The sequence below is a fragment of the Choloepus didactylus genome, chromosome 14 (assembly GCF_015220235.1).
Source record: "Choloepus didactylus isolate mChoDid1 chromosome 14, mChoDid1.pri, whole genome shotgun sequence".
Taxonomy (NCBI): domain Eukaryota; kingdom Metazoa; phylum Chordata; class Mammalia; order Pilosa; family Megalonychidae; genus Choloepus; species Choloepus didactylus.
The window spans coordinates 90,572,391-90,860,748 of NC_051320.1; the positions used below are offsets into that span (position 1 = coordinate 90,572,391).

Genomic DNA, 288,358 nt, shown 5'->3' on the forward strand with positions numbered 1-288,358 from the left:
TTTTATGTGTCAGTCCCACACTCCAAGATGTGTGTCCGGAGAGTATGAACCAGGTGGAAGCTGTATCACCTTTGTTAGCCTAGCTTCCAAAGTCACACAGCATCACTTTCATTCATTAGAAGCAAGCCACTGAAGCCACCCATATTCAAGGGGAAGAAAATCAGACTCCACCTTTGTGGGGTCTATGTAAATATACATTGCCACAGCCATGTAAGAAGTTCGACTATCTCAAGATTACCATATTGGCCCTCCAATCAACAGCCCAGTTGAGCCCAGATTTCCAGCTCTTCCCACCAGGGCACCAGGCACATGAGTGAAGCTGTTTTGGACCCTCCAGAGCAGCCCATGTGCCTACTGAATACCATCTAGTGGCCTCCATCAAAGCCACGTGGAACAGAAGAATCACTCGGCTGAGCCCAGCCCAAATTCCTGACTCGCAAAACCATAAACTATAATAAAACGGTGCTTGTTTTAAGTCACTGCGTTTTTGAATAGTTTGCCAAACAGCATTAGATTACTGTAGCACTGAGGAAAGAAATCTATTTGGGGAGACAGGATGGTTGGGGAGAGGAGTTAAGAGTTCAGTTGCAAACCTGCTAAATTTGGCATTAATGACATTGCCAACAAGGCACCTAGAGAGGTGAGCCTGGAGCTCCAGAAGGAGACCCGGCTGGAGCCTGGGCATCCTCAGGGGCCTGCGTCAGTGGCAGCTGCCATTGGTGGGGAAAGCACTGACTTGCCTACCTGACAGAACATGCTTGAACCCAGTGCAATCGTTCATTCATTCACTGTGCAGACCTGGGTGAATTAACCTCTCCAAGCCCCACTATCTGCTGTTAGAAAATGGAGTTTTCGTAGATAGTTCTTGTGTAAGTGGGGAAACAATATTGTCAGCACAAAGCCATTTTCAACAGACTCAGCTTCCTTCCCTTTAAGAATACTGAGGCCCAATGTGAGGATAGAAACCCTCACACCCCAGTGTGATGTTAATGAAGTGGAAGAGATGGTTACTTACATTATAATTGTGAAAACACCTTAAAAAGAACAATGTATTAATATGAAATACAAATCCTAAGTAATTAAAAATAGAAACTGCAAAAGCTCACCTCTCAGGTAACTTCCTTGCCTTACATAAACAGCCAGGAAGCCCAGGTTATTTTATTTTATTTTTTTACTCAAAACATCTAAAAAAATACATTCTTTTTTTTTTACTGCCCAACCATATTCACATCCTTCCCTTCCCTGTTGGGATTTTTTTTTTTCTATTGCAATTGACAAATGTGAAAAGTTTTTTTCCAGAGACTTTGTTTAGAAATAAGAAGGAGTGAGGCTCCTGCTGTGTCCTCCTTCTGTCTCTGCTTTCTTATCTTTCACACAGAGGACACGAAAAGAGAGGAAGGAAAATTGCACATTGGGAAAGGGCCTGAATGCAAAACAGAAAACAGGCATGCTGAAATCAAAACTGGGATCAGTGACCTTTCCAAATTGGGTCCCCAGTGGAGGGTGACAATCAAGGAGGCTGCCTCATGAAATTTGCTCTGGCTTCCGGAAAGCGACATGTCATTATCCCCACTGCCACCACCCTACCAAAGAATATATCTCATAGAAAAACCAGATAATAAGGTCGTAATCATTATTTTCCTGGGATAAGTAAAACATCTTAAATGTGTTACTGGTATTTGTGGGGAAAGGCGATTTGACTGAGGGGTCCTGAAGGGTGAAGGTGTGTGCTAATTTCACGTGTCTGTTAAATTCTCCAGGTCCCTAAACGCTCCCTCCTTTCTGGCAGAGACATCACAGAGGACCCAAGGCTACTTTGAGGTTTTTGCAGAGGCGAAGACAACCCTTTGGAGCCCAGGCATGATCATGGCTTAGTTTTGTCCTGGCCCCCCCAGTCCAGGAGAGAAAGGGGGCATTCATGGGGGGCAGGGGTGAGGGCATGTAGCAGGCAGAGCAGAAGCCACGGGGGTCTCTGGCTGCTGTGTGGCAAACCACATCTGAATCCGTTGCTGCAGAGAGGGCTGCTCTCAAATGAGCTCAACCCTTGTGCGACTCCTTTCACCCAACAGCAAGCGAATTCCAGGGGCTTTTTGAAGTAAGACAAATATATCTCCCAGCGGCTCGGAGTGGAAGAGGGAAAGGTACAAAGACTAAGGGATAAAAGCACAAGGTTGAAACCTGCTCCTGCTGGTTTGGAGAAAGGGAGGCTGGGGAGGTTTAGGGAAGGAGACAACCCTAACTTTTAGGGATGCCAACAAGGAGGGTGGCCTTCCAACCCCGCCGGTCACCAAGGTCTAGAATCTCAGAGTTGGGAGGCACCTGGAGGTCAGCGAGGGCAAAGTGACTGCAGGGCCAGTGCAGGGACCCTCCATCCAGGGCCGACTCCCACCCTACCAAGTCTAGGGTTGAATTCCTTTCGCCGGAGGGAAGGTGGCCTCCTGAGGCTGGCCGCTCCAGATTTCTAAGGCTCGCATGGAACTCGTCTTCCCCGGGCACTGTCCAGTGCCTCCACCTCCCTCCCTCCCAGCACTCTGTCTTTGCTAGATAATCACCGTCATGTGGCCCCGTGACTGGCTGCTGAGGGGAACAAGGGCCACTTGCCTTCATTTCAAGGAAGCATTCTCAGGAGACTGGGGTCTCGTCCCCATTTTCCTCTGGCTCTGCCACTTCAGGCCAACAGCTTCCCCTCTTTGGACCTTACTTACCCATCTGTTAAATGAGGTGTGGGGCCCTTCTGCTCTCCCACCCAGTGATCCTTGGGTACCAGCAGGAGAAACGCACCTTCCAGCTCATGGGCTGCACCCACATAGCCCCTCCGTCATTGAAGGCAAATTCAAACAATCCCTCCAGAAGGGCTTCGTGCAAATGAAAGCACATTGTGGGGAAAACAGGAAGCAATTCCTCAGGACCAAATGCAGGGGTGCCCGCAGGCAGAGGGCTCTGGATCTGTATTAGTTTCCCATGGCTGCTGTAACATATTACCACAAACATGGTGGCTCAAAATAACACACATTCATTATCTTTCCATTTTTGAGAAGTCTGGAATGGGTCACACTGGGCTAAAATCAAGCTGGGGGCAGTACCGCGGTCCTTCTGGAGACTGAGGTCGAAGCTGCTTCCTTGCCTTTTCCACCTTCTAGACACTGCCAACCAGACCCCCAGACCTCCGTGAGCTCCAGTGCTTTGCTCAGTGCTACAGGTTGAACAAATTCAGTCTGTTCCATGTGCTTCCACATTTGAAGGCTCAGCTAATGGAAGAAATGTATGATCCTCTTACAGGGAAGGGAGCAAATATCTGGAAAAAAATACAATCTACCCCACCTAGGATAATGCAAACATTTTTATTTGAATAGAGACTGCATCTCTTAAAATATATATAAGTATTGGGAATCGTGGGGCAGACCCCACACTGCCATCCTCTTTAATTTTCATAGCAAGTTTGCCAGGAACGTCTTATAATTTCTACTTTGCAGATGAAGCAACTGCATGCTGGAGGGAAAATTAAATCTGTCTCTTTCTGTCCCAAAGTCAATAACTTTCATCTGATCTTTTTCCCTTGAAGAGTTATTAGAAGGCTAAGACATGTGAAGATGTTTTCTTAAAGGACCGAAATTTACCATATGATCACAAATTATTATTAGAGGTGGGAGGTTTGATGAATATGAATATATTCTGAAAAAGCAGTGAAAAAAAAAAAAAGCTGATTTATAGAAACACTCAAATCCTGCCTTGCAACATAAAGCAATTGTTGCAGAGAGAGCTTGAATCCAGGTTTCTCTCCCATGCAGGTTCTTTCCCTGCACCTCTCAAAGCTAAAGCATCTTCTGCCTATGGCAACATGGAGTAGTTGACACATAACTGGTGAAAATTGCATTTGCTTTTCACCCTCTACCAGGATGTGAGAGTCAACGACCCAGTAATCCAATTGCCTGGTGCCAATTTCATTTGAAATAATTGCGGATAAAATCAGAGAGAATACTTCAGCAAATCTGAAAACAGAGTACAGCAGAACTCAGTGGCACAATGGGCTAATATTAAATATTGTTTCAGTGCTGGGATCAGACTTGATATTGAATCTTGATGAATACTGGGCTATGGGATTTGGATTAAAGCCAGGTGGAGTTAAATCTGCTGCCATTCATGGCACATGGATTCTGACTTAGGAACTGATTCCTAAAGCAACTTACCTTCATCTCAAGTTCACAATGATTAAAGATTTGGATTTAAGAGTAGCATTGGCTGAAATTAGAGTAATCACACCAAGTACTTATGGAGCGTTCCTCTTATATACTCATGCCGTCACACATAAGCGTCACATCCTAAAAGGTGGATATGACTTCTCGTATAAGAGAAGAGTTTGATTCTCATTCGTTACACAGATAATAATCGGCAGGGCTAGGATTCATACGTGGCGGTTTGCTCCCAAGGACTTGAACTTCCCATTAGACCACAACTGCCTCTTATTATCTTCTGAATGGTGGTAGTCAGATCATATACTTGAGGGTCAAAAAATCTATCTTGGCTAATCCTATTTAGCTTTCCACACTGGCTGGTTTAATTATATGACTGCCACAGTCCACTTCATGACACTGCACAGAAAAAAAACAAACTGTAATTAAAATAAGCAACTATTCAAACAGATGTGCTTTTTGCAAAGCTGAGCGCAGACTGAATTTTTAAGCAACATATCATGTTTTACATGCAAAAAAATCCCCATTAATTTATTCATTCAACAAAACTTTGTTAGTGCTTTACTGCCAGTGGGCACTGTAATAGACACTGGGAACGCAGAGACAAAAGTGACCCGGTGTCTGCTAGCCAGGGGTGACAGACAAGTCAATTAGCATTAAGACAAGGCTTCTTCTCAGCCCCTCCCTCCTCTGCACCCTGGCCACGGCTCTAGGACAGCCCCAGGCTCCTGTCCCAGAGCCACCTCCAAGTCTTCTCTCCCACTCTTCTAGGGTCCTGAGGCTCTGTCCACCCCTCCCCTCGTCCTCATCCCTTCTGCGAGGGTCCAGACTGACCCTGAGCCTTAGTACTGGCATCACTACTCATGTACCCCAGGTGTCAGCTGGAGCCCCGGCCCTTGGAGACCATGTGTGATGTCAGATGCATTCCCGCCACCTCACCCCTGCCCCCTCCCGGGGACCAGCACCAGCCTGGGTGATTTCTGCCAGTTGCAGGAGGCTCCCTTTCTCAGAGCGTCTTCACTCATAAAGCTCTCACTTTGTGGGCTGTGTCTGCCGGTCGCCATGCTGACCCCAGACTGAAAGCAAGTTCCCTCATTGTTTCTGCACATAGGCACACGTGTGCACACGCATGTGCAATGCACTCACAACCAGAATTCCTGACGTTTGGCAAATGTTACTGAAAATTTTGGCAACTACAGGGAGAGGTCGCATTACAAAGCACACAACTTCCTGCCCTTATTTTCTGTTTTCTCGTCCTTCCCAACCCTCATCTCCCTCCCCACTAGCTTCCCTCAAGATTGCCCTGGGGTACTCCAAACTCTTCTTCCTCTATTATGCAGAACCATTCAGCTCTCACCCCCCACTCCTCCACCCAAACCTGCCCACTCAAACCCATCAGGCAGAGCCCAAAGGCCTTCCATTTAACAGGTTCCACCTTCCATATACCACCCTTGTAATTTTAGATAGAAAAGCCTGCTTATCTTCCTGCTATAGTTGTTTCTTCATTCATTTAACAAATTCAGTGAACACATACTACATGCCAGAACTGTGGAAGGTGCTTGAGATGCAACAATAAGTAAAATACTCAGAGCTCAGACTTTTGCAATTGCAGTACACATACCACGAGGACAACCAGGTGTGTGAGAACTTCCTACAACCAAGGTGCTGGCCCTGTTGCCTCATTTCAGCACATAACCCTGCCTTCTTCTGTCCCTGGGCATTCCAGAGAGCTCCCCTTCCTACTTTCAACCCTGTCCTTCAGGATTATGGTGGGTATCAGCCCTCCTGGGGGAAGCAGACACCAGCAAGCTAGTTCAGCCTTCACTGCTTCATGCCTGGGTCACTGCATACTTCACTTCTTGTTCCCCAGATTCCTTCCCTCCAACCACCAGCCAGACTGGTTTTCTTAAAACACAATTCTCCTATGTCGTTTTCTAGCTCAGAAAATTGCAGTGCCTCCTCATAGCCTACAACCTTACTGCACGAAGTCTGAAACTCTCAGCACAGAATTCAAGGTTTTCTAGGATCATTCTGGGTTCTTTTCCAGCTACGTGGCCCCTTCCTCCCCGTCCATCAACCGGGACCTGTTTTGGTTGGGGCAGGAGGCAGGGGGAGGTTTGGTCCTAGCACACTGACATATTTGCTGATCCCCATGCTGTTCCCTTCCCTGTCCTGCCAGGCTCTATCTGTCGAAGCCCCACAGGTCCATCCTGGCCTGGATCTGGCACTGTCTCTTGCATGAATCCTTCTCCAACTCCCCAGCTGAAAATATATACCCTGTTCTCTGGACTCCTGGTACCTTGTTGGAACCTAAATTATTTACCAAGGTTTGCCTTGTTTTATGGTCATTTCTGCAGGAGGCCCACATCTGCTACTATTTGGTGTTCTTCTCTGGGGTAAGGATGGCCATCTTTTGATCATCTTACCTGGAGGGGTTGGGAATGACAGCGCGTCCTCTCATTGAGCAGGGCCAGAAAGAGGGTTGAGGACCTACTGCCCCTAGCTCTTGGGGTTAGAGCCAGCTGCAGCTGTTGATTTCTTGCTCTATTCCAGAAATAGTTATTGACCACTTACTGTGTTCCAGGGAACTTGCGGTAGATTGAAGCACTGGTCTCAACTCTTCATTTCCCTGTGGCTTTTGGTGGTCATCTACACCCCCACGCCCCTTGGTTTGCACTTGGCCATGGGATTTGCTTTGGCCAACAGGATGTGAGCAGGTGTGCTCTTGGCATGCTCCCCCTTGGAACCCAGCCTCCCTGCCATGAGAAACTGACACCCAGTGGAGGAGCCATGGGTATGTGTCCTTGTTGACAGCACCAGCTAGAATACCAGCCAACCTGCAGCATCAACAGCCCACCGTGTGATTGAGCCATCCTAGATGCTCAGCCCAGGGGAGCTTTCAGGTTGTTGCAGACCCAGCTGGCATCTTACTACATTCACATGAGAGACCCCAAGGAAGAACTACCCAGCGGGGCTCAGAAAAGCCACAGAACCAGAAAAGATAATGATGCCTTTTGGGTAGTTAATGCTATGCAGCAATAGATCCAGGAATACTGTCTTAGCTGGCAACATTGTTCAAGACAGCTCAAACAAATTCATGTGTTATCTAGAATTGTTTATGAAGCAAAGGGGCTAGAAGAAAATGGGGATCTCCAATGGACACTAAGGGATCTGGGGACCTTGCATAGATGGGTCTGTGTGAAAGGGGAAACTGACCTGTAGTTTTTATACCAGACTGAAGGTAGCAAGACTGTAAAGCCACTGTATTGAATACAGTTCTTCTACAAGGTGTAGGGGCTGAAACGAGGGCTCCTCTCCTGCCCAGCAGGAAGTCTCCAACCCCTTAGGATGGGAGATTAGACAGCCTTTACACATGATGCTGATGAAGTCTTTAGTCACACAGGAAAAGCCTTACGTTTCCATAAAGTATGAGGAAGCAGTACAAATGGTGTACGTGCAGTAGGATATCTGAAACCTGAGGGGACAGAAACCCTTCCTCTGCCCCACCCCTCTGTCAGTGGGGAGGTGGCACTGGCTGGTGGGCTTGCCTCCAGGTTGCTGGTTAGACCCCTTTTCCTGGTACCCAGAGTCACTGCACCCTGAAGTCTGGGACATAAGTGGGGCACTCTCCCTTCTCTCTCTTCCTCACTGAGTGGGACTCTCTCCCCTTTCCCTCTTACACCCACAGTAGACGTGGTAAGAGGCCCTCTTTCCTCTCTCTCCAGATGGTGGTTGGTGGCAGGGGTGGGGGTGTTGGAAATTTGTTCTGGGGGTGAGGTGGTAGAAGAAGAATCCTTAAGCCCCAACTTGAGGCCCACCTGGTGTAGCCCAGCTTACCAGAATGCTCTGCTTTGGGGAATGGGGCCCCAGGTCAGCTGGCAATAAAATATGCCATTGCCCCCTGTCTTGCATGGTTTCTTGTGTGCACAGCTACCTTATGGGTGCCACAGGCAAGGATGATGTGATCTGGCCCAAGACTCAGATGTCCCTGGGTTCCTTGCTCATAGAGTCTTTTTGATGCCATTGACTGCACCCCAAGTCCACCTTTATTCCTTCACTCAATATGAACTGAGCACCTACTGTGGCAGGCCATGGGAATACAGCGTAGGACAAAGGAGGCAAGGATCACTGACCTCGTTCTAGAAGGAGAGGGAAGACACGCGATGACAAAATAAAAAAGCAAATCGTATAATACATCAGAAGGTGAAAATGGCTAGATGGTGTGAATGAAAATAAAGCAGAGAAAGGGGGCAGGTGCAATTTTAAACAGGGCAGACAGGAATGGCATCACAAAGAAGACATTCAAGCAAAGATTTGAAAGGGTGAGAACAGGGCAAGTGGGTATCTGGCAAAGGAGCACTAAAAGAGGAAGGACCACTGCAAACTCCTGGGGGCAGGTGAGTACCTGAGGCAGCCACTGTGGCTAGACTGCAGTGAGCGAGGGGTGGGATGGTGAGAACGGGGCCGGGGAGGACATGCAGGGCCAGATCAGGCAGGGTGTTGCCAAGACTGTGTTCTGTACTTAAATGTGGTGAGACCTCCAGGAAGGGGACACCAGCAGGCAACTGTTTGCAAGGTCTCCCCCCTGGCTGCAGTGTCAAGAACACACTCTTGGGAACAAGGGTAAAAGCAAGGAGAGCAATTAGGAGAGGGGCAGTAATTCACTCGAGAGGCAATAATCCAGAGTGAGGTCACAAGAAATGGCCAATTCTGGATTACTTTGAACATGATTTTTGATGGATTGGGTGTGGCTTGTGATAGATTAAAAGGTTTGAGTTAGGAAAATCTGCAGGTTTGGAGGCAATTCTCCTATAACTCATCAGAGATAAGATGATTGTTAACTTATACAAGTTCTGTCCTGGAATTAGGCTCTGCCTCTTACTAATGGTATAGACTTGACCAAATCATTCAACCTCTTGAGCCCCAGTCTCCTCATCTGTACAATGGAAATAATAGCAACTGCCTTACAGGGTTGCTGTGTGGATTGGCAATAAATTGGTAAGACACCTTGCAGGGTGCTTGACTCATAGGAGATGCTTAATTAACATTAGCTGAGTGAATGCTTGAATGGAAGAATGAATGAGTGAGTAAATGAGTGAAATAACTGCGGACATAATTAAATAGGAAAGACTAGAATCACATGCACTGTGTTCATTCATTCATTTTCCTACCAAGCATTTAAAAACATCTGTAGACAACTGTGATTCCTAGTTCAGCCTCCACACAAGCACACGCAGCTTAGATGGTAGATTTCAATGCTGTAAGAAAATGGGAAAGTGGTTAATAAGTTTCCTATCCTACCTACTCTGGCAATGAGCCATGAAGACAAGACAACCATTGTTTTTATTTCTTAACCAGTGTTCCTGACAGAGAAGGTAGGTTGTTGGAGCAAATGGTATAAATCCTTCTTTCCTTTGCATCCAGGGGAGTTTGCAGCTGTCCCAGTTTGTTACCAAGTAATGAGATGGATTAAATGATGTATTCAAACATAATGCTTCTTCCTTGAGGGCTGGAGCTCTGCCTTCTTTTTTCTTGTATCCCACGTAGCAGCAAACATGTGCTTAAGAAATATGGGGTGGATGGAATTGAATTGAATTGATTTGTTTGCACATATTTTTATTCAGCAAAGTGTGTGAGAGAGATCAAAGCCAAGGCTAGGATTTACAACTCCCTACTTACAGTTTCACCTTCCACGTGATCATGGTGACAATGTGCTCAGTTATTATAAAGATGTACTGGGCACCTATCATGTGTGTGGCCCTACAGGAGACCTGTTTATGATCTTATCCCCCATCCTCACAGCAGTCCTATCAAGTGTCAACATCCCTACTTTAAAGACGAAGGAACTGGGGCTATGAGGGTTCAATGAGTTCCAAAAGTCTCACTGCTGCTCTGAATCAAAGTCAGGATTTGAACCCATGTCTGCCTGACTACTGGCACTTTCCATTTCACCATGGAAAGAAAAGCTTCACCCCTGTGTGAGTAAATATTTCCTCCCCAGTCAACTGCGCACAGTGGGAGCAGTCTCAAATTCCATAATTTCAAGCTAGCAAGTCTGGATTTAATTCAGTCCAATTAGCTTCGCTGTTTGAGCAGCACCAGGTGTTGTACAGAGGCAAGGAAGAGATGAAGACCCCTGTACGGGTCATGTTGTCTGTGCCGGGGGGCCCTGGGGTCTCCTGAGTCCTGCGTGTGCTTTGCTGGTTCCACGTGGGTGAGGGAAGGACAAAGGCAGTGGCACTTCAGGCTCCCCACTCCAAGGTCAGCTGGAAGAACTGAGATGTGTTGATATTTTGGGTGAGAGGGAGAGAGGCATGGAGGGAAGGAAGGAAGGAATGGAAGGATGGAAGGAAGGAAGAAAGGAGGGATGGAAGGAAGGAAAAAAAGGAAAGAAGGAATGAAGGAAGAAGGGAGGGAGGGAGGGAGGGAGGAAAAGAAGAAAGGAAAAAGGGAGGAAAATATGAGTTACCTCTTCCAGGGAATTTTTGTTCAGTCTAAATAAAACAAAGCCTTAGGCTCAGAGAATGAAACCACCATGGTGAAATCTCAGAGAGCAGATAAAAGATGGAAACAGTATTTGGGGTGCTGAGACACATTCCAGAGATAACTAAAGTTCTATTATGGGGCTCTGCCTATTTTAAGAATTTCCTTACAGTCAAGTACCACAGAGGGAAAAAAGAGGGGTCAGATGCATTATGGGAAAAGCACTTTGTATTAGAAAAATAATGGTGTTGATACCCTTTTACCAGATCTTTAAACACAATACTTTCCTTTGTTTAATTAATTTAAGACTGCAGAGACCTGATTCTGTGACAAGACTTTGTTCTATTGGCATTACAACCTAATGAAATATAGATTGTTTTAGACTGTTTCAGAAAATGTCTTCTGCATATAGATGCTGATTATGTAGATATTAAATAAGCATGGATTACCTGGCCATATCTTTCCTTCCCAGAAATTTCACCCTCATAGGTCCTCAATCAATTGTTTTGTGTCTATACCTGTTAATAAGAAGTTCTATTTCAGAGTTAAATTATATTGTGGAAGAAGAGAGCTTTTTTCAGATACTATGAGAAAACATATCAAAAAAGAAAAAAAGAATGAAAATAAATCACCTGATGAAATCAGCATGATTGGTTTTAGTCAATGATTCATAATAGGATCAGAAAAAAAGGAAAATATTCAATGTATGTCTAGTTGAGTGGATTTAATCAAATAAGATCATAGACTATTAGAGGTAGAAGGACCTTAGAAATAACAGTCTTATTCTTCCTTTGTGGAGATGAACCAACAAGCAAGAACGGACTTTTACTTGTGCACTGCAAGGTGAATTCTGATTCATCGCTGCCCCTGGACGTCCACCAGACCTTGAGTCAATTGTCAGCCTTTTGGTCTTCCCCTAGTCTGTAAAAGGAGGACACAGGACAGTGAATCTCTCTCTAACATGTCACTTTCCTGACCATCTGATTTAACTGGATCATCCTGTGTTCTTTTCATTCACAGCATTTATCACCATCTTCAGTTTCTGTATTGATGTGTGAGCTTATTTGCTTAATGTCTGTCTTCCCCATGGAGGAGAGTGTAACTCTGCGAAGCAAAGCCTCGGCCGTCTACTTTTGACTATTCAATGCCTGGGACCTGGTACTCAGTATTTTGCTGAATGAATCTGTTCCCAACACAGTGGAGGTAGAGCTTATACCCTGGATTTCCTAAATAGCGGTTAAGGGAGAAATGAAAATCTCAACTTTTTTGGCTTATATGGATTTCAGTTTTATTAGAATGGATGTGGGTATGTTTTTTACATAATTGACTTTGTAGACCTGATATATAACAAACTATTAAGTAATTTAACACTCTTTTTCACACTCTTAGCTGCTAAAACCCTGAAACTTGATGTATCTCATGAGTACAAGAAAAGAATGTCCTGTATTGAAAGCCTCACCACCCACCTCCTTAAGAATTCTCTAGACAATAGCTACTGGCACTTCTTTTTCTAAAAGCTAAAACTGGTTATCCATAAGGATTTTTTTTCTTTACTTTTGTATTTGAAAGTGCCACAACTCTGAACAAATCAGCCCAGTATAAATTTGTTGAATATTAAATGTATGCAGGTGGCTTAAGTAGTTCACATTAAAATCTATTTTTAACCTATTACAGGGAAAGACGTGCTATGAACTCATGGCTACAACAGAGACAGGTCATTTGTTTATCTATTCAGCTAATATTTACTGGGCACCTATGGCCTCTGCCTCCAGGAAATCCCAGCCCAGTGGGGAAGATGGATAAATGATGGGGAGGCTGCTGAGCCACAGGGAAGCCCAGCATCCTGGGAGCTCAAGAAGGGTCCCCTCATACAGGAAGGGCATGGCATAAAGGTGCGATCTCAAGGATGAGTGTGAGGGAGAGAGGGAGGCCATGGTGTGAGATGGGGACAGGGAATGTGGTCATTTAGAATATAGAACAAGGGCAGAAGAGTGTGGCTGGAGTGACAGATAGGGACTAAGTAAGTGATGGTCACATAAATGACAGGTTTTCAAAAGTTGGGTTGGCTTCTTCATTCATTCCTTTAATACATATTGAGTGTGGTGCCAGGCACTGTCCTAGGTGCTGAAGTACAGATGTAACAGACAAGCCTCGTGCCGCTCACCATCCATGGGTCTAGGAATAAGTAAAAGGCAATTTCACATAAAAAGATGAATGCTTTGGCAGGGGAGGTTTGGATTGTTGGCGTGTACTTAGGAGAGCCTCTGAAATGTGACGTGGAGAAGTCATGGGCATTTCCAACAATCAAATCAAACTGATCAGTTACGTAGATCAGAGAAGGCTTACAATCTAGCTAAGAAGACAAGATAGGAATACATACAGTGAAAATTCTCAGGAGAAAAAAAGTTTTACCACTTATTTCAATGTCTCTAAGGACTCAGGTGCTGGATGACCCTTGTTCTCAATTTCTTTATCTGTAAAATAGGAATGAAGATATCCTTTGGTAGGGTATGCTACATGCATACACACACATGCAAAATTAATTTCAATTTTCTTTCCACCCCCCAAAATATCCTAACAATTCCAACATTTAGTGTCTTCACATCTCCTTAGCTTCCTTTTCAGAGGCTGTGTCCTAATTCTTGTTTCAGAAAATATGGCTTCCTCCGAGAAAGTACTGTTTCAATTCAGAGATTATTCAGACAGGACTTCCAGCAGTGAGGAAATAGTGCAATTCTCTCACGCTATAATTGCTGGAATCATCTTTCTCTCCTCACTCTCTCTCACCTCTCATCCAGTGTTGTTAGGACTTGTCAATGTCATAAGTCCTCACATCTGTGCAATGCACAACAGGAGAAAAAGGAAAAAAAGAATAAAGTGGAAGGAAGGGAGGAAGGGAGCAAGAAAGGGAGCTGGTACACTTTCTGCCCTTAGAAAAAGTAAATCTGTTACATAAGAGGAGATCTAGGCCTGAGTTTGAACAAATTCCTGATTTTTCCAGATCAGCTTGAGATCACCATGGACTGGAGCAATCTAGAAAGTTCCTGAAAGAGGTGAGCAGTAGTCAAGAGGGGGGTTTAGTGTGATTGGTGGAGAGAGCCTGAGAACACAGGAGAATCCCCCCCCTCCCCAGGCAGAAGTCCAAGCATGGAGCAGGGGAAGGAGGGCTTGCAAAGCAGGGGTATGATGCTGTCAGCAAGCAACAACTCAGTGTGGCGGGGGCAGTCTTGTCACCACACAAGTGAGCACATCCTCAGGTCTCTCTCGCGTGCCTGTAAAATGGGGTAAAGAAGAGAATCCACTTTACTGAGATGTTGTGAGGAGTAAAGCGAATTCATGGAAAATTCCTAGGTTAGATTGCATGCTCCATCTCTTCTTTAGCCATTGATGCTTCTGGAATTGACAGAATAGGGAAGGAAGAAGGACCCAGCCTTGGGAGTGTAAATGTCAAGGCTTTGAAGCCTCACTTAGGTGTCGAGTGAGTGACCCTAGGCAAGTGTCAATTTTGGAAGATGCTCAGCATAGGGTTGCAGATGGGCAGATGGAGAGGAGCCCAGAATTTATTAAATGCCTGCCATGAGTGAGACTTTAAACTTAGTGGTTTACATGAGTTATTTTTTTTTAATCTACCCCATTGGCATTATCTTCTTCATTATTATCATTATATTCATTCTATCCATTATTGACATTGTAATTTTCATTTTGCAGATGAGGAAACTGGGCCTTTAGGAGGCAACGTGACAGGCCTGAGGACACACAGCTAGAAAGTTGCAGAGAAGGCATTCGAACCATATGTGTCTATCTAGGCTACTCACATTTGCTGGGGAGGAGGAGGAGGAGGAAAAGAAAAAAGGAGAAGGAGAAGGAGGAGAAGTAGAAGGAAAAGCAGCAGAAACTTTCATTTACTGAAGACTTTGTTGACACTTTTCTAACCACTTTTTTTTATTATCCCATTATATCTCATGTCAACCTTATGAGGTCAGTGCCTGGCAATTTGCATAGGTTATTTCCCATAATTCCCTAAGAGCCCTGTGAAGATGACTTCATTTTCATTTTACATGGAGCTAGTAAGTGGCATGTGTGTCTCCTCTGCCAGACTCTAAGCTTTATGAGGGCAGGGACACTGTTTCAAAACCAGCAATAGTAATGAATACATAATATACGCTTAGTAAACACTGGGTCGGTAAAGAGGTAAATACTGAGGATGAACGCAAAAGAACTATGAAGTTAGTGATGAGGCAAAGTTGTTTCCTTTGTGCACAGAAGTAGCTGCTGCATCTCTGACCACATTAATTTGCTGATTGCTCTTTAGGTGTTCAGGCACTAGGCTGGGTGCTGTAGTCTGGGGAATGGTGTGTGTATGTGCATGCAAGTGTGTGCACACACATGCGCATGTGTAAATGCATGTGTGTCTGTGTGAAAGTATTCAAGTATCTATATGAACATTTGTATATGAGCGTGTGCATGCATGAATGTATGAAGGTGAGTGTGTGTATGTGTGTGTGCATGTGAGTGTGTGAACATACGGGTATGTGCTCGTGTGACTGTGTCTGTGTGCACGTGCACGTGTGTAGTGGGCTGATGGACGGAGTTCATGGAAGTCATTTGAATCTGGCCTAGATCACTACAATGAAGTTCTGGGACAGGGATGAGAATCTGACCATATACCATCAATGCTACCCCCACAGAGTGAGGTTAGCCATAGAGGAACTGTTCAGCTCTGGATGCAAAGAGGCCTTTCTTGCAGAAAGAGTAGTAGGAGGAAGAGGAAATGATGGAAAATAGGTTAGTAGCCAGGTCAGAGGAATATTACACTTCAGTGCTGTGGGCCAAAGGGAGCCATTGTGGGTTATAGAGCACCCACTTCTTTCAGTCATGGCACCTTCCCCAAACCAAAAGATCTGTGTGGCTGGGGTGGTGTTAGAAAGCAGAGTGGGGGTGGGGGAGGGGGGAGCAGGGCCCAATCCTGTGGGGCCTTGTGGGCTGAAAAAAGGATTTTGGCCTTCATTTCAATGAATAGCAATGGAGACCGCTGAAAGGTGTTAAGCAAGGAAGAAACAGCCAACCGTGCATTTTTAAAGATCGTTTGGTGTGTCATGTAGATAAGGGATAAGAGGGAGCCCAGGGATGTGAGACTAGTGAGAAGAAGAGGAGGGAGAGTAGTGGAGGGAAACTGGAGATACTTAGGAGGGGAAGTCAGCAGAAATTGTGTACAGAGTCAGGGTAGAGGGTAAAGGAGGGGCACTGTCTTCCTGGTTTCTGGAATAAATGGGGGGAGTGGCACAATTCAATGAGATAAGACACTGGAAGAGAACAAGATTTGGGAGATTAGAGAAAGAAGAAGAAAACAATTTTTGAAATAGGATGGACAAATATTTCATGAAAGGCAAAGATGCGAATGCAAAATAAGACCACAAGAATCTTTTAATCAGAAATTAGTTTGTTTTGAGGGCTCTTAAGCTAATTTGAGGGCTTGTTGTAAGAGCAGACGACATCCGGGAGAAAGTCTTCAATGATTAACGGCAACTGCTCCCACATAGTCTCAAATTCTCTAGCTAATTTTAAAGGACTGTTTAGAAGCAACTTCTCCGGCACTGAGCATCTGCCTGGAATGTACTAGAAGTAAATTGTCCTCAGATCATTAAAAAATAACAGCTTCTTCAGCAGAAGTGGCATTATTGCTTTGGAGGTTGATGTTCTATTCCTCCCTGTATTTTAGGAAACCTAGAAAATAAATCATTAGAGCAACCAGCAATTGCTGCCACAAGTTATGTGCAGATAGTGAATTTTTTTTTCTTTGGCCTATATGGTCTGTTTGATTTGATGAGAAGTCTAAATTTATTTCAAGGGGGTTGTGAACTTACTATAACAGTTAACATTTACTAAGCCCCTACTGTGTGCCATCTTTATGTACATCATATCACTTAATCCATCTCATCCTATAAGGTAGATATTTGCTACTGAGGAAACAGGCCTAGAAGGGCTGTCACTTGCTAGAGATTATTACACATCTTGGAGCTGAAAAGCTGGCTTCCAAATCTATGTTCTTCCCACTACTTCTGAGGGAGCAGCCCTTCTTTTATTCAAAATAGAACAACAGAGTCTTCTTTCTGATTGGTACAGGTAAGAAGCATCATTGAGCATTGGTTGGTTAAAACAAATAAACAAACAAACAAAAAAAACCCCACAAAAATAAAAGCAAAAAAATAAAAACCTTCTGGATCCATGGTTTCCAGTCTGTTGTTGTTTTAATGAACTCATGTCCTCTGTGAAATCCAGTCTCCCTAACTTCCTCATTGTTCATAGGCTTTCAAAGGCAGAAGGTAGATGGAAATTACTTCTACTTACTGACTAACTGCTGTGTTCTCATAGGAATATTTGCCACAGGAATTATTACCCCATTTCACAGAAGAGAATATGGAGGCTAAACAAAAGGTGAAATGTTGTGACTGAGTCACACACAGAAGATAGTAGGGGGAAGCAAGAATTGCACTCCATTCTCCTATTTCTGTTGTCCATAATCTGGAAGTATCACTCTGGCTTTACTTTGTCTACAAGATAAAACATCAAAAACGTTCTAACAGATTTTTGGGATATTGAATGCTAAACAGCTGATCTGAGTGACCTGTCAATTAATGGGCCTTTTTATTTTGCTGACTTAAGCATTTTCTCTCTCTTCTCTGGACAAGCATAGCTTTGATTTGTTTTCAGCCCCCAAAGGAGAACACTGTCTCAGACCAGTATTGATACTAAGGAAATTGATTGGCCAAAGTTGGTTTACTAAACTGAAGCTATTTGATTTATTTAAGAAACCTTTCCAAGGCACTTACTGTGTTCCTGGCCCTGTTCTAAGTACAGAGTTGTTAATATAATAATATAACTGACCTCATCCTTGTTAAAAAAAAAAACCTATCAGGCAGGTGCCATTGCAATCCCCTTTCTACAAATGAGGAAACTGAGGCACAGAGATGTTAAGGGACCAGTCCAAGATCACACAGCTAGAGAGAAGCTGGTGAAATGCAAGCTTTTGCAATGATGCTAAGGGATCCTCAACTTGGATGGAGCCCATAGTTCCAGGGTGGAAAGGGGGTTGGGCCTTTGGTGCTGACTTGCCCTCTGCTCAGGACAGGGGTCCCCACACTCATGGGCCCTGTCACATACTTTACCGCCTGCTCAGGTGCCAAGAACACTTGCCTCTTTTGTATCCACCCTAACAGGGTAAAGGAAGAAATTCTTACCTTCAGCCTGTTAGAGTGCAGGGAGGTACTGCCCTTGTTATGGGGGTGTGCCAGTTTGAATGTATAATGTCCCCCAAAACACCATCATCTTTGATGTAATCTTGTGTGGGCAGACATATTAGTGTTGATTAGATTGTAATTCTTTGAGTGTTTCCATGGAGATGCGCCCCACCCAACTGTGGGTGATGACTCTGATTGGATAATTTCCATGGATGTGTGGCCCTGCCCATTCAGCGTGGGCCTTGATTAGTTCACTGGAGCCCTTTAAAAGCTCATACAGAAGGAGCAAGCTTGCCACACACAGAGGGACACTCTGAAGAATGCACGGAAACAGAGAGTAGATGCAGATGAGAGACAGTTTGAAGATGGCTGTTGAAAGCAGACTCTTGCTCCAGAGAAGCCAAGAGAGAACGCCCCAAGAGCAACTGAGAATGACATTTTGAAGAGGAGCTGTGGCCTAGAGAGGAACGTCCTGGGAAAAAGCCATTTTGAAACCAGAACTTGGAGCAGACGCCAGCCACGTGCCTTCGCAGCTAACAGAGGTTTTCCGGACACCATTGGCCATCCTCCAGTGAAGGTACCAGATTGTTGATATGTTACTTTGGACCCTTTATGGCCTTAAGACTGTAACTGTGTAACCAAATAAACCCTCTTTATAAAAGCCGCTCCATTTCTGGTGTTTTGCGAAAAGGCAGCATTGGCAAACTAGAACGGGGGCTTTCGGATAACAGGAAGGAAGGAAAAGGGAAACAAATATGTATTGAGCAACTTCTGTGTGCAGCTTGGGGCTTTGCATATAACAGGGGGCATTGGGTATTGGTAAGTGCCACCTGCTGTTCCAAGCACTTTTCATGTAACACCTCATTCAGTTCTCACCACAACCTTATATGGTACCGATGACAAGTTCCCTCCCTTTTGAGAATGTTACTGAGATATCAGAGACCTAAGTAATTAGCCCAAGGCCACAGAGATTCAGTGTATCAGCGCTGGACTCTGAACCCGTCCATTCCATCTCTAGAACCTGAGTTCTTGACTTCTGTGTCTACATCTTCCGCAGAGTAGCGAAGGCAAAGAGATTGTGTCATTTCATATAATGTTCACAAGCTTTCCTCCCAAGAGTGTGAGAGGCATGGTGTAATTCTGGGTAATTCCAGAACTTGAGCTCCTTCTACAACACCAAAATGCCTCTGCCTCAGGATTGTCAACCAGAAGTCATGGGTACAAATAACCTGGGCGAGGATACCAAACACCCTAAGGGGAAAAAGTATTAACCAGAGTAGAAATCTGGTAGTCAGCTCCAGACTTCCAAGGAGAAACCGTTTACTCTGAGACGTTGCAAAACGGTTTGCTCCTTCTTCTTTTGTCCTCCGATTCACCCTTTCCCCCTCTCAACCCACAGATGGACCTCTATGGAATACATCCTTTGGGCTCCCTTGGGCTCCTGCTTCAGTTTGGGCTCAGCCAATGGGAGGCACCAGATCAGGGGGCGTGGGGGTGGGGAGTGAGGCCAGGTGTGGAGTCCCCTGGCTCCTGCTTGGCAGTGGCTGGGTCCTCTACCTGCAGCCACAGCTCCTGCTGCAGGACCTCCTCCGGCCTCTGCAGTGCTCACATGTTCTGGGACCTGATCCTCCCCTCGCCCCTCAGGCCTCGGATGGCAAGGCTCCCTTCCCACCATGGCCAGCCCCAGAGTGCCCAGCTCTTCCTTCTGTTCCCCTTTGCCCTTTAATGCAACTCTCTTTAATGGCTCTGTTTGAGGGCCCCAGTTGTCTCCTGCCAGGATTCTGACAATAAATTAAATAAGTAAGCAAAAGAAAACATGAAACTCATTCTAGCATGGCCCACATCCCATTTCTGTTGGACGCTGCTCTAGTGAGGTAAGAGAAAACCCCAATACCAACAACTTGTTGAGCACTTTCTATGTGCCAGGGGCTGAGCTAAGCATTTTACCAACATTATCTCATTTTATCCTCACGATGGATCTAGGAAGTGAATCTATTAGCATCCCCATTGTATAGATGATGAAAGTGAGGTTTAGGTTTTAAGTAACTCCCCAAGAACAAACAGGTTCACCATCTTGGTGACATTGATTGAAATGAGCAGGTTACACCTGTTTTTGTCCAATGGTGACCAGGGTATAGGAAGTCAGCATCCCGGGAGAATTTTCCAAGATGAGCTGAGCTGGAAGAAACGTCTCGGGTGCCTGAGAGAAGCGTCTGCAACAGGGAGCACACACACCTGCTTCTGCACCTTCATCCTCCTGGGCAAATTCCTGAAGCAGATTCCCAGCCAGCACTAACTTGAGGCACGGCATCCAAAGCCCAGATTCTTCTGTCCTCCTGGTGCCCACCCAGGGGGGCAGCTCTGAAGTCCTCCTGCCTTCCCCTCCTGTATCCCTCCTGATTCCCTGGACAGACCACGTCCCGGCTGAGTTCCAAGATGTGATGTCATAAGGGGATTTTTCTTCTTTAACCAGCAGAAAAATACACAGCTCTATTATTTTATTTCTCCAAAAATTCTTTTTGCTGGCTCCACGGGGATCATCTGAGTTTGGTCATAGGTGTACTGATAATTGCAGAGGCTGCTAGTTGCCTACCAAATATCATTGTCCCCTAGTCCTTCCTCAAGAACTCCAATTTCATTGGAGGTGGCAGTGTGCCAAGAAGAACACAATGCCCCCCAGCTTCATCCCCTGCAAAGAAGGGTGGCCACGGGATACGTTTCTGGTTAGAGAAGGGTAAGCAAAGGCCACGGTGTGGGGCTCCAGAACAGCTCCTGCACAGCAGGGCACACTTAACAGGTGGCCACCATTTTCCCTGTACCCCTTCCCCTGCCAGGAGTGAGGTCATGATGCCCAGGTGCAATGGGGACAACTCATCCTGCCACCCTGAAGTTGGCGAAGCAGGAAGACTGAAGGAGCCTGGCACACGGATGACACTTTGCTGCTGCTGCAGGAGCCCTAGACAGCCCACTGCTGGGACTCCTTTGGTGTGAGTCAAGGGTAGAGTCTCTCTGGTTAAGCACCAACAGCCTGGTTTTCTATTCCACATCCTTGAACCTCTTCTTCTAACTCCACACAGCCCAGTAACAGCCACCAGCCACATGTGGCTAATGAGCACTTGAAATGAAATGAATGAAGGACCAGTTTAAAAAGTTAAAAATGGAAGCAGTGTAAGATATTTTTCTATTAAACACAACTTGATGGTATTGGTAGGACTGCATTTTCCTTCACTGAAAATTTAACATCGGGATTGAAACGTACTGTAGGTGCAAAATAAACACCGAATTTTGAAGACTTAGTACCACCCAAAAAGTGAAATATCTCATCAATAATTTTTAAAATATTGATTTAAATTTTTTAAATATTTAAAATATTTTAAATGCTGAAATGATATTTTGGATATACTGGGTTAAATAAAAGTTCTTAAAATTAATTTCACCTGTCTCTTTTCATGTCTTTCCTAAGTCTGCTAGAAGATTTCAAAGCACACATGTGGCCCACACCCCATTTCTGTTGGACGCTGCGCTACTGCTGCCCCACCATTCTGCACTCACCGCCTGCCGAGCTCTGTGCACCTTAAATACATTTATCTCAAGGAGATCCTACAGCAACTGCCTGCAGGAAGTGATATTGCCTTCATTTTAGGGGTGGGGGGGCTGAGGAGGCCGCGTTGCCCAAAGCAGACAGCTGACGAGGGGTGGGTGTTCAGCTGGGTCCGGCTCCCCTCCTGGTGGCCTCAACCACTCCTTGTTCATGGGTAATTGGCCATGTTGACTGTACCTGGATTGCTATGGTGTGCCCATCTAAGTCACTGCAGTGTGCAGGCCTGTTACCCATGAGTGTGGCTAGGAATCGGAGAGAACTGATTATCAGCATAAGATTTGCCTGAAGAAGCTAGAACACTCCCTGGAGACCCCCTCTCACCTGAGGGCTGTTCAAGTCAAGCAAGGCCACCTGAGCATACCAAGTACCCACCCCTTCCCCACCCCCATAAACAACAGGCGAGGGATTTTGAGGGTTGGACATACTCCTGGAACAAACCCAGGCAGGGTAGTGATGCAGGCTGAGATTTGTAGGAAGGCTGGTGCTATGTTATACGGAACCCAAAGAACAGAATCCATAGATACACTAAGGAAATCCAGGCTGGCTGCTAACCAAAGTTCACATCTCTCTAGTTTTGAGAACAAATGTTTTATCTTGTAATTCAATGATCTTACCTGAGTACGAAACTTCAACTTTATGTCCACTGTTCTTTCACGGCCATTTTTGTTAAGCTTATCTCCTTATTTTTTAACTGAATAAAAAAAAATGCAAGCTGCTGTTTTTATACACACCATGGACAGGTTTACTTTTGCAGGGGACTCTAAAAACTTCCAGACCCTCTTGGTAGCTGTCTGGATACTTGACATTGCCAAAAATATCTTGTTTCTGATCATTTTGCCAAACTCAGACATGGGTTTTTTTTTAAAAAGTTCTGCTAACATGAATGGAATTGTTTTATATGGGTATTGATGCATACTGACAAGAAATAGTGGATTAGAAGACGGATGTGGATCTTTTTACGACCGTGGCAATCATGTCATACATTTTCAACAGTGCCTTTCACATCACAGCATCCCACAAAGCACTAGAAGTGGTGATAACTTGATGCTTTGTTGACATACAGCAAGTACTTCGGCAATTCAGCATCGCATATAACCTTTTAGACCAGGAAGCAAAGGATGGAGGGCTGCTGAGTCGAGGAAAGTAATAAAATACCTTTCTGTGGTGGTTGTGTCTGAGAGCTCAGAGCATCTCTCAGGCTTTCTCTGCAAATCTTTATTGTTCGCATCAGATCTCAATAAAATAGGAAGAGAACGACTGCTATTAACCACCCTTTACAAGCTCAGAAACAGAGACAGAAAAAGATTGGGATTTTGAAAAGATTACCAAGTCAGGCCATGATGGGGTCAAATATGTGGACCCAGTTTCCCCTCATTCCTGAGCCCCCCGAGCCTGCCTGAGCCCCCAACATTGGGCATGTCAAGTCTTGTTATTTTCTTTTGCTGTTTGCTGGAGTGTTTATCCTTGGGAAAGGGAAAGGCTTTGGATGGAGAAATGTCCCTCCTTATGGGTTTCCTTCTTTTATTCTCTTGCGGTTTTTCCCGCTATGGTACATATTTTCCTTTCCTTCATCCTTTTTTGCTTTATCCTCTTTTATCTCTCTTACAGTTTAACTTTCCTGTTCCTCCCTTTACTCCGCCTTCTTCCTTTTCCACTGTTTCACCTAAGATGAGACTTCACTACCCTCCTTCCTGGGGTGGTGTGACCGTCCTCTTTGAAGTTAGTTCCCTTTTGATGGAGATTAGCTCAAACCCAAGCGGTTCCCAACTCTGACACCAAGTACTTTTGAGGGATGCGCTTTCAGAATTGGCCACTAGGGGGTGCGTGCGCAATAGCCGTGGTTCATTAGCCTGCAGAAGAGAAGCCCGAGCCAGGGCGGCTTCCTTTTTGGTGAAGAGAGCCTGCCAGAGGAACTGCACTTGCCAGCTACCAGAGGGTGGAGTGAAGGGGGCTACAGACTTGTCGGGCAGATGGAGACAGGGGCAGAAGGATAGGAGTCTTCAGGTATGTGAATGGCTGGACCAAAAGGACAGACTCCATCCATGCCTACCCATGGGGTAGTGTGTGCATGTTTGAGTGTGTGCATGTGTGTGTGCACAGCATGTGTGTGTGTACGTACCCGATTCTCCACTTACTACTTAGACTTTGTGTGCAACTGTCTCTTCATCTCTGAAAGTTAGTGAGCCGTGAGCAAGTTGATCTCTGAGGCTTGGTGCAGCCGATTACCCTAAGTTGAATGCAGGAGTTGCTTGGAGGTCATGTGACTAAAATACAAGCGAGCCCCTTGCAGACCCATTGGTCCTCAGCAAAGGCATTCCTGATTTAGGGACAGGCTTTCAACTTTGTGAAGTCTCCAACTTGGAAGAGTTTTTCCGTGACCTCCCTCATGTCTGCATGAAGCTCTTCAGTCAGAGTTGCATGTTCTGAGGATGCAATTCCTGCTGTAGCTGCCAGGAGCTGGGGATCAGAGTGAACATCCTTGGTGTCTCTCTGCCCTACACACAAACGACTGCTTTCTAGGTAGGGTTGTGCCATCCTTGATGCTTGTCTTGCACGGCAAACCCCTCTGCCCCAGGCAGCTGGGCAGTGGTGCACTGCTGTGGCTGCTAGGCTGGCCCCAGGGCTACAGAGGTGGACAGGCCCCTGTCATTGCCCCCACGGACCTCAGAGTACAGAGGAAAGGGAGGGGACCCCAGATGACTCTGCTGCTGTGTGATCCATGAACAGGACATGAACAAAGCTGGTGGGGTGGAAGCCAGGGAGGGTGGAGAAGCTTTGCAGCTCTGTCCTTAGAGCCTTCCATGTGCTAATGCCATGGCTTAACCCTCTTAGCAGTTCTGAGAGGTAGATCTTCTCCCCTCCCTGTTTTCAGGGACCCCGAGTAGCTGACTCCAGATTACATGGCCAGGAAGGAGGGGGGCCGGGGCCCAAATTGAGGTCTGTCTGGCCTTGATGCACCTAAATGCAGCCAGATTTTGTCCCCCCCCCCCCCCCCAAACACATATGGCATTGCAAGGTCTGGGGGAAACTGGGGTGGGGCTCCCGTTTCTTCAACAGAAGGCACAGGAAGCTCATTAGCCTGAGCAGCAATCCTGGGCAAATGTGACAACTGTCTCACAGACACACACTACCTGCCCCTTTATTTTATGTGTCCGCAGATGATGCTGGGCAGTGCCTGCCTTCCTGCAGTCAGTGTAATCCAGTCCAAGGAGCATTTGTCCTTCTCTCCTGGGGGAGGGGAGACACAGGTGGGGGCCTGGGGGGGTGGATCCCTGATAGTTAGCTGGGCATGGAAGGACTTGCTATGGGGGCAGAGGGAGGGCTCTGGTGACCCTGGGTGAGATGGATTTGGGGGGAGGGACCCTCCTGTCTCAGGGGCTTGGAGGTGAATTGTTGACCTGTGGATCTGAGGGGAGGGGACAGCCAGGGTTTCCTACTGCAGCACAGGATCCCCAGTTCCAGTCACAAGCTATGCAGACCACATGGTCCCAGGAGGCCCCAAGTGACTTTGGAGAAGTCCATGTTGCCCACGGCTGTGTCCCTGATGCCCAAGGAGGTCCTGGCACACAGTAGGTGCTCTTTAGTCGGTACTCTAATGAGAAGCCATCAGATACTCTGGGAGATACCTGAAGAGATGTGGCCTGCAAGTCAGAAGTCCTGAATATGGTGTTGCCTGCAGCCGCTTGCTGGAAAATCCCACCAGTTTCCAAGGCCCAATTTTCTCATCTCCAAAAGGATCAGAGTGACGGCCCTGCAGAACGGCAATCTCCCGAAGACCAGCATCTCTGGCAATGTGTGGAGGTGCTCTTCTCCCCTGACCAACCACTCAGCCAGGCCGGGGGTGGGGACAGTGTCCTGAGCATCTCCCGGGGACATGTGTCTCCTGCCTCCCTGGAGGACCCCGCATGGCACAGGCCCTCGGAAGGCCCTGTAGCAAGGAGGGGCCAGGCCAGAAGATTCAGTGCCTTTGCTGTCGGCTCCCTGTTGTACAGCCCTCCTCCCCAGCTGCTGGTGGGACTTCTCTGCCAACTGCTCAGATCAGGGAGGGGGGCGGGCAGGCAGTCTCGAGCACCCCAGACGGCTACCTGGGAAGGCAACACAGGGAAAGGAGAGAGGGGAGACTTGGGAGTCACGTGGGCTAGCATCCCCCACTAACAGCGGTGGTACCTTAAGCCAAGTGTTGAGCTGCTCTGAGCCGTGGGCCCTGATTTGTACAAGGCAATAAAAAATATCTTCCCTGCAGGGTGTCAAGAGAACTGAAAATAGTGACTGCAAAGCACCAAGCACATTGCCTGGCACTTAGTAAATGCTTAATAAAAGATAGGTCTTCAAAAGGGGGATGTGAAAGGAAATGAAATAAGCTTCAGTGGCAGAGAGATTCCAAAAGGAGCCAAGAGGTCACTCTGGTGGGCACTCTTACGCACACTTTAGACAACCCTTTTTAGGTTCTAAAGAATTGGGGTAGCTGGTGGTGGATACCTGAAAGTATCAAACTACAACCCAGGACCCATGAATCTCGAAGACAGTTGTATAAAAATGTAGCTTATGAGGGGTGACAAGGGGATTGGGAAAGCCATAAGGACCACACTCCACTTTGTCTAGTTTATGGATGGATGAGTAGAAAAATAGGGGAAGGAAACAAACAGACAAAGGTACCCAGTGTTCTTTTTTACTTCAATTGCTCTTCTTTACTCTAATTATTATTCTTGTTATTTTTGTGTGTGTGTGCTAATGAAGGTGTCAGGGATTGATTTGAGTGATGAATGTACCACTATGTAATGGTACTGTAAACAATCGAGGGTACGATTTGTTTTGTATGACTGCGTGGTATGTGAATATATCTCAATAAAATGAAGATTAAAAAAAAATAATTAACAAATAAATAAATAAATAAATAAATAAATAAATTAAAAAAAAAAAAAGATAGTTCTTACTGAAGGTTTGCACTGTTGCTGGGGCAAATGGTCCGAATGGAAGATGTAGAAGGAGAAGGGTTGAGGTGTGAGAGGGAGGGGCTCCATGTGGGTGCAGGACCCAAGGGTCGGATGGGAGCAGGCGTGCCGCTGGCCCCCATCCTCCTCTCCTGGGGCTCCTCCTCTTTGGGTGTTCCTGAGGCTCCTTCCACTTCCTCCCTTTCAAAGCAGCTGTCAGGGAATCACAGTCTGTAAGTTGGTAGGAATACAAGCCAGGTGCTGCTTTTCAGTTATTAAAGGAGGAAATATTTCCCCATGCATCCTTGAAGTACCTTCAGGGGCTGTGGGCATAACAGGTTTCGGAGATGGGGTGTCTGAAGCTCAGAAGGGTGGAGTATCGAGGTCCCATCCCAAGTCACTGGGGGAGCCGGCATTGGCACGTCCTTGCCCTACCAGCCTGGCTCTGGGCCTGGATCAGAAACAGAAGCGTGTGGGTCACTAGGGACAATGCACCCAGTTCTGGGTGAGGATCCTGCAGAGCAGAGAGCCACAGCTGAAGGGAAGGGGAGGTAGCTCAGGGAGCACCAGGCAGGATGCGAAACCCCACAGAGGAGGAAGATGAGGCACAGAGAGGTGAATTAACTCACCAAAGCACACAGCACCCAAGCAGCAGAGCCGGGGGATTCCAAATCCAAGTCGTCTGGCCCCAGAGGCCACGCGTTTTTACCATCTCATTTCACTGCCTCTTGCAAGTTTAGACCTAAGAGAGAAGTGAGAAAGATTCTTCCTGGGGACTCTGAAATGGTTCCTAAGCTGGGAGTCAGGTCAGTCAAGGGGCAGAGGTGGAGATGGGATGCTTGGTGAGGGCCATTGGATACTGAGAGCTGCGGCTTCTGCCAGCATTTTAAAGAGCCTGAACGGCTACTTTGATTTCCACTCGCTGGTCTCTGGTTCTAGAGCTGCTTTCATTTGCATTAGGAGTGCAGGGGGTGAGGTGGGGACTGAGAGGACTCCCCTGGCCAAGGTCAGGGCACAGGTCTGTCAGAGGGGTGGCAGAGCTCTGGCTCATTCCTTTAACAAACTCCCTGGACCCCTGCCCCCTACCCAAGGTGCTGGGGACCCTTGCCCCCAAACCCAAACCATAGCCTGGCCTGTGAGATGCTCATGGTATGGGGGCCTGGGGGGAGGTGTCCATGGAAACAGATCACTACTGGTGTCTCTGGGGACTTCCCAACTTGGGAAGTCCGGGAAGGCTGTAGCGAAGGTGACATTGAGGCTGGGGTTGAGGCTGGGGAAGGCAGGACAAAGACTCAGGAGTCCGCAGGCTGCTGGGGATGTGGACTGACAGCAGCCTGGGGGAAGTTGGGTAGGGGGGTGAGGTTGAGAGGACAACAGCACCACGTGTGTCCCGGGGACTCTCCCCGCGAGGGGACTGGCGCTGCTAATTCATCCGCATCCACGCACAGCCGTCTCCGTGGGAGAAGAAAATGACAACCGGGTGGCAAGTCGGGTATGACAAGGACGCCCTGAAGGGCACGCGCTTTTATGTAATCGACCGCGGCGCCAAGGGTCTCGGGAGGCTGGCGCTGGGGGCCCGGGCGCCGAGCGAGGACTGCGCTCCCTGCGATACCAAGGGAGGCCGGCGAAGAGAAGTAAGTTAGGGAAGGAAATCGGGGCGCCTCGGAGAGCCGGGCGGCTCGCCCCGTGACCTTCACGCAGCCCCTGGGGTCAGCGGGAACCCGGGGCTCCCCTCTCCCGGCTCAGCCCTTGTCCCGGGGGGCCATGTGAGCACCCCACTTTCCGGGATCACTCTCTGGGTGACCTTGGGCGAGGTGCGGTGCTTCCCTGGGCCTCAGTTTCTCGGTCTGCGCAGCACTACAGTACCCGCCCGTGCGCGCTCCCAGAGACCCTCCCGGCGCCGCGCTCGTCCTCACGCGCCCAGTTCCCGCACGGGGTCCCGGGTCCCTGCCTGGGTCTCCGCGCAACCCGTGAGCCCCACGAGGCGGCGCTTGCCGCGGCGTTTGGGCGCAGTGCGCAGGCGCGGTGGGGCGGGGCGCGGGGCGGGGCGTGCGGGCGGCGCGAGCGGGGCGCGGGGCGGCTTCGCAGAGAGCGCGGGCGGCGCGCGGCGTGCGGGTCGTCGTGCTTCTCCGGCGCGGCGCGGCTGGCGGGGCTCGCGGGGACTGCCTCAGGGGCGCGGACCGCGCCGCCCGGCCCGGCCCGAGGCACCGCCACAGCGCGCCCGCCCGCACCCGCTCCTCCTCGGCGGCGGCGGGAGCGCAGGACCGCATCCGGGAGGCAGCGGCTGCCGGCGCGGGGCACTCGGCGGCCACCGGGGACCCGGGCTGCGCGGCCGTCGCCCGCCTCTGTGCAGCCGCCGCCGCCGGCCGCCCGCCCGGCTTGTCCCGCCGCGCACGGGTCCGCGCCGCCGGGGGCGCGGGCGGAGGCGGGGTCCCGCGGCCGCCGCCCGGCCGCCGGGCCGCCTCGAGTCGGCGTCCCGGACCCCGGCGGCCGGCGAGCATGGAGGAGAAGTACCTGCCGGAGCTGATGGCGGAGAAGGACTCCCTGGACCCCTCCTTCACGCACGCTCTGCGGCTGGTGAACCAGGGTGAGGGCGCGCCGGCCGTTAACTGTCGGCAGGGCCGCTGGGGCCCCGGAGGGAGCGGCGGGCAAGGGAGAGACTGAGGGCGGGGTGGGAACGCGGGGGGCTGGGGGCCTGGAGCCCGGGGGCCTGGCTGGGAGCGCCCCCGGGACTGGAGAGGGACATCGGGGAGATTGGGGCGGGGGGATAGAGGTAGGAACCTGGAGGCATTTGGTTGGGGAACCGCGAGAATATGGGACACGTGGTGAAAGACTGAGATGTGAATTTGGGGGGCTTAGGAAGGAAGGAGAAGACTGGGGTGGGGTGTTGGATGAGACTTGAAGGAAATCTTTGGGGACTCGGGGATACCCCAGGGAAACTTCTGGGCGGGGGACAGGGAAAATCTTGGGCTTTGTTGGGGAGGATGTTGAATGATCTCATTGGAGAGGAGAGTGCGGGGGACAAGGGGAACTAGGGTGTTTGGTTTGTTTTAAGGAACTGGAGAAGGTTGGAGGAAAATGGAAGGATTTGAGGAAATCAAATACAGGCGAGATGAAGTAGCAGGTGCTTGAATTGTTGGTGAAGTTTGGGGACCTTGGAGGAGGTCTGGGGTCAGACCCAAGCATCCTAGAGGAGAAGGACCCAGTGGTCCCAGTGGACCAGCCCTCTCTTCCTCCCACGTGCGGGCAGCAGGACAGTCTGCTCTCTTTGGAGGTGGGCGTCTCATGCCAAGCCTTGCAGCCCGGCCCTCGGAGGGGTCAGTAGGGGAGAAGAGGCGAGCATGAGAGCCCCCTTCCTTACTTGCTTGTCCTGTTTGGGAAGCGCTGGGCGGATGACCCTCATTAGTGTCTGGGGTTCAGAACATTAGCAGAGGAGTCTAAGTGCCTGTGTCATTTTAGCACCCCTCCAGCCAGCCTAGCGTGAGAACGGTCCTGGGCAGTCGGGATCGGGGTGCAGGGGCGTACAGAGGCGCGCCCACCCAGGCAGTGTTCACCTGGAACGTCCTCCTCTGGCTTTCTGAGTAATCTGCTTGGGATGGACGGTAAAGGAACCCCTCCTGGGAGCAGACCTTGATTCCTCCTGCATTTGGAATACATGTTTCAGATAAAGATGGGTTTGGGGGCCACTGGCTTGCTTTTTCTCTGGGTGATGGCTGAAGCATTATCTGGTCAGATGTTACCTTGTGCATGAAATCGCTCACTGCAGCGACAGAGTGTGCTTCCTTGGATAAACATGCTATTCCTGGCTCTTTTATTGTTGAAAGTGAGAGATGAGGCACACGTACTCTGTCCGTATATAGAGATTTATATTTTAACACAGCAACCTCTAATATTTGCCTGTTGCAGCCAGTTCTTCAGAGGAGGGTGTGTGTTGTCGACTGGTGGTGGTGGAAGAGAGGCTCTCACTGTCTACAAGAATTTGAGCATGGTGTTTGAATTGTTGAACAGCAATGGGTTTACAGAGCTTCCCCATTTTATTTTAATTGCAGGCTTATTTTTATTTCCCTAATAAAATGGGCTTGTGAAAAAGTAATGAGCATGTATTCTTAAATTAGAAAGAATTAGGTTTTATTCCGATGCTCTTCTGAACAGTTGTACGGTTAGGTTTATACTCATTATTCTTTATGATTTACATATGTCTTCTTTTTGCCTGCTGGGCTGACATCTCTATGAAAGAAATTTCTTTGTACATTGTGTGAGATCAGTAGCATAAGAAATACTGTGGACTGGGCAATCGCGTACGTTTTTCTTAATAAGGAAACTGAATCAAAGTTATGTTGTACTCAATTAAGGAAACAGTTCAACTAAGAGCATAATGAGTTATTTTAAAAATCATAATTTTTTTTGTGTGTCACATTACTTTAACATTGTGTTGCTAATACATGCGAAATTCTTTTGGTTTCTGTTGTTTCTAGTGTTGATGGCTTCCAGTTACTTGAAAAAGGTGCTGGTGAAATGTTTTTGTTGTTGTTGCTAAACCTGATTACCTTTACTTTTCCATTAAAATGTAATTCTTGTCAGAACTACAGTTCTTACATTGAATGGTTATCTGAAGGAAGAAAGAGGTGCTACTTATGTACTCTTATTATTACTGTTAATTCAGGTTACTTCAGACATGTTTTCCCCTCACATCATCGGCAGATATCCAGAGTGCAAAGCCCTATGATTTAAAATATTAATTATACTCTGTTATGTAACTCCAAGCTTACAAGTGAATTTTTAAAACATAGTATTTTAAGTCTGAATTAGAATTGATTATTAGGAAGCTTTGTTTTTAAATCTGATAGTCATCTTGTTATTGGCTATGTGACAAGATTTATTCTTATTTAGCTATATGTTTGACTATTTGCCTGAAAAGTGAAACTGTTTTTTTCAGGGGTTGTTCTGACTCTCGACCCTGGAATTGATAGTCCGGCACTAAATTGTACAATGATGATGGGTTAGCATCGCAAACCTTTATTATATTGTAGATTGGCATGCAATAGATACATTTTATGGTTTGCATCCCCAGATGCTAAAAATGCCATATGTTTGCATAGTATTTTAAAGTTGACAAGGCACTTTCACTAAAGCACTGGCTGTCTGCTTCCATCCTCAGTCTTGCGTCCGGGTGGCTCCATTTTTCAGGGGCAGGAGCCCGGGACCCCAGCCATACATGCTGGTCGGCAGCGGAGCTCGTATTTGAACCCAGGTCCTCGGTGTCCGTGGCTGTTGTTCTTTCTCCTTGTGCCCTCCAGAAGAGAGGGAATGAAACACTTCTCACATGTGCATGCAAAACCCTGCAGAAATCAATATAATTAATATGATTGTATCTGATTGACTTCAGTTTAGGAGAAATGTGTCCTTCAGGAAGATTTACCCTGGTTTTTTCTTAGTTTCTTTCTGTACTTGTTTTGTTTGTCTTCAAAGAAGCAAACATCCAGGGTGGACTCATTCTATAAGATTTTAATGCTCAGGCCAAGAGTCACTTTTGAATTAAAGTACTCCTGTGATCATTGTATCACTTTAGTAATCTGCACATTAATGAAACTGTTTAAAAATGATTCATAGTCATTTTTCTAACTTCAGTATTGGTAAACATTGGTCAACTTCCAAGCTGAATTTTTTTTTTTTTTTTCCAGAGTTTTTACTTTTTTAGGCTTGTGTTTCATGATGAGCATTAGTTGCTGACTTTTATTTTTATTTTTCTGGGACAACTGGTTCTTTTACCCTCCCCCACCCTGAAAATAGTGAATACTTTTGTTTCTCTACCCAAAGTAAATTGAAATTTGCAGTACTCTAGATTGGGTGATGTTTACTTCATGTTAAGGCTGAATGAAAGCAGGTGTGTGCTGGCATCCCCCCCATGTGCTTAGAGGGTGGATTGACACAGTGGTCACCTGCCAAGGAGGTTAGTTGGAGACAGAAGAAGCGCTGCATGTTTTGTATGATGTTCGCTAGTAGGGGATGTGCTGACTCTTACTGAAACATATCTTCAGAAATGTCTTAGGCATCATAATTTAATCCAGCTCTCTGGTATTGCTTTGGATGGTTTTCACTCCGAGCTAAGTAACCATTAAATAAGATTACATAATTCTGTATTTTTAATTATCTGATATAATGTATGGATTGGTGACTGGCTCACTGCCAAGGTGTATTTAGTTCTTAATTATAAGAGGAAGTAGAACAAAAGAGTCAAGATTAAAGTGGTCTGTGTCTAGATTGATAAGTTTTTTTGTAGGCATTTTAAAAAAGTATTTTTATATTAATTTTTCAAATATTAGGACTCTTAGCTTTACTTAGAATATATTTGGGGGATAAAAGTGTAAAATGGAGGGAGAATCATGACTTTGCCCTAATACATTTCTCTGTCATCCACAAAACCCTATGGCTTAAAATTTCATTTGGGGGGGACCCCTTTTGGAAAATATTTTTCATTTGCTTGAATGTTGTCGGACCTGAAGGGTGAGAGAGTAAGAATGAGAATTGCCAAGTTATATGTGGTGCTTTCAGTCTAGTGTTTGATGCCGCTTCATCTAGAGATTATGGTTAGTTTTTAATTGTTTGTCTTCAAGTTATCAGTATTGGTTTTTTTTTTTTTTTTTTTTTTTTTAAGAAAATGGATGATTTGACTCACACTGTTAGGCAAACTGTTTCTGAATTTTCTAGAGTGTTTATGATTCACAGGGATCCGAAGACTGTGACTCCCAGTGATTTGGTGTCTGGACTTGATTGAGAAGCTCCCCTGCCAGGGATGGGCTGGGTCCTGGTGGCGGGCAGGGAAGCCCCTGCTCTGTCTGCGTGTGTTTGAGGATGAGTCTCGTGCCCATGGATCTGCCTTCTCTCCTGAGAAACATCTGCACAGCCCTTCAGCTGGATGGTTTGGATTTATCCCAGGCCCTGAACAGCCTTGAGGCCAGAGACATCACGGGTGTTAGCCCAGTTTTCCAGTTGCAGAAACCGAGGCTCAGGCCACCCCAAGGACTCACCGAGGCTGACATACCTATGGAGCTTCCTTCAGGCTCTGCTCTTCTCCGAGTGTGTGTTCTTTCCACTGTGCCATGCCGACCCGCGGGGGCATGACAGGTGGAGGCGCCGGTGAACGCTCAGCATCGGCCACTTGAGTGCATCCTTTCCGCTCTAGCCTTTGCTGGAATTGGAAGATGCTTCATCCTTCAGATTTCTGCGCTGACATCTCCTGTGACCACTTCCCTTCTCCCGAAGTGGGTTAGATTATCCCTGTTCCAGTTCCCCATGGCACCCAGGCCTCAGCTTTCTTATGTGTGATACTTGCTACACCAGATTCCTCGTGTCTTTGTGTCTTCCCTGGTAGAGCTCGAGTGTCCTGGGAGGCAGGGCCTAGCTTTACAGCTCTTATGCCCTTCTTCCTTTCAGTCTTCTGTTTTCATTATTGTGAAGGTAGAAGAATTGGAAAGTATTTTCGTTGAACTTCAGCAGTCACTAAAGAGCTTTGCTCTTTAGCACTTTAGGGCACCAGCATTGGGGGTGGAGTGAAGTCTCTAACAGCTCTAGAAATACAAATGAAGGAGGGCTTGAGTGAAGTGCAGTGTTAAACAAGCAGCAGAACATCTCATTGCTCTTTAAAAATGGTACAACAGTAGGGGTCCTTCTTGGGGAGATAATGAGAAGATGTTGTCAGGTCTGCTTTGAATTAGATGTTTGTTTACTTTTTTTCTTTCTTGAAGAGCTTATTGAGCCAGTGCACTCTAAAACAATTAGCTCTCCTTCCCAAAACTCCTAATGCGATTTCTTAGGACAGGTTAAAACCAGGAATTTGGAAGCCTTTGTTGCATGCCTTCTCTCTAGCCTTTGCGCTTTGCGGAAGGAGTTAATCTGCAGTTTCAGATGAACTGAATTTCATATCAATTGAAATTGCAAATTGAAGGCCAACAGCCACTTTGATATCAAAAGATCCTTTAGCATGTTGCCACCATCCCCACTGCCTAAAGATAGAATGGTTTACATTTTTATACGCCCCCCCCCCCCAACAGAAAACAAGTAGAGTGTTCCTTAGCACTGGGGATAATGATAATAATAAAAGCTACCAAATTGAGGGCCTCTTCTGTGCCAGGTGCTTTCCATTCCTTACCTCTAATCCCCACAAGGTTCTGCAGGCTTATCTCTGACCCCCTCTGTTTTTCCAAATGAGGCCTCTAGGGCTCAAAAACATAAGGGAACCTGCACAGTCAAGGTGCACGGCTTGTAAGCAGTTGGGCTGAAATTATAAATCAAGTCTGTTGAGTTTTGCTAGGATACTTTAAGAAAAAGACAAAGGGACAGAATTTGACATTGTTGTTTGTTTTTAAATAAAAGTTCTTTATACTAGAAGCCAGTTATGAATTTCCATTGATGATGGTGAATTTTTAAAAGATGTTCTTGAAAATGTGTTTTTCCCAAAAGGCAGATTCACTTTTCTCCTATGCTCTCCAGAAATATTTTTCAGTCTTCAGTAGGCATTCATGATAAGGATTTTTAATTATGTATATTTCAGTGGTCAAGGAGAAAATATGAAAACTTTCTGCATTAGAAAATCACATTCTTGCTAAATGAGCTCTATTTTGAAGCAACCTCTTAGATGCTCACAGCCTCTTATTTTAATACTCTGTTAATCACAGAAAGAATTGGTTGAGAGTGTAATATGAGGGATTCATAGAGTTAGTTTATGGTGTGTTAGAAATTCTCCGTCCTCTACAGAGGGAGACTCAGGAAAGAAAAAAAGAGTGCCAAACATTTGCACAGACCATGATTTTGGCTCTCTGAAGTGGGAGGGCGAGTATGTTTGAATGTACTTGCCATGGAATTGCTAATAATTTATTAAGAACTTTTTCTGGGTTAGAGGTTTTATGTATTTCATTTAATTCTTCTAATCTTAAAAGACTAAAAATTTTACCTTATTTTACAGCTGAGAAAACCCAGGTCAGGAAGGTAAATAATTTGCCTAAGGTCACACAGCTAGAAGTGTTGACCAGGCTCAGAGCCTTACCTGCCCCCTCTCCAGGACATAGTGCTGTGTACCTGTGAGACCAGGTAGAGGGAGAAGCCTTCTCTCTGTCCATTTATTCCTGTTTTCCTGTTCTCCTGTTTGGCTTTCATGGGGAATTCTCTGCCATGCAGCTCTTAGAGTTAATTGCCTGTTTTGGACAGCAGATCTGATAAACAGGGCCGATTGCATACTGCGCAGAGAGGCAGACAGCGGCATCACAAAATGTCGAAGGAACCTTCTGGCCAGTGCCGGCTCTAGAAGTCTGGTGGGAGGTGTACATGAGAGGGACGGTGGTGCTTACCAAGGAAGGAGCTGCCATGAAGAGAGCCAGGCCATTAGGGGAGGCACCAACAACGCTGTGCAGCTTACCTAATTTCTCAGAGCTGCACTTTCCCATCTGTAAAATGGGCACCTTATCACCTTCCTTGCAGGGCTGTTGGTTTAGACAATGGTATAAGTACAGTGTCTAACACATAATAGGTGCTTAGTAAACATTACCTGTTATTGTTATAGAATGACCTGAGACACGTGTGTGTGTATTGGCATCACTTTGCAGACATAGTATATACAGTGATTTAATATAGTAACCATCTAGTTTCATTTCTTAGGGTAATTGGACGTTTATAGAATGATTTTTAGTTCTCCAATCCTAGAAGTATTGAAGGAGAAACTTATTCTTTAGGAAGCTTCTTTCATTAATATCATGTGTGAAATTAGCAGCAGCTCTGATTGATTTTTTATTATGCTGTTCAAGATTCAACACCTGAAGCTTAACTTAACAAGTGAAGCTTCTGTAAATGGTTTATGACTGCACATCTGAAAACATGTCTGGACACCCAGCTTCCTCTCTCCCAAGCACAAGATATTTCACTCTGAATCGGTAAGCTGTAAATTTCCATAATTCACCAATCAGCCCCTGCTGCTATTTTAAGACTTGAAAAGGTGTTCCTGGCGTATTGTTGATGTGCTTCCTTGGTTTGACAAAGAGCATGATTATGTGAGAGCACCATTTTTGATACCTCTTTTTGAGATAAATCCTAAACTTCGGGTCACTGTTGGTTCGAGCTCCCTGGAGAAATTTTAAAGGAGAGAAGGGTCATTTTCTTTCCCTTGTTCTTTGGTACTTCAGTATTTATGCCTTTTGTGCGCTGCTCTTCTTCCACTAGATGGCGCGCCACATAGCTAAGTTACCATCTTCCATCCACACTGCACAGAAATTAGTTTTGATCAACAAGCTGGCTTTGCTTTTGATTTTCATGCATCAGTATTAACTTCTCGTATTTCTAATATCTTAAAAGGTATACATGCTGAGTAACCAGAATTTGCAGAAATCTTGGCTTCCTTTTGTTTAGTAGTCCCCATCTCATGAGTGCCTAAGGTGTGCTAAGTTCTTTTTCACACATTGCTTTGTTCAATCCTGATGACCTCCCAGTGAAGTTAGTTTTGTTTTTCTCATTCTGTTGATAAAGAATTGGAGGTTAGAGGAATATACAGTTTGTTCGAGGCCATATAAAAAGTTAAGTGTTAGTTTACATTGTAGGGGCCACTATGCTCTAAAGAAAAAAATATATTTCAAAGAGCATTGAGTTAAAAATGTGTTAACTTTTTATTTGAAAGAACTTCAAGCTTACACGAAAATTGCAAAAGTAACGCAAAAACAAGACATAGAACTCCCAAATATCCCCACCCAGGTACCTGGATTTACCAACTGTTAGCATTTTGCCACATTTGTTGTATCAAGGAAGGATTAGGTTAGGGGTCTAACTTCTGGCCACTGTCCATTGTAATCTGTTTATTTTGTTGGGGTGAATGACACTCCTCACTGTTATTTGCATTGGAGTATATATATAAATTCTTATTTGGTAAGGAAGTAGACAGTAGTTGGGAAAGCCTTGTCAGCTGGCTGTGGAAACCCTGCTTCCTCCAGCCTTCTGCCGTCTGTGGCTTGAGTGGGCTAAGGGCCTTGGTCAGCATCAGCTGCAAGATCTGCAAAGAATTTTGAGCAAAGTCACGACTCCATTTTGAGTGACTTTTCAGCAGAGCTGAATCCTGGAGCACAAGTCCACAGGGACTTCAAACATTTATACTAATGAGGTTTCTTTCATTTTATTCCTTTATTCAATGCATATTTGTTGAGTTACCTGTGCTGTTAATTTGAACTGTGGCTTCTGGCAGTTACTTTATGCCTCTGGGCCTCTGTTCCCCATCCGCACATGGCAGTGATGCCCTGACAATGGGATGAAATGACACTGGCTTCATATGACAAAGATTCCATGTTTGTTTAATTTTACTTAAATTTTCAATGTATTAGAATATATTTGTTCTATCTAATATGAGATTATTAAACATTTGTAAGTTTCTGTTCCTCACATGGTATCTTTTGTATATGGGTATCAACCAGCACAGTGGATTATTTGTAGGTAACTTAGGACTGTCTTCCCCCTGCCCCTGTGTGCTTTCTCTGTCCCTTGCTTTCAGTTTGAGTGTGCTCAGTGAGTGTAAACAGAAGCAAAACACTTAGCAAAACCCTCCGCCTTTTGTTTTGCCTAGCAGGTGCAAGTCACAGTAAATTGAAAATAATATTGAAGTAAAGAACACAACTTTACATTAGATAAACTTGGGTTCCTGTCTAAGCACTGCTACTTCTTTGTGGTGTGACCTTGGAGACGTTAACCCCCCTCAACCTCAGTTTTCATGTCTGCAAAATGGTGATGAAAAATAATAAAGCACCTTTGGGAGTTTCTGTGGGTTTAAACAAGCTGTGTGTGAAGAGCTGTGTAGTGTCACGCCTGGCACATAGTAAGTGCAGAGTAAAGGGTTGCTGCTGCTATAGCCATGGTGGTCACCGTTACCTTTTCTTATCAAGGAAGTCATGGTCCATTGTGGGGGTGGGGGGATAATCATGCAGAAGAAATGACTTTAAGATGGTGTTAAGTGCTGTGGTAGAAGAATGTATAGAAGTTTTGAGAGCTCAGAGAACAACACCTACCTGGCTTGGACTCAGGACTAGGATGGGCTTTCTTGAGACTTAAGGTTTGAAGAGGAATTAGCTGGGTGCAGAAATCATTGCAGGTAGGGGAAGCGGCTTGGGCAGGGATATGTAATTTTTTTGATTCCTTTGATTATTTATTCCTGGCTCTTCTGTGTTTCTGTATCTCTTCGTGATCCTACTTGTAGATATTTGTTTATTATCTGTCCTCTCCCTTTCTTTCCCCTGCTTCTTCCTCTCTACCCTTTTAAAGATCTTTATTTCTTCTTCCTGGCATTAAAAAACTTTACTTGGAAATAATTTTAAACTTATAGAAGAGTTAAAATAATAGTGCCCTGTATACCCATTTGTCTTTATCACCAGTTGTTAACATTTTGCCATGCTTGTCTGGATGTATTTTCCTGACTCATTTGAGAGTAAGGTGAATGTGTTATGCCCCTTTACCCCCAAGGGCTTAATATTTTGGTGTGTATTTCCTGCAGACTAGAGCCTACTCTTACATCACCACAGTGCAGTGATCAAAATTAGGAAGGTTAATACTGATAAAATACTGTTATCTATAGTCCATGTGCTAACTTTGCCAGTTATTCCAGTATTGTACTCCGTAGGATCCAGTCCAAGAGCACACATTGCATTTAATCTCAGGTCTCTTTAGTCTATCAATCTGGAACAGCTTCTTTTCCTTTGCCTTCCATGACATGCTTTTGAGAAAACCACAAAGGCCAGTTGTTCTGTAGAAAGTCTTTCACTCTGAGCTGTCCAGTGTTTCCTCACACTTAGGTTCAGGGTGTGTACTCTTGGCAGTACTATCACTGAGGCGAGACTGTGTCCCTCTCAGTACATCATATCAGGAGGCAACAATGCCAGAGTCACCTGTTCCTGATATTGGTGATGTTGGGTTCAATCAGCTGGATAAGGTGGCATTTGCCAGTTATTGCTACCGAAAGTTACTTTTTTTCCTTTTGTAATGACTAAGTACTTTTGTATCTTTTGAGGGGATGTAAATATTCTATTCCTATTAAACTTTCCTTCACAAATTTTAGCATCCATTAATGTTTCTTACCTGAAGTAATTATTACTATGATGGTTGTGTTCAGGTTTGCTAAAGCTGCCATTATGCAAAATGCCAGAAATGGATTGGCTTTTATAAAGGGGCTTTATTAGGTTACAAATGTACATCCTAAGGCCATAAAAGTGTCCAAACTAAGGCATCAAGAAGAGGATACCTTCACTGAAGAAAGGCCGATGGTGTCCACAACACCTCTGTCAGCTGGGAAGGCACCTGGCTGGTGTCTGCTGGTCCTTTGCTCCTGGGTTGGTTTCCAAGTGGTTTTTTCCAAGATGTCTCTGGGCTTCTGTCTCTTTTAGCTTCTCTCAACTTTCTGCTTGGTTCTCCTGGGGCTTTTCTCTCTAAGCATCTGAGGGTCCTCTCTTAGCTTCTCTGGGGCAAACTGTGGGCTTCATCTCTTAGCTTAGCATCTCCAAACGTCCTTCTGTCTGCATCTCCAAGCGTCTCCAAGTGTCCAGCGTCTGTGTCAGCTCTTGAGCTCTCTTAAGGATTCCAGTGAACTAATCAGGACCCACCCTGAATGGGCAGGGTCCACACCTCCGTGGAGATAATTTAATTAGAGGTCTCACCTACAGTTGGGTGTCACATTTCCATGGAAACAACGTAATCAGAAAGTCCCACCATAATCAAAAAGATTAATAAGTCTGTCCCACGAGACTGCTTTAAAAAACATGGCTTTTGGGGAGACATAATAAATCCAAACCAACACAGGTTGTAAAGTGGTAATTTATAAATCAGTCATTTCATGTACATTTATTGGTTGGCATTCTACTGCAAGAGAGCTCTCTTTTTTTCCTCCCTTCCTCCTTCCCCTCTTCCCCCCTCCTCCATCTTTTCTGACTTTTCTATCTTTCCATATAAATTCATGGGTTCTTACTTGAGTCAGTGAGTTCGAATCCTTTACTCTCTCTCTGTACTCTGCTTTAAATTGTCCCAGATTTGGCCAGTGGAGGCCCTTTACCCTAGCTCCGAGGTCCTTTTGATATGATTTATCATACTCTGTGAGTACTTTTCTACTTTCTGGCTCAGCATTTTGTTCCAGGCTCATCTTGTATGTGCTCTCCCCAGCCCTAGAGTCAGCCATTTCTCTTAGTGTGGGATGGTGTTTAGAAACCAAGATCTGGGCTACTGGGGTGTCATTGCTTCTCGGCTCTTGCATCATCCCATGCTGGGAAAGGGCTGTGTGTTGGTGGGCATATCTCCAGGGTCTTTATGCTAAACTCTTAAGCCTAAGGTCAGCAAAGTTTTTTTGTAAAAAGTCAAATAGTAAATATTTTGCAGGCTCTATATTCTGTTCAACTGTGTTGCTCTTGGAGAAAAGCAGCCATAGACAATATATGAATGAGTGAACGTGGCTGTGTTCTGATAACACATTTTTATGAATACAGGCAGTAGGTTGGGTTTGGCCCATGGGTTGTTTGCTGACCCCCTGAGCTCTCAGCTGTTGGAAAATAGGGACCAAGCTTTACCTCTGTTTTACCAGTGCCATCCACAGCAGGGGCACAAGAAAAGTTGTTTGGATGAATGAATTGATGATAATTGTGAGCTATTTCTATTGAAGACTGTTCATTTCTTTCATACAGATCTTTTGGCTACCAAATTTTCATGACATTGATTTGTTGAGGTCTGTATTTACAAGATGAGAGTTTTTTTTTTTTTTTTAACACTTGATGCACAATATGCAAAGTAGTACTGAGATAAAACAATTGCATTAAACTTATGATGGTGTTTTTCTTGTCATGATCAAGTGGTTGCCTTTTTCTTAATAAAGGCCTATCTTAAGGCAGGGCCACCAAGGGCGGGTGTCAGGGCGGCTCTCCTGCTGCTTAGTGTCACTCACCTTCTGCAGAGTCTCAGCTGTAAGGCAAAACCGCAGCACCAATGAATTGGTGAAAAAAAAATCTCAAAATTATACTCCTTTTATTGTCTCAGGATAGATTTGTTTCTTCACAATTTTATTTGTGTAATTTATTGTTCTAATTTATTCAGAAAAGGATTTCATTATGGCAGTGACAAATGGATTTTATCAGGGACGGATCCCATTCTCAGAGAAAACTTTCAGTGGGAGGACACCCTGTTAATGATGCACTGATTGAGGGCTAGGAAGTGTTTGACGCTGAAAAGGGACCAAGCACGAGAGGCGTCTGTAGCTTAAACATGAAGACACAAATGAAGTCGATATAAAGTTTCTCCAATGATGCTAAAATAGGTCAGGTTTTTGATGATTGCTTACATTTTTTTTTTTTTTTTAATTCCCAAAATTCAAATGTCAGTTTTGAGCGTGGTGAGCAGTTTTTCTGTTTGTCAGCAAGGCATCTGCTTGTTTATCAGAAGCAGCATGAAGTCTCACTCAATCGTTTCTCTGGAGTTCAAAGTGGTTTTAAAATTCTGAGAACAGTTCATGGTTCTATGGAAGCTCCTGGTCTGATGATAAAGGGAAAACTGAGAGACCTCCTTTCTCTGCTTGGCTTTTATCTTCAAGGATTTCAATTTGGTTAATGAGTTTTACTGTTTTGTTTTAAGTATGTAAAACACTGTTCTAAGGAACCCATGCCTCAGTGGTCCCCTTCCTCCCCCTCCTCACACACACTGAGAAAGGAATTCACAACCACTTTTGGCACATTGCCCGTCGTTTAATAAACCGCCAGTTCAGAACAAGTAGGGGAACTTAATTCTCTGCCCTGTATGTGTACGACACACAGTGACTTAGAAGAGCAAGAAGGAAGCAGGACAAGTCATGTAATTTAAGAGTGATTGATTGTTTTGTGTATTGTCCTTATTCTAGTTGCCTTTTTTTCCGGATCAGGGTTTTAATTCCTTAAAGGGTGGGCTACCTGTGGTAATGATAAGCTCTATGAGCTTCAGTGTCTTCATCAAGAAGGTGGCCATTAGACAATCTGTATAAAGCACCTGACATATTGTAGATACTCAAAAAAGTCACTTACTGTCTCTTTAGGCACTTTAGGCACTGGGCACTTTTCCTTCTTTTCCTTCTGCATGGAGCCCAGCACAGAGTTGAGATGCATTATATATCTGGGAAGATTTGCATAGAAGACTGTATGTGAATTCTTGGCTCACTGGTCTTTGCTAGAGTATGTTAGTTTCAATAAGGAATTCATAGCAGAAAGTAGTTTTTTAAGGGTGGGAAGTCAGTGTTCAGGCAAAGGAGTAAGTAGCATGACCTACTATTCAAACTTCAGTCTTTTAGGCTCTTGACTTTCGGGAAATTACTCTCCAAACTTCTGGGGAGAATCCTATAGGAGAGGATGGTGGGTGGGTGTTTCTGCTCAGTTGTGTCTTTCCCACTAGACTGGAGGAGTGCTCGGGTCGGGTTCCTTTGTTTATCCTTAAGGCCCGTGTTCTCAGGCTGCGCCGTGTGCTGGGACACAGATTGGGTAATACCTTCTCCCTGTTTAAGGAGTTTTCAGCCCAGCAGGGAAGACAGCCAAATTAGAAGACATTTATGTTGTAGGAGGATGTGCTATACCAGAGGCAGTTGCAGTGAGTGCCCCCCGCCCCCATCTGGGGTAGGGTCCCCAGTGGGACAGAGCTGTGTGGTGTGCAAGGCAGCTCTGGGAGCAGCTTTCCTTGGTGTCAGACCATGGGCATCTCTGAAGACTGCAGGGCACTTTGGCACGTAGTGCACCATGAGTGAGCTCCTTTGCCCCTCCTTTAAGGTGGGACTCTGTCTTACTCTTTGTATTCCCAGCACCTCGTAGAGTGCCCCCCTTTGCTTTCAGTGTTGATTTTTTTCACAGTAGATTATGATGATTTGTTGGAAAGTTATTTCTCCCAGAAGAATCGAAGCTCTTTACAGGCACGGCATGTGACTTCTTCTTTGTCCAGTAGGCACTCAGTAGGTGCTGGTAGGATGGATAACTGTTTAATCTCAGCTGCTTCTTCGGTGGATTAAGACAATGAGTTCATTTCCCTCCAGAGACTGAAAAGAGTGTTTTCCTTTTATTTGAGTTTCACTTCTGACTTTGAGCAGAGATCTGCCCCTTGTTAGGCAGGTGTGGCAGGCGATGTGGGCGTGCGCCTGGGTCTGGACTCCGACACCCAAGAGCCACGGGATGGAGACTTACCATTGCCCTTCTCCAAACTCAGCATGAGGGTGCAGTGGCAGCCACATCCAGTCTGTGTAACTGGACTCCAGGCCCTTGGGAGCTGGGCTTGGTTTCCTGCTGCAGCCCCAGGGACTGGCACCAGTCTGGCACCTAGTATGTGTTTTTTGAGGGAATGCTGTGTGCCGTTGCCATCTCGTGGTCTTTCTGGAGTAGGGGTAAAGCCGGGATGTGTTGAGAAACAGGGTGAGTGGGCGGGTAGGGGCGAGAGCCCGAGGAGCCTAGCAGCCTGCTGGGGAAGGAGCTGGAGTGGGTTCCACGGCCGTGGGTCATAGTCGCGGGGTGTAGGCAGAGTGGTGGCCTGGTCAGCTCCATATCTTAGAAAGATCATTCGGGGTGATGAACAGTGCAGGCTGAAAAGTTGCATTTTGGGAGTTCAGAGTTGCAGGTGGTCTTTCTTGGACCTTTCCTCTCACTGTACATGCACTGCCCTGTACTGGAAACCATGGTTGAGGGTGAGATCAGCTAGGAGAGGGTGAATCACAAGAGAAAAAGGACAAAGGGATTGCTGCAGCGTATCAACACAGAAGAGCTGTGCAAAGCACAAGGAGACTTCCTTTCCTTTTCTTACCTAGGAGGACTTGCTTCATACAGGTGTATGATTCCTATTGTAAATTATATTTTATAATTCTTATTGTAAAAGCTCTGCGTTTGTATGTGATGCATTTCTTTTCAAGTAGAGATCTTAGAAATATGTCACTGCTGAGGATGCTTAAGCAAATCAAGGTCCCTCTAAGCTTCTTGAACCCAATGCTGGTAGTATTGGGAGGAGAACCCTTTGTTATGAAGAGCCCAGGAAGCGTGTGGAATGATCGGTTTATCCCAGGCTCGTCTACGAAGCTTCATGGCTCCTGATGTCTCTTCCTTGGTGCTCACAACTCTCCCACATGGACTTGGAATTGGTGCCCACTTTCCCAGTAGATTGTAAATGTAAAGGACGGGCTTGGTGGCTTCTCGTGCTTGTACGTGTTGAACCCGCTGCTTTCTCAGGGAACATTTCTGGTTGGGGGTGTTCCATCAGTGAACCACTGTTGGGCCCAGGACTTAGGCCTCGGACGGAATCCTGCCACCTAAGGCTGCTGCCTGGGAATAAACGCAGAGGGGGTGTTCCACGCAGATGCAGACCTTTATCAGCTCACATGGGAACAGCGGAGCTTTCCCCCCTTCCTCCTTTCCTTTAGGGCCTAGGGTAGGAGCAGGCTCGGTCTCTGTTTCCTTTCACCTTTTGGGTTGCCCACTGGCTCCTGTTTGATCTTTTGAGTCAGGGGTCAGCCTCATCCAGAATGGTTGGGGTCCTGGGGCTCTCTTACTGCATCAGCCACATGGTAAAAATGGGCCAAAAAAGGAGTGTTTTAGGACAAACGCCCAGGAAAGGTCCTCTTTTCAGAAGACGGCTTTTCCGCCTCTTGCCTCCTTCCACTGGAAGCTCCACCTGCTAGGGCTCCAGCCCAGCTTGGTGTCATGGAGGAGTCCCTTAGAGCCTTCATTCTCTCTTATGGGTGGTGAAGTTACTTTTTACTGGGATCCTTGGGATCCTCAAGTGACTCGAGTATGTCACCAGCATTTTGTTTTTCAGTTCCTTTGCTTAGGGACCTTAGTAGGAATTAGTGAAGTGAATTCATTCTCCTAGTTAATTTCATTTCAGTTTCAGGTTGTCAATTTCTATTTGAGAAACCTTTAAAAAACCCTTTTCTGGAATAATTTTGTCATTTGTTTGAAAAATGACAATAACCAACTTTTCAAGTACCTTGATTTGGGTTCTTCATTTGAGGGAGAAATATTGACCTCAACTGACATTACATATACATAAAGGAAAGTATATATCTTTTCATAAAAAAATGATCACAATATTCAGGATAAGTTTCAAACCATAAACATTTTACCCTAAAACCTAACATACAGTTCTGCCTGAGGCTAGCCAGGTACCCAAGGGAAATATGTTCTATATCTTGCTTAACCTATAAAATTCACTTTGAGTTGGTTGCTCCTTATGATGGCAGCTAGTTCTGTTCTTTGTTGTAGCTTATTTTATCTTATTTAACACTGTTAATGAGTTGGTTTATATTGTTTCATATCTTCTGTGAGTTCTTTACGACAAAGGCTAGGGACCAGGCGCTAGGAAGAGGATCACTTATTCAGTTTAGTTCAGTAAGAAGGGGTTTTCTTAGGAGATTTCATTTTGAATGAGGTATGTTTGTACAGAGGAAAAAAAATGACTTCTTAATTTTCAGGTTCAGATGTTCTGTTTTTGAGATTGTACTTACATTAAAACTGAAAAGCTGGAAGGGAGGGTGTATTGTTTTTTTTGTGGCTGCTACAACAAATTACCACGCATTTAGTGACTTTATTATCTTACAGTTCTGGAAGTCCGAAGTCCAGAAAGGTTCTCACTGGCCTAAAATCAAAGTGTCGGCAGGGCTGCTTTCCTTCCTGTAGGTGCTCCAGGGGAGAATCCTGTCCTTGTGGTCTGACGTCACCCACATTTCTTGGCTCATGGCCCCATCCTGCATGTTCACAGCCAGCAACATTGGGCAGCATCCTTTGTATGCTGTCATCTCTCTGGTTCTCCCGCTTCTGCCTTCCTCTTCCAGTTTTTAAGAACCTTGTGATAACTTTGGACTCACCCAGAAAATCATCATAATCTCCCCATTTTAGGGTCAGCCGATCAGCAACCTTATGTCTATCTGCAGTCTTAATTCTCCTTTTGCATGTAACCTGACATCCACAGGTTCTGGAGATTAACAAGTGGCTATCTTTGGGAAAACCGTTACTTGCCAATCACAGATGGATTGGGGAGAAAGATAAAACTGATGTTTACTAAGGGCCTAATATATTCTTGGCCTGGTTTTAGAGATTTCCATGTATTATAATGAGATGTTAAATAACTGTCACTTCACATAATAATGAGCTGTTATTTGTTGAGTTCTTGCTAAGTATCAGACACTGTCCAGGGAGATTTACAGACCATATTTCTCTCAATTCTCAATAAAGCCCTCTGAGGTGAACACAGAAATTCCATTTTATAGGTGAGAAAACCGGCTCTCATGGGGTTTGTGACTGGCCCCATGTCACAAGGATAGTATGTGACAGAATGCTTTGGACTTCACCAGTCTGATTTCTAAACTCATACTCTTTCTGTTAGATTATAGTGGATTAAGAACTCAGGGTCCTGGGGAGCTGATTCTGCTTGCTTCCCACACCATGTGGAAGTCTTTAGTGGGATAATATTCACAGTACCTGTTGGGGTCTTTGTCAAAGGCTATTTGGTTTCCATGTCAGAATGACCAGTTAGGAAAGCAATTGGCTTCACACTTTTCTTCTGCATTCCTTCCCTCTCCACTCCCACTTTGTATCCATTCACAGACCATACCAGCTTTGGTGAGTATTTACTGAGCTCTTCCTTTGTCACGGGTTTTATTTTCCCCAAACCATTCTCTTTTAATCCTAACATACTGTGATGTGTGAAATGGAAATCAGTGTCCTTGACTTCAAGGAGAATCTGATCTATGAAATGTTGCAAGTTAAGTGGTTTCCTATCAAACCAACAGCACATCCCCCTGCTGTTTGTGCGGCAGCGCGGTAAACTTGAGCTCAGCGTATACTTGTACTGTACTCAAGCCCTCTGCACTTGGTGTCCTTCCGCCTGTTTGTGCTTGGTGTGTCTCCTCTCTCCTCACACAGCCCCTTTGACGTAGGTACAGGCATCAAACTTGAACAGAGGGAAAGCCGAGCGCCAGAAAGGTTAAATGACTTTCTCAAGGGCACGTGGTGTACAGTGGAACCGTGGCTCCAGTTGGGGTCCATTTGATTTCAAAGCTTCATAGCTCATGGCCTCAAAAAATGTGCACATTTGTTGGGTAAACAAGATACAAAAATAAAACAAGAGTCAAAAAGGTAAATCACGCTCAAAGATGACAGTAGGGAAAATGTTGAAAGGCTGTAATTATTTGCTAGGTGAATTATACCAGCAGTTGATGTATTAGAAGGTAAGGAGGGACAGATCATTTTTGGCTGTGGTAATCAGTGATGGTTTTTGAAGGAGGAAAGTTTATTATTGCTTAATTTCCAGATAATTGTTCTGGGATATTCCCTAATCAGAAATAAAACATGTAATAATGACTGTGGTAGCTACCTACGTTGAACTTACATCCAGGTTCTATTTTCCATGTTTCCATATATTATTTCATTTAATCTTTGCAGCAGCCTTGTACAGAGTGGTATTATTATGCCCATTTTATAGATAGTGGAAGTGAGCCTGAGCATGGTTAAGCCTGAGGTCTGACTAATGTGCAGTAGGACTACGTTAAAACCAAGTTCTCCTTTATTCACATACATGTGCTTCAGTTGTACGTATTCAACCAGATCACTTTAACTAATTCCATAGAAATGGGGAAAATATAGCGTTGGGAACTAAAAGCGGTCAGTATAGTAATTAAACAGATGAAGAATGCCCTAAGAACACAAGGTTATATATTTAAAAGTAGGGCTAAAACATGCTTGGCTTATATTGATTCAGATGAGCTCATGACATGGAACAAACTGGGACTTGTTTCAGGAAACTTAGTGTCTGTGGTAGTCTGAATAATGGCCCCCAAATCTGCCCATTCCCTGATTTCTAGGACTTGTGAGTGTTATCTTATCTGGCAGGTGCGATGGAGCTAAGGCTTCTGAGATGGGGAGATTATCCTGGGTTAACTGGCTGGGCCCCATGTAATCCCTCTGGTCCTTAAAAGAGGGAGGCAAGAGGTTCAATCAGACAGAGGCCGTTTGACAGCGGAGAGATTGGTGTGTTGCGGCCACACACTGAGGAATGCTGACTCCTCTGTGAGGCGGGAAGGGCAAGGAAAAGGATTCTTCCTTGGATCTTCCAGAAGGCCCTGGGACACATTTTAGATTTCTCATCTAAAAACTGTAGGATAAAACATCTGTGATGTTCTAAGCCACTAAATTTGTGGTAACTTGTTATGGTAGCAATAGGAAACTAATATAATGTCCATAAATAACTATGGGCTGTTCAACAATGTGAGTTAGAGATGTCAGTACCTCACTTTTACTAATGGATAGAACAATAAGCAGCAGATCAATAAGAAAATATGATGAGCAACAGTATAAACCAGTTAGTCCTGACAGGCATCTCTAGAACGTGCCTCCCAACAACTGTGGAAAATACATTTTTCTCAATTGCACATGGAACATTCTCAGGATAGACCATATGCTAGCCCATAAAATAAGCCCCAGTACATTCACAAGGATTTAAATCATGCAAAGTATGTTGTCCAACCACAGTGGAATGAAATTAGAAATCAGTAACAGAAAGAATTTTGAGAAATTAGGGCATATGTGAAAATTAAAAGAGCACACTCCTAAATAATCAATGATTCACAGAGGAAATCACAAAGGAAATTAAGAAAATACTTTGAGATGAATAAAAATGAAGATACAACACATCAAAAACTTATGGGATGCAGCTGAAGCAGTGCTTAGAGGAAAACTTATAGCTGTAAAACAAAGAAGGGTCTCAAATCAATTACCTAACCTTCTATGTTAAGAGCAAACTAAACCTAAAACAAGCAAAATGAAAGAAATGATAAGATTAAAACAGAGTTTACTGAAATAGAGACTAGAAAAAAGTAGAAAAAATCAAGAAAACCAAAAGTTGTTTCTTTGAAAAGATCAATAAAATTGACAAAACTTTAGCCAGATTGACCAAGACAAAAAGAGAGAAGATTCAAATCACTAAAATCAGGAAAGAAAGACAGGACATTACTGCTGACTTTACAGAAATAAAAGGGACTAAAGGACTACTATGGCATGTATTTGCCAGTTGTGGTGAATCGAATTGTGGACCCCAGTTTGGATGTGTTCTTGGTCTTGGTCTGCGTTCTGGTGGGTGTGGACCCATTGTGAATAAGATCTCTTCTGGATGTTACTTCAGTTAAGGTGTGGCTCAGCTGGACCAGGTTCGCTTTGATCCGATACTGGGGTCCTTTATAAATTGAGTCTTTGTAAACAGGCGGAACCCTGAAAATTGCCGGCCAGCCAGAAGCAGGCCTTCCAGTCTCTGAAACTGTGAGCCAATAAATTTCTGTTGTTAAGCCAGCTCATTGTATCGTATTTGTTTTAGCAGATCGGAAGTTAAAATAGTTTTTTGGTACTGAAAAGTGGAGTACTGCTATTGTAGATATAAAAATGTGGAAATGGCTTTCACATTGGATAGTGAGTAGAGGCTAGAAGAATTGTGAGAGCTGTAGAGAAAGTTGGTATCATATTAGAAATACATAATTTGCATAATTTGGTAGAATTACGGACATTAAAGGTACTTTGGTGAAGCCTTAGAAGGAAATGATGGCTGTGTCATTGGAAATGGGAAGAAAGTCAGTCTTTGTTAGAAAGTGGCAGAGAACTTGGAGAAGTTGATTTCTGATGTTGGATGGAAGGCAAAATTTGGAAGAACTTGAGTATTTAGCTGTGGACATTTCCAAGCTAAGTGTGGAAGGTACAGCCTATTTTTTCCTTGCAGCTCATAGTGAAAAGAGAGAGAAGAGAAATAAACTGAAGATTATGTTTTTAAGCATGAGGAAACCAGCAGTTAGTAATTTGGAAAATTCTCGGCCTGTCCACATAGCCTGTTCTGAGACCAGGGCCAGAAGCAGCCCTATCAGGGACCTCCCTGTGCTTTCCGAAAGTGCGTCCCCGGAAGACAGGGCCCCACGTGGAGGTTTAACTGTTCGGCCCTTTGCTAAAGAGGGTGCAGCTGCACGTGGATGCAGTCCACCCTTTCAGTGGAGATGGAATGATCTGTGGAAGGTTCCCTCGCCTGATGGCTTGGACCCGTGTGAACTGCACGCAAAGCTGACAGGGTTTTTGCAGAATTTGTGTGAGCAGAATCACTACCAGCCTGGACTGAAAGGGACAGAGAAGGGATGAACTGAAGGAAGAGTGACTTCAAGGGCAGAACCATGGAAGTGGAGGTTTGGACCGAAACGATCTCAGGCCAAGAGAGTGGGCCCTTCGTGGGTTCCCCCTGCCCTCGGAGGGGCCGGGCCATGGCCGCCTGCCCAGGTATTGTGGGCACTGGCTTTGTGCCCCGTTGTTCAGGTAGAGTGCTGCCACTGCAGAGCCCAGAGAGGCTGGTCTCCCTGTGGTGTGTGAGGTGAGGCTGGCCGCAGCACAAGCACTCGGAAGGGGTGCCCTGATTCTGGGTTGGGTGCTCTCTCCTGTGCCCTTCTGACTTCCCGGAGCACTCTTGCATACCTTTGTCATAACCTTTATCACACTGGATTGCAGTCTGTTTATTACCTACGTCTCCCCTTTTGGGTTTCAGCTTCTCGAAGGCAGGGCTGTGTATCCGCAGTGCCTGGAACAAAACAGGTATTCAGTAAAGGTTTTTTCACTGAATGCTGCAGGGAAACTCCTTGCACATAAATCTGTACTGTCCATTCAGATAATTTCTTTAGGATAGTTTTCTAGAAGTTGAATAGGTTAGAGTTGATCAACTTTTTAGAGGCTCTTGACCTGCATTGCCAAATTGATTAATAGATGAATTGTACCAATTAAACTTTCTGCTAGCAGTATATGTGAATACTATACGGGGCCTTGTGAATCAGATTTTAAGGTAAGATATGCTAGGATCATGTGTGTTGTTATGCTCAGGATGTGGTTTTTTAGGGGGAAACTAAGTAGAAAACATTTATTAGGCGGACTTCCGCCTGCCACCTTTTATGAGTACTTGGTAATGGGAGCATAACGTACCAAACTAGAAAACTAGATATTTGGTTTTCCATTTCCCATCCTGTATGTGGTTGCTTTTCAAATAGTTTGTTGTTAACTAATGTAGTTAGATGGGCAGAGAACTTTCTTTGGCATTCAGCATAATGATCAGACAGTAATAGGCACACTGCTGAAATAAATGCTTTTTCAAAACTTCGAGAAACTCTTGGAGAAGCATTCTTTCTAGTCTCCTTATGGTTTTCCATAGTTTTTTTGTTTTGTTTTGTTTTGTTTTTTAAAAGGTGTTAAATGATATTGGGCATTACATTAATAAGTCTAGAGTTGTTGTGCAGATTGATGATTTGTAGTGATCTTATAGTGGCTAAAGTTGTCCATAGGCCAAGAGAAAAATAATTAACAATGATGTAAGGAGTGTTTGGATTTGCATCTGATAAAATCTGGCATGGAATTACAGAGAATCTTGCAACACTGCCTTGGGAAATAGGAAATGGGTGGATCGTCCTTTGCAGGTCTTAGTGCTAGAGAAAAGGGAGAGTTCTAGAAATGAGCTCTGGGTTACCAGACTGGTTTTTGGAAGCAACCTTATGTCCTTGGCTGAGATAATTTGTTGTCACTTATATGCCCAGATTGTTCTTATATTGGCCATATACCCAGCTGTACCTGTGTGCCATCTTTTTGTTATCTCTATTTCTTAGAAGTTTTCAGACTTGTGTGTGTGTGTGTGTGTGTTAGGGGTGGGTGGGAAGTGGTGTTAGAGCTTGGGAGAAGCTTTCTTCTTGAGATTATGGTTTCATTGTTTGGACAAGTGGTCTGCTGTGGTACATCCTGAATGGGCTCTGGGGCCAGCCATCAGCTGGGCAGGACGTGGGCAGGTTGAATCACCTCTGCAGCATGTTGCTCACCTGTCAGGTGGGACCACACCACCTCGCTGACAGGGCTGCTCGGAGATGGTATTAGGTTGTATGTGAACTTTTGGGCTGTAAATGAAATGTTGTGAAGAGTCTTAACTAGTGCTTGGCACATAGTGACTTCCCAGCAAATGTCCCTTCCTTCCTTCCTTTTTTTTTTTTTTTTTTTTTTTTCAGTACATGCCCACTTTGTTTATTGAAGATGAAAGTGAGGTAGTAATTAGCATAAGTATGAATATGATGAGAAATGAACACTTAACAGCCAAAATCTCCAGTTGAGCATAGTAAATGCATAGAATCATTTTATTCCTAAGAGAACAAGTATTTACCATCTGATTCCACTGAAAAGTTTAATTGAATATCTTACACAGCCCCCTACTTCCCATAATGTTCAGAGATACATATGTGTTCAGAGAATCTTACTGGAACACTCCCAGATATTTTACTTAATATTACAACTTATATCACATTCTTTAAATAAAATTCCTGCTAAAAGTGAACACTTGTAAACTGTCTTGCATTTTTCCATTCATATCTTCTTAAGGATGGAAGCAGAAGTAGAAACGGGTGCTCTCGGCTGCACTGTTTACGCCAGAGCTGGTTTTCTAGTGGAGGGATGCGGACACAAACAAGCCAGGGTGGGACAGTAACACGTGCTGGGAAGAAAGACGGCGAAGTACGTGGTGGAGCACAGAAGAGGGAGCGGTGGGCTCCACCTGGAGCTGGAGGAAGATCACCTTCCTTTCTTTTTCATAGGGCTCTTCCCGACAGAAGACCTGGGAGGAATTCTGTGCCTTACACAAGGGGTGTGGCTTTGGTCTGCTTGTGTGTGGGGTGCCATCAGGTTTTTCCCTCCCACAGTCTTTCTAGACCTCGGGCCTCTTTTCCCCTCTCTGTTTCTCCTTCCCTTCCTCCCTACGCCCCCCCCCCCCCCTTAAAAGGAAAGGTCGAAACTGATGGGTTTTCACTATTGAAATGCTGTATTTACTAATTAAATCCTCTTTGCGCCTGGCCCATGTTTGAAAGTTGCTGATTGTATTTTATAGATTCTTCTTTCACGTTGAACTTGGAACACAGTGGTCAGACCTGTCTGAAAATATCTTCATCTGAGACCAGTAATTATAATAGTTGCATTGTTGTACAGCCCCAGAGACAAGCATGATGGATTGTGGCAAGTAAACACATTGAGCTGCCATGAGTGCATTTGTTGTGGTTTGCAGCTGCCCACACAGCTTGTGATTGCTGCCAGGCTGCAGTGTAGTAAAGCATTGTCCTGGCGGCTGGGGGGAAGTGCAGGGCATTTTCTGTTCTTCAGAGTATTTGAAGCTAATTGGTCTTTGGAACGGAATAGTGTAATGCATAGTGTAAAGCGTATGAACCAGATGCATCCTCTGAATTGACAGGATTCCTTCCTTTTCCTTTATGAATGCACCCTGCTAGGAGGGATCAGGTTTGGGAGGCTGTGGAACCCCTTGCCTGCTTTCCTGCTGTGCCTCTGCTGTCCCTGACAGGCCCTAGAGCTCATCTCTGAGACCTTGGAGTGGTGGAATTTTCTCTCATTTGAATGTTGGCATTTTTCTGCTCATTTTCTCTCCCTATCCAGGGCTGATGGGACTGTTTCTGGGCCAGTACAGGGCATTTCTGGATATATTGTTGGGTATAAATGTAGAATTCCTATTTGTTTTCATGTAAGGAGAATTTGAATGCTCCTGATTTTGGAAGCATAGTGAGTGAATTTTAAGAATGCAGCCTGCAGTCAGATTGCTGAGGTTGAAATCTCCTCTCTGTACCCCACTGATTAGTTGTGCGCTCCAAGCAGGTGGTTTAACCCTTCTTTCCCTGAATTTCCTCAGTTGAGGTAAAATGTGGAAACCAGTAAGAGCTACCTCAAAAGGTTGTTGTGAGGAGTAAATATACTAACATATGTAAAGTAGTCATTGACTGGTAAGTAGCAGCATTCAATAAGTGTAATAAGCTACTATTATTACTTTCAAATTTTTTATGTGAAGTGCCGTTCTAACTCCTGGGGAGGTGAAAATGAATAAGAAATGGTCCCTGCTGTCTACTGGGATGTGTAGCATGTATTCAGTGATAAATGCTGCACACACAGCCCCATTCCCCATTTTACTAGTCCTCTTATTCATCTTAATTTTCTTGTTAGCTTTCCTTTACTCTCGGACATGGGATCTGCTTGTTGGCTTGTGGTTTATCATGTTTCTCCCTGCTGAAGTGTGAACTCTTGGCAAACAGTGCTTTGCTCATTGCTGCACCCCAGTCCCAGCCAGCAGTGACTGGCCCGTGGTAGGTATTCAATAAAGATATTGTATGAATGAGTGTTCAGAGTGCTGTGGGAGCACTGATGAGGGAACAGTGACTGAGCCTGGCCAGGACGAGAGAAGGCACTTTTTGAGTTGGACCTTGACATATGAGCAAGAGGTGGAAAAGGGCCTGTCAGCGGAAGAACAGAAGTTTGGAGATAAGCAAGTATAGCATGACTGAGGAAGATGCACTGAATAATCTGAGGACTAGTTTACATGGAGAGGATAGCAGTTTGTTTTCTGTTTGATTATTTACTTTGTTTTCTACCCCCTCTCCTCATCTAAGCTCTTGCATTGCTTATAGCAGGAAATTTCATTTTTTCATGTAAGATTTCATATGGTAGCTTTACTTTTTTATGTGACGTTAACTCCTAGAACACCAGCTATTCCTCATTGATGTAATCAAGCACAAATAGGACTGAATAATGATGGCTTAAGATAACAGTGGTGATGGTGATGATGATGGCATTTGCAAAGCAATTTGCAGCCACCAAAGCATTTTTACTCTTATTAATTCACTTGAGTCTCTTAATAGTGTTACGAGGTGTGCAGGGTTGATTGGCAGCCCTAGTTTCCATATACTTACTTCATTTGCTTAGACCCTCAAAATACAGTTTACAAAAAATCCACCAGGCAAGGGGTCCCATATTACTGCTGAGAGCCTTTGTTCCTGCGCTTTGTTTGATCTCTCTGTTTTGGGCTCTCTGGGCCTGGAAGGGAGAGAACAGGTGCTCCAGAAACCTGACTCTTGCCTCTACTCTGGTTCCCACTTAATAGCTTTCTGAGGATGGGAGGGAGGGCTCCCAGGCAGGAGGGGCTCCTAGCTCCCTGTTGGCATATCCGCCTCATAGTTTGGGGTACAAAGCCAAAGGAAAGGTCCATGAGAGAGTGGTTGAGGAACCCAGGGGTCTCTCCAGGACCGTTTGTAATTCTTTACTTTTCTCTCCAAAGGCACCATCCCTTCCCCAGAATGTAAGCTCTACAAGGGCAGGATCTTTGCTAGTCACTGCCAGTCTCAAACATCTGAAAGTGTTTGGCATGAAGAAAATGCCCAACTCACATTTTGGAGGAAAGAATATTGACTGGGGGGTGGCCTCATTTTTTTCTACAAGATTCCCTTTTGCCCTTGACCCTTATCTGAGCTCCTCCTAACAGTGAAAGGGAAGATTGGGGAAATTTCTCTCAGAGGTTTGCCAGTAGGCAGGGCAGATGTTAGCTCCGTTTTCTAGGTGAGATGATGGAGGCTCAGAGAGGCTAAATAACCTGCTTATGCTACATGACAGGAAGTGGCAGCAGCACATTCAAACCCAGGTCTCCAGAACCCAAAGGAGTGACTTCCTCAGCTCCTTTAGAAAGGGTTAGTGACTTATCTGTAATCTGTGCTTAATTGGATATGTGTGTCTTGTGTTTTGTCTCAGATATTTTCGATATAGTAACACAGTTCAAGTATCAGTAACAGTGATGTTTACCTTTGTAGCAAACCCCATTCCCTAATATTCTTTATAAATTGTCATTCTTAATTGTGGCAGAAATTGACTTGCCAAATTCTGTTATCAGGTATGATCAAGCATGAATCACACTGTATGCAAAAACTTGTTTTCAAAAGCACCTCTGATCAAAGAAAAGCAAGTTGATTCTTCTCTTTTATTTTCTGTTTTCTTGAAGAAGAGGTTTGAGCTAATCTGTTTGGACAAAATGGCTTTTTCTCTTCTGTTATTTTGACCTTAGACCTTTAGAGACCTATTTAAAACAAAATTTCTTATATTCTTTCCTTTATGTTTCTCTTTATCTTTTTCAACACCTAAAATCATTTAAATATTTTATATGCAGAGTCTGTGTATATTTGTTGTTTGACTTTGTCAGTGGTTGTTAATAAGCTAGGAGAGACTCCGTGGGATTGAAGAAGAGGGGGAAAGGATAACAGCGCATAAAGAGAGTCACGGAGCCCTGGTGGCCCACGGCAAATGTGGAGTGGTGAGGCGTTTCTGCTGCTCTCAGGAAGAGAGAAAGGGAGCCAGAGAGAAGATCCGCTTGCCTTAATTCCGTCAGAGTAGCTGTGCTGTGGCTGGAACCCAGCGTGGGCTGGGGGAGCATCCGTGAGTTAGCAGAGGGAGACCTGAAAGGTGGGTTCAGGCCCAGTGTGGCAATATGGCAGGTCTTTTCAAGTACGGACATTGCCCCAGAAGCACCTGGAGGAATCTCTAAAACTCTTGAAAGTTAGGCTGAAAGGATTGTTCTACCCTTACCGGACCTTGTCACACAGTAGTGCTTCAAAAATTATTCTTTTTAAGGAATGACTTGCTGATACTCAGCAACATGGGTGACCCTTGAAAACATTATCATACGTGAAATAACCCAGATGCAAAAGGACAAATACTGTATGATTCCAGTTACATGAAATATCTAGAGTAAGCAGATTCACAGAGACATAAAGAAGATTACAGGCTGCTAGGAGTCGTGGAGAGGGGAAATGCTTACCTGGTAAAGAGTTTCTGTTTTGGGTGATTAAACTGTCAGTGATAGAAGGTGGTGATGGTAGCACAGCTGTAAAAGGAATTAATGCCGCTGATTTGTACACTTAAAAATGGCTGAAGAGGAAAATTAAATTAAAAATTAATTTGATTTAAAAATCAAATTAAAAATACAATAAAATTACCACAATAAAAACACAAACAGTATATCTTTTTGAAAATCAAGTGTTAAAACTTCAGTTTGAATGTATCTTTTATCAGTTTCAGAAATTGTTACTGTGTGCACATGCATAGGTTTGCATGTGTGAGTTGGGTGTATGTCTGTATATGTAGGCTCTCAGTCTTCAGAAAAATAAAGGTATATCTATGTGTATAATATATAAATATATTTATATGAAAATTACATATATAGTTATATATAAAATTACGTGTGTGGGTATTTACTTAATTTCAACTTGTACACTTGCTGATAATGATCAGGGTTTGCTAAGGGGAGATTACTACCAGATTGGTTTCAGAGAGAACCTAAGGTGGTGGCTAGGTGAGACAGGGCAAAAAAATACCTCCATGAAAAATACTAGATAAAAGCCCGAAAGTGACCCAGAACACCAGTTCCAGCAATGCACCAGCTGAACAAGGTCTGCTAAATCCACAGGGACTGGTGCATTTGGTGAAACTGGGAGTCTGCGTTTTGAAACGAGTGAGTGAGCCGGCTGAAAGTCTGGCAGCCACGCTGTGGTGTGGGGAAACTATGGGTTGGCATTTGGAGATGGACTAGTTCTTTTTAAAAAAACAAACAAAAAAAACTGAGAGTGGCTGCGGATATGGCAGCGAGAACCGCGCAATGTCTGGTGTGGAAAATAGCCCTTCCTGCACCCGCTGCTAATTGTCTCGGAGCCAGGAGGGCAGAGGGGAGCCAAAATGAGAAAGAAACCACGCCCCTTGCAGCCATCTTCCCGGTGGGCTGGGGATGCGCCCGCCCGGGGCCAGAGCCACAGCCCAGAGCTGCGCCAAAGGTCCCAGTGTGACAGGGAGTGTTTCTTGCAACACCGCGCACATGCCACAGTATTGGCCATGGACAGTGGCCTTTAGTGCACCCACAGCTAATTGTCCTGGAGCTGGGAAGGCGGAGCTGTGTGAAAAGGGGGAAATTAACAAGCCCCATTCAGCCATCTTTACAGCAGGCTGGGAACGCCCCTGCATGGCCCGGCAGCCCAGGGGTTCCCTGGAGGGCCAATGCGCACTTGTGGCATGGCACAGCCTTCCCTCAGCAGAGGTCCTGGAACAGCACGGCTGGGAAGGGGGACCCACTCGGAAATCCCAGGGACCCCACCCCAATACCAAGGACTTGTGGGTCAGCGGCAGAGACAATCTGTGGCAAGACTGAACTGAAGGTTTAGACTCTTGCAACAGCCTTAAATCTCCGGGAACACCTGCCCTGCCTCCCTAACCACTCAGACACACGCCTCACATTCAGGGCGGACAGCACCAACAACATACCCAAACTTGGTGCACCAGTTGAACCCCACAAGAATCAGACCCCCACACACCACAAAGACAAAGTTGGGGAGAATAGACTTGAGGGGAATAGGTGGCTCACCGATGCCATCTGCTGGTTAATTAGAGAAAGTGTACACCACCAAGCTGTAGATCTGACAAATTAGGGATAAGGGTTTGAATCAGTCTACATATCCTAAAACAACCCTTTCAAGTTAAGCAAATGCCAAGAGGCCAAAAACAACAGAAAATTTTAAAGCATATGATAAAACCAGATGATGTGGAGAACCCAAACAGCCAAATCAGAAGATCAGAAGAGACACAGTACTTGGAGCAATTAGTCAAAGAACTAAAGACAAACAAGGAGAGCATGGCACAGGATATAAAGGACATGAAGAAGAGCATGGCACAGAATATAAAGGACATGAAGAAGAGCATGGCACAGAATATAAAGGACATGAGGAAGACCCTAGAAGAGCATAAAGAAGAAGTTGCAAGAGTAAATACAAAAATAGATGATCTCATGGAAATAAAAGAAACTGTTGACCAAATTAAAAAGATTCTATGTACTCATAGTACAAGACTAGAGGAAGCTGAACAATGACTCAGTGTCCTCAAGGACCACAGAACAGAAAATGAAAGAACAAAAGAAAGGGGAAAAAAACTGAAATGGATCTCAGGGATACGATAGATAAAATAAAATGTCCAAATTTAAGACTCATCGGTGTCCCAGAAGGGGAAGAGAAGGGTAGAGGTCTAGAAAGGGTATTCAAAGAAATTGTTGGGGAAAACTTCCCAAACCTTCTACGCAATATAAATATACAAAGCATAAATGCCCAGTGAACTCCAGAGAATCAATCCGAATAAACCCACTCCAAGACATATTCTGATCAGACTGTCAAATACTGAAGAGAAGGAGCAAGTTCTGAAAGCAGCAAGAGAGAAGCAATTCACCACATACAAAGGAAACAACATAAGACTAAGTAGTGACTACTCAGCGGCCACCATGGAGGCGAGAAGGCAGTGGCATGACATATTTAAAATTCTGAGAGAGAAAAATTGCCAACTAAGAATACTTTATCCAGCAAAACTCTCCTTCAAATTTGAGGGAAAGCTTAAATTTTTCACAAACAAATGCTGAGAGATTTTGCTAATAAAAGACCTGCCCTACTTCAGATACTAAAAGGAGCCCTACCAACGGAGAAACAAAGAAAGGAGAGAGAGATACAGAGAAATTTAACAGACATATATAGAACATTACATCCCAAATCACCAAGACACACATTCTTCTTTAGTGATCATGGAACGTTCTCCAGAATAGACCATATACTGGGACATAAACCAAGCCTCAATAAATTAAAAAAAAAATTGAATTTATTCAAAGCACATTCCCTGACCACGGTGGAATACAAATAGAAGTCAATAACCATCAGAGACTTAGAAAATTCACAAACACCTAGGGGTTAAAAATAAGGGGGAGATGAAAACATTCCCGGATAATCAAAAGCTGAGGGACTTCATCACCAGTAGATCAGTCCTATAAGAAATGCTAAAGGGAATTGTGCAGGCTGAAAGGAAGGGCCACTAAACAACTGACTGAAACCACATGAAGAAGTAAAGATTTCCTGTAAAGATCGCATGGTAAATATAAATACCAATACTACTGTATTTTTGATTTGTAACTCCACTGTTTACTTCCTACAGGATCTAAAATACATAAAATGTAATGATAAATCAGTGTTTTTGGACTCAATATAAAATATGTAATTTTTGACAAGAAGTACATAAAGGTGGGGGAATGGAGGAGTATAGGAACATAGTTAATGTGTCCTGTTGAAATTAAGTTGGTATCAGAGAAAAACAAGATTGTTATAGATTTAAGATGTTAAATTTAAGCCCCACGGTAAACACAAAGAAAGTATCAGAGAATATGATTGTAGAGATGAAAAGTAGAGTATGGGTTATGAGAAGTGGGGGAAGGGGCAATGGGGAGTTAAGAAATGAGTGTAGGGTTTCTGTTTGGGGTGAAGGGGAATTTCTGGTAATGGATGGTGAACAGATGATGGCATTGCAACATTCTGAATGTGATTAATCCCACGAATGGAATGCTGGGGGGGGGTTGGAATGGGAAGATTTAGGCTGTATATATGTTTCCACAATTGCAAAAAAAAAAAAAAAGTCTAAATAGATAATGACAATTAAATGCCAAGGATGATCCTGGATGGGATCTGAGGATGGAGGAGAGGAGGCTCAAAGGGACACAGTTGGGACATAAGGAAAAAAAAAGGAAATATAGAATGTAAGCTCTGTATCCGTGTTGAATTTCTTGAACTTCTTAGCTGCACTTAATGTGATTGCATAGAAGAATGTTTTTGTTCATGGAAAATGTATATGTGAATTGTTTGTCCAAGGATGTGTGCAACTTGCTCTCATGTGTTCAGAAGACAGAGCAATAGATGATGGATGATAGGGAGAGAGGGAAAGAAAGAAATGGTGGTGTGACAGCATGTTAAAGTTGGTGGATCGAGGTGTTGTGGGACGGGGGTCGGTGTATGCTGGAGTTCTGTGTATGGGGTTTGTATTGTTTTTGCAACTATTCCTGTAAGTTTGAATTTATTTCAAAAAAAAACATAAAAAGGTTTCAGAAATCAAACTAAGGGGTAAATGAAATTTTTAGATCTTTTAGTTGTTATTGCCAAATTACTGAGTAAGCCACTTTTATAAGGTAATGATAGTTACAGGAGGAACCATGTTTCTTTCAATTATTCAGATGTCAAAATAGCCTTCTTACTACAAATAGATCCTGTAGCCTGGCAGAGGTAAGAAATTTGGCGTCCCACTCCAAATTCATTTTATGGGAAGGGGGCAAAAACTAATTTACACCTTTTTGCCTTTACCAGTACTAGAATTTGGAATCAGCATCTGGAGATTAGAGAAAATTAAGGATAGCAAGTCTCAGCTTTGTTTCCTTTTGAAAAAATCATGCTGTCCTCTGAAGGAGGCAGGGCTGTTGATAGAGTATGAATTTCATATTTGATTAGAAGTCTGCTTATTACCAGAAGCATAGAAAGAGCTCTTGTTCAATTTGAGGGCACTAAAGGGCGTCCTGAATTGGCTGTTGTGTGGCAGTGTCACTCAGGTGGGAAGCAGCTGTGTCTTTTTGATTGCTATAGACTCAGCATATAGGTAGCTGCTGCTCATAGTATATGCTGAATAAATACTCTCTGAGTGAATGTTGTCACACATTTATGCTCCATCACTCCGGGATTTAAAACCCACCAATGCTGATTATTAGCTGTGCAACTTTAGAGAAGTTACTTAACCTTTTTGGCTCTTCTCTATTGTCATGAAAATTGAAGGAGTTACCATGTGTAAGGGCTCAGTAAAAGTACCTACAAGTAGGGGATGCACATCTCCGGAACTGTAGCTGCTGTTATCCTTACGGTAATGTTTTACATTCTCATCATGATATTATAGCTGGTGACATTTAGAGGACTTCTTATTTTCGTTGGTAAATCTGTCCACCCTTCCTCCTCTTCACACCCTTACAAAGTCTGACTGCATATCAGCTGTAAGCCCCATTAGGACAGAGCCTTGTTTTGTTCCATTCTCTGCTGTCGCCTTCCCGGTGCTGGACAGATAGCAGGATTCTAGTCTGTTCAGTGATGGATGGACTGCATGGCTGAGGCTGCCTCTTTCTCCTGGCACGTGCTGTTGACACCTTTGCCCTCCCTTGCTCGGGACTGTCCGCTGCTGTGCTTTCCAGCTCGCGCTGCCCGTGTTTGAGGCATCAGCGGCAGGTGGCCTCCTGCACCCCATTGCACAGTGGAAAGCTGCTTGCTCTGGTCGTGTGGGGCAGTTACCTTCTGACCGTGTCACTTTCTAGTCTCGTGACTTTGGGCAAAGTGAGGTCGACAGAAGGCTTGCTGTAAGGATTAAATCATTTTTACATTGAATAAAACATCAGGATTATATAGACGCAGGAGTATTTCAACACTCGCTGGTCCTTACAGAGCTCTTACCATGGCCCCACCCTCCAGGTGCGCCAGCCCTGACCCTCGGTGCCTGAGGAAGGTTGGGTTCCTACTTGGGAGAGAGAAGCCATGGAGCCGTGTCTGCACCTGGAGGGGAAATTCCTTATAGTCCAAGGCCCACGACTGTTTATTCCTGTGGCTCTGCCAGCCCTGAGTAAGGACATGTTTGCCCCATGTCCCTTAGTCTTGACATACATTGTTTACATTGTGGGTTTGCAGCTTTTTGCCCTAAAAATCAAATGCCCTTTGCTAAGTGTGACATTCTTGTTCAGAAAATGACATGGAAGAAAATGAAAATGCCCTCCGTGTCCTCCCTCCCTCCCTCTCTCCCTTGTTTTGTTTTGTTTTTTAAAGTGCATGACCTTCTGCATGCATGTCTGATGGTGTGCGGCTGAGTTTTGAACCTTGTGACCTTAGATGGATTACTTCCCTGCTCTGTTCTGAGCTTCCATTTCCTCCTCTTTAAAATGGAGATAGAGGTGTCCACTTGCTCACCTAGAGTTCTGGGGCAAGATAAAAGATACTCTCTAGCTCCAAAGTGTTTTACAAACTCAAGAGTATTACCATTATCGCCGCTTTGTTGTTATTGTTAGGATATTGAAACATAGGTGCAAAATTCAACCTTTTTTATAGTTTGGTTTTGGAATGTTTAATAATGTGAAAGTGAGCAAGTATTACAAGGCTTTGTGGAATCAAGTCTTAAGAGGTATGCCAAAGAGCAGACAGAGACGACATTGTTTAGAAAAGGAAATAGCATCTGAGGTTGAAATTCTGTGCGTCACAATCTGCAAATGGAAAATTGTATTTTCTTTCTTTCTTTTCTTTTTGGGAGGGGTGGGTTGAATTTTTTAAACCACTCCTTTGCTTGACACCTGTAGGTTTAAACACATCATTAAAATAGTGATGACAGTAATAGCGCTGGAAACAATCGGCATTTGATTTCATTTATTTATCTAATATTTATTTAATATATACTATAATTTGCCATTTAGTTCATATATGTATTTTGAATGACGTATGACTAAATACATACTTTTTAACATTTTATCTTCATCAGTTCTCAAAGAAAAGTGAAGATATGGTAAGGCCACTTTCAAAGTTGGGGGATGTGAGAGGGAACGCAGGTCCTGGGGTACAGGGGCGATGGGTTTAGGCTGGGCCGGGCTGGGTTTGGGTTGATACAGCAGAGGTGGCGAAGGCCAGCATTCTGGCGGTGGAGCCCAGGAGACACGGACTGGGTTGAAGCCTCTTCTCCTCCACTACCTGTGAACCCTTATCTAAAGCAGGGACGTCAAAGCCTTCCTCTTAGGGTTGTTGTGAACATTAAATAGGATAATTTCCTGGAGACACTCGAGTAATAGGAAGTACTGAATACAAGTTAGCCAGTGATAAGATACTTAAATGTGCTGCTCAGGAAAGGGGTCTGATCTAGCAAAAATGGTTTGGGGTCACCAGCATGTAAGTGGCAGATAAAGTTGGAGAGTGAATTGGATCCACAGGCATACGGGCCCATGTGAGACAGCAAATGTCTGCCAATGGATCAGAATAGCCACATATAGACTTTAAATAAATTAAAGCAGAAAGACAATTTGGAAGTGTTCATTCATTCAACTTAACCTCTATTTATTGTCTCCCCTGTGCCATCTTTGTTCTTGGGTCTGGTGCAGTGCAGTGGACAGACAGGCAGCATTCCTACCCTGGGGGAACTTGGGTTATGGTGTGGAGGACTGACACTATAAAACCGAACAGAGAGTGTATCTAGTTGGTAAGGACTCTGAAGGAAAGCGGGCAGTGCCAGCAGGGCAACAATGGAGAGGTTCTGGGAGAGCCTTAAAAAGGCTTGAGGCGAGAAGGCTGCCTGGTGAAGATGGGAGGAGATCGTGGATTTTAATCCTGACAACAGAAAATACCAGGTTTAGCAGCTGGATTCTCTCTCTTCTTTGCCCTTTCATGGCTTTTGTAGCAAACCTGGTGGAAGCCAAGAGTCTCTGATACAGTCTGCATTAGGTTGTATGTGTTGATTTGATCTGTGAGTTTGGAGCACCTCAAACGTGCTCTTGGTTATTTTAAAAACTAAGTGTTGACTGGTCATTGCCTTCTTCACTGTGCATGGAGCTAAAAATTGTTGCTGGAGAAATTTAGGTGAAAATTGTGAAGATTTGTATAATAATAAGGCAGTGGTTACTGACCATTTCACTGCCAAACTTTCATTTTGTTATTTGTTGTTTAATCCCATGTCACAGGCCCTTTATTAGAAAAAGAAAAAAATCTTGTAAACTTAAGCAAATTGAGTTTATTAAGTAATTATAGTAATAGCTCCACTTATTGAGGACCTCCTACATGCCAGACACAATGGTAGGCATTTTATATGCAATTTAATTTCTTCAATAGGGCTGCCAAAGAATTTTAGTAACTGGTTCAAGGCCTCACACAAGGTTTTGAAGTGTGTATCTGCTGATTATAAAGCCATGCTTTTTCTGTTTTTCTAAGAGGCACTCAAAAATACCCATCACAGCATCTCATTTGAATTCAAGGCAACCACACTAAGTGGATATACCTCTGGCTAGAACCAAGTCTATCCATCTGTTCCTGTTTGCTAATGCTGCTGAATGCAAAACACCAGAAATGGATTGGCTTTTATCAAGGGGGTTTATTTGGTTACAGAGTTACAGTCTTAAGGCCATGAAAGTGTCCACACTAAGGTGTCAGCAGTAGGGTACCTTCACTGAAGGGTGGCCATTGCTCTCCGGAAAACCTCTGTTAGCTCAGAAGGCACGTGGCTGGTGTCCACTTGCTCCCAGGTTGCTTTTCAAAATGGTGTTCCCAAAATGTTGCTCTTGGGGTGTTTTGTCCTTTCTTAGCTGTAGCTCCTCTTCAAAATGTCACTCTCATTTGCTCTTGGGGCGTTCTTCAAAGTGTCCCTCTTGCTGTAGCAAGTTCGCTCCTTCGGTCTGAGCTTATATAATGCTCTAGTAAATGAATCAAAGCCCACGCTGAATGGGCAGGGCTACATCTCCATGGAAATTATCCAGTCGGAGTTATCATCTACAGTTGGGTGGGTCACATCTCCATGGAAACACTCAATCAAAGAATTACAAGCCAATCGACACTAATGCGTCTGCCCACACAAGATTGCATCAAAGATAATGGCATTTTGGGGGACGTAATACATTCAAACTGGCACCCCATCCATTTTTCCTTCCATCCATTCAACAATTATTGTGAGCATATATAGCATGCTGGGCTTGACCAAATGGAGCAGTTGCTGTCTTAAAGAGTTGGCATTTTAGTGTGTGTGTGTGTGTGTGTCAGGGAGGGGGGGGCACAAGAGGCCATTCCAAATCAGATTAAAATAAATGACAAGAGAGGGCTTTGTAGGAGCACAGAGGCATACACTTGATCCAGACTGGGGGTGTAGGAAATGACTTTCCAGGAGGTGGTGATACCTGTGCCAAGTTTCGAAGGTTAATAACAAGCTAGGCTAGAAGCAAGGTAGAGTGAGGTGGAGAGGGAGGAGCTTACTCTTGCGAAGGTAATAGCACCTGCAGAGGTTTAAGCTGTGACAGCGCATTCCCTTTCAGGGAATTGAGGGAACTGTTTAGGGTTCACTGTAGTTGAGTAAAGAAAGAAAAGGCTGTGGAGAGGTTGAAAGAGCCAGTAGTGGGGGTTTTCATAATGCCATTGTATTTTTCTCATGTTATTTACCACTACTAACATTACATGCTGTATTTATTTGTTTATTGTTGATCTCTTCACTGGAATGTAAACTCTGTGACATGTGGGACTTATGGTTTATCCTTGAATCCCAGCTCCTGGAATACTATTTGGTGCATATTAGCTGCTCAGAAAATACTTATTGGGTGAATGAACGGATTCTTTTAAAGAACTTTGAATTTTATTGTGAAATTACTATGCAGTTGTTATGGTTTCCTGGCTGCTGAAAGAAATAACATGCAGTGGGTTGCCTTAAATAGTGAGATTTTACTGTCTCATGGTTTTGAGGCTAGGAGAAGTTCAAAATCAAGGTGTCATCAAGGCAGTGCTTTCTCCTGGAAGACTGGCATTCTGGGGCTGACTGTGGGTGATCCTTTGTCCTTGGCTTCTCTGTCATATGGCGGTGCACTTGGTGGCCTCTCCTGGCTTCTCTGAGTTCCATTGACTTCTGGTTTCTTTGTATGGCTTTCTCTCTATGTGCCTGAATTTCATTCTGCTTATAAAGGACCCCAATAATAGGTTAAGATCTATCCTGATTCAGTTAGGCCACACCTTAACTGAAGTAATCTCATCAAAAGGTCCTATTTACAGTGGGTTCACACCCACAGGAATGGGTTAAGAACATGATTTTCTGGGGTACATAGCTCTAAGCCATGACAGCAGTCATTGATGAATTTTGGACATTTGACATTTCATTTAGCTATCGCAGGTAAAGATGTGTTTCTCATTGGACTCCCTGAAATACTAAAAATAGACATTAGGCCCCATTGCTTCCTCCATATTTCACTATATTACATTGTAACATCATTGTCATTGTCAACAATGACTGTATTTCCTAAATTGTATAGCTGATCTGTTTAGTGTCTTATTCCCCTTATTGTGGTTGCTTTAGGACATGAGATTGTGGAGGTTAAAATATAGACTGAGAGGGAACATAATTGAGTGTAGAAAAAGAAAAAAAGGAGGGATTAAGAAAGTAAAGGAAAAACTAGTAAATGCCTATGCATTGTGAAAGTGGGAAGTACACAGACTTTGAAGTAGATTGACCGCATGGTCCTAGCTTTGCCTTTTGATATCATCTAATCTTTGACCTGGTACTTAACTTCTTTGAGCTTCAACAGTGTTCACTGTTTCTTCTTGGAGCTGTTTTAAAGTCATCTTGGGTTTGGCATCTGTTGATTATCCTTTCCATTTTCCTTTTTGTGACTTACTGAAATTTTCCTGGCTCTTCATGTGTCAAATAATTTTAAAATGTTTTCTGGACATTTTGAAGATGATTTTATGAGACTCTGGGTTTTGTTTAATTCCTAAGGATAATGTTGATTTATTTGTTTGTTTTAGCAGACAGTTGTCCTGATTAGGTTTAGGCCTTACACTCCCACACTTTCCATTAGCTGTTCTAACGTTCTATTTTCAAAGTGTTTGCAATGCTGTTTGCATCAGTTCTGTGCTTGTGCCTCTCAGTAGCAGGGCTGCAACTTGAGCAGTGGTCTACCCCATAATTCAGTTCTCAAAGACTTTGGTGCTGGTTAGAGTTAGAGCCATGCGTTACAGCTTGGGGGTGGATCCAGGTATTTATACATGACTTTATGAAATTGTTTTCCTGAGCTCCCCGCTCTGTGGTCCTCCTGACACGTTGTCACTCTCAGCTTCTTACTCCCCTGTTGCATGGCGTAGAAAGGCTGGGTTCAGTTTGCCTGCTGTAGTGTGCTCTTACTGAGAACTTGCTTCTGTCCCAGGGCCAAGGGATGGGAGGGTAGAGAAATAGAAGGCAGTGGGGATTCTGCACATGCTCTGAGGACCACAGTTCCTCTGGTCAGACTGAAGGATTTCTTTCCCTCAAGGTTTCAGGCTCCTGTTTGGCCACCACTGCCATTGGCTTCACTGCTTTGTGATTGCCTTGTAGCTGGTGAGAGAACAGATAAAATTGAATAAAATGAAAACAACGTAACATTTGAACTTTTCTCAATTTTTTAGAAATGTCATCTAAAATGACACATAATTCATTTTGTAAATAAGTATCCAGTAAATGTTAATTTTCTTCCTTGCTTTCCTTTAGTTCCCCTGCTGACCTATTGATGGCTATTTAGCCCAGTCATGTAAATGAACTCTATGTTTACCAGCTCCAAATGGGAGCCTCCAGCCCCATGTGGACTTAACCTTATGGTCTCTCCTCCCCTCTAGTAGCTCCTGGAAGAGAATCGCTTTCTTTTCACTTTACCATAGGAATGAGAAGTGGTATTTTCCCAATTCCTGGTGAGCCTAAGACCACATCCTTTTTTCCTGCTGCCTGCTGCCTGCCTACCTGTCTCCTATAAGGCAGGGAGAAGCTTCTGCCATTCTGGCCATTTATATTCAATCACTCCAAAGTCACTTTTTTATGTTTACAGATTGCCTAATGCATATTCAAAGTTAGAACTAGTTTTTGTCCTCAAATTTAAAATTGAATAGGGGACATAGTGTGGACAGTTGGCAAGTAATATTAATATCGGTATTTCTCAAGTTAATATACAACTGTCCTGATAAGAATAATTTAAAAGAATAATATGTCTTCAAAATACTGAAAGTTTCCTCTTTTATTTTAACCCAAGTTTTCTTTCTGCTTCTGAAGTGTCTGTAGGTGGTGTAGAACATGAATCACATGACCAATTTCTGATTTCTTTTTTTTTTTTTTTTTAATTCATTTTATTGAGATATATTCACATACCATGCAGTCATACAAAACAAATCGTACATTCAATTGCTCACAGTGCCATTACATAGTTGTGCATTCATCACCAAAATTAATCCCTGACACCTTCATTACCACACACACAAAAATAACAAGAATAATAACTCAAGTGAAAAAGAGCAATTAAAGTAAAAAAGAACCCTGGGTGCCTTTGTTTGTTTATTTGTTTTTTTCCTTCCCCCATTTTTCTACTCATCCATCCATAAACTAGACAAAGGGGAGTATGGTCCATATGGCTTTCCAAATCCCGTTGTCACCCCTCATAAGCTACATTTTTATACAATCGTCTTCAACATTCATGGGTTCTGGGTTGTAGTTTGATAGTTTCAGGTACCTACCACCAGCTACCCCAATTCATCAGAACCTAAAAAGAGTTGTCTATATTGTGTGTAAGAGTGCCCACCAGAGTGACTTCTCAGCAAAGTTCTTTTGGAATCTCTCTGCCACTGAAGCTTATTTCATTTCCTTTCACATCCCCCTTTTGGTCAAGAAGATGTTCTCCATCCCACGATGCCGGGTCCAGATTCCTTCCCGGGAGTCATATTCCACGTTGCCAGGGAGATTCACTCCCCTGGGTGTCAGATCCCACGCAGCGGGGAGGGCAGTGATTTCACCTGCAAAGTTGGCTTAGCAAGAGAGAGAGGGCCACATCTGAGCAACAAAGAGGCACCAGGGAGGAGGCTCTTAGGCACAATTATAGAGAGGCCTAGCCTCTCCTTTGCAGCAACAGTCTTCCCAAGGGCAAGTCCTGTGGTAGAGGGCTCAGCCCATCAAACCACCAGTCTAAGAATGGGAATTTAATGGTTCACGGCTTTGAGTTTAGGAAAAAAGTCCAAATCAAGATATCATCAGGCAATGCTTCTTCCCCAAAGACAGTGGCATCCGGGGCTGGCTGCTGACGATCCGTGGTCCTAGAGTGTCACATGGTGAGGTTTTCTGGTCTCTCCCTTGTCTTCTGGGTTCAGTTGATGTGCAGCTTCTGGTTGCTATCCAATTTCTGATTTCTTATACTTAAAGGAACAATACAAGGCTTAGATAAAGCAGAGCAGAAGAAAACGGCTTGAATATGGGTCAGTGAGCAATCTGCTGATCAGGAGTTCCTGGCCAGGTGAACTGCCGGGTGGGAAGGGAACATCTCCTCTGTATGGGGTACTTCACTTATAACTTGATGATACATTTAACTTAAAACCAGACATTTTTATCTTGGCTTTATTTTCTTGAACACTGCTTGTTAAGAGGTGTGTGTCTTTCGGAAATGTTGCATGTGAGTTAAGTCTTGGTTTATTTCATATCTTGGCCCACTTGTTTTAATTTTAGCAGTGCTTTCCCTGCAGTAATGGTATACCACTTACACCTGATGGCCCTGCTTCCTACTGCCTCGTTTCTCCAAATAGATTGTGAACCATGGAGATTAGGTACCTGAGTTTTTTGTATGTGTGAAGCTGTCTCTGTGTCTGTCTGTTTTTTTACCTTTGTTTAGGGGAAGACTTGATAGAAAGATGCAGCATCAGCAGGTATATTTCATGTCCTTCGATAGTTGTGAGGTGTCTGTTCTTTACCTGGCATGTATGGCCTCTTTCTCTCCAGCCGCTTCTTATGTACCTGGGAGGGGGGGGGACTGGGGGGGGGGGGCGGAGGCAGTTCTTTAGGTTTCAGGTAAAAATAAAATATTCCCTTTGAAAAAAAGTCAGAGATGAAATAAATGAACTGGAACCCATGTGTTCAGTTAGCTATGCTTTATTTTCATCCAGGTAAATAATTAGTGCTCTGTAAAGGTGTTTCTGTTTTGTGTGTGCATGTACGCCTCTAAGTTTCATTTTAAATTTAAGTTGAAAGAAAATTGCTTTGGTTAAAGAGCTAAGGATCATAGAGCCCCGAGTTGAGAGACGGGGCTGGGGAGCTTCTTGGCTGGAGACCCAGGGAGGGGTTGTCTCAGCTGCCCCAGGGCATTCGTGGGCTGGTTCTCCAGATGTGATCCACAAACCCCTGGAGGACCCCGAGACCCCCACAGCGGGTCCACAAGGCCAAAACTATTCTTCTAACAATACCAAAATGTTGTTTTTGTCCTTTTCACCGTTTTGAATAACATTTATACCAATCATGCTAATGCAGTGATAGGTAAAACTCCTGCCCCCTTAGCACTCAGCACAAATCAAGGCAGTGATGCCAGACTGTACTGGTTGCAATTTTATTCTTCACTGCCAGTAGAAAAAACAAAAACCAAATCCAGTACTACTTATGAATGTCCCTAATGGAACAGTAAAAAATTATAAATGTAATTGCATGTTGCCCTTTGAGTGGACATCTTTTTAATACTGTGATGAAAAAATGATGTCCATTTAAAGTATCCTTGATACTATATTGGAGGAGGTTGTCTCTAGGAAAGCACTTGTGTGAGTTGTTAGCTGAGCTGGCCACTTCTTCTCATGAAATTCACTTTTACTTGAAAGATTGACAAACAGGTGAAAGTTGTTATTCAGATGTGGCGGGTCCACAGACTTGTTTTCTCCAGAATGAACTTGTGAACCTGTACGTCAAGTAAAACAGCTCACAGTAGTTGTTGCCAGTGATAAAATTTGAGCTTTCAAGTAAAAATTAGGATTTCATAAATTCTTAGCACAAGTTTAACTGCTTCCCAATACTTAAAGACTTCTGATGAGAGATTGATGGTGATATAAACAAAGGTGATTTTTTTAATATTATAAAAGGAAATATGTTACATTTGGAAAATTTATATGACTCAATCAACCAGCATTTTTCAGATAATCCTTACATGAGGTTACAAAATCATGCATGGGTAAAAGAGCCATTCAAGGTATAAGATGGATCAGTGAATTGAACACAGTATGAAAAGCTTATTGATATAGGTTAAGATTGTATATTGCAACTCACATTTAAGAAATTATTTCTTACTGAGTTTTGGTGTAGAACTAAAGAAAAATATCAACAATTTCCTTTAAAGACTATTAAAACACACCTCTTTTTTCCAAGTATGTATCTGTGTGAGGCTGGATTTTCTTCATATACTTCAACCACAATGACATATTACAGACAGATTGAATGCAGAAGCATATTTGAGGATTTAGCTGTCTTTTTAAAATCAGACATTAAAGAAGTTTGCCAAAGTAAAACATTGTCACTCTTCTGATTTCTTTTTCTTTTTGGAAAATTGTTGTTTCCGTGAAAATATTTACTTAAGATATAATGGTATATGAGCTTTTTTAAAGTTAATAAATGGTTTTAAATTCCTCAGTTTTTATTTCAAATATACCTTTAGTTTCATACATGTAACCTAAAGATCTTTGGTGTTCTCAAGCAATTTTATGAGTCTAAATCTAAAGGGGTCCTGTGTGACCAAAAAAGTTGGAGAGCTGCTGGATATGTGAGGCCATGTAAGGTGATATTGGGGGCAACATTGATTAGTTTTCTTCCTTCTTGGCTACTCTGCTTCTTGCTTGCCGTGCTTAGGGGGAGGGAATAGGAGTCAACATGTTTGTTGCACGATACTTGTATCAGTTATCTGTTGCTGCCTATCAATGACTTATGGTTTCTTATGATTCCGGGCTGGCAGGGTGGTTCTGGCCTCACCTGAGTTGGCTCACCTTGCTGTTTACAATTGAGAGGGTCGGCTGGGCTGGAAGGTCCAAGATGACCTCACTTACATGTCTGGCGGTCGGTGCTGGCTGTTGGTTAGGGCACCTCCGTTTTCCCCCACTTCGCCCCTCACTCTCCAACAGGATAGACCAGTTTTCTTAAATAGCAGTTCTAAGAGAAAAAAAAACAGAAACCACAAGGTCTTTTAAGTAGGCTCCAGAACTCACTTCGTGTTGCTTCTGCCACATTCTGTCCACCAAAGCAAATTACAGGGCCAGGCTGCATTCAAGGGTTACAGAAATAGACCCACCTTGTGATGGGTAACTGCTAAGAATTTGTGGCTACATTTAACCTACTATGTTATTGTGTTTATATCTAATTTAGTTATTCAAGATATTATTTTTTGTATGCCTATTGTGTGCCCAACACTCAGTGGCTACATGCTAGTGAAGAAGGCATAGTTTCTGTGCTTAGATTTTTTTTTTTATGTTTTATTTTTTTGGTGGGCATGGGTTTGAGGAGGGCTAGTTACAGAGAAGTAAATGAGTAATCATCATATATTGTGATATTGTGATAAATACTATGTTAGGGATAATTTCATAGCACTATGAGACCACATAAGAGGTCCTCAGCCTGTTTAGAGAGTAAGGAATTTACCTCATTCAGATCTCAGAAACGCTAAAAGTTTAGGTCATTACTTTTTAATTTATATGCAGAGGAAGTGAGACCCAGGGAAGTTAAATAACTTCAGAAGGAATTGAGTTAGGATTTGAATCTATGTATCTGACACTTAATATTTGTCACCTCTGCAATAATTCTTGGTGTATATTAAGGACTCTAGAAAACTTTGTTCTATGAAAAAATTAAATTTCTTGGTCAATAGCTGTTAACACCTTGTTGGATGTTCTGTTGTCTGTTTAGTGATGAGTTATTCTGTAAACAACCATCAAAATATAATAAAGATAGATTGTTTTTTAATTAATTATTTTGTATATTTAAGAAATTTTTGGTAACACTAAAATGACATGGTATTTTTTAAGGATAGCTTTTCATATTTTTATGATGGTATTCCATTGTATACTTTCCCCACTCTTAACCATCATTTTATGATTATTTGACAAGCTTATGGATTTGTAACCTGATAAAATAAGCCTCAAGACTGGAAGTAGCAAACGGAATGCTAATAACCATTTGCCAAGAACCAGGGATTCCTTCAATGCAGTAATCTGAGATAATGGATAAGAAAGCACTTTTAGTCATAGATTATGCTGAACAAATATACAGGGTTATTAGCACTAGGCATGTGGGTTGTAGTACTTCACTTTATTTTTTTCAACTGAACTGTGTGTGTCTTAAATTAAAGCAAAATGCATTTTACAATTACTTCCCAAAAAGTAACTCAAATGCTTGTGTATCTGTGGATGTAATCCACTCAGGGAGAGCTCTGTGTCTGGAGGAAGAGTTAAGATAAATGTAAGAAAATGGGAATCAGAAGGGACTGTTTAGGCCTGTGTTTCATTTCAAGTTAATCTTTGCAAATGGTGAGGATTGAGACTCATTTTTTTGGCATATGTATATATAATTGTTCTGTAACCATCTTTTGAAGACAGTCCTTTCTCTGCTGAGTTGCCTTTGATTCTTTGTCAAAAATCAATGAACCATATGTATTTGGGTCTAGTTCTAGACACACTTCTGTTCTGTTGCTCCTTATGACTTTCCTTCAGCCAGTACCACACTTGAGTGTCTTGATTATTAGAGCTTTATTTATAGTAAGTTCTTGAAATTAGGTAGTGTGAGTCCTTCAGCTTTATCTCTTTCAGAATTTTCTTCTGTATTCATATAAGGACCTTATGTGAAAAGTCCTTTGTACTTGGGTGTAAATTTTAGCAATAGCTTATCAATTTCCATAAAAAAAGCCTGCTGAGATTTTGATAGGGATTGTATTAAATTTGTAAATCAATTTTTAGAGAATTGACATGTTAACAATATTGAGTCTTCTGATCCATGGACATGGTATATGTCTTGATTTATTCAGACCTTCTTTATTTTTTTTACTAGCGATGTTTTGTAGTGTTAAGCGTATTGGTCTTGCACATATTTTGTTAAATTTATTCCTAAGTATTCCATGATTTTTGATGCTATTGGAATGTTATTTTTTTAAGTTTCAATTTTTAATTTTTCTGTGTTACAACATAGAAATATATTTGATTGTTGTGTAGTACCCTTATATCCAGTAATTGTGCTGAACTAACTCATTATTCTCTACAGCAAGATTTCTTGGGATTTTCTGCATAGATGATCATGTCATCTGCAAATAAAGGCAGTTTTCCGTTTTCCTTTCTAGTCTGAATTTCTTTCATTTCCATTTCTTGCCTTACTGTGCTGGCTAGGTCCCCCATTCGGTGTTGAATAGACAAGGTTCCTGTTCATGGGTGGAAAGCATTCCATCTTTCACCACCAATTATAATGTTACCTATAGCATTTTATAGTTGTACTTTATCGTATTGAGGGAGTTGGCTTTTATTCCTGTTGGGTGAGTCTTTATCATGAATGGATGTTTAATTTTTTAAAATGCTTTTTCTGTATCTGTTCAGATGGTAATATGGTTTTTCCTTTTTATTATGTTAATGTAGTGAACTACATTGAATTATTTTCAAATGTTAAATCTTCTTACCTGCTAGGGATGATCCATACTTGGTGATCATGTGTTATCCAATTAATATATTACTAGATCCAATTTGTGAATACTTTGATAGGGATTTTTCCATCATCCCTTTTAGTAGGGATTATTGGAATATAGTTTTCTTTTCTGGTAAAATCTTTATTTGTGTTTGGCATCAAGCTATTGGTGACCTCATCAAATGAGCTGGTAGGTGTTCAGCCCTTCTCTGTATTCTGGAAGAGCATGAGTAGAATTGGTATTATTTCTGTCTTAGATATTTGGTAGAATTCAACAGGGAAATCATTTGGGCCTGAAGTTTTGTTTGAGAGAAGGATTTTAACTGTGGATACAGTTTCTTTAATAGATACAAGGCTCTTTAGGTTTTCTATTTCTTTCTGAGTGAGTTGTGGTAGTTTGTGTCTTTCAAGGAAATATGTCTGAATTATCAAATGTGTTGATATAAAGTTGCTCATAATATCCTTTTATTATCTTTTTAATGAATGTAGGGTCTCTAGTGATGTCCACTCTCATTCCTGATATTAGTAATTATGTCTTCCCTTTATATGTATTGATCAGTCTAGCTTATCAATTTTATGGAAATTTACAAAGAACCAGATTTTTGTTATCACCTCCCTTCTGCTTGCTTGGGCTCAATTTACTCTTCATTTTCTAATTTTTCAATTGGAAGCTTTAGTCATTGAAATAAGAGATCTTTCTTCTTTCTAATAGAAGTATTGTAACCGAGAAGTCATGATTTGAGGACTATTATGATTACTGAATCATTATATAGATATCCCTTTTTACTTTCTGGTATATTAGAGTAGACAGAGGGAAATATCTGAAACCTCAACTGTAATCCAGCTGCCTTGATCTCTGATAATGATTCTATAGCCTTTGTCTTGTGTCCTTGTGACCTTTATTTGTACCAATTTTATCCAGTTTTTTGACTTCAAAGTCTTATGATTACTAACAGCCCCTGATGTTTATTAATGAAGGATCTCGGATCAGCCCAGAACTAACCCACCCCAAGTCCAAAGTTATCTTGATAACCAAAGCTGGATCTAACCAAAATGGGCCCACCTGACATGCACAGTAACTTAGACTTTAACCCACAAGTCACCTATACCTTATTATAATACTAAAAATCATGCTCATCATATGAAGGCCACCATTTTCTTACATATGTTCTGTGACTAAGAATGTAATCATTCTACACATGCTCAATAATTAGATCAGTTCTAATTACATCATCTAGGGTCATTGTACTCATTATCCTAATACATGCCCATCTTTTAATACTATAAAACGGTCAGAATTACTGCAGCTCGGGGAGACAGATTTTGGACCGATAGGCCATCTATTTGTTCTCCTGCTTCGTGCCTAGTAATAAAACTCTTTCTCTCTTTGAACCCCAGTGTCTCAGGAATCGGACATTTGCGTGCCTTGGTCCAATAACAGCATTAAGTGTTTTTTGTAATCAATGCAGGACCCAAAGCCAGCTGCTTTCCTGCCCTTCCCCCAGCAGCAGAGGCCTTTGCTGGTGTCAGGGCATTGTGTATGTGGGGGAGAGGTTTTTTATCTTCTCTCACGATCTGCGGCCTTTGCTTTAAACCTGGGTGAATTCAAGAGGGTTTCCTCTCCTTCCCCTGCTCTCCCCAGTGACTTAGAGTTTTGCTTTTAAGTCTTCAGCTGGAAACAGGGCGGGTGGGAGAGGATGTTCTCGGGGTTACTTGCCCTGCCCCAGTGGCAGCTGGCTTTTGCTTTGTGGGAGAGCAGGGTCTGGGATGTAACCAGGCTTGTTCCGTCTCTGTCTGTCTGTCTCCTGCCTGCCTGTGTGTCTGTCCCCCAGTCGCATCTGATGACCACCTGCACTCCCCAGAGGCCTCTCTTAGTCTCCAGCTTGGCACTGTCTTGCTTTTGAGCATCAGTGGAGGCCAGTGGGTGTGTTCTTCCGGGCATTTTAAATTGTCAAGCTAGCTGCACTCAGCCTCCAAGAGTTTGATAGAGTTTCGGTTGTTTTCTTCTTTCTTTCTTTCATGGCTGCCACTTCGTTCTTCTGTTCTTTGCCAAAGGTGAAGCATTTCTTGTGTCCCATTTCTGTTTGGGGTGACCTGTCACCCTTTGGAATTTAGTTTACCTGGTTTGGTGACCTCAGCTCTGATGGGTTCAAAAAATTATTTTGTAGATCATCCAATTTATTGTCATTGTTAAGGTCCAAATGATGTTCTCTTCCTGCTTTCTACATCCTAATTAGAAATTAAGCCTCAGCCTGCTATGCTTTTAAATGCAAGTAGTTAATTACCTTTAGGACCCCAGGGACTAGGTGAACTGCAAGTATAGGAATTATGTCATGACAAGAGTTCAGTTTGGATTAGTATATTGTATTAGTCAGAAGGGTGACATCTCCTTGCGGAAATTATACCAATAAAAGGCAGTTTAACTCCCTGTTTCCTTTTCACCATAGTATTTGTTGGTCTTTTGTGACTTCTTATTTCACTCACCATATCGTATCATGATTTTTTTCATTACAAGTCTGTTTATTACACCAGAGCTGAATCCCTCCTTAAGGTCTGGGCTGTTTTATTAACCTGTGACTCCCCAGCTGCCACACAAGCAGGGCACCTGGTGATCACTGTAGAGGGATGAATAGATGACTGAATGAGCAATTGGGGAAGAGCAGTGTGTGAAAAGCCACCAGGGAGGTGAAAAGCCTCTAGGATTTGGGGAATGAATCACTGAGATAAAGAAACAGGGTACTTGTGTTTTAGGTATAGTTGTGTGCTGTTTTTAATATTTTAGAAAATATACTTGTATCAGTCAGGGTTCTCCAGAGAAACAGAACCAAAAGGGGTGGGTGTGGGTGGGAGGGGTTGTGTGTGATTAATTTTAAGGAATTGGCTCACCTGATTGTTCACGCGATTGTGGGGGTTTGGCCAATCTCATATCCATAGGGCAGGTTGGCAGGCCACCTGGAAATTCCAGTGAGAGAAATGTTGCAGTCTGGAGTCTGAAACGTATAGGGTAGCTGGCAGGCTGGACATTCTGAGGGGAGTTGATGTTATACTTTTGAGGCAGAATTTCTTCTGTCTGGAACCCCTCAGTTCCTTGCTCTTCAAGCTTCCAACTAATTGGATTGAGGCTCACCCACATTATGGAGAATGATTTCCTTTACTTAAAGTCAACTGACAGTAGATGCTAACTCCATCTATAAAGTATCTCCACAGCAATGTCTAGGCCAGCATTTGTTCTAACATCTGGACATCATGTCATAGCCAAGTTGACACATAAGTTAACAATCACAGGGCACCTCTTGCCGAGCCCATAAACATCACTTTGAACCATACTTAATCTCCAAATAAAGACAATAATAAAGTCATACGTCCACCTAATATGATATAAACATCCTGCGTAAAATGGAAAGTGAACCATTCTCTAGAAGGGGATGAAAGTTCTTTGTCATGTTCCTTCTTCTTGATCTCCTATAACTTAAATGTGTATCATACAAAGTTATATGGTTTATAAGGTAAGGGGTTAAGAGAGGGAAGAAAAAATATATGCTTTATGTATTTGTGTATATGTATCTTCAGTTACATACACACACATAAACATATTACTAACAAAATAAGGAAGAAATACTCATAACAATTACAGTCCTCGTTTCTACAACAGGCCATTGGGTCATAGCTGGTTTTATAACTACCTTCTTCCACAGCTCATTCCCTATTCCCCTTGCCCTCAGCAAGCATCTTAGTTGGTCATGGATGTTTGCAGGTGGGGTGATGACACAAACCTTCATTCCTGAAGGTTCCTTCCCATTGGCAGTCCTGCCTGCAGTGGGTTGTTGTAGTTTTCCACTGACATTAATCACAGGGTGTGTTAGTACTAAGAGGTATACTAAGGGATCTCCTGTATTCCAGACATACTTTTCTTTACCTCTGTTGTGCAGGAGATTTCCTTGGATATCAGGATTAGTCACCCCGGCCAGTACAGTAAGTCCCTTCTTTGCCTGTTGATTGAGAGGCACGAAAGCCCGAAGCAGCCTGGCGGCAGTCTGAACTTCCAGTTCAGTGCAGTCATTGTTGTATGTCCTTATTTGTCTCTAAGACCTCTTGGTCAGCAGAGCCTACAGTCACAGAGACAGACAAAAGCAAACAGTTTTCTGGTGGATTACTAGGGGTAATAGTGAGTGGTGCCTCTTCCATTACTACCACTTAATTCCAGAACCCTCCTGGCTTTGGGAGAAATAGCACCACAGATTGGAGCCTGGTTTAGAGCATATAAAGCCTCCTGAAGAACATTGCTCCAGCATACAAGGTATTACCACCTATCTGGAGCCATAATTGTCAAAAGACAATTCTACTGTTCTGTCACTCAAGCTGCTTCGGGATGATGGGGAATACAGTAATTCTGCAAAATCCATGAGCACGGGCCCATTGCCCCACTTTGTTTGTTGTAAAGTGAGCTCATCGGTTAGAAGCAGAGCTGTGTGGAATACCGTGACAGTGGATGAGGCATCTATATGTCCATGGATAACAGTTTTGGCAGGAGCATTGCGGGTAGGGAAGGGTAATCTGTATCCAGAGTAACTAAGTGTTTATTCTAGTAATAACAAAATTCAGACTTTTCTGTGGTGGAAGCAGTTCAATGTCATCAGCTTCCCACTGGGGAGCTGGCTGATCACCTCATGGAATGGTGCCATTTTAGGGCCTGAATACTGGTGTCCGCTGCTGGCAGATTGGGCAGTCAGCAGTGGCTGTAGCCAGGTTGGCCTTGGTGAATAGAAGTCCGTGTTGCGGAGCCCATGCATGACCTCCATCCCTACCATCATGGCCACTTAGTTCATGAGCCATCGGGCAGTGACATAAGGGGCTGGAGAAGGAGGCTGACTGGTATCCACAGAATGGCTTAACCTGTCCACTTGATTATAAAGTCTTCTTTTGCTACGGTCAGCTTTTGGTGAGCATTCACAAATACTGTTTTGTGTTTTTGCCCATTCAGAAAGGTTTACCATCTACCTCGCCTAGGCTTCCTGGCCATTAATTTTCCAATCATGTTCCTTCCAAGTCTCTGACCATCCAGCCAGCCCCTTAGCCACAGCCCATGAATCGATATACAATTACACCACTGGCCTCTTCTCCTTCCAAGCAACGGAACAACCAGATAAGTTCTGCCCGTTGGGAGGATTTCCCTTTCCACTGTCCTCCAGGGAAGTCTCAGAGTGGGGCTGTAGTATGCAGCTGTTAAATTTGGGTGGGTGCATGTCACACATACTCATCTGTAAACCACTCGAGTTTTCTCTTCCTCAGTGACTGGAATGTAGGCTGGGCCAGAGAAGGTAACGTGGCAGGAGTGGGGACCATGAGCGTTCGGTGACCTGCTTGTGCTTTCAGGGCTGTTGAAGCTCTGGTGTGATTGTCATGACCAATAACTTAAGCTGGGTTGGGAGAAGAGTGAGTCCGTCACGGGAGTGAGGGACAGTGACAGGGTGATAGGACCAGTGGATGGGCAGTCTTGGTAGAGCAGAAGGGGGCTTAGGGTTGAGGTACCAGAGGGGTGATCTAGAAAGTTAGGATAGTGAGATGTGTGAGATTAAGAAGAAATTGTATTTCTTGGAAATCAGGTCTGTGGTATGTCCATGGCAGTGAGCAGCCGAAAACGAGTACAAGTTGAGGTCGTTGAAGAAGAGTGCAGGCCAAGAAGCTGAGATGCAGGGTTTTTGGAAAGATCTTTTTCATTCATAGTGAAATCACCAGATTATTCAGGAATGCCTTTTAGAGAGAATGCAGGTGATCCAGGTGATAAAATAGACAAGGAACACAGGGGAGTGACTGAGGAGTCTATTGCAACAATTAAAAGGGTATTGGAGGTATAGTCTGGTTGAGTGTCGAAGCTGGACTTGTAGGGAGGCAGGAGGGCCAGTGGCTTCTAGGTGGAAATTTAGATCCAGGAGAACCCTTTCCTCATCTCTAGGGCAATGGCCATCTCTGTCATTTGGTCTGCAGGGGAATCAGGATCCTCAGTGGAGAGCTGCATTTCTTTCTGCTACAGGGTTTTATAAGGGGGTCACCAGTAGCAGTTTGGGTATATGGCATTTTGAGTAGGACATTTGACATCCCTGGCTTCTGCTTACTAAATAACAGATATACCCTTTCTCAGTTATGGTGAGGACCAAAAATTGGCGCCCTGGTTAAGAGCCTGCAGGAAAAGGATGGTAACAATCAGCGAAGAGGTTGGGGATGTAGGTATTTTTGCTGACGACTATTGTCTCTTCCAGAGGGCAGTGACTGGGTTTTAGCAGTTGGGGAGAGGTGGGAGATAGGATCAGATTGGGGATGTATAGAACTGTTTTGCATGAGAGGTCAAGTGGTGAGGATGACATGAGTTTGGACTTCTTGCAAACAGAAATGTAAGGCATGGTCCTGACAGACCCTTGGACAGCTGCGGTGGCAGAGTTGGAGCTGGAAGAAGGGAAAAGTGGGGTCTTGCTGGAGCAGGCTGAGCACTGAGGTCCCCTTTTCATGGATGTGAGGGAAGGGTGGACAGCAGAAGGGGTCTTGGGGCCCTCTTTCACTTCTGTTGATTGATGGTGTGGCTTGGTCAGCCCTCTTTACATTGCTAAACTTGGTAGAATGTAACTGCTTTTTTTGGTTTTGTTTTGTGTGCTGGAGCAGTGTTCTTCAGGAGGCTTTATATGCGCTAAATCAGGGTCCAATCTATGGTGCTGTTTCTCCCAAAGCCAGGAGGGTTCTGGAATTAAGCGGTAGTAATGGAAGTGGCAACTGAGTTTGCCAGTGGACTTTTAAGTCCATTCTGTTCATGAAACCAGTAATGTGATTCCATTTAAGACAGACTCATCGAGTGCTTCTTGTGGTTATCAGCTTATAGTTTACATACTTAGCCTAACCGTGAAGGAAATCTCCTCGTGCAACAAGTGGTTTTTTCAGTCTCCTTCCCTAATTCACAAGTTATATGTCATTTTGATTCATTCTGGATAATCTCTTGCCTGGCTAGTAAGTTTCACGGTAAAATTCACAGGATTCAGGCCTGGTTTGACTCCAAACTTGTTCTCTTAGCCACAGCTGCCTTCCCTGTTCATGACAGCAGCCTTATGGACAGAAAAGGGAGGGGGGCTGATGTGGGCTCGGGGAGTGTTTATCATCAACTGACTTGTGCTTTCCTGGTTCCACAGCCTTTTGCTTTCATGTTCACAGGCATCTCTCTGCTACAGGTGCCTCCAGCCATTCCCTTAGGACTGAGGTATTAGGAGGTGATCAAGTAGGTAGGTAGAACGAGGCACAGATGAAGGAACTGGGGTGCAGAGTGGTGGTCATTTGGGTCTTCAGGGTTGATTCTGTGTGATTCTGTTTGCAGTTGTTCCTGTGACGCCTGCCCATCACACAGATTGCTTATTTGACTTGTGACAAGCACCAACAAGGTTTCATTATTTTGCAAGATGCACTGATCCTAGGCCGCCAAGGCATTGTCCAGTTTGGTTACCTCCCCTTCACTCCAGCACTTAGCTCACAGTGCCTTGGGGGGACTTCAGATTATCAAATATGCACTCAGGAATGAATATGTCGTAAATGCTTGACTGTCCCAAGGGAAGGTTTCACAGAGTATTTCTGAAAAGACCGTATTATCTCCTGACCTTGGCAGACCCCTCCTGCAGGCCATTTTCTTGTCTGTATTGCTACATTTTAATGGCTGTTTGAAGGCCTTCACGGTGTGTAAATGTTTACTTTCTGCATGAATTCAACCTTATTACCTTTTCCTGCAAGCATCTCTTGTTGTCTGTTATTAATAGGAAGCAAGATACCTGAAAGTACCTTTCTTTGAGTGGGAGGGATCATCAAAGGCTTAACTTATATTAGGCCAAATACATCCCAAAAAAGTGATCTTTCAGATGAAATTGATATGTTTTAATACAAGTGTATCTAGACACAGTCATTAATGTCTGCTCTGTGTCAAGCACCGTGCTTAGTAGGTGCTTTTTATGCTCTGAACCTTAATTTTTTCAATAACCTTGAAAATTAGGTAGTGTTTTCTCCATTTTTACTAATGAGGAAGATAAAATGAAGTGAATAAGTAACTTATCTGAGGTCAAAGCTAGACATTGGCTGTTCTTTTTATACTGTCCCATCCAGCTTCTCAAAAATATATTAGTCTGTTAGGAACTGGGTCACTGTCAGATGGTTTGCATGTAAGGATAAAATAGCAAACAGTCCTGTCTTTTGGCACTAAATCACCATGGCTGGATTGTGACTTCTTTTTCTTTGTGCTCCCCTGTGAAGCCCAGGTTTGTGGTTTGCTTCTTAGGGTAATGTGCTCCTTGCAGGGTACTGCCTGGGCTTCAGGAAGTTCACAAACTCAAAGACAAAGAAACTGGATTAGGTGCCATCTGTATTGTGTGGCTCTGAGGAATTGACACCTTAGACATAACCATAGTTTTGGGGGATTTGGGGGATGATAAATAACACAGACCTACTTAGAAAATGTGTTGGCAGCAGTCTCCTGAGTGGTTCAGCTGCCTGCTGAGTTTCTCCTCCTGGGTAGACCAGCCTCCCTCCCCAGGACAGCCAGTGTGATCTTTTCACAGATCTGATCACAGAATTCTTCTGTTGAAAGTTCTCCAACAATCTTAGCTTCCGTATCCCATCTTTGGCCCTGAAGTGGACCAGCTCCAGCTCTCCTGCTGATATGCTTTCATGGCTCTGGACACCCATGTGGCAGAACACCCCTCACCCTTGGCTGTAATTGTCTTCCTACTGTCTGTCTTCCCTGCTCTAGTTCAGGTGTCTTGTCTGCCAAGACCGTCTTTCTTGATTCTAGCTAAACTTGCTCAAAGGTATTCAGCAGATAGATAAAGGAAAATGATTTTCAAGGAATGGTTGAAGGTTAACTATCTTTTTCTGTTTTGTTTTTTTTTTTTTTTTTCCAATATGGTTGATATATGTGTAGTTATTCTTCATTCATTTACCCATCCAAGGATACAGAAGTAAAAAAGACATTGATTTTTCCTCCAGTCTCATGTTCTTTTTTGGGAAGAAGATATGCATTACTCCCTGTGGTAGCAGGAAGCAAGAGAATTTGGTTGTGGGTGGGAAGGGTAGATATTTTCAGAGTCATATTTACTTACTTTTCATTTTTATTTTTTGGTATCCCAAAAAAAGAAATGGGGGGTAAGAGCTTAAGGAATTTGATCAAAGTCATAGAGCTGCTAAGTACTGGAGCTGTAATTCAAATCTACTCTTTTCTTTTCTTTTTAAATCAACCTTTCTACTAAGCCATACTGATGCTATTACAACTCCCAATAGACTTGATTATATGTGAATGTGTTCCTAAATCTATACCAAATACAAATTACAGTTCTTTCTTTATTTGTAACTGTTGTCATTCCATATTTTGTCTTTTTGAAGATATAAAATCTTAGCTATAGCAAATAGCTAGCAGGTTGTATTTTTATATGTCACAATATCCACCCATCTTTTGTTTTCTTTTTCCTTTGCAATTTTTTAATCATTAATTTTTATTCTCGAAAGAACTCAGAGTATTTTAAACTCATTTATCATATTTACTTCCTCTTTCTGAGCTTTTAACCTTGCTAGAAGGAAGGATATTTGCTCTGGATTTTTATTTGATCAGAGAGACTTTTTATGTTAGGTGGCAAATGAGAAAAACATTTTTGAACTGTTTCGTAGTACTTTTATTTTGTCCTCTCCCATGTTAGAGTTCTTATCGCCCTCCTCCTTCCACCCAATTAAAATGAAATAGGAAAAAAAATATGCATTTAAAATAAAGTTTACAGTTAGTCTTGTTAATGGTTTTTACAGTTAAAGTTGTATAATGGCTACAAAATGGCTACCTTCAGGATTTTTTAAATAGAAAATCATGTTTTCATTATGATGTTACATCTCTTTACTAATTGAAGAGAGTATATTACTGATGTTAGAATATCACAGAGCTGCTGAAGTGAGATTTAGCCCTAAAACATGGAAATAAAGGTTTCAAGAAGAGGTGAAATTTCAGTCAAAAGAAGTACAATGGTCAGTCAGAGAAAATGCAGTTCATTGTGAGATGTTATAAGCTAGGATCTGGTAGTTTGGTTACTGTGCTGATTTGAATCTGTTATGTACCCCAGAAAAGCCATGTTCTTTTAATCCGATCTTGTGGGGACGGACCAATTGTGGTTGAGACCTTTTGATTGCATGTTTCCATGGAGATGTGACCCCACCCATTCAAGGTGGGTCTCAACGTCTTTATTGGAGTCCTCTATGAGAGGATAAAAGGTAGAAACATTTTGGAGAGAGCTCAGAGAATCTAAGAGAGACAGAACCCCAGAGGCATTTTAGAGAAAGCCATTTTGAAACCAGAACCCAGGAGAAGAAGGACCAGCAGATGTCACGTGACAGAGGAATCCCAGATGCCATCAGCCTTTCTTTAGAGAAAGTATCTACCTCTTGATGCCTTAATTTGGACATTTTTATGGCCCTAGAACTCTACATTTGCAACCGAATAAATCTGCATTTTGGCAGTTTTAGCAAACTGAAACAATTACTTTTTGTTGTTGTTTTGTTTTGTTTTGTTTTAATAAATGGTTTAAATGAAGATAACCAATATGTGAGTACTTACTGCATGGAGGATACTGTACTTCATATTGTGTCACTTACAGGTCTTTGTTTCCAAACCATAGAAGCTGGCTCTGCTGTTTAGAAAGGAAGCAGAAAGCCACCCCACCTTCTTCCCAAAAGGCAGTTTGTTCCAAATTATAGGCCTCCATTAGAGTAAGAAGGGGTAAGAAGCTCAGAAAATATTTCCTAGAAGAATTGCAAACTAAAACTCAGAAAACTTGTGACTTGGCCAAGGCCATTTAACTAATTTATGGCAAAAACCAAGAAAGAACTCAGTTCTTAAATGATTGGTTAAGGCTCCTTTATGTATTTATTTATTCATTTATTTACACAGTATTGCGATGTGCACAGTTCTCTGCTAAGTGTTGGAATTTAGCCATGAATAAGATAGCTGAAGAAAATCGTGGTAAATGCTAAAGAGTAGTATAGTGTGGGTGCTTTGGGAAGATGCATGAAATAATTAAGAATTAGTGGAAGCATATATGAAGTATATAATTCTTGGATTAAATATTTCTCACTGAAGAATGTGATAACCATGTTGTAGCCCCAGACACGGACCTTTGATCAGATATGGATCAAGTACCTACTTCTTCCACTTTATGAGCTTGATAGGTAGGAGAAAATGGCCTTGAGACCCTCCTGCAATTTGCCCACCTCCCTTGAAGATTAATTGAAGTAACATATTTGAAAGTGCCTACAGCATGCTTGTCTGATATTTAGTAGGCTCTCAATAAATGCTGGTTCCATCTCCTTCCCCCCTTTAATGATACACCATACAGTTAAGGCTAAACAGACACTTGTTTTATAAAACAAGTAAAAACAAAAGTGCCTAAATTCTGAGCCCGTTTTTCTTTATTCCTTCCTAGAATTTAGGCCCTTGGCCATATGGCATATGTAAAGGGGTGATGCCTCGGAATTCAGATTTTCAAAAGTCCATGTAAAATATCAGTCATGATGTGGTTCTTGCTTTAACTTATACCATACAATTTCTATGAGTTGTAAAAATCACTTCTTAAAGAATCAAATGTAGCTATTGAGCAAGAAACTTACAAGGTGTCAATGAATGCTTGACAGATCTGAATGCATTAGAAGGAAATAGAAGTGAATTCAACAGGTTTGAACTGGAAGTGAGATTAAGGGCACAGGAATATAAAGTCATAAATTTTATCTTTTCCTCCAGTAAAATTTATTAGGTATTTTACTAGTTAATCAAAAGTGTGTTTTCAGTCCTTTTCTTCCTGTCTTATAGAAAAGTTGCAATATATTTTCCCCCTCCTTTTATAGCTATGATATACCAGAATTTTCTTTAATAAACATTTTGTTTTTAGTCTCCAGGTAGGTTTATCCTTGTAAAATGACCTTGTAATCATAGGAGACATTTGGTAATTCTTACTTTTTCAGTCTTTAGCTTAAGACCTTGGATTTAAAATATAAAGTATGCATGTTGTTTTTCCACTGAAAGTCATATCAGCGTATCTTGTACTCTTTGCAGGAAATTTTGAAGTATTAATTTGCTTCATTCTTCTTATGTGTAGGTAGTTTGTACTGAAAGAATGCATTGTGGTCAAGAGCCTGTCAAGGGTTGCCAAACCACTTCTTCTTTAATATCTTATTTTTTTTTTATCCCTGCACAGCCCTTTTGTGGCATCTTTGTTTATTAAAGTGGTACAATCTTAACATAAATAGCAGTGGACAGTAAATCATGTTAGAACAGTCATAGGCATTGCTGTTAAACACGGTTTAATCTCCTTATTTATTTATCATTAGATAAATTGTGGGTTTCAAGAACAATCATGCATAAAATACAGGATTCCTATATACCACCCTGTTCTTAAGACCTTTGATTGGTGTGGTATATTTGTTACAATCGATAGCGCCTTTTTATAATTTTAACTGTAGTCCATGGTTTAACTGTTCACCATTTGTGTTGTGCAGTTCCATGTTTGTTTTTTTAATTATTATAGTACCATATATACAACAACATTTTCCCTTTTAATCATTGTGCCAGTTTGGATGTATTATGTCCCCCGAAACGCTGTATTCTTTGATGCAATCTTGTGGGGGCAGATATATTAGTGTTGATTAGGTTGGAATCTGTTGATTATTTCCATGGAGATGTGACCCAGTCAACTGTGGGCAAGACCTTGGATTGGATAATTTCCATGGAGGTCTTACCTTCTTAATTAAATCACTGGAGTCCTATAAAAGAGTTCACAGATGGAAGGAACTCAGAGCAGCTGCAGCGTATAGAGATGTTTTGAAGATGGCCATTAAAAGCTGATGCTAACATTTTGGAGAGCACCATTTTGAAACACACCCTGGGAGCAAGCAGACGCCAGCCACGTGCCTTCCCAGGTAACAGAGGTTTTCTGGACACCAATGGCCTTTCCTCAGTGAAAGTACCCCATTGTTGATGCCTTGTCTTGGACACTTTATGGCCTTAAGACTGTAACTTTTTAACCAAATGAAAACCCCCTTTATAAAAGCCATTCCATTTCTGGTGTTTTGCATTCCAGCAGCATTAGCAAACCGGTACAATCATATTCAGATATATATTTCAGTGCTGTTAATTATATTCACAATGTTGTGTTATCATCACCACCATCCATTACCAGAACATTTCCAATATTCCAAATAGAAACTCTGTATGATTTAACTTTTTTCTGAACCATGAATCTCTCCCTCCTATTGCTGTCTGCAAATGCCTCCCTAGTCTGATCAGTCCTGTCTTAAAAGAACAGTTTACTTAGAATAGCAGTAAAGGCCCTTCCCAGTTTGTCTCCGGCCTGTCATTTCAGCTTTCTCACCAGATGCTCCTCCCTTGTGTATGATTTTCTCACATTCTGCTGTTCCTTCTTTGAAAACATCACCATGGTTGTCTCTGTGGTTGTACTCATGTTCTGTCCCTATACCTGGGATGCCCCCTCCACATATCCCAGCCCATTCGTTTAGGCTCCAGTAGGATACCACTTACCCAAGTTCCCCTTGATCTTTCGACCTAGGAGTGTCTACTGTTGCCTCCTTTAAATTTCACAATTTCCATTTGTACTTTTTTTAAGGCCCTTCAAATTTGTACTTTGAATTCTGAGTACCCGCATGTAGTCTCTACTAAAATACATATTTTTTTGAGAATAGGGTTAATATTATTATATTATACAGTAATAGACTACCATTTATTGAGCCTGGGCATGCCTGACTCCAGATTCCATGTTTGCTTTTTCATCCCATCAAGCTGCCTTTCGGAATCATTATGTATTTGTTGGTGAGCACTCAGTAAATACTCGTTGAGTGAATATTTAAGTGTCTGAACTCCATGGCTCGTCTTTCTGCTGGCCACATGCCTTTTTCACTTTTTGATTTATAGCTATCTTCTAGACTTATCTGGGCTGTGGTAGCCTCTAGCCACATGAAGCTATCTAAATTTAATTAGAATGAAGTAAAACTAAAAATTCCATTCTTCAGTCACACGAACTGCATTTCAGGTGCTCAGTAGCCAGGTGTGGTTCATGGCTGCTGCATAGGACAGCGCAGATTTAGAGCATTTCCAGCATGGCAGAGGGTTCTGTTGGGCGTGGCTGGTCTAGAAGTGTTTGGCTGTAGTCTAGGTTACCCCATGTGCACGTGTGGTTATGACCATGTGGTGTACTTCTAGGACAGGAATGACTTAGTAGACAAGCTGAGTGTCATGTGGATGTATACCTGGATAGACTGTAGTAAAACGCTTTCCAGTTTGGCATTTCCTTGTTAGATCATCCCAGAAGCATAATTGCGCACCTTGTGCATATGTACACTTCTGTTAATAACTCCAGGAAGATTTGTTTTATCCAGCATACCAGCTTCACTGCTCTGTGGGGGAAGCAGACATGTCTTTTTCTCACAAGCTCTGAGCTTAAGAAAAGACATGTCTTTTTCTCTTAGTCAAGCTTTAAAAGGCAAACGTTAGGTGTAACCTGGTAGCCCTGGTTTAGCTATGGCTGGAAAGGTTCCCTATTCTGACCTTTCTGTAACTTATTTCTGCTTAGACATGGCCTCCTGGAGAGGAATTGCCTTGGGACCCTGGCTGTGGTCCCACTGACATTTGAATATCCTTTTTGGTCTCCGAACATTTTCTTTTACATGATTTCATTTAAAATCCTCCTCAGCCATGTGAGGTAATAGGGGATCCTCACTTTACAGGTAAGGAAATTTGAGTTTCAGAGAGGATCAGTAATTCACCTCACTAAACCATTAGCGGAGGGGGTATTAGGACAGAAGAGTTTTAGAACTCTCTGTTTCATGGTCATAGCCCTTCCGATTTTACCATGTCCCTGTCCTTTTCCATTGTGGGACTACCACAGTTGATTGCTTTTCTGACTACAAGAGAATTGGGAGTTTCAATGACTCTACCTTAATCTTTTGAAAAGATCTTTATCTTTAATTCTATTAATAAGGTTTTCATAACATTTTTATTAGCCTTTCCTCATATTTGCCTCTGCTCCTATTAATATGCAGAAATATGGGGGTGTAGGAGATTATGAGTTTGTCATGTGTGATGACTAGGCATACGCACTTGAGGTATATCATTAATCCCACAGCTCTAGAGGTAGGTGTAGGTATCAGTATCCCAGTTGATAGGCTGGGAAATGGACAGCCTTCTGCCTTGCCTTTTTTTTCCCCCTTTCTCCCTTCTCACATCATGGTGCAAGTAAGTGCTGGTCTATGATTTGAACCCTTGTTTGTTACTAGTTTTTATTACTCGAAGTGTCACTAAATCAAGCTCCTCACCCCATTTTATTATTAATGTATGCTCTCTTATTGCAGGTATCATAAGGCTAGAGAGCTGTGTTGTCTGCAGCCTCTAGGTTAATACGCTGTTCTGGGAGGGCCATAAACAAAAACGGGTGACAAAATATCTTGATTAAGTGTTCACTTAGGGCTATTTCTGCATTTTCCTCTAAGCAACTTAATTTTAGATTCATCTTATACTCATGTTTTGGCTTCATTTGTTCCCAAGCTTGAGATCATAGAATTTAAAGGACTTGGCCAGTTGTAGCATTTGCCTGTAATACCTGAAATACAGTTTCTTTGTCAGAGGCATAATTAACAGTATGATTTGTACCTCTCCTGCCTTCTGGTATTCATAACATAGTTTGTAAACTTAATTAGTTCTTGGAATAGCAAATGTTTTGAAGATGATAAATACTTTCCCTCTGAATAATATGTGTTGAACGATTATATATTCATAAAAATTTACTCTGTGCTACTCAAATTAGAATGCTGATAGGTATGCTTCTCAAGGTAAACATCACCTGCAGCTGCATATTCCCCGATTATATTGTCTTCCTGTGCTTCTCACAGGGGAAATCAGAAATTTAGCTCAAACAATTCAGCTGCCAAGAATATTCATTATGGTTCCATTGTATAGAGAACACCTATGCTAATGTCATTACTTAGATGCCATTTTCCCAAACTCTGGTGGTTATCATTGCAATGCATATTGGAGCGCTGGGGAACAAACGAGCCCAGCACCACAGTGAGACTGCAGTTACCCCTCCTCTCAGCGCTCCAAGACAGCTGAAATCTAAGGAAGCAAGCAGGAAAGCATCTCAGCAGCCAGAAGAGATGCTACGAAAGTATGCTGCCTGCTCAGAAAAGCTTGTCTGGCCTTGTGTTTAGAGCCTTATTATCATTATCAATCACAGGCCTAAAAATGTGATTTGGTCTTAAAAATATCGGACTAGAAATGACTTGCTGCCGTTAGACTGGTCACTCCTGACCCCAGGAGTCAGGAATGGGCATTTTCACACATGCCTGGATTTCTCCCCATTTTTACACATGGAAAAACTAGAGCTCAGTGATGAGGCCAAGTGAGTTTCTTGAGACCCTTTAGTGGTCAAGCTCCGTGTGCCCCTCCAACCCCGCACCCTTCATACTATGGCACTGCCCTGCCTGTGGTGGCAGGGCCTGGGGGCCTTTGCCAGGCCCAGCGTGGCATCTGGCACCCAGGAGCAAGACGTCCAGCCTGCCGATTCCCGGGCCCTCCAAGGTGGTGGGTCAGGCAGGGTCTTGCCAGATTAGTAGAAAGCAGAGCCGTATTTTAACAGGGGGATTTAATAAAAGGCATTGGTTGGACTGGTGCTAGAGGACTGGAAAGGTAAGTGGTGACCACTGAAATAGCAGTCACAACGCAGGGACTGCAGCCATCACCTCAGGAACTGGGCAGAGGGGTCACGGAGAGGTGGGCATCAGGCTTCTGAGGAGAGGGTCCCGGCTTGCAGAGGCAGTGCTGGACGTGTGGGGGAAATCCCTGCCCCTGCCAGGTAAGAGGCCCCTGTTCTGGTCCGCCGCCGGGACCTTGGGGCATGGAAGGAAGGAGCAAGTGCCCTCAGTCTCCCCTGCACTCCCGGTGGGCCCTGCCTCTTGGGGAACCAGCTGGCAAAGGGGAAATGGGTGCTGAATCCTGCTGACGTTCTAGAGTAGTGTAGATGGGTAGGTCTGGAGCTCTGTCGATGAATTAGAAACCTCTTACCATAGCTTGAAACCACCCCCTCAGACACACTCTGTACCTGTTCCTGTGTCACGGCCCTTTGGTGGGCTGCAAACCGCTGCTTCTGTAGTTAGTGCCGTAGGGAACACCTCTCTGGCCTCCTGGCCCCGTGTTCGCGTTTTCAGCCTTGTTTGCCACTAGCATGTGGTTTGGAGAGAGCCAAGCCATCCCACCCCTGTGTTCAAGGCAAGGGATGGAAGACAGACAGGCATCACCCCAAGATACTTATTATTAGTTTTAGTCAGAGTAAAGTTCTGTGCTTGTCCTTTGATTCTGCCTCATTTGCCTAGACAGGCCATGTGATTACAGTTCTATAAAGTAATATATGCTTTATATACAATTTAACCTTAAAGCAGTTCAGTCAGATGTCAGTAAATTTGGCAAGTAGAACCCACTGGAGTGCATAATTGCTTAAGTGAGTGCTTTATGGGCTGAAGGACCAAAAGAAAATGAGCGGGTGCCAGTGACTGGCCTTGGGGGTAGTTAGGTTTTTAAAAAGTCGCAGACGAGTTTAATGTGGGCTTGATTTAAGAACCACTGGTCTCGAAATATGGGGAAGTAAACCTAACTTGACAGCCTCCCTTGAAAAACACCCAGTGGAAAAGTCCTCTGTGCAGAGAGAAGATCTGACTCACAAGGAGAAGCAATATAGAAATGTGGCTCAGGTATCTTAGTGTGGACAGCTGACCCTAGCTTTAAAGTGATGTGGAGAGGTGCTCATTTTCAATTACTTTCTGTATCTCTCATTTTCAGTTATTGTATATATCTCTGCAGAGATATTTCCTATCCTCAAAGGCTGTGAATATTAAAAGTGTATGCAGATTCAATTTCCTTCAGTGTCTTTGCTTTCTGTCATGATTAAATCAGAGTAATGGAATGTGTGTTTCTCTTGCATTGTAGTTGACTTTTTAAAAAGTGTTTTAATGTATTTAGGTAGCTTAGAGGAACATTGAGGAATGAGGAAGTACGGTATTTTGAGGCATCCTTGTTCATTTTTTACTAATATTTAGTTGCATTTTTTTGTTTCAGTTTTTAGTCTTGTTCATTTTTCTAGCTTATCTTGTATGGTGTCTTTTAAAAAGCACCAGAGTAGATATGTTCTTTAGTTGTAATCCTTGCTCTTTCTCTTTATCTTTAGAGTTCTTTTTACAAAAGTGACCCTGGAGATAGCAACAAAAAAATACGATTCAATGTCTTAACTTTTCTTTTTTCCCCAATTTACTCTGGCTCTTTGCTTTGTAAATAGGGACTGATTATGAAATTGGCTTAGAAATGTATGGGCATAGTATAATTATATCCTACTCTGAATTTATTTTGAATAGTCTGTTACATCCTTAGAGTCTGTATTATTGTACTTCCAACCAATAGAAAATATTCATTTTTAGTCTATTAGATATGAAGGTAATAGAGAGTAAAATGCTTGTATTATATGGTTGTTATAGAATATCATTAGTACAGTCATATTTCTATCTCAAAGTGTGATAATGCCAGCGGGATAAATGAGGTAGACATTGAATCTTCACACAAAGGAAATGGGTTTTATAATGAGTGCAGTCTGAACAGAACTAATCTCTTTCTTGGATCATTACTTCACCTAATCATAAAACCTTTTTTAATTCAAATCCTTGCAGGGTTCTAATTGGTGACCTCTGGAGCCTGATAATTGTTTAAGATAACTGGTCTTTTGCAGTACTTCTAATGATGTTTGCAATTAAAAGTAAGAAATGCAGTTTAACCCTTGGGCAGGTATAACTAAAAAGTAGAGTTTCTTTCTTTCTTTCTTTCTTTTTTTCTTCAGTCTTTAATAGTTATGGTCATCTCCTCCTCCTAATAGTTCCTGACTTAAGTCATTATTAATTTGAATCAACCCAGTGCACTTGTTTCTTCATATAATCTGTGGTTTACTGAGTATTCATCTGATATTTTTAGGGTTATAGTAAGAACAATTCTCATTAGTTTGGAATATCCAGGGGATTTGTCTTTTAGCCAAGGAACTACTAGCTCCTTTTGTCTGTTGTCCACAGTCCTCTTACTACCTGTTCTTTGGGTGATTAAGTGAAGCAGAGCTATATTTTTGCAACCAGTTCCAGTAAATATTCATTTTAGAACTTCCTTTGCTACTGGATGACAGTGGGTTACTAGATGAGGGAGTTTTTCCAAGTAATTTGCTAATTTCACTGTTAGGGAAGGGTAAAACCCTGGATGAACCTGAGTCCCAATCATTTGTTGTCTTCACTACCGTGCATAGTAGCATGCTGGAAAACAGTTTGCACTATTGTGCATTTATGGTGTTAACTTCCTCTGTTGCTTCATTTTTCAGTAAACAGCTGACACTCGATGAATGCAGTTGACTGTCCCCAGAAAATCCCACTGATACAGTGGAACTGGAATTTAATCTATTATGTTTACCTGTTGCTTGAAGGGTTTATTTTGTTTTGAAGCATGCATTTATTAGTGTGGTATTTTGGGGAAGAAACAAAACCTTTGAGAATCAGACAATCCTGGAGATAAATTTTAGTTCTGTCACTTATTAGGTTTCAAAGAAAAGTGGTTATGAGAATTAAATAACCACTTGTCCCAATACTCTAAGCAGTTACAAAGATTAAATAAATGTATGTAAAGCCTCCAGTATAGAGTCTAGAATGTAGTAGTTATTCAACTTGTTACAGTCCTTCTATCAGTTTTAGGGAACATCCCATCTCTAATTTCTTTTCTCTGGTCTTTATAGTTTGAAAATTTTAAAAAGCCTTTTGCAGCTTACATTGCAAAATAGTTTTTGTATTTTAATTTTTATGAGCATTTTATATGAAAAATTACTAGAATTTAGTACCAAAGTTAATAACCTTCCTATTTCTGAAGGCCTTTGAGTCTTTCCTCTTATTTGGAGGATAAACTTAAACTTTATGGAGGCACTCAGGGACCATGTCTTATCTTTGTGTTTCTCTTTTTCACCAAACAAAAGGTATCTTTTGTGATACCTGTTGTTTGGTGAATGACTTTTTGTATTTAAAGGGAAGTTGAAGAGCCAGCACACTGGAAACATTTGTTTTTTTCAACAGAATATGACACATTTTTTATAATTATGAGTAGTTTTCGGAATTTTTTAGTTATCTGGATTTGATTCTCAAGAATTATTTTGCTTTCACAAATTCTTCTCCAAGTCCTTTCTACAATGACATATGGCCGTAAATAAACCATCACAAATTTGGCATTGTATTAAACAACTTATATTTGCATTGTGTTAAGGTTTTCAAAGCATTTTGATAAACATTTTTTCTTCTGATACGTGTAATAACTTTGACGTTTCCACCAAAATGAAATAATAACCGAAGGCATTTTGTTTCTCATTCAAAATTCAAGTCCCTCTGATACAGTAATACCGTGGGCTTCGGAGTCAGATGAGCTGGGCTTGGGGTCCTGGATCTCTGTTAGCTGTGTGGCCTTGGCGTAGTCACTGAGGATCTCTAAGCAGTCATTGCCTTTCTGCGAATCGATGATTGTATCTACTTTGTAGCAGTGTCACAAGGTTAAACGCCTGGAAGATAGTCCCCAGCTGCTGCTATTATTGTTATATTTTTGTTAATTATCCATGGTGGATGGAATTGATCAATTAACCCTCCCTCCTTCCCTCTCTCTCCCATCTTTCAACCCTCCTTTCCTTCTTCTTTCCATCCTTTGTCTTATTCTTTCTTATTACTCAGTGATACGCATCTCTGTTCTGCTGTGCCTTTTCTTTTTATTTGTAGAACATTATTTGCAAGATCATGAGCTATATGAATCAGTCTCTGTTTGGGCAGGTTTTAGTGTATTCTACTCTGGTTTGAATGTGATAGGTGCTCAGGTGGGTTTGGATTTGTTTAAATAAGATAATTCCCCAGTGAAAACATTTGTCATGTTGGTGGGTAAAATTTTTTTCGTTCCAGCAGCCACAGTAACATTTTAGTAATCTGTCAAAAGAACATTTACAGTGGCTCTGCACACTATTTTTATATGTTTTAAGATTAATTTAAATCCTACAGCTGGGCTGTTGTATTATTTTGAAATAGATTTTCTGAATATGGAGCATGTAGGCATTATCGTTCTTCTTATATGAGTTTTTCATTTTATTACAGATCCAGGCTAAGTCCTGTCTTTTATTAAGTTCATACAAGAGTTAAAAGTGTGTGGCGAAAGGGGGAGCTCTGTTGATACATTAAAATCCATGCTAGTACTTTATTGTGCAGGTTGATTTGCAGTATTCAGTTATGTTTTTCTGACCCTTTTATGAATTATTATTAAATTGCTTTAAAAAAAAACTAAAATATAGCCTTTAGTTGAGTACTTTTCAGCAGTAGACTATCTTTTAAAAACTCAGTGGGCTCATTCCAGGTGACTTAAAATATCCATGCATCCTTTGATGTCTTCAGTCATTTATAACCATTTGTGGAGCCCTTCCTCGGTCACTGTGCTCGGTGTTTCTAAGTAGAGGTTCCTGCCTCCCACGGGCACCCTCTCTAGTCGGGGGAGAAAGTGAGTGAGTAAAGCGTCCTCTGCTGTGGTAGAAGTTCCATAGGAGCAAAACAGGGCATCCTGGAGGGTGTCACTATTCTCCTTGTGGAGGATGGGGGTGGAATGGGGAAGTCGATGTTTTAATCGAGTTGAACACAGAGTTGCACTTTCTGTGTTGCTCAGATGTTATACGATTACACTAGACAAGCTCTCAACCTATAAGAACTTGCAATGTAGTGTGGGCACTTAGGTTATTTGATAAATGCATAGAACCTACAACATACCATTTAATAGTAAATCATTTAATCCACATAATAACCGTTTTGGGGTGGGTGCTTTATTTTCTACATTTTTCTGATGAGGGGACTGCAGCACAGAGGGGTATCTCAAGTAGGCAGGTCTCTTGTTAGCAAATTCTCTCAGCATTTGTTTGTGAAAAATTTAAGATCTCCCTCAAATTTGAAGGAGAGCTTTGCTGGATAAAGAATTCTTGGTTGGCAATTTTTCTCTCTCAGAATTTTAAATGTCATGCCACTGCTTTCTCGCCTCCATGGTGGCTGCTGAGTAGTCACTACTTATTCTTTTGCTGTTTCCTTTGTAAGTGGTGAATTGCTTTTCTCTTGCTGCTTTCAGAACTTGCTCCTTCTCTTCAGTATTTGACAGTCTGATCAGAATATGTCTCGGAGTGGGTTTATTTGGATTTATTCTATTTGGAGTTCACTGGGTATTTATGATTTGTGTATTTATGGTGTTTAGAAGATTTGGGAAGTTTTCCCCAACAATTTCTTTGAATACTCTTCCTAGACCTTTACCCTCCTTTTCCCCTTCTGGAACACCAATGAGTCTTATATTTGGACGTTTTATATTATCTATCATATCCCTGAGATCCATTTCAAGTTTTTTTATTTTTTTCCCCATTCTTTCGTTCTTTCATTTTCTGTCCTCTCGTCCTCTAGGTCACTGATTCACTGTTCAGCTTCCTCTAGTCTTGTACTATGAGTATCCAGAATCTTTTTAATTTGGTCACCAGTTTCTTTTGTTTCCATAAGATCGTCTATTTTTTTATTTACTCTTGCAATTTCTTCTCTATGCTCTTCCAGGGTCTTCTTCATGTTCTGTATATCTTGTGCCATGCTCTCATGGTTCGTCTTCAGTTCTTGGATTAATTGCTCCAAGTATTGTGTCTCCTTTGATCTTTTGACTTGGGTGTTTGGGCTAGGGTTATCCGTATCATCTGGTTTGTTCATATGCTTAAAATTTTCTGTTGTTTTTAGCCTCTTGGCATTTGCTTAACTTGATAGGGTTCTTTTAGGATATGTAGAGTGATTCAAACCTTTATTTCTAATTTGTCAGACCTACAGCTTCGTGGAGTACACTGTCTCTAACTAACCAGCAGGTGGCGTCCACGAGCCACCTATTCTCCTCAAGCCAGTAGTCCCCCACTTTGTCTTTGTGGTGAGTGGGGGTGTAAGTCTTGTGGGGTCCAACTGGTGCACTAAGCTTGCATGTGTAGTTGGTGTTGCCCGCCCTGCATATGGGGCGTGTGTCTGAACTGTTAGGGAGGGGGGGCAGCTTTAATAATCAAATCTCCCAGGATTTCCTGGAGATTTAAAGCTGTTGCAATAGTCTAATTCTTCAGTTCAGTCTTGCCACAGTTTGTCTCTGCCACTGACCCACAGGTCATTGGTATTGGCGTATGGCCCCTGGGACTCGCGAGTGGGTCCCTCTTCCAAGCCGTGCACTCCTAGGTCCTCTGCTGAGGGACGACTGTCTATTGCTGGGATTTAGACTCCAAAAAAAAAGTAAGAAAAAAGTGAAAGTAGCTTTCCCAGTCTTTGCAGACTGACCTGTTCCAGTGCTCACTTTAAGGGCTTATCCATAAAATGAATTTAGAAAATAGCTCCAGGCCAAAGCACAGGGCCCCCTGATTCTTTCTGCTCACACCTCTTGTTGGGGAATGCTTGTGTGGCTCTGTGAATCCCCCCGTTTACATGGATACAAATGTTTCCTCTTTCCTAGGAAACAAGTTCTTTGTGATCCAGTTGGGCACCGCACTGTCTGTCCCACTGCCAGCAGTCCCTTGCCCCGAGCAGCCAGGACTTGATAGCTCTCCTGTGGTGTGTTGTCGAATTCCTGAGCCACCTTCTGCACAGGGCAGATTCTGGGATGGCGAGCTTGTGACAAGTGTCTTGATTCAGTTCCTTAGACCTCCGTCAGACAGATTGGGCCTGACATACTTGCTCTCAGCATGTGTCCTGTAGAACCAGGACAGGGACTGCACTGGGAGCATGGAATGGCTCGGACTCAAGGTGGTGGGAGGGGCAGCCAGCACCCACAAGATCCTACTCCTTTTAATTGATTAAGTGATTTAAGTGATTCGGTACTTGCCATGTCACTGTAATCTCTTGCCTGTTTTCTGGAGCTTTGAGAAAGATGTTTGTGTCTGTTCTTGCTGGTCGTTTAAAGCTTTTATAGGGGCATAGGGCCCTGGTGGAGATCTTTTTCACATCTTTCCGTATCAGAACATAAAGAGCTTCCTCATTTTTTAGAGTAGCTGCATGGTATTTCATTATGTAGGTGTACTCGAGCTTATTTATGGAGTCCCCTGTTACTAAGCGTTTTATATAGTTCAGTGTTTCACTGTTAAACACAATGCTATATTTATAACCTTGTACATAATATTTTACATCTGTCCCAGTGTACCTGTAGGAAAAATTCGAGAGAAAGTAGCTGAGACAAAGGAAAGATGCCAATTTAGGTGTGCTTAATCTGGTGATAGATTTCAAGCAGTTTAAATTAACACTTATAGTACTATAATTTTTTATATTAGAAATTTAACTCACTGAAATTCAAAGATTATTTGGTTGTTTTTTATTTGATTAGTGGAGTTTAGTATTTTTGTTAGGTTAAAAGGGAAATTGGTGACTGCTTAGGAAGCTCTGTTTGGGACCAAAGGAGAAACAAAAATCAAATGAACAAACAAAAACCAAAGCAGACATTATTATTAAAACTAGATTTCTGGGCTGATAGAAATTCATGTCCATGGTTTGAAAGCATGGGATTTAATCTCCTACACTATCTAAAACAGTAATTGCACATTTGGTTGTTATCTCTGAGCTGGGAGATGGCTTTGGTATACTAAGCTCTATGTTACCAAATGTAATCTAGGGATTAGAGAGAGGCAAATCCCCTATGCATTCGACCTTGAAAATTTGATTGGATTTCTTCAATGGTTGTCCTTCCTTTGCTACAATTAACCAAAGGGTTACATCCCTCCTAGTGGGCCTCAGAAGCCCCTTCCCACCCCCAGGGAACACAGAGGGGAGGTGGCAGTGGTTGGAATTCCAGTTAGAATCAGGCTTTCCTACTGGGCAGCTGTCTGAAGAGGTCATAGATTATCTCGTGCAATTCCCCATTTCTTTTTATAGTCTTCTATTGGATTTCATGAAAACATTGAACTACTTATAATCCTCAATCAAGTAGAAAATACCGCATTATTGATCAAACAGTGCTTATTTAACAACAACAAAACTTTGACCAGTTTTGAATTTTCTAGCTGGAGGACAGTAGGGCCTCAGAAAAGGGCACTAGAGTGATAGTTTATGCCCAGTTTCAGTGACTCCAGTGACAAGACTCTGCCCAGTGTAAAGTTCCATAAATGTAAACCAATACACTTTGCTGTCCTCACGTGGCGTAGGCTTTAACATTAAAAAAAAATAAGTTTTAAACAGTGAACTATTGTATTTCAACATATTTTAATTCAAAGCTTGCTTAGAATAACACCAAGGTATTTTGGTAACCTAAGCTTTGCAAAGCTGTGTATATACAGAAAGAAAATTAGGTATTTTATGTAGATTTTCATTTATTTTCCTCTTTAAAATCACAGGCATATCTGAACTTTAACAGTGTGTGGTAAAATATGTAATTTTTTTTCTGATTTTTTAATCTTACCAATATGACTTGTCACTTTAAAATGTTACTGATGACAGTGATAAAAGGAGGAACATTGGAAATTCTGATTTTATGGAGGTAAATATTAAATTGTGTATCTGTTGTGAGTTTTCAAAAATTATAATCAAGGGCATTTTAATCAGAAAACAAAATATGCAGTTAAATCTATTTTGCCACGTATATCTGCATGTAAAATTCTTTTTTGAGGAGGAGGAGGAGGAGGAGGCTTCAGTGTACCTGATTTTGCTGAATCTTCTGAAATCTCCTTTTTAAAGGCATTTTCAGTTATACATAGTAGATAAAGAAAAGGTGGAATTTATTTTCTTCTAATTCAAGCTGAAGTCATGAATTATACTTGATGGAGCAGAGATATGCCTTATTGCTCTTTACTGTGGGAAACAAAAGTTAATTTAGCTCATCCCAGCCATAAGTTCTATGGTTTTCAGACCATGTGTTTGTGTGTGGACACTTTTTTTATTCTTGGAAAATTTCTGAAAGAGTATGTAAAAATTGTTGTAATTACCTCTGGTATGAGTGTGATAAAAGAAACTTTTTCTCTTAATTTTATACTTTTTTTTTAATGCTGTTGTCAGTTTTTACCACGTGGGTATATTATTTTTATAGGAAAAAAGTGAAAAGTTTTTCCAAGAGTAAGAAGAATTGTCTTTTAAATATATTTTCACATTTCACATCCTTCTATTTCAATGTATATTGTTCTCCTACAAGTTCTATTTAGAAATCATTTTTCCTGGATGAAAACATAGTGTATTACAAGAAAGCAGACAAAATGTCCAATTAAGTATCTCTCTCTTGTTAGAAGCCTTGGTCAGAAGCTGCAGGGCTGGTTTCGCTGTTCCCTTCCTGCAGCCCGTCCCCTGCAGCCGTCCCCACCCTTGCGGTCCCACACACATGCCCTTTGGAGTCCAGGACAGAGAAGTGAAAGATGACCTGGCCGTCTTCACATCCGCTGCCAGCCGCAGCCGTGCTTCTGGGGCCAGGCCGTGTCTCTAATCCACATTTTTCCAAGTAAAGATTAATTGGTTAGTTCTTTCGGGACCCACTTGCATGCTTTTAGAGAAATCTGCACTCTACTTGGGTCGTGGAAAGTTTTTATCAGATATCAGACTTCTCTATTTATGGCTTGGAAGAAACCCAAGTTCTTTTGAATTTGTATAATTGATATGAAAACAAAATGCTATTGGAGTCAGATCTGAATTTTAATTCCAATTCTACAGTCACTGCTTTTTTATCTGAAAAGAGAAAAATAGTACAGCCCTTTGGGTTACTATGAAGATTAAATTATATATGTTAATCACTTAGCATGGTATGTTCAGCCCAGCTGATGTCTCTGGAGCTGTTAGTTGCTTTTATTGGGACCGTGGTGCCTAGTCCTTCGGCTGTTCTTTTGAGAACTGATCTGTGAAACTGTATGTTAAATGCAGAGAAGGGCAAAAAGGTAAACTGACCTATTAGTTAGATATTTGTGATACCGTGTTCATCTAGTTTTTCTATTTTAGACTTTAAAGAATTTAAAGACTCAGTTGTGAGGCATCCCTTTTATTTAGATAGTAATAATATGTTGAGCAGTATCATTAACTGAAACATTCTTTAGAAAACTTGGATTTATAAAAATAGGCTTTTCTTTTCCTGTATCTACTTTTGCTGATTCTTAGGATTTTTTTGTCTTGTGATAACTAATAAAAATGGATGGACTTATTAAAATTAGAAGTGGCTATTATTCCTGAATGACATATGAATTAGCTTTACACATAATGTTCTTATTTGGCCATTTTTAAAAACTACTTTGAAAGAGGTCACAAATCAGATGCCATCAGTTTGTTTTTCAAAAGCAGATTCTTTTATCCAGAATACTAGAAATACAATTGAAGAGACTTGTGGTTTCTTAAAGCTATTAGGAAGAATCATCCTAATCATAAAAGCCAATGTTTATTGAGCACTTGCCCTGCGGCAGGCACTGGACTGCTTGTTTTACATGGCTTATTTTATTTAATCCTTATAGCAGCCATATGAGGAAGGATGTTATCACCATTTTACAGGTGAGAAAGCTGAGGCTTGGAGTGTACCAGGTAACTGAGTTCTGTGATGGGATGATGGTCAAGGTGGCAGTTGAACTCTTGTAATGTGCATCTATAAATCACACAGGATCTCAAGGTTTTAGAACCAAATCCTTGGATACACTAGTTTAGACTCCTCATTTTAAATGTGAAGAAACTGGATCTAAAGGAATTCGTTTTTATAGCATCGCATAGGCAGTTTTTAGCACATGTAGGTCTAGAATCTTGAAGTCTTTACATCCCATTTTACATCCTTTAAATTGTAACAACTCCTTCTTGCTCATTGAAAATACTATGTTTAATAGAAAACAATTCAGCAAGAAGTGAACATCAATGTAGTGTGATGGAGCAAAAGTTCCCCAGTGGTCTTATTTGCACCACCACCTCCCAGGTTCTTCCGTTGTGCTGAGTAGGTGGTTGGCTGGGAGCTGCTGAAGCCTGTAGCCTTGAACACATTCTCTCATTGTCCCAAATACCATGGAAATGTTATTATTTGCCTGACAGACATGAAAAATGGTGGGTAAACTACAGTAGCACACTATCTTTAGTGGGAGTAAATCCCACCTTTGCCATTTATTAGTGAAGTCACCTTTCTGAGCCTCCTTTTTTCCATCTGTTCTGAGGATTGAATTCCATCATGAATGTGAAGTACTTAATCCAGGGATGGCACATATTAAATTCTTAAATATTCCTAGCTCGACAGGCAAAGCGAGGAACTATTTGTAGCCCTCTGTACATCTGCTGCCGTCTTTGGTCCCTCTCCATGCTACTTTTGCCCTTCTCTGAGCCTGGGCGTCTTGTGGTCTTCGGAGGTGACAGTCCACTTACTCATCCACTAGTCGCTCAGGCACCAGTTTGTGCACTTCCTGTACCACTGGACGCCATCGGAATGACATGAGTGAAGTGAGCTACTCCTGTACCTAGTAAGTGCTTGGCAGTACATATTTGTTGAATAGGGAAACATACTCTACCCGAGAGAAGTTCGCCTCCTGGTTGGGGAGGCACTGCCTTTCTTTTCTAGTTCGTCTGAGGGCTGTGGTACAGTGTAGAGTTGTAAATAAAGTGCTTTGTGAGTGTCAAGGTAGGGTGACTGCTTCCCGGACTCCTGCTGCCCCACTGAGGAGAGTGATGACCGCACAAAGTGGGGTTTAGTGTGGTTGAGAGTGGGCAGGAGAGTTAGGAAGATGAGATCACCATGTGCACCACAGGTAGAGGAAAGAGTGTTGGCAGAGACAAGAGCCTGTAATGTGTGAGGACGGAAGGTTTCCTTGGGGAGGTCTGTTGAGGGAAGGTGGAAAGGAGCTTTAATACCATCTCAGGGAGTAAATTCTCGGTTGTACTGGCCTTGGAGAACCAGGAAAGTTGAACAACAGAGGTGTCAGTACTTAATAATGCCAAATGGAAACTGCTTTCGGGCTTGTTCTTTGCTATTAGATCAGCCTTACTCTAGGATTCCAGAAGGCCCCAGGGAACTCATTTTTGATTTTATTTTTGCATTTGTTTGTTACCTAGTCCATTGTTCTCCTCCCTTAGCTTGGGCAATCCAGGTGAGACTTTGCAGAGCCAAAAGACATTCGTTTTTTTTCCCTCTACATACTGGTGGAGAACCATGGATAAAACAGGACATGAGTCATTACTAGGAAAAATTGTAGCAATTTAATAACCCATATTTCTGTATTTTATTTCATGGCACAGAAGCACTAACCAGAACTCCCAGCCTCTGTGGTTCTAAGTCATAAACTAATGACTTTTTTTTCCTCCACAGAAATAGAAAAGTTTCAAAAAGGAGAAAGCAAGGATGAAGAAAAGTACATTGATGTGGTGATTAACAAGAACATGAAGCTGGGACAGAAAGTGTTAATTCCAGTAAAGCAGTTCCCTAAGGTAAGGCGGGGAGGACCATGCTGCAGGTGTGCTAAACTTTATCACTAGGGAACAAATGCTTAACTTATATTGTTCAATATTTAAGTTAAAACTTATTTTTAAGTGATTCTCTCATTTGTTTGACTTTAACATGAGCTGTGGAGCCCTGAAAAACTGTGCTTCTGAGTTCTAGTTATGTGATTTTGGATGACCTGTTTAACTTCCCTCCACTCTGCTTTACTCATTTATAGAATGAGGGTTGGATTATTAAGAATTAAATAAAACTATCTGTGTTAAATGCTTAGCACCTTATTTGGCGTGTAAATGGTCAAAAATGATATAATCTTATTTAAATCTTTTTTCCCATTCTTTCTTTCTTTTTACTTTTTTGCTACCCATATATAAAAATGACTATAGGATGAATTGTTTTATGTTGACCATTGATTGCACAGTTCTCATTCTAAAAGTATTTATCAGTAGATTCCTTTAGAATGTAATACTGGATAAAAAGTTGCCCTTCTCCAGAGTACTGGCATGTGTGTGTTTTTTTTTTTTTTTTTGGTTGGTGAACACATGAGCTGAAGTGTGCATTGTCACCATTATAAGCAGTTGAGAACTAGTAAACGTTTTCTAATCATCATCCCCCTGCCCCCACATATTTTTGCCTTGACTCAGTTTATTGTTCAATCTTAGTATTCGCTATGTTAATCTAAATATTTGGTATTCTTTTCATTATTTGTAATACATGTTTTTTCATCTATTATTTTGTTGCTTTTATTATTCATATGTCAGGTGACAGACTATCCTAAATCGCTTCTGAAATAGAGTATATACTACTTTTCCAACATTCTGTTATGAAAAAAGAGTCAGAAGAAGTTTACGCTATCACCCATACACTTAACGCCTAGATTCTACCAATCACATTTTATTATACTTGATTTTTTACTTGTTTGTCCCTTCCTCTCTTCCTACAAACTATCATATTTTTTGACACATTTCACAGTAAATTGGAATAATACTTCATCATGTATACTATTAACTGAGTTCAATATATTTTGGTTTTCTTTTGCTAAATTATATATAATGAAATGCTGAAATCTTCAATGTACAATTCACTGATCTCTTCTGAGAAATAGCTACTTCTGTAACTCATACTGGTATCAAGACAGGATATCATCGTCATGCCAGAAAGTTCCTTTATGTACCTCCCTTGATAAGTGCAGTAAACCTCCAGGGGCAACAACTGTCCTGGGTTTTTTCCACCACAGATTGTTTGCTTGTTCTAGCGCTTCCTATAAATGGGATCATGCAATTATGTCTTATTTGGGGGAAAGCTGCTTTCGCTTGGCATATAGCTTTTGAACTTCATGCATACTGTTGTATGTATCAATAGTTTATTTCTTTTTATTGGCTGAATAGTAGCCCATTATGTCAGTATACCACAGTTTATCCATTTCCCAGAACTTTTTAATTTTGAAGAAGTCTGATGTATGAAGTTTTTCTGTTATGATTATGTCCTTCTCTCAATTAAAAAATCTTTGCCAACCTCAAGCAAATGTAGGGTCCTTTATAATGTAAGTTATAAAGGCATTCTTTTGTGTTTCGTCTAAAAGTTTTGTCATTTTAGTTTTTACTTTTAGGTCTGTGATACATCTTAAATTAATTTTTGTATGTGATGAAAGTTAATTTTTTTACCCATATTGATGTCCAGTTTTTCTAGCACCATTTGTTGAAAGAGGTTTTCACTCCTCTGATTATTTTGACACCTTTGATGAAAATTAGATGGCCATGTAAGTGGGGGCCTATTTTTAAGCCTTTATTGTGTTCCACTGATCTATTTATTGATCCTTATGCCAAAACCATGCCGTATTGATTACTTAGCTTTATAGTAATACTTGGTACTGTAAGTCTTCCATCTTTTCCTGCTTTTTCAGGATTGCTTTGATGTTCTAGGTCCTTTGCAATTTCATGTAAGTTTCAGAATTAGTTTGCCAGTTTCCACAAAACAGTCTTTTGGGAATATGACTGCAGTTGTATTGAGTCTCTCTGTCAGTCTGGAGATTTGTCATCTTAACAATGTTCAGTCTTCCATACCTTGACCGTGGTATACCTCTCCATTTATTTAGGTCTTCTTTAATTTCTGTCAGCAGCATTTTGCATACTTTCTAGGGGAAGGATCTTCTATGTCCTTTGTTAAATTTATCCCTAAATTTTTTTTTATTTTTGACATTGTTGCAAATTGAGTATTTTTAAAGTTTCATTTTCCAATTTTTTGCTTCTATGAAATTTTGTATATTAACCTTATATTCTTCTGCCACCTTGCTAAATTCACTTATTAGTTCTAGAAAGTTTTATAAATTCCTTAGGATATCTTATGTAAACAATCGTATCATCTGCATCTTTCCAATTTTTATACCTTTTCTTTCTTTCTTTCCCATTATTATATTGACTAGGATCTCCAGAATAATGTTGACTAGAAGTGATGTGAGTGTATTATTCCCAATCTTAGGAAGCAAGCATTCAGTATTTTACCATTTTAGAATGATATCAGCTGTAGGTTTTTTGTAGATGACCTTTATTAGGTAAAGGAAGTTCTTTTCTATTTTGGCATTGGTAGGAGCTTTGTTGCTGAGTGGAATCTACTGATGAGCATTTGGTGTTACTCTTCTATACTGTTTATGCAGTGAATCCTGTTGATTGATTTTGCTGATTTAAACCAATTTTGCATTCCTGGGCTTAAAACCTACTTGTCATGATGTATTATCCTTTTTATATATTGCTGGTTTCAGTTTGCCAATATTTTGTAAAATAATTTGATTCTGTGTTCATGAGTGATTCTAGTCTGTAAGTTTGGGTTTTAGTTTATGTGGGGTTTTTTTTGTTGTTGTAATATCTTTGTCAGATTTTGGTACTAGGGCTATGCAGGTCTCATAAAATGAGTGGGGAATGATTCGTTCCTTTTTGTTCTCAAAGAATGTGTATCAGATTGGTGTTATTTCTTGCAGATATTTGAGGGAATTTACTAGTGAAGTGTCTGGGTCTGGAATTTAATAATGAATTCAGTATCTTTAATTGATATAGGGCTAGTCTGATTTTCCATGTCCTTTTGTGTGAAACTTTTGTTGTGTTTTTCAGTGGATTTGTCCATTTTGTCATAATATTTAAGCTATTGCTTCTACAAATACTTTTTTCTGACCTATTCTCTCCACTTCTTTTGAGACTTCAATTACACTTATAAATTAGACCTTTTGGTATCAGAGGTTTCTGTGGCTCTGTTGGCTTTTGTTAGGGTTTTTTTTTTTCTTCTTCAGATTGCATAATTAATATTGCTGTATGTTTAGGCTCACTGATTCCTTCTTATGTCACCCTATTTTGCTGCTAAGCCTACCAGGTGAAATTTTTTTGCCAGGTATTGTACTTTACTGTTTCAAAATTTACATTTGATTCATTTTTACGTGTGTGCACATGCATACACACACATTTTATCTCTGCATAGGTTTTTTTGTTTTTTCACTTATTGCAAGGGTTATTTTCCTAATGTCGTTGAACACACTTAATAATAGACACTTTAGCATCCCTATCTGCTAATTGCAAAATCTTGATCATCTCAGGTTTGGCCTGCATTGATGGTCTTTTATTAGTGAGTCACATCGTTCTAGTTATTTGCATGTTTGTGTTATATATAGTGGATATCGTGAATGTTATATTGTGGAAACTTTGCATTGTCTTATTTTCCTGTGAAGAATGTTGATTTTTTTGTGTTAGCAGCCAGTTGATTGGTTTCATACTGCAAATGTTGCCCATTGGACAGGAGTTCAAATCTAAGTTCCATTCTTTCCTTTGTTTGAGCCTTGCACTTCGTTTTTTGTGTGCATGATTCAGGGGTCTGGCGGAGATTTGGACAGATTTCATATGCAAAATTTGGGGCTCCCCAGCTCCGGCTCTGGCTCTTCTGGTGTTCCTCCTTCAGTGCAGTGTTTGCCCTGAAACTCTGCCACTCAGGCAAAAAGCTCTAAACTCAGTAAATTCCTTTCAGACCATTCTCTTCTTCCAAGTGTTGATGCCCTTCCAGAGTCTGTCTGTTTTTCACCACTCTCCAGAGGCTTCAGATAGTTCATTTTTATATTTTGTTTCGAGTTCGTAGTTACTGTCTGTAGATGGTCAGCCTGATAGGAGCTTACTCAGCCATTCCTGCAGAACTAGAGGTACGTATTTTAAATAAATAGAAAACTACCTAATGAGTGCTTCATAGCCAGGCTCATTATTAAACAAAACTTGGTGTATGGAAGCTGTTACAATTTGATTCTCTATGCTTGGTATGCTGTAGCTACAAAAATGAACAAATGCTCCTTGTGCTTAGTTGATGAAGATTAACCTAAAATTAATGCTTTGTTTTGTATGAATAAGTGTATGAAATAAAGTACATGAATAAAATGTATGAAATAAAATCTCAAATATAACTTCTCAGTGTCAGCGTTGATGACATAGAAGTCAAATGATAATTTTTGTGCCTAACAGAGAGACGAGTCCATTTCAAGTATTTATAATGTCTGAAGTAGACTGCTCAGAAATCCACTGCTTTCAGAATACTTTAAAAGTATATTTCTGCTTAGCATAATTGAGCATGCAGGTTTCAAACCAGCCTTGTATAAAAGCTAATATAGTCCTGCCGTCAATTGTAAAAGAGAGCTTTCATGCTTATGTCAGCCACCAGGCTGAGCTGGGGGAGACTGCAGGACCCGACCCTCTGGAGTGGTGGTAGTGAAATCTGTGGGTTCCACGTGCTGACTCTGTGTTGTCAGTCTCTGGGGAAAGTGAGAACTAACATGTTTTAAACTCCACCTAATAAAGTCATTTCCATTGATCAAATAATTTCTTTTAATCATTTTCAAAAGTCTTTCAGTGGCACAACATTGAAAATAATACGTGCATTTTCTTAGTCAAACTTTGAAAGTGTATTCAGTCTTGAGTTATGTATCTGAGCTTAAAAATTGTTTTGTAAATTTTTATCTTTTTCAGTTACAGAAATTGTTCCTCCTAGATTTTCTGCTGATAAGCCCTAACCTTGCACAGTATGGAGCAAGGTGCCCTGTCTTTGAGGACCTCTAGCTGCATTGTGGTTTAGGGTTTAAATTCACTTTGTCCTTTGCGGGATCATTCAGCAGTGCACCCCTGTAGCCATTCGTGTGCTGAACTTTTATTGAGAACCTTCTCTGAGCCAGGCACTGTGCTGGGAAAACCAGTGTGATTAAGACGTGGTCCTTGGTCACACGGTACTCCCAGTTTTGTGAGGAATATAGACCAGTAAGTAAATGTTCATTGTACAGTGTGAGAAGTTTGATATTCGGGTGCTCTGGAAGTACAGAGAGGAGGTTTATTTTGATGTTCTCAGAGAATGCTGCCCTGGGGGGTAGCTGGGAAAGAGGTCACAAGTAACATGGGGAAGGTTGAGGGCACGGCCCTGACAGAAGAACCGTGTATGGGGGCAGGTGCACCCGGGAAATTACAAGCCATCCTGTTTGGTTAAGCAGGTTAATTTCAATATGCTGCACAGATATTATGGAAGAGGTTTATATGCAAGTGTTAAAAGAGAGCAGAGTATGAAGTAAGGTTGGCCACAAGTGAGGACTGCAGAGTTAGAACAGGAAGTTGCATTTGACCTGCCTTGGGAGATGAGGGCTTCGCCAGGCGTTCAGGAGAGGGAATGTCACGTGCAAGGTCATGCTGGGCTGAAAGACACTTCTGGACTGATAAAAAAGTGAGGTGTGATATGAAATTAATTAAATAAATTGTCATATCATTGTGTATAATGCTCTACTGCTAACATAAGATGTCCATATTATATTGTTAAATGAAAAAAAAAAGGACCTAGGTATAGAACAGAAAGGATTCGGGTTGAATTATTTGAAAAACAACTTGAAGCTTAACAATAGTTACTTTCTGTGGGGGAGGATTATGTGATATTTTCTACTTTGCACATTTCGGTATTTGAATGTATTAACAATAAGTTTGTGTAAATTTTATAATTGAAAAAAAGAAGAAAATTTTCATTTTGTGGAAAAATTGTGCCTGCGTTTAATTTAGGAGGTATCTTTCTACTGTGGTTATGGTTTTCAAGATTTGTTATACTGAATTAAATTCTGTAGGTTTAAATTAGTTTTCTTGAATTTCTTTATTTGATAGCATTTTAATGGGCATAAGCTATTTTAAGGGACTTTATCTTAACCAACATGGTTTCTTATGTTAAGTGTTTTTCTATTTTGTGCATATTTTAAATTTGTGGTCACAGAAGTTCTTAGGTTAAGAGTGTTTGAGAGAGAGAAGAGAGATGTACTTATAAAACTTGTTTCTTCCTGGAGTTTGAATTAAAGTTCAGGGAAACTTTCTTTTTTAAAGTTGGCTCACAGTTTTTGCTTGTAGAATATTACAGACAGTTCACAACCTTTGAATTTATTATTTTGTAGAAGACTTTTCCATATAAAGTATCACTGGTTTAAAGTCTTCCTAGAGTAGTAAACAAATATTGACAATCATATAAGGTACATTAAAAATTGCCTTTTCTGTGGCTCCTAATTGGTTAATATCTCTTTCATAGGTTTTATGTGAAAATAATTATTTTTTGTATTTGATAATTTATCTGTAGGAATAAAGCAATAATGTACTTATATTAGTTCATTGTATCTGAAGGGCTATCACCAAAATAATATGACTGGGTAGTGCGAATTTTAAAATAATCACTTACTCCAAGAAGTTATACAAATAACCAGTAAGAACACAAAAACCTGCAGGACATCATTAGTCGTCAGGGAAATGCAAATCAAAACCATATGAGATACCACTTCACACCCACTAAGGTGGCTACAGTGGAAAAAAAAAGTCAGATAATAACAAGCATTGTAGAGGATGTGAAGAAATCAAAGCCCTCATATACTGCTGTGAGAATGTAAAATGGTTCAGCTGCTTTGGAACACAATCAGGCAGTTCCTCAAATGCTTAAACATCTAGTTACCATATGACCCAGGATTCCACTCCCAGGTATATACACAAGAGAAATGAGAACACTGGTTCATACAAAAATTTCTATGTAATATATATAACCACATTATTCATAATAGCAAAAATGTGTAAACAACCCAAATGTCCATCAGCAGACGAATGAATAAACAAATGTGGTGCATCCATACCATGGAATGTTATTCAGCCATGAAAAGGAATGGGGTGCTGATTCATGCTACAGTTTGGGTGAATCTTGAAAACATTCTGCCAAATGAAAGAAGCCAGTTACCAAAGTTCACATATTGTATGATTCCATTCTTATAAAGTTCAGAAGAGAGAAATCTGTGGAGACAGAAAGTATATTATGTTTACTTTAGGGCTGGTGGTGGGCAATAGGGTATGGGGGGTGGTGGTAGCTAACGAGTAGGGTTCTTTTTGAAGTGATAAAATATCTGGCTGTGGTGATAGTTTCACGTATCTGTGAATATACCAGATGCCACTGAATTAGTTTTTTAAAAGCACTTAAAGATAGATTTATTGTCAATCACTGATAGTGTTCCTCCTGGTAGTCATTAAATCTTGGGCCCTATTACGAAGTAAAGTAGATTACAGAACTTTAAGAAACCTTTTATTGGCCCATAATGGCCATTGTTTGAAAATGAATAGACCCCATCCACTGTAATTCCTACCATCATTTTGACAACCTGCATTTTATAGTAGGAATTGAAGGGCAGTGAGATTATAAAGATATAATATCTCTAGATAAATAAATCTTCAAAGACTACTTTTGTTCTCTTCTCAGAGGTTCCCTCTAACTCTTCAGATCTTGTGTGATATGGCCTCTGAGTCATGAGAATTCGAAAGTTGTTTCAGTTGGTATTTGCAAATATGGTAGCAATCTAAAAATATTGTGAAGGAATTTCAAATCTCAATTTATGCTGTGGTGTCTCCCTTATTCTCTTTAAAATGCTTAATTATTGAACCGTAAAGCCACACTTGAACTTAGATCTAAGTGGATTCCAAAAACAGCCAGACAGTCATATATTGAGAGCTTCCAGAAAGAGTCTACTCATACTGTTTTGGAGGTTTATTAGTATCACTACTACTTTCCCAAGCCAAATGAATAATTATAAAATTTGGTTGTATTTAGGTCTCCCAGTCTCACTACATTCAAAAGGTCAGAAATGGTACAGATGTCTACTTTGGGCACAAAGCAGTAAATTTAGGAATCCATAATTAAATCTGTGACAAATACTGTTATACATAAGTCTTTACTCACATCTTTGCTTCATTTTGTGGGGGTGGGGGTGGAGGATAGATCTCTTAAGCATATTGCTGAGCCAAACAGTGAAAAGGATTTTAGTGCCTGAGCAGTAAATTCCTGGCTCAGAGATCGTGAACAGGACTGTACAGATTTAGCTCTGGATCCCCTGAGAACCAGCAAGTTGGGTCAACTGAAAATTGCACAACTGTACACTGGGTATTGACAATAGAAAATTTGGACCATGTAATTCCTCTCCTCTGGTGGAGCACAATGGCTGAATTTCATGCCATGGACTAAACTATGAGCTGTGATCAACACAAGGAATTGCTAAGTAATTGCATGAAACGAGGGCCACATAATACGCAAAGAGACCGAGGAGCGAGTCTACTGGGTGGAAAGGAGTCGGGTGTGGGAGCAGCCTGACTTCCCAGTGCCCAGCTCTACCATTTACTAGCTTTCTGGCACTGGGTGTGTTACCTGTCTCTTTGTTGAATATCAGATCAAGCGCCTACTGGACGTCTCCACTTGGAGATCCCACAAGCATCTTGTGGATGTTTCCATAACTGAACTTTGTACCTGCTCTTCCTGGCCAACCTGGAACTTATTTCAGTGAATGACAGTCCTGTTAACCTAAGTGCCCTTGCCAGAAAGGGCATCACGTTTGTCTGCTTGCTTCCCCTTCATTCCCAAACCCTCATCCTCCAAGTATTACCAGTTGTACATTTTATTATTTCTGCTTCATAAATAATCATCATCTATCTCTGTCTCTGCCTTCCATTGCCATTCCTTAATTTAGGTGACTGTCATCCCTCGTCCAGCCTATCGTAATAGCCTGTTCAGTTTCTTACCTTCAGCTTTGAATCATCCCTTCCGCACTTGTAGCCAGATGTTGCATTCTGGGACTTTCTGTATTAACAATTTAGGACTCATTCATATAGGGGCTTCAGCGTTCGTTTTGTTTTATATTGCTCCCCACCTCAGTGTAATCCAACCATAGCAAATAATAGGAGATAAAAAGCATGTAGGAGAGATTATTTCAGGTTGTTCATTGCTTGTGTATTCCTGCACACATGCACATGCGTCTTTTGCCCATATCCTCTCCAGGGGAGGTTACTTGTATACTTCGGTGATTTTCAGAATTGCTGATGTCTAAATAAGTTGGGCTGTTTTCTGTTTAAAAACAGGTATTATATTAAAATTACAATCAGTGAAGCAACACTGAATTGTCTCAGCCACTACCAGTAATACTTGGTGATTTGCAGTTGGCAAATTAGTAAATTTAAATAATATTATTTATCTATAGTTAATATTTTGCAGTGGTCTCTGCAGCAAAGAAAGGAATAAAACTTTGTTGAATAGTGCCATTTTGTTTGGGGAAAAATAACCTTTAATTTCAAAAGTATTAATTGAGGAGCTACTATGTAGGAAAGTACAATGACTCAAATATGAGTTCTACCTACTTTCAAGGAATTTAACAAGAGGAAAAGAGTAAATTTTATTAAATAATATAGGGACTGACTGAATTAACAAGATACGTAGAGGGGCACCACAAGAATTTAAAGGATTGAGGGAGATTTTATTTCTGGAGAAAGAATTGCAAGTGGAATTAAATTTAATCCTTAAGAGTAAGTTTAGATTGTTAAGCAGAGCTCAGAGGGAAGGGCAGAATAACTATTGCAACAGAATTAAATTAAATTACGGGGCACAGCAGTTTATAGCATTCATTGGACTGGTAATTTGGCTAGATTCTGGGAAGCCTTTAATAATATACTTGGGCATTAGAATTTTATTCTGTAGCCAGTAGAGAACACTGGAAGATACTTGACTTAAGAGTTAAATGAAAAGCTATAATACACAGTATTAGGTATTCTGGTATTATAAAAGATTACTTTTTTAAAAAAATCTTATTAAAATTTAGTAGTGATTGACTTAAACACAGGTTTGAAATGAACTTTTATTCCTAGGGAAGCTGGTTGCCCGTGTAAAAAGTGTTTGTTCTGTTTAGAGGTGATTATCAAAATCATGGAAAATCTTGTTAGCAGTCCAAAGCTTGACTCAATTAGTAGCTCCCCTAAGAAACTCATGTTTTCTTTCTGAAGAGGCTGCTCCGTTTTCCTGTGGATGCCTTGGTCTCAAGTCTGTTGTTAGGTTTACTACTGTTTGGAGTTGGCGTTTCCAACATTGGTTTAATTCAAGTAAAGTTATGTGGATATAGTGATTTAAATAATCACTGTGTTGGTTTTTAAGTTATTGGAACCTAAACTGTCCCACTGAGCTAATAAGATCAGTAACCTGGTCATTCCTTCCAAGAGAATAAAAGTAAAATAAAACCATTGCCCCCTTTTGCATCCTTGCCCTCAAGTGGAAGGCATGGGTCAGTCCATTCCATTCGGGTGCTGGAAATGTTATAACTTCTCTTTATATGTATGTATATTTTTAAAGTATATTTTTCAATATCAGACACTGTTCTAAGCATTTTACATATATTAACTCATTCAGTCTCTTGGTGGAAATTATCATCTCCTTTTTGCATTTGAAAAAACTGAAGAAGAGAGAAGTTAAGTGACTTGTTGATGGTCTCACAGCTCGTAAGTAGCTGAAGTCTGGCTCCAGAGTCCATGTTCTTATTCAAGAAATTAAACTTGACTAATATTTAGTATTATTACATATTTATATGGTTATCAGATCAAAAAATTTAGCTCTGACACCAAATGCTGAAATTATCTTTTGTCCCTTTGGGTCATTTTACTAGTCCAGAATATACATCTTGCTTTTTCTTTTTTTGATAATAATAGGAGAAGTATCATTATTTGTACCTTGTCACATTCTACCACTTACTGAATTTTTATGCTCTTTGCTCAGGCAGTGACAGGAAGAAGGGACCAAAATGAACCAAAGGGAATTACTATAATGAGTATGAGATTTATAGTGAGTATAAGATTTATCCCAGGAGTTAGTTTTGTCTACAAGATAGTGAATTGCATTTAAGAAAATAACTAATAAAAAGGGATATGAAGAGTGCACATAATAATCAGGAAAGATACCATTGAGCATTTTTGTCATAGTGAGCAAGGCTCTACCACTTCAAGGACACTTCTTGTACCGAAGAATATATTTTAGGATGTCACTGATACAGTGATGGTTTTCTCAAAATAAAGCAACAATAGACAGGGTACTAGGTTCCTGGACCCAAAGTGCATTAATTTTTTCTTTTGTTTTTGTTAATTCTTTTTTGTTTTAACATCTGCTTTGTGTCAGGCAATGCATTAAGAATGGAGAAGGGGGTTGAGTTGTGGACAAGATTTCAGAGTTGAATAGAGCACACTCCCTCTTGTCAAGAATTCAGCATTGAAGGAAGTGCTTTAAAATAGAGTTTGCAGACATGTAAGGAGAGAAAAGAGAGAAATGTAGTAGCAGCAGGAGGACAAAGAGAATAACTCAGTGGGACTCTTCATGTCTAGGGAGCTGCTTGCAGGAGAAGCCCTCAGGGCCTGTCAACCTTCTAGGGAGCCGGAAGAGGACTGGCCTGTGCATCTGCAGTGCAAGGGTGATTTTGTTCTTTTTTAAATGTAAATGTTCACCATTGTTACAAGGTAAATTCATATTAATCTGTAAAATTTAAGCAGTAAACAAAGTACAGAGAGAAAAGGAAACCACCCGGATTGCATCTCTGTTTAACACTAAGTGTACACTCTTGACCATGGCCTGGAAGATCCAACTCGGTGTGCCTCTGTCCCTTGTTGCCTCGTCTGCCCTCTCGGTCCCTCTGCCTTGGCAGTCTTGCTTTGCAGCCCTCCTGCCTGCCTGAAGCCTTGTGCTTGCCCTCGTGCTGCAGGAAGGCCCGCAGGGCACTGCCCGGGAGAGGCCAGCCTAGCCGGAAGTTGCTCCCCCACGCAGTGGAGACCCACCCACTCTGCAGTTACTTTCTGTTCCTGTCAGGTGTTTTCTGGTTATTAACAAACATTAATGCTTGCATTTGTTTTACTTGTTTGTCATGTGTCTCCTGCTGCTAGAATGTAAAACCTGGTAAGGGCAGGGTCCTTGTCTGTTTGTGTTTACCCCCCACACTTAGAGCTTATTTGTCATTTTACTAATGTTGTAGGCATAACAGCACTTTCTGTGGACTAGGCACCAATATAAGTACACGTTTTGTTAAATTAATTGAAAGTTTTTAACAGCAAAGGCGAGCAGTTGAGTTGCAGACTGAGGCCTTTGTTCAGAAGGGGAGATGGGGGGCTGAGTCTGGGCATTTCCCAGCAGGGCTGCCTTCCCCTGCCCTGTCAGTGTCCCAGGGAAGGTGGTCTGAAGATTCTCTCTCCTCTGAGCCCCTGGAGGGGTTCCCATAGAAAAAGCCGTGAGAAGGCGGGAGCCCTCCTCATTCTGTGGCTCCCAGGGGCTTCCCACTCTGGCCCACCTTCGGTGAGCAAATGCCCGAGTCCTGCTTCCCTCTGCAGCTGCCTGTCTCTCTGCATGTGGTTGGTGTTTGCCCTGTGTTAATGTGCACTCTCTCCAGCTTTCTTCTTGTTGGTAGGGTGGGAGTGATGCTCTTTCCAGCTCTACATCCACGCCAAAATGGGCAGTTCTCATGGAGCATGGTAGTTTTGACAACCTGAAAGAAGTTCAGAGTGGCTAATCAAAAGCAGGAAAGTGGTGAGGCTAGAGAGGCAAGCAAGGGCCGGAGCAGGAGGGCCTTTCGCAGCAGTAGGACATCTGGTCTCTAAGGAGAGTGGAACAGGTGTATGTTAAAAAGAGACCTAACCAGGTCAATTTTGTATTTTAAAAAAGACCCCCCTGCTGATTGAAGGAGAAGTAGATGGAAAGAAAGTACTTCTGCAGTGCTTTATAGTATTCTACAGTGCTCTAGGTCAAGATGATGTTGGCTGTTCTGGGGTGGCTGTAGTGGGGCTGAAGAAGAGTAGATGGGTTTTGGAGATATTTAGGAGGCAAAGTTGTTAAATGTAATTAATTGATCAAACGGGTATTAAATGCCCTCTGCATAGTTGCTAGAGATTAGATGTGAGCACAAAGGCCTTGCTACTGCCCACACAGAATACGCAGCAGGTTTCTGGCTTAGCCGCTGCATGGCTGATGCCATTTGCTGAGCCGAGAAACTTTGGAAGGAAGAACATGTTTGAAGCAGTGAAGGTGGAGGTTACAAGTTCAGTTATGAATGTTGAGTTAGAGACCAATAAAACATCCCTTTGTTAGACTAATCAACTTTTTGGTGAGCACCCAATTAAGGGAAACCTTTTAAGGGAGAGACAGTGACATGTTCTTGAGGATTAATTGTTTATGACATGACAGCGTAACTGTAATTGTTCCTCAGGGAATAGTGTCATGTCACAAATATAGTTTAGATCAATTAAAATGAGTGTGGAAGGCACTTAGTCATACAGTGAACCTCGGATATACTTATTACATCTTGGTTTACCATCTTCATAGTCACTTGAAAATCTCCTCTTTACAGTTATAACACTTACAGTAATATGTATGTAATATAATAATTGAGGTGTTGGGAAAAACCACTGGTCTTGGAAGATGAAATCACTTTCTTCTTCCATACAAATCTTTGTACATATACAATTAATAAAAATGAAAGTTAAAATGCATTAAGTTCTTACTGTTGTGCAGATATAGCTGTCAAATAAACAAATCCAGACTTAGGTAAGAAGAGACTGTACTTGAAAGTTTTACTGGAAAAGTGGGGAAAGATACTGTTGTCCTAGGGAGCAGGCTCCAACTATGAGATCTGCAGTGTCTCAGAGGTCAGCAGAAAAGGGCTTTTCTTTCCTCAGAAGGCATGGCCAGGGCCATCAAGAACCCAGTGTGGATGGGATAATGTGGAGGAGGCAGGTAGAATAGTAGATCAGAGCATGTTTTACCCAGAGATCAGCCTGTTCTCAGGAGGGGCCTTTCAGAAGAACCCATTTACAGGCTAATGTCAAAGGTGGTCAGAATTCAGGGGCCTGGAAAGGAGAGAAGGCGAGAAGCTGAACTAAAGTTTGATCAAGTCAGATTAATGGATGTTTTGTTCTGATTCATTAGGGGCGATAAACAGTTCATTGTCTTTTGAGGTGCAAAGAGTGGGGATTTGGAGGATCTGTGTCATAGGTAAACAAAGGAGACATCCCTGAGTCTAACCTAAGTCATACAGGGAAGGATGGTTCTTTGCAATATGCCATTTCTAGGGGCACAAAAGGCTGGGAGGCCCTTTTGTGCATTACTGTTTTCCAGGCACACAGGACTCAGGTAAAATTCAACATTGTCACATGGTCAGCACTTTATCTGCTATGTTTTATTCTTTATAATAACCCTGAAGTAATAACTCTTATGAGCCACACTGTTGTGGATATGGTGGGGGCTGGAAAGACAGAGGGACAGCTGGTCGGAGGGAGCGTGCCCTGATGACCCTCCTTCAGGAGCCCCTGGCAAGTGGAACGTTGGTAGGGGTCACAGTGTGGCTGGCAAGTAGAGCTGTGCTGCGTGGGTTGTTTAACTTCAGCAGGTATGTTGTTACATCACCTAAAGAATCCAGAATATAGACTCAGCTGTAGATTAAGCCTTGTCTTGTTGCAGGTACCCGCTCTGGCTAGCTCAAGTATTGTTTTTTGTTTTTGTTTTTTTTTTTAATTGTTTGTGTTATTTTATTTTTAACTGCATTAGGGTATCTTGTAGAAACCATAGAGGAACTGTACTTGCCAGTTGAGAGGAGGACAGAAACAAGGGCTTCTAGTGTAAGAAATAAAGAGAAAGTAACAAAAGTCCATGGCTTGCTCTCTAGCAGGGTTTCTTAACCAAGGGCACACTTGCCATTTTGCACAGCACACTTCTTCATCGTGAAGGGCAATCATATACATCTCCGGCACTTGACATTTGAGGCCTTTGCCCACTAAATGCCACTGGTGGTGCCAAGTCATTATGACAACCAAACAAACATGCTAAATACTTGCAAGTGCCCCCTAGGGAGGTGATGCAATCTGTGGTGGAGAACCTGAGCAAGCAAATTGCCATTAGTGTGACTCAGCTTGAAGGACACTCAGCATCCACATATAGAGTCCTAAGCCTCGGACTCCCTTGACTGTGGCCAGGGCATGGTCATGCTGTGGCATTTGCTGCTCCCTTGGTGGCCTTGTAGATGGACGGGACTCAGTCCTTAGATTGTGGTTAGATAAGATATTATATGCCCACAATAGTTAAATGCACCACTTCATTGTTTACTGATTTAGCAGCGAGTGTGCACAGTCTACTGTGGCTCTGGTAGGTGATTTTATACACTTTCTTATTTAATTCACAGAGTGGGTAGAATGATCTCTGTGGTAGGTGAGGCGTAGAGACTCCTGAGGGTTAACTCCACCACGGAGAGATAACTAGTACACAGTACACGAACCCGTACACTGCCTGGGTGCCATCACAGCCGGCCCCCTCGGACAGCCCCCCTCCCCTGTATTCCTGCCCAGGCACTGTGCGGGGGAGAGATTTAACGTAGTAGACCAGTGTGGCAGCGGTCAGGTGGCAGCCGAGGGATTCTGGGACATTCACTTCATTTACAATGTGTGACATATAGTCATGGCTGAAGTGATTGTTGTAAACAAGTAGACCAATTTTTGTTATTTCATAACTTTGAGCCCTCTCTTATGTGGTTGGTGGAAAAATCAGTGTGATGCATGTAGTAGGAACTTAAATATCTCTCATTAGTCAATGAAATATAGCATAGTGCGTTTCCCAATATTCATTATTAATAAAGTACTTTCAGATATGAATGCTACAAGTTGTGGGTTTTTTGTTTGTTTCTCCTAGTTCAACTTTGTGGGGAAACTTTTGGGTCCACGAGGCAATTCTCTGAAGCGTTTACAAGAAGAAACCTTGACAAAAATGTCCATCCTTGGAAAAGGTTCCATGCGAGACAAGGCAAAGGTAATTTTCATTATAGACAATGCTACTTTTTTTTAGTCAAGTTGTATCATGTACTTTTAGATCATCCATTATGTTACTATACAAATATTAACTCAAGTGAAATTATATGAGAATGTTGTATTTGTGATAATGTATAGAAAATTGAGTCACTAGCCAATTTCAGAAGATATAGTAGTTTAATCTTACATCTGTAACTGTTGTACTCATTTTAAAAATTAAACAGTAGTACTTATTGTTATATTTTTGATAGGTTACCTTGTAGAAAGTGTGGTGAATCTGAAACTATCATGAAAAGAAGTAAATTTTATCCGTAGTCTTATTGTCACTGTTTGCGTTTTAGATTCATTGAGATTGGATATTGTATGCATTTTATCAAGTTACCAAATTTATTTTAAATGTTCTAATGATTACTCAGTATTCCAAAAAATAGTTTGTTCTACTTGGATGTAATCATATTAACTGTCCCTTTTTTTTTTTTTTTTTAAATTGGGATTGTTCAGATACCATACAATTATCCAAAGATCCAAGTGTACAATCAGTTGCCCCTGGTACCCTCATACAGCTGTGCATCTATCACCACACTTAATTTTTGTTCAATTTTTAGAAACTTTTCATTACTCCAGACAAGAAATAAAGTGAAAGATGGGGAAAAAAAGAAAAAGAAAAGGAAACTCGAATCCTCCCATATCCCTAACCAACCCCCCTCAATTGTTGACTCGTAGTGTTGGTATAGTACATTTGTTACTGTTTATGAAAGAATGTTGAAGTACTACAAACTGTAGTATATAGTTTGCAATAGGTATTTATTTATTCCTTATATGCCCCTCTATTAGTAACTTCTAGTTGTATTGTTATACATTTGTTCTGGTTCATGGAAGAGTTTTCTAATATTTGTACAGTTAATCATGGACATTGCCCACCATAGGATTCAGTTTTATACATTCCCATCTTTTGATCTCCAACTTTCCTTCTGGTGACATATATGACTCTGAGCTTCCCGTTTCCACCTCATTCACGTGCCATTCAGCACTGTTAGTTATTTTCACATCTTGCTACCAACACCTCTGTTCATTTCCAAACATTTAAGTTCATCCTAGTTGAACATTCTGCTCATACTAAGCAACCACTCCCCATTCTTTAGCCTCATCCTATATCTTGGTACCTTATATTTCATGTCTGTGAGTTTACACATTATCGTTAGTTCTTATCAGTGAGAGCCTGCAATATTTGTCCTTACATGTCTGGCTTATTTCACTCAGTATATTACCCTTGAGGTTTTGACATCAACCCATTTTTTTTAAGATGGTTTTGTTCACACCCCATGCATTCCATCCTAAGTAAACAGTCTGTGGTTCTCTGTATGGTCACATATTTATGTGTTCACCACCTTCACCACTATCTATATAAGGGCATCTACATTTCTTCCACAAGGCAGGAGGGAGCATCAAAAAAGGTAGAGAGGGAAAAGAAGGAGGAAAAAAAATGACAGCCAGGAAGTAGCAAAAGGAAAAGCAACCCCAAATCAAAGTGGGGTAAAGAGTCAGACAACCCCACCGATGTCAAGTATCCAACACGCCTTCCCTATCCCAGCCCCCCCATCTGCATTTACCTTGGTATATTGCCTTTGTTACATTAAAGGAAGCATAATACAATGGGTCTGTTAGTTACAGTCTCTAGTTTACATTGATTGCATCCCTCCCCCAATGCCTCCCCATTTTTAACACCTTGCAAGGTTGACATTTGCTTGTTCTCCCTTGTAAAAGAACATATTTGTACATTTTATCACAGTTGTTGAACACTCTAAATTTCACCAAGTTACACAGTCCCATTCTTTATCTTTCCTCCTTTCTTCTGGTGTCTCATATGCTCCCAATCTTCCTCTCTCAACCATATACATAGCTATCTTTGCTCAGTGTACTTACATTGCTGTGCTGCCATCTCCCAAAATTGTGTTCCAAACCACACACTCCTGTCTTCTGTCACTCTGCAGTGTTCCCTTTAGTATTTCCTGTAGGGCAGGTGTCTTGTTCACAAAGTCTCTCATTGTCTGTTTGTCAGAAAATATTTTGAGCTCTCCCTCATATTTGAAGGACAGTTTTGCTGGATATAGGATTCTTGGTTGGCGGTTTTTCTCTTTCAGTATCTTAAATATATCACACCACTTCCTTCTTGCCTCCATGGTTTCTGCTGAGAGATCTGCACCTAGTCTTATTAAGCTTCCTTTGTATGTGATGGATTGCTTTTCTCTTGCTGCTTTCAGGATTCTCTCTTTGTCTTTGACATTTGATAATCTGATTATTAAGTGTCTTGGCGTAGGCCTATTCAGATCTATTCTGTTTGGAGTACATTGCGCTTCTTGGATCTGTAATTTTATGTCTTTCATAAGAGATGGGAAATTTTCATTGATTATTTCCTCTTATTATTGCCTCTGCCCCTTTTCCCTTCTCTTCTCCTTCTGGGACACCAGTGATACGTACATTATTGTACTTCGTTTCATCCTTGAGTTCCCGGAGACGTTGCTCATATTTTTTTCATTCTTTTCTCCATCTGCTCCTTTGCATGTAGGCTTTCAGGTGTTTTGTTCTCCAGTTCTTGAGTGTTTTCTTCTGCCTCTTGAGATCTGCTGTTGTATGTTTCCATTGTGTCTTTCATCTCTTGTGTTGTGCCTTTCATTTCCATATATTCTACTGGTTGTTTTTTCGAACTTTCAATTTCTGCCTTATGTATGTCCAGTGTTTTCTTTACATCCTCTATCTCTTTTGTGAAATATTCTCTAAACTCTTTGAATTGATTTAACATTAGTTGTTTAAATTCCTGAATCTCAGTTGAAGTGTACGTTTGTTCCTTCGACTGGGTCAGAGCTTCGTTTTTCTTAGTGTAGGTTGTAGTTTTCTGTTGTCTAGGCATCTGACCTCCTAGGCCACCCCAGTCAGGGTTTTCCAGATGAGAACAGGCTCAGGTCACAGAAAGAGGTAATATTTCAGTATCTGGTTTCCCTGATGGCTTTTCTTAGAGGATTGAGACATCTGTGCTTTTCTGCCAGGCAGATGCACCTGTCACTGCCTGTGTTAGAGGGTGTGGCCTGTGGCTCTCCTCCCCCAGGCTTTGGGGTCTGGTTCCGGAAAGACTGAAAAGGGACAGTAGAGCTGGGCCAGGCCCCTCCCTTTCCTCTTGGGAAGCTGTGCCCCGTCCACAGATGTCATTTGCATATCAGTAAGTTCTTTGTTTCTGTGACTCTGCTGATCGAAGTGTTTTGGTTTTAAAATGTCTGAGGCTGTCTTTACTGCAAAGCCTTGCGGGCTGAGAACAGCTGAGGTTTTCTCCACAGAGAGAGAGAGGGACAGAAAAACTCCCAGGTTCACCCGTCAGCCAGAGATAGCACCCGATCCTCTGGGCTCCCTGTCCTGAGACAGATAATGTCCCCCGACTCTCCCAAGGTCAGTTGTCACCAAAAGCCTCTGTCTGCTTGTTGAGGATTCGCTGTCTGTATTGAGCAGTTAATATTGAAACCTCACTTGGAGCCGGGCTGAGAGAGGGCCGCTCCCTAACAGCGTGCGACTTCTGTGAGGGAGGGGCTCTCGGCTCTCAGCTCTCAGCGCGGGTCTGCAGTTTTACTCACAGATTTTATGCTGTGATCTTGGGCATTCCCCCCAATTCAGGTTGGTGGATGATGAGTGCAGTCACGTTTGTCTCCTGCTGTTATTCCAGGTTATTTACTAGTTTTTTGATCATTTATGTATTGTTCCAGGGGGGGACTAAGTCTTCCACTCCTCTCTATGCCGCCATCTTCTCTCTGAGCCCACTGTCCCTTTTTTTAACAAGCTAAAAAGCACTGAGTTATTTTTATTGACCACTTTCTTAAATATATCAATTCTGAAAGAAACTTTCACATATCGTAATGTGCTGTCACTTTCTTTGTTCTTTCGTTGTTAAAAGCTGTGTATTACTGACAGCAAGTCCACGTGCAGTGATCACTTATCCTGAAATGTTGAACAATGATCCTTCCAGACCTGAAAGTTATTTAGTCCAAGTCCAGCCTCCTCATCATTAAGTCATAAAAATAATAGCTTTTATAATAAAAATAAACTGTTTGCTTATTGAATAGTCACTCTGAGTCAGGCATTGTACAAGACATTTTGCATATGGAAGATTCATAATATTTTCCTTATTTTACACATAAGAAAACTTGAGATATGGGGAACTTAAGTATATTTTCTGGGTTAATCAGTGAAGTTCCGTATATTGTTGGTTAGCACAGTAAATATAACGGTTTTCTGACACCAACACTGTGTGTTTTTCCCAACAGACTCACATGGGATGCTGTTTAAAAATACAGGTTCCCCTGTCCCAAACCACTTAGGGTGGAACCTTAGAGTACGTTTTCAGTAGGTGCTCAAAGTGATTCTAATTCTAACTACTTAACTAAGCTTTGCTCTCTCGAATGATAATATGTAAGATACTTTGATTCCTGACTCATGTATTTTGGCAGTAGGAGAAAATGGGATCATATATTGGTCACTGGGTCAGAAATAATGCTGTATCTGGTAGGACAGTCCCAAACCCTTGTGGACACCTTAACTGAGCTGTCAGTAAGCCATTCCAGGTGATCAGGTGTGTAATGTGGGCAGGAGTCCATTGTCCTACTTATTTTGTTTGTCATGACAGTAGTTCCTGGTCAAGGGCGATGTTTGTAGCCTACACTGGCAGCGTTGAGGGCCTCCACTGGTAGGTTTACAGGTGAAAGAGAAGCAGGGAAAGCAAATCCTCATGTATATTGTGTGTGCTAGCAACAGCAGGTGCTTGGCTCTCCACAGTGAAAGGGGCCCTAAATAACCATCTTACTGTAGGGCTTCATGATCCTGCCACATAGTGGTGTCATTTCAAGGGCTTGTGGGTGTTTTCTGCTATTGGGCCCCCAGCAGGGCCAGTCATCCTGTTGAAGGGAGTCCCTGTTGTGAAGGAGCATGTGACCTCTTTCCTTGTCACTGTGGTCCCTTTGTTTCTGAGTCCACTGGGGGCAGCACTGAGGGGGCTGAGAGCAAGGTGGGCTGACCCCCATGGGAATGGGCCCTTGGCCACCTGGTCGTTAAGCACCTGCTCCGTATTTGCATGGGACACCCTGCTCTTGCACACTTGGGCCTCTTTCCCAGACTTTTGTCACCCCCCCCCCCCTCGTCTTCATGTTTCCCTGCCCTTGGCCACATTGGCCTCACCACCCTGAGTGGCCTCAAGCGGTGGGGTCAGGGAACCAATATGAGATTCTGCAAGTGGCTGATTGTTTCTATTCCATCGAGATACCCAAGAGTTGGGGAAGAGGTATACATTGTAGATTACTGGCTGCTGAGCCCACTGTCGGTGGAGAAGTCCATTTGTCTCTTGACCCTATAAGCCCCGCTCTGATCAGTGGCCCTCAGTGGAGGTTATCAGCTCACAGTCAGTTCTCTTAGTCCTCAAAAAGTCTAGATAGTTCCTCTCCTCAGTGTTCCGTCAGTCAAGTAAAAGGCCCCAGATGCTTTGGGGAAGACCAGGAGGAATTGTTGCAGTGTGTGTGTTCAGAGGAGATAACATGACAGCATGCATATACTGTGCTCTCTCAGTCTCTGAACCCCCTGGGCATAGGCCTGGAGCTAATAAGAGGTGGTAATAGTGCAGCAGGAGAGATGTTCCCTTTTGAGGGGCTCCCTCACCTGATATCATTAAATGGTCTTTAATCGAGGTAGGAAAGGTCTCACCAGACAGGCATCTGCCGGCGTGGAAGGTTCAGTGGGGCTTTAAAACTGGGATAATCTGAGTTCTTTGAATCTTCCCCAGTGTTGCCAGTCCAGTTCTCAGGTGTTCACTGTTATCCAGTCAGTGTCCTGAGTCTCGAGACGGCTGGGAATCTGCATCATCAGTCAGCAACACACAAGCTTGAACTCCACACGTCTCTGTTAGCTCCATCAGCCCACGACCATGAGCAGTGGGGCCTTCTGGGATGCTTCTTGGCTTTCTGGGCCTTGAAGTGAGAACTTAAGAGCCCCGAGTCTGCCATTTCCTTCTTTGAACTCTTCAACACAGGAAGAACTCGCCAGCCCACTGCACCCCGCTCTCCCAGCCTATTTCCCTCGTGCCCGTCATACGGTGCCATGGCCTCTGCCAGTGGTCCTTCAGTTATACCTTCAGAAGCACTTCACTGAAGGTGAACACAGGTGATCATTTAAGTTACAGGCTTGCCCCTTAAATAGACACTGCGGGTACCCCAGCTGCTCTGCTGTAGTCAGATCCTGCCTGCCTTCAGAACCGCTTTTGAGAATCTTTTTTCCTGCAGTGTCTGCTTGTCAGTCAGGGTTCTAGTGCACCAAAGCTGCTTTAGGCAGAAAAGGCTTTGACCCATAGAAATGGGTGCCTTTCAGCTTGTAGCAAGGGATGAAGGGTCAGGCTGTAGGCTTATGCTCTAGAAAGTCTTCCAGAACAGTACTATAGAACTGACTCTCTGGGAAGGCTCCTTCCTTTGCCAGACTATAGATGTTGCCTTATGGCTGTTTGCCTGGGAGTGGCAGGAGCAGACTTCCATTCTGAACTCACTTTCTCAGGATTGTGCTTGCTAGTGAGTGAGACTCTTCTCTGACAACTACATGCCAAGTGAGCACTGGGTAGTTTTCACTTTCCTTTTCTTTTCTCATAATGACATCTTTAAACATGATTATCTAAATATATATATATATATATATATATATATTTTTTTTTTTTTTTTTTTCCCAGGAAGAAGAGTTGAGGAAAAGTGGGGAAGCAAAGTACTTCCACCTGAATGATGACCTCCATGTCCTCATTGAAGTCTTTGCCCCTCCCGCAGAAGCGTATGCCCGGATGGGACATGCCTTGGAAGAAATCAAAAAGTTCCTCATTCCTGTTAGTATGACTTTTCTTTATACTCAACTTACATGTTAAAGTTCTTCTTTTATTTTAATTCTTAATAATTCTTATCAGTAATTACAATTTACTTAACACTTTACATATGAAAGAGCTGCAGCTATGTCATCACGGGTGGACCTCAGTGTCCCTGTGAACTACTTAGCATTATTCCGCCTTTATGTAAAACAAGGCAACAGATTTTTAGAAACATTAAGTAAATACTGCTAAGGTTGCACAGCTAAAAAGTGGAGGAGCACAATCACTAGTTTGAACTTCAGGATTCCCAAGTCCTAAGCTGCTTGTGACACTGAAAACACCTCACAAATTGATTGTTCTCTAATACAGACTCATTAGTGCCTTCCACGTGCCATGCCCTCTGGTTGGTGTTAGGCATACAGACAAGAATAAAAACAGTCCTTGCCCCTAAGGAACATGCAGCTTAGGGTAAAAGAGAAACAGTAGCTCATGATTTCAGTACAACAGGATCAATAAAATGATAGACAAAAGCAGAAATGAGCACAGAGGGGAAGGGTACTTTGCAGATGTTTATCTTCTGCCGGGTGTTTTATGTTTTGTTAGCAATTGATAGTCTTTCATGACTTCTCTTTAGATACCATACAGTACTACAAATACAATAATATAAAAGAAATTATCTTTACCTCCATTACACTATTTGGTTTATGCCTTTTATGTGACTTGCATGTTTTTGAGAAAAAAAAAGCAAAGTATTAATCACTTTGTGCCCTGTGGACGGCGTTTTTATGTGAAGCTGTCACGTCTGCTAAATGTCTTCCTGGGATAAGACCATGTCTTCAGTGATTCCAGGCCAATCTGGTAGATTCAGTTTCACACTGAGGCATGCTCATTATGGTCTTATTGTCTGTGAGGAAGTACACACACAACTATTGCATTTACAGAGAGAGGATATTTTAAATCAGGGTAGCCTTGGCAAAGCCAAGAAATGAAATTGCATTAAATATATTATTTTGGAGCTAAAATTGGTTAATATGTTCTTTAGTTCCAACAAGCAAATGTGACAATCTATACATTCAGCTTAAAGACGAAATTATTGGATATTTGCTATGTGATCGGCACATGCGAAGTAATAAAAGACATGTTCCTTGTCCTAATGGAGTTTATAGTCTTATGGGAGAGACAGATCTGAATCCCATATTCTTACAAACAAATATAAAAGTGCAATTCTGACAAGACCACCTCAGGAAAGGTTTATGTTTTAAGGTTTATGCTGAACAGCCAGTGGTGACCAGGGAGTGCTGACCTAGCCATGTTGACCTAGCCAGGCTCTGTTTTCCAAAGATGACTGCATCAGTGTTTGCCATCCCATGGCATTGCCACTTCTCCACCAAGAGGTGAGGCCTAATTACCCTCTCCTTGAATCCGGGCTGGCCCAAACCAAGGTCACAGACTTCCAGCCATATTGTCTTTTAGATGTCTTATAGTATTAGCTCTTTCATCTAAGTCTATAATCCATTTTAAGTTAATTTTTATGTGTGGTATGCAGTGTAAGGAACTAAATCTGTTTCCATTTGGATATCTAGTAGTTTCAGCATCATACATTGAGAAGACTGTCTTGTCCCCATTCAGTTGCCTTGGTACCTTTCTCATGAATCAACTGAACGTGTCAGGTTTTATTTCTGAATTCTCAGTTCTGTTCCATTAATTTATACGCCTATCCTTTTACTAGTGCCAAACTCTTAACTGTTTAGCTTTATACTAAATTTTGAAATCAGGTAACATAGGTCCTCCAATTTTGTACTCTTCTTTTTTTTTTAACATTGCTTTGTTCCTTTGCATTTCCATATACAATTTAGGTAACCTTGTAAATTTCTATAAAAAGTTTGTTAGAATTTTGATAGCTATTGCATTGAACTCATAGCAGTCATTTATAGCTGTTAAGGTATCAGTCTTGTATTTCTTTTGTATAATTTATTTCTATGTATTTTGTGCTCCTTGATACTGTTGTGAATGGGTTTTTTTTTATTTCATTTTCTGATACAGTAGTGTTTAGAAATACGCTTCGTTTTTTTGTATATTGATCTTGTATCATGTGACCTTGCCAAATGCATTTATTAGTTCTAGTGTCTTTATTTATTTTCTTAATGGAAAGGATTTTCTATATACAAGTTTATGCCATTTGTGAATAACATTTTTACTTCTTCCTGTCCAATTTTGGATGCCTTTCGATTTTATTTTAATTTTTTCTTTTCTTTTCTTACTATACTGGCTAGAAATTTCTGTTCAGTGTTGAACAGAAGTGATAAGAATGAACATCCTTGCTTTATTCCTGAACTTAGAATGAGGGATTAAGTCTTTCACCATTAAGTATAACATTAGTTATAGTTTTTTTTTTATTAGTGTCCTTTGTCATATTGAAGAAGTTGCATTCTATTTCTAGTTGTTGAGTGTTTTTATCATTAATGGATTTTGGATTTTGCCAAATGCTTTTTTCTGTCTGTTGAGATGATCGTGTGGTTTTTGTTTTTTATTCTATTAATAATCATGTATTGCATTAACTGATTTCAGATGTGGAACCAACTTTGTATTTCTAGGATAAATCCCACTTGATCATGATAGATAATCCTATTTATATTTTGCTGAAATAGGTTTAGTAAGAGTTTCTTAAGGATTTTGTTTTGTTTTGTTTGCATTTCTAATAATGAGGGATATATGCCTATAGTATTTTCATGTGGCATTTTGGGCTTTGGTATCAGAGTAATACAGGTCATGGAAAATGAGTTTGTGGAGTGTTTCTCCTTCTCTGTTATCAGAAGGAGTTTACAAAGGATAGGTATTAATTATATCTTTAAATATTTCATAGGACTCACCAGTTGTTGCCACCTGGGCCTTGGCTTTTCTTTGTGGGTATTTTTAAATTACTGAATCAGTTTCTTTACCTGTAGGTCAATTCATAATTTCTGTTTTTTTTAAATCCATTTTGGTGATTTATATCTTTGTAGGAATTTGTCCATTTTATGACATTGTTGTTAATGAATCCTGTCGAACTTGTACCTGGCTACTTGACAGAATGTAAAGGCAGCCCTTGTTTCCTCTGGCTTTCATGATGCGATCACCTCCTTTTCCTTTTCCTCAGTTTCTTGCCAGACCTTTCCAGCTCTCTGTGTGTGGGCCCTTGTGCTGCTCATTCCTTTACGATGACGTTCAGGACCGTATCCTAAATAAGTCCTTTTTCCCTGTGTAAAGGTGCACCAAGCAAGGCCATCTGTTGGTAACATTTGTATAAAAATGACTTCTGTGCCACCGGTCGCCAAGGACATCCTTGATGCTTTGCTTAGAAGGATTCACAGGACCTAGGAAGCTGTTATTCTCACAGTGTGGTTTATTATAGCAGGGCGCTCCAGATCCGAATCAGCAAAGGGAAAAGGCACACGGGGCAGAGTCCAGGAGAACCAGACCCAGGCTTCCAGGTGTCCCCTCCCATGGGGTTGCATGAGCATGCCCTTCGTTTTCCAGGGACCCTGTGCGGCAGCTTGGGTGAAGCACCACCAACCAGGCGTTCAGCGTTGTGATTGGTGAGCAGTCAGGTAGCTATGAAGCGTCCACACAACCGACCTCAGCTGCTCAGACTCCAGCCCACTCCTGCATCCCCAGCAGGCAGAGCAAAAGAGGTGTTCACCACAAATCGTATTGCCGTGACAGACTTCTGGTCAAAGTGACACGCATGCCCCAAGGCCTCAGACACCCACAGATCCTCTTATCAGGCCGAACACTCCAGGTACTCCGAGGCCGTATTCCAGGAGCTGGCCAATGGCCAGCCCCGCAGATAGGCCCTTCTCTGGCCTGCCCACCTCTGTGTCCATGTCTTCAGCTCCGAAACTTCCAACTCCTGTATCTGATTTCTGTAGGCCAACTCTATTTTTATATACCACAGGCCACTGCAGATTCGACCCTTCCAGAATTAATTATATCATCAAATTATTTCTGTTCCTGGTCCTGCCTCCTTTCCAGAAACCAACTGACATTCTTGACTTCACTTATACAGCCCCCGCATCCAGTGTGTTACCATGTCCAGTCAAATTCAGCCTCTGAAATAACCTTCATTGCCCCTTTCCACATTACCACACGCTGCAATTACCTAAAAGCTTCCAGCAGGCATTTCTGCTGCCTTTTTTTCCTTTAATATCATTACTGAGATAAAATGCACATACCTTCAAATTCACCCATCTCAAGTGTTTTATGATTTTAGTATATTCACAGTTGTGCAGTCATTAGCACAATCTAAGTTAGGAACATTTTCGTCATCCCTAAAAGAAACTCTGTAACCAATAATAGTCATTCCCATTCTTCCCTGACCTGGGCAACCACTAATCTACTTTCATTTTTCTTTTAAACAGCTTTATGAAGATATAATCCATATACCATGCAATTCACCCCCTTAAAGTGTGCTACCCCCACCTGTCTCCAAAATCAATTTTAAAACATTTCCATCATCCCCAAAAGCAACCCTGTGTCCATTAGCAGTCACTCCTAATTCCCTAACCCGTAGCCCCTTCTTGTTTCAGCCTTGTTCAACCACCAGTCTGCTTTCTGTCTCTATAGAACATGTAGTATGTGGTCTTTTGTGTCATTTTTTTCACTTATAACTTTTCAGGGCCCATCCTGATACATGTTGTAGCACCTGTCAGTAGCTCATTCCTTTTTATGGTTGAACATAGTTATCCATTGCATGGATATATACCACATTTTATTAATCCACTCATGAGTTGAGGACTTACGAGTTATTTCTAGTTTTTGGCTTCATAAATAATGTTATTATGAACATTCATTTACATTTTTTGTGTGGACATATATTTTCATTTCTCTTGGGTATGATTCCTAGGAGTAGATTTACTGAGTTATATGGCAACTCTATGTTTAGCCTTTTTATGAACTGCCATATAGTTTTCCAAAGTGGCTGTACCATTTTACATTCTTACCAGCAGTATATACGGGTTCTAATATCTCCTCATTGTTTCTACACTTGATATTATCTATCTTGATTATTGCCATAATACTGGACATGGGGTGGTATTTCATTGTGGTTTCAATTTGCATTTTCCTAATGACTTATAATGTTGAGCTTCTTTTTGTGTGTTTATTGGCCATTTCTAAATATTCTTCAGAGAAATGCCTATTCAAATCCTTTGCCCCTTTTTAAGTTGGGTTGTTTGTCCTTTTGCTGTTGAACTATAAGTGTACTTTTTATATTGTAAAAACAAATCCCTTATCAGATATATTATTTGCAAATATTTTCTCCCAGTATTTTCCTTGATGATGTTATTTGAAGCACAGCAGTTTTTAATTTCAATTTAGTCCAATTTATTTTTTTCACTTGAGCTTTTAATGTCATATCTACGGTATCATTGACTGATCCAAGATGGCAAAGATTTACTCCTGCCCTTTTTTTTTCTAAGAGATTTATAGATTTAGCTCTTACAGTTTAGTCTTTGATCCATTTTGAGTTAATTTTTGTGTGTGACTTCTACATTATGTAGGGGTCCCACTTGACAGTTGTGATGTGGACATGCAGTTGCCCCAGTAACGTTTGCTGAAAAGACTATTTTCCCCCATTGAGTGGTCTTTGAACCCTTCTCAGATATCAGTTGATCATGAAGTATTTCTGAACTCCTCATCATTTCTATTTCATTGATTTATATTTCTGTCCTTATGCAGTGCCACACAGTTTTCACTGCTGCAGTTTTGTAGTAAGGTTTGAAATTGGGAGTGTGAGGTCTTTGCCTTTGTTTTTCTTTAACAACATCATTCTATCTAATCCAGGTCCCTTGCATTTCCATATGAATTTTAGGATCATCTTGTCCATTTCTGCAAAAAATTTCATCTAGGGATTTCGATAAGGATTACTTTGAATCTGTAGATCAGTTTGGGGAGAGTTGCCATTTTAACAGTATCAGGTCTGCCAATCCATGAGCACAGGATGCTTTTCCATTTGTTTAGATCTTTTAAAATTTTCTTTCAGCAATATTTTGTATTTTTCAGTGTTTTACCCTTACATTTCTTTTGTTAAATTTATTCTTAAGTATTTTATTATTTTAGATGCTATTGTAAATGCAATTGTATTTTTTAAATTACATTTTTGGATTATTCTTTGCTAGGGTATAGAAATAAAACTGATTTTTCTATATTAATCTTGTATCCTACGATTTTGCTAAAGCTCATTTATTAGCTTTAACAGTTTGTGTTAAAGGGGGCTCTTTAGGATTTTTTATATATAAGATTATGTCGTCTGTGAATACTTCCTTTCCAGTCTAAACACCTTTACTTTCTTTTTCTTGTCTAATTACCATGGCTAGGACCTCAAGTACAATATTGGGTAGAAATTCTAAGGACAAACATCCTTGTCTTATTACTAATTTTAGAAGTATTTACTCTTTCACTATTAAGTATGATGTTAGCTGTGAGTTTTCCTAGCTTGTTGAGTGTTTTTAATTGTGAAAGTGTGTTGGCTTCTGTCAGTTATTTTTTCCGTGTCTATTGAGATAATCATGTGTTTTTTGTCCTTCATTATATTATTGTGATATTACATTAATTGATTTTAAGAAGGTAAACTAACCTTGCAATCCCTGCATAAATTCCATTCTGTCCTGTGTGTAAACCTTTTTGTATGCTGCTGGATTTGGTTTGCTGGTATTTCTTGAGGAATTTTTCCTCTGTACACATAAGATATTGGTCTGTAGTTTTCTTTTTTCCTACTGTTTTTGTCTTATTTTAGTATCAGATAGTACTGGCCTTCCAGATTAAGTTGGGAAGTGTACCTTCCTCTTCAATTTTTTGGAAGAATTTATGAAAGATTAGCATTAATTCTTCTTTAAGTATTTGAGAGACTACCAGTAAAGCTTTCTGGGCCTGTGTTTTTTTCTGTTCACTTGTTTTGTTCTATTTTGTTTGTGGGAAGTTTTTGATTACCAATTCAATATCTTGTTATAGATCCACTGAGACTTTTCTATTTCTTTTTGAGTCATTGTTTTGGTTTTTGTCTTCCTAGGAGTTTATTCATTACATCTAAGCTATCTGATTTGTTGGCATTATAGTTGTTCACAGCATTCCCTGAAAGTTTCTTAGGGTGGAAGGTTAGGGTATCAATTTTAAATCTTTCGTTTTTTTCATATAGGTGTTTAAAGGTATAAATTTTCCTTTGAGCACTGCCTTAGCTGCATCCCATACATTTTGGTGCATTGCATTTTAGGTTTCTTTGCATTTTCTAATTTTTCAAATGATTTCTATTTTGATCCATTAGTTATTTAGGAGTGTATTGCTTACTTTTCACATATTTGTGAATTTTCTGAATTTGATTTCTGATTTATTCCGTTCTGATTGGAGAATGCATTTTGTATGACTTCAGTTCTTTTAAACTACTTAGGCTTGTTTCATGTCCTAGCATATGGTGTATCCTTGAGAACGTTCCATGTGCGTTTGTGAAGAAGGCTTGCTTTGGGTGGATTGTTCTATATATTCCTGCTTCCAGTCTTTTGGTGTCTATACACAATTATAAAGGGTGATCTTTCCAAAATACAAGTCTAAAAATGTGAATCATCTTCCTAAAACCACTGGAGGTTTCTAGTACCCTTAAGTCCAATCACCTTTAAAATTACCTAAGACTTTGAATGATTTGGCTTCTGCTTACCCCTCTGCCTTAGTACTTGCCCCCTCCCCCCACCCTGCCCTGACTGCCTCCACAAAGGTTTTCTGTGAGTCAGCCATGTAGCTAGCACTTCTTTTGGTTGCCTGGCCACACCATTACTTTGGATCTTGAAATATGCTTTTTGCCCTGCCTGGAATACTTTGTACCACCCCCGCTCCCCTTTAATTAGTTTATACTCATCTTCAGAGATAGTCTGTAGAGAGCAGGCTCTTACTACGCATATCTGAGTTTGTTGGCTTTCCCTTCTAATTGTTTAGACCTAAACTTTCCTTTAAAAAAACAGAACAAACAAACAAAAAAACAAACATACACACAGACACACACTGGCCATACTTTTATTTATTTATTTTTGCACACTTTTCTTTATGATTACTGAATGGGGTTAGGAGTGGTATGGAACAGTGAGGAGTCAAGGATAATCCCCAAAGTTTTTGAGTTGGAACCTTTGGACAATAAAGTAAAATGATGAAGAGGTGGTTTTCAAAATGTTGAATTTCAGCTATTTGTGCAATATCCAAATGGAAATTACAGAGATAAGTTGTGTACTTTGTTCTTAATTTCAGAAAACCTATTATGTTATATGCAGATTTTTCTCCTTTGCTAGTTTTAAGTTCCTTGACTGCGTGGACCATGGTGTATTCTTTTCTGTTTTTCTGTCACTTAGCACATCATAGATACTCAATAGCTGTTAGTTGAGCTGAACTGTGAATAAAAATGCCCATACATCAGTTATAGTTTGTTTTAATTACCAACCTTTCGAGTGAAACGTTCCACTTGACAAGTATGTCCTGGGAAGAAAGTTATGGATAATAATAGAAAATTTTAGCTTGGTGAATAATATTGTGGGTTTTTTTCCGAATTTTACAGAAATGTATTGATTGATTTTCGTTTTGACCCACTCAAATCTTATTTTTTGAATTTAACTATTTTCCCAATCCTTTTTTTTTTAATTAAAAAATTGTTTGCTTTCTGTCCCACACCTTTTGTATGCTTAATATGACGTGAATTGTGATATCATTTGTCTTCTGTGTAGGACTATAATGATGAAATCAGGCAGGCACAGCTCCAGGAATTAACATATTTGAATGGTGGTTCAGAAAACACAGACGTCCCAGTAGTTCGAGGGAAACCCCCTTTGCGTACAAGAGGTGTACCAACTGCGTCAGTAACCAGGTAGGTGTAATTAACTGACTTGTTTTTCAGGTTAAGGTACCCTGGCAACAGTTTTAATGTTTCCTTTAGTAATATCTGAAACAGCTCTATCAGTTTATCGGTACAAACCCTGTGATAATATATTCAGACAAGAGGAGTCCTATTAAGGCTGTTACTCACTTTGGAATGAGATATTTCTGGGCTTACATGGAATGTCTGCCACTTACTAGCTATTAACTTTAGGCAATTTAATTAATCCCTCTATCATTAACCCCTTAATTCTTTATAGTAAGGCTTGCTATTAGATAAGTAATAGCATTGATATGCAGATTGAGATCATGGAAATGTGTTTTTCTCCCATGGGTGCAGCATCTGGCTTGTTCATTGCCACATTGTCAAGACTGAGAACAGTGTCTATTTATGGCACAATGTGGGTGTCCAAATACCTGTTGTTATTTTATTTACTATAAATGGTTTGTGAGATCTGGAAACTACTCAGTTGGTGCCAGAAACATAGTTTTCATTTCTGTCTCTGGATTGATGGCTACTTTTAATAGGAAAAATGATTTAAAGAAATTATAAATCTTTAATGACTGTTAAATTTAATTATAAAATTATTTTAATTTTTAAATCTTTTTGCCCCCAAAAAAGTCAGTGGAAAAAAGTAATACATATTTTTCAATTCAAGTGATGATGGTATATATTTTCAGATTGAATTTTACATGAAATAGTTTAAAATAGGGTTCTTCTGGATCTCCAAGTTCATTCTGGAGAATAAAAAGAAGTCTTCCTCTATTAAGTGTTGCAGATCACAACACTATCACAGAAATTACAAATCTATAATCAGTTATGTTGGGTCAAAATCAAAATGTTGGCAGGCTGTGCTCCCTCTGGAGCTCTAGGGGAGAATCTGTTCCTTGCCTCTTCTAACCTCTGGTGGCTGCTGGCATTCCATGGCTTGTGGCCACACACTCCAGTCCTTGCTTCCCATCTCCATATTGCTTTCTCTTCTCTCTGCCTCCTTAAGTTGGTTTCTAACTTAATCTGCCTCTGCCCCCTTCTTATAATGACCTAATACAGTCTTATCAAGAAACATGAGATTGCATTTAGGGGCACCTCAGATATATCTGAACAATCTCTCTATCTCAAAATCCTTAGCTTAATCACATCAAAGACTGTTTTTCCAAATAAGGTCATATTTATGGTTCCAGGGAGTAGGACCAGATATCTTTGGATGGCCTTTATTCAGCCTACTAGACTTACCAACTTAGTTTTATCTTTGTTTAAATGGGAATCTGTGTTTTCCCAAATCACATTAAATGCAAAAAGTTTCCATTTTTTAAACTTTTATAAAGGTCTCCAATCTTGTCGTATTTTCTGTTCATCACTGGTTTGATTATACACGTGTAGAGTATGTATTGTGTGTTCATAATAGACTAGGTGCTTTATTGATGACATAACAGATAAAGTCCTCCCAATCAAGGAATTCTGTCTGTACCTTTTTAAAATATTAGACACTCAGATCAGACATTTGTCTTTCGATCTCATCCAAGAAATGAACAGAAAATACATATTAGATAAATAAAACAAAAAAAGAGAACATACCCCTCCCAGGCTTGACACTTGTATGCCAGCAACCTACCTATTCCTTTTTTTTTTGGAAAATAAAAGCAGAGGGTGAATATCCTTCAGGTGGAAAGTTTAGAAAATAGAGTACACCCAGATGCTCTACTCCTTAAACCAGACCTGCCATTTTGCTAAAGATAGTTTGTAACTTAGCTGTCAGTTTTTAAATTAAATTGAAAGTGTTATATTATCAACAAATGAGGAAGGTAGAAACTTTCCACTATTTGCTATGGAGGTCGGGGCAAGATCATTTTAAACTCTCAAGGATTCTCCCCTCCATTCCTCTCTTAAATGCAGCTGGGTAGCTGTCTGCAGCTTTTCCACTCGCCTCTGCTCTGGCACCCCTAGCCCTCTCTACAGTAGAAGGCAGTCAGGAAGCCTCACCTCCTGACTCTTGATTCTGGAAGCAGCAGGAAGAAAAGGTGAATGCTGAGATTAAGCCCCTCCTTCACAGTCATCAATATTGGGTGCTGGTGATCTCCTTTCAAGTTAGAATATTAGGCTGACCCAGGCAATCAAGACCTTTTATCAGCCTGACTTGACTCATTTTTCTCACAATTCTTTCCCACTATCAGCATTATTAGGTATTTGCCCGCTGGGTGTAGTACTGTCTGCTTTAGAATTTTAGACAAGTCATTTGATCTAGGTAGCTCAGGATATTTATCTATAAAAGATGCTTTGGAGATTAGTTTTTAAGTGTTCTGAAATTCCATGGGAATGGTGTCAAGCAGCAGAGTGTTAAGTGTTGTCTGCTTTAAATGATGTCGAGCAAGAGGAAGGCATGATAATGTAAAAATCCTGTCTTTTTGCAAAGTATTCACTGAATGTTACAAAATGAAGTTCATAGTGAAGCTGAACAGCTGGATTTGATAACAGGGATGAGAAGAGAAACAGCGTCTTCTAGATGAGATTTATGATGGTAATCCACAGGGCTTTATTAAGATTGATTCAAGCTTGTATGATTGGAACAGCACACTGCTCAGAATGGGGATATTATGGAAAAGCAGAAAAATAACATAGCTGAGCAGAGAGTTTCATAAACAAATGGGTGTGATTGTCATGGTTCTTCGTGTTTGTGTTTTTTATTAGAGTGACTTTGAAACTTAGATATGAAAAATACCTAGAAAGGTTTTTGTAGTGAATTGCCATTTTCATGAGAATGGTGTTTAGAAGGACCTAATGCATATGATTTTTGATTGATCAGGAACTAATTATTTAGTTTGTAGATTAATAAGAGATTTTAAGATGTGAACAAGCACCTGCTTTGGGTTCCTACACCTCTATACTCAAATCTTAGTTTTGTCACTTAACCTGGGAGCCTGGGTTTCCCATTTGTAAAATGGGGCTGATAATACCTCTCTCCTAGGATAGTTGTGAGGTTTGCAAGTAGGGTACTTAAAGTGCCTAGCCCAGCATAGCCACTTAGTCACTGATAATTATTATGCAGACTTCTATTTCATCTCTCTCCTGATACTTGCCATTTGGATGTTTATTGAAGGATGAGCAGAGAGCAGGCAGAAGATACAACTCATGTCAAAATAGCAACATGAATGCAATGACTGGTAGAGTAAGAGTAAGTTTGTAAGCATATACTAAATTGCTTGGCTTTCGGCTAAAGAATCTATGAGAAGCAACAAAGTATAGTGGGGAAAACAGTGACTTTGGTGGCTGGGGCCCTGAACAGGCCAGCTCACCTCCGACATCTCTAATGTGGTGCTTTGGAAGATGGAGGAGTAGGTCCCTCAGACGGACAGTGGGCTGGTTGTAGAGTGGGCGCCTGCAGGACCTGGTGACAGGGTCTCACCTGGTAGCAGTGGTGTCACAGGGAGAAGAACCTTCCCCAGGGTCTGTGAGGTGCCATGTCCTGACCTGATGCAATATCTTCCTGCAGGCTAATTGTCTTTTCCCTACGGGATCCTTACCTCATTTGACAGCCTCTCTTCATCTGTCTGAGAGTGAGAGTTACTCCATCTGGGATCTTTTTTTTCCTTTTCTCTTGCCTGAGGTTGACAGACGGAGAAGTTAAGCACGTAAAGCAGCCCCCAGTTATAGTCTCTCAGAACATAAATAAGAAATTGTCAGAGCAGATGAAGACTGGAGCCTCTAAGTGCGTGACTGGCAGCTCACTCCAAACTCCATTCAGTCTTCCGTGGTGTGTTTGCAGGGTGGTGCTTCTTGGACTTGGGTGTTCATGCCCCTCTCTGGGGCTCTCCTCCCAGGGCAGGGTCTGGCTCAGGAGGGCTGGGGTGGAGACAGGCTCTGCATTTCTGAGATGTCCTCAAGTGCTGCTGCTGGTGGTCCATAGACCACCTTTTGACTAACTGGGTTTGGATCCAGAGGTTATGGCCCTGTTGTGCCACCTGTTAGGAATCTCTTTTCCTGATATTGTGTTCCCTCTGATTTTCAGTGCAATTCAAAAAAAATTTACTGAGCCAACTATATCATCATCCTACATTGTATACAGTATAAAAGAAGTCCAAGGTAATTTATTTCTTCTCTAACAAGTTACAAACTCACTCTTAGTAAAATTGTTCACAATGTAAGACTGTGTGTGAGGAGCACACCCTTTTATCCAGTGCAAGGAGCTTACTGATCTTCTCTTTTCATCCAGCAGCACATCCCCCTTTTGACCCCTTGATGACAGAGCTCACCCCTTCCTTTGAAACCTGTGTCATTGTCCCCCAATTCTGATTGTTTGCATGTTTTTCTTTTTTTCTCTTTGTTTATAAACAAAAATAACAAAAAATTGCTTTCTGTCATTTCTAACTATAAGCCCAGTTCTGCCTTTTGGAATGCTGCAGAGCACGTCATCTTGCTCGCTGATAACGATGATGGTGGTAAAAAAGGGGATTAAAGGAGATGAGTCCTCTGTGGAGGGACTGATCAAATGTCTGTGTTGTGGGATCACTTTGAGTAATCAGAAATGGAATCATGGCATGGTTAGGCTTGAACTTATTAATAAGTAGGATTTGGATGAGCATGTGATCAGTTTCCTGTCTCTACTTTATAGATGAGGACACTGTGGCTTAGAGAAGAGTCCCCAAGGCCAGTACAGCCAGTAAGAGCCTGGGGTGACCTAAGAACCTCTGATTTTCCTGCAGTGTTACACCCTAATTTCAAGCCACAAGCAGTCCCCAGTCCTTCCCTGCTTCCAAGCTGCTTCAGACGTCCTCCCTCTGGCACTGGTCCTGCCTGTTTCTTTCCATTGTCCTAAGTTTGTTCACACCCGCTCTCCCCATTCAGAGTTACTTGCACCCTCGTCTCTATTTCCATTGCACTTTTATCCATCTCTCTTCCCCTATTTATGCCATTCTGTTATAGTTACTTGCTTCTCTGATTTTCCACTCTTAAACTCCAGACTCCCCAAGATCAGGACAATGACTTACTCATCTCCCTAACTCCAATTGCTGGCACAGAAAGGGCTCAATGACCTTGAAAGACATAACATCAGAAATAGGATTGCCAGACTTTCAAAGATGGATATATATAGTCAGACTTCTGAAAAACCCAGTTGTGGTGGGAAGAGGTTACCACTGTATGTTTTTGAGCATTCCTTCCGTCCTTAATTGTCTCCCCTTATTAGTGGATGTTGTTTAGCATTAGGGAAGCATCATCTGGTATGCTGGGTGTCTGAAACTTCTTTCCGTTTGGCTCTCAAGCCAGTGGAATGAGAACATTTATTCAGCGTTTCATTGCACTGAATAAGCCACATGGTTGAACAAGCTGTAACCAAGAGAACAATGGTTTAGCTGCTGTTATTTGTTTTGTCCCTGGCTGGCATTTAAATTACAAGTCTTGTCAGAAGTTCTCAGTTTGCCACATTATTTGGCTCAGTAATTGTCTTCCCAAAGCCTATTAAGGTAATTTTGAGAGAAGCTACACCTTCTCCTTTTTTCTCCCCTTCATCAACTCCAGCTTGGCAGCTCACCAATACACCATCAGAGAGCATGTTAGTAAAAAGTAATTTGATGTTGATGTTCAGGAGGAACTGGTCAGAGGACCTCATGGGAGAAAAAGCAGAGGAACTCATATCCAAGGAAAGTTCTTGGGTGTGTTGTCTGGGACGTGGGTTACACACATTAGGTGTCAGTCCCTCAATTCAATTAAAGATGTGGACTTTACCCAGACGTCGAGTTGGAAGGGAGGGGGCAGAGGGTGGCAGTTCAGGGGTGGTCTGTCCCGAGAAGATGAGTCCAATAGGGAATCAAACAAGTTAAATAATATCCTAATGAAGTCCTTTTTAATTAATTTCTATTTGGGCCAGTATAAAAAAATGAATCATTTTCCTATATCCACTTTTTCCTTCATAAAAAGAAAAAGAGCTTTTAAATATTGATTGGTAGATTACTGTAAATCATACATACATGAAGTGAAACATTTATGGTCCTAATATTAACGACTCAATTTTTCTCATGACATTTCTCACAGTATCATATTCTATAAGGAAGAAAAGATATCCTTTTCAGTCATTAAAACAATCTTTAGCACCTGTGATATCATCCTTAATCCATTCTTTAAAAAGAATGTCATTTAACATTTCTAGTCATTAAGTAATATTTTGCTGTTTATATTCCTAAAAATTTAAAAGCATAAAGGATTTTAAGCATTTGAAATGATGCATAAGGGTAAGAAAATTTGTTTTATGTTAGCAAAAGAATAAAATATTCTTAAAATATGTTTGCATCAAAGGAAGTTTTGCCGAAATAAATATTTTCTCCCTTCTATCCCTAATCACAAATTTTTAAATAATTAACAGATTTGGAGATGCTTTCTTTTTTCTTTTTAAAAAACTGTTTGGAATTGTGTTGTTAGGGATAGGAAGAATCTGGGGGCAATGCTGGGTAAGAGAAAAAAGAGTGTAGTGCTCCCCACTGAATAATGTCTTAGAAATAGCATTTGTCCATCTATCCATCCATCCATCTGTCCGTCCATCTACTGAACTTCTAAAATTGCCTGGCTGCTATCCATCAGGTCTGATAGTAGGCAGTGGGAATAGTAGTGGTGAATAACAGAGACAGGTGCCTTTGCCCTCACAGAGCTCACATTCTAGCAGATTTATAAATTCAGAAGTAGATTGGAAATCTGTTTTTTCAGAGAACAAAATAGGAAGGAAAGTATAATAGTTTCCTATTACTTAACTGTCCAGCTTTTGTTATAATCTCAAATTACTAACCTCCGAAGTGAGTTTTTATCCTGAGACAACCCAAACGTAGAAAACTTTGGTGGCTATTTTAAGATTACTTGGCCCTCACCCACAACTTTTTCCTTGATAATTCTGTATTTCTCCTGTGTAATTTGCACAGCAATTTTACAGCCACCAATTTAAGACTCCATTTTTCTGTGCATTTTGGATCCTGAAATGAGTTTATCTCAGAAGTAAGAACTAGTGATTCTGAACTTTCCTTTCATTGCACATCAGAATTACATGTTGTTGTTCTTGTTTCATTGTATGGCATTAAATTTAAGAAACTGAAAGAATTGCCAAACTTCAGAAAAAATCCTTCTTCATAAGATGAGTTGTTGGTTCCTAAAGATTGTTTTACAGTTAAGAATAAATAAATAAGTAGAAAGAATCAATTATGAAGAATGGAGATCAGGATATTATTATTATTATTATTAAACTACATGGTTGTTAATGATGATTTATTTAGTTTTCCAAATAGCAAAACTCAACTATCTGAAGATTCACAGGACACCACTGTTAAAACAAACAAATATGAAATGCAAATTAAGAGGAAAAGAAGAAATGAGTTTAAAATTTAAGCCTAGTTTTAGCATAGTCCTTTGAATAAATTAATGGCCAAAGGCTGCTCTGTACACAGATATGCTATAAATTGTAAGGACGAGTTACAGGGGAGTCAGGAGCACAGTGTAGGAATTTCTTCCTTGCTAGTTGGTACCTGGTATAAGCTCAGAGTTTCAGGTTATCAGTTAGTCCTCTTTGGCCTCATAAATTGCTTTTGCTAATAGAGGTTTGCGTTTCTTGTTTCAGGAAGCAGGCATATTGTTGCTCATTGGCTCTCCGGAGCCTTTCATATCTGGACCATGGCTTCCATGTGTAGGGTTTTGTTTTCCTTGCCATTTCTCAGTTTTTCCCTTGTTAATCCTGTTAGCTTTTTACCTTCCAGAAATGCCTTTAAGTTTCTCATTTAATAACATCGTCTTTATTTTCAGCACTTTTATAGATTCTTTTTATTTTTAATATTTTTCTTCTGACTTTCAACAGAATTTTGAGATTGAGAAAGGTAAAGGAATAAACATCTCTAACAGCTCCATAGTTCGCCAAAAGTTGAAAACCAGAGAATTAATACTTTTCTTGTAACAGATTCAATTTTAGCAGCTTCTTATGCTTATAGTATTTATTTTATTCAGGAGTCATTATTGTAGGCTTGAAATTTTTTAAATATATAATGTCTTGAAGCCCTGAATCAAGATGGCATAAGGAATTAAAATAAATTTAATCAAACTCAAAGTTAGATGAGAGAAATGGAATGGATATAAAGTGGCTTTGGTTTGTGCCAGGTATGGCAGTAGACGTAGTTATGTACAGCATTGCATTTAATCCTCAGGAGAGGCTTGTAAAACAGGTAGTGCTATCCCCAGTGGATTAACATGCACAGGTGAAGTGACTTTCCCAGACCACTTAGATAGGCTATAGTGGCAGTGATATTTGAACTTACGTGTGTCTGATTCTAATGCCTCTTCTTCTGTGTGCTGCCTTTCAATGGCAAAAATAAATAAGAGCTTTTCAATCCCAGCAGCCAGTGGACATGGAAATTAAACTGGTAAATATTTATTTAATCTGACCCTAAATTCACAGTACTTGGCTCTTAGTGTTGTGGTTGATGGAAGGGTCATTTGGGATGCAAAATTTGTAGGCACAGTGGTAGTGGTGAATGTATTCCTACCATAGGAGCAATTAGGGATTCTTAGATTTTTGAAAACCTGATCTCCAGTCATTCATTATTTCAATGAATATTTATTGAGCTTATGCTAAGTTCCGTAACTGTACTAAGTCCCAGGAATACAAAGGCAAAAGGCACATCCCATCTCTACTAGGAGCCCCATCTAGTCTGGAGATGGACAAATAAGAAATCACAACATCGTGCCGCAAGGTCCTCATAACAGGAGAAGTCAGCACGGGGAGCTGGAGCGCCTCAGAGAAGCAGCGCAGTACCCAAACTGGAGCTACTGCACACTTTTCAAGTAACGTCTTGGGGATTAAACAAAGGGGAATGCACCTAACTAATGTGCAAGTAGCTGATGCAGTCTCTCTTCTGAGGCCTTCAGGAAATGCTTACAAAAGTATGAACAGAAACATTTTTAATATCTGAGAACCCCTCCCTCCATTCTTTATAGTTAGCATGGAGTTTTATTCAGTTGAACCCACAAACTTCTGTTGACCATTTTTAGCAGTACTATAGCAATCAGAGGGGAATAGCTTAAAAACTCTTTGGCACAGCAGTTGCGCAGGTCCTCATCAGCCTGATTAGTGGTCAACTCCACCTACATCCAGCTGCTTCCATGTGTGTCCAAGGGAGGTAACTCGCAGTAATTCGGAAGCGTCTGAAGTAACGATGCAGTCAATGACCGTTACCTCTAGTTGTGGCCCATTAAAGGATGTGTGATTTTTTCTTTAGCAAAAAGGAAAAGAATGGTTTTTCCTTCTATGAAGTTGTTTATTGCTCTACCAGCCAAAGCAGTGGCTTTGTAGTAAGTATGTTTTGGATTAAGACTACAAATGGGTGAGGTAGCTTTCTAGCTTTAGATATTAAAATATAACCTCAGTAATAAGGCTTTTTGGTTTCCATTCCTGTCTGTCAGGGCATTCTTATTATCACTTGATTTATTTCATTCTCTGCTGTTTCTTGTTTTACATGCTTTGGGACATTTGAATTTACAGCTTTTGATTAAATGATGAAGATATTAAAATGCTTTTTGACTTTGATGTATTTTAACATTTCTATATAGGAAGAATTTCTGATTAGCTCTCCCATTGTGAATGGCTTAAATTTTTATGTTGCATTTGCATTCAGAGAAAACAGAATGATAAATAATAATATACTCATTAATCTTAGCAACCATTTATTACTTCTTAAATATAAGAACATTGAGACAACAAGGGATAAGAAAGCATGAACTTTGGTGTTGAGACACTCGGCTATTAATCCTGACTCCACCAATAGCTAACTGCAGCACACCCAGAATAAGCTGTATAACTTCTTTATTTGTAGTCTTACATTCATTGTTTATGAAATGGGGGTAGTAGCATTGGTAGTTGTGAGACTTTAAAGAGCCAAGTATATGAAATTTCTGGCACACATTCATTGTATTCTCAAAAAATAGCTATAAGTTTCCACTTGCATTGTAGCCACATAAGATCCTACCAATCCAGCCATTGAGCAGATAGCAATTACCTGAAGGCCCTGGGTCATGATTAAAAGAGTTGTTGACACTTGGAAGAAAGTGACTGGATGGAATAACTTCCTACAGCTTGTGGTAGGAAGGCAGGCCACAGCTGGCTCCATGCACAGTAGCTAAAATTCTTGATTGAAAACCAGTAGTTCCTGTGGTCTAAACAATCAGAGGTCAGAGATCAGAGTTCAGGGCAACCTCAGCTACTAGAAAGTAAGAGGGGGATTGCAGAAAGAAGAGAATCAATTAAAGGGAGTCAGAAATTCTGAGTATAAATCCTGGCCAAATCTCTGGTGATCACTGAGCTGTGTTTGTACAGGGAACACCGCAGACATCCCTGCTAAGGATGAAAGATCTCAACTGGAGCTGCCAATCAAGAGGCAAAGTTTACAGTTTAAGTCCAATCAAGCTAACTGTCTGATAAAACAAACAGTTGGACAAAAGCAACACTCTTTGGAGAAGTATAACAAATTCACAGCATAACATTTGCAGTGTTACATGATACAGTCTAAAACAACTAAAAAAAAAATTAAGCCCAAGGAAAATAGGATCCGTTCCCAAATGAAAAGGCAGTTGACAGAAATCAACCCCAAAATCACCCAGATGAATTAGCAGACAAATGTTAACACAGCTGTCATAATTTTACAGTGATGCAAAAGAAAATACGATGGTGATGAACAGTAACAACAACAACAAAAAATCTGGTCTTTTTGTGACGACTATGGACCAGTTGCATTGACATTATCTGGTAGTGTGATAAAAATGCAGAATCTCAGGACCCACTCCAGATCTATTAAATTAGAAACTGCATTTTTATTAAGACCCCAAGATGATTTGTATTCACATAATAGTCTGAAAAGCACTGCTCTACAGCTCACTAATCCATCATGGAACAAAATTATAGAAAAACAAGCCCAATAAAAGAGCTCTTGCCTTGAGTCCTAAAGCAGAACTGTTTTACACAATACCAGTCTGTTATTTTGTAGAATGTCCCTGAATTGAAATTTGTCTAATATTTTTCTCATGATTAGGCTGGGATTTTAGGTTTGGGGAAAACCACATGGTAAAGTGCCATTTTCATCATGTCATATCAAGGGCACCTATGATCAGTGTGACTTATCACCGCTGTCACCTGGATCACCTTGCTGACATTGCATTTGTTTCTCCACTGTAAAGTTACTTTGTTTTTCTCCCTTTCCATACTGTGTTCTTTGGAAGGAAGTCACTGTGTACAGTCCCCACTTTAGGGGCAAGGAATTACACTCACCTCCTGGAGGGCAGAGATCAATTATTTGGATTTCTTTTGCATGGGAGATTTGTCTCTTTATCCTATTTATTTTAAAATTTGATCTTTTATTTATGGCAGAGTAGCTCATGGATAATTATTTTATAAATTGGATTAAAATCCAATACTACTTTATCTATTGCTCATATTGTTCCAGCTTTGGCCATTGGAGCTCCTTCAGTTGACTCTTCTGCTTTTTTGACAAGCTAATAAACCCCCCTTGTTATCAAGGGTTGGGAGGAGGTTTCCATTTCATTTTTTGTTTGTTTTTGTTTTGCTCTTTTTTGAGTACTTCTTTACTTTCTGACACTACAAAATGCTCAGTATTTATATTAAATATTTCACACTTCAGTCCTAGAATCAGTCCTAGAAATCAGCTATTTCTCCAAGGAGCCCTGGTTCCTCTTTATTGGTATTCTTTTTTAAGAAACCAAGATCTGGGCACCAGTTGGGTATCATATATCAATGAGTATTTCTGGGTTTACCCATCTGTATTTATCTTAAACTAAACATGAGTTCATACTGTTGTCTCTGATCCTAATCTGTTACCACATAGCTGGTTCTGGCCTCCTCCCCTGATCTATAACCTCCCCAATAGGAGAAACCTGGTTCTCACCATCTGCCATTCATTTGCTTGAGTATTCAACTCCGGTATGCATGTATAGCGGTATTAGTATTGTTGACCTGGACCCCCTGTAGGAAACAGCTTTGTCAACTAGAACAGACTTATGTACGGTTTCTTTTACCTTTAGTCTTAAAGACCACTCATTTCTAAATTTGCTTACCCCACAACTTCTTTAGTTAGATTGTTGCCTATATTTTAACACAGTTGGATTGCTTTGTCATGTTCAGCATGCCATCCTCAAATACCCTAATTTCCTGAATGATTTTTTTTTATTTGCATACAGTAATGTGCTTTTTTTTGCACTATAAAGATACATGAGTCTGGTCAAATGCAGTGTCATGTATGCACCATTTCAGTATGATACAGTCGTACGGAAAGGTTTCACCACCCTAAAATTTTCCCTGTGCTTCACCCATTCAACACTCCCTTCTCCCTGGAACCAGTGTCAGCTGTTGATTCTTTTTGTTTGTTTGTTTTAACTGTATAGTGTTGCCTTTTCCAGTATGTCATATAATTGAAATCATACATATGTAGTCTTTTCAGGCTGGCTTCTTTCACTTAGCAATGTATGTATTTAAGATTCATCTATGTCTTTTTGTGATTTGGTAGCTAATTTCTTTTTATCACTGAATAATGGTGTGGTTGTAATTCATTGCTGCAACATTGGTCATTGTAGCAATGATGAATAAAGCTGCTGTAAACATTTGTGCATAGGTTCTTTTTTTTTTTTTTTTAAATTCAGTTTTATTGAAATACATTCACACACCATACAATCATCCATGATATACAATCCACTGTCCACAGTATGATAACATAGTTATGCATTCATCACCACAATCTATCTCTGAACATTTTCCTTACATCAGAAAGAACCAGAACAAGAATAAAAAATAAAAGTGAAAAAAGAACACCCAAATCATCCCCCCATCCCACCCCATTTGTCCTTTAGTTTTTATCCTCATTCCTTCACTCAAACATGCACTAGATAAAGGGGGTGTGATCCACAAGGTCTTCACAATCACACTGTCACCCCTTGTAATCTACATTATTGTATAATTGTCTTCAGGAGTCCAGACTGCTGGGTTGGAGTTTGGTAGTTTCAGGTATTTACTTCTAGCTATTCCAATACATTAAAGCCTAAGAGGTGTTATCTATATAGTACATAAGAATGTCCACCAGAGTGACCTCTCGACTCCATTTGGAATCTCTCAGCCACTGAAAATATTTCGTCTCATTTTGCATCCCCCTTTTGGTCAAGAAGATACTCTCACAATGCCGAGTCCACATTCATCCCCAGGAGTCATACTCTGCGTTGCCAGGGAGATTTACACCCCTGGGAGTCGGGTCCCACTTAAGGGGGGAGGGCAGCGAGTTCACCTGTCGAGATGGCTCAGTTACAGAGAGAGAGGGCCACATCTGAGCAACAGAGAGGTACTCAGGGGGAGACTCTTAGGCACCATTACATACAAGTTTAGACTCTCCTTTGTGGTAATGAGCTTCATAAGGGCAAGTCCCATGCTTGAGGGCTCAGCACATCAAACCGCCAGTCCCAATGTTTGTGACAACATCAACACCAGTCCAGGTGAGGATGTCCAACACATCCGCACCTTCCCCAGATCCTCGGGGCTGGGGAGGGGGAGGCTGTAAATATATTTTTTATTATCTGCCCAAATTACTCTAGGATATGTCACTGTTTCACTCCAGCCTATACTAACCTACCATATCTCACTTCCTATTCAAAGTTCCATGCAATTGTGGTGTTTGAACAAATCGACTGTAGAGTTGTACCATTTAGAAAATTTAGATCCTGTACCAAATAGATATCTCTTCCCTTGGTCTCATATGGAAGTTGAAGTTTTAAAACACAATTAGTTTCAACCTTTATTTACCCTTTGGCCTGGCTTGCCCTGGTCTTAACCAGACCTACTTCATTCATATCACTAATTGAAGTCTGGGCTCTTTTTCAGCTTTTTTTTTTTTTTGACAGTGGCTGTATGCACTAGTACTGACATTCATATCTGCTGAGCTCTAGCTCTGAGTTTCAGGTGTCTCAGAGATATGCATTGTTCCAGAGACCAATCAGGTTATATGCTAGGGGATCAGCATCTCAAAGTTTAGAGATAGGCCTTACAATTCAGGGATACAGTTAACTGCTGTAAGAGCTTACAATCTAGGGACTATTACAATTATTGTGTCCACGTTAGGCTATGTTCTAAGATTCAATTCTGAGTTTACACATTGTAGTTAGTCCATATTGGTGAGGCATCATCCCTCTCACCATGTTTTCTCCAAAACTTTTACTCCTGTATATATATTTTCCTACAATTTTATAGAGTTATGTTCACATACCATACATTTATCCACAGTGTACAATCAGTTGTTCATGATATCATCATAAAGTTGTACATTTATCACCACAATCAGCACTTGAACATACTGATTACTACAAGAAAAATTGTTTGTTTTTTTTAGCAATAAGAAAAAATGATAAGAAGAAAAATAGCATGTCATACAATACAATATACTACTAAGGACAGCATATATCACCACTACCAAGAATCCCATATTACTCCCCTATATCCCCCTCTCATATACACTTAGCATTGGCATATTGCCTTTGTTACATTTAATGGAGGTATATTACAATGTTACTGTTGACCATAGACTCCAGTTTGCTTTATGTTTTTTCCTGAATACCATCCCTTTTTCAAATTCTACATGGTTGACATTCATTTGCTTTCCCACATGCAAAAACATTTTTATATTTGTATATTTAGTAACAGTCATTGGCCACTCCAGTTTTTGCCACGTTATACAGTCCCAGTCTTTATCATCTATCTTTACCTCTGGTGTCATACATTCTCCTATCCCATCTCTTTCAGCTTTACTCACAGACATCTTTGTTCAGTGTACTTACAATACCGTGCTACCATCACACAGTATTATGCTATCTATTTCTGGATCTATGCAATCAATCCTAAACATTCTGTAGTCCTTCAGCATCAAATGGCTGATCTCTGCCCTCTTTCTATCTCCTGGTGGCCTGTGTTGTCAGCTTTTAACTCCCAAAGTTTGTTCATTAATGTCTGTTCATATTAGTGAGACCATACAGAATCTGTCCTTTTGTTTCTGGCTAACTTCACTCAACGTAATGTCCTCAAGGTTCATCCACATTATTACATGATCCATGTCTTTGTTCTGTCTTACAGCTGTGCATAGGTTCTTGTGGGTACAGAAGTTTTCATGTCAGTTGGGTAAATACTTGGGAATGCAATAGCTGGATCTTTGCTAAAACCATGTTTAGTTTTGTAAGAAACTACCAAACTGTTTTCCAAAGTGGCTATACAGTTTTGCATTCTAACCAGCAATAAATGAGAGTTCCTGTTTCTGTGTATCAGGATATTGGTATTATCAGGTTTTTTGGATTTTAGCCACCGTAGGAGTTGTGTAGTGGTATCCTATTGTGGTTTTAATTGGCAATTCCCTAATGATGTACAATGTTGAGCATCTTTTTGTAAGCTCATTTGCCATCGTTATATATTCTTTGGGAGGTGTCTGTTCAGATCTTTTGCCTGTTTTTTAACTGGGTTATTTGTTTTCTTATTGTTGGGTTTTAAGTGTTCTTTGTATATTCTGGCTGCAAATCCTTTATCAGATACGTATTTTGCAAATATTTTCCTCCAGTCCATTGCTTGTCTTTTCATTCTCTTAATGTCTTTCACAAAGCAGAAGGGTTTAATTTTAATAAAGTCCAACTTAACAGTTTTTTCCCTTCACGGATTGTTCTTTTGGTGTCATATCTAAACACTAATCACCAGATCCAAGGTTACATAGATTTTCTCCTGTGTTTTCTTCTAGAAGTTTAATGGTTTTGCATTTTACATTTAGGTCTGTGATACATGGTGAGTTAATTTTTGTATGAGGTGTAAGGTACTGTGTCCAACAAAGTTGACTTTTTTCTTTTTTTACTTGTATACTTGGTTATTCCAGCACCATTTGTTGAAAGATTATCCTTTCTCCATTGAATTGTCTTTATTCCTTTGTCGATGATCATTTGACTATATTTGTATTTTTATTCTGTTCCATTGAGCTATGTGTCTATTCTTTTATCAAGACCATGCTGTTTTGATTAATCTCTTTTTAGTAAGTCTTGAAATTGGGTATTGTGGGTTCTCCAACTTTATTATTCTTCACTATTGTGTTGGCTATTCTGAGTCTTGTCTTTCTGGATGAACTTTAAAACATTTGTCAATATCTGCAAAATAGCTTGCTGTGATTTTTATTGAGATTATATTGAATCTGTAGATCAAACTGAAATGGTTTGGTCCCTTAACATTATTGAATCTTCCAATATTGGATTATTGAATATTCCAACAGACATGAAATATCTCTCCATTTATGTATATCGTCTTTGATTTCTTCCTTCAGTTTTGAAGCTTGTTTGTTTTTTGTTTTTTATATTTAGATTCTATGTGTGTTTTGATAGATTTATACCTACCTAAGTGTTTGATTTTTCAGGATCATATTGTAAATCACATTAATTTTTAAATTTCAAAATCTGACTATTTATTGCTGGTAGGAAAAGCCTTCAACTTTTGTATATTAACCTTGTTTATGTTCTGCCACTGACTGTGCTATGCTCACTTGTCAGTTCCAGGAGGTTTTTGTTTATTCTTTGTGATTTTCTACATAGACGACTATGCAAACAAAGACAGTTTTATTTCTTCCTTCCCAATCTGTATACCTTTTATTCCTTATCTTATTCCAGTGCGAGGACTTCCAGTGCAGTGTTGAACAGGAGTGGTGAGAGGAGGCACCCTTTCTTGTTAATCATACTGGGGGAAAAGCATCTACTTTTTACCATTAAATAGATGGTTAGCTATAGGATATTTGTGGATGTTCTTTATCAAGTTGCAGATGTTCCCTTTTATTCCTAGTTTGCTGAGAGCTTTAGCAAACTTGAGCCTGTTGCCGTGATGGATTGCATTGATTGATTTTCAAATGTTGAACCAGCCTTCTGTACCTGGGATAAATCCCCCTTGGTTGTGGTGTGTCATTCTTATTTACATTGCTGGATTCTGTTGGCCAATATTTCTGAGGATTTTGGCATCCGTGTTCATCCAAGAGATTGATCTGTCGTTTTTCTGTCCAGTCATGTCTCTGTCTGGTTTGAGTATTACAGAGCCTCGTCCTGGTTCTCCGTGGACCAGGCGTCATCTGCTAGGGAAGGTGGGCAACAGCTGGGCCAATCCAGGGTGCCCTCTCTGAGTCTCCCTGACTGTCACAGGCTGGTCCCAGCCTCCGCCTGAGGACCTAGAATAATTTTCAGGAGGTGCTTCTGTTAATCAGTGTCTCAGAGTAAGTTAGGAAGTGTTTGCTCTGATTCTGTTTTCTGGGAGAGACTGTAAGAATTGGTACCATTTCTTCACTAAATATCTGGTAGAATTCAACTGTGAAACCATCAGGCCTGGTGCTTTCTTTTATGGAAGATTGTTAATTGCTATTGGTTCAGTTTCTTTGATAGACATAACATGTTCAGATTATGTATCTCTCCTTGCGTGACTGTTGGCAGTTTGTGGGTATAGAGTTGTTCATGGTTTTCTTTCATTAATCTTTTAAAGTTCTTGACATCAGTAGTGAGGGACCCTCTTTCCATATTGCCCCTCCTTAGTTAACCTGGCCAAAAATTTCATAAATTTTACTGATCTTTTCAAAGAACCAGCTTTTGGTTTCATTAACTTTTTCTGTTATTTTTGGAAACTGAATTCTTGTTCATCTGCTATGCAGACAAAATTGGGTTTTCTAGCATTACCTGCTGCATTTTCCTTGTTTGATGACACTGCCCATGGGAGGCGGGGTCAGGGTGTGTCTATTCCGTGTCATGGCCTCATTGTTCTGCCTCAGTTCTTCACACAGGACTTACCTATTTTCTTAGGTTTTTGCTTAGGTTGCCATTCTTGATACCATTTCCTATTCCTTTTCTGACTTTAAATCCCATGTTTTACGTTAAAAACACATGAATATGTTGAATCCTACTTCAGAATATCCGGTGTTTATTTAAGAATAGTCTTTTAAGTTATCACGTAGAATATTTGTTTTTAGGGAAAGTATCTTTTATTCTGCATCTTGCAGAATTCTGGCGTACATTTTGACTCCTGGCTCTGCTTTTGCTATGTGTTTTCAGGCAGTTTAAAAAACTCTCTCTCCCCGTTTCCTTGTCCGTAGAGTGAGGAAAGCAAAGCCCACCTTGAATGGCAGAGTGAAGGGTGAAGGTTGGGTGTGACTCTGGCTTGGTGTCTCACAGAAGTCCCTAGTACATGCAGCCTCCCCAGAAGTTACAGCTTCCTGTTCTGTATTCTAGCCAGAACTTGAGTCTTGGGACCTCTGTAATAGTACCATATTTGTTATGACTATTGACCAGCTGCCTAAATACTTTAATTCCTTTCTGGTAGATGGCTGTGCTTATTTACTTTAAGCTTTACTTTGCATATGGCCTCCTCCTTACTTATTACAGCCTACAGAATGTTGCTTTTTCTGAGGTGTAAATATATGTGAAGAATGGAATGTAGGAGAATATGAATACCACTAATCTGACCCTCTTGCTTGCAGGGGAAGGGGAGGAGTCACAGCCCGGCCGGTTGGAGCTGGGGCGCCACGAGGGACAGCAGCTCCCCGGGGTGTCCTTCCCGCCCGAGGGCCGGTGAGTCGGGGCCGCGGGCTGCTCCCTGCCAGAGCGAGAGGCGTCCCCTCGGCCGGGTACAGGCCTCCACCGCCACCTCCTGCGCAGGAGACCTACGGGGAGTATGTAAGTGAAGATGCCACGTGGCAGCCTGCCGATCGGGGTCACCGGTCCTGGGGTGCCACTGGGGTTTGTGACCAGCTGCCCTTCTCAGCGCCTTCTAGTTCTGAATGTCCCATCTAAGTTGAGCAGACATTTGTCGAGGGCTAAATAAGTGCTTGGTAGTAGAAGTACAAAAATGAGAAAGACAAGACTTCCTTCATCAAATACCTGAACCCTAAGTTGTGGAAGGCGAGTTTGGGCAGCGGGAAGGTGCGAGAGTAGTGTTGTGTTGCGAGGCTGTTACGGATTTTAATGCCACATTCTTTCATGTTGCTCTCCAGCTTGCCTCTGTTTAATTTAATCATTTAAAAATAATAGCCTGTGTTACCAAGATGGATTTGCCCTTAAATGTTTCCTTTTATGCTGTGTTGCTGAATTTATGGGTTCTCAGTGGAAATTCTTTTCAGTGAAGAACACAAAAGTGTCCTATTTTTCAATTAATGCAAATCACTTAGTTTTCCATTTACCACTCAGTAATCCTTTGATACGGTTCGTAGACTTACTTAAAATAAGAATAAGAAATTATAACTGAAAATTGGGAGAGAAATGAATTCTTTTAACAAGAACACAAACCCCCTGGGATTTTTACTATAACTTCCTAGTTTACCATTAATGAAGAAAATGCAAAGCATTGAATAGATGTTTTCATATTCACAATTGAAAGTATGAAAGTAACAGTATGTGAGCTATGTCAAAGAAAAGGAAGAAATGACAGGGATAAAATGCTAGAATGAAAAGATTTTCATGTTTTGCTTTAATGTAAATCTTTTGCTTAGAGAGCAGCACCTGTTTGCACAGTTTCTGGAAGGCTGTTGTAATCACCTGTGCCACCGATGACCTCTTCAGCTTCACCCACTGCCAGTGGAAGGACCAAAGCCTTTGTCCTGGGCATACTGAACTTTCTTTAATTCTCCAAATATGCCACGTTCTCTTATACTTCTAGACCTGTGCTCACGTTGCCTGCTCTGCCATAAATACTATGCTCATGTTTCGTCTGGCCAGCTCCTGTTTGGCCTTCTAGACTTAGGTCAGCTATTACCAGGGAGATTCAGAGGCGGTAACAGCTGACCTGCTGAGCATTGCTACAGTTGTCACCTGTCTCTCTCTCATCTAGGCTGCGAACTTCTGGAAGGGCAAGGATGGTAGCTGTTATCTCTTTATACTTGGCAGAGAGAGCGAACTGGGGGTCCAGTGATTCATGTTGAGGGTAAATCCCTTAATCATCAGCTGTTTCACCATTTTGTTATTCAGTTGGGGAAGGATGTGGCCCCTGCCTCTTCAATTTTCTTTCCTTACTTTGGATGTGTTCCTACTTCTTAATATTCTTACCAGGCTGACAATAGTGAACAAGCCTTGAGGTCTTCCACAAATATGGATTCTTCTGATAAAAGTGGGGCTGAAAAGGACAGATAAATGTTGTCAGAGTACTTAGGTGGGCCTGTTGTCTGTTTCTTTCCACCCTGGCTTACTCTTGTTTATTTTAGGTTTGGATTTAGCATAGGGGTGGCTGAATGGTGCGGTGGAAACCTGGACCCCAGACCCCAGTTCGCCTTGAGTAAGAGAGGAGTCAGGCGAGGTGTTTAACTTTTTCAATTTCATCTTCTCTGGACTTCAAAAAGAGACATTGCCTTCCTTACATATATTATTTCATGTTTCTACTCAGCAAAGATTTATTCCTACCATGTGAATAAGACACGTGTTCTTTGTCTCAGCATGTTTACTCCAGTGAGTCTATAAAGAAAGTAGAGCAATAGAAATAAAAATCTCTTGAAAGGTTAGAGTCCAAGGGTGGAAAAGAAAAAGGAAGAGAAATTCAAGGCACTTGGTTTTGCTATTTGTAGCTCTGATTTTTATTGATAAATGATGGGGACAGCATTAAGACAAGTGAATTGAAAAGCCTTCTGTTGAGTTAATCTACCCCCCTTTCCATCCACTATGGTGAATTAGGGATAGCGGCAAGTGGAAGAAGAGCTGTGTCCTCTCGGGATTGGGCAGGGTACGAGAGCTCTGAGGAAGAAGGGGACCTGCCCTGTTGCAGTCCCCAGTTCATGCCTGGCCCTCCTTGTGCGCTCCTTGTAGCTGCAGCTACAATTCCAACCAGGAATTTCTGACTCCAGAATCAGGGTTGCCTTCTGTCACACCAGAGTGTTGCCTTCAGATAACGGGCGGCCACACTTGGCTGTTGCAGCATTAGTACTTTTATCTACTTTGTACAAAAACAACTCCTGCACACATGAAATAATTGTGTGCTTTCTGAGTATGCTTTACATATGGTATAGTGGGCACAAAAGAAGAAATGCTATGTGTACCCCTCCCCCAAGTTGAATTACTGTCATGAAGATTCTAAGTGTTACAACTTTCTCACTTCCTTTAGTATCTGTTATTCCTGGGAATACCTGTTAAAATCAATAACCAAAAGGAAGGATTGTCCCCATTTAGCCCAGCATCTTTTGTGAGCTCTCTAAAGCTTTAGGAGCCAAAGACTGTTACCCAGACATTGTCAGTAGCTGTGGGGAAAGGAGTAGAAAGCCCCTCGTTTGCTCACAGAGCCTCCCCACCAGTAGCACCTCCTCTCAGGTATGCCTCTTTTTACCTCATCTTTCTTCCCCTGACTCAACTTTAACTTCCTCCTTCCAGCCCCTCTAATACTGCTCTGCAGACTCCGGCATGTGCCCAGGTAGTGGTTCATACTCTTAGCTGTTTGGAATCCTTCAAATTATTCATACAACATCCTTGGTCTTGCAGCATGTTTTTTTGTATTTTTATTTTGTTTGTTTTTCTCTAGTAGAAACGCTTGTAGGTGCTCTCCTTCATCTGTTCATAGACTTATATTCTGGCACTCTGTGCAGCATTCCAAATCTGTGACTTGTCCTTTTGTGTCTTTTCACTATTGGTCTGATTTAAGCTTTCTTCCTGAGTACATCCAGGAGGATTTTAGATAGTCGGGTTAGGAATACCAGAAGATATCTCACTTAGAAAGACTAGACTCCTATAACACAGAGGAATCCTGTAGCAAAGAAATGTAGCAGGTAGGAAAGTTGAAGTTAGTCTTCTTAGACCAACTTACTAAAATACTTATTCCATTGAACTGGAATAACTATAAATTAAATTAAATTCTAAATGCCCTGAAGGTGGGGAGCCCCTTCCCCCATTCACCCTGTAATCCCAACACCTCTTATTGTGTCTGGCACATGGTAGGTCTTTGATAAATATTTGCTGAATGAATGAATGACTATTCTCAAGACTGAGTTTAAAAACTTTGCCAACTCTGAGAAAACGGCCCTGATATGTCCTGCAGGGTTTTACACTTTTACTTACAAAATGATTTATATATAATTTAATTATTAGCAGAGCTGTGTAATACAAACATTAATTAGTATATATGTTTTCCTGACAATTATGAACTTCTGTAGACAAGCACGAAGACTGTTTTTTAGTTTAATCTCTAGCCACTAGCACAGTATCTGGCATCTTGTAAGCAATTAGTAAATGTTGACTGGACTAAACAGCCCTGTACGTGGAATCTCAGAATCTTTAGGCTGAGACCTGGAAAGTTTTCCTAACAAAGGTTGCCACTGATTTTTCCAAGTCGTTATTGTAACCATCTGGTGGGAAGAAGTATGGTGTTTCCCATTTTAAAGGAAGCTTCCCTCAGTGATCCCAGCTTTCTAGTGCTTCACGGGCAGTCACGGGTCACAAAGGGATAAGATTAAGTCTGTGTAACCCCTAAAGGTAACAGAGTGACATACTGTAAACCTAGCCTTAGTACAAAAAGTGACTTTTCAAGAAGGAAGCAATGTTTAATGAGAAATTACTCTCCGCGTCTGTTATGTCATGTTATTTTCACAACCACCCAATGAGATATTATCTGTTTGTACAAATGAGAATTTAAGATCAGAGAGTATGTGTCTTGCCTAAAGTCACAGTTGTTTAAGAAGAAACAAATTTGAGATTCAAGATTCTAGCCTATGTTCTTTCTTGAACAAAAAGTGCTTTGTTAGAAACAAAAAAAATCAGTGCCCTACCAGCTGGGATTATAAGGTCTTCCCATCTTTGGAGGAAATGCAGCAGATGTTGCATGTTCCCCTCATCAGGAGGCTGTGAAAGGGATGACAGGAGATGGAATGAAATAAATAACCTTTGTGGTCTATTGCACTTTCATAATTCTGTGAATTTAAGCTATCCTAAGAAGGTAAATGGAAGTTGAATAGAATGGGGTGAGGATCAGTGAAACAAACAAACCAACAACAACAACAACAATCTCTGCCTATTGTATTTACTGGCAAAGATAAAAATAGTATTATAACCATTTAATAATTTCAGAGCATCTGTAACTCTGAGAAAGACTTGTCATTCCTTTGGAACTCAGAAATGTAATCTTTAAAGATCTCCTTGAAAGATATTCATAGTAATAAGGTTGTTTTTTTTTTTTTACTGTAGTACTTATATAGTTGGATCTACTCAACTCAGTTTACTTTTAATATTAATTTTCATTTAGCATTAGTGTGTGAGACCATTATTTCCAAGAGAAGAAAAAGATACCATAGTTGTTGCTTATTTAACCCCCAAACTGGAGGAAAATAAATCCTGTTCTATCAGATCCCCACAATGGCTGCTTTTTTGAGAAAACATACATTCAGTCGTTAAAATTCTCAATATTCTCCAGAGTATGCATACCAAAATAAAAGTATTTAGGCTCAAGAAAAATTCAATTAATGGTATATATTGTAATTATTTTTAGTAAATAATTATATTATGCCCATTATAGGAACATGCTTTATTAAAAGTCAGTAGAAAAGCCAGATAATTCATTCACAGTATTTCTTTGTCAAAATGAGCCTATTGAAATTTGATTAATCTTTCTCAAGATGAGACTATGGAGATATTTGGTCATTTATAATGTCATCTTTACCAACTGTTCTTTATCAGATTCACTGTCACAAAATACTCCCTGAGTGTGTGTCATTGAGAAGAACATCTGTTACCAAATAAGTCTGTTTGCTTGTGAGAAGATTATTATAAGAAAACGTAGGACACATGGTAGCTATTCAAACAGAATAGGCTAACCATCAGTAAGACCCAATACTCCTCTCAGTGAATTGTCTTTTAAAATTAACTATAAGAGAACAAGGCAGCTCACCATGATTAGCTTTTCTCCAAAAAGAAGGAACAGATAATGGGTATGTTTTCAACCATTTGTGTATAAATGGGAACTTTCTACTCCACTTTTAACTTAGTAAAATTAGACATAATTACAGTAACTCCTCATTGCATTTTTGAGAATATGTCTATCCCAAAATGACATTGATTCATTACTTATGTCCAATAATTAAATAACTCAGTATACATTCAACGAGAGTACTTTAAAAACTCAGAATGTTGGTGCAATTACACAGAAAGGCATGGCTGATGGTTCCTGGTATGGCCGAATTTACATATGAATTTCTAAAGTGAATCCGGGTTTGCTAAATTGCTTTAGAGCCTGTGTACAAAGAAAATGTATATTAGAATAGATGTTTGTTCCCCAGGCACTCAGCATGGTAGTTTTACTCACCAACCCTGCAAGGTCTTGTCTGTTTCCAACACTTCATCTGATGCGTGTATGTTAATAACCACCAAATCTGAGTCTCTAGCCCTGGCCTCCCTCTTGAACTCTGTAATGTCACCTTCCTATGGCATCCTTGCCCTGAAAGCCCTGCTCACACTTGGAACGCTGTGGCCGGTGCCAACACAAGAGGCTGCATCCTTCCAGAGTTCCCTGCTCAGTGAACGGTGTCCAGAGCTGCCTCCTGTCATCGCCCTCACTCCCTGTGGCTTCCACTTAAATAACCACTTGGTCTCCAGTTCATCTACGTCGCACCTGCCTCAGTTAAGAAACTCATCCCCGTGAGGAAACATTCTCTCCCCCAGCGTCTAACCCATATCCTCCTGTTGTCACCCCTCACAGTGGCAATTAAAAGGGTTCAGAAGTTGAACCACTAACTTTAAATTTTCTTCACTCTTGTATTCCTAGCACCTAACTTGTGGTTGTCACTCAGTAAATATCGGTTGTTGGGACAGATGGACAGACAGACATGCAGACGATTGTCCTAGCCTCTTCAACGACAACTTTGCCTTTAGTCTTGCCCCAGCCAGTTTCTTCCCTCCCCTCAAGTACCATGTTTTCATGCCACTTCTATTGCTTTCTAATAGGTAAAACCTGGTCATGCTACCAGTCCCAGAAGAGAGAGAGAGGTTAGGATTCTAGAAGGATCTCAGTCTTTCCAGGGTAAAGTTGAGACCCTTGTAAGCGGTATTCGAGGGCCTTCTTGACTGTCCTCCTGTCTGACTTCTTGGCCTCACCGCCCTCCTGCCATCCCCACAGGGTCCTTTCTCATTCCATCAATGCCAACTGCCATTCCTTGCACACGCTGGGAACCTCAGCTCAGCTGTCCCTGTGCATGTCCTGCTGGTTCCTCTCTGTGCCTTTTGTGCTTTGGGGCCAGGTGGTAGGTAGCACCTTTCATGACCCAATAGCACTTTGCATCTCCCTCTCTTCTTTCCTCTCTATTTTGTTCCCAGTTGATGGTGGGTTCTTTTAGGGCAGGAATCATTCATTCACTCACTCACTCATTCATTCATTCATTTATGTTTAAGTGTTATTTGCCTAGAGCTTATCACAGGGCTTGACACTCTGGAGATACTGAGTAAATGTAGAGACCTTGATATTGAAAAAAATTTGTAAAATAAACAAACATTTTAGTGATGATAGAAACAAGCTAAAAGTATCTTTTGAGTCCTAAAACAGAAGTTTGGAAAAACTTAAAAAGAAACTCTTTCAAATGCATTCTTATCATCATTGCATCCCTGAAAATTTATAAACTAAAATTGTCTTAGAAATTCTAATTATATTACTCTCGAGACCATTTAATTATGACTGCATCAGTCATCTATTCATAGGAGTATTTTGCCATTCATTAGTATACCTTGATGTCTTAATGTTATTTAATCATTCTAAGCTCTTGAGGCTGAGGTGACAGGTTAGTCACCTTTAAATATCCGTATGTAGGGCATTCTAGAAGTTGTGCAAGTTCAGCAAAATGTGAAAGCTCATTTCTTTAGCAGATATTTGATATGCTCTGATTATCCAGCCATGAGATGTTTATTGAACAGAATATGGAACTGGCCTCAAATCCTGTGTGGTGTGATAGTGCCTCCTTGGATGAGGTAAGGGATGGCCGGGCCTCATGGCCCACTAAAGCTATATGATGTGAAAATCGTCTTGAAGGAAAACACGCTATTACAGTAATACATTATAAGGTATCCTCATCTGTAACATGGGAAGATAGGGTCCATCACTTCCTCCTTTTGCTAAGAATAAACTCTTCTGAAATTTTCATGACTGGCAACATCAATGAAGGCCTTTAGGAAAAAACAAATATGTATTTTTAAGAGCACATGCAATTTTTTAACTTGGATTGTGTTTCAGCATTTTCAGTGGTGTCATATTCCTCATTCATCTCACCTGAAGCTTTAATAGTGTTTATAGTTTGGGAGATTTTAGTGCAGATGAGGCAGATGAGGGCTATACTGGTGACAAATGTTCCCAATGCAGCGACTACTGGTATAATTTTTTGAGTTATTCTCTAAACTGCTTCAATTAACTTGTTTTCAATAGTGAGAAATTTAATTAAAACAGAGTACAGATTGTGAAAAGGTTATTTATGGAAATGCATTTTAAATTTGCATTGAAAAGCCTAGGGATTCCTTTTGGTTTAGATGAAAAGATGAAAGTTCTGCAATTCAATTATTATATCCATTTTACTGGAAGCAGGGGTAAGAGCGGTATGCAATTTATTTGAAATGTCTATCAGGAGCTTCAAAAGTTGGTCTCTTTCCTAAATTGCTTGAATGATTGACCTATTTTAGAAATTTAAAACTTTAGAGAATAATTCCAAATTTTAAATTTATGAATATGGAGAGTGGTTTTTTCCTCCTTACTCTAAAAAATTATGAGAAATATGCTTTATTAAGTGAGTGGATCAGGATTCTTTGAAATAACAAAGCCATCATGGAAAGTAAGCTGCGCTTCATAATTAGTCTTGCCCATCCAAATTAGTTGAGCAGTGATGACTACATTTGAGTTGCTGTGACTGAACTGTCATATGCCTCAGGGGAGTTGAGCAGCAGTGGTGGGGGTGGTTTGAGAACTTCTAGATTAGTCCTTTGGTATAAAGGGTTCCCTGCAAGAACCTGCCGTCTTAGTTTGGTTGTTTATTGTTCTCTTCAAGCACTCAACATGCATTTGTAGAACTCAGTCCCTGTCTTGAAGTAGATCAGAGTCTACGAAGGAACCCATTTGTGACCCTCCCTTTGAATCCTTTTATAATTCCTTTTGTATTGTAGGTGGTTATTCTCTACTATTGGGATCCATATATATACATCCTACTTAGGGTACTTTTCTCAGAGTGCTGTGATCGCTGCTTTACTTGTCTTATTGATTCCCATCATGTTTTAGGTTACTGATAGTAGGGGCCATGCCTTCTTATCTCCATGCCCAGTATATAGTATGTAGGTGCTAAGTAAGTAAGGGTTTTGAATTAAGTAAGGTTGCTCCTTTCATTAGGAGATGCCAGCTTCTATTAATTCACTAATTCCTTTTGCTGCTTAGCTCATAACTAAAATCATCTCAAAAGCTTTTGTTTGATTGATTGTACCTTGTCTGATAGCTTTCTCCGTTTTGCATTGGCCACTGAAAGATCATAGCCAATTTAAGAATCCAGCTTTACCTAATGTGAAGGACACTATGGTTTGCAAATGTGTTTTAACTATTTTCCTGACTTTTATTCTGCCTCTTACCCCGTTTAATGAGTATTCATTTTATATTCTATTCTACTGTGTGTTTCTTTCAGGGATCTATGTCCATCTTGTATCCAAGCTATAGAACACAGCAAACTTCACAAAGCTATGCAAACTTCAGCAAATATTCAGTTCCTCCTTTGTAAAAAATCATTTTAAAAATATAGATGATCAAACAAAAATTACTTAAGCCTTTCTCCTAAAAAGACAGTGCTTTCCCTTTATATTAATACTTTAGTAGTCCTAAATTAAGTAAATTGAGGTCTGATATTTAGTAGATGTGTTTTCAAAGAGAATAACCATATCCACTTTAAAAGTAGTCATTTGGCTCATACCATTGCATGTTATGGCTTCTGATGTCCTTGATCTGTGAGTTGTGTTACATTAGAAACCCAGGAGAAAGTTTTGTGTGGGTAATGCTGTACTGTAATAATTGGTAATGTCAGCTATCCCTTACGAAGTTCTTAATACAGGCCAGTCATTGCACTGCAATATATGCACACTTTATGTATATATAAGTTCTCATTCCTTCAAGGTACTTGTTAGGATTCCCATTTTACAGATAAAGAAACAGGTTCTGGTAAGTAAATGAGCCTGTCTGAAGTCACTGGTAGTAAATCGCAGAAGCCCCTCTGTCTCCAGGACCTTTCTCCTTCCCCTAGACCATATGTCTCTACGTCAAGAGTTTTAGTGTATTCTCTGCAGTCATATAAATTGATTGGTATTGATAATGCTAGTGTTTCAAGATACTTGTGCTTGATATTATGTCCAGGCTTATTTAAATATTAAGTAAATAACGATAAACCCGAAGACTCACTAGGTAATGGACTAGTCCTGGTCTCTTAGGAGTGAAGGGTAGGGTGGGATTCACACTTTCATGGATTTAGGTGCCATTGAGTAACATATATTTGATTTAATCTTTGAGTAATTATTTTTCTGAACTTTTTTGAGTCCCACAGTATTTTAAAAATAACTATAGTGTGCTTGTTATCACATCTGCAGAAGGTCCCCAGTTTGAAGTTTGCCCCCAGTGGAACTAGAAGGGTGACTTTTGTTCTTGTTTTGTCTTTTTATTGTTGAGTTGTGGAAATTCTGTATTTTGGTACTAAATCCTTATCGAATACATGATTTGCAAATATTTTCTTCCACTCTGTCCATTGTCTTTTTACTTTCTTGATAGTGTACTTTTACATAAAAGTTTTGCATTGTAATGAAGCCCAATTTATCTGTTTGTTTTCCTCTGGTTGCTTTTGCTTTTGGTGTCATATCTAAGAAACCATTGACTAATCCAAAATCATGATGATTGACACCTAGTTTTCTTCTTAGAGTTTTGTACTTTTAGCTTTTATACTTACATATATGATCCATTTTGAATTAATTTTTGTATATGGTATGAGGTGTAGGGGTCTAACTTCGTGTTGACATCCAGTTGTTCCAGCACTAGTTACTGAAAAGACTGTTCTTTCCCCCATTGAATTGTCTGGGCACCCTTGAAAAATCAATTGACCGTAAATGTAAAGGTTTATTTCTGGACTTATTTCATGATCTGTATATCTACTCCACTAACTACTTGTTTTGATTATTGTAGTTTTCTAATAAGTTTTGAAATTGGGAAGTGTGAATCATCTAATTTTGTTCTTTATCAAGATTGTTTTGGCTGTTATGAGTCCCCTGCGTTTACATTTGAATTTGAAGATGAGCTTGTCCGTTTCTGCAAAATAGCTAGCTTGGATTTTAACAGGGATTCTGTTGTATCTGTAGGTGAATTTCGAGCATGTTACGTCTTCTGATTCATGAGCATGGGGTGTCTCTTCATTTATTTAGGTCTTCTTTAATTTGTTTCAAGGATGTTTTGTAGTTTTCACTGTGTTCATTTCCTTTGGATGCTATAATAAATTACAACAAAGTTGGTTACTTCAAACAATGCAAATTTATTTTCTAGAGGACATTTCTAGAGGACAGAGTCCAAAATTAGTTTCACTGGGCTAAACATCACGTCTTGGCAGGGCTGCACTCCCTCTGAAGGTTCTGAGTGGGATTTGCTTCTTTGCCTTTTCCAGCTTCGAGAGATTCATTCCTTGGTTCCTGGTCCCTTCCTTCATTTTCAAAGCCAGCAGCATGGCATCTTGTTTCACTTGCCAGCTTCTGTGGTCAGATCCCCGTCCAGCTCCCTCTCTTGAGGCCACTTTTGATTACCTTTAGGGCCCACACACCTGGGTATCCAGGATAATCTCATCTCGGAGTCCTTAATTTAATCAGATTGCAAAGTCCATTTTTTCATATACGGCAACATTCATAGGTTCCAGATACCATGTCCAGGGGAACTTTGGGCTCCGTTATTCATCCTAACTGCAACAGCATACTAGTCTTGCACCTCTTTTGCTAACTTTTTTTCTTAAGCAAATTATTCTTTTTGGTGCTATGGTAAATGAAATTGTTTCTTTAATTTTATATTCTGATTCTTCATTGATAGTATATGGACTGATAATTGATTTTCATACGTTTTTTGTATCCTGTATCTTCCTGAAATTATTTATCAGTTCTGTTAGACATTTTGTGGATTTCTTAGACTTTTATGTATATAAGATCATGCCACCTGAAATAGAGATGGTTTTATTCTTTTCCAATCTTTATGCCTTTTGTTTCATTTTTTTGCCCAATTGCCCAAGCTAGAACCTCCAGTACAATGTTGAATAGAAATTTAGAGTGGAAACATCCTTATCTACTTCCTGATTTGGGGGGAAAACTTTCAGTATTTCACCATTAAGTGAAATGAGTTTCTTCTAGATGTCCTTTATCAGATTGAGGAAGTTCTTTCTAGTCTTAATTTGTTGAGTGTTTCTATTAGGAAAGAGTGTTGGATTTTGTCAAATGCCTTTTCTGCATGTCTTAGGCACATGTGTTGTTTTTGTTCTAGATTCTGTTAATATGCTGTATTGTGTTGATTGATTCTCATGTATTAAACCCACTTTACAGTCCTGGGATAAAACCACTTGATCATGGTGTATACTCCTTTTTATAATCTGGTAGATTCGTTTGGCTACAATTTTGTTGAGAATTTTTGCATTATATTCACAAGGGATATTGGTCAGGACTTTTATTATTATATCTTTGTCTGGGTTGGTATTAAGATACTACTGACCTCATGGAAACTGAGGTGTGAAGTTTTGCCTCCTCTTCTGTTTTTGGGGAAGAATGTGTAAAGGATTGGTGTAAGCTCTTCAAACATATGTTAAAATTCACCAATGAAGCTACCTTCTCCTGGACTTCCTTTGTGGGAAATTTTTTATTACTAATTTGATCTCTTTAGTTGTTATATGTCTACTTATACTGTTGTGTCTACTTGTGCTTTCTGCTTATTATTGACCCAGTTTTGGTATGTTGTGTCTTTCTAGGAATTTATCTATTTTAGTTAGATTACCAGATATGTTGGCATACAGATTTCATAGCATTCCCTTATAATCTTTTCCATTTCTGTAAGGTTGCCAATAATGTCCCCTCTTTCATTCTTGATTTTAGTAATTTGAGTCTTCTCACTTTTTCCTTGGTCATTCTAACCAAAGTTTTTGTTTGTTTTTTTCTTCAATTTTGTTATCTTTTCAAAGAACAAACTTTTGATGTTGTTAATTTTCTCTGTTATTTTTCTTTTCTCTTTCATTTATTTCAGGTCTTAATCTTTATTATTTCCTTTTCTTCTGTCTACTTGGGTTTAATTTGCTCTTAGTCCAATTTCATAGTGGATGGTGATTTGAGTTCTAACATCATATTTAATATATGTCTTAACAGCTCTAAATTTCCCTCCAAGCTTTCATTTCCTCCTTGCATAGAACTTAATGGTCAGACTCCAAGGAGAACACTAAGGGCCCTCTCAGGGCCTGCACGTGCATGGTGCGTGGCCCTCTAGATTTCCAGGAATATGTCGGAGTTTGGCACAGTCCCTATGGACATCTCATTCCCCCACTTTCCTCTTCAGCCTTTTGATTGGCTTATTCTTTGTGCCAGTTTTCATCTATCACCTCAGGCAGCCGGCATGTTAAACAATTGCCTCTCGGAGTTTTTGACAAACACCTGTGGAAAAGGGCTTTTTGCACGGGTAAGTTCAAGTAAGGTAAAATAAGGACGGTTCTCTGAGAATGTGGCCTGGAAGGTGCTGCGGCCCTGCTTTGCCCTCCCTGGAGGCCGCTAGCCTGCTGGTGTCCACCTTGACTGAGAGCTGTGGGTTTTCAGGGTATCCACAGAGCCAGGAGAGAGGGTGGGAATAGGACAAGTGAAAAGGCCATAAACTCACTCTTCTTACCAGGGTTCAGCTGATTTTTCTGAATAAACGCTCCTTGAATCACTCCATGCTTATGGTTAATTTCTAGATAGCAGAAAATGTTGAATTTGAGTTTTTCCTGTTTTCTCATTGCTTTCGTAGAGAATTTTTGGATATTCTTAACCTGCCATTTTTCCGCATATAACTCCTATTGTTTCTAAAATATAATTTAACATATAGTTAAATGCTACCTGAATTAATAAAGATTAACCAAAAAGCAGAGTGGTTCTTCCCAGAAACCACGCTTACGTTCTGGTGCTTCTCCTGTTCCGTTTTAGGACTATGATGATGGATATGGTACTGCTTATGATGAACAGAGTTATGATTCCTACGATAACAGCTACAGCACCTCAGTCCAAAGGTAAGAGCCCCTCTTTACCACGAGACCCCGCAACAGATGCTTATGTCTGTCTGCGTTACACATACTCTAAGAGAAAGGACGATAACTGACCCGTGGGGGTAGTTTGTCTTAGCTTGTTTTGCGTTGATTTTCACTGGAGAACTACTATCTGCCCTACCAACTAGCGTGGATTAGCCCACCCAAATTTACTGGAACTTTAAAGCAATCAGGATTGGGAAATAAAAATTGAAATTGTATCTATTCTAAAAATTTGACTCAGGTGTTCAGTATATTCTGAGGAGGAACAAGGACTTATAAAATCTGAGAATAATCAAGTCTTAAAGCCAAAAATCACATCATAAATGTTGCATAAATATCCTGTATTGTCAGTACCTGGGTAAGAAAGAGCCTGTGGTTTTGTTTCATAATCATAGAATATTTCAGTTTTGTAGCAGTAGTGCTTCTGTTTTCCAACAATTTCATATTTCTATTTGTGAATAATGAGACAGTTCTCCTTCATTTTCTGAAGAAGTGTTTACCCAGAAGTAAGTTATCAGAGACAAAACAGAGCTTTCTATTTACTACTTCCGATAATATACCTTGATGTTTATTGATAGATGAAATCAGTGTTTATTCTGTTCAGAATATTTTCTTAAGTGCCTAGAAACCTTTTGCTTTGTATTTAAAATTCCTGTAGATAACAAAGATAGACATGTACAAAACCAAAATATTGACTTTAGAGTGATCATAAAGCACTAATAAAAATGGACAGTGTGGTTATTTTGAAGAAGCTTAAATGCAACTTTGTTGGAGTCCTATGATGCCAGTTAAGCTTTGAACAGATAGGTGTTTTTTTGTGTTAACTCTGGCACTGAGGTTGACAGGAATCTAAAAGCATTTTTTTTTTTTGTAATTTCTGCTCATGACATTTTTTTTCTTATATGACTTGTAACAATTAGCCTTCATACTTTGGTATCAAATGGTCCTTTTTAGTGGAAACCTTGCACATCATGTTTGTATCCTTTAATGTGGTGGGGGGAGAAACTTTCCTGATTTATTGCGGCTACTGCCTGGCATGTAGCAGGGCAAGGCTTGCCATATAGAATCTAATTTAAGTAACCCAGCAACTTGGTGAAGTTTGCAGAGCTGTTGCCATTTGATAGCTGAGGAAAAGGAGCATGGGAGGAAGTAATTTGCCAAAAATCTCAGAGTAAGTGCAAGGTGAAGTTCTAAGCCAGATCTTGTAACTCAAAGATGTGTACTCTTTATAAGTAAATGAATCCTTCCCTAATTTTGTTTAAAAACAAATTGCAGCAATTATCTTGATCTTCAGTCTAAATAAGTCTTCCATGCCCACATTGCTGAGTGCAACCTGTGTGTGCATCACTGTTTCATTAGGTTTCCTAAGTCCTTGAGTCTGGGTCGTGTGAACACATAATTCCTCCCAGCAGTCCTTGAAGGCAGATGCTCTTCCTGTACAGGAGGAGGTGGGGTAACGAGGTTGCAGCGTGTACGCGTGCCCACAATAGCCCCTAAGTGGTGTCACTCAGGCCGCACACTGCCTTGGCCCTGGGCACTTCTAGAGTCGCGGTGTGCTTTTCTTTTAGATCTGTATAGTATTCCATGTGCTGGACTTCCAAATGCAGGTGCATGTTATTTCATGAACAGTATGCATGGTTTATGAACAACTTGACAGAGTGATGTTTACAGTTTGATTCATTTTGTGGTGATAAGAGAAGGAATCTAATATGTATTAATTACCTCCTTTGTACCAGGTACCATGCTAGTGCTTTATACACTTGATTTCAGTTGATTTTCATAGTTACCAATTCACCCCTATGCAGTCAGTATAATTATCTCTAGTCAATAGATGTGGAAGCTGAGCTAAGGTTTTTTAATAGTACATGTGCAATAAATGATTACAGTCCAAATAACTTTATATTTTGATATTTTATTTGAATAATTGCATTTAAAGCAGTTTACCCTACTGAATGCTGTGATCTGTCATGAAAAGAGAAGTGATATCATGTGACCCCTGGTAAACCAAGAGAAATCAAGACAAAGCTCACATTTATTTAGCATCTACGCCAGTTCAGGGATTGAGTTTAATCCTTTACTTACATGTGTTATTTAATCCAACTGACCATAGCAAAAGATACTATACCTATTTTACAGATGAAGAAACTGAGGCTCAGACAAGTAAATGCTTATCCAGAATGTAAACCCAGACTTACAAAGCTCACGGTCCTTCTACTCTAAGCTCTGATAATATATTGATGATCGATGACAAGCATTCATCTCCTGTGCTCATTTATTCACCAAACCTTTACTCAGTGTCCACCTTGTGCTAAGCACTGTACTTAATGCTGGGGATACAAGGACTATTAAGGCAGAGACCCTAGCCTTGAAAAGCTCATAGGCTAGTAGGAAATAGATATAAATATTTAAATACAATGTAACATGGGAATCAACCTGAGAAGTTAGAAGAAATTTTCAGTATAGCCATAAGAAGTCAGTGCTCAACTCTGGTTGGGAAACTTGGGGATGTTTCACTGGGAAAGTGCGTCTTAGCTTCCCATGAAGGATTAGCAGGAGCCCCTAGGGGTGCACACAGGGCGAGGCGTTTCACCCAGCAAGAACAGCAAGGCACATAGGCATGACTCAAGACGTTTTGTTTAGGAACTGTAGAGGATCTTGCAGAGCAAGAGTGTGACGCCCAGGTGGGGGAAGAGAGCTAATGCAGAACGAGTGACCTTGCATTCCCTGCTTAGCGAGGCCAGACTTGATCCTGGGGCAGCTGTGGGGAACCACCGAGGAGTTCCATGCAGAGCATGGTGTGTTCAGACTTGGATTTGGAGACATGAATTAGACGAGTGTAGAGGCTAGATTGGCAGGTGGCCTAGAGGCCGAGACCAGCAGTTCCAGGTGTAACCAAGCAGCTCCTCCACTGTTGGCTGAAACTCAGCAGCTGTATTATGTATATTAGGAGTGAGAAGTGGTTTTCTGCATATATATTATAGTTTAAGCATAATGCTATATATCATGTGTGAGAATTAGGAATATAATATAAATTAGGATAGCAAATTCTTGACTCATCTTCAGTTATTGAGTGTTTATAGTGTGTTTAGCACTATGCCATGGGTTTACATAAATTCCCTCTCCCCTCTCAGCATTTCCTGTAATATCCTTAACTTCAGGCCTAAGCATATGTGGTGGATTGAATTAGGTGCCCCAACTTACACATGTTCTGGGTCTTACCTTGATCTGCTTTCCTGTGGATGTGAACCCACTGTAAGTAGGACCTCTCGAAGTTGTTATTTTGGTTAAGGTATAGCCCAAATGAGGGTGGGCCTTAATCTGGATGACAGGAGTCTTTTATAAGCAGAAGAAATTCAGACATAGTGACACCAAGCCCCAGAGAAAACCAGAAGTCAAAAGAACCCACTGGAGAAAGGAGAGGACATCACCGTGAGACGGAAAAACCAGCCGGTGTGCTACCAACCCTGGGAAGAAGTAATCCTTCTTGCCTCTGAAACTGTCAGACAATAAATTCCCTAGCAGCCTGGCAGAAAACTAAGACAGCATATCCTTCCCTTGCCTGGGGTTTCAGAGAGGTTAAGTTGCTTATCCAGACTTACAGGGCTGAGTGGTACACGTATACCTTGGGCCCAAGCATTCTCTTTTGTATTCTGCTCCTTTGCCTTTCAACCCGCCTTTTGTCATGATTTTGATTTCAGTTGCTGGAGCTATAATATCTCCCATATACAGCATTCCAAAATCTAATACTTTGTAATACTTTCGAATCCCTCAGGAATTAGTCTTCAGCCTGAACTAGCAGCCTTGTCAGACTTTAACAACCTTAATGAGACATATGAATTTTGTTCATGCTGTATATTGTTTGTAAGCTGAGTAGTGAAATTAAGAACTTTGTTTTTCCAATTTTACGTTAGACCCTTCAGTGAATAACATTCACTGCCACTGTTCTCCAGAAGCATACAGCCTCAGTATTTTACTAACATGTAATGCCATGTGACACCTGGTGTTCTGCAATCTAAAATTTCTTGATTTTACACTTCAAGTTATATACAGTTCATTTCATGCTTCAATAATTCTCTCAGTTCAAAATTTGAAAGTAAATTCTATGCTATACTTGTAGTTCAAAGTTAACACAGAGTTTTCCACCTGATCTTTTAGAGATCAAAGCTATTCTGAAATTGCTACTTGAGACACCACGATGTAACAGAACACTGAGCATAAGTTAAAACTGCGGTCCAGTATGGCACCTGCTAGCATGTGTGGCTGTTGAACACTTGAAACGTGGCAGGTCCATGGGCTTCTCTTTATGGGGATGGTCAGCACCAATGTTGGTGATAAATACTGGGAGGTAGTGAGCTGAGCAGAGATAGCCCGCCTGAAACGAAGACGGATGGAGAGCAGCAGGGGGGATGGCTGCCCACTGGATGTTATCCACTGTCTGGAAGGGGTCTTTTTAGTAATGATGTTTAAACTTCATAAGCCATAAACTTGTTATAACACTCATGTGCTGCAGCAACAACAGTTTCTCTCAGAAGGTTTTACAAGTTAGGAATTTTTTCTTACCATTTTCAAATACCTTCTATTAAAATGAGAGTACAAATGAGAATCCCTGCAGAGAGATAGAGGATTCCCATATAGTTCATCTGCATTTCCCCACTGATTTTTGTAATGGCCTCTGTAACACTAAAGCGAAGTGTGAAACAAAAGCATTATTTATCTAACTCCACACATCTAATGAGTAACAAGCTGTCAACACAATTAATTGTGAGCAGAAATGTAAACTATTCTTTACAGTATTGGAATGGTTCTAATATACGTTGACTCAAAATAGTTATCTATTACTTCCTAAGTATACACAGCCTCAGAATAGCTATCATGAATAAAAAAGCTGCCCCTGCCCTGACGTGACTTGAGCTTTCACAGATATCATAGCTCTGATTCCCAGAAACCCTTGGTAAATATATCCATTTCATTCTAAACTTTTTAAAAGGGCCTCAAAAAAATGCTCATAACTCCTCGAAATGTGGATGGCTATTATTTAGTTTCTGTTATGGGTTTAGTACCAATGCACTAATATCCCATAGCACTTTGTGGTTTGGTCTGTACTTTCAAGTACGTATTCCGTTTCATCTTCCAAAATGTCTTTTTTTTTTTTTTTTTTTTTTTGACACTTTACTGAAAAAAGAATTAGAACTAACAGCTGCCATGTTTGCAGAACTTATTAAGGCCCACTCTTAGCTATCTATGTGCTTTGTATCCATTATCTACAATTTCCATAAGGACCCTACAAGGTAGGTTTTTCCGTTTGAGGAAGCTGCGGATAGAGATGTGTAGCAGCTTTCCGAAGAACACACAGCTGAGAAGTACTTGAGCCTAGATTTTTGTCTGACTCTAGAAACTAATACACAGCTAAGAAATTTTTTTAAAATTAAAACATCATTGACTTGTTTTATGGCAAAACAACTATTGAGCCCCTTTATCCAAATAGACAGAGTAATGGAACTTTTCAGAAGCTGGGAGCTCTCCTGGTGTGTTTTCAAATGCCACACCCAGGGAAAGCAATGAGACTAAAATAAATGTTGCTGTGTGCCCTGCTCTCTAGTTTGTCGTTGCTTCTGTTGGTAGCTTGAGCATCACGTGCCCTATCAGGTCTTCGTAAGGACTGCCCTGTGGAGATCTGAATGTAACTTGGAATTCTCACTTTGGAAACTGTGACCTGTAGTTCAAGTTAAGATACATCAACTTAAATATTAGTAAAACTGTCTTTTGGAAAACCTTGCTTTATTCTATCAGGGCTCATTTTTTGGACTTTTAAAAGTAATAATGATTTGGTCTGCATTAAGAAGTTCATTAAGCATGCCCTATAAAATTTTTATCAGATGTGTTCTTACCAAGCTTGGTCTTTTGATTTTCAGCTGCTTGCTACACAACTGAAGGGACCTCTTAGCACAAACAGCATTATAAGCTATCAACATACACATTCTTCTCTGTTGACCCCAGTTTTGGGTAGATATTGACAAACAATAGACCAACCCAGATTGCACTGTATGCTTGTAAATACCTAAATTCTCCATCAGGGACCCTGTGATGGGGGGGTGGGGAGAGGAAGGGGTGTGGTGAATAAATGAAACCACGCCTTCCAACCCCAGACAGGGGAAAGGGAAGGAACAGTCCAAGTGCTCACACATGTATTTGTGTTAATACTAATGACCATGTGTCGACCATCTGCCGCAGCATGTCAGTCACATCAGTGTGTGTGTGCGCTTGCATGCATGTTCCTATGTAGCCTCTGATCTTAATTTTAACCTTAAAATGTGGATATTATCATCCAATTTTAATTCTGAGAAAACTGCATCTCAGAACAAGTTTAAATTAAGTGGCCCAAGTCATACACTTCATGACACTACTGATAGCAAAGTCAGTTTTCTTTCCATTGTACGCGTGTGTTTTCAGAGTAGAACATATTGTTGATGTTTTCACAAGATGATTTCGGATGGTACATTGACAGACTTTTAAATTTTTGGTTAGATTTTAATGGTATTAGAAAAGTGTAATTTGCATACAAGGTCATGTTTTTATGACTGTCACTTACAATTCAATTAAAATAAATTTAAGTTAAAAGGAAATCCATGTGGAGAGTGTTTAGTCACTAATAGGATATGTGGTATGCATGAATGGCAGAGGTCCTGAGCGCCTTACCTGGATGGCTGAAGTTTGGCAAATGCTGCACTCAGCATTGGTGTCGTCAGTTAAAAGGACAGCTATTGTGCAACACTGATGGAAAGTGAGAGTTTGAATGATTCTGAGAACCATGGGTGGGCTTTGAGCTGAGTTACATCATCCTTCTACTAAACTTGATCTTAGTTAGACTGTATGAAAATAACCTAAGAAGTTGTGTGGCTTCATCAGGAAATTCCTTAGAATTAAACTAGTAAAAAAGAAAAGGAAAAATTGTTGTTTATATTTCATCAAACTTTTTAGGAATCAAGTATCTACTGTGTGCTTACCAAGAATTACTGTAACTGCTCTCTCACCTATTAGTTCATTTTGTTTTCCCAAGAACTTCTGTAAGATTGTCAGTCCTTAATTTTACAAATAAGGAAACTGATACTCAGAGAAGCGAGCAACTTGATGTAGCTAATAAATGACATCCAGGCCTCATACCCAGTTTTCTTTAAGGTCACGCCCATGTTCTCTTGCTTAACTGGAAAGCAACTGGTAAAAAAAATGTTTCCCTCTAAACATAGAGAATAACAGAACCCCTGAGCTCACCATGTGGAATCTTCATGCATGATTGCCACAGATGTGTGGAAACACAAGAGCAGGATACCAGCATGCGAGAGGCAATAAATCAGTTGCCACTGTCAATTCTCTCTTTAATGTTCTCGAGAATACATGAGATTTATCACTGAGGAATTGTAGAATAATGATGGTATATGGAAACAGAGTCCACCAGGGACATGTACTACATCATTTGGATTTAGCGCTGCCATCTGCTTCATAGCATCGAGAAGACCACAGCAGCACTTAGGATCAACCATTCATGGCTGTGACAGATGCTGCAGAGAGTGAACATACCAGGGCCAGGGAAGGAGGTGCATTACTAAAATGTAGACTATGTGATGGGGTTTCTAAAAAGTGGATATGTGGATTATCAAACCCCCAGTTTTAATTCTTGACTTCATAATTTTAAAGCCTGTGAGATAAAGATTTACTCAATGAGTCACCTCATGTTTTCTTTCTCACTTAAGATGTATTACTAATTTTGAAAAGAATTGTCTTAACAAATCTTGCACATATAGTCTCTTTTCTGAAAAGCGTGTGATATAACTTCTGTATAATTCTCTACTGTTAAAATTAGGTGGCATGATTCAGTAAAACACTATGGGCTATAAAACCATGCAAACCTGGGTTTGAATCCCAACTCCATCACTTCCTTAGCTGTATGATTTTGACCAGGTTACTTAACTTTTTTGAGTCTCTTTTCTCATCTGTAAAATGATGATAATATTTGACTTGTAAGACTGTGATTAAATGAAATAGCAGGTGTAATGCATATAGCAGATGTTTAATAAATGAAATCTACAGTAGCACATACATACTGTTTGCCACACACTGTTCTAAGCATTCTACAGTCTTATAAAAGTAGTCTATAAAATTATCCCATTTTATAGATGGGGCATTTGAGGCACAGAGAGGTTAACAGACCTCCCCCAGGTCCAGAGAGTTAGTGCTAGAGCTGGTGTGAACCCAAGCCATTTAAGCACTCAGACTTGAGGTCAAAGCTTGAAGTTACTTGTTGAAGGTGATTTATAATAGAGAATTTCAGTGCTTGAATTTTTCAGAATCTACCTATTTCATTTATTGGACTAATAGCTTTATCAATTGAAATAATACAGACAGAGCATGAGTTGTATTTTACCCTGTATTTGTCATCATGAAAGGATGTATTCCTTTTGCAAAGTGCAACAAGAGCCTTAAAAATAGGAATGTTTTACAGCATAAATATATCTAAGAGACCTTTGGAAAGAATTTAGGGGAAAACTCTTTCAGGGAAAGAGAGTTGTAGATGATGACTCTGTAGTTTCTTGCTTAACTTTTTGGGTACATTGTGATATAATTAGTTAATGAGAGTTGGGGAAAGTTAATATGTTCCCAGTTTGAGACATGTTTATTTTGGGATGTCCACAGAACTGTAATGATTAAATGAAACAATTGAAGCAGAAGTCTTGTGCATGCTGATGTCACTATACATGTCACACTTAGGTTAGATCAAGCTTTATGTCTGATCATTCTGTATATAAAATGTCACCAACTTATCTTGGTATATACTGCAAGTTTCAAAGGAATACTTGTTCTAACTTTTTTGCTGGTTGTTTCTTATTCTGATGCCTTTGTTTGATGTTCTGAAAAGGATCCCAACATAGACATTTATATGTAAAAATAGGGAATTAATTATCAGACCTTCCATGATTTCCCTAAATATGCCGTTTATAAGGATTGCTATACCACTTCAAGATGATGGAAGTAATTATCTGATGTGATTGCAACTTCTGTGAATTGATTAGTTAAAAGTATTGACTCTTGTCTGACATTGCTTAGAAAGATTAGATGTAAAATCACATGTAAAAAATACATATATTTATATAACCTAAGGCATTTTAGAGATGGGGAAATACACTATATAAACTTGGCCAAATAATATAAATAAAACAGTGCTTCAATTAAGGCTAAATCAAAACTTGGTTAGGAGAATAAGGGCTGTTTTACATGTTTGGCACCAGGAGGCTTGGATTTGAAGCACAGCTCTGCCATTTACTAGTAGTATGACTTTAGGCAAGTTATTTAACCTGTCTGCTTTAGGGCCCTCATGTGTAAATTGGGGATGATGATAATAAATAATAATAGTAACTACCTCAAAGGGTTATTGTAAAGATTAAATGAACTAATATGTGGAGAGCACTTTGGACAGTGCCTGACAATTGTAAATGCTGTCTTTAAAGTACTTATAATCCCTTATCCAAATCCTTGGGGCTAGATGTCTTAAATTCCGAATCTTTGAAATGTGGAAAGACTGTGTGCTCTGTATACCGTTTGTTATAGGAGCCCAGTGAAGTCCATTTGTGTTTATCCAGGATGGTGATGGTCATTCAGATTACTTTAGGGTCAAGAGAAATTTGATTATGGAGAAATGAAAAGCATGCATGACAATTCAAAAAACAAGGGGATTTTAGGGGAGGGGGCATCTTATCCAGCCTTGGCAGCTTTGTAATCGTACCAGGTATGACCCTATCGCTAGCACTAGCAGTTAATCCTTAAATAGGATGGATTCAAAGACTAATCCAGGGCCATTCCTTCAAACAGAAGCCTTCATGTTAGCAAGACCTTTCTTAGATCTCCAGCCTCACCTCAGATCACCCGCTCATGTGTTCTAACCTTATGCTCAATTGTTCAGTATCAGTTCAGTTATAGTTTGCACAGTTATATTTAATGGATCCCAAAACTTAAATCATTAGAGTATATTTAGTGGCATCAAATTCTTCATGGTTCTTTCAGTTATTTTCTCTACATAAACATTTTAAGAGCAATTTTGTTATTTGGCATATTTTTATAAAAATTACATGCAGTTCTTTTAGACTTTTCCAAAATGTTTTGGTGAAAACTAGACAATTTGCTTTTCCTTATATGTCAGTCCTCCTCAAATTGCTTGTAGTAGAGCCACAGTTCCTTGACCAAGTAGTTATCTGACAAGCCCTCCCTGATCCTCTCTTCTTATTCCTCCCTCCTTCCATGTTCTAATTGGTACCAAAACCCATGTTCCATGTTTTCAGAACACCGTGTGTTTACCTCCATCCTCCAAAAGCACCTGCTAGACCAAGGAGAACCCATCTCCTTTTAGGGGGGCCTCACTAGCAGGGACCCTTTTGTATACATCTCTGTGTCTCCACCACCTGGTTAGTACCCATGATCTATTCGTGTTTCTTCAGTTGAATTGATGACATCTAAAGAGGCTGCATCTGTTTTCACACTGTCTTATGGGAAGCACTGTAAGAAACCTGGTCCCATTCAAAGTCTAATGTGTAAAAATGGATGTAGTTGTATTCCCAACATAAGTCACCTGTGCAACTATTTAAAACAATAAAAGGTATCCAAGCCAATCCCCCGTTTGTTTCCTTATTATTTTATTGTTTTCTGATCTGATGACAACGTAGCCTAGCTATCTGTAAATGGCTTAACCTCTAGAGGTTATTTTAATGAGCAGCCAAGGTTGAGAAGCACTTTCTTTGACTAGTAAGTACTGTATAAATGAGGTAACAAGAAAGTTCTTCTCATAATGCCCTGCAGATATTAGTTTGGGAAATAGCTGTTTCCCATTGAAATAAATTATTCATATGTCTTTAATATGTCATTCATTCAAAGAACAACTACTGTGTACCTTCTGTGTGCCAAGCATTGTCCCAGGTATTTTAAAGTATCAGTGAACAAAGATCCTTGCCTCATGGTGGCAGTTTGAAATATTGTAGTCAGGATCAGCCTCATGGAGAAAGGGGAAAGGGAAGAAAGTTTGCCTAAGGGAATGTCTGTGGGAGAAGGAGTATGTGCAAAAAGTCCTCTGATGAAAGTGTGTTTAGTATATTCTGTCATCCTTAAAGTTATAATTTTCTTTCATTTTAATTCATAATTTCAAATTCTTCTGAATAGAAAATGTAAAATCTCCCTTTGGGGTAAAAGATTTTTGAACGATTTAGAATAAAATGTTTTAACTTTTCCAGAATATGTTGTGAAATTTTCTTCTATCTAAAATTAATCCCAGTGAGATTCAAAGAGCTTGGAAACTTAAAACTATGAAGTGACAAGAGGAGACTGTCATTTATACACACTGATACCTTGGTTTGTTGACAACTGTACACGGAAGAAAAATACAGCCCCTAAGGATTTCCGGATCCTAATCTCAGAACCTGTGAATGTTACCTTATGTGATAGCAGGGACTTTTCACCTGTGATTAAGTTTAGGCCCTCAAGGTGGGCGAGTATCCGGGATTGCCCAGGTGGGCCCAGTGTAATCACAAGGATCCTTAAAAGTGAAAGATGTGACTACAAAGAAAGGCACAGAGTTGCATCATTGCTGACTTTAAAGATGAAGAGAAGGCCACAAGCCAAGGAATGCAGGTGGCCTTTGGAAGCTGGAAGGGCAGGGAAATGGATTTTCCCCTGGACTCTCTAGAAGGATCACAGCCCTGCGGACACCTTGTTTTTAACCCAGTCAGACCCGTGTTGGACTTCTACAGAACTGTAAGCTAATAAATTTGTGTTGGGTAATCCACAAATGTTGTGGTAATTTTGTTACAGTAAGAATAGAAAACTAATGCTACAACTAATAGCCTATTAGAAGAAGAGATGTGTCCTTTTCGAATGTGAACCTTTTTTACCTTTGTCTCTTATCGTCTTTTTCATATAATACCTAGCACTGAATTAAAAAAAATTATGATATCAGAAAATATGAGCCATAATCAGGAGAGAAAGTAGTCAATAGAACCAGATACAGAGATGACCCAGAGATCAAGATTGTCAGACAGGGTCTTAAAAATAACTATGATAAATATGTTAAAGAATATTGTGCGAAACATGAATGACAGGAATGAACCTCAGCAGTGATGGAAATTCTAAAATAAAAAGAGTCAAATAGAAATGCTAGAAATGAAAAACTACGATATTAGAGATGAATAATTATTTTATTGGACTTATAAGCAGAGGAAATCAAAAGATAATTTGAAAACAGAGTAATAGAAATTGTCCAGACACACAGGTAAAAAAAAAGCATTGAAAGAGAAAAAGGAACATTGCATCTGAGATCTGTGCGACAGTATAGAACAGTCTACCGTGTGTTATTGGAGTCCCAGAATAAAAAGAGAGAATGAATAGCATAGAAGAAATATTTGGATAATGGATGAGCATTTTCCAAAATTAAGAAAAAACATCATCTCACAAATCCCCAAAGCTCAGAGAACTCCAAGCAGGATAAATATAAAGGAAAACATACATAGGCAGAACATGAACAAATTGCTAAAAGCCAAAGGTAAAGAAAAATCTTAAGAGAAGCCAAAGAAAAAGACATCCATACGTATGTACGTACATACATACATACATACGTAATACATAGGAAAAACAGTAAGAATTTTGGCTGACTTCTTCTTAGGGACACTGGAGGCTAGATGAAAATGAAATAGTGCCATTAAAGTACTGAAAGAAACACCATCAACCATATAATTCTATGTAATGAAAACATCGGTCAATAAGGAATGTGGAAGAAAAGGTGTTATCAGACTAAAAAAGAAACAAAAGTTGTAAGAGTTTGTGTCCAGGAGACCTGTACCCAAGAAATGGTAAACTATTTAGGCAGAAGAGAAGTGATACCAGATAGAAAACTCATTCTCTAAGAAAGAAGAAAGAATCCCTTAAAAAGTAAGCAAGGAAAATATAGAGTACATTAAAAAAAAATCATAGGCATTCACATACACTTAAATTTCTTTGTAAACTATTAGCTGTTGAAAGTAAAAATGATAGCAATTTAGTATTATAGCATACTTATTGCATATATGGAATTGACAGTGGCACCAAGGATTAGGAAGGTAGTTATTGGCAGAAAACCTTTGAAAGTTCTTAACATTGTTTATGAAGTATTTGACTATTTCTTGAAGATAGACTGTGATAAGTTAAAGATGCATATTATAACCTCTAGAGCAATCACCTCCCCCCGGAAAAAAAAATTAATAAAGGTCTAACTAAAAGGTCAATGGACAAGATAAAAATAAAGTAAAAAATACTCGATTCACCCATAAAAAAGTCAAAGCAGGAGAAACAGAAAACAGAGTAGTTGGGCTTATTAGAAATCAAATACCAAGGTAATAGACTTGATTGCAAATATATCAATAATTAAATTAAGTATAAAGGGACTAAAAGCCTAAATTAAAAAGCAGAGATGTCAGATTGGATTAAAAAAAGCAAAAAGCAACTATATATTGTTTAGAAGAAATATGCTTTAAATATAAATACAGAAATACATTGAAAATAAAAGGATAGGAAAAGATAGCCAATGCAAACAGTGCGCATAAAAAAAAAAGCTAGTGTGACTGGTATTTAAGAACCAGAAGACCTCAGGACTGTGTGTTAATAGAGCAAGGCATTGCATGATGATAAAGGGGGCAGTTCATCAAGAAGAGATAAGCAGTGTTACATGTATATGCATTTAATAACAGCAGAAGAATGAATTAAAAAAATGGGAGAACACAAAAGAAATGTAAACAGACTCTTCATAGTTGGGATCCCTAAAACCTTCCTCTCTTGGTAACTGATACAACTGGTAGACAAAAATGATTAAGTATATGAAAGATTTGGGGACTAGCCAGCCTTTGAGGGAGGCTAAGGCCTGGCTTGCTTAAGAAGGAGGGTGGGCGGGGAGTGTAAAGAAGGATCAGGAGGCCATTTTGCCGTGAACCTGAATACCAGGTGCAGGAGTTTGGCTGCATTTTTTGGTTTTAGTAACCAGGGTCTTCTCCACGCCCCCTGCCCTCAGGCCAGCCCAAGCTAACATCCTCTAACCTAGGGACAGTGGTAGTCTGCTTGCTGTTTGCCCCACTGCCCCTTGGGAGCTTTTTCCTACCATTTTTCCATACTGCAGCTGTGCCGGTATGAATATATTATCTCCCCCAAAACGCCGTTATCTTTGATGTAATCTTGTGAGGGCAGAGGTATCAGTGTTGATGAGATTGTAATTCTTTGAATGTTTCCGTAGAGATGCACCCCTCCCAACTGTGGGTGATGATTCTGATTGGATAATTTCCATGGAGGTGTTACTCCACCCATACAGGGTGGGTCTAAATTAAATCACTGGAGCCATATAAATGAGCTGACAAACAGAAGGAACTCAGTGCAGCTGAGAGTGACATTTTGAAGAGGAGCTACAGACAAGAGGGACACTTGGAAGAATGCACAGGAGCTGAGAAGAGAGGAGCTGCAGATGAGAGACAGTTGGAAGATGGCCGTTGAAAGCAGATTTTTACTCCGGAGAAGCTAAGAGAGGTCAAATGCCCCAAGAGCCACTGAGAGTGACATTTTGAAGAGAAGCTGAAGCCTAGAGAAGAACGTCCTGGGAGAAAGCCATTTTGAAACCAGAACTTGGAGCAGACTCCGGCACTTGCCTTCCCAGCTAACAGAGGTTTTCCAGACACCCTTGGCCATCCTCCAGTGAAGGTACCCAATCACTGATGTGTTACCTTGGACACTTCATGGCCTTAAGACTGTAACTGTGTAACCAAATAAACCCCCTTTTATAAAAGCCAATCCATTTCTGGTATTTTGATTAATAGCAGCATTAGCAAACTAGAACAGCAGCCAAAATGATTTTTTTTCAAAATGTGCAGTAATTACATGTTCTCATAATACCACACATTTTTCCTTCATAACTGCAACTTTATATTAGAATGATTCTCTCATCACTCTCTTTTTTTTATAATTTGCTCACTGTTATATCCCCAAACACCTAGCACAGTGTCTGAAACAGAGAGAGTACTTGGTAAATACTTATTAACTATTGAGAGGTAGAACTTTACTCCATATCAATAATTTTAAATCAAAGTAGGTAATTCTATCTCAATTTCTTAACATTAAATCTAAATATAATTTCTGTGGTTGCAGTTTTAAATGTTTAATTCTTCATGTTTGAAGATTGAGCCTTTGTAATTTGATATGCAAATTAGAGTACCACCAGATTTCCCAGAAACACTGGAAAACCATTTGCTAACCTAACATTGTCTCACAAGGACAATCCCATAAAAAATCACAGGCTTCTTTCCATACTCAGTTATTCCATACACATTTATATTACAGATCACAATCAGTGTTTTCTTAAAGAAAATAAATACTACTTTTAAGGCCCAAATACCAAACATATCTTTCAGAAATTTTCCCCAAAAAATACCTCAGTATAGCAGATAGAAGGATTGGCTGTGAAGACAAATTCAAGTTGAACAAATGGTCCAGTGAGATACCATAAACTGGCTCATGAAATGTTGATAGACCATTTTGAATGCTATTGGAGGAGCCCAGGGATCCAACACAAAAGGTGGCATACACTTTGGCTCGCGGTGTGGTGGGACTTCGGTATTTGTAGATAGACGTACAAATAAACAGGCCATTGAGCCCGCCTTCATCCCCTTCTCACCCCAAGTATGTGTTTATATATTTCAAATTTGTAGGTTCATATTTATTTATTTTTAGGTTACATCTCAATGGCCTCCCCAGTTCCTTTTCACGTAGGGGCTGATCCCTGACTCTTTACCCCCCTCAAGACTTTCCCACAGCACCGTCTGTGGCAGCTGCTCTCCTGTCACATCTGCCCATCATACCAACCTGGCTTCACAAGTTTACATGCTATCAAATCCTGATACAGGTAGTTTCAATATGTTATGCAAAGAATTCTTGTTAAAATTTCTTGGACTGGATAGTGATGATATAAATATTTTAAATTTGAAAATGCCAGAAAAGTAAGTTATAAAAAAAAAATGGATCTGAGTTCATGTATTTCTTCCTAAGAAGTCTTGGTTCTGTTAGGTAGTGTTTCTGAGAAATTCATGCATAGTGGAAATTAGGTAGACGCTCTAGTGGAACTACTGAAGCTTGAGTTAAAATATAGTGTGAATTTGAATCCCTGCTCTGCTATTTAGTGTGACCTTGAGCAAGCTACACGTTAAACCTTACGAAACCTTATGCTTAATTAATAGAGTGGGCAAAATAGTACCTGCCCTCCAGAAAGTTGAGTAAAATTGGGAAATTGTAGAGTCCTGTGCAAACATAAGGGAAGTATTAGTTATCGCTGGTATTTTTGGTAGGCTTGTATCACTGAGGTAGGTTCTTCACTCTATTAGGCAAAATGGAATGTTTGCTGAGCAGAAATAGATTAAGTAACAGCAAAATAAGCAGTATCGGGAAAATATTGCTCATTTAGAAAGAACCTCTGCTTTAATAATAATAACAGCAGCTATCTTTCTAACCAGATGCATGTAACATGTTATCTCATTTGAGCCTCGCAATCGTCTTATGAAAGAGGTATTTTTAAAACCATTTTACACATGAGAAAATGGAATTAACTTTGCCTGAGCTCACACATGGAATAAGTGCTGGAGCCTTGATTCTGACATGTTTGTCTCCAAAGCCTTGGTCTTACCTATTAATTCTGCACCATCTTCCAAAAGGATTCCAGTAAGGTGGAGGAACCAGCTTAAAAATGCAAATGTGAGTGCATAGGGAAAGTGATTGGCATTGCACAGGCATCATCTGCATTGAATCAGGGTTTGTTGCTGTGACACAGACAGAGAACCACCGAGATGTCTCTGAATGGGTGATCCTCATGTGCCCCAGGGGGAAGGAAAAGGGACAGCTCTGGCAATAGTTCATTCTGTGTGAAAACCTTGTAAACGAAACTCTGTTTTCCTTTTACTCCCTTGTTCTTGGAATCTAACAAAAATTCATAATTTCTTTAAAAACCGTATTATGTAAAACCATCTGCAACCTTTTAAGCAGCTTCTAAAAGAGGTAGCAGTGTGGCAGGACTATTTTCTGTTAAAATAGGAAAACACAGTTAGATGTCTTTGGATCAGGAAAGTGTAGAGATGCCCAGCATCCCTTTTGTCAGATGCAATACTCTATTTTCTGGAAGTAGGTTAAGTTACAAGTTAACCATAAATTCAGACAAATTAGAGGATTATTTTTCTCTTATGTAAGAAGTCTGGATGTGAGCAGCTCCGGCTGATGCGACAGCAGCACAGCCACTAATGACCCAGGCTCCTCTTGTCATTTCCTTGTGCCATCCTTCAGCCTGGCCTTCATCCCAAACTCATCTCAGCCTCAAGAACGCCACTGGGGCTCAGGCAGGAAGGAGGAGGAGGACAAGAGGGCCAGGCCCCTTCGGTGTGTCAGCCTTCTGTTCAGAACTTTCCTGGAAGCTCCACTCGGAGTTTTTCTCTTGTCATTGCCTCCCTCATCTGCAAAGGTGGCTGAGAAATGGAATTCTTTGGGTTTGATGCTTTATCACCTGCTCTCCACCCTCAGTCTTATAAGGATCTGTTGGTAAGAAAGAGGGAAGGGTGCATGCAGACAGGCAGCAAATGCCTACTGGTTCTTCCTTTTTAGCACATAAACAACTTTCTTGTTTTCTTTTAGAGTGTTTCCTTTTACTAAGGTTGAATCTGAAGTGAATGTTTATGTATACTACATACACACATGTAGCCAAGATAGAGAATATTTGCTACCTCCCAGAAGGTTCTCTGCCTTTTTCTTTTAGGCTTTGACTACTGGATACCCTTCTTCTAGTCATCTCCTTAGGACTCTTTGAATTCCATGACTTATTTTTTTTAAGTATCCAAACATTTCCTTTATCATTCTGAGAATATTTTGATTGATATATGAGGTTGAAAAGCAGACGCTGTGGAAATCTAGTCTTGGGAGTCAGAGTGACTGGACTTAACTCCTGATGGCAGCTTTCTAGTTCGTGACTAGTTATCTCTGCCATTTATATCTATTTTGGTTGTTCTCATTTTAACACAGATCCAATATTGTTCTGCTTGGAATGCCTTTATTTGTGTCTGGTTCTTCTCTTAAGTATCAATTTAGACTTTTCTTCTTCCTGGAAGCCCTCCCATGGCCCCCACCTCTGAGTTCCTACAGAGCCCCCTGTTTCTCGGTATTGAGGTGCTCCATCTACCTGTTTACTACACCTGTCTGACGTGCATGCTAGAATGAAAGTGCTTTGTCCCAAAGACCAAATCCTGTTCACCACTGCCTTCCCAATGAATGCACATAGTAGGTGCGCCATAAATTCTGTTGAGAAAATGTTGAAGGAGGAAGGTGCAATGTTATCTAAACCTCATAAATTCCTGCTAAGATCATCTTGCATAAGGGATAGTGTAAGAGGTGAGTTTCTCTGTCTTTTAATGGAAAAGTGTTGTTTAGCCTAAATCTGTCAAATAGAGGTAATTTGTATAAAGTCCCTAGCACAACACATGCCACATAGCAGGCATAATAGAATTTGTATTTATTATTAGTGTTATTACTCTCTGAATCTGCTTACACATCTGTGTCTCCCATGTGCCCATGATCTCATTGTCTTTACACGCCCCACACTTGGAGCCGTGTGGCAGCAGCTGTTGTGGGTTCTCCTGGAACTTTGGCTGGCCAAGAACTTCCGGGGCACACACCTCCTCATGGCTCCTCTGTAGACAGATGTCCATCTAGCTTCCTGAATCTTCTTCCACGGAAGGTGGCTCTCCAGCTCTCTGGAGAGCAGAACAAGAGAAAAAGGATTCTCAGGATCTCATAAGAGATTAAGGTTAAATATAAAACAAGAACTTTCTGGCAGGCCTGTTGGAGTGTGTTACTGTGACAAATTATTCAGACTTCATCTCTGGAAGTCTTTGAAAGTGGAAAGAGAAGCATTTCTCCCAGAAGATTAAGACAATTTAGCCTGGAGGCTAGGGGATGGGCCACGTGACCTCTCAAAGTCTGTTTCTTCCCTTTGATTCCAAGTACCAGTGAGCTCCTGCACTTCATAGTGGAGGTGAAATTTAGAAATAGAGGGGAGAAGAAGATCAGCTATAAAGACAAACAGTGTGTGTCTCATTCTCTGGCAAACCTGTATTAGCATTTAAAATATTTTTATTTGATAAACTGATTGTTACATCTGAAACGAGGCTTTGCGAACTTAATTACAATAGGATTAGGAAAAATAGTCCCTATTTATTTTGTACCGATTAAATGGCAAGCCAGTCAAAGTGTTTGGTGTAGGTGAGCTCATTTAATCACTACTCATTCATTATCACCCTGTCGTACAACACAAGAGCTGCAGTGGTCACTTACTGAGCACCAGCCATAAGCCAGACCCTTCATTCATTCCTTCTTTCAGTGTTTTTATTGAGCACCTTTTATATCTCGGACACTTGTAGCAACTGGAGCTTGGAAGGACTGCTCTGCTTGCCCAAGCTTCCACTGCTTCTAAACGGAAGAACCGAGTCAACCTTTAATGCAAGTTCTGGCTTCTAACCATTGTACTGTGCTGTGTCTCCATGATCATAGTTGACTTTGTTCCTGAAACACTTAACACATCCATGTCTTAGTTCATCCTCCAACAGCTGAGAGAAATGAGTGGGATGTGAAATGAGAGGTGCCAGTGTGGGATGCCAGGAAAGACTGAGACTGGACTTGCTGAAATGGGCCCCTGGGGATACCGTTGGACTGTTGCACTGGCGTTCTGTATCTGAATGTGTATACTTGAGATGATGTTACAGCAAAGGCTCCAACCCAGGGAACTCAGTTTCCCCTGCCTGGTGTCTGACTGTTTCATAGTGGTGAACTCTGGCCAGGTGGTGAGTTCATGAAGATTCCTAACAGGGTCAATAATGGGATCTAGGGAAAATGGTAACAATAAGGATGAGGACCAGCAGCCGGGCTTGAGTGATAATGGACAGAAGCACCCTCTGGGGGGATACTTTTCTCCCTGGTTCTGCCTCTGGACCTGGCCCGTTGAGAGATGGCTTATATGGGATGGTGGGAGCAGAGACGAGAGACCGGTGACCAGCGTTCACAGCGACTTGTATTTGGGCTTAGAAGTCAGGAGTGTTAGCACCAGCAAGGTGTGAGAACTGTCTGGTGGGGACACTGAGCAGAATTGCCTGCAGGGTCCCCACTGAGCTTGTTGGAGCAGAGCTGACTGTGCTTTCTTAAGGAAGGCACCCCTGGTCTGGAATTCTCCTGGGATCCCTGGGTTTCAGAGACTGACTCCTCAGAGCAACGGTGTGGGCAGCAGGTGTTCACCAGTTTTCCTCACAGGGACCTTGGTTCTAGCCCTGGCTTCTGCACTTACCAGCTGGTGACTTTGAGCACGTTCCTTAACCTACCAAAGCCTATTTGTTTTGTTCCAGTTTGTGAAATGGGGATAATACCTACCTCAGAGAGTTATGAAGTTTAGTAGATGTAGTATGTGTGCCTGTTTGTGTGTGTATATATGTGTACACACACACTTACCACAAAACCTAAAACTAAATTGTGAAAGAGTTGTCCCAACTCGCTGTCTTCACTTCCTGTCCCCCAGTTTCTCTTGAGCCTGGTCCTCTTGTCAGCACCCTGCCACTGGAACAGCTCTTCTGAGGACCCCAGTGACCTCCAGGTGGCCGGACGCAGGGCCACCCCTCAGCTCTGGGCTCTGATATCTCAGCAGCTTTCCCACCTTCCCTCCGAAGCACCTGTCCTGGCCCGCTGGCCGGGGCTCTGTTCTCTGGCCGTGTCTCCTGCTCTGATTCCCTAAGTGATCTCGGCAGATCTCAGTCTCAGGTCCTGCATGATGGGCACTCACACTTGTCTCCAGTTAGACCTCTCCCCCGTGCTCCAGATTGCTTTTCCCAGCTGCCTCCTCACCGTCAATGTCTCCTAGGCCACCCAAACCTAACAAGCCCTGAACCAAACACCTCATCTCTCCCCCACCCCAAGATCCTCTTCTGCCATACTCCTCTAGCAGTAAATGGAAACTTCTTCCTTGCAGCCACGGAAGGGCCCAGTGGTGTCCATCTCACCCAGCAGGAAAATACAAGGAACTACAGCCTGCGGTGGACTGCCCGGTCCTACCTGAGCCACCCTGCCTTCTCCCCAGCCCTGCGCTGCCTTTCTTTCTGTTCTTTAAATGCACCAAGAGCGTGCCCACCTTCCCCCTGCCCAGATAATATCTGCCTAAAATTCACTCCCTCACTTCCTACAAGACTCTGTTCAAATGACACCTTATTGGAGCGTTTCTCTGACGAGGTGTATAAAATAACAGCTTATCCCAGTTCTTCCAGACCTATTTCACCACTCTTCTCATTCTCAGTAGCACTTCTTACCTCATGACATGTATATATTGTTTATCGTCTGTCCCTCCCATTATAATATAAGCTCAATGAAGGGAGTGGATTTGGTGCATGTCATAAATAGTTTTAAATAGTTTAATCCATGAATGAATGAATGAAATGCTTGACTCATAGTCTTTGGTTTGGTAAATGGCTGCTGCGGTTGGCAAGGACAGAGCCAAGACTCGGGGCCAGTCCCTGGAGCCCCACGTTCTCTTCTGCCCTGTGCTGTGGGGTGCAGGCCCCCATCTTCCGGGGCTCAGAGGCTCAGGGCAAGGCTTCCCCCGTGGGCCTCAGGTTGCATCAGAGCCAAATAGTAAAATCCAGATCGTAATAGCCTCAGTTCTGCAAAAGAAGATGACTATTAAATATTTAAATATAATGAATTTCATTGATATTTTAGAAATTCCTGATTCATTGGTAAAGGGTGGGCAGAGTCATTTCAAAATCCTGTTTGGCCCTGAAAAAAAAAATGGGAGATAAATTTTCAGTTATGGTTTGTAAATGTTTTTATGGTGTACATACTTGGAATCAACACATTTCCTAAACTAGGATTCTTTTATAAATTGAAATTTTGGTTAACTATTAATTATTTGAATATGGGACACGGGGCTAATTCTCCAAATTGTTTTAAGACCTGGTTTCTATTTATTTCATAGCTTATGAAACATGGTAAAATTAGTTTTTAACTTTGCCTTTGTTTCCCCTCACCTGTCAGCCTTTGACGGATGTTCTCCCAAGCAGTGAAATGTCCGACGTTCACTTAACAATATCAACTTGGAAAGGCCTATAGTTTTGAAAATCAAACCTTCAATTTTTCTGAGCTGATAGGATTGCTGTACCTTTCTGTAAGAGACAGAGGGATTCGCTGATAAAACTATAAGTTTGATGTGGCCTTTTAAGTTGGAAGTTATTTAAATATTCCAATTATTTGGCAAATGTACAGGATTTTTAATTCCTAAAGACTAATGTTTATTTCAAGTGTGAGTTTATGTTTTCTGTGATCTGACATTCTTGGTGCTAGAAAATAACACATACCTGTTAGGGAATTAAAGCTATTCCCCTGTTAAAACGGTTCCTGATGGATTTGGGGGATCTATATATTTGCATTGCTTGTAAGAAAGGACAGTTCTCCCTGGCTTTTTTGCCTGTGTACCCCAGAACACAGGGTTTCTGACAATGGTATTGGTGAGATCTGAGACTGCACAGTTGTGGTGCTGGGTTCTGTGCATCTGGCTGGAGAGGTCATTGAGCACTTGGGACAGGAGACAGATTTCCAGATAAAAGGCTTGTTTTTCAGGCACACACACTATAGTACTAGCTCTGCCCTCCTGCGGAAATTTACTGCAGCCACGTGTCCTAGGCCGGGGGTCTCAAAGGTTTGAACCACAAGACCCCTTTATACTTGATACTCTTGAAAATTAGTGAGGGCCACAGAGTGCTTTATGTGGTTTTGTATCTGTCATTATTTCTCACATTAGAAATGTGGTAAATAAACAGAAAAGTTTAAAAATATTTATTAATCCTTAAATGGCATTGTTTACATTTTTGCATATCTCTTAAATGCTTGGCTCAAAAGATAGCTGGATGGATCCTTTTGCCTGCTTCTGCATTCAATCTGACGTGCTGTTAGGGTGGTTGAAGTAGTTGGAACTACAGATGGGTAGTTAGAAAAGGGAAGAGCATTTTGATAGCCTTGCAGATAGTTGTGGGTATTCTTTAATACTATGCCAAAATTTGGCAGGTGGTGGTTCTTAAAGATCACTTGCAATGTGGACTCTGAAATCATATCAACAACTTTTCATACTGTTACATTGAAATACATTGGTCTTTCTCACACTCAGGGATCTTTCGCCCGTGAGGAATTCAGTTGGGTCACTGCCATCTCTTCCCCAGGTGAGGTGAGAGTAGCCCACTGAGTAGAACAGCTCCCAGTGGGAGCCCTGAAAGTGAGCCAGCATCAGGGAAAGACCAAAATACAGAAAAGCAGGAGTCAGATGGCCAGACTTGGGCTACAAGCTGTACCTCTTCTTCTGGCCAACTTGTACAGCCTTATTCTGGAGCTCACTGTTCAGTATTTTCCTGAGAAACTATTTTCAAATGTTATGAGAGAGCGATTAGGTAAGTAAGGCTCTTACTGAAATCAGATTGGAATTTGTTTAGCTATTTACCCTGAAGAAATTTCCCATCTTTCATTTATCTTTGATAATGAAAAAAAATGAGAGTAGCCCCAGGATTTCATTTTAAATATTACTTTCCATTTATTCTGCTTTATATATAAAAACTTCTGATGGTTAGTATAAAGATTAAATGAAGAAAGAGGAGTGAAAGTGCCCAGCATCTTCTGTAGAAGGTTCTGTTCACTTTTCTTCGCAGTGGATCATAGTCCACCATCCATACCTCCTCGAGACCAGGCTTGGCCCCTGCACTTGCAGCCCTTGCCTTGCTCAGTTCTGCATGTCTTCCAGGTGGGTAATGCGTGCCCTCTTAGGACTGCATGTGATAAGACTTGAAGTCTGAGCCATCACAATATTTAAGAGTAGTGATGAAAACAGTCCAAGTGGAAGGAGAGTGAAAGGATGATGACTGTAGAGTCAGTGATGCCTGTAAAACCATATTTATTTAAAATGTTATTATGTGATGAAGGCTTCTGGAAATTTTACTAGACTGGAACGGGCAGTCTGGAGCTCTTACCTAGATTACACATGTCAAATCTTTCAGATTTTCTTGTCACATAATAAGCATTTAGTAAGTTTTCAAAATTTTCATTAAAATGTTAATTTTATCATGGTATTTACAGATAAGATTTTCCTTAAAGGAATGGGCCTAAATAATCAGAAAATATCATCCCTTTTTGTATTATATTCAAATAGTACAGAATTTACTACTTTGACTTCTGCAGAGAAGAAGCCATTTCGACAAAGCATTATTATTACAGACTATTCATTTGGACATGAACACAGTTTTTTGTCCCAGTGTTCAAATTAGCCTTCCATTCATCTCTTTGTTTTTGGAATGCTACCATATGCTAGGTATAAGTATTGTAGAGAACAAATATGAACCAGACATAGTTCTTTTCTTCTGACAATTTTTCTTACCTGCAAAATTAAATATATCTACTTTAGGGAGGGGATTTTAGAATTAAACAAGGTTTTCTAAATGCATTGTAAACTGAAAAGGATTTATAAAAGGAAAAGATTATTAAGTAAAGAGGACAGACTAAACATGTAAACATTCTTCTTCTTAAAATCCTACATAGTGAAAGACACAAGTTTGGAAGGATTCCTAAGAAAGAGGAAGCAGATAGAACCAGATCTGTGACAAAACAAAATCAGGCAAAACCCCATTTAGAAGGGTGGTATAATGGTAGAGTGGCTTAGCAAGGAGTTAAACCCCAAGTCATTGGCCATATGCAAGAAGTGTGAAGAGGCTCAGGGCCTTCTTGTGAAAATTTATTGAGGAGCTACATTGGAGCAGCCAGGCTGCTTGGCTCTTGCCCTCTAATACAGAGGTATGCAGTAGTGCATAGTGATAGTATGTATTCCCCAATTATAACAGAAACAATGTAAGGCCAGACTTCAGATAGCACCATCATCTAGGGGAAACAGGAACCCCCAAATACAGAAGACAACTGCTTGCATATCCCACCTAGTTATAGATTCTGTCCCTTTTCCAAAACCACCATAAGGCTATTTTAAACAAGGGGTAGTATCCACAGACAAGCAAACTGAGAATCTCAGGTATAAAAATTATCATATATCCTGAAATCGCATTTAAGATGTTCAGAAACATCACTCATCAAACTGAAAAGCTAACGCCTTGAGAGAAGTGTTCATAGAACAGAAGATGATTATAAAATAAGTAATTAAATTTTGAGATGTCTAAGAAGACATAACATCCATAAAAGCTGAATTGGTTAGGGAACAGGAAATTAAGAAGTCAGTAGATGGCTAAATAGAGTCCTAAGTCATGCCATGGAGAAAAGAGCCAGAAAGTGTGATAGAAGATCTGAGAGATACGGAAGAGCCCAGAGCCTCGAAAGCACTCTAACTGGGTTTACCAGCATGAGAGAACAGAGAGAATGAAGGGGAGGAGAGAACTTTTTAAAAGAGAAAAGAAAGAAGAAAATATTCAGAAGGTGAAGAAAGACACCAGTTTCCTTCACAACAAAAGGACATACCAACTGCCTGAAGAAGTGTAAGTGTAACAAGTTGTTCACCAGAGAGAGGCTGTTGCTTGACTCTGATTGATGGAATCCAGTACCTCTTGGGAAGCCAGGAATTAGCACTTGGACTTCTTCTGACCCCTGATAATGGGAGTGGAGCCTGGGATGCAGACTAGAAGGCTTGTGGGGATGTGGTCTTAGGGTCAGTGAGAGAAGCCATCCCACCTGGGGGGAGAGCAGCTTCCCTTGGCCTCGGTTGATGGAGTTGAAGGGTGTTCAACCTAATGTGTTTTCTTGCCTGTTATTAATATTTTAAGTTGTATCCATAAATGAAGACCATTTTAGCGTTTTTCCCTCTTTGCCATATGTTGGGTTTTTGGTTTATCCTTGGGAAATAGGACACATCTTTGGTTAATAGACATTTGAGGTGCAGGAAATGAAATGCTGCGAAAGCAATCCAGATGGAACTGACAGGTATGAGAATGGGGCTCAGCTGTGCCCAGCTTCTCAGCTTGATGACAGTCTTGGAATAAATAATCAGAAACTGAGTGAAGTGATAGCAAATGTCAGTTTAAAGTTTTCACTTGTCAGAACTAAGATTGTCTTATCACTAAACCATTGCTGTACCAAATTATACTAGCTTCATCCTCTTATTCATTGGAAAACATTCTTCACTCCCCCCCCCCTTTTTTTTTAAATGCTGAGCGGTGTTAGAGGGCTTCACTGACAAAATTTCCAGTCTGTACTGATGTTCGTTACTGCTCAGTTCATTTAATAGAGGAGGCTTAGTTCGGTTCAAAAGCAATTGTTAGATTCATCTATTTATTACCTGTCATTTACAGTTGTGAGTCAGACAATTGGGAACTGTCTGAGTAAGGTAAGTTCTTCTCAGTTTTATGAAGAGGTCACTCTCATATTCTATGTGCAACAGAGATAAAATTCTCAAGAATCAGGGCTTTGTCTGTCTGAGGAGCCATTATGATGTAACTTCTGACCTTTGGAAAGAAGACTGAGGTTCATTTAATTTAGTACTGAGTCTCTACAAAGCATTAGCCAATTTATTGTCAACAGTGGGAAGTCATTTTGACTGTTTTGGGGCCAGATGTTGGAGCTGCCAGGGGAGGGGAGCGGCTCCCAGACGGGCCCCTGGAAGTCCCAGGGGAAGCACGGCACCCAGTGCACAGAACGACCTTCCCGAGGTGCACGGCGGTGCAAGGCCCGGTTAGACGCTGCTGTTTGACATTGGCATTTCCTCAGAAGGTTTAGTTGATGCTGAATTTCTGTTCGCAAGATGAGAAAAATACTTTATTAGCAGTTCTCATATTTTAAATCTTCAGTTGTAAAGCCATGTTGTTTCCCTTGTTGTTTTGTTGGATTTTTTTTCCTTTTTGAATGTGAAGATGTCTCTGCTCTTTTCTGCCAGCCCCTCTTCTTTTCTTCTCCTCACCATAAATGTGTATCAGGCCTTGAGGTAAAATTAGGAGCATACCAAAAGGGAGAGGTGCGTGTGGCCCTCGGGAGAACCAAGGCAGTGAGGAGCTGCTGTGACGGGCTGAGCTCCGCACGGACCCTGCCTGGGCGCCGGCCCCGCGATGAGGCAGGAGCCGCCCCCGGGTGGCCTGTCACCACGAGGCAGAGTCCACACGAGCCTGCGTGTTCAGCGCAGGGCAAGGGCAGTGTCCTGAGCCTTTCAGTCCAGGTGCTGCCGTTTGCAAATCGCAAGACCCTGGGCAGAGGGCCCAGCCTGGCAGAGCCTCTCTGCTTTGGTGTAAAAGCAGCGATTTTATTTAGACTAAACGAGGTCCTGGCCATGGAGAAGCAGGCAGGACAGCAGGAGCTGAAGTGGCAGTAGTCCATTCCATTTCATTCCCTTCCTCTCCTCCCAGTTCTCTCAAAGGGCAGCCTCACCCTGAGTGGCATTAAAAAAAAAAAAAAAAAACTGTACACTACATGTCCCTTCGTGGAAAAATTGCACACGGCCACATGGTGTAAAAGCTCACCTGTTGGTGCTACTTCCCTGGCAGCACTTAGAAGAGCCAGTACAGGTTAATACAGCACGTTCCAAGAGAGCACTTATCACCTCCTCTGTGCCATGCGGGAGCTTTAATCGTCACTGCCAGCATGTCACATTGAATTAGTTGACTGGTGAGGACATAAGTAGACTAGGGTAACGAAGTCTGCCCTTTATTTTGTACATAGAGGAAGCATTTTATACTGAGGCATCAATTCTGCCCCAGGCATTTTAGCAATACTTATTAACTCAGTTTGGTAAAACTACTTGTAGATATGCAGAATTCTCACCCAGGTTCCTGCCTCTGAAACCGAGTAGGAGGTGCTTAGAAGAAAAGAAGCACATCTCCAACAGAAGGCGCAACAGATATGAAGACCCAAGAAGGCGCATGGCTCCCATGCCTGCCCTTTTCTCATAGGAGTCACCGCACTGCGCTGTGGTCACTGGGCTTGGTCACTCCTCCCTGGTGTGATCTAGAGAAGGGAAACACAGGAAGAGAACAAGTGTGGTCATAACCAATAAGTGTGGCTTTTACAGGAAAATACATTCAGCTGTATCGTTTTCTGTGAGAGTTTAGGTTGGTTTCGTAGCCTTCCTGATCTGCAGTGTCTTTACTCTAAAATGAGTGGCCGTTCTGCTCAGCTCAGGGGCTTTTGTGATGACTGTGGGATCTCGGCAGCTGGCACACAGCGGAAGCTCAGCGTGGACTTCATTATTCGTAGTTTGACGGACTTGCTGCCATCCTGAGCTGGATTATTTTCTGTTTTGATTAGAAACTTCATTCTTGATCGCATGAAGTTGGAATATGTGGATGTTTACTTCCATGACAATCCAGGATAGGGAACTCAGGATGATTGTTTCTCTACAAAACTAAGTAGAGTGGAAAAGGGAAAGCCTGAGAGGGTGACTGGAAGCTCTTCCTCAAATACCCAAAATAGCCCCAGAAACTAATTCCGTATGCTCCTGGTTTAGAAGTCTAGATTTTCCACAAATCTTTTCTATAAAGAAATTATGCCTACTTCCAACAAGTTGTATATATATATAGCCTGTTTTGCTTTTTTTGCGAAGTGGCTGTGACAACATGCTCCTTCGTTTTGGTACCTCAAAGATGTCACATATTAGAGTGATACTGAAAGATCAGTCCTCAGCTTTACGTAACCACAGACTTGGTGAGGGTGCCGGGATTAGATTGCCGAGATCCGTTCACCTGCTTTCCTATTGCACAGTCATTGAGGCTGAGTCGTGTTTTGTTAGCCTCTTCCTGATGGTAATGCACTCGTTCTGATGAAATGAAACATTTCATCTCAGTACTTGCTTTTAATGTATTAAAAAGTAAAGCACCCACAGTTCACACAGCATGAAGTTCTCAGGTGGGTAACGGTTAGAGATGAAATAGAGGCCTTGCCTTCCATAAACTTTCCATCTGTTGGAAAGAGGCATGATTTTTGCCGCCTGTTTCCACTCTCAGGGTACCCTGCACAAGCCCAGCCTCAGTCTTCGCATGCAGCGCTGTCACTGCCCGCTTGCACAGCATCTTCTCTCCAGACCCTGGCCTCTTCCAGGACAGGGCCTGCCTTGAACTTCCTCCCACATGAAGGAACTTACTACGTGTCCATTGGCCAGTTACTGTGATTAAGGTGTCAAACAGATTTATTTTTTAAATTGGGGAGCTAAGAGAGGAGGCTTTGATAATCTGGAAGTCTAAGGCTCTGCCATCTCAGTGGGAGTTTCTTTCCGTATTTAGTCCCATCTGTCATCAGTTATCTTTAAGTTCCAGACACTTCACTGAATGTGGTTTAAACTCACTGTCAAGCCCTTGTGTCCTGTTTGATCTTTTTTCTTTGTTTTTTGTTTTGTTTTGTTCTAATGCAGTGGTGCTGATTACTATGATTATGGACATGGGCTCAATGAGGAGACTTACGATTCCTACGGTGAGTGACTCGTCAGCAAGATCCTAAGTAGAGGGGACTGGGCCAAAGAACGACCCTTAAAGATGTTAATTTGTTAATTGGAGGGGAAATCATAAATACATTTGACCATGAACCAGCAGCTTCCTCTCAGTTCCTTTGTACGTCATAGCTAACTATTTTCTGAGGCTCCTTTAATATATAAATTAAATATTTAAAGAGCTCTAAAGACTTGCAGAAAATTGCATGAGTTTAGATGCTGAACCTAGATTTTCTGTTTGGGTTGATTGCCACATGCTGATTTTCTCGTTTACAGAATAGTTTGCCAAACTGCAGACTGTTGATAGCATGGATATTTTTGATGTGTATCTTTGCTTCTTGGTAGCTACAGCTCATCCACCCCCATCTTTATATTTTAATTTATTCCCACTCACAGATCCTATTAAAAAAAAGCACACTGGGGGTCATTCCATAAAGGTTACAAAAGCACTGAGCCAGTGAGCTGTAAGGGTCTCTCAGGCTTACAAGGAGACAGCTAAACCCCACTTAACTCAGTGGGAGCTGGTAGAAATGATAGGGACCCCATTTCCAAAGTCTCAGTATGCAAAAGGGTGATGGGTTTAATTAAAAGAATTGGTAGTAGCAACATAATGATAATAAGGAGGAGCTCCTTGCCACGGGGCAAGGAGATCAGAGATCATGAAGCATCAATCCGCTGCAAAGCTCTGATGAACACCTAGCACCCAATGCAAGTGAATCAGGATTCTGGTTAATGGATGTTATGACATTTCTCTGAACATAACTGAAAAACTATTTTCCGGTCTTCCTTTTGAAGTGCATTTTGTTCTATCATCTGCCTGAAGCCCTGATGACCGCCCCTTGGATTTTTTTGTTGTTAGTCGTAACAAACACTTCAGAGAAATACATTGGTTTGCTGAAAGCTGTCTACTTAAATTGATGCAAGTTAGCTTGAGGGAATGACGTTGATTGCATGTCTGTATCAAAAGAAGAGGTCATTTTAAGCATTTTTCCTTTACAGCATTTTAAATTGGTCTCTGCGGACACGTGGCTTTTAAATTGCTAGATGTTGCAGCAGGGATGTTAACCATTTGATGACAAAGACCTATAGATAACTCACTGAAAGTCTTGAGGGAGAACAGGTGTTTAATTTCAGGAGAAAAAGATGGTAGAATGCTCTTTGTTATCAATACCATTGTCCGGTGCATATTTAGTATTATGAGTAAAACTTGACCTTATATTACTAAGTTTATTTCATATCCATGAAGGGCTCCTGAGGTTTCCACCAAGTACACACTTTATTATTGGCCTTTCTTTGAGGGGACCCGCGAAGAGTGATCCAGCATTTCTCATTCCTACTTAGCTCTCTGGTTTTTTTTCTCCTTTTGCCTTCACAGAATTTTATTCTTCCTCTTTTTTGTTTTTGTTGTTGGAAGAAATCTCAGTGTTTCCTTTCCCATTCTGTTTCCCATTCATAAATGTGTTCTTAATATTCAGCAAAAGGCAAATTACCTTGCTACGTGAGCTTTTAAGCTTTTGTTAAGTAAGTAGCCAAAAGGAAGGTTCTTGCTGAGTAGGTTGCCATGCTGATATGAGAATCGTTTTTCTTCCATGCCAGTAGGTTTTGTTCATGAGATGACCATTTCGCATTGTGCTTGTAACTTTTTAAAAATAAAAGCCTTGGGTTTTCAGAACATTAGATCTTCAGTGTGACATCTACCATTGCTTCAGGGCTAAGTTGGATTGTGAAAAATGAAACGAGTGGGATCCGTGGCAGCAGTCTAATTGTGATTCATCTTCCTGATTTCAGGGCAAGAGGAGTGGACTAAGTCAAGGCACAAGGCCCCTTCCACAAGGACATCGAAGGGAGTCTACAGAGACCAGCCCTACGGCAGATACTGATTGTACTGTCTGATGTTGTGAAATAGCCAATCTCCACCAGTCCTGTATACTGTTCAAAGTAATTTTTTTCTATGAACACTCCCTTTTTAATAAATCAAATGCTTAAAATCGGAATGGATGGAACTTAAAAACTACTTTGTTGAAACATCGACCTCTGGGCAGAAAGAAAAAAAAAAGACATGTAAAATTTTGTTATTTCCAGTCTGTATATGAAAAATAGGTTATCAAAAGGAAAAAAAATAACTTTGATTAACTAGTGTTAAACAAAACAAAAATAGGTTTACTAAATATGTTAATCCATTCTCTTAATCTAAGTCTCACCTTTCATTTTAAAGGTTTCCGTAGAGTTTAGTTATTTTATCTTTCAGGCATATGCTAGTTTTTTTTTTTCCTCTTGCCAACATGCGTAAAAAGGGAAACCAATTACAAGTGCAAATAATGTGGTATTCTTTTGTAACTCAAGTCTTGAAATGTTCTGTAGTGTTAAGCAAAGTCACCTCTTGCTTGATACTAAATAAACTTTTGAAAGAAATTTTGTGTGTGTGAGCTAACAATTTCATTTTTCTTATTTAAAAAGGCCTTCATAAATAGCTGTAAACAGGGAAAGAATTCATTTAACCAATGCTTGTCATAAAAGGGTCACACTAAACATTGTACAACTTATTTTAAAAATGGTATAAAATTAAATGTACCATTATATACTCACCATAGATTTAAATGCTGTTTAAAGAATCCAAATGGTATCAAGCTGCTTGAGGGGCACGTTAAAACTACGCAAAACCAAATCTTGTTTAAAAACTGGTTTTAAAATAACTACTGGCTTTTCTGAAAAAGATGTGATCATCAGTTTTCATCTTGTTGAGCGTTTTTTCACTAGTGCAACTTTGGATTTTTTATGAGAATTTTGGTACCTTAATGAACACCTCGCTCCATGCTGGAAGCAATGAGCACAAAGCTTTTAAAGACTTTCTGACTTGACTAATTGAGGTCGCACTCGCCAAGGCTGAGGATGTGTAACCCTTAAACGGTCTTCATTTTCAAAGGTAAATAAATCAAATAAGATTTTAATCTCACTTAATTTATCTTAATATAACTAATAAAACCAGGGAGATTACAACTTAGCAAGTTTCATTATCCATTTTAGAAAAGTTTTAAGATCACCTAAATTCTCATTTTAAAAAGTTTAATTTGTTTTAGTAATCTAAAAAGCTTTAGTTTAGTCAGTTTAATTGGGGCCAATTATTCCCTTTTAAACAAATGTAAAACCTCATAACTAGTTGTTTGTAATACATTATTTGTTTATAAATGTTAGTAATTGAGGGCACTTCTTAAAATGGACAAATATTTAATAAAGTTATTCTTTAATCAGTTGGCTTAAGTTCTTTTTTAATATTGTAGATTATGTAAAATGTTTAATTTTTTTTTTTTCTTCTTGGAGCCTTCCTTCTCTTCATTTTGAGTAAAAAGCTCTTTTCTTTTGTTAGGAAATATGAGCCATCTTGGAATGTCAAAGGAACTGACTGTGCATCTAGAGCAAGCAGAGGTAAGTGCCTTGTTGTTCCAATTATTTTGGTATGTTAGGGACGAAGAAGATAATTTCATGCTTAAGTCGCATGGAAAATTCCCCATGATGGTTCCCTATTACCAACACTAGTGATTATGGCAAATTAACTCCTCCAATCAGAAAAAGGAGCTTCCTGAGTGTAAACAAGTCAGACCCAGCCAGCTTTTTTATTAGCTGCAGAGATTGGAGGCTCAGTTTATTGCAGTAGGCTTTAAAATATCCAGATTTCTTTCTTCAGTAAAGATAGAACAGCCAACTCAATAACATGAGGTAACATTTCCAAATTATTAAGTAAACAAAGTAACTTACCAAACTTATGATTTTTTTGGTGTTTTTCTCTACTTTCAGAATTTTACAAAACAGATTGTCACTTTTATAAGATAAATGCTATAAAATGTATTTTATAGAATTGCTTCATAAAATTAAAAAAGGTTCTAGGGATCTGTGAAGGAAGAGTATCATTGATTTGGTCTCACTTTTCAGATATTCTTGTGTTTTCCTCAATGGTTCAAGTCCCTGTTCTTCTTTACTTAAAAAAAAAAAAAAAAGTTTGTGTTTGAGTTCTGCCACTTACTGGGTGGCTTTGGACCACTCTCATTTCCTACCTCATTACAGTGCAAAGGATGCTTTCTGTAGTAGTTAAATAGGAATAGTGTGTTGGATCCCAGACCATGATACAGTAATGTGAAGTTTCACTGTCAAAGCTGAATATACATATTAATATATAATACATATTAATATGTAAGGAAAGTATATGGGCTTTTATTTTTTCTTAATAACCAAAATTAACCTGAAACAAATTACCTTTAGAAAGAGAATAGTTCTTTTCAGTCTCATAGACCAGTCTCTCTTTATGCTTCTTTTCTTACAGATACCACACATGGCATCATTTCAGTGTGTGATGTTATATTGGAGAGAAAAAAAATTAACTTTCCTTTCTTTAAAAAATAATGTTCTTAGCAATTGGCATAGCTAATAATAAAGGTATGAGCCTTAATTTAAGGGCCATGGACAGTTCCCTAGAAGGCCAATCTTCAGATAGTTTTCAAAGCTAGTTCTTAGACCTTGTACACTTTTATGTTTCTTTTCTTTCTTCTTTTCTTTGATTCTTTTTGTTTTGTTTTGTTTTTTCTTTAAGAATCCATAATTATCATCAGATTATAAAAGAAATTGTGATGCAGAAAGGTCAGGAACCACCAGGAACATTACTGAACAAGCATTCTCCTGCTTGGCTTTCACCGTCTTCTCTTTCCTGGCCTGTCTCCACCAGGCCTTATTTCTTCCCATTTCAACAGGAAGACCCTGCTGAACATACAGGCTTCTCCTGTCCCTGAGAACACATTGCAGTCGTCCCAAATCTTTGCCCCAGCCCACCCTGGAATTCATGTATTTTCTCATTTGAAAATCATTTCTTAAGCACCAGTTGTATACTAAAAACAAAGGAGGCATTGGGAATGCAAAGATCCATAAGAGGAAATTCATAGTCCGGGGGATTTACTGACAAATCAGTAATCACAGTCCTCTCTTCCTTTGCCTGTGGAAACCGTACCATCCTTAAAGACTGCTCGGCCTAGTGCCTTTCCTTCAGGGTGTCCTTGACAGGTAAACCAGGCCGCGATCCCTCTGCCCTCTCTGAATAGAATGTTTAGCTTATCCTCCTCCGGTTTAGTAGTGATGTCATGTGACTTAAATTGGCAGCCGGTTGCCATGATGAGTGCACATTCTGTGCTAGATACTGTGCTTACCACATTCCAGAAATTATCCCATTGACTCCTTACAGAAAAAAAGTGGCACCTCCATTTTATTGTTTTAATAATTTTTATTAGAGAAGTTATAGATTTACAGAAAAATCACACAGAAAATACAGTTCCCATATATGCCCCACTGCCCCAATTATTAACACCTTCCATTAGTGTGGTACCTTTGTTTCAATTGATGAAAGAATGTTATGGTAATTGTACTATTAACTATACTGTATCAGTCACATTAGGGTCCACTGTTTTATACAGCCCTATGTTGTTGTTTATTTAATTTTTATTCTGGTAACATATATACAACTAAAACTTCCCCTTTTAACCAACCACATTCAGGTATATAATTCATTGGTGTTAATTGTATTCACAGTGTTGTGCTACCATCACAACTATCACCCAAACTTTTCCATCACCCCAAACAGAAACTCTGCACCAATTAAGCATTAATTCCACATTCCCCACCCACCACACTGGCCCCTGGTAGCCTGTATTATAGTTTCTGGCTCTATGAATTTGCTTATTCTAATTATTTCACATCAGAGAGTTCATGCAGTATCTGTCCCTTTGTGTGTGACTTGTTTCACTCAACATGATGTCTTCATGGTTCATCTAATGTTGCCACACGGATCAGAACTTCTCCTTTTCGTGGCTGAATAATACCCATTGTGTGCATGTACCACATTCTGTTTATTCTTTCATCTCTGTTGATGGACTTTTGAGTTGCTTCCATCTGCTGGCAGTTGTGAATAATACCACTGTAAACATCAGTGTGTGAATATCTGTTCGAGTCGCTGTTTTGAATTCTTTTAGGTATATACCCAGAAGTGGAATTGCTTCTTCATAAGATGCTTATATACTTAATTTTCTGAGGAAATGATAAACTTTTCTACAGCAGCTGCACCATTTTACATTCTTGCCAGAAATGAACGACTGTTCCCATTTATCCACATCCTCTCCAGCACTTAATGTTTTGTTTTCTGAATAGTTGTCGTCCTAGTAGGTGTGAAACGGTTTCTCATTGTGGTTTTGATTTGCATTTCCCTACTAGCTAATGAGGTGAGCATCTTTTCATGTGCTTTCCAGCCGTTTGTGTATCTTCTCTGGAGAATTATTTATTCACATCTTTTGCCCATTTTTTAAATGGGGTTCTTGGTCTTCTTGGTTGAGATATAGGATTTCTTTATATATTCTGGATAGTAAACTCTGAATGGATATTTTTTCCTCCCGTTCTGTAGGTTGTCTTTTTACTTTCATTATGAAATCCCTTGGTGCACAAAAGTTTTTAATTTTGATTAAGTCCCATTTATCTATTTTTTTTTCTTTTGTTGCTCATCCTTTTGATGTAAAATCTAAGAAATCATTGTCCAACACAAGGTCCTGAAGTTGCTTCCCTGTATTTTCTTCTGAGAGTTTTATAATTTTGGTTTTTATATTTAGGTCTTTGATCCATTTTGAGTTCCTTTTTGCATTTAATGTTATGTAGGGGTCCCCCTTCTTTCCTATGGACATCCAGTTTTCCCAGCACCATTTGTTGAAGAGACTCTTTCCCAGTTGAGTGCTATTGGCACCCTAAAAGTCAAGTGGCCATAGATGTAAGGATCTATTCTTGAACTCTCAGTTCAGTTCCATCGGTCTTAGATGTTTGTCCTCATGCTAGTGTCATGCTGTTTTTTTTTTTTTATTTTTGTTGCTTTCTAATAAGTTTTAAAATCAGGAAGCATGAGTCCTCCAACTTCATTCTTCTTTTTGAAGATGATTTTGGCTAGTTGGGGCCCCTTACCCTTCCATATAAATTTATTTGTTGGCTTTTCCATTCTGCAAGGAAGACTGTCAAGAATTTTTGATTGGGATTGAGTTGAACCTGTAAATCACTTTGGCTAGAATCTACATCTTAACAGTATTTAGTCTTCAATCCATGAACATGGAATGTCCTTCCATCTATTTAGGTCTTTGATTCCTTTTAGCAGTGTTTTGTAGTTTTCCCCATTGAAGTCATTTGTTTACATCCTTGGTTAAATATATTCCTGGATATTTGATTCTTTTTCTGCTATTGTAAATGGAATTTTTTTCTTAATTTTCTCTTCAGATAGTTCATTACCAGTGTATATGATTTTTGTGTGTTGATCCTGTACCCTGCCACTTTACTGACTGTTTATTAGTTCTGGTAGCTTTTTTGTGGATTGTTCAGGATGTCTGTGTAGAGGATCATGTTGTCTGCAAATAGGGCAAGTTTTACTTCTTCCTTCTCAATTTTGATGACTTTTATTTTTTTTCTTGCCTAACTGCTCTGACTAAAGTTTACTATACAATGTTGAATAACAGTGGTGACAGTGGCATCTTTGTCTTGTGGCATCTTTGTCTTGTTCCTGATCTCAGAGAGAAAGCTTTCAGCCTTTCACCATTGCGGATGATGGTAGCTATGGGCTTTTCTCTATATGCCCTTAATCATGTCCAGGAAGTTTCCCTTTATTCATAGTTTTCTAAGTGTTTTTGTTAAGAAGGGTGCTGGATTTTGCCAAATTCCTTTTCTGCATTAATTGAGACAGACGATCATGTGTTTTTTTCCCTTCATTTTGTTGATGTGTTTTTTATATTAATTAATTTTCTTACGTTGAACCACCCTTGCATACCTGGGATCAACCCACTTGGTCGTGGGTGTATAATTCTTTTAATGCACTGTTGGGGGTTGTTTTGCTAGTATTTTGTTGAAGATTTTTGGATCTGTATTCACAAGAGATACTGGTTTGTGATTTTCTTGTGGTATCTTTATCTGGCTTTGGCATTAGGGTGATGTTGGCCCCATAGAATGAGTTGGGAAGTTTTCCCTCTTCAGGTTTTTGGAAGAGTTTGAGCAGGATTAGTGTTAATTCTTCTTGGAATATTTGGTTAAATTCACCAGTGAAGTCATCCTGTTGGTCCTGGGCTTTTCTTTGTTTGGAGATTTTTGATGACCGCTTCAGTCTCTTTACTAGTTATTGATCTGTTGGGATCTTCCATTTCTTCTTGAGTCAGAATAGGTAGTTTGTGTGCCTTTAGGAATTTGTCCACTTCATCTTGGTTATCTAATTTGTTTGTGTACAGTTGTTCATAGTAAACTCTTATAATCCTTTTTATTTCTGTGGGGTTGATAGTAATGTCACCCCTTTCATTTCTGACTTTAAATATTTGTGTCCTCTCTTTTTCCTTTGCCAGTTGAACTAAAGGTTTGTCAATTTTATTGATCTCTTCAAATAGCCAAATTTTGGTTTTGTTCATTCTCTCTGCAGTTTTCATTGATCCTCACTCTGATCTTTGTTATTTCCTTCCTTCTGCTCATTTTGGGTTTAGTCTGCCCCTCTTTTTCTAGATTCCCCAGTTGTGAGGCTAGGTCTCTGAGTTGAGATATTTCTTCGTTTTTAATGTGAGCATTTAGAGTTATAAATTTCTGTGTCAATATTGACTTTGCTGTATCCCATGAGTTTTGGTATGTTGTGTTTTTGTTTTCATTCACCTCAAGATATTTCCTAATTTCCCTTGTTATTTCTTCTTTGACCCATTGTGTTTAAGAGTATGTTGTTTGCTTTCCAGGTATTTGTGAATTTTCCATTTCTCCCTCTGTTGTTAATTTCTCGCTTGATTCCATTGTAGTGAGAAAAGATACATTGTATGACTTCAGTATTTTTTAATTTATTGAAACTTGTTTTGTGACCTAGCATTGGTCTATCCTGGAGAGTGATCACGTGCACTAGAGAAGAAGGTATGTTCTGCTGCTGTTGGGTGGAATGCCCTGTAGATGACTTTTAGGTCTGGTTGGTTTGTAGTATCGTTCAAGTCTTCTGTTCCCTTATTGATCTTGTGTCTTGATGTTCTATCCATTATTGAAAGTGGTGTATTGAAGTCTCCTACTGCTGATGTAGAACCGTCTGTTTCTCCCTTCAGTCATCTTCATTTTACAAAGGAATAAACTTAAGCTTCAAGAGGTGAAATCATGTATGCAAGGTCACTTTGTAACTGGTAGAGCAAAGATTTGAACTCACCCACTTTCATCCAGTCCTTGGTCTTAACCGCATTGTTACACAGTCAGTTCTCTGTGCCATTAGAGTAAAGCCTCCTTAAGAGCAGCAGCTAAATCTTGCATTACCCGATTCCCCTCACAGTAAAAGACAGCACTGAGCGCAGGCTAGACGTAATGATTGATAACCCCCCTTTCTCCATCTCCAGCCCACCCAGCCCCATGTTCCTTCCCGGAAAGATTCTTTGACTTTGTTTCAATTTCAAATTTTCTTAGACTCTGGGTAGTCCAGGTTGAGTCGGTGTCGGCCCGCGTTCAGCTTCACACACCGACCTTTGCTCTGCTGCAGGCAGGAGGGCGCAGTCCCCCGTCCAGGTGCCGCAGCCCCGAGGATAGGGGCAAGGAGGGCCTCCGTGGGGACTGCCCTGCAGAAGAGGGTTGGAGGTTGGGAAAGGCGTGCTGGTGGAGGGATTAGCTGAGGCCTTTGAAGAGCCAATAGAAAATACCCATATGGAGAAGGTACTCGTGCAAGGAGTCCTATCCCAGCTCTGCCATTTACCAGCCTTGTAAACTCGGGCAAGTTACTTAACCACTCCAAATGGCAATCTATCCTGGCATCTCCCCATCCGTAAAGGAGAATGATACTGACGTCTACCTCAGTGTTGCTGTGAGGCTTAGAAACGTGCCTGGGACAAACATAAGCTTTTGTTCTTATTTATTGCTAAATGTAATATTTGGAATTAAAAGAAAACAGGATCAATTCTATCAATTATATTAGAACAAGAGGTAATGCTTGTTGGATAGGCAAGGGACACAAAATGAAGCATGTCGTAGTTCCTGCTAAGAAGCCTTCCAATGTAATATCCTCCTCGCCTTTCAGCCTAGCCTCACTCCCTTCCTCTGGCCAAGAAAGTACTCCTTCCATCTGTGCTCCCCAAAGGACTGTGTGAACCTCTGTTTGCACTGATCAGTGATCCTGGAGCCAAACGGAGTGCCTTAAAAAACAGCGGCCCTGACTTTTTCATCTTCTCGTCCCTATCTCTGAACACAGTGAACACGGTGTTTGACGTAGAGTAAGATTTTACTACATCAGTAAATATGAACAGATGACATTAGCAGTGTGGGTAATATGATTCCTAACAGCCGTTGTTAGGGAATGGTTAGGAATGTTCTGGAGAAACCAAAAAAAAAAAAAAAATCATGTTAATACTTTCACAAATCAGAAGTCTGTCTCCCTCAGTTTAACTCAAAATTGACAGAGACCCTTACCCCACTCTACAGAGAGAAGTCCCAGAACTTAAAACTGGTGAGTTTAAGAAAAAATAAAAATGTAGTCAAAAGTTTAACCAAAATATATGCCATTTGTAAAGTTTATTATTACATATGCAGATAGTGTCTCCTATTTCTATTGATGTTCATTGTCTTATAGGGATTGAAAAGAAAAAAATCTGTCAATATATTTAAAGTAACAAAATCTATGATTGGTTCTCTTTTCCATCTTTGATTGGAAAGGCTGTGGATCATTTTTAAACCTGACTTTCATCCTCCCTTATCTAACAAAATCCTGCCCAGTGGAAGTTGGTTGCTAATGGGATCCCTGGCTCACGAATCTCACAGTCGTTCCCTCTTTCAGTGACGAGCACCCATTGACGAGAGTGTTTTTTCAGACCTTGTATGATGAGTCCTTTGGTGGCTCCCAGTAGCTTTTGGGATAAAGCTTAGACCCCCTGGCTCTGAAGAGAAAGCCCTGCCTGCTCTTGTGCCTTCTCCAGTGCTCCTTGCAACCCCACCCTACTTTGCTCTGGCCCTGCTAGATTCAATCTCCATCGTGGCTTTCTGTATATGCATCATATCTGCCTGAAATCACATGTCCTTACCCCACTCACCCAGCTCTTGATCTGGTCAGTTGTTACTGTTCCGTCCAAACTTTGAGGTAAACCTTCACTCATCACCTCCTCCAGGAAGCCTTCCCTGGCCTGCTGTCTCCTCCTCTAGCCTGGCTGTTGGAGTCCTGCTTGAGGACCCTCACAGCACACTGGAATTCTGCACTCTGTCCTGGGATGGGCTGTTTGTCTTCCTCTCTCCTCTCCCCTGGAATAGAAACGTCTCGGTGCAGCTGCCTTGCCTGAGGCCTGGTGGAAGGGTGACTGAACAGGCCGTTGAAAGAGTGAGGGAATAAAATGCGTGAGTGGCGCAGCGTCTCACAGTACAGGGATTTCCTTGACCTTATTGGGTCAAGCTAGAGCCATCCTTCCGTCTGTGGAGAACTTAACAGGCTGTTAAATGCCTTCACGTATATGTACAGTCTCATTCGATCACCTCGAGTGGCAGGACCCAGGCCTGACTCACTCCTCCATGTCTGCTGCCCGACAGGTGCTCAGAGGAGGAGATGGGATCGAGGGGCAGACACTGCCGTGCAGCATGCGGGGCTGCTGGTATTGGCAGAAGCTAGATCTCTGCTCTACTCGTTGAAATGTTTGTCTCACCCCCACTGCCAGGCTTTTAAGCTGTTCAAAGGCAAGGGACTGTGTATCTCCAAATCCCAGCACAGTGCCTGGCACAGGGCAGGAGCTGACAAGGTGTTCAGTGAGGAACAAATGAGAGAATGAATGAATGAAAAAATGAGCCAGTAATTTTTAAAATACTAACACTGAGCACCTCAATGGAAAAAGAGGTATCTACTTCTGTAAATACTGGCATTTTTTAGTGGGAATTATGAAGTTTGAAAACTAAAATATGTCTTCTTTTTAATAGCTAATACATTGCTTGTTACAAAATCCAAAACTTCCAGAAGTGTATATGATAAAAGGTTTCCAGCCCTGCCCGCAGCCACCCAGCAGCAGCTAGTCATATTGGGTTTTTTTATGTATCTTTCCAGAGATAGTCTGCACTTACTTTTTTTCAATTCAATATGTGCTTATAGCTTTTAATTATTATTATACAAAACAGAGTACACTGTTTTCTACCTGCTTATTTCACTTTAGAATATATCCTGGAGCTCACTTTATAAGCTTTTATACTATAACGCTGCTGTTTCCTTATTGTTGGCTGAATAATATTCTCTTATATGTATGAACCATAATTTGACAGACATGTAGTTAGTTTCTAGTATTTTGCTCTCACCAAAGGCAGTGTGGGAAAGCATAGCTTGAAATCTCTGTTACTGTTCACACATTTGTGTCTATCTGTAGGATAATTGTCTAAGGTAGACTTACTGGGTCATTGTGTTTTTTGTAGGTGTTATAATACTATTCCCCATAGAGGCCAATGGTGCCTCTTAACATGCTTTTCTGAAGGAAACCGGAACTCTAGGTACCATAGGTATTCATTAACTTATACTGTGGTTAACATCTGTGGCCACACAGAGAATTCATCTGCTTGAGGTGGGTTGAAAAGGTCTCTAACCCACGGTGTGGTCCTGGCTCGTGGCATGTCAGACGCCTGCCTGCACGAGTGAGAAAATAAAGTCTGGGCACCCTGGCTGCCCAGCTCCGCGTGTTGGGGGACAGCTGAAAGACCTCAGCCCCCAGCCCTTCCTCCAGCTTGCGTTGTCCGGTCACGGCAGCAGGTGTGTCCACGGGTGTTTCTGCCAAGAGCCCACCCAGCAGGTGGCAGGCTGAGTGCTAAGCACGAGGGGGCACTGGGTCTCCCTGGGGAAGCAGACGAGACCCCAGCTAGCAGCTGCCTGCCTCCGTGGCTTTGCCCACCCTTTCCTCTCCAGTTACTAGGTCCTGCCAGTTCTTCAGGAACTTCCCTTTCTCCTTTGCCCCAAAGAGACCTCTTTCCTCTTCCTCCATTTTGGCAAGTGTCTAATTGTGGGCTGCCAGTTCACGCTGTGTGGGTTGTTGTCCTTGGTTCCCCTAAGCTCCTCAAGGGCCAGGAATGAGTCTCTTACATTCTTGTACCATCATATACAGTCACCACGCAAGAAATACTCAGTTGATTAACCACAACAGGGCCCTAATTAATGTATTTGCTGTAATAGATGTTTTCCCATCCTGGGGTGCCTCGTGCAGGCCGCACTCCCTGCCTCTGGCTCTAGGCAGTAAGGAGCTGACACGGCAGAGAGGAGGCTGCGGAGGAAGACGTGGAGCACTAGAGGGGGGGATGGAGAGGGCTCACGGCGGAGGCGGAACCTGAAAGGGGTTGGAATCTCGTGAGCAGACGGGAGGGGTGAAGTGTCAGATGCAGCGGGTGGGGAGGGAGGGGCCGTGACCGGCAGGAAAGGGCGCAGCGTGTTTGGGGACAGCGTTTGGGGACACGTCGGTGGTCGCTGGCGTGTGTGGTGCCGGGAGAGGAGAGGGGGGCATTGCCCCTGGGGAGCAGGAGGGGCTGGCTCCCAGGGGTCCTGACCGTTGTGCCGAGCGGCTTCGGGGCGCTGCGGCACTGGGAAGGCCCCTGCGAGGGGCGCGCGGGACCCGCCGTGGGACCGAAGCAGTGCCTGGCGCTTCGCCGTGGCCACTGGGCTTCGCTTCCTGATTACCATCTGGTGCTTGAGCCAGCAAAGTTATGCTGTGTTGAGCTCATCGAAATAAGTTCTCTGATTTCTTCATTAATAAAAAAAATTTTTTTTAAACATCTGTAAGCTCAGTCTCTTGTCAGGTGACAGGAATGAGCTGGTGTACGTGTGTGGACCCATAAGAGCCTGTTTCATGCTTTAATGTGGAGACTTCATGTGAAACAAGACATCACCGAAATCAAACCCATAAATGTCACAATGGAGAGCATGTGATCATCTTGCTACTGATTAAGCATTCATCTGTCTTTACTGAACACAAATATTTTATGTCCTTAATTTCAACAATTAGCTTCCTTTTGCATTGTGTTCATAAATGTCTTTATTTCTGTTAAATTTCTACTTGTCTCCTTCCTCTGCTTAAATCAGTCCAATCCCAACAGAGCGTATAGTAATTGTTTCTTGATGTATACAAATATATCTCATTTTCCTCTCTTTTCAGGAACTTTCCAACTATGGAATGCTTGAAGAATAGTCAACTCACCAATGTGCCTAGTCAGTAAAGGAGTCCACTTGGGAACTTGAAAATCATCTTAATTTTTTTCCTCATTTGCAGTTTTGTGCTCTGTGAAATGTTATATAAAAGTGGTATGCTTTTTAATTTGGAAAGCCTGTTACAAGGAAAAAAAAAATCAATCTTGTTTTGTTGTCTCTTAGTAACCAAAAAATGATTTCTGTACTAGTTAATAAAGACAGTCCATTTAAATCTCTTCTACTTTAATATAAACCCAGAAAAGCAAAATCGTGTTATTTCAGTGCTGCTCTAAACTTTGCACACACAAGAACCATGTATGGCCGCAATTCAACTGCAAGATGTCAAGATTCTGCACATTTTCCAGATTTGAAAATGATTTATCCATCTCAGTTATGGACCAATAAATATGAAAGTGTTATGCCCAAAGTCTTCCGCCACATAAAAGGCTAATGATAAAGGCTTCTGCAGGAAGCAGAGTGCTCTGGAAGAACGGGAACCCGATTTTCCTGCCTCTCTGTAATTTGTTGTGGAGCATAAAGATCAAACCCCTGTGGACAGGGCAATCCTGTTCATTCTCTTCTCATCATTTACTGGTGCTCTCTGGTTTTAATTCAGTACGCCCCGTAAGGATGTGTTTTATTTTCCTCCTGCTGGAAGCTCTCACACCGTGTTTCCTAGTCTTGGGATTTCAAGAACAGTCTTATTTATTGTTAAAGCATTGCTTTCTTGCCTCAGAGACAGATCGCCTCAAGGCATCCGTTTTTTACAGTGTCCCGGGTTTTGGAGCATTGTGTTACCACAGAAAAACTTCTCATAGTGTAGCTTTGTCTTATCCTCTTATGATGCGTCCTCAAAACCTGTTCCTCTGCTCCTGCAGTTCATACCTTTAGGTTTCTCGTATACCCTTTTCTTCATCTCAGAAACCCAAGGAGTGAGAGCCTGGGTGTCCGGAGAGAGCAGTGCCTGTGCAGGGGGCCGGGGGGGGGGAAGCCGCCGGAGCCACCCCAGGAGCCTGGGAAGGCCTGTGTGAGCGAGGAGCAGCCTGGTGGGCTCTTCTGTTGGAATTTTGAACAGCTACAAACTTAAGAACAGAAGCAGGATGTGGTAAATGGAGATGAATTTGAGCTCCCCTCTTGCTGGCTGCCTTTTCTCCTCCTGAGTCATTGATAAAACCTGCCAGTAAAATCCCACGGATTCAAAGCCCCTGGCTTACTCCTGTCTGTCCCTTCTCCTTGGCCCCACTGCTGCTCCCTTAATGATGGCCGCCTCTTTTACTGCCTGCATTACGTAATTTGGCACACAGTCATGGGTAACCTGGTATCTGCCGGGCACCGTCCTGTGTCCTAGGGATGGAGCGGAGGGGTCGTCCTCGAGGCGCTCACGTCCCCGTGGGGGGCGACGGCCCTCAGCGGTGGTGCTGCTGTGGAGGATGCCAAGGTGCAGTAATGGGAAGGGGTTAGGCTGTCGTTTGGGTGGCCAAGGTGGCATTTTATCAGCAGCCCAGAGAAGTCAAGAAGGCACTGCACTGAAACCTGAGTGGGTGCGAAGGCCCTGGGCGGGAGCACGCTTGGGGCCTGAGGAACAGCAGTGAAGAGTGCGAGGCACAGAGTGCAAATGCCGGGGGGCTGGCGGCACCAGGGCTGAGCAGGGCGCCCTTCAGGTTTGACTCTGGTTGGAGCCCCTGGGGGAGTTTTGAGCAGAGGGGTGACACCACCCAGCGTGTGTTTACAGCTCACCCTGCCACCCATGTTGGGGAGTAGCCCCACTAGGAGGTCACTGCACCGATCAACGAAGAGGGGGTTTGTAGTCCAGGGTGGCAGGGGTGAAGCATGGGGAATTGCCCAAATTTGGGGTTTATTTTAAAAGAGCCAGTAATACATGGTCCTCGGAGTGGATGTGAGGTGCCAGAGAGGAGAAGTCAGGTGGGCGATGCAGAGATTTTGGTCCAGAGCCATTGGAAAAATAGAACTGCCTGTTTCTGAGTTGGGAAGATTGTAGGAGGAGCAGATTGTATGTTAACTTTGAGATATAAATCCAGAGTTTGGGGGGCTAGAGCGCAGCTGGAGATAAAAATTGGGGAGCCATTAGAGTACTGACTCTTAAAGCAATGCTGTGAGCATAGAGATCGAGAGGAGACTCCTGGGGTGTTGTAACATTTAGAAGTCAGTGAGATGAGGAGGAATCTGCAAAGGAAACAAGCAGGAGCTGCCAGTGAGGTTCCAGGAGGCCGGAGAGAGGCGCGCCCGGGGGCACCTGAGGGAAGGGTTGCAGGGGACAGGAGGTGACAGCGGGGACAGGAGGTCACGGTGGCAAGATATCAAATGACTCACCTGAGCCTGGGCTGAGGCAGGTCAAGGCCGTAGGTGACCTTGAGTTTGTCCAGCAGATTCAAGAAGGACTGGAGGGAAGCTATCAGTATAGTCAACTCTTCCAGGAATCTTGCTTTAAAAGAGTTGCTGGAGGAAGGTGTCGAGTTGAGGTGGGAAGTTTGAGAGTGTAGGGGAGCAGGTGAGGGCTGCTGGAGCGCTGTCCCTGAGTGGTGACAGGTCCGTGCACCAGAGCTGGCTTAGGCAGTAGCAACAAGGACAACACAGATGGGTGCAGGTGCCAGAAGCTGGCCACGTAGGACAGCAGTGATGCGGAGCGTGCATTTCCGGGGCCAACTGGCCTGCATTCAGTCTAGCCACCGCCCCATCCGTGTGCTCTTCTGCTCTCACAGTTTGGTAACGTAGCTGTTAAATGGTGCATGTCCTTGGGGGGTCCCCACAGCATCCAAGTCTCATCATGCAACTGCCTTCGTGATTTGGCTCCTACCTGCCTCTCGAGCCTTGAATTCCAACTGCAATAATTGTCAGATTGTTCAAATCCTCTGTCATCTCTGCGTTGCCCTCTGTTGACTGTCTCCTCTCATTCATGTTGTGATCGTCCTGGTGCTTGGCATGATGAGTGATTTTCAATAGAAACGCAGACATTTGGGTACTACATTGCAAGAGCAGATCTTTAAGCCTCTGTGTTAGCAGGTCCCCGCTGACCCCTCCAAGGGGTGGGAGACCTTAGGCTCCCACTTGGCCTCTGTTGACAAGGGGGGTGGGAGGAAGGTCTCAGGGACTGAGACATGTGGCACCACCGGTGTTTGAGAGGGTGGGGTGGGCAGGGCCCAGATGCCGCTGGGCCATGGAAAGGGCCTGACTCCCCATAAGCCTCTGATGCCACCCACTGTGCCTCCTACCTGTGCCCTTCCCCGGGAGCAGCTTGTCGCTCCTGTCTCTCGGGTTCAGCTCCTTCACGCGTGCATCTTGGTGCAGCCCTCTCCTTGGCTTCCTCTAAACCCATTGCTTCCCAACTCCTGCATGAGGTGGTCCACAAAGGAAATATACAAAGTGATATATACACAGCCCACGGGGGTGCGGGCCTGCCCCACCGAGCTGCCCCCAGGCCCAGGGGAGCCCGCATATCAGCACAGCCGTGACCCCTTTGCAGCACGGTGATTTACAAGCTCTGAGATTTGAGCCAATTCATGCGCATCCTTTAGGATTTCACCCTGGGAACTCTAACCCACACCCCCCACTCATGTCTGTGAGCCCCATGCCCCTGGGATGCACGTGGCTTCCCTGTCTCCCTCCCTGGGGGCTCTGCAGGCCTGCAGGGCAGACTTCTCTTGGTGATTTGGCTTCCCCAGCTCGGAGCCCGGGGCCTCACCCACCCAGGGCTCATTGACCACCCGGAAAACCCTTCCCACAATGGACTCGCCACCCTTAGACCCTGGGCCTCAGGGGAGAAGAGAGGAAGGGGGAGAAAGTGTATACAGAAGGATACATGAGCAAAGAAGCCTTTAGATTTGAAATGTAACTTTACTTTTCTCCAGCAAAGTTAATTTTTGTCAGTCGCAGAGAACTGGGGTTCTCCCGTGACATCTTTCTCTCTTTCAGCAGCTGTTCAAGCGTGGCAGTCTGGATGACTGTCCTAGTGTCTGCTTTTAAAGGATCTGAGCAACTTCTATGCTTTTAAGAACAGAGCTGATGGCTTTTTCAAAAAGTGTTTAACCATACCGAACCCTAAAGCTGACTTTTTACGCCTTCATGGAGTTGTCAAAATTATGGTTGATACGAAGCCAGAGGATTTTCAGGTCTCGGGTAATCTGAGGACCCTGCCCTTCAGTGTGAGGAAAACTGTAAAGTGACCGAGGCCGGGCGGCTTTGCATTGAACAACTGGAAGCTCTGGCGAGTTGAGCTTTTCTTCAGGAGCTGACAGCCCGTGTTCCCGTGTTCTCGCCCCGTGGTGTCAGCACAGCTGTCGCGTCGGCCCTGCCCTCTTTCCTGCCCTCGGACATCTCCTAAGTCTACACGTCCACAGTTGCATTCCCGCCACCTCGGTGGCTCATTTTTTCATTGCCCTTCCTTTCCTCCAACTGTTCTTCCCCAAAGCATTTTCCTTATTTTAGCTCCTGACGCTCATGTCAGCCCAGTGCCGGAATGACAAGTTATCAGACGCTGCCTAACTGGCCCAAACTGAGCAGTTTAAAAGCCCACACGATGTCCTGCCGTCTGAGGGTCGGAATCCGGGGCACACTCTGGTTCAGTCTTTCTTGGGGCTGCAGTCAGGCTGGGGGGTCCACCCAGGAGCACCCAAGGCAGCCGGCTTCGCCCAGGGCCAGCGAGTGAGAGCGCCCGAGACGAGGCCGTCTTTCAACCCTGATCTGGGAATCGAGACGTGTGGCCCCGTCCGCAGGCTGTTGACCACTCTCCATCCCCGGGGCAGTGCAGGAGGGGACAGCACCCAGCGTGCACAGCAGGAGGTGGCTCCCACACGGGGCACACGGCTTCACACCCACGTGCACTGGTGTCCTCATCCTCAAGGCCGGGACAGCAGCTCCTGCCTCGGTGAGCAAAGAATTGAGGCCTGAGCCACAGTGAGCAGCTCTATATGGTTCTTACGCTCGAGGAAATGCTTCCTCTTCACACACACACTAACAGGGTTTCGCGTGAGCCTTCCCTTCCTCCCCTCTGCTCCCACATTTCCACTCATTTGCAGGTCCTTGGGCCCTGCATCCTCCTTTCTCTCCTGCTTTAGCTGGAGGCCACATCATTTTTCCTAGGTAGTGTTTCTCAACATCTCAGCTACAGTGTTAACCCCTGTAATTTACCCTTTGCCCTGCTATTAATCTTCCCAAAGTGCAAAGCATTCCCTTAGCCATGAACCCCCTTTTGGTGCTGACTGATGGCCTGCAGGGCACTCCCCACCCGTGTTGTGGCCAAGTGGACCAGCCGCCACCTGCCAGCTCCCCACATGCTCCTTCCCAGGCCAGAGTCCATTTCCTTCTCACCTGCGGTTTCACATCCACCTTAAATGCTTCCCTGAGCCCGTCTCCGAGTTGCTCCTTCTTCGGTGCTCCCCAAGCACTGGTGCTCACACCTAACGGGTCAGTTACAGTTATGTGCAGAGGCTGCTGCTCACCGCGCTATGCCAGCACCCAGCGCTCACCGCCCTACCCCGGCACCCAGCGCTCGCTGCCCTACCCCGGCACCCAGCGCTCGCTGCCCTACCCCGGCACCCAGCGTTCACACCCTACCCCGGCACCCAGCGTTCGCTGCCCTACCCCGGCACCCAGCGTTCCACAGGTGCTTTCCAGTTTTCCAGGGGGCCGGGGAGGGAATGGAGGGTGGCGGTGAGGAGGGGGTTAATACTTGGTGGGCACCTTCTGAGACCCCCGATGGAGGAACACCCTCAGAACTACACAAAGGAGGTACTTCTGGCCTCAGCCTGAAGGTGATGAAACAGAGCGGCGGTGAGCTAACTTGCCCGACATCTCAGAGCTGTAAGCCGTGGAGGTGGTCCGAGCCCTGACGGGCGTCTCCAGACTCCGGTACGCTGACCACTGCCCGGCCACCCCGGGTCACGTGCTTTGGGACAGCACCAAGGACTGCACTTCTATTCATGTAAGAAGCCTGCGCCGACAACAGAAAGGCCCCCTATGCCCTGAAGACATTGAGATAATTTTACAAATGGAGAAATGTTGCCAGTTTGGAGACATGCTGCGCTAATCCCTTTCAAAACCCAAACATGCAAAGCCAGGGCAGGGGGCCTGTGGGTGGTCCCTCAAAATCGCTCACTTGCTAGTGGAACGTGGGCATCTGCTGGCGAGTGCGGGGCCTTCGGAAGTCAGCTCTGTCCAGCTTTATTAGGTTACCGGTTTTGGTATTTACATATCTTTCTTTGGGGTAATTGACAAACAGGGATGGAGAAATAAAACACGCACATACCTCAGATAAAATAAAAAATTACTGACATCCCTCCATGTGCCACCTTATGCAAAGGGTTACTCAAATATCACTAATTTCTATATCAGCTTTGGGGTGGCCTTCCCCGGCCGGGGTTCTGGGCTGGCACCCAGCGGCATCGGCACTGGGTGGAAGCAGAGGTGCACCCTCCCAGCGGAGACCCCGAGAGCGCGGAGCCCAGGCCCCGGGCGCACAGCCCCGGCCTCCCCTGCCCCAGCGCTCCTCAGCTCCGTGGACCCCCCTGAAACACCGGGAAGCCTTTTCCCTTGTGAAATTGACCCTCTTCCCTCCCAGGGACCTTTCCCTGTGGAAGTGACTCAGTGTGGGGCTTCCCTCCCGCACTCACGTGGTGGACGCCCCTTCTGCGCCGAGTGTGGCTGCGTGTGGTTCAGGTGCCCCGAAGTCTCACCCTGTCCTCAAAGACAGTGACCCCCTGAGGGCAAGATGCCGTCCCCATGTCCCCCACGCTTAGCACCGTGCCCAATGCCTGCCGCAGGGAGGAGAGGGGAGGGGGCGGGGAGGGGAAGGAGGCAGGGGTCACCCCACAGGCCTAAAAACCCGGGATCCCACAAGGAACATTGAGATCGCTAATTCAGAGCAAAACTCCACAGACAAAAGGCTCATTCCTTCTCCACCCCCAGCGCCCAAACCACAACCCTAGGGGAGCAGCCCACAGCTGCCAGGGGAAGCCAATGTCAAGGCGCAAAGCAGGCCGCAGACAAAAGGAAGAACTTTCTTCCCTTTACAGGCAGAAATCAACTCTATAAATTCATGATTCCCAAAGATGTCAAAAGATGATCACAGAACGTATCACAAGGAGACAAGATCAGAAAGCTTCAAAAGAGGGAAGTGGAAGGCAAAGCAAAATTTGGGGCAGCTGAGTCAGATACTACCTTGAGGATGAAGCTGTGGCTGCAGCGGTGCTGTCTGCTGTCATGTTGGCAGAAAGAATCTCAAAATCCACGATAGTTAATTCCAGGAGTCCTGGGAGGAGGCGCAGGCTCTCCGCCTGGCTCCCTGGGTTCAGAGGAGTGCCGTGCTCATGATGGAAACCACAAGCTACTTTCATACTGAAAATCACACGCTGCAGCAGTCATCCTAGGATGACCTGGGCTTGATTGAGTTGTTCCTTCTGCCCCTTAATTCCTCCATTTAAACCAACTTGTACAACCACATTACAAAATATTTATTTCCCTCTGATCTTTGTTCCTATGATTCTGTTACACTGAATAATTGAGGCCAAACTGTAGATACATAGTCGTTTTTTTCTTTTCCTTTTCTACTAACAGCATGCAATGTGCCTATTTCTCTACTTCTACATAGCCAATAGCCATGTTTTGTTTGGCTCACACGGTGATTTCGATTATTGTAATTAATTGTCAGATAACAAAACAATCATCCAGATTTCTGGCTTCTGTTATAAAAGCAGATGATTTGCAACTTCAGCCTGCATTCCAGCTGGCCACCGCCTGCCAGGATGTGGCGTGGCCTGGCTGGGGCACAGCTCTGCAGTTTGCCCCAGTCCCCACTAGTCTCTATTGCTCCACCCACCCGTCATGCTTCAGACACACGTTGGCCTCAGCAGCCTGCGGTTTGTTGCCTGTGGTCCAAGCAGTGATACCTCGTGTCATATGTTGTGTGGCACGAGGAGTCAAATTAGCTAGCAAAAGCCCCACCAGCAGCCCTCCAAGCCGGCACCACAGTAAGATAATCACTTGACCATTCAGCTGAACAGACTGCATAAGCCTGTCCACTGGTTCCCAGCGAGCTGAGCAGGGGAGACAGTGGGGCAGGACTCAAGAAGGCAGCGGCGCCTTGCCAGCCCCTGCTGGTTCCCTCTTCCAGATGATAACCTGCCGGGCAGAGAGGCCTTCCGGCCAGCAGAGGGTCCCCCAGGGCCCGGACACCATTAGGCCCCTCCTCCGCCTTCCCTGCCACACGGGCACCGGGCGCCGGAGCAGACCAGGAGCCCACCCTCGCCTCCCCCACTGCGTCCCACCCGCCCCCACCGGTGAGGCCTGCTCGCTGGAGGGCACTTCCGTGGATGCAGGGAACTCCTGGGGCTTGGACCCTCTTCCCCTTTGCCAGGGCCCAAGGCTCTGTCCGTCCTTAATTCTCAGAAGGCTCCAGGGACAATTCCGGTCCCAGGGGGCTGGCGTCGGGATCTACTGTCTAAAGACCCCCTAGGCGCAAAGGCCACCACCCCAGGTTTGGTGGGTGCCTGGGTGCATGAGGGAGAGTGGGCAGAAGGGGTCCCTGGGCAAAGAGGCTCCTGGCAGCCCTGCCCAGCCCGGACAGCTGAGACGGCCAGTGAGGTGGTGAGAGCCCTGGGTGTGCATCTCCGTTGGCCGTGGCCTAAACAGCGTCCCTCTGCACCCGGGGCCCTTGTCTGCAATAACGTGCTATACAGATGCCCTCCTGAGGCCCAGAGAAGTGGGGGGCCAGCCCTTGGCTGGGCTGGTCTGGGGAACCCCCAGGTTCCAAGCAGTCCTGGGGGATTCAAGAGCTGCTCTGTCCACCCCCTGCCCCACGCTCTAGCACTGCTGTCACCAGCCGTGGCTCCCCAAACAAAGGCACCCTCGTGGGAGAGGGGCAGGCTCTGGAAATGGAAGGCCAGTTTCAAATCCCAGCTTCCCTTGGGCCTCCCCACGCCTCCCTGAGCCTCAGTTTCTCGTCTGTCGAGGGCAGATCCCTACAGTGTCTGATTCAGAGCCGGGGGGACACAAGCTTCCTCATGAGACAACAAGAGAAAGACACTCGGCACTGACCCTGGCCCACTACCTGCGCCCAACAGATGTTGGCTGTTCATTATGGTTATTGCCACTTCCTCACCCTCCTCCCTCGACGGCCCGGAGACCTGCTGGGGCGAGGGTTTGGCGGGAGCACCCCAGGAACCCAGACGTGAGGGGCTCCACGTCTGAGGGCCACATTGTGCCCGCACTTGTCACTCATCGGGAAGGGCAAACTTTCTGGAGTCCCTCACTGTTCAATGCCGGGTTTTAAGATTTGTATCAGTTAGGGGCCTTTTCTTTGCAGGGGTCAGAAAAGCCTAAAAGAAGCTGGCTTTAAGTGAAAGGAGGAATTTAATGAGTCAAGTAAGCGGAAAATTCCAGGGCATAAGGCTAGGCGGTCTCGGCTCTGGTCCCCTGGGGACTTTTCCTGCACAGGTTCTGTCCCCAGGGTCTCGGGGCGGCTGAGGGTCCCTCCAGGGTGGAACCGGCATCATCTTCAGGCCAGCAGGGACTCCGAGGCCCCGGGATAGGACTGCCAGGTCACAGGCCACTGACTGATCAGTGCCCCTGAATGTCGGCTCTGAAGGCTCAGCTCAGGGAGCACTTGTACCCCGCAGGCAGAGTTGGGGTACAGCTGCCCTAGAGGGGGAGTGGATGCTGGGTGAGCCACCCTGGGACTGGTGTGAGTAGACAGAGGAGGCTCAGAGGGTCCCTGGATTTCTGAACAAGGCAGGGTTTGCATCGGCTCGTGGAGCGGGGAGAGGGGGAGCAGTCCAGGGGAGTGACAGGTGAACAGCTTCTGCATTTAACTTCAAATAACAGTCTTTCTCAAAACCTGGAGTTATGCCCATCTGAGTGCCTGGATATTTGGTGCCTCTAGGCTAGGGTTGTTAGATTTAGCAGATAAAAATACAGGATACCCAGTTCAATTTGAATTTCAGGCAACCAACAAATAAGTCTTTAGTATAACTTGTCCTGTGCAATACCTAGGGCATACTTTTACTAAAAAGGTACATGTTGTTTACCCTTAAACCCTTCAAAGAGACATTAGCCTTGTGTGATGGTTAGGTTTATAAGTCAACTTGGCCAGGTGATGGTACCCACCTGTCTGGCCAAGCAAGCACTGCCCTAACCATTGCTATGAGGACGTTTGTGGCTGGTTAATAAACACCAGGCTGGTTTATTAAATCATTAGTCTATTGACTGCAGCTGTGACTGATGATGCACCAAAGGGTGTGTCTTCCACAATGAGAGAATGCAATTGGCTGGATTTAATCCAATTAATCAGCTGAAGACTTATAAGAGACAGAGAGAGGACCTTCACTTCTTCTTCGGCTGACCAGTGAAGCGTTTCCTGAGGAGTTCGTTGAAGTTGCTGGTTCGTTTCCTGAGGAGTTCATCGAACATCTTCACTGGAGTTGCCAGTTTGCTGCCTGCCCTACAGAATTTGGACTCGTGCATACACACAGTTGCATGAGATACTTTTATAAATCTTATATTCATAGATATCTCTCATTGATTCTGTTTCCCTAGAGAACCCTAACTAATACAACTTGTTCTGTGTGTATCAGGGTGGGGTCACCCTGTGATGTCACCCCCAGGGCTGGGATTTTCCAGCTCAATATAAGGAAACTTCTAACAGTCAGAGCAGTCTGGTGGTGGGAGGGAGACCACCTTAAATTCCCCCAGAAAAGGGAATCTCCTCATCAGGCTGGCACTCATTAGATTTGGGTCACGGGGTGGGGATGGGGGTGCAAAAGCTCTGACAAGTCCTTTGGGCCACATACTTAAGCCCCAAGCTCCTTTAACCAAGCTTATCCAGTGAGGAACAGATGTAGCTGCATGTAACGGAAAACTCCAAATAACTATAATAGAAGTTTGTTTTTCGCTCACAGAAAGTATGTCGACAAATAAGACAGAGACTCTGGGGCTGGTAGAGAGTCCACAGGGCCAACAGCTCCCAGCCTTCCTCTGCATCCCCCTAAATGCAGGCCTTTTAGCTTGATGATTGCCTCACAGGCCAAGATGGCTGTTGGAGTTCCAGCCATTGCCTCCACATCCCATGCTGACAGCAGGAGGCAGCAGGAAGGATAAAAGTGGTGCCTGTTGCAGCCACGTCAACTCCTCTAGGACAACTTTCTTGGAAATCGGACACATTTTTGCTCATATCTTCTTGGTCAGGACTTAGCAATTTGGGTCCTTCTGGCAGCAAGGGAGGTAGGACAATGTAGTCTTTTAACTGAGGACACAGCCACTGTGAAATGATGATATGGAGGAAGAAGGGGAGAAACAATGTTGCATGACCATTGGCAGCCTCTGCTACAAGTTCTAGAAGGTGCCATTTTGATCTCTGACTTCTGAATTGTCGGGTGGCTCTGATCTTTGATGGGGACGAGATGCGGGTCTTACATCAGCTCCCCCAGCAGCAGGTGCTAATGCTCTCTTGGAGCAGGACGGGGACCCCTGCCTTCCACGCTGGGTACACGAGGCCAGCAGTCCCCTCACCCTTTCTCCAAAGGAAATCTCACCAGCATGAACAATGAGTAAAACTGCAGCTGCTCTGGCTGAGCCATGTCCTGGAGCTTCCCGGGAAGCCTTCCTGAGCTGGGCCTGGAAAATGCCCAGGGGAGGGACAGAATTGGGAGAGCACTGAACCAGCCAGCCTCGGAGGCCCCTTCCTGCTCTCAGGCTAGCTGACCACAGGGCCTCCTTTTCAGGGCTGGACGCAAGAGTTTAGATACAGGGCCATGGCTTTGTGGAAGATTCTGCCTTGGGGTAACCTCCTTAGAGTTAGGGTATCCCTCAAGGCTCAGCTTTGGATTTGGGAATTCACTGTTTGCCAAACTGAATGTCGTTAAAGGATAGGAGTCCAGGGATCTCAGGACACCCTCCCTTCACAAAGGGTCTGGGTCAAAGCCAAGGACAGAGTTGGGCACATTGTTGGGGGTAGGGGGGTGGAGCATCTGGGGTGGGGTTTACTCTGAGAAGGAAAGAGCTGTAAGGCACAGTCTTGCCAATGAGCTGCCTGGGTAGGTAGTGAGGTCTCCATCGTCAGAGGTGTCCAAGCCTCTCTACTCATTACATTCCCTGTCTGCCCTGGGTGGCATTTGAGTTTTGACTTGTGTCTTAATAGACCCCTCCTGCCTGCGAGGAGGCGGCCTCTGCACCTCCCCCACCCATGTGAAAACACATGGGAAGAAGGGCAGTGCCCCAAGGGGGCCATTTGTGTCTTCTTATCTTCAGTGTCTTTCGGGTTCTTCTAATCCAGCCCAGACCACGGGTTAGTGTCCAGGCCTGGGGCGGGTGGCCGAGGCCCTGCTCCGTCTCCACCTGGTCTCCCCTGGCCGGGGGTCCCTGGAAGGGCTGGTGGAGGAGGGTTGTGGCTGCACACACTTGGGATCCTGGGTTCCCCGCCATCTCCACGTCTTTCCACCAGAAATGACTCACCACGAGGGCCATCTCCATCCTGGCTTGGGTGATCCCAGTGAGGCGTAAATCACCCCCAGACACACACACACACACACACACACACACACGTGTGCACACACACACACATGTACCACTGCAGGGCAAAGCCCAGCCTCGTGGTCTTTCCAGTGCTCCAAGCTCCAGCTGCCTTACCAGGGCTGCTCGCCCAGGGAGCCCTTGCCCTCGCCAGCCCGCTCAGCTGCTCTGTCTCGGGGCACCTGTGCATTGGCGCATAGTAGGAGCTTCACACTCAGCCGGGGTGAGTGAAGTCCTGGAAGGGGTTAAACGCATTGCATCTGCCTGGAATTGCAAACACCTGTGCAGGAATGAAAACCTGCCTCAGAAGAGACATGTGCGGCTTCTTTACTTATTTATGTGCTTATTCATTTATTATTTACATTCTGCCTACCCCTTGGAAAGGATCTGAGTCTTACAATATTGAAACATATAAAAGAAGCAAAGACCCACACAAAATAAAGACCATTAAAAAAAAAGCAGACCAATTAGATGCAGCAGGGACATGCACCTGAGCGGCGCACTTAGCAACGAGGGGCCGGGAGGTGCTGCAGGGAGAGGAGACTGTGCCGGGGCGTCTGCCCTGCTGCTTGGCTCAGGCAGGGAGAGGAGGAACCCGTGACCCTCTCCTGGCTGCCCCTCGCTCCCCTGCCACTTTCCTCGCCTCCAGCCTCCTCCTCTTCTTCATGAACGGCAGGATGGTGTTCATGAAGAAGAGGTGATGGGGCTGCGGCTGGGGCTGCGGCACAGGAGGGCGGGAGCAGAAGTCTAGAGTGCACCCCGGGTGGGGAGAGAACAAGGAGGGGAAAAGGGTGGGCGAGAGAGGGGGGCAGCCCCTCAAAGCTGAGACTCCCAACCACACCACTGAAGGGGAACTTTGGAGACCACCAGGAAGCAGTGAAGACCGGGATGCTAGTAAGTCAGGAGCTCTCTGAATCGATGAGCCCGGCTATCCCGGAGGCCTGAGAGGGTGCAGGGAAAATCGTCCACCTCTGACCAGGGCCCCTCACCCTTAAGAGCTGTTGGTGGACCTGCAGATCAGCTTGTGTGACCTACATCACCCTCTCCCACTCCTCCTCCTACGGCACCAACACATGCTTCTGCCTTTTCTTGCATACCTCCAATGATGGGGAGCTCACCACTTGCCCAGGCAGCTCATTCCTTGTAGGACAGGTGTAATGGGGAGGAAACTAAACTGACCTGGCAAGACAGTGTGAAAAGTGTTAAGATGGAGGTTGGCATAGGAGCTAGGGGAACCCAGAGGAGAGAGCTCATGTGGTTCTCTCCTCTTCTGAGGGTCTGTACGCCCCGTGAATGCAGTGAATGCAAGGAATGTCTCGCAGCAACCTGTGCATCTCCAGCCCTCAGCACGGTGCTGGGCACACGGCCTGTGCTCATCACATGTGGCAGATGGAAACATGGGAGAGGGCAGAGCAGAGCAAAGAAGCAGAGGAGAAAGAAAATGAACAGTTCCTTATATTGAGCTGAAATTTGCTTACTCGTCACTTCTACCCATTGGCCTTTGCTCTGCACTTTAGGCCATAAAAAGCACACCCAACCTCTCCTCACCCTGGAAACCCATCAGAATTTGAAGGTGACAATTGTAGCCTAAACCATGCTCTAGGCCAACTGTTCGCTGATCCTTGGTTGCGCCTCAGGCTTGCCTTGCAGCCACTGCCCAGCCTGGTCTGGGGGAAATGCAGCAGTAAGAGCAGTTGGCACTTAACCACGTGCCAGACGTGGTTGATCTGAGCATTTTGCAGTTTCAACTCATTGAATCTCCCCAATCTTATGAATCAGATGCCATTATTATTCTCATATTACAAACAAGAAAGCCGAGACCCAGAGATGTTAAGACTCAGGTCACAAAGCTAGTACGTGTCGCAGCAAGATTTGCACCCAGGCAGCCGGGCCCAAGCTCTCGGCTTGGTGTTCCTCCAGCTGTGTGCTGGGGCTCCTGACTCCCTGCAGGGGGCTGGGAAAACCTCACTCAGAAGATGAAGCACTAGAGGTTCTGAGGCTGAAGAACCCGGGGTTGCCTGTAGGCCCCAGGACTCCCCACCAAGCCCCTGCCCGTGTCCTCAGTCCTGGCCCCACAGCAGGACCAACCGCGCAGCCGGTTCCAGTCCACCTGCCTGGGCTCAACCCTGGGCAGCACTGGGCAGGTCTGGGATGGGGCCCAGGCATCTGTATTTCTCTGAAGTTCTCTAAAGGATCCTGCTGAGCCATCAGACTGTGAATGGCTCTAACCGGGGCTGGGAAAGACTTGGTAATAACTTTCTGGTGTGTCTGTCCTGTCTTTGCTTGGAAACCTCCAGTGACAGGGCACTTGCTCGCTCCTGCACAGCCTCACCCATCCCTCACAGTCAAATTCCACTCGATGCAGGCACCTGCCTCTCCTGTAGTATTCTGAGGGCCTTCCATGAGTTAGCAGGTCTCTAAAGTAGTTACTATCTACTTGTGTAGGAACATGGTGTGTGTATAATATTGAAGTTAAGTTAGTACCAAAGCAAATGAGATAAGCTGTAAGTTTAGGATATTAAATGTAAACCCCATGAAACCACCAAGAAAATATCAGAATGTGCAAACTCATAGAGACAGGAAGTAGATTATGGGCTACCGGGGGTGGAGAGCAGGGGCAATGGGGAGATAATGCAAAATGAATATAGGGTTTCTGTTTGGGGTAAAAGGAAAGTGATAGTATTGGGTGGTGATGAGAGTACTGCAACCTTATCAATGTGATTAATCCAACTGAACGGAATGCTTGAGAGAGGTTGGGATGGGCAGGTTTATGTTGCATGTATTTTCCACAATTGAAAAAAAATAAAGAAAAACTAAAGAGATAATGAGAATTCAGTGCGATGCATGATGCTGGATGGGATCTGAGGATGGAGGAGAAAAGGCTCAGAAGGACATTATTGTGACAAAGAAAAAATGGAATATAGACCGTAAGCTTTATATCAATGTTAAATTTCTTGAACTTGATAATAGTAGTTAAGGTGATTATATGGGGTATATCCTTGTTCATAGGAAATGTACATGGAAGTATTATGTGTTCAAGGAGCATGATGTATGCAACCAGTTCTCAAATGTTCAGAAGATAGACAGGTAGATAGATAGATAGATGTTATGGCAAAGGTGGCAAAATCTTAAAATTGGTAGATCTGGGGGGTGTGGGAGTTCTCTGTATGGGGTTTGTATTATTTTCACAACTGTCCTGTAATTTGAAATTATTTTTAAAATATAGTTAAAAAAAGGGTAGCCTTGGTTCTCGTAGCTCCCATGCAGAATTTCTTTGGAGATCTAATAAGAGTGACTGAATTCAGTTCCCTCCATTTCTTGCTCTCTGTCATCCATCTATCAATCTCCTCAAAGCTTGCCCAACATTTTACTATCCCAATTAGAAAGGAAGTTGTGATTATAAAAAGAAGAAAGAAAAGCTAACTCGAATCCCTGAATGCCAGGAGGTGTTTCTCCATCTCCTGTCGTGTTATACGAAGTCTTTTCTTAGACCCAGTCCTGCCTTCTAGGAAATTAATGTCTAGGACGGATCATCAAGCCTTGTGATCCCCCAAATGAACTTCAGACCTCAGCATATGAGCTCCCTACGCCGTGGAGGTGGTTAGAATTTTGTGGGAAATGCTCGTGAAGAGCTCATGGGGAAGGGTGCACAGCACCGAGCTGGAAGATGAAGGGTCATCCTCTGAAGAAATCCATGGGGGATTCTCTGGGATCATCATGCTATTCCATCCCCCCATCCCATCCACTCTTTCCTGTCCTATTCCATCCTATTCCGTTTCGTTTTCTGTGTTGCACAAATCTTGATTGTCCCTCCGCAGATATCCAAGTGGGTCTCCTGGCTCCTCACCCAGGGCTGCTGAGGGCCGTGCTGAAAGCTTCCTCTGAGACCACAACCTTCACATTGCTCCTCTCTGCTGGAGATTGACTTTAGAACTGGTGTGGCCATCTCGGAGTCCCACTTGCTTTTGTCAGCCAGGGGTTCAATACAATAACTTTGAATCGACTGACTGTGGGGTGGGGAGAAGTCCATCAGATGCTGGCTGTCGTAAACGTCCGGAAAAAGGTACATCAGCAGAAATAGCTGGGCACATTTAGGGATTTATTTATTCAATTTTGCTTTTGCTTAGTGCTGGTTTGAAGCTCCAAGCTCAGTTTTTGTTTTCAATCTCAATGTTAGTTGAGACATACAGGATGTAAGGAAGTAGAGGAGAGAAAGTTAATGTTAAATCAGAATTTTGTGTATCCATTTGTTTTATTATTAAAAATTACACAAATGGAATAAAAAAGGAACAGGGTAGGATTTGTGGTTTGAACACTGAGAAATATGTTGGTAACAAATAGAGGAAATGGTCAGTATTGATCTGTTGCTTGTGTTGGGAAGGTAAAACGTGGGGTTTTCTCACTATTTATAATTATTAGTTGACCCACATGAAAGTGCTGGCTTTTTAAGTTGAAAATGGCCTGATATTGACATTTTCAGATGGTTCAAATGAATACACATTAATTTGTGTGGTTACTTGTTGAATGTCTGTTTCCTGTGTTGAATTGAAGACTCCACACCAAAAACGCGTCTGTTTCTTGATTTTTTTTGAGACTACCACAGTGTCTGGTAAATAATAAGTTCTTGATGTATATGTTGAGAGAATGACAAAATGGGCCCAGGAAGGGGGGTGACAGCCTCTGGGGGCTGTGTGGGGCCTGCCCCTCCTTGCTGGGGCTGAAGCGTGTGGTGAGCCCGGCCTCGAGACTCCAGAACCCACGAGCAGGCCGTGGGGTGATCAGCACATCAGGCTGAAATCAGTCCTTGGGAGCAGCATGTCAGAGGGACGACGTGGAATTTCTCTAGGAACAGGCCTCTCAGGAAGCAGATCTGAGACGGAGATGAATAGCCAGGAAGGTTTTTAGGGAGTGCTCTGGAGACCAGTATCTATGGGAGTAAGTACAGGAAGAGGATGGGGAGATGGAGACTGAGCTGTGGTGCAGGGACCATGAGGCGTCAGCGAGCCCTGGAGGAGTCTTGCAGCTGGGACGGCCCTTCAACATTGTCCTGAGTTGGAGTGAGGGGACTGGGCCTTTACTTGCCAGCACTGATGAGTTGCTGGATGTGGGCCGACCATGGAGGGGTCACAACCTGGGACAAGGTGGTTCTGTTCAACCAATGCCTTCTCTGAGGAGGGCTGACAGCTGGCAACAGTCCCAGTAGCTGGGGACATACGCTCTTCAGTCCTGAAACGGGGACCTTGGTGGCGCATCACAGTGTCCACTACAGGTGTAAGGAGAAGGTGGGAGAGGAGCAGAAAGGGTGGGAGAGGCACCTGCAGCCCACTGTGTGGGTGCTGGGGGAGATGAGGGGCCCGGGTCCCCAGCAATGCCACAAGTGCTTGGACCTCCACAAAGACCTGAAAACCCGAAGATTCCTGGGAGCCTGGCAGGAGAGCTCAGTAGGTGAAAGGCCCAAGTCTAATGCTGGCTTTGAGCAGAAGGAGAAAATTGGTCAGAGGAGAAGTTCCAGTCCTTTTGCAGGTGGAGAAAGAGCCTGAGAAGCTCTCTTTGTTTCCTTCTTTGGTACAACACCATTTCATACCAGGTAACTGTCCTATGAAACCTGGTAAAGTCATGATTTAGTTTTTATTTTTCATTATGAAAACAATTATATCTGTTTAAGGAAGTAAGAAAAATACAGAGAAATAGAAAAGCAGATATTGCTCATCATCAACCCAACTAGAGAATACCATTGACACTTGGGAATATTTCCTCCCATTCATACTCTCCTCCATCGATGCCTTCATTGAGAGACTATCATGCTATGCATAAAATCTTATATGTTGATGGTTTCTCCCAGCATCATAAACCAGTGATGGATATTTCATTGAGAGGATGCAACATAATTTACCTAACCAGACAATTTGATTGTTTCCATCTTATTCCTATTACAAACCATGATGTCAAAACTTTTTGTGTAAATGTCTACTCCTAAATCATTAGTGATATTATTAGGAAAACTTTCTCATTCAGAGTAACTGGGTCAAAATGTGTGAGTATGTCTAATACCTTTCATTGGAAGTTGTTTTGTGATGCATTGATTTATTTTCACTCCTCAGCCAGGGGTGATCTTCCAACTCAGGGAGGAGGAGGTTTATGTGGAGTCCCAGCTAAAGGTAAAGATGGCTCCAATGGCATCCTAAAGGCTCCGCATCATTATGTGCATTGTCTACTATACTCCCTACCACTTGCCTAGGTTCTCACCATCTCCTGTAGCTCAGCTGTGGCCCAGCCCCGGGATGCCTTCCACGTCTCCTGCAGACTGAGTTGGTCTAACCCTTCCTCAGAACACCTATTAGCTTTGACCTGGTCCCTGCCCTGGTTTTCCTGTCTTACGTCAGGAAACAGTGGGCATGTGTGGTTTCTAAGCCTTTCCATTGTTCACTATCCAGCGGGGAGATCACCATACAGAACACATCATAGTTTTCTTAGCCATTTTTCTATTATTAGAGGGTAAGATAGCTTCCATTTTCTATTAAAGATAATAATGCATTGGACATTTTCTTTGGTTTCTTAGGGCACTGGTATAAGATTTTCCATGGAAGCCCATCCTCTTTGTGATACTTTCCAGGGAATGCTCAGGAAATCCCTGTGGAATACATAAATGAATGAATAAATTAATGCTGTTGAGTTATTACTGTCTTGTACAAAGTTTGCTTGGAGTTTCCTATCTATTTACCAATTTACTTGCTCACTTTCTCTTCCAAAGACGTTTCAGCCTTCAGAAGGATCATTTTCCTTCTGCCTGAAATTCTTCCTTCTTAATTTCCTCCAGTGAGGGTCTGTATGTCATTTTGTACTTGTCTGAAAATGCCTTCATTTTGCCCTCCATCTTTAAAGATTATTTTACTGGATGTACAATTGCAGCTTCACATTTATTTTCTCATAACACATTGCAGATACTGTTTTTCTGTCCTCTGACTTTCATGGTTGCTACTGAGAAGTCACCTCAGTCTATTGTTGTTCCTTTGGAGGTAATCTGTCTTTTGTCTCTGGATGCTTTTAGAATCTTCTCTTTGCTTTTGGTGTTCCTCAGTTTCACACTGGTGTGTCTACTATGATTTGCTGGGCTATCTGAATCCTGACATATCTTCCATCATTTCTAAAAAATCTTCACCTATTTATTCTTCAAATATTTCCTCTTCCCCATTCTAATGCTATTCTGGGAATTTGCTCAGAAGATAAGCCTTTCACACAAGCCTGCTTGTTTTTAAAATCTTGTGTTCATTTTATTTTTCAGCTTGGTCTCTCTCTGCCACATTCTGTGTAAATTTCTTTATAATTATCTTCCAGCACATTAATTCTTTCTTCATCTGTGGCCAATATGACCTTTAACCTACCCATTGACTTTTGAGTCAATTATTATTATTTGTTTTATTTATAGACTTAGGTCTGCTTGTTCATTATTATCATCTTTTGCTCCTTGACCATGTGCACAGTTTCTCTTTTTCATGCCTTTAAACATTAAGTATACCAATTCTATATTGTGCCTAATTACTTGTGGGTCTGATTCCATATTCAGAGCATCTTTTTTTCCTTATGGGTTTTGGGATTTTTTAAGAAAAATATGAACTCATGCTCCTTGGATATGTATCTATAGGAACTCTTCAAGGACTCGAGAAATGATTTGTGTTTGCTTCACTTCAAAATAAATTCTAAGCTTGAGGTGCTTGAGGCACACAAAGAACAATAATTTGGTCTGCAATTATGTGAGAACTGAAGGTTGCTCATGAATTATCGGAGAAGCTATTGTTTGCCTCCCCTCGGTGCTGAGGTAGGGGCAGGCAGGTTTTCCTGCTGCCCTGTCCGCAGTGTGTGGTTTCCCCTCTAGTTCACACTTTTGGAGTCCACCCTTTGGGACTGAACATCCCCCGTCAGCCTCCCCTCTGACAGCCCTGCTTTTTTCTTCTATGGGTTTTGTGTTCATCAGAATGGAAGCCAGACTCTCCAGGGCTCTTACAAAGCTTGTGTCTTGCATTTGTACTTGTTTCCCAATGAGAGGACAGTTCAGGGTGCTCACCTAGTGCTGTGAGGAATAGAACCCCCCTCAGCTTGGGACTCTGCCCCGTGACTCTGCCTCTCAGGCAGGAAACCCAGGGCCGGGCACCGAGGAGGTGCCTCCAGTAACCCACACCCCTCTCGCCAGGATGCTGGGTGTGACCGTGGGACCTGCTGTGGCCAGTGGGCATCAGCAAGCACAACTGGGGCTTGTCCTCCTGGAAGGCTCCCTCTTGGAATCTGCATGCCAGGCTGTAAGGACAGCCGAGCTATTGGCTGATGAGAGGAGCCACATGGGAAGACTTTGGGGTGAGAACTGAGGCTCCCGGCTGAAAGCAGAGGCCTGGTGACCCAGCCAGCATCACACGAAACAGTACTGCTCAGTCAAACCAGAACTAGAACCTCCCTGGGCTTGGGACCAGGGCTGTGAGTCGGTGGCCCCCATCATGAAGCCAGGACCAGGCAGGAGGAGGATTCACCCAATGCCTGTCTGTTTTCTTGCTCAGGAGGATTGAAGAGACTCAGCAAATTGGCCCTGGCTTGAGCCAGTAAGGCTGGGGGTGGTTTGCTATGCAGCAGAAATAATGAAAACAATGAGGATTGACCTTTTTCTCCTGTCTCCTCCAGGCTCAGGACACGCATGTAGGAGAATTAAATGAGAGAGCCTGGCTGAAGATTTCCTACCTTGGCTTTATTTCGAATCCTCGTGTTGTATGGAAATGTGAAGGCGTCAGCGCAGGCTCACCGGGGGCTTGGGTCTGCAGTGCCCTCTCTTGGGACTACATTTTCCTCATCTCAGACACGAGGCCTGTTCAGGTTTGCTAAAGCTGCCATTATGCAAAATACCAGAAATCGATTGGCTTTTATAAAGGGGATTTATTAGGCTACAAATTTACAGTTCTAAGGCCATAAAAGTGTCAAAACAACAAGAGGATACCTTCACTGAAGAAAAGCCAATGGCGTCCGGAACTCCTCTGTCATCTGGAAAGGCACATGGCTAGCGTCTGCTGGTCCTTTGCTCCCAGGTTGTGTTTCAAAATGGTTTTCTCCAAAATGTCTCTGGGCTTCTGTCTTCTCTTAGATTCTCTCTCTCAGCTCCTGTACATCATTGTTTGTTCTCCCAGGGTATTTTCTCTAAGCATCTGGGGGTCCTCTCTTAGCTTCTCTGGGGAAAACTCTAGGCTTCATCTCTTAGCTTAGCATCTCCAAACGTCCTTCTGTTTGCATCGTCCAGCATCTCCAAGTATCTGATAAGGCTGTGTCAACTCTTAGCTTCTCCCAGGGGCAAACACTGCATTACCTACCTTAGCTTCTCTGCAAAATGTCTCTCTTGGTTTCTCGGAGTTTCTTCTCTCTGGGAGTTCTCTTACAGGACTCCAGTGAACTAATCAAGACCCATCCCAAATGGGAGGGCTCACATCTCCATGGAAATGATCTAATCAAAAGATCTTACCTACAGTTGGGTGGGTCACATCTCCATGGAAACAACCTAATCAAAAGGTCTCACCCAAACAAAAGACTAGTAAGTCTGTCCCCCCAAGATTGCATTAGATTGCTTTTGTAGGGGACATAATAGATTCAAACCAGCACAAGGGGCTTGGATCAGTGGTTCTCTGAGATGCTCAGGCCCTTTCAAATCTAGCCTTTGGGGTTCTGCCTAGCTATTGAAGACCTGTTTGGACCTGTCTCTGTACTAGGACCTCAGGGAGATTAGGAAAGAAATGGAAAATCCCACCTCTTGCTTTGCTGAGTTGGAATTTCAGTTGGGAAACAGGCCTCACACATGCAGTGACTAGAGACACTCATGGAGTGGAAGAGAATCCAGTTCTTGATGATGATCTACTGCACTTTTTCTCAGACTGGGCCAGGGGCAAGTGTATGTGTCACCTGACAAACATTTACCCACCACCTCCATATGCCTGGATATAAACCAGACTCCAAGACGGAAAGAGCTGGGGAGGGCAGGGCCTCCTGGCAGAGGGCATGGGGCAGGCCTGTCAGGGAAGGGGGCTTTGCAGCTGAGACCTGAAGTGTGAGATGCAGCTAAATCTTGAACAGCTGAGAAGTTTGTTCCTGACCGGGGTACTGAGGGGAGAATGTGTTTGGTGAGTTTCAGGAGCAAAAGGAGGCGCACTGGAGGGCAGGGTTGTCAGAGCCAGGATGCAGGTCATAAGCCATAGGGAGGAGTTAGGGTTTTTCTTGACAGTGTTGAGAAAGAAATGAGATTTAACCAAGAGAGCGACATGGTTTATGTTGTTAAAGAGCACTAGTTACTGCTGTGTAGAGAGAGGCTTTGGGGGGCAGGAGGGGGAGTGGGGATGGACGTTTTCAGAGGCAGGCAGGCCAGCTGCAGATGGGTAACCCCACCTGGGCCATGGGACTCACTGGGTTTGGTCAAACGCCCACATCCACATCCATCGAGGCCCTGGCAGAGGAGCAGAGCCTCAGTGAGTGCTGAGTGTGAGAGGCTCCATGTGGGAAGGTGGGAGAGAGATGAAGGCCTGGAAGGGGGCATCAGAGGGCCAGGAAACAGTTGCTGGCCATGTCTGGCAGAACTGTGGGGAACACAGGAAGCCGAGCCCATCTGGCTGCCAGGGTGGGATGGCAGATGGTGCTGGTGAGGGTCCAGGGACCCCACAGCCCCTGAGGAGCTGTCTCTGGGGGCTGCCGTGGGCAGCAGGGCCTGCGCTCAGGCTGACGAACCGGACGTGGGGCCAGAGGAGAGCGCGGCCAAGCTGTGGTCTGCTGGGCAGCACCCCCTTGTCCACCCCAGGGAAGGATGGCCTCCGCCTGCCCCCCGCCTTCCCGCTGCCAGCACAGCCAGCCCTCGCTTCTGCTGCGCTCAGCCTGCTGCATTGATTTTCATTCGCCGAAATGGGCTTCCTTCACACGGTGGGGAGATTTCGTTCACTTTCATCTCCTGAGTTTGACGTCCTGTAGCCCCATCGGCAGGGGGAGGCTGACACTCCTTTCAGCTGAAAATTCTGGGGGAACAGCTCTGATATGGCAGCTGCCAGGATGAGCTGGAGATGGAGTTGGGGGTGGGGACGGGACAGTATCCAGGAAGACTGGGGAGACGGGGCTGGGCAGATGACACTGCACATGCTCCTTGTGCCCCATCAAGCCCAGGGGACTCGGGATGGGGAGAAGGATGGCTTCCCTGAGAGGTAGGGAGCAGGGAGACTCCAGGGTGAGTGCTCTCGGGCAGAAGAGGACCACGGCTGAGGGTCAGATCTGGAGAAGCCACACCTGTTATCAGCTCAAGGAGCAGGTGCAAGGGCAGGCTCAGGAGACGGACAGTAAGTTGAAAGTTGAATAAATGTTGGAATGAGCAGGAGGGAAGTGTGGGCCCTGGGCAAGGGCCCCCCACTTCTGCTGTACCAAGGCAGGAAGACCTCCAAGTGCCCTCATGTGGGGAGCAGCCAGCTAATTGACAGGATCAAGGTGGTTTGGGGTGGTCTGATTCAGGCTGGAGCTGCCAGAGCCAGCCAGGAAGGAAAGGATCCATGTGTGGTCCCGGCAGGCTTCCTGGAAGAGGCGAGACTTCTTCCGTGATCCTCATCGGTTTCCTCTGTTGAGTCTACTCTCCTTTTCTCTCTGGACTCTATTTCCCCATTTTTGTTCTCCTTCACCTCTGCTTAAGGAAACAAAACTAGAGGCTCAAGGTGGTGCCACGGGGGGCCTCCTGGGCTGCTGAGAACAGCTCTTACCGAGCTGAGTTCTCTCCAGCCCTGTGCTGAGCAATTTGCGTTCTTGTTTAATGCTTGCACTACCCTGTGATATGAGTACCATTAAACCCATTTTATAGAAGAGAAAACTGGGGCGCCAAAAGAATAAGGAACTTGCTCAGGGCTGCATGACAAGTATGCGCTGTGATGACAACTCAAAGGCAGACCAGCCCGACTCCCAGCCGTGCACCTGCGTGTCCTCGCCACCTGGCCGTGGGCCGGCAACCTCACCTGTACAGCCATATAGGTCTGCTGTGGGTGGGGATGTTGTTTGGAAAGCTGTGTCAAGAAGATCAATTAGCCAATCTCCACAGTTCCAGCTCTCTGAGAACCTCAATCATCTGGCAATTATCAAGTCTTCCAGGCCTGTAATTATGTTCCTTGCAGGTCTCTTTAATTTCTCCAGTCCCCCTGCACAACCTAGTGCAAGGTGATGATGAGCTGATCCACGGTACTATTAAACTGTGTATCTCAGGCAGCTGCTCTGCACTCCTCGGGAAGGAGAGTGGGCCCAGTGTGGGGGGGTGGAGGCAGGAGTCCCCGTTTGAGTCCCCGATCTGCTCATTTGTAAACTGGTGATGACAGTCTCCTTGCAGCTCAGGGTGGCTGGGAAGTCCCTCCCGGGTGGTGGCTGGGGAACCGCCTCAGGGGCAGCTGAGCAGGGCTCCCCAAACCACAAGAGGCCACGATCACCAGGGATCTTGTTAGAAGGAGGGTTCTGATCCAAGGCATCAGTGGGTGGGGCCTGAGGTTCTGCTCTGACAAGTTCCCGGGGCCACCGCCGCTGCTCCGTGGATAACATTCTGGTTAGCGAGGGGGAAGCCTGGTGTCAGCGCAGGGATCAGGATGGTTATTTGATGAGACAGTGAAGCCCCAAATGCACAAGAACTTAAACTATCAAAAAGGTAAATGACCCTCAGAGCCTGTGGGGACACAGAGAGAGGAGCCAGGGAAGTGGGGCCAGGCTCGCTGCCCCGAGCAGACGGTCCCCGAGTGGGGGCTGCACATAGACATTTCTAGCTTCTACCACGTGCTGGGGGCTGGGTTGGGTGATACCGGACGCCAGGGAGGGGGTCCTTTCAGCTCCATTTAGCTGCTGACCAAACGGGCACCAGAGAGGTGAGGCGGCCAGCCCAGGGCCACACAGCAGGAAGACAGAGAGCTGGGATGGGCGCCCAGGAGGTCTGGCCCCAAACCCATGGCGTTGCTCAATTGGGGGGTGGTGGAGGGAGGGGACAGGGGGTGCTGGGAAAGAAGGCCTCAGGAGTCCTGGGGAGACTGGGGGTGGGGGCCATCGGGCTCGAGGTGCTGCAGCCCCTGGGCACTCTCTCCTCTGCTCTGACCGGTCCTAGGGCCCCAGCCTAGTGTCTGGCATGGAGCCGCCACCACTCACAGCTGTCTCCGCAGGGCACGGGGCTCATCTCTATTTAACCTGTCACTGCCCCTCGCCGGAAACAGACCAGCAACAAAACTCATGGAGCCAGTGTGGTGTGTGGTGGGCGCTGCTCGTCACCCCCACCACGGGTCTCCACCTCTAGTGGGTCCCGGGACAAAATTCTGGCTGGTGGGTGGCTGTATAAGGGACACGTGCTACATCCAGGTCGCTGCTTTTGAAAGAATTGCTTGCCCCTTGTGACTCAATTCCCCGACTCACATGTGGGAGAGTCTAAGTGGTTTCAATCATGCAGGTGAGGCGGCACCTTGGAGAGAAGGTCCCGGGCCCTGGCCTGCCTCGAGGAGCTGAGCCCACCCACTTCTGGACAATTACGGAAAGAGACAAAAACTGGGTCTTGTTGACTTCCGCATCTTTGGGTCTTTTTGTTGGAAACCAACTCAAGAGTTCAGAATCTTACCTGACAAGCTTCTCAGCTCGTGACAGCCTTCCCCAGGATTCTGCTTCTAACCCCGCTGACCAAGCCAGTCCTGTAAGTGCTCTCTTATGGCCACAGGCCACTTTGCAAAGCACATAGGATCATAATTTTACATTTGTTTTTGTGATTTTATAATCAGTGTCTTCCCCACTGGACCCATGAAGGCAGGGAGTTAATTCATTAAAAAAAAAAGCTTCTCACCATTATATCCCTTGTGTCTAATACAGTACTGGCATGACTATTTTTTGAATGAATGAATGAGTGGATGAGTGAGGAAGGAAAGAAGAAAGGAAGGGAGAAAGGACTCCAGTGTTCCAAGCACACGAGCTTCCCGAGATGTGAGACTCTGATTTGGAGGGGCTGTGAGAGAGAACTGGTTCTTTTAAGACTGCGAGATGCTTGGATGAGCTGTTCATTCCTCCTTACCGTTTCTCCGAGCTCACCCCTACAGCGGAAGGGAGACGCCTTCCTAGAGGAACGGGTCTCTGGGGCCCAGAGAAAGAAAAATGACTGAACCTACAGGGAACTTTCTTTGGATTTCGTAGCAGGTTTAGAACAGCATCTGGGCCTCCAGCAAGCATCTCTGAAACCTGCAACCATGCTTCCAGCTGCTGCAGTTCAGGGGTCCTCCCCCCAACTCCCCCACAGCCCTCCTGTCACCCCTCTGCATAGCTCGGCCAGTGCACTTTGGGTGCTGCTTTCTTTTCATAGTTTTCAACAACTACAAACTGAGGTTGGAAGTACGGGACACATCTCCTGAGCCACACAGGGCTAAGTTCCTGACCTGATGCTGTCACACGTGAGTACCTTAGGGTGTATTTCCTACAAACAAGGGCATCCCCCTACATGACCCCAAATTGGGACTTGATGCTTCACTACCATCCAGGCCTCAGACGCATTACATTTCACTAACTGTTCCAATAATTTCCTTCATAGCAAAACAACCACGTGTATCTTTAGTCTCCTCCTTTCCCCAACATGGATGGTCTTGACTCTTTTGAAACTTCCTGGCCAGCTCTTTTGCAGAATGTCCTTCACTTTGAGTTGCCTGCCGTTTCCTCTCAGTTAGGTGTCCGGTAGGGGTGTGGCAGAAGCACTGCTGCATTCTTCTTGCTTCCCATCAGGAGACTCATGGATTCAATTTGTCCCTTTACTTTGAGCACATGGTTAAGATAGTGTAGGCTAAGCCTCTCCACCACATGTAAGAAGCGCTTGGTGAGAAGGCACTCTGAAACTCCCTCGAGAAATGCTCAGTGCATGTATTCATATATTTGTATCAGTATGGATTTGTGGGTTCCTCTTTTATGCTCTGAGTTATAATCTATTACTCTCATGATTGCTTTGATGCTTGGATTTTTCTGATTTGGCCACTGGGAGACCCTTTGATTTCTGGCACAAGATATTCCAGGCTTGTTTTGTACGTGCCCTGCCTAAGGACTGAAAATAAGCATTTCTCAGGCAGCCCTGATTCCTTTGAGAAGAAAGTGGTATCTGGAAGTTAAGATCTGGATGACAAATGTGCTTATTAGGAAGGGGACGGGGCAGCTACCAGGCCCCCTCTCGTTGGATGTTTACCTCTCCGTTTATGTCCTTATCTCTCTGTATATATTGAAAACCATGACTTCATACTGATGAATCAAACCTAGCTTTCTCAAGAAATCCAAGGGTGTCTTCTAGCTTTCTCCCTTTCTGTCTTTCTAGGTCCTTCTCCAACAGGGAGAAACCTGACCTCCATCAACCTAAATATGCCCACTTATTTGAGCAGTCCTCCTGCACGTGATTTCTCTATGTCCACGGCCACCACCTTCCCAACATAAATGCCCTCCTATTCCTGCTTGAGCTCTGACACCCCAGCTCCGTGCCTCATGCCAGCCACCCCCTTGCACAGGGGTGGGGGGTGCAGGGATGTCCTCCTCACCCACCTGGTGCTGACTTCTTATTATATCCCGTTACCTAGTCCTGTGCAGGACACAGAAGGCACTCCATAAATACGTGCTGTTGAGTGAAAGGAGGACCCCATGCAGAAGGGCCCGGAGAGTGGGGAGGAAGGCGCTGGAGCCGAGGGACAGACAGGGGCCAGGAGCCGGAGAGGAGGCAGTGGTCAGATCCGTGTAGGGGACGTTGGCTCAGCCCTCGGGCCGTGGGTCCCAGCCTGAGAGCCACAGGCCAGATCTGTGTTTTGGAAACAGCCACCTGGCTGCCCCGTGGCGGATACACTGGAGGAAAGCGAGGGGCGCACCAGGGCCGTCCCAGGGTCCAGGCACACGGCGGAACCTTACACAGTGAGAGGAAGGGACTTAGGGTCCCTCGATGTTGCGTCATCGTGTGGCATTGAGACCTCCCGGCTCTGACTTTCAGTCCTACAGTTATGTCTGCAAATGGAAATGCGGCCACTCTCAGATGTGATATTTTTGATGTTCTCATGTACAAATGCATAAAAAAAGATTCTTTTCATACTTCATCTACTTCCTTGTCAGTCTCAGCTTCGTTTTCAATTCCCTACTTCAGTGTCCTAATTTCCTCCTCGATGGATTGCTTGATTCCAGTCTTATCGGCTCACTGCTGATGGGAAGCATTTGGAGTTGAGTTTTCTTTTTTGTCTTTTTTCTTTTTTTAACTCCTGGAGGCAGCTGGGGGATGTGATAAGTTGCACTGAATTCAGGATCCAGAGCCAGGGGTCCAGTTTGGACCCCACCCAAGTGTCCTGCCTGCTCTGGGAGGGGGCTGGCTGCTGAGACTTTAAAAGAAAACTCAGGGAAGGGAACTAAGAGTCCTGGGGAACAGGCTGAGACCCCTATAGTACTATGTGCTAAGAAGCATTTGCACACCTCGGATAAACTGATGTGCTTTTGTCTTCAGAAAAATAGTCATTATTTGCTTTGCTGCTTTCCATTTTTTTGCTTTGACATTGAGGCTGCCTGGGGCTAATTTACCATTCATCTCTGGTGTCTTCTCCTCCTTTACAGATGAGGAGACCAAGGCTGAAAGTCCAGCCACGCTGCGAGGAAGTCCTGAGAGTCTTCCAGGGCCGACCGCATCATCCTGTAGAACAGTCGGTGTCAGATTTTAGACTTATTAAAACGATTTGGGCATCCTGGAGATTTTGATGCAGTGTTTCTGGAGAAGGCCAAAGCACACCACCCTATAACAAGCACTGCTGCCATTCATTAGCTCTTGCAACAGGAAAAATTACTTAAATTCTATGAGGCTTAGCTTTTTCCCTTGTAAATCGGGCATAATATTCCTTCCTCGTGTGCTGTTTCCTCTGTCTGAAATGCCTCCCATATCCTCGTAGCTCAATCTCATCTTCCATGTGACCACCCAAATTAACACTGCCTGCTGCACCCCAGAGCCTCCAGTTCCCCTCATGCTGCAGCCCAACTTTCCCCTGTAGCATTTATTACCTTCAAACATACTCCAAACGTGTGAATTTACTGTGTTGATTATGTACTGGGGTCTCCCTCCTAGAGAATATCAACTGCACCAGGGCAGTTTGGTTCAGCGATGCATCCCAAGCACCTAGAAGGTGCTGGAACATACCAAGTTGCTTCGAAGATGAAACGAAACTCAGCCTGCCTGCCCTTGCAACATTCCCACTGTGTGGTGGCTTTTATTCCTTCCTTTCCCTGCCACCTTTCTCCTGGACCTGCCTCCTGCCCCCGCGATGTATCCCTGCTCTCACCAAGGCTGTCCTGCAGTGGCTGTCCAAGCCTGGCGCCCTCCTGTGTGGGAGCTGTCACTATTGTGGTTTTATACCCAAGGGTTGTCGCAGTCTGGCAGGAGCAGAGCATGCATTTTTCTTTGTGGGTGAGTGGGGCAGGCTCAGCTGGAGATGTTCCAGAGAGAGGAGCGCTGGCAGCTGGTAGGGGCTGCACCAAGGCACATCCCACTGCCCGGCCAGACAGCTGCCTCTCGGACCATCTCCTGGGTCTGGGGAGCTACTGAGAGACTGAGGACCCAGCGGGGCTCAGCTGCCTCTTGGTGGTGCCTGGGGCTGGACCTGGGGTTGGACCTGGGGCCGAGGACCATCTCAGCCTTTCCTCGGCTTCTACCCTGGGTCTGGGGTGGGCCAGAGACTTCTCCTCCCACATGAAGGGCTGGGAGTGGGGCAGATGAAGGAAATGGGGCTGCACCCTTCAAATTCTTCCCCAACCCCTTGATGAGGTGAGTCACCCACTGACCCCACAACTTTCCCTAGTAGCACCTGTTACACATGTAATTAAAGTTTCATTTCTTGTCTTCCTGTTAAATTGTAAGTGTCATGAGGGCAGGACTGCTTCTAGCTCAGTATCTGGTCCATACACATGTGTTGAAGTAATTAATAGGTAAAAGGGGTGTTAAACGGAACTCTTTCTGTCCCAAAGGCCTAGAATCTAAAACATCAGTTAGCATCCCCATGTCCCAGAGAGAGGGGTGCACCAGATGTGCGGGGCTTGAAAAGGGGGTGCCTTAAAGCTGCCTCTGCCACCCTTAGCCCCAGATCCACCTTGAGGGTATCAAGCATGGAAGCTGGAAAAGCTGAGAGAAAACGCATTCGAAAAAAGATGGGGGTTCTGTGGTATTCCTCCCCCCCCCCCATAATGGAGGGGAGAAAGGGGGTGCCCCCATCTTCAATCTAGTGAGAGGGGACTTGAAGATCTTGACATGTGTTCTCTGAGGTTTGGGGAGGGTTCTTGGGGCAGATTTCAACCCCTCCACCCCAGACCCTGCCCTCTGCAGTGGCACAGCGGGTGTAGCCACTCTTCCATCGTTTGCGTGGCAAAGATGGTGAGCTTCCCAAAGGGCAATGGTCCCTGCAGTAACTGGGCTGAAACAGTCTTGAAGGGACCCTGCCTCAGAGGATGGCCTTCTCAGGTGAGGGGTCCCAATGAGAGGGCAGGGGTGTGCCACCCGGGGCTGTTGCTGAGAGGGTGGTCTGCCCGGGGCTGGCCGGGTTGTGCACCTCCTGTGTCAGGACCTGAGTCTTGGGGTCTTGCCCCTGGGGCTCCCAGGGAAGCTACAAGCATGCACCAGAGAAAGCAGTCAGCTTGGAAGAGCTTCTGAGGCCAGGGAGCACAGAATGTCCTCCCTCAGAACTGCCAGGCCCACCTCTCTGCTCTCCCCTCTGTTTTCCTGCCAACCTAGAGAGCTAGGTATGCTGGTTTGAATCTGTTATGTACCCCAGAAAAGGCCACGTTCTTTTAATCCATTCTTGTGGGGGCAGACCTATTGTGAGGGGACCTTTTGGTTAGGCTGTTTCAATTGAGAATGTGACCCAGCCCATTCAAGGTGGGCTTTAGTCCTTTACTGGAGTCCTTTGTGAAGAGGGTAAAAGACAGTAAAAGCCCAGAGAGCTGGGAGACAAATGCCCCGGGAGAAATAAGCAAGGACCACAGGAGCTGAGAGAGAAAGCCACTGAAACCAGAACCCAGGAGAGAAGGACCAGCAGATGTCATCTTGTGCCTTCCCATGTGACAGAGGAACCTGAGATGTCAGCAGCCTTTCTTCAGAGAAGGTATCTTCCTCTTGATGCCTTAATTTGGACATTTTCACAGTCTTAGAATTGTAACTTGTAACTCGATAAATCCCTGCTGTTAAAAGCCAACCCATCTCTGGTATATTGCATTTTGGCAGCTTTAGCAAATGAAAACACTGGGGAAGAGGGCTAGGGAAGATGGGGAGCCCATGATAGAGACTCATGCCTCTATTTTGGACCACCCTGGGGGTAAGGGGAAGTTTTACTTCAAATGAGGCTCAGAGTTTTGATTGTAAACTGAATTGGATGCCCTAATGAGTGAGCTGAGTCTGTTCTTGGGAATAAGAGTTACCAGAAACCCAGGGTCCTTTTTCATCATCTAAAAGGAACCAAATCACAGAACAGGCCTGGACTTTCTCTAAGAAATGGGGGAGGATGAGCCCACACTGCTTCCAGAGACAGTGGAGGAGAGAGTCAAGTTACTTTTGGGTCATACCCGATGGAGTCATACTCTTGCAACGTAACATGAAAAAAGAAAACTCAAGGCTTTGTTGCCGCAACCTGGGATATGGTAAAGTTACTCCATTTCCTTATGAGGACCCTGGAGTGGGGAGCAGTTACAGGATGTGCCCAGGGCTTTGCAGTCAGTATGTGCGCAGCTACCCCTGATTCCAAAATCCAAGCTGAGCCGTGTCTGCCAGCGCACACTGTGGCTGGAAGAGAGAGCCAGGGGCGGCAACCAGGGGTCAATTCTGTGACGGTGGGCAGAGCGGGCGCCTTCTCCTTATTCAGATGTCACCTCTTCAGAGAGATCATCCAGACTGTGGGGGTTGAACCAGATCCCCCACAAAGACATGCTCAAGCCCCAACCCCTGGTCCTGTGGGTGGGAGCCCATTTGTAAATAGGACCTTTGAGGATGTTATTCGTTAAGATGTGGCCAAACTGAATGTGGGTGGGCCTTAGCCCACTATGGCTGGGTCCTTATGAAATTTGACACGGAAATGGAAGTCAGAAGTGGAAGCCAGAGAAGGAGACAGATATCGCCATGTGTAGGAGGCAGAGATATATATAAGCCAAGGACTTCCAAGGATTGCTGGCAATCCAACCCCAGAACACTACAGACTCTGGAAAAAACATGTCTGACAATACCTTGATTTCGGACTTCTGGCTGTGACACAATAAATTCCTGCTGCTTAAGCTGACCAGTGTGTGGTTTTAGTCACAGCTTCCCTGGCAAACTAGGAACTGGCTGCCGCCTTCTATAGCCCTGCACCATCGTGACCCCATTTGACATCTGTCTTTTTCCACCCTCCTGCTTCCTTACACTCTCCTTCCTTCTTCCCTCCTTCCCTTCTTCCTTTTCTCCCTTCCTTTCTTTTTCTTTCCTATCTCCCCTTGGCAGGATGATGTTTGATCTGGTAGCTGCAGAATCCATAGGAGGAGGCCTGGTGCACAGCAGGTGCTCACCTAGCCCTTGTGGAGTGAATGAATGGGACTCTAGCCCCATCAGAGCAGAGCTGGCCTGATGGCGTCAGGATTCAGGTGCCCAAGGAGGAGACTGTAGAGCCAAACAGGAGAGGGGCAGGAAATTGGGTTCTGGACAAAGGAAACTCTAGACTGGAAGCTGAATGGAGCCCCTGAGGGAGGTTGCATCAGAGGGACCACAGCAGCCTGGAGGTTGTAAGATCTCTCGTCTCTTCCAGCCACACGAGATCCCACACCCCAGGCAGCAAGACGGACCAGCTGCTTTTCCCACCGGGCGGAAGGGGCTCCCATGTTGGAGGCTTGTGAGGCTCAGGAATCGGGCCAGCGAGGGCCAGCAGGGGCCCTGCCAGCGACTCCCGCCGAGAGAGGCTGAGAGAGAAAACTACGTGGAAATAATTAAGATTAATTTCCCCACGGCTGCTCCTGTTGCTGGTGTTTAATGGAGCAGTAGCTATAGACCAGGCCCCGTTCTAGGCTCCTTATTCATACGTATAATTATTATCTTGGATGCTGGTGATTCAAATGTTCAAAACTGGCTTAGCCCTCCCCTTCCAAAAAATTTATTTATGGGCTCATAGTTGGCTTTGGCATGGCAATATCCCTCTCAAATGATGTCAGGATCATATTTCTCTTTTTTCCATCTTTCTCCATGGCTTCCTCTGTGGCACATTTATATCGAAGAAAGCTCTCCCCTCATTGCTGCAAGATGGCTGCCAGGGACTCACATCCTTCCAGGGTGGGAGAGAGAAGAATTTTAGTCCATAATGCCCAGCAAAGTCTCCTCTCCTCTCAGGGCTGCAACTGGACGGCTCCTGGTTGTTGGGGCATGTAGTGCCCTGGGCGAGTCTTACGTGGGTTGAGTTGACTCCACCAGGGCACGTGGACTGATGTGGAGATGGAGGTGGCCCCAGGAGGAAACTAGGGTGTGGGAGGGGGGTGAATCCTGGATGGCAAAAGCGGCAGAAATTCACTGGAGCACAATATCTAACTTCAGCCTCTGATTACTCATGAATGGCAGGAATTATTATCTCCAGTTTACAGATGAGGATCCTGAGTCTCAGAGAGGAAAAATGACCTTCTTCCTATCACCTCATCAGTCAGTGGCTCACAAAGGAACTGAACCCAGGAAGGGCTTGGTTTCTTTCCTTGTTTCTTCCTCTAAACTTTTAAGACAAACTGTTAAACTAAACTTTAAATTGAAAAGGGCATATATTCCAGCCTAGATGCACCTCCTCCATGAAGCCTTCCTTTATTTCCCCAGCTGGAAATAATTAAGCTCTCCCTATTTTAGGGTCCGAGAGACTTTTATCTGAATTTCTGTGACGCAATAATTTTAATGTGTTTCATTCAAGGTAACAGAATGCCTGTGTATCAATTCTCTGTTGCAGCATAATAGATTAATCCCTTACTAGGAGATTAAAACAACACACATTTATTATCTCCCATCGTGGGTGGACCAGGAGTCCAGGCACGGCTTGGCTGGGTCCCCTGCCCAGGGTTCCATAGGCTGCATCAAGCTGTTGTCCGGGGCTGTGTTCCCATCTGGAGGCTCGACTAGGGAAGGGTCCACTTCCGAGCTCACTCTGGTTATCGGCAGACTCCATTTCCTTGCAGCGGGGGCCTGGGGGCTGGCCCTTTGCTGGCTGAGGCCGCTTGCTGTCCCCTGCTGGGAAGCCCCCTCCATAGGCCGTTTACAACATGGGTGTCTCTCTCTCCAGTCTGCTGAGAGAGTCTGACACTGTTTAACCTAATCAAGGTTGTGGTATTGCATGGTCTTTGCCATATTCTTTTGGTTGGAAGCAAGTCACAGGTTCTGCCCACACTCAAGAGGAGGGAATCACACCAGGGTCCCACTCACTGGGGGTCGTCTTAGTGTGTCTCCATCATAGCCTCAGACTGATTTATACCATGGGAGTTTACCAATAATTCTCACAAGACACAAAATCTGGGGTAGGTGTTTCCAGGGTTGACTCGACAGCTCAAGGACCCAGGATCTTTCTTTCCCTCTACTCTGCCATCCTCAGTGGGTCTTGAAGTCCTCTTTATGGTCCCAGGATAACTGTCCTCCTCATACGACAAAAGTTGGGATTGGAAGGAAGCAGGGGCAGATGGGGCTTTCTTCTTGGGCATCTACCTCTTTTTAGGAGGGAGGGACATATTTCTCACACTTTGCTTTTTAACTCTCATTGGCTGGAATTGGTCACATGGCCATTCTCAGAGGCAGGGGTGTCTCGGAATGGACAGATCTGGCCTTTACAGTCTCTTTCGCAGGTTTGGCGAAGGGGAAGGAACAGAAGAAAGCTTACTGGGTGGCAAGGATCAGCGTGAGCCCCAGCACCACTGTCCAAGGCTGCTCCTGCCCACCTCAGGCCACAGTAGGGCCACTGGGCCGGGGCTGGGGCTGCAATGGGATGTATGGAGGAAGAATGGTCCTCATGGCCTCAGCTCACTGTCCTCCCTCTCTTGAGAATGGAAGGGCCACATTGTTTCCTCCCTAGCACTGAGAGCACATGCTGGGTTATAACAGGCGACAAAAAGTATTCATCAAATGCACGACAGCAGGGATGAAAATTACTCCCATTGGGAGAAATCCTTTGAGGGTCAAAGAGAGCCAGGAAAATGTCCTTTGAGATGGACTTTGTTTTGGGGAGGAAGCTGCCACAAGGTCTAGTCCTGATAACCTGATAAAGGGACGGTGGGATGTGGGCAGAAACCTCATGAATCTTCCTTGGGACCCGTGGCCAAAGAGGACTGGTGAGGTGCGGTGGAACTGAGGACAGTGGAAGGGTTTCCCATAGTACCCCTGGGACACAAACCACAGCACAAAGCCATCCTACCTTCAAGTACGGCTACAGGGCTGTGTTCCAAAGCGTGGCCAGGCTCTACACTCCTTGAGGTCTGTGTCTAATTTGTTATGGTTTAAAATCTGGCTCACTCTCTAGCTGTGCAACCATGGACAAGCCACTTACCTTCTCTGTGCATATTGCTTACCAACAGTAAGAAGGGGATAAAAAGAGCCTGCCTTTTGGGGTGGTTTCAAATATCAGAGGCACTAGCTAGATATAATGCCCAGGACGTAGCAGACACTCAGTAAACAGTGGTCACGATGATGATGATGGGGAGGAGGAGGATGATAACAATAATAATGGCTATTATTATTCATTGTTATTTGAAAGCCATCTTCAATTTAATAGGTGTCAATAAATTATTCTGGTGGAGCTAGCTTCCTTTTGATGCTGAAAACACAGGAATTTCCTGACCACAGACAAAAAGTCTCGCTCAATTAACTCCGTGTTTTGAAGTATCAATAAAGGCAGAGCAAAGGCATTTCTTTGCTTCATGTTTTTATGATCTCATCATCTGCTATGGCTTTTAGATGGGAAAAGTGAGTGTCAATTAAGAATCTGAAAAAGAGTCCCCTTTATTAAAACACATACACATGCAACATAAGCATCGTATTTCACGCTAGATCCGAGCTGCTGCTGGCAAGCTGAAATTTACCGCCTCGCGTCCCAGCAGAGAGAATTTGCAGCTGGATTAATGCCTCTTTCTCTGGTAGTAAATCAGTTTCATACACATGGCCATATTTTTGCCCAAGTGACAGGCAGCAATGGCCACTGGTTTGTTGTCGCCTTAGGAAAACCCGGGGATAACCCCGAAAGCACTCCTGGCCTCCTGGGTGAATCATGTGGAATCATGAAGTTTTCCTGGGGAGAGGCAGTTTAGAAAGCTCAGCCCGGTCACGCCAAAGATGGGAAGACTGAGTTAGGGCCTCAGCTAAGCACACAGACTCTACGCGGGTCCCCACCACGGCCTTCAAGGCCGCACGGGGCCGTCCTGCGAGCCTCCGGGCCGCCTCCTCTCTGCCTCCCACAGTCCAAGGGCCCTGGACTTTCCCCATCACGGCCGCAAACACCCTTCCCGCTGCCTGGAGCGTCTTCCTCCCCTTCTTTGTTCCTGTGTCCCCTCAGCAGGGGAGTCTCCTAGGAGGGGTCCCTGCTCTGGGCTTTCAGCTCCCAGATCTTCTCCTGTGAGACACATACACAGGTGCAGTTAACTATCGGTGAATAAATTAATCGATCAATTAATGTCTAATGCCTGCCTTCCCTCCTCAGTGACTTCCTGTGGCTTCTCTAATCTCCACAAGGGCTAGAATTTTGAAACCCCTGCACCCAACATGTCTTTGTGGAAGGAATGAATTAACGATAGCTGAATGAATGAAAGGACCAGACATGGGGACATGCAGCAGCAGCATCTGAGAATGGCAGGCAGCTCACAATGTTTGGAAGGTTCTGGGGGTGATTGTGGGGAGGTGAGTTTGGAGAGGCGGTGGGTGGGCTGGGGGAGGGGATTACCTTTCAGGCCCAGCGAAGGGGCCCTAGCTTTGTCCTTTCGATGCTGGGGAGAGACGGGGATTTGATCAGGGCTGTGCTCCTCAGACTTCCCTGTGCTGAGTACTCACCTGGGGAGAGTGGGAAACTCCAGGTGGGGTCTAAGGTTCCACATGCCCAACAAACTCCCAGGTGAGGCTGAGGCTCCTGGCGTGGAGACCGTGTCTCAGGACCGTCACTGCTGGCAGGGGTGGCCTGGGAGAAGGACAGCAGTCGGGGGCTCACAGAAGGGACATGGGCCGGGGCTGAGGCCAAGCAGTGGGCGGGGGTGGGGTGGGGTGGGGTGGGATGGAGGGGGCTGAGCCACCTGTGGCAGAGTCTGCATGGCACCTACACACGTCTATTCTCTTCCTTCCTAAATCAAAGCAGTAAAACTCCCATTTTGTAAGAGGGAGCAATGCTAAGAGATCATATTTCTCAGCCAACATGCAGTTGGGTTTGGCCATGTGATTGAGTTCATACCAATAAGATATAAGTGGAAGTTGTTGGATGAGCTTCTAGAAGCGCTCCTTCAAAGGAATCTTTATCAGCTGGGGATGTCTCCTTTTCCTTTCCCCCATTCTCCTTCCTGCTACCTGGAATGAGGATGTGGTGGCTGGCACACCAGCAGCCATGTCTGAGGCAGCAATAAGTGATTCGTGACCCGCTGCAGTGCTTCCTGCTTTAATATGGCATCTCCTGCTGCTGTCCATGTGGGTTTCTTACATCCAGTCTGGCCTCTTGGCATTTTCTGGGGCCGTCTTCAATGAGAGCATCTCATTTCTCTCTCCACAGGGTCCTTGGCTGGGTCCAAACCTGGTGAGAACCTCTGGCACTCTCAGTTCCCTGCTCTGGTTTGTCCTGAGAACACCCCACTAGCTCGCTCCACTGCCCACAGCTTTCTGCCTCTTGGCTGAACTGGCAGAAGGAGCCAGACACTGGGCTAGGAATTCTCACATATTTGGGCCAATCGTAAAACAACTCCCTGAGATAAGTATATAGCTGCATTTCTGTAAAGAAAGCTATCTCAGAGAGATTATCTAACTTTTCAGCTTCGTTCATTTTTCCCTTCATTCAGTAATTATTTGTGGTGCTCCCGCAGGGTGCCAGACGCTGTTGTAAGTGTTGAGGTGACAGATCTGGGTCAGAGAGACAGTATTCCCAGTTTCATGGAGCTTACATTCTAGGGAAGGGAGATGAGCAATTGATAAGTAAGTAAACATGGAAAAATCAGCTATCAGTGCTACCCAGACAATTACAACAGGCTGATGGGAATAGAGAATTACTGAGGGATTAAAGAAGGCAAGAGACATTTAGATTAAATGGCAGAAAGACCCCAGCCGTTTGAAAATCAAGGGCTAGAGCGTTCCCGTTCGAAGGCACAGCTGGAGCAGCGGTCCTTCAGTGGGATCTAGCCTGGCTTGCCTGAGAAACAGAAGGAATTCCAGGGGGGCACCCAGGACAGAGGCGCGTGGTGTGCCGGGGGGCAGGGGGTGGGCAGGGGCCAGACCCCATGGGCTCTGTAGGCCATGATTAGGAGTTGGGGTTTTATTCTGAGTGCAACCAGAAGCTTTTTATTAAACAAAACAAAACAAAAACAAACAAAAAACTTTTAATTTGGAATTTATTTTAGATTTGCAGAAGAGATTCAAAGACAGTTTGGAGACATTCTGGATATCCTGCACTCAGATTCTCCTTACGTGAATATCCATCTTACATAACCATGAAGGAATCAACATTGGAATCACACTCTTAACTGAACTACAGACTTCATTCTGATTTCACCAGTTTTCCCACAAATGTCCTTTTTCTGTTCCGGGATCCCACCCAGGATCTTGTCTCCATGGTCTCCTTCAACCCGCAGCAGCTCCTTGGTCTTTCCTGGTCTCTCGTGACTGCAGAGCTTTTGAGGAGCACTGGTCAGACAGTTTGTCGAATGTGCTTCAGTTGGGATTTGTCTGCTGTTCCTCATGACTGGACGGAGGTTGTAAGTTTGGGGAAGGGCCCTTCTTGTCACATCCTATCAGGGAGTTCACAATTTCACCCAGCCTTAGTGGCAATGGTGCTACCCTCGGTCACATGGTTAGGGTGGGGTCTCCCAGGACTCTCCACTGTGGAGTCACTGTTTCCTCGTCTTTGATGGTTTTATGCCAGGGACCGACTAGGGCATGTTTGGGGATGACCACTTTGGCAGCTGTGCAGAGAATGGTCAGCAGGGAGAGAAGCAAGGCAGGGAGAGCAATTCAGGGGTCGTCGCAGTTGTCCAGGCAAGAGACGATGGGGGTCTGGATGAGGAGGGGTGAACACGATGGAAAGCAAAGGCTGCACCTGGAGGTCAGATGTGGGGGTCAGACACTGAGGGAAAGAGGAGAATAATGGGTGACCCCTAGAAGTTTGGCTTCAGCCACAGGTGGTGCCACTTACTGAGACGGAGGAGACCAGTGCAGGGACATGTGCTACTGGATATTGGAGTAACCCAGCAAATCAGTGGCAGCTCCAGGAGCAAAGCCCAGCTCTCTCACTCCTGCTGGGGCTCTGCAGGAGACAAGAGAAGACTCCTCAGGATGGGCTCGTTTTGAAGAAAAATATAAGTGACCTGAGGGGATAAAAGACAAACTTTCCAACCACCTAAAATGAAAGATCTTAATCTAATTTCACACCCTCCTGACGGCTGTGGTTACACATGGCAGCCTCATCACTGACTACCCTGTCCAACTTAGAGGGTTTTCTGCTCTATCCAGAAAACACAGGCGCCCGGGCTTCCTGAGTCCTTTGTGTGGATCTGGGGCTGTTTCTATCTCAATAGAAACATTGCCTTAATGGCCTTGATATTGATTGGAGCTATTGATCGCTTGGTTTCAAATAATCGACATGGTTTCCACTGGCTTAGGACAATTAACACCTCTCAAATAGCAGCAAATAACCTGCATTTGCAGCACAGCTGTCTTCGGGAGCTGGGGAAGCCCATGCTGGTGGGATGTGAAAGGAAATGTTGTTCCTGGGAATGTCTGATTCTTGCTAATGGGGTCTCGGAAAAATCAGCTTGCCTTCCCTGTCTTACTCAAGTTAAAAAGTGACCTAGGGGAGGTAGTTTCATTTATTGGAAAATGTACGGGACCAGCTCACAGCCTTCGGTAGTGTGGTCAGTCTCTCAGATTCATCCCCTGCTCCCCACCCTCGTAACTCCCAGAGGGTCTGTGCTAAGGTCTTTTGCTTCCAGGCCAGTCCATCCTTAACCTTATAACCAGTGCAATTGTCCTAAACCCAGGTTTGGGCCTTTATTCCCTCTTGTTCCAAACCTCCGCTGTAACCAGAAATAAACTCCAAATTCTTGGGCTAGATTCATCCCCCACATTCACGTCCCCACATTCTACATCCACACCCTGCCTTCCCCTCTCAGTGCACGGAGTGAGTGTACATCCTTGCATCTTGACTTTGGGCTTGACTGTGTGCCTTTCCTTGATGAATGGCATATTAGTGGCTAAGCCATGAGTGGAGGCTTGCAAAGTGCTTCACACTTGGGGCCTGTCTTTTCAAGCTCTGGTGATCTGCCAAAATGAAGAGTATGCCCCTAGTAGACGCTGCTCCAAGGAGGATGAAAGACATGGGGAGCAGACCAGGATCCAACCTGCAGTCTGGGGCCCACACCAGCCAAGCCCAGTCTAGAGCAGCTAAACCATGGTCAACATACAGATCTGTCAAGTGTGAGGACAAATGCTTATTGTCATAAGCCACTGAGTTTGGGGTTGGCTTGTTACGCAGCACTTTTTGGCAATAGCTGACAGATAATTACCACTTTGTATTATGGTTATGATAATGAGAAATGATGATGATAACTATCTATGAGTTTGAGTCCCCCTCAGATTGAGATGTTGAAAGCAAAAAGCATATCCCCCCTCATCCCCACACAGCTCAGAATCTGGTATACAACAGGTTCTCAGGAAATGTTGGTAGAATGGAAATAACTACAGCAAGAAGCAAGAAAGGAAAGGAGAAATAATTTGGGGGTGGGATGAATTATTTGTATCACATGAATAGCAATGACAGCAGCCAGTTATTGAGCATTAAAATATTAGTATTCTCATATTTTAAAATCCACTTTCATATTTAATCATCCCAGCAACCCCATGAGGTTGCTGCCATTATTGTCTAGTTTTCCAGGCAAGGACACAGAAGCTCGGGTGGGGTTTTCTGAGGTACTTGACCACTCTGGGAGGAGGGTGGGGAGGAGAGAAAGGATGGGACGGGGAAGACTATGAAATTGGACACTATGGCCCAGTCCTTCTCTCAACCAGAGAAACTCTGCTTCTACCTCTTTTATGTTATTGGGATTTCACATCATTTAGTTTGAAAAAATAATCATGTTCTTTTTCAGGTTTCAGATTTATTTTCTAATTGTTTGGTACAGTCGCAAAGCAGTTGTTATTATCTCTCTTTTATGGGTCAGAAAACTGATCAATGTATTATTCAATAACTCAGATGGGATAAGGCATCAGCAACACCTATCGAACTATCCAAGTTCCCCAATCCTTACTGGTTTTTTCACTCTCTGACCCTGCTCTTCTAAAGCAGTGGTGATTTTGGAGATCATGGTGGTGGTGGTGGTGATGTGTATGTGTGTGTGTCTGTGTCTTTGTTCAGAATATACTGTTATTGGAAAGTCTTAAGTTGCCTTCTGTCATTGTTCCAGATTTATTGCTTTAATTTGTTTTGGCTTCTACAAACAGGAGCTGTATTCTCCTTTGTTCTACCTCAGTTTGAACCTGCCTGTAGGGTATAAATTTTTTTTCTATTTTTTTTTATTTTACCCTCAATTGTTTTCTTCTCTGGTGACCAATGTTAAGCAACAAAATGGTTTACTCTGGATTTGAGGGTCAGCAAAATCTGAAGTCATTTGTATCTGTAGCACTCATGGATTTATAGATGAAAACATGTAGAAATGAACCGGGACCACTGAAGATGGTGAGAATCCTGCCAGATGAGCCAAGAGTGGCGGGGGAAATGTGATATCTCTGTCTCCATGGTCAGGTTCTCCCCTCACCCCCGCTCCTGAGGATGATCCCCTAGACCTCTGGCGAGCCTGCTGGGCTAGTCTCTGAATCCTGACAACTGAGTCCCATGTGTGCTGGCCGTGTAGACGACAACCTCCTCTCCCAGTTTCAGGGAGGCTTCCTTGGCTCTGAGAAGTAAACATTGTACCTTGGCACGGTACACAATTGTTCTCATTACAAATAATATTATATGGGGGAGAGAGAAAGGAACAAAAGGGAAGAAGGAAGGAAACAGGCAGGCAGGAGGGAGGGAGGAAGGAAAAAGAAGAAAGGAAAGGCAGGAAAACAGAAATGAAAGAAAAAGGAAGAGGAGGGAAGAGAGAGGGAGAAAGAGAAATTCAGGGTGCTTTCTCCACACCCCTCTCTCTCCAGAAGTCCCTTGTAAATTGAATATGTCCTGTGATGTCTCTGCCCATCTGGCCCGATGCCCTCGGCTATGCAGACCAGACTCCAAAGTGTCATTTTGGCCCCTTGTGCGCTCACCTCCATTTCCAGCCCAGCCCCGTCTCACTCAGTTCCCTGCACCCCTTCTCTTAGCCGCCAAGGCACAGCCAACCCCCCCCCCATCCTCTGGCTCCATGCATGTCCCACCTCCACCTGTGTGCTCCCCCCACGCATCCACCACATGGCTCCCTAGACACACGTCTGTCCATGTCACTGCCTCGCACAAAGCCTCCTGGCCTGCAGTTACTCCGAGAATGGGACCCCAATGCTTGCCCTGCTGCAGCTAAGGGCGGGCGGGCCACCCCCAGGACGGACTCTGCGTGGTGCTCCCTCCCAAGTCCCTGGCTTTGGAATTGCTCTCTCACCCCGGGTGCATGATTGGAGGAGCCTGGGTTGCACCTTTGCTTCCCACTGTGAGGAGAGTGGGGGCGAGCGCCTGGTTTCTAACTTGGGAGATGCAGACTCTACATGGGGAACACCCAGGCAAAGGTGTTGTAAAGGTGCTAGGGCAGCCACGTGTGCCCGCGCCCTGCTGCTCCATGCCCTCCTGCACCTCCTTTCCTTCTCGTCCCTGTTCCCATCCCTGCATCCTTCAGTTATCCCCTACAGGCCCTTTCCTCAGGCCAGGCTCCCCTGATCCCAGACTGGAGCAGGTCTCCCTGTCACCCTCTTCCACCCCACGGCAGAACCCTCGGATCCCTCATCCTAACTCCTCGGTCCACTTCTAGCTTCGCTGCCATCACTGGGGACAGTTCTTGGGCCTGAGGCTGGCCCCACTCTGGGGGCTCCAGGTCCGGTGTCTCCGGGCTTTCTGCCCTGAGGCCTCTCTGCAGCGGGGACCTCAGGCTAGCAGAACAACCACATCCAGAAGTGGGGATGGCTGGGGCCAGGCTCGATGCTCATCTCCTGGCCATCTGCCTGACAGGAGGAGGACTTCTGCTCCCTCCCGAGATGTCCCAGCGGAGCCGAGCCCTGCGGTCCTCATGCTGGCCTGTCCCCTTCCCTGCCTCCTCTTCCTCACTCCTGCTTCCTGGGAGCACCTTCCAAGTGAAATCTGAGCACTCAAGGCCTTGTCTCGGGTCCACTTCCGGGGGAATCAAACTAAGATGGCACCCTGCTCACGCTGCGCTTTTATGTGTATTGGGGCTGATTTGTTAAACATCTTTTTCCTGCATGAGTCCATGAGCCCTACGATGCCTCCATGGGTCCATTTTGCCCACTGCTGTCCCCAGAACCCAGTTCCTGGCACGCAGTAGGTGCCTGATCAACACACAGGAAGTGAAAGGATGAGTGGACGCTGTACTGTGAGGCTCTGGTGCTCTAAGTGACCCTGTTACCCCACTTCCTTCTGAGGAAGGCAGATGCGCTGGTGTCACTAAGAAGATGCTGGACCAGCTGTGGCGGACATCGGGACTGGACCCGACCCTCATTCAGTCTTCTATGGGCTGATAAAGGGGTGTCCTTGGAGGCGACCGGGTCCCAAAACTCTGGCCACAGGTGCACCTCGACCTGGAGAATCTCAAGTCTGGGGGAGGGTCAGCAATGGTGGAGGCGGGAGGAGCTGGGGCTGAGCACGAGGTGATGGGGTTTCTAGAGTAGGAGCGTCTGAGAGGAAAGAAACGTGAACAGCTGGGGCGCCAGCAGTGTCCACCAAGCCTGGCTTTCCAGCTGCTGAGCCTGTTTTTGTAAGTCTTATTTCCCCACAAGTTCCACTAAACCTCACGCCCTGAGCCCCCCGGGTTGCTCCCAGACTCCCGCCTTGGAGACGGTGCTGCCTCCTAGCGGACTGTGCTCTGCTCTGCAAGAGGAAGCTTGTTCTGCTCAGTGTCCCGACTTCTCCCTTCCAGGGACTGGGTCACGAACAAAGCTTCAGCTTGGAGCCAGGGGTCTGTGTCCCGTGGCCACCCCGGCCCTCCCAGGCGATGGGGTTCCGTGCTCAGAGACAGGATGACAGCACTCTCCCCTAAAGCAAGCTGCCACCTCTGTCTCGGCACCTGGCATCGCCTGCCACTTTGGCCGAGTTTCAGACCGAATCCTCCTGTGGCAGTTTGAAGCTGTTATATACTCCAGAAAAGGCCGGGTTCTTTTAATCCATTCCTGGGGTGCAGACCTATTGTGGGTGGGACCTTTTGGTTAGGTTATTTCAGTTATCCTTTACTGGAGTCCTTTTTGAGAAGATAAAAGACAGAAAAGGCCAAGAGAGCAAAAAAGAGAGAAAAGCCCTAGAGAAGCTAAAAGAGGACCCACAGAGGACGCCACTGGAACCAGACAGTGCAAGCAATGAAAACCAGGAGCGAAGGACCAGCAGGCAATGGCCATGTGCCTTCCCATGTGACAGAGGTGTCCCAGTTGCCAGCAGCCTGTCTTCAGATTCCAGGTATCATACTGTTGATGCTTTCTTTAATTGGGACATTTTCAGTGCCTAAGAACTGTAAATTGTAAGTTAAATGGTAAGTTAATAAATCCCCATTGTAAAAGCCAACCCATTTCTAGCATATTGCATTCCAGCCACTTCAGCCAACGGAAGTCCCCCTCCCCACCCCTCAACCCCCAGTAACACCCGTCCCCGACTGGGAGAACTCCTGGCCTGCAGCCGGTGGTTCTAGCTTCTGTATATGTTCTCTGTCCCTCTGGCTCAGCTCTCCCATGTCCGGAAGTCAGAAAAGAGAACCAGGGGCAATTTCAAAGATGGTTCAGGGCCAGGGTCAAAAATGAAAGCCAAGACAATGGGTGGCCATGGACTTGATCTTTGGCTCCCCTTCTTCTCCTCTCTCCCTATGTCTCTTCCATTAGCCTTCTTTTCACAGCTCCTTCTCACTTCCCTTCTGAATCTGGTTCCCAGCATCTAAGGACAATGAACAGTGGCAGATCATGTCCAAGGGAGCACAGAGGTACCTCGGTGTTGACCCAAACCTTTCTGAGGCAGGGGAAGGGCCCGGCACCCTGTCAGCTCCCAGGTTGCAGTGAGCAGTAAGTCTGTGTCACCCACTGTCCTGGCCTGGGGTCTCCAAACATGCGGGTTAAACAACAAACCAAAAAAGCACAGGCAAACCAGCACTCCCATCCCAAACTGAGGGGACACAGCACAACCTGTCTTACCCTCGAGATTAATGAGACAACAAAACACATACCCTGGGGCTGCTTCATCTCCCTCAGGAGGAATCGCAAGCTCCAGCCAGCCCTGTGCTCCCTGTGTTTCCTCTTCCTCTAGACCAAGGGTTGGCCAACTTTTCTGTAAATAGACAGACACAAAATATTCTAGGCTTTGCAGGCCACACAGGGTCTCTGTTGTGACTACTCAGCTCAGCTATTATAGCACAAAAGCAGCCACAGACAATAGCAGATGTGCAGGGTGTGGCTGGGTCCCAGTAAAACCTGATGTTCAAGCAGGTGGGCTTCAGGCCTCAATTTGCCAACACCCTGCTCCAGAGTCATCCTGCAGCTCCCGCCCCATGCCTCTGATGGGTGGGCAGGTGTCATCTGCTGCCTGGGGTCCAAGCATCTCGATGGAGCCAGCAGGAGGTCTGGGCTCTCTGGCTGAACTTGGCAGCAATCATGCTTGGACACGACAGGGCACCTGGACTTGTCCTACCCACACGGTGTTTTCCTGCCTGTGAGCATCTCCTTCACCACTGGAGCATGGGCACTGCCTGTGGCTTCTGGTCTTTGCCTCCACTTTCTGCTTGGTGCCCCTGAGCCCTAGGAAAAGGCACCAAAGCCAGCCCAGGGGTTCCAAGGAGAGCACGATGACTGAATGACTTCCCCAGAGTACGAGGAAGGGGACTTCAGGCAGGGGAATGACACAAAGACAGGGCCCCTTTTCTGGGGAAATGACTCTCCTTAGGAATAGCAAAAAACAATCAACAAACAAAAGACCTCTTTCACTGACATTGGCTTACCATTTCCCGTGCAGGAACTTGTGCGGCTCCCCAGAGGAAAGCACATGTCACTGGGACTCAGAACCTGGCCATGTCTGTTGAATCCGGGAGCTCCAGTCCATCAGGCCTGCGATTTGCTGGGGCTCATTTGCCTGGGGAAGTGGAAATGGGCAGAGCGCTCTGCACTGGGGCCTGGGTGGAGGCCAACTCCTGAGAGAGGAGCCTCTTCTGGGCTCTGTTCTAGGGCTCGGTCCCGCATGGGGAGGGGCTGCCCTCGCTTCTCTGCACAGACCCCGAGAGCCCTTGTGGAGACGGGAGGGGAGGCTCATAGCTGGGGCGGAGGGCAGCAGGCTGGTGCCCAGGTCCTGCTCTCACAGCAGCAGGTGAGGCCTGGGGTGGGGGTGGGGGTCTGAGGGGACTTTGCCAGCAGCAGGTGGGACCCAGAAGCACTGTCTTCTGAGCACCCACTTGGCATTTCCGCAGCCCCCTGGACATAATGGGGAGATGGGAGGGGTGTGTTGTACCCTCATTTATGGAGGGGGGTCACCAAGACCCTGAAATTTCTCCCTGAAGGGTCAAACCACCTCATTCACCTGATCCAACTGTGATGCTGGGGAGGGGGGAGGACCAGTGCGAAACCCGCTGCAGACCGGGGATCATGTGGCTCTGGCCTGGAGGTAGGTCTGCATCGTGAAGGCAGCCCCCACCCCATACCTCCAGGCCTCTCCAGTCGCCACCCAGGCCTGACCCCAGTTCTCTTCAAGCACGTCTTTCAGGGTCCTGCTGCGTGGTTTCCTCAGGGAGAGTGAGGTGCAGGGATAACAGTCCCACCTGCCCAGCAGCCACAGCATGGCCGTCCCAGGGCCAGCCTGAGTGGGCAGCACCTGTAATGAAGCATCAGGGGTTAGACGGTGGTGAGGCTGGCCCAGGGATCTGATGAGATCAGAATCTATTACTGCTGCCGTAATTCTCTTGCTCCAAAGAAAGACTTTTCCCTGGGAGTGAGTTTTCCTGGAAAAGATTTTAAAACAATGGCCTAAAAGCTCTTTTCAAAAACCACACCTAAAAACAGAAGCCTTTCTTCTAGCCGTCTCAACTCCTGGCAAAGAAATAAAAAAAAAAAAAAGTGAAAGAAAATAGTATAAGCCCAGAAAGGGGGTGGGGGCGGTCTAAGAGCGGATTCTAACGTGGGACCCATCAGGCCAGGGCCTGTGCTGCTGGAGGGCCGGGAGATGTCTCCTCCTTTCCTGTATTTTTATTGGGACTGGCTGGACCCTTTCATCCACTTCTTTACAGGGAGGGAGGATGGTAACACTGGTCAGTGAGCTCAGAAGGTGCCACTATGGGTGAGCCCTAGCCACCTCATCTGAAAAGCTCTGCAAGACAGTCTCAAGGGTAAATACCTAAGATTGGAAAAGGGTCCCACATGGCATCTGGTCCTGAGTAAATTCTCAGTAGTATTTGTTACAAGCTCATTTTGCCTCATGGACACTTGATGAAATAGGTTTGACCCTCACGTCCACAGATTTGACAATAGTCTTGCAGAAATTAAGCCACCTGTCCAAAGGTGCGCAGCTGGTACCAGTTCTGAGTCTCTGTGCTTCTAGGGTCTGCTCTGGTCCCTGAGTGCCTCCACACCAAATCCTCATCTCTTCCAGCCCTGTCTTCCTCTACCCTCCTTTCCTTCAGCCTTCATTCCTCTTAGGCTTTCCTTTCTCTGTGAAGCCAGAGCTTGGGACCAGGAGTGGGGCTGGGATGGGGCAGAGGAGGTGCTCCTGGGATAAGCACTGGACTGGAGTCAGGAGCTGGGGTCAAGGCTGACTCTGCTGGGGTGAGATCCCGGCCAGCACCTTCCTGTTCCACACCTCTTTGTTTTGTTTTGCTTTTTTTTTTTACATGTCAATGTTGCTGTTTATTTTTACTATTGTCACAACATCCAAATAAAATAGCAAAGAGAAGCCAGCAGCATGTTACAGGGTTTATTTCAGGGGTGCAAGGAGACCTCAAGTTTAGGAAATCTGTTAGGGTTGTAAGTCCAGCTGATGCTGAAAAGGCTTTGATTAAATCTATTCTTGATTTACACACCTGGCCCCCACCAAAAGAAGTCGTTTTCTTTAATATGGCAGATACCCTCTCTGCGTCTCAACCAGCACCACTCCAGTTCAATTCCAGATCCCTCCCCCCGAGGCAGCCTTAAGTCATCCCTCTAATGATGCCTTTTAGGATCATTTAATGTGTCATAATCACTGCCTTTTTTTTTTTTTTTTTTTAATATAGATGACCACGCCTCTTTTTATCACCTCTAACCAACTGCCCATGGGCCGACTCGTGGGCTGTGTTGCCCAAACATTCTGTGTGGTTGCTCAGACAAGAGTGGCAGCCATGCACAACTGCAGTTTGTTTCCCTCACCTAAGCCGAAACTCCAGTTGTCAACACAACCTAAAAGTCACTAGGGAAGCAGGAAATATCCCCACACCCACCCCGCAGAAATGCCTTAGCGGACGTGGTTGTCCAAACCCCTTCCCACTCTCCTGACTCTCATCTGAGTTCTCTACAAGGGAGCCGGCAACTTTTCTCAGATTTATTTCTCTTTTTTACCGGTATCAATGGAAGGTGTTTAATTTATTATGTTTATTTTTAACTGACACATGGAGAGTCGATTCCCCCAAAAGGGGCACTGGTTCAGGCCTTGTCTGTTCTGTTCCTGGGGCGGGAGCACCCTCATTGGTGTTGCAGGGATGTCCCACCAGCCCTGCAGCATGTGGCTCTGCCATTGTCCTCTCCTCTGAGCCCTTGGGCTGGCTTTGGTGCCTCTTCTTGGAGCTGCAATGGGACTTTCATTTCCTGACCCCGTAGGCCTTTGAGTTTTCCATGCCTGTGCCTGGTCTGCTGCCCACCAGACAAGCAGCTCTGTCAGTGGCCGATGTCTTCTTCATCTCTGTTCTCAGTCCCCACCACCGAGTGGGCAATGGAGAGGGTTCGGAGGCATCACCCACCTGCGTCTGCTGCAGTTAGTCCCAAAGAGCAGCGGCGGAGGCTTGAAAACGCACCCACCTGTTTGCTTTGAATTAAGCCCATATTCTGGCCTAGTGGGGTAGAGCTGTTTCTTAGCCAATAAATATTAATAAGAAAAATAAACCAATCTTTAAGGCATCTCTCCCCCAGCCGCCACCCCAGGGTTATAAATTATGTACTGCCTGAGTCTATTTTGACAGCTGTGATAAAGTGGGTTGCATATTCCAAGAGTGTTTCTCCTGAAAGAATGCAACATTGTGCATTTTTGATACAATTGCTACCTCCTCCCTCCCACCTCCACTTCTTTGCTGTCTAGGAAAGTGTGACTAGAGTATCTATTTTTCTACTCTGGAGCCTTCTCAGTCACCTCCTTGCCAAATAGACACAGTGGGGTTTTTCTTTTCTTTCTTTCTTTTTTTTTTCTTTTTTTTTTTTTTTTTACTTAACTGACCCTTATTACAAAACCTTAGAAAGTTTTTAATGAGCAAAAAACAGCCTCCCCGCAGCCATGGGCTGTGATCACGCCCACCTCCCATACCTTGTTGGAGCCAGTCTTTATTCTTGGGGACCTGTTTCCTTGTCTGTCCACCAATTCTCCCAAGCCAAATCTGCCCACCATCGAGCGGATGAAGCTCCCACTTTTATCCACCTCTCTTGGCCATCCCTGTTCTTTCCCTTCACTGAGTTCCCAAATAACTGTAGTTAAGACTAGAATCTTCCCTTAGCTTCACTGCCTTCTATCTGGTTGATTTCCTATCAGTTTGTTCCATCCCTGGAATAGCTGTCCCTGTTGCCTCCTCTCCACCCCCAGGGCACTGACTGCTGTCAGACCCTCCTCCCAGCTCATCCGGGCTTCCCCTTTATTGAGGTGCTACTTGCATCCAGTATAGTGAGTGAATCTCAAGGTAACCTTAATGATTTTTTTTTTTTTTAGGTTTCTTAAAAAATAATATAGTACATTTGAAGGTAACAAAGAAGTGGGAGAAAGGGGTGGAGGGGCTGAAATAGTAAATAGCATAACATTTAAATACGAACAGGACCAATGGGTCACATAGCTATCAAGGGCAAGCGTGAACAGAACAGACTAACGCGTGCAGAGGCCCTCAGGTTGTAGTGCCCTGTCGTGGTGGGAGATGCTCCAGGAGGCCAGTGTTGCAAGCGGAGAAGAGAATACTAGGAGTAAAAGCTGCAAAACAAGGTGCGGCACAGTCAGCGTCGGCCTACCAGGTCCTGAGGCCTTTGCCCCTTACCCTGAGTGAGCTGAGGAACCGCGGAAGGTTTCTGAGCTAAAAATTGACATGATGTCACATGGGCTTGAACAGGAACTCTCAGGCCACGAAGAGAGGGAGGTGGAAGCAGGAGACTAGTTAGGAGTTTCCTGACACGCCTGAGGTTCGGCCTCTGATAGGGTGAGAAGCGTCAGGAATTTGGATGTATTCTTAGGGAGGGAAGTGGGGAGTGACTCGGCGTTGTGGGGGCTGGAGCAACTGTCCGCAAAGCAGGGAGGCCTAGGGACCTACTTTGCAACTTGGCACGAAGGAAGAGATTTGCAGGTGAATGAATGGCAGCACCCACCGTCCACCCTCAGCGATCCTCTCTGCCAGGGTGGAGGAGCAATATGGCAGCCAACTTCCCAGCAGCCCCTGCGAGTCCCTGTTTTCCCTGTTGCCTCTGCAGCCCCCGCCTTCCCGGCAGCCACCGCGCGCTCCCATCACCCGCACGGTGGTTGGTTGCCTCTGCGCAGGCGCGCTCTGCTCTGCTAGTGGAGACAGGCCTTGCCTGAGGGGCCTCGCGGGCAGTTGCGCAGCCCTGGAGGAGGCGGACGCCAGGGAGCTGCCTGAGACCGAGGAGGAGCTAGGGACAGACAGACTGCGGTACTGCACTGTATTTCTTTTGTCAGGCGGGGGAGAGCTGCAGGACCCACCTTGCCGCTGATTTTGTACGTGTCGGGGCAGGGATTGCAGGTGAAGTGGTGGCAGCTCCCTTCCTCCTCCGAGGTCAGCCCGTAGGCGCTAGTCTGAGCACAGGAGCAGCATGGCGGCCCGCTTCCCGGCAGTCCTCACAGCCACTATGCACCTAAGCTCGCCCTGCCTGGAGCTTACATTTCTGGCAGCCGCCCCGGCCCTTAGCTCACCAAGAAACGCTCGGATTCCGGGTCCCAGAGCGCCCTGCGGCAGGATGTCCTGTGCTGCTTAATGGTCAGGGCCCGACACCCATGGGCTCCCTCCGTCTGCTGGGTGCGGTCCCCGCCCACACGGGCTCCTCGCCTACCTCCTATAGCCCTGGGAGCAGGGCTGGTGCACGTGCAGCCACGGAGGAGGCAAGACCTGGGGGCTCAGTGCCCAGAGTGAGAAAAGGACAAAGAGGAGGAGCTCCCGAATTACCCGTAATGAATTTTTACTTTTGTCCACACCTGTGTCACCACCAGATCAACGTGTGGAATATCTCCAGCACCCCAGCAGGCTCCCTTGGGCCCATTCACTTGATACCCAAAGGTACCAATTATCTTGATATGTCCCTTCAAGATGAATTGCTCCTGTTCTTGCGCTTCTTCTGAATGGAATCATACAGTATGTATGCTTTGACATATGGCGTTTTTTTCGTTCTCACCATTGTGTCTGGGAGATGAAATCCATTTGGTTACATCAAGCAGTATGCAGGTTTTCGTTGGTAAGAACTATCCCCCTGTATGACTATATATTACAGATGAGTTACCCATTCAACTCTTAATGGATATCTGGCCATTCCCAGCTTTTGGTTATTTTGAGTGATGCTGTGAACATTCTTGTATGTATCTTTTGGCAGACATAAGTCTTCATTTATCTTAGGCGCATACCCAGGAGTGGAAATTTTAGGACTAAGTGGAGCTTTACTTGATACTGCCAAATAGTTTTCTGAAGTGCTTGGACAAATTTACACTCTGATCAGCGATGTAGGAGAGTCCTGGTTATTTCATATCTTCACCAACACTTGTTATTGCCCTATGATTTTTAAAAATTTTGGTCTAGTTAAAAAATTGAGTTGTGAGTCATTGATTTGTAGGAATTCTTTATATATTTTGGATCAGAATTCTTTTTCAGGTATACATCATCTGTGCTGTATCTTCTTCCAGTCTGTGGCTTATGTTATTGCTCTCTTAATGGTATCTTTTAACAAACAGAAGTTTTTAATTTTCATGAAGTTCAGTTTATCAGTCTTTTCTTTTATGGCTAGTGCTTTCTGTGACATGTTTAGGAAATGTTTGCCTATCCCAAGGTCATGAAGATATTTTCCTGTGTTTTCTTCTTGAAGCTTCATTGTTTTACCTTTCACATTTAGGTTTATGAACCATCTCAAATTAATTTTTATGTGTTGTGTGAGGTTCACCTTGACTTTTGAAATAGCCTCTTTCTTGGTGTTTCAGTTTGCTAATGCTGCTGTTTGCAAAACATCGGAAATGGATTGGCTTTTATAAAGGGGGTTTATTTGGTTACCGAGTTACAGTCTTGTGGCCATGAAAGTGTCCAAGGTAAGGCATCAACAGTAGGGTACCTTCACTAATGGCATCTGGAACACTTCTGTTGTCTGGGAAGTCACGTGGCTGGCGTCGTCTTCCTTTGCTCCCAGGTTCTGTTTCAAAATGGCTTTCTCCCAAGAAGTTTCTCTCTAGGCATCTGGGGTATTCTCTTAGTTTCTTCCAGGGAAACTGGAGTAGCAAAAGTCTTCTTTAAATGGCCATCTTAAAAATGTCTTTCTTGGCTGCAGCAACAAGCTCCTTCTGTCTGAGCTCTTATGTGGTGCTCTAGTAAACTAGTCAAGGCCCACGCTGAATGGGTGGGGCCACGTCTCCATGGAAATTATCTAATCAGAGTTATTACCTAGAGTTGGGTGGGTTACATTTCCTTGGGAACAACCTAATAATCCAAAGGTTCCAACCTAATCGACACTAATACATCTGCCCTCACAAGACTGCATCAGAGAACATGGCATTTTGGGGGACATATTACATCTAAACCAACACACTTGGTATCCCAGCTTCCTCTCTTGACTTACCCAATCTTTGATGCCAGCATGGTTGTCCTTACTAAAGCCAGGTCTGAGCACATGACTCTTCTTGCTTAAAACCCTTTTGTGTTTCTCTGACCGCGGAGTCTAAAGGCCTTAGCATTGGCTTATAATGCCTCTCAAGTTCAGACAACTACTTATCTTTCTAGGTTCATCTCCTATTAATCCTTTACATAGCTCTTGTACTACAGTCCCCAGAATTCTAAATTACCACTTCCATGCTCCCACATCTTTGCACTGCCTTTTTCCTCTGCTTGGAATGCTCTTCTTCCAAAATTGCTAGGGACTCCACCTGCATCCAGTTGAACCATCTCTGGGGTTGACATCTTCCTGACCTGCCCACACCAGATGCCAACCGTGCACTCACTTCTGCCCCTCTCTTCTTTTTTTGTAACCAAGGTACCTGTGTACACCTCCATCGCTAATAGGAATCCTCTGGATAAGGTAATTTGGTCCCGAGCACCTACTCCCACTCCCCTCTGTGCCATCCTATTGCAGAGTTAGGAAAGCCAAAATCTACAGCTCCTGGACTTCTGGTAGCCAGAGTTCTGGATGTCAAAGGGCTCAAGAATTAGAGGAACTTGCCTAAAATTTGAAAGACAGAAATGAAGTAGAGGACGTAACTCGTATGCTTTTCTGCTGGCAGGAGAGTGGAAATTTGAGTTTTTAGAGGCCATTGAAGTTGCTGGACTCAGCTTCCCAGTGTCTAGCCACCCACTAGGATTGTTGGGGAATTGTTTTGCCATTGGGAGGATTGAACTCAGTGTCCTACAGTCAAGTCAGTGGTTAACGAGACATGAGGCTGTCAACATATGCTAACTCCCCCTTCATACTGTGCCTTTTCCAGGGGAAGAGACAAACCCTGATGGGAAAGTTTTTCTCTTATCTGCACAAAGCCACTTTCTCATCCAATGTGGCTCTTGTTTCAGATATCTCATAAACTACCCCCAAAATTAGTAACTTAGATCAATGATTTATTACTGTCCCTCATGGTTCTGAGAGTTAACAGGTCCTCACTGGGTGATTCTTGCTTGGTGTTTTTCACATAGTCAAATTCAGATGGCAGCTGGGGCTGGAATGATCTGAAGATTCAACAGGGATAGGCATCCAAGATGTTTGATAGCTTGTTTGGGATGGGTAGAACAGCTGGGGCCTGGCCAGGCTCCTCTTTTCACGTGGCTTTTCTGTTTGGCTGGCTTGGTCTTCCTTATAGATGCTGTCTTAGGGTCATCAGACTACTTACTTGGAAGTTGGATGGCCCCACAGTGAATATTCCAAGAGACCAATGAGGAAGTTGCAAAGGTTCTTCTGACCTAGTCTTAGGAGTCACATAATATCACTTCTTCCTCACTGTATTGCCTGTGGTCACAGGAGCAGCCCAGATCCAGGGGGCAAGGGTTATGCGAGAATGTAAATACTGTCATCATGGTTCACTAGGGCCCATCTTGGAGACTGACAGCTCCTTTGCAATTTTTCTTCAGCAGTGGCCATATTATCTTTTGTCCCCAGAAAGCTCCACATGAGTTAGGACAGGGCTAACGAATCATTAGATCAATAATTTATTTCTTAGTCAATTTCCTGTTACATAAAGCATGCCCAGCCCTGATACATTATCTAGATGAGAAGAAGGCAAGGGATGAGCCTAAAAGATGACCTAAAACTCCTCCTTTGACTATTGCAACCTCAACAGTATAAACATATCTCACAAACTGTTATACAAGGCTCTGCACCAATTAACTAGTGGCCTCTGAGGGTGTATAAAGAATGATATCCAGGTTATGTTTTGAAATATAGAAAATAGAATAGCTCCTAGGTACTATCTGGGGACTGCAGATTAAGATTTTAATCTCATGGTTTTAGCATTTTCATTGTACCCAGCAGAGCTCATCACCAAAACCTTGTGGTGGAATGAGGATGCTACACACTTTACAGGAGAATAGATGGGGTTTTTGGTAAGTAGACTGCTTTGCCCAGTGAGGATGGCTCCTCCATGGCTGAGCTGAGGCCCACACGTAGATAGTCTGATTCAGAGTACAATTCTCCTTCATTACTGTTGGAACAGCAGGTTTGTATCATGCATGATGTTACTCTCCTTCTGTTTTGTGCAGGCATTGCTAATCAGTCATGGTGTCTATCCTGCTGAGTTGAGACACTGGTTCATAATCCTTCTCAATTCAGCTTTCTGCCCATCACTAAGGCTTGAGCTAGCATCTCTTCCCCATCCTAGTATTCTTCTGCGTTGCTACTCCGGAAGCTGAGCAAGGCCCCAAAGGGCATCTTAGGTTATATTTTAGGGCTCTCTCCACATTGGAAACATTGGCTCTTCTTTGATTAGTGGATTTTAAAACATAAAGAATATTGTTTATCATTTTTCACTTTGGGATGCATCTTACAGTCAATGTGGTGATGTTGTTTTCCTTTTGAATAACCACTGATGAGTTGATGGTGGATTATTTAATGAACAGCATCTTAGAATAGAAAAAAAATAATTTATTCATTCATTCAGTTATGTATTCATTTGATTGATAAATATTTATCTATGGCTATTCTATGTGAAGATGGGTACTGGGCAATAAGCCCACTCCAGTGAACATGGTTCAGTCTCAGTGTTTGAAGACAGGTTTTCTCAGCCTTGGCATGATTGATATTTGAAGCTGGAAAATTCTCATTTTATTTTTTGAAGTGGTAGTGTTGATGGGGCTCTCTCATACATTGTAGGAGGTTTAGCAGCGTCACTGGCCTGTACGCATTGGCTGCTGGTAGTATTCTCACCACCCCCCAGTTGTGACAAGCAAAACTGTGTCCGGACATTGATAGATGTTGCCCAGGGTGGGCGTGAGGGCAGTCATGCCTTGTTGAGAACTGTTGCTCCAATATTTAGCTCCCTAGGTTGTCATAACTTTTTATCTTTTGTCCTGTATTATTTACTAATGAACTAATGATTTCACTCAAGTGTGGGCCTGGGCAAATTTCTTTTTCACCGTGTGCGTGGGGAATTGGATAATAGCTCCCATTTTTAGGGTATTTACTATGTGCAGGACTAAGACCTTTGCATATCCTTTCCTCATTGAATCCTGACGTTGAAGACCCTGTGTATGTGAGGTGGGTTAGTGGTGTGGCCTCCAGGCTCAACCCAACTCTTGACCATGACGCCGTTCATTGCATGTTTCGGTTTGCTAAAGCTGCCAGAATGCAATATACCGGAAATGCGTTGGCTTTTAACCAACAAGTTTACAGTTCTAAGGCCATGAAAATGTCCAAATTAAGGCTTCAAGAGGTAGATACCATCTCTGAGGAAAGGCTTGATGGCATCCAGGATTCCTCTGTCACATAGGAAGTCACATGGCAATGTCTGCTGGTCCTTCTTCTCCTGGGTTCTTGTTTCAAAATGGCTTTCTCCAAACTGTCTGTGGGCTTCTGTCTCTCTTAGCTTCTCTAAGCTCTCTCCAAAATGTCTCTGCCTTTTATCCTCTCATAGAGGACTCCAGCAAGGGGATTAAGATCTACCTTGAATGGGTGGGGTCATGTCTCCATGGAAACAACCTAATCAAAAGGTCCCACCCACAATAGGTCTGCCCCCACAAGACTGGATTAAAAAAGCAGAGACTTTTCTGGGGTACATAACAGATCCAAACCAGCACACTGCATGTGGTCTTGAGTAAGGTAACTGTATTCTCTGAGTCTCACTTTCTCCATCTGTAAAATGGGAGTTCTAGTCATTCTTTAATTTTAAGAATTAAACAATTACAACATTAAAAATATTTAGAGCAGTGCTGGGCCCATGGGAACTACTCCTTAAAACATAGTTATAGTTCTTAATTTCAGTTTTCTAGGCATTATTGTCCCCATTTTGCAAATGAGGAAATTGAAGCAGGGAGGTGAAGTTGCCCAGGATTGCACAGCCGGGTGAGTAGCAGAGCTGACATAGAAACACTGGGTCCAAGGCGTTACCAGGCAGGCACAGCCTGAGGCTCCTGCACGCTGTCTTAGTCAGGGTCTAGGAGTTACGGGTTACAACACCAGGGTAGCCCTGTGAAACAGGTAATGGGAAAACATCGTGGACTGTGAAGCAAGTAAGTGAGAGGCACGCAAAGAGACAGGTGGAAAATAACAGATGAGAACCAATACAGAAGACAGACGGTGCAGAGCCAGGCTTCACAGGTCACTGAAGTTGGTGTGTCTTATCACAGCTTCTGCAGGTGCTGGGTTGAGCCTGTGCTGTTTCTGGTGAGTGTCTGTTGTGCGCTGGGCGCTGGTTGGGGCTACCTTCCCATAGGATAGTGCTGTGCTTTGTGGCTTACAAGGTTCCTTTCTCTTGCCGGGATGAAGGTGCCTTGCCCTGGGCTTGGAGCATATCTGCTGGGGGCTGCTCCTTATTGTCTCTGAGTCACCAGGGCTTATTCTCGGTGATGCTCCATTATTGCTTGTAGACAGAAGAACAAATGATCTCATGTGATTCACATGGACTTCACTACTCCTTCCACAGCTGTCCACATGAATGGATACATAAATATTCAGAATGTAGGAAGTATATGTATGGTTGTAACGTACTATGCATGCATTCATTCATTTGTTCTTGCCCTCATCTAATACAGCTGTTGACCCATTAGTACATGCCAGTCGCCCCTGGGACTTGATCCCTTACTATCTGCACCACTTGATTTAGAACTTGAACCTGCTACCTTGTACTGTTCATTCATTCATTCATTCATTCATTCAGGAAATATGTATTGGGTGCTTGTGCTCTGGTCCAGGCAGAGCTTTGTTGTTGGGGAACCATGGGGAAACTGGGCCTGTTTCTCCCCGCAAGTATCTCCCAGCTTAGTGCTTGAGACATACTGATAAGTACTTAACTATTTCATGTGACAGCTGCTAAAATATGTGCAAAGTAGAGTGGGGCCTACTGCTGTAGATTGTTTACCTGATGCACATCTTATTTCTTCAAGTGGATGGTAAATCTCTTGGAGAGTGGACATGCATCTTCTGTGCTTTTCATGTGCTCCTCTGATGCCGGCTTAGGACTTAGAATATTATCTATCTATTTCAGGACCTTGTCTGGGAGTTGGAGAGAGAAAGTGAATGGAGTCTGGGTTTGATGTGGCCCATAGTGAGGGAGTGAAGCTGACCAGATATTCAAGTAGGTCCAAGGTCTGATCTGGGCTGGGGTTGGCATCTGGGTGGCCCCGAGATGTCCATGGGGGCTATATCAGTTAACAATGTGTTACAAACCTCTCCCAAGATCAACATCTTAAAGTCACAAAGCACTTATTACCGCCAACTCGGTTAGGAACCAGTTGAGCTATTCTTCTGGTCTCTGCTGGACTCATGCGTGCATCTGTGGTCAGTTGTGGGTCATAGAGACAACTCTGCTAGTTTTGGGTAAGTTCGCTCACAGGGATCAGCTGGCTTTTGGCTGGTGAAGGATGACCTTGGCTTAGGCAGGGCTATTCTCCCCACGTGATCTCTCCTCTCCCACCAGTCTAGCTTCTTTAGGTGTGGACTCCAGGCTGGCACAAGGTCACTTTCCTGGATTCCAGTGACCAAAGAAGTCACAAGGCCAGCCCAGATCTGAGAGGTGGGAAATAGACTCTACCTCTTGTCTCCTTGTAAAGGGTGTGGACATGGGAGAGTTGGAGATTAGGGCCATTCTTGTGATCAGTGGACCAGAATGGTGGAGTAAGAATCAGTTGGGTGGCTGATCCTATTTCTGTGATAATCACTCAGCCTGGAACATGGCCCTAACCGAGGGCTGGAAGCATGAGGCTCAGGCATTGGCCTGCCACTGGTATTTGAACCTTAGCCAAGCAGGATGGGTTGTAGGATATGACTCTAATTTTACTTAGGGTTCAGGAAATTAGGAAGCCAACATAAGAACCCACTTTGTTCACTGGTCAAATGCAACTGGATTTATTGTGGCTGCAGCAATTCAGTGGCCAGGATCTACACCCTTACGAGCCTGGACCTGGCATTGTGGGATTGAGAAAGCCTTGACCAAAAGTCGGAAGAGAAATGAAACAAAATAAAGTTTCAGTGGCTGAGAGATTTCATATGGAGTTGAGAGGTCATTCTTGGAGGTTACTCTTATGTGCTATATACATATCCCTTTTTAGTTTTTAGTGTATGGAATAGCTAGAAGGAAATACCTGAAACTGGTGAACTGCAATGCAGTAGCCTTGATTCTTGAAGATGATTGTATAACTATACAGCTTACACTGTGTAACCAAGTGATTGTGAAAACTTTGTGGCTCACACTCCTTTTATCCAGTGTATGGACCAGATGAGTAGGAAAAACGGGGACAAAAAGTAAATGAATAATGGGGGATGGGGGTTGGGGAATGGAATGTTTTGGGTGTTCTTTTTCACTGTTCTTTTTATTGTTCTTTTTATTTTTTTTTGAAGTAAAGAAAATGTTCAAAAATTGATGTGAGGAATGCACAACTATATGATGATACTGTGAACAATTGATTGTACTCTTTGGATGATTGTATGGTATGTGACTATATCTCAATAAAATTGAATTAAAAAAAATTAAAAACAGCAAAAAAAGATAACTCCCCCTCCACCCAGTGGTGGTGACACGGTGTCTGATGTGCTCCCTCCCTTGCTCAGATGACCTTAAGTCCTGTGCTGAGACCACAGTTAAGGTGCCTCAGGCCGAATGCCAAGCAGGTCCGAGGAATGGGGGGTGCGCCACATGGCAAGGCATTGGGTGCACCTGCAGAATCCGGTGGAAACCGACAGAGAATACTAGCTCCACCCATATTCTAGTTGTTCACCTCGAACAAGTTCTTTAACCTCTCTGAGACTCACTGTCCTCATCTGCAAAATGCAAATAGTGAGCAATAACCTCTGCTGTGAAATTTAAATGAAACAATACATATAACTGTCTAACACAGAAAATACGAGTTCATTTTAAAATAATGTAGCTTTTCAGTCTTTAATTAATCTGGCACCAAAATGTTGTATTAAAAAGAGTGAAAGACTGAGTCTGCTACCTAACATGTGATTTATATCCATGAGATAAGCTTTTACTTTCAGCCTTCGGGAGCAATCTCATTCCCATTCTATCCCAAACCTGTCCAGTTACCATGGTTGTGTGGGATTAGATTCACTGAGCTACTTCTTGGTCCTGGGGGCCTGTCCAACCTGTTCCCTGACCCGGTGAATGAGATTTCTCCCTGAGACTTTGCCAGTGCAATCAAGAAAGAGGCCTTTTCTTTCCATGGTGTCATGGGCCCTAAGGACCACATAAATATGGAACTGCTGGAACCATCTTGCCTCCATGGAGATAAAGACTGAGAATAAAGCAAGCAAACAGTGCTGAGAGAGTAAGAAAGAAAGAGACTTGATGCTGTGGTGGAAGCCCCGAATCAAGCTTGACCTGAAGTCAACACTACCCTTGGACTTCGTAGTTACGCAGGTTAGTTTTTTGTTTGTTTGTTTAAGTTTACTTGATATGGGTTTCTGTCTATTGCAACTGAATTGTTCTAAGTAATATGTCATGCAACTTCTCTAAGTCTCAAAGTTCTCATTTATAAAATATGGGAAAAATAATGCCCATTTCTTAGAGTTGTTTTGTGGATAAAATGCGTGCCTTAAAGGGCTAGGAGAGTGTCTTGCAGGGGGAAGGCTGGCATGGGCCAGATCAGAGAGGGCCGAGGGTGACAGGATAATTGGTTTGGACCAGTGGGAAGTAATGAAGGTCTTCCTTTCCTGTTGATTGCTGTAAATCCTCCAGTTTCTGTGAGCTGCTGGTAGCTGAGAAAAGCTAAGAAGACTACCTATATCAAAAGAAAAGAAAAAAATGCACTCTTGGGGGAAAATTGAAGTGAATGGCCCATTTAGGCTACCAAGAAGGCTATAATCCCATGCTAATTTTCTACATGCCTGTGTTTATTAAACATTCTTATCGACTTGAGTTTCTCAGGACTCTCTGTACCAGACAGCTCTAAATTACAGTAACTGAATATCCTGTCTTCATTTGCTGAGTGGCCATTTGAGGGCTGATTATGCTTAAAAAAAAAAAAAAAGAATCCTTGCTCAAGCTTGTTCTTTGCAAAGCCTGTTGCCAAACAAACACACAGTCAAGACTTGTCTAGATAACCATTTGACTTGGGAGGACAGAGCACAGCAGATCCTTGCTTTTTGTGTATTTCCAACACAACAATCTTCATTTGAACTCATTTAACAAGCATTTGTTGCATGTATACTAAGCACCAGGCCCTGTGCTTGGCATTGGGAAAAGAAAGATAAATGATTATGGATGGCGCTGACCTTATAAGGCATTTAAAATGCAGTCGAGTGGGAGAGACAGACAGTGGAGAGAATATTTTCATAAAAATTCAAATTAAGAATTGTTATGACTTCTTGAGCATCTGCTTTGGGGTGGATACTGTGCTCAGTACTTCCCACAAATTATCTCACTTCCACCTGGAAGATTCTTATTCCCATTGCATATTTGAGAAAATTTAGGCTCACAAAAGTTGAACTGACTTGTCTAAAATGTTGCAGAGTCTTTAAATTTCATACTCAGTATTCACTTTCCCTTCTTCTTGATGACAGAAGCTCTCTTCAATTGCTGGGAGTGGCAGTGTGCCCAATTTCTTTGTTCATTTTTAGACCTTGCATTTTTTTTCCTTTATCCATGACTTACCTTTTTTTTTTTTTTTTTTTTAAGAGAAGTTGTGAGTTTACGAAACAACCATGCATAAAATACAGGATTCCTGTGTACTACCTCACCAACACCTTTGGTGTGAAGCATTTGTTGCTATTGATGGCAGCACTTTTTTTATAGCTGTATTTTTTTAATGGTAGTTACCTTTGTTACAGTTGATGAAAGATTATTAAAATAATTCTATCATCCATTGTTTATATTAGATGTATTTTCCCCCATATACCACTCTATTATTACCACCGTGTCATTTATTTGTTACAGCCCATGAAAGAACATTCTTTTACTTGTGCTATTTACCATGGTCCATCATCTGCAACAGGGTTCACTGTGCTGTACAGTAGTATGTTTTATCTTTTAATTTTTATTCTAGTAATAAATCTGTTTTAGTTTGCTAAAGCTGCTGAAAGGCAATATACCAGAAATGGGCTGGCTTTTAACCATGGGGATTTATTAGCCTTTAAGCTTACAGTTCCGAGGCCATGAAAATGTCCAAATCAAGGCATCATCAAGATGGTACCTGGACCCCTCTCTCAGATGGTAAAGCATGTGGCAGCATCTGCTGGTCTCCACCTTTATTCCTAGGCTTCTTGCATTCAGATTCTTGCTTCTGTGGCTTTCTCTCTGTTTCTGTGTCTTTTCCTCTGTCTCCTTTATCTGAATTTCATCCTCCAGTTAGAGGATTAAGACCCACTCTGAATGAAGTGGGTCATATCTTAAGATCCTACTCACCAAAATATCATACTTATAATGGGTCCACACCCACAGGAATGAATTAATTTTAAGAACATAGTTTTCTGGGGTCCATAATGCTTCTAAATCATCATGATATACATTCTAAAGTTTCTTCTTTTAGCTGCATTCACTTACATATTTCAGTGCTATTGATTATACTCACAATAATATGCTACCATCACCACCATCCATTTCCAAACCTTTACTATCAGCCTAAGTAGAAATTCTGTACAAGTTAAGCATCAATTCCCCGTTCTCTTAAGCCCAGTCTATCACCTGGTAACTTACATTCCAGATCCTAACTCTGTGAGCTTACTTATTATAATTTAGTTCATAACAGTGAGATCATACAATATTTGTCCTTTGGTGTCTGGCTTATTTCACTCAACATAATGTCCTCAAGCTTCATCCATATTGTTGCATGCATCAGGACTTCATTCCTTTTTATAGCTGAATAATATTCCATTGTATGTATATACCACATTTGGTTTATCCATTCATTGGTTGATGGACACTTGGGTTGCTTCCATCTTTTGGAAGTTGTGAATAATGCCACTATGAGCATTGGTGCGCAAATGTCTAATCGAGTCCCTGCTTTTAGTTGTTCTGGGTACATACTTTGTAGCAGGATTGCTGGATCATATTCTATACTTAGCTGTCTTCCACAGAAGTTGCGCCATTTACTTTCCCACCAGCAATGAATGAGTGTTCCTATTTCTCCACATCCTCTCCAACACTTGTAATTTACTGTATTTTTAATAGTGGCCATTCTAGTAGGTGTGAAATATCTCATTATGGTTTTGATTTGCATTTCCCTAATAGCTGGTGATGTTGAACATCTTTTCATGTGCTTTTTAGCCATTTGTATTATATTTCCTCTTTGGAGAAATGTTTAGTCAAGCTTTTGCACATTTTTAATTGGGTTGTTTGTCTTTTTATTGTTGGGTTGTAAGATTTCTTTATATATTCTGGATATTAAACCCTTATCGGGTAGGTTGTTTCAATATTTTCTCCCATTCTGTAGGTTGTCTTTTCACATTCTTGACAAAGTATTGTGCACAAAGGTTTTTAATTTTGAGGAGGTCCCACTTACCTATTTTTTCTTTTGTTAGTTATGCTTTGGGTGTAAAGTCTAAGAAACCACTGCCTACCACAAGATCTTGAACATGTTTTCCTACGTTTTCTTCTAGGAGTTTTGTAGTCCTGATTCTTAAATTTAGGTCTTTGATCCATTTTGAGTTAATTTTTATATATGGTGTGAGATAGGGGTGCTCTTTTCTTCTTTTGCATATAGATATCCAGTTCTCCCAGCACCGTTTATTGAAGAGACTGTTCTGTCCTAATTGAGTGGACTTGGGGACCTTGTCAAAAATCAATTGACCATAGATCTGAGGGTCTTTTTCTGAACTCTCACTTCAATTCCATTTGTCAGTATATCTATCTTTATGCCAGTACTGTGCTATTTTGACTACTTTACCTTTGTAATATGCTTTAAAGTCAGGAAGTATAACTCCTCCAACTTCATTCTTCTTTTTCAAGATGTTTTTGACTATTTGGGGCCCTTCCCCCTTCCAAATAAATTTGATTATTGGCTTTTCCATTTCTGCAAAGGTAGCTGTTGGAATTTTGATTGTGATTGCATTGCACCTGTAAATTGCTTTGGCTAGAATTGACATCTTAACAATATTTAGTCTTCCAAACTGTGGACATGGAATGTCCTTCCATTTATTTAGGCCTTCTTTGATTTCTTTTAGCAATGTTTTGTAGTTTTCTGTGTACAGGTTCTTTATATCCTTGCTTAAATATATTCCTAGTTATTAGATTCTTTCAGTTGCTTGTTGAAGATGAAATTTTTTCTTGATTTCTTTCTCAGATTGCTTATTACTAGTGTATAGAAATACTACTGATTTTTGCAGGTTGATCTTGAATCTCACCACTTTGCTGAACTCATTTAACTCTAGTAGATTGTTGTAGATTTTTCAGGACTTTCTATATATATGATCGTGTCATCTGCAAATTGTGGAAGTTTTACTTCTTCCTTTCCAGTTCAGTTGCCCTTTATTTCTTTTTCTTGCCTAACTTCTCTGGCTAGAACTTCTAGCACAATGTTGAATAACAGTGGTAACAGTGGGCATCCTTCTCTTGTTCCAGATCTTAGAGGGAAAGCTTTCAGTCTTTTACCATTGAGTATGATGTTAGCTGTGGGTTTCCAGATAATGCCCTTGATCATGTTGTGGAATTTTCCTTCTATTCCTATTTTTCAAAGTGTTTTTTATCAAGAAATCATGCTGGATTTTGTCCAATGCCTTTTTTGAGTCTATCAAGATGAACATGTATTTTTCTCCCTTAGAACTGTTAATGTGGTATATTTCATTAATTTATTTTCTTGTATTGAACCACCCTTGAATACCTGGGATAAAACCCACTTGATCATGGTGTATGATTCTTTTAATGTGCCGTTGGATTTGATTTGCAAGTATTTTTTGAGGATTTTTGCATATATATTTGTGCTGGTTTGAATCTGTTATGTACCCATAAAAACCATGTTCTTCAATGCTATCTTGTGGGAGCAGACCTATTGTGGGTGGGATCTTTTGATTAGATTATTTTTCATGGAGGTGTGGCCCTACTCATTCAGGTTGAGTCTTAATTAGTTTACTGGAGTCCTTAAGAGAGATCACAGAGAAAGAGAGCTCAGAGGTGACACAGACTCAGATGTTTGGAGATGCTAAGTTAAGAGAGGAAACCCAGAGTTTACCCTGGAGAAGCTACATGAGAACTCACAGATGCTTAAGGAGAAAGCCACTGGAATCAGAAGCTGAAAGCAATGAAACTCAGGAGCAAAGGACCAGCAGACACCAGTCACATGCCTTCCCAACTGACAGAGGTGTTCCAGATGCCATCGGTCTTTTCCTAAGAGAGCTTTAGCAAACCAGAACAATATTCGTTAGAGAAATTGATCTGTAGTTTTCTTTTCTTGTAGTATCTTTATCTGGCTTTGGTATTAGGGTGATGTTGGCCTCTTAGAATGAGTTAGGTAGTGTTCCCTTGTCTTCAGTTTTTTTTTTTTTTTTGTAAGAGTTTGAGCAGGATTGGTGTTAATTCTTCTTGGAATGATTGTTAGAGTTCACCTGTGAAGCCATCTGGTCCTGGGCTCTTCTTTTTTGGGAGATTTTTGATGACTGATTCAATCTCTTTACTTGTAGTTGGTCTGTTGAGGTCATCTGTTTCTTCTAGAGTCAGTGTAGTTTTATACGTGTTTCTGAGAATTTGTCCCTTTCATATAGATTAGTTAGTTTGTTGACATACAGTTGTTCATAGTATCCTCTTATGATCCTTTTGATTTATGTGTGATCAGTAGTAATACCCCCACCTCATTTCTAATTTTATTTATTTGCACCTTCTCTCTTTTTTTCTCTGTCAGTCTAGCTAAGAGTTTGTCAATTGTGCCAGTTTGGATGTATTATGTTCCCCAGAATGACATGTTCTTTGATGTAATCTTGTGGAGATATATGTATTAGTATTGATTAGGTTGGAACCTATTGATGGAATGCCTCCATGGAGCTGTGAATCAATCAACTGTGGACCAGACTTTGATTGGATAATTTCCATGGAGATGTGGCCACACCCATTCAGGGTGGGTCTTGATTGATTTACTGGAGTACTTTAAAAGAGCCATGCAGACCCAGACACTTGCTGCAGCCTAGAGAGGAACATCCTGGGAGAAAGCCCTTTGGAAACCAGAACTCTGGAGCAGACACCAGCCACATGACTTTACAGCTTACAGAGGTTTTTCAGATGCCAATGTCCTTTCTCCAGTGAAGATACCCTATTGTTGATGTCTTACCTTGGATGCTTTATGGTCTTTAGACTGTAACTTTGTAACCAAGTAAACCCCCTTTATAAAAGCCAGTCAATTTCTGGTATTTTGCATAACGGCAGCATTAGCAAACCAGAACATCAATTTTATTGATCTTCTCAAAGAACCACTACTTTTGGTTTTGTTGTTTCTTTCTGTTGTGTGTGTGTTTTTATTTATCTATTTTTAATTTTTGTTGTTGTTTTCAATTTCATTTATTTATGCTCCAAGTCTTTGTTATTTCTTTCCTTCTGCTTGGTCTTGGATTAGTTTGCTGTTATTTTTCTAGTCCCTCAAGGTGTGTAGTTAGGTCTTTGGTTTTAGCGTTTTCTTCTTTTTTAATGTAGGTATTTAGGGCTATAAATTTCCCTCTCAGCATTGCCTTTGCTGCATCCCACAAGTTTTTGTTGTGTTCTCATTTTCATTCATCTCAAGATATTTACTGATCTCTCTTGTAGTTTCTTCTTTGACCCACTGATTGTTTAAGAGTGTGCTTTACCCAGGGGAGTGAATCTCCCTGGCAATGTGGAATACGACTCCTGGGGAGGAATGTAGACCCGGCATCGTGGGATGGAGAACATCTTCTTAACCAAAAGGGGGATGTGAAAGGAAATAAGCTTCAGTGGCAGAGAGATTCCAAAAGGAGCCGACAGGTCACTCTGGTGAGCACTCTTATGCACAATATAGACAACCCTTTTTCGGTTCTAATGAATTGGGGTAGCTGGTGGTAGATACCTGAAACTATCAAACTACAACCCAGAACCCATGAATCTTGAAGACAATTGTATAAAAATGTAGCTTATGAGGGGTGACAATGGGATTGGGAAAGCCATAAGGACCACACTCCCCTTTGTCTAGTTTATGGATGGATGAGTAGAAAAATAGGGGAAGGAAACAAACAAACAAACAGACAGACAAAGGCACCCAGTGTTCTTTTTCACTTTAATTATTATTCTTGTTATTTTTGTGTGTGTGCTGATGAAGGTGTCAGGGATTGATTTTGGTGATGAATGTACAACTATGTAATGGTACTGTGAACAATCGAATGTACAATTTGTTTTGTATCACTGTGTGGTATGTGAATATATCTCAATAAAATGAATATTAAAAATAAAAAAAATAAAAAAAGTGAACAATGGAGGGAGAAGGGGAATGGAATGTTTTGGGTACCTTTTATTTTAATTTTAATTTTATATTTTGGAGTAATGAAAATATTCAAAGATTGTGGTGATGAATGCACAACTATATGATGATACTATGAGCAACTGATTGTACACTTTGAAGGATTATATGTTATGTGAATATATATCAATAAAATTGCATTAAAAAAAAGAGTATTCTTTATAGACCTTTTAAACTTCATGTATTTGTGAATTTTCCAGTTCTCTGCTTGTGACAGATTTCCAGCTTCATTCTGTTATGGTCAGAGAAAGTGCTCTGAATAATTTCAATCATTTAAAATTTTGAGACTTCTCTTATAACTCAACAGGTGATGTATCCTAGAGAATGATCCATGAGTACCTGAGAAGAATGTATATCCTGCTGTTTGGGGGTGAAATGTACTATATATGTCTGTTAGGTCTAGTTCATTTGTCATATTATTCAAGTTCTGTTTCTTTATTGATCCTCTGTCCTGATGTTCTATCTGTTGAGAGTGGTGTATTGAAGTCTCCAGCTCCTATTGTAGACAACTATTTCTCCCTTTAATTTTTTCAGTGTTTGTTTTGTGTATTTTGGGGCACCTTGGTGAGGGACATCAATATGATTGTTATTCCTTCTTGCTGGAATGCCCTTTTTATTAATATAGAATGTCCTTTGTCTCTTGTAACAGTTTTGCAGTAAAATCTGTTTGTCCAATAGTAGTATGGCTATACCAGCTCTTTTTTGGTTGTTGTTTGTGTGGAATATCTCTTCCCAACATTTCACTTTCAACCTACTTGTGTCTTTGAGTCTAAGGTGATACTCTTGTGGACAGTATATCTTTGGATCATACTTTTTATGTATTCTGCCAGTCTGTGTCTTTTGATTGTGGAGTTTAATCCATTAACTTCAACCATTTTATCCTTTGGGTTTTATATGTTGTGCTGGTTTGAATGTATTATGTCCCCCAGAAAAAGCCATATTCTTTGATGCAATCTTGTGGGGCAGACATAATAGTGGGGATTAAGTTGGAATGTTTGGATTAGGTTGTTTGTGTGGAGATGCGCCCCACCCAACTGTAGATGATAACTGATGGGATATTTCCATGGAGGCATGGCCCCACCCATTCAGGGTGAGCCTTGATCAGTGGAGCCATATAAATGTGCTAACTCAAGGAGATGGAACTCAGTGCAGCTGTGAGTGATGTTTTGAAGAGGAGCAAGCTTGCTAGAGAGGAACATCCTGGGAGAAAGTCATTTTGAAACCAGAACTTTGGAGCAGACACCAGCCACATGCCTTCCCAGCTAACAGAGGTTTTCCGGATGCCATTGGCCATTCTCCAGTGAAGGTACCTGATTACTGATGTGTTACCTTGGACACTTTATGGCCTTAAGACTGTAACTGTGTAGCCAAATAAACCCCCCCCCTTTTATAAAAGCCAATCCATCTCTGATGTTTTGCACTCCGCAGCATTAGCAAACTAAAACAGATTTTGGTACCAGGAGTGGGGTGCTTTTGCTGCTGAGTCTGCAAATACCAAACATGTTGGAATGGCTTTTCAAATGGATAAGGGGAATATTCTGGAAGAATTGTGAGGAGCTTGATAGAAAAGGCCAAAAGTGCTTTAAAGAGACTGTTTGTGGAAATATGGACTCTAAAGATACTTCTGATGAGGCCTTGAACAGAAATGATGAATATGTTGTTGTAAACTGGAAGAAAGGTGATCCTTGTTTTAAAGTGGCACAGAAATTGGCAAAATTAAGTCCTGGTGTCAGATGGAAGGAATAATTTGAAAGCGACAACCTGGAATACTTAGCTGAGGAGATCTCCAGACTACGTGTGGAGGACATACCCTGGCTTCTCCTTGCAGCTTATAGTAAAATGCGAGCAGAAAGAGATAAACTTAGAACTGAACTCTTGGGTTCAAAGAGACCAGAAGCTGATCGCTTGGAAAATTACGAGCTTCCAGGGGATGGAATCCCAGAAGCTACAGCCCAACATGAGGATGTTACCAAACATGGAACCCAGCTGCCATTTCAGTACAAGCCAAGATTGGAGATGGAATTATCCAGAAAGGATTTGTGGAAAGTCCTATTGTCTGACAGCTTTGACCCCTGTATGCTTCATGCAAAGCCAACAGAATTTTTGTGAGATCTTTACAGACAGACCCATTGCCAGTCTGGACTGGAGGAGACAGACAAGGAACAAACTGAAGGAAAAATTTCTTCAAAGACAGAGCCATGGAGGTTGAAGTCTGGAGTTAAGAGGCCTTGGGCTGGGGGAGTGGAGCAGCCCCCATGCATGGAAAGGGTGAGTTTGCCCCGGAGGTCGAGGGTGGGCATTCCACCTCGATGCTCTGGAAGAGTTTTGCCACCCAAGGTCCCAAAGAGGTTGGAGCACATTCCCAGGGAATTGGGGAGAGCCTGGCTGCCACCCCACTGTTCTGAAGGGGTTGAGCGTGTGCCCCGGAGATGGAAGGGAATCCGGGAGCTGCCCCGAGGTTTGAGGAGGGTGGGGCCGAGAAGGTGGTCTCCCCAGTGTGTGGATATGTTGGCGCACTCACTCAAGTGTTTGGAGAGGAAAGGGCTGCCACAAAGGCCCTTAGGAAGGGTTAGGCTCCCACTCTCTCAAGCCCCAAGGATGCAACGTTGTTCTGTAAATGACTCTCAGACTTTGAAATCTAATGGAGTTTGTCCTGTGGGTTTTAGGAACTGTTTTGGTCCTGTTAACCCTGTTTTCCTTACTCTTTCTCCTTATGGCAATGGGAACGTTTATCCTATGAATGTCCCTCCTTTGTATATTGCAAGCATATAACTTGTTCTAAGTCTACAGATCCAAAGCTAAAGGAAAAGTGTGCCTTAGGACTGACCACACCTATATTTGATTTTGATGGGATCTTGTACTTAACTATTGTTACTGAAATGATTTAAGTTTCTGTGGTATTGTGGGATGAATGTATTTTGTATTTGGAAAGAATATGTTTTTCTGGGGTCCAGGGGGTGGAATGTGCTGGTTTGAATGTATTATGTCCCCCAGAAAAAGCCATATTCTTTGATGCAATCTTGTGGGGCAGACATAATAGTGGGGATTAAGTTGGAATGTTTGGATTAGGTTGTTTGCATGGAGATGTGCCCCACCCAACTGTAGATGATAACTGATAGGATATTTCCATGGAGGCATGGCCCTACCCATTCAGGGTGGGCCTTGATCACTGGAGCCATATAAACATGCTGACTCAGGGAGATGGAACTCAGTGCAGCTGTGAGTGACGTTTTGAAAAGGAGCAAGCTTGCTAGAGAGAAACGTCCTGGGAGAAAGTCATTTTGAAACCAGAACTTTGGAGCAGACGCCAGCCACATGCCTTCCCAGCTAACAGAGGTTTTCCGGATGCCATTGGCCATCCTCCAGTGAAGGTACCTGATTACTGATGTGTTACCTTGGACATTTTATGGCCTTAAGACTGTAACTGTGTAGCCAAATAAACCCCCTTTTTATAAAAGCCAATCCGTCTCTGGTGTTTTGCATTCCACAGCGTTAGCAAACTAAAACATATGTCATATCTTTTTTGTCTCTCTTTTTACCCTTTTGAGTTACCCTTAACTGATAATCCTCATTTCTGCACTCTACTCCAAGCCTCTCTCTCCCATCTTGTCCTTTCATCCTGCAGAACTCCCTTTAGTATTTCTTGTAAGGCAGGTCTTGTGTTGATGATCTTTCCCAATTTCTGTTTATCTGTGAATATTTTAAACTCTCCCTTATTTTTGAAGGACTGTTTTGCCTGATAAAGAATTAATAGCTGGCAAGAATTCTTAAGTAGGTCATATTTTGTACCTTCATATATCATACCACTGCTTCTCACCTCCATGGTTTCTGATGAGAAATCAGCACTTAGTCTTATTGTGGTTCCCTTGTATGTGATGAATCGCTTTTCTCTTGCTGCTTTCAGGATTCTCTATCTTTTGCATTTGACATTCTGATTAGTATGTGTCTCAGAGTAGATCTATTAGGATTTATTCTGTTTGGAGTACTTAGCGCTCTTTGACTTTTATATTTAAGTCTTTCATAAGAGTTGGGAAATTTAGGCCTTTACTTCCTAAAATATTCTTTCTGCCCCTTTTCCCTTCTCTTATCCTTCTGGGACACCCATGACATGCATGTTTGTGCATATCATGCTGTCATTCAAATTCCTGAGAACTTGCTCAAGTTTTTCCATTCTTTGCTCTATTCTTTTGTCTATAAGACTTTGATTGTACTGTTTTCTAGTTTTCTGATTCTTCTACCTATACAAATCTGCTCTTGTATGCCCCTAATATATTTTAGTCTCCTTTGTTGTGCCTTTCATTTCCATAATTTCTGTTGTTTCTTTTTATACTTTCAATTTCTTCTTTATGCTTTCACAGTGTCTTCTTTTAATGCAACTTGATTAAGATATGTTCATGTACCACGGAGTCATCTAAAGTTTACAATCAGTTGTTCACAGTATTGTCATTTAGTTGTGCATTCATCACCGCAATCAATTTTTTGAACATTTTCATTACTCCAAAAAGTAAGAATAAGAATAAAAATAAAAATTAAAGTAAAAAAAGAACACCCAGAACATCTGATACTCCCCCCCCCCACTGCCTATTATTCATTTACTTTTTGTCCCCCTTTTTTGTACTCATTTGTCCATACACTGGATAAAGGGAGTGTGAGCCACAAGGTTTTCACAATCTCACAGTCACACTGTATAAGCTATATAGTTATACAGTTGTCTTCAAGAATCCAGGATACTGGATTGCAGTTCAAAAGTTTCAGTTATTTCCTTCTACCTATTCTGGTACACTAAAAACTAAAAAGGGATAGCTATATAATGTGTAAGAATAACCTCCAGAATGACCTCTCGACTCCATTTGAGATCTCTCAGCCACAGAAACTTTATTTTGTTTAATTTCTCTTCCCCCTTTTGGTCAGGAAGGCTTTCTCAGTCCCACAAAGCCAGGTCTAGACTTATGTCTGGGAATCATGTCCCACATAGCCAGGGAAGTTTACACCCCTGGGAGTTGTGTCCCATGTAGCAGGGAGGGCAGTGAGTTTACTTGTCGATGGGCTTAGAGAGAGACAGTCCACATCTGAGCAACAAAAGAGATTTCCTTGGGGTGACTCTTAGGCATCATTATAAGTAGGCTTAGCCACTCCTTTGCAGTAACAAGCTTCATAAGGGCAAGCCCCAAGATTGAGGACTTTGCCTTCTACAGTGGTAGTCCCCAGTGCTTGTGGGAATATCAGGAATTCCCCAGGTGGGGAAGTTTAATGTTTCCATATTTTCCCCCAGGCCCTCAAGGGGGCTTTGTGAATACTTGTAATTCTCTGCCCAAATTACTCTGGGATGGATCTGGGTTTCACGCTCACCTGTACAAACCAACCAGATCTCACCCCCTTTTCAAGGTTCCATGTAATTATGGTGCTTGAATAAACTGACCATACAAGTTAAATTATATAACGTTCTACAGAAAGTATAGATTTTACACCAAATAAACATCTCTTCCTTTCGTCTCACACAGAAGTTGAGGTTTTAAAACACAGTCAATATCATTCTTTTCCCTTTAGTCTGGTTTACCTTAGTTCTAATCAAGTCCATTTTGTTCATATCTCTAAATGAAGTCTGATCTCTTTTTCAGCTTTTTTAATATTTGCCATAAGGGGTAATGCTGACATTCATAGCTGCTGAACCCTGACTCTGAGTCTCAGGTGTCACACAGATACCTGAAGTTACAGGGACCGACCAGCTCAGCATCTCAGAATTTAGAGATAACCATTACAACTCAAGAATAGATATGACTGCTGTAAGAGCTTACAATCTAGGAACCTTTACCATAAGTCTTCCCCTGATAACCTATGCTCTCAGATTCTGTTCTCAGAATTTGCACATTATACTTAGTCCATATTAGTGAGGCATTATAATATTTGTCTTTTTCGATTCTGGGTTATTTCACTCAACAGACTGTCTCAAGGTCCATTCACCTAGGTGCACACCTCACAACTTCATTTCTTCTTGCTGCCACTCACTATTCCATTGTATGTATACACCACAGCTCACAGTCCCCAATATGCCCAATTTTAGAAGTGTATTTTCCATTCCTTCGTCATGATGGAAGTGGTCAAAGAGAAGTTTGAAGACTTTGTTGGTTGAGAATTCTGGGGAAACTCTTTAAAAGAAGATAACTTAGCTCAGAGAAGTATCCCTTTGCATGTTCTCCACTTTTTCCTTCTTACTTGGGACAAGGCTGTGATAGCTGGAGCATCTGCAGATTTCTTGGGCCATGAGATGAGCTGGAGAGTGGAAATCATGTGCAAAGAGTAATGGAGGAACATGAAAAAGGTGTGAGTTTTTTATTAGCATGAAACCACCAGCACAGGGCCGGACTGCTTACTCAGACTTATTTCAATGAGCGATAATAACTACTGTCTCATTAACTTTACTATTATTTAGGTTTTCTGTTCTCTACAGACAAGCTGATTTGCTAAGGTCACACAGCTATTAAGTGGTAGAACAGGGATTTGAAATGAGGTCTCTCTTGGATGAAAACTCATTTTATTAACAACTAGGCTAAACTGATGTTCATTTACTTAGAAAACATTCATGTGTCCTTTACATGCCTGTCACCGTGCTAAGTACTAAAGACACAAAAATGAAGAAGACAGTATTACAATAGGATTGCAACATATACTATAGTCAAACAGGAGGGAGAGTGACTATGTGGGTGGGAAAAGGAAGTTGCAGAGTGGTCGATATCAGTAAGGATTTTTAATGTTTGAGTTCACTAGCAGAGAAAAGGGAAAAATGCATTCAAGGCAGAGGGGATGGCATAGTAAAAAAAGCTAGATGGAAAAAAAGAAACTTTAGTGAGCTCAGAGTTAATAGAAGGCAGAACTTTCCAGCTATCATAGCTGATTTCTTAGGAGTAGCAGCTTTGTGATTATTATAGTTTAGCCTTTGCTGTGAGGTAACCCATCTCATAACCTAAAAGTCTTAACATAAAAAACATTAAGAATTCCATTGGTCATGAATTTGGGTTAGGCTCAGCTGGCAAGTTCCTTTTCTGGTATGGCAGACTCTTCAGGGTTCTGAATGACCGGATAAGGAACTGGGTATTACTCTAGTCATATGGTGTTTTCTAGTAGTCCTTGCATTATCATTGTATTTTTCTATTAACCAGCTCTGAGAAAATCAGTTTATCTTTTCCTTGTTTTTTCCATTGACTTAAGA

General features: G+C 42.8%; 1 protein-coding gene across 3 annotated transcripts; it reads left to right on the forward strand.

Moving 5' to 3' along the window:
• The first annotated feature begins 28,566 nt into the window (after nucleotides 1–28,566).
• KHDRBS3 (KH RNA binding domain containing, signal transduction associated 3) lies at nucleotides 28,567–213,047 on the forward strand. 3 transcript variants are annotated; one of them, XR_005211668.1, is made up of 11 exons: nucleotides 28,567–29,030; nucleotides 104,762–104,880; nucleotides 120,917–121,033; nucleotides 127,775–127,921; nucleotides 136,636–136,775; nucleotides 155,315–155,510; nucleotides 168,978–169,060; nucleotides 198,552–198,610; nucleotides 200,415–200,564; nucleotides 201,991–202,049; nucleotides 212,774–213,047. XR_005211668.1 is itself a non-coding variant. In XM_037803225.1 (9 exons), the coding sequence occupies exons 1-9, from the start codon at nucleotides 28,943–28,945 to the stop codon at nucleotides 200,504–200,506; spliced, it is 1,041 nt and encodes a 346-aa protein (XP_037659153.1). In that variant the 5' UTR covers nucleotides 28,567–28,942; the 3' UTR covers nucleotides 200,507–201,038. The 3 variants fall into 3 exon arrangements, 2 of the variants coding, with proteins under 2 accessions (XP_037659153.1, XP_037659154.1); XM_037803225.1 differs by lacking the exons at nucleotides 201,991–202,049; nucleotides 212,774–213,047 and having other exon boundaries at nucleotides 200,415–201,038; XM_037803226.1 differs by lacking the exons at nucleotides 127,775–127,921; nucleotides 201,991–202,049; nucleotides 212,774–213,047 and having other exon boundaries at nucleotides 200,415–201,038.
• Nucleotides 213,048–288,358: the final 75,311 nt, after the last annotated feature.

Coding starts and splice junctions, on each gene's coding strand:
- KHDRBS3 (XM_037803225.1), top strand. CDS start 28,943: ATGGAGGAGAAGTACCTGCCGGAGCTGATGGCGGAGAAGGACTCCCTG. Junction 29,031..104,761: donor TCTGCGGCTGGTGAACCAGG/GTGAGGGCGCGC, acceptor TTTCCTCCACAG/AAATAGAAAAGTTTCAAAAA. Junction 155,511..168,977: donor AGGAGACCTACGGGGAGTAT/GTAAGTGAAGAT, acceptor GTTCCGTTTTAG/GACTATGATGATGGATATGG.